Source organism: Podarcis cretensis (assembly GCF_951804945.1).
Source record: "Podarcis cretensis genome assembly, chromosome: 2".
NCBI classification, from domain to species: Eukaryota; Metazoa; Chordata; class Lepidosauria; order Squamata; family Lacertidae; genus Podarcis; species Podarcis cretensis.
The window spans coordinates 121461452-121742314 of NC_137171.1; the positions used below are offsets into that span (position 1 = coordinate 121461452).

The 280863-nt window shown below is 47.4% G+C and overlaps 12 protein-coding genes and 1 long non-coding RNA gene across 26 annotated transcripts in view; 8 read left to right on the forward strand and 5 right to left on the reverse strand.

The window, feature by feature from the left end:
• Window positions 1-519: 519 nt before the first annotated feature.
• Window positions 520-25637, forward strand: LOC307208437 (uncharacterized protein). Of its 6 annotated transcripts, XR_013835173.1 has the most exons (7): window positions 12171-12278; window positions 14788-15388; window positions 17118-17241; window positions 18816-18898; window positions 19145-19271; window positions 20617-23286; window positions 23467-25637. XR_013835173.1 is itself a non-coding variant. In XM_079963033.1 (6 exons), exons 2-6 carry the CDS (start codon window positions 14924-14926, stop codon window positions 21801-21803), a joined length of 1986 nt encoding a protein of 661 aa, XP_079819159.1. In that variant the 5' UTR covers window positions 12147-12278; window positions 14903-14923; the 3' UTR covers window positions 21804-23445. The 6 variants fall into 6 exon arrangements, 5 of the variants coding, with proteins under 5 accessions (XP_079819161.1, XP_079819159.1, XP_079819157.1 ...); XM_079963033.1 differs by lacking the exon at window positions 23467-25637 and having other exon boundaries at window positions 12147-12278; window positions 14903-15388; window positions 20617-23445; XM_079963031.1 differs by lacking the exon at window positions 23467-25637 and having other exon boundaries at window positions 20617-23445.
• Window positions 5935-8171, forward strand: LOC307208913 (uncharacterized protein). The gene is made up of 2 exons (XM_079963953.1): window positions 5935-6109; window positions 7066-8171. Exons 1-2 carry the CDS (start codon window positions 6076-6078, stop codon window positions 7995-7997), a joined length of 966 nt encoding a protein of 321 aa, XP_079820079.1. The 5' UTR covers window positions 5935-6075; the 3' UTR covers window positions 7998-8171.
• Window positions 25638-27775: 2138 nt separating the features above from the next.
• On the forward strand, window positions 27776-37673 carry LOC307208672 (uncharacterized protein). Its single transcript, XM_079963524.1, has 4 exons — window positions 27776-28088; window positions 29211-29825; window positions 31516-31642; window positions 34542-37673. Exons 2-4 carry the CDS (start codon window positions 29412-29414, stop codon window positions 35507-35509), a joined length of 1509 nt encoding a protein of 502 aa, XP_079819650.1. The 5' UTR covers window positions 27776-28088; window positions 29211-29411; the 3' UTR covers window positions 35510-37673.
• Window positions 37674-45138: 7465 nt separating this feature from the next.
• On the forward strand, window positions 45139-65645 carry LOC307208852 (class I histocompatibility antigen, F10 alpha chain-like). Of its 3 annotated transcripts, none has more exons than XM_079963853.1 (8): window positions 45139-45307; window positions 53580-53855; window positions 56561-56836; window positions 60620-60907; window positions 62121-62207; window positions 62523-62561; window positions 63243-63279; window positions 63831-65645. In XM_079963853.1, the coding sequence occupies exons 1-8, from the start codon at window positions 45223-45225 to the stop codon at window positions 63835-63837; spliced, it is 1095 nt and encodes a 364-aa protein (XP_079819979.1). In that variant the 5' UTR covers window positions 45139-45222; the 3' UTR covers window positions 63838-65645. The 3 variants fall into 3 exon arrangements, with proteins under 3 accessions (XP_079819979.1, XP_079819978.1, XP_079819980.1); XM_079963852.1 differs by having other exon boundaries at window positions 45140-45307; window positions 63243-63275; window positions 63815-65645; XM_079963854.1 differs by lacking the exon at window positions 62121-62207 and having other exon boundaries at window positions 45140-45307; window positions 63243-63275; window positions 63815-65645.
• On the reverse strand, window positions 63993-122615 carry LOC307207901 (antigen peptide transporter 2-like). The gene is made up of 13 exons (XM_079962207.1): window positions 122513-122615; window positions 118894-119391; window positions 117427-117541; window positions 116960-117090; window positions 115908-116113; window positions 113914-114111; window positions 111743-111871; window positions 106469-106657; window positions 105811-105984; window positions 103969-104128; window positions 103480-103616; window positions 101051-102232; window positions 63993-64956 (listed from the first exon to the last, which is right to left on the reverse strand). The coding sequence occupies exons 2-12, from the start codon at window positions 119378-119380 to the stop codon at window positions 102041-102043; spliced, it is 2118 nt and encodes a 705-aa protein (XP_079818333.1). The 5' UTR covers window positions 119381-119391; window positions 122513-122615; the 3' UTR covers window positions 63993-64956; window positions 101051-102040.
• On the reverse strand, window positions 63993-128186 carry LOC307209129. Its single transcript, XR_013835319.1, has 4 exons — window positions 128127-128186; window positions 68031-68120; window positions 67494-67555; window positions 63993-66523 (listed from the first exon to the last, which is right to left on the reverse strand). It is a non-coding gene; the product is annotated as an uncharacterized lncRNA (long non-coding RNA).
• Window positions 73389-101137, forward strand: LOC307208856 (major histocompatibility complex class I-related gene protein-like). Of its 4 annotated transcripts, none has more exons than XM_079963863.1 (8): window positions 73389-73566; window positions 86107-86382; window positions 92834-93109; window positions 96226-96513; window positions 97827-97914; window positions 98619-98647; window positions 99309-99345; window positions 99799-101137. In XM_079963863.1, the coding sequence occupies exons 1-8, from the start codon at window positions 73482-73484 to the stop codon at window positions 99803-99805; spliced, it is 1086 nt and encodes a 361-aa protein (XP_079819989.1). In that variant the 5' UTR covers window positions 73389-73481; the 3' UTR covers window positions 99806-101137. The 4 variants fall into 4 exon arrangements, with proteins under 4 accessions (XP_079819989.1, XP_079819987.1, XP_079819988.1 ...); XM_079963861.1 differs by having other exon boundaries at window positions 99309-99341; window positions 99783-101137; XM_079963862.1 differs by having other exon boundaries at window positions 97827-97910; window positions 98609-98647.
• Window positions 128187-137456: 9270 nt separating the features above from the next.
• LOC307208789 (major histocompatibility complex class I-related gene protein-like) lies at window positions 137457-164557 on the forward strand. The gene is given in 9 exon segments (XM_079963755.1): window positions 137457-137627; window positions 137630-137726; window positions 138804-139079; window positions 151139-151414; window positions 155470-155757; window positions 157046-157129; window positions 157828-157866; window positions 158530-158562; window positions 163186-164557. Coding segments are annotated over 9 exon segments (1272 nt in total). The 5' UTR covers window positions 137457-137471; the 3' UTR covers window positions 163209-164557.
• A 721-nt stretch (window positions 164558-165278) lies between these two features.
• On the reverse strand, window positions 165279-187349 carry LOC307207921 (antigen peptide transporter 2-like). Its single transcript, XM_079962251.1, has 12 exons — window positions 187311-187349; window positions 178698-179195; window positions 177226-177340; window positions 176753-176883; window positions 175701-175906; window positions 173699-173896; window positions 171527-171655; window positions 169910-170098; window positions 169252-169425; window positions 167416-167575; window positions 166924-167060; window positions 165279-165670 (listed from the first exon to the last, which is right to left on the reverse strand). Exons 2-12 carry the CDS (start codon window positions 179182-179184, stop codon window positions 165479-165481), a joined length of 2118 nt encoding a protein of 705 aa, XP_079818377.1. The 5' UTR covers window positions 179185-179195; window positions 187311-187349; the 3' UTR covers window positions 165279-165478.
• An 11064-nt stretch (window positions 187350-198413) lies between these two features.
• Window positions 198414-220149, forward strand: LOC307208854 (major histocompatibility complex class I-related gene protein-like). Of its 3 annotated transcripts, none has more exons than XM_079963858.1 (8): window positions 198414-198569; window positions 199636-199911; window positions 210535-210810; window positions 215219-215506; window positions 216801-216888; window positions 217594-217622; window positions 218289-218321; window positions 218770-220149. In XM_079963858.1, the coding sequence occupies exons 1-8, from the start codon at window positions 198482-198484 to the stop codon at window positions 218790-218792; spliced, it is 1101 nt and encodes a 366-aa protein (XP_079819984.1). In that variant the 5' UTR covers window positions 198414-198481; the 3' UTR covers window positions 218793-220149. The 3 variants fall into 3 exon arrangements, with proteins under 3 accessions (XP_079819984.1, XP_079819985.1, XP_079819983.1); XM_079963859.1 differs by having other exon boundaries at window positions 216801-216884; window positions 217584-217622; window positions 218289-218325; window positions 218786-220149; XM_079963857.1 differs by having other exon boundaries at window positions 216801-216884; window positions 217584-217622.
• On the reverse strand, window positions 219118-239849 carry LOC307207897 (antigen peptide transporter 2-like). The gene is made up of 12 exons (XM_079962197.1): window positions 239715-239849; window positions 235298-235795; window positions 233830-233944; window positions 233363-233493; window positions 232310-232515; window positions 230309-230506; window positions 228176-228304; window positions 225513-225701; window positions 224855-225028; window positions 223004-223163; window positions 222512-222648; window positions 219118-221264 (listed from the first exon to the last, which is right to left on the reverse strand). The coding sequence occupies exons 2-12, from the start codon at window positions 235782-235784 to the stop codon at window positions 221073-221075; spliced, it is 2118 nt and encodes a 705-aa protein (XP_079818323.1). The 5' UTR covers window positions 235785-235795; window positions 239715-239849; the 3' UTR covers window positions 219118-221072.
• The window catches only part of LOC307207888 (antigen peptide transporter 2-like), a 91239-nt gene continuing 29493 nt past the window's right edge, over window positions 219118-280863 (reverse strand). The window contains exon 13 of the transcript XR_013834850.1: window positions 219118-219226. The gene's annotated coding sequence lies outside the window, so the exon portion shown is untranslated. The remainder of the gene's footprint in view (window positions 219227-280863) is intronic.
• Window positions 254597-280863, forward strand: part of LOC307208853 (major histocompatibility complex class I-related gene protein-like) — a 36446-nt gene continuing 10179 nt past the window's right edge. For both annotated transcript variants that reach the window (XM_079963856.1, XM_079963855.1), the window contains exons 1-2: window positions 254597-254748; window positions 270812-271087. In XM_079963856.1, coding sequence (XP_079819982.1) covers window positions 254661-254748; window positions 270812-271087 — 364 coding nt within the window. In that variant the 5' untranslated portion in view covers window positions 254597-254660. The remainder of the gene's footprint in view (window positions 254749-270811; window positions 271088-280863) is intronic.

Here is a 280863-nt window from a genome sequence, read left to right on the forward strand (position 1 = left end):
GGCATCCATGTTGTCCGTTCTAGTTTTTATTTCTGCTTCTGCTGCACTTTGGATTGGATTTTCCCGCAGTCTGCTGTGCTCTCCAGATAATATGGATTATGACTCCCTTTTCCCCCAACACAGGACAACAACCTCTTCAAGACCCTTTGTGCCCTTGCACAAAGCTTCTAACATGGCTTCTAACATGTCTAAAAACATAATAAAATATTACAACATTTTTTTTAAAAGCTTCACCTCCAGATGTCTAGAAGGCATTTGTACAGTTAATTGTCTCCTTGAGACAAGTTTTGACATACAGAATTTCACTTGTTTTGGTGTGTGTTTTTTGGTTTTTTTTTGCTGCGAAATCACTTTGAGATAAAAGAATGGAAAGGGTTTGTTGAATATTTACAGATAAATTGTAAACAGATAAAAACCTTAGCAGGATGAGTCGCCTTCTGTGAGAATAGTCTTGGGCTGGGGTATAGTTTAGGGGTTTTCATACCTTTATTTTAGATCTGGTTACGTAGGACTTGTTCAATCTGATTGTGTATTTTTGGGTGTTTCGTTTATTGTTTATGATTGCTTTTGTTGTGCTGCAATTGTCCATTTTTTCCATGTTGTATGGTCTGAACTGATACCGTGGCTCATTCCGTAGAGCAAGAGACTCTGAATCCCAAGGTTGTGGGTTCAAGCCCCACATTGCGTGGAATTGAACCCGGGATCTTCTGCATGCAGGACAACTGCTTTACCCCTGAGCTATGGCCCTTCCTGGATTTTGCAGCTTTTATTCTGTGCCTCTTTGGTGGATGGATTCCCTCACTCCCACATCATCATTCCCAGCCTCTCATTTCCCTCTTGCTTGCCTTGTTTACAGAAGGAAACCTTCATCCTTAACCAGGTGGATTTCCAGTTTTTCCTGCAAAGTACCTTCTCCGCTTGGCAACATGTGCAATTGACCTGTTTCCTATGCTGGATTCGCCTCCACCCTAAACCCCAGGCTGTCAAAAAGATTCAGCAGCGAGGGAAGGAGCTGCTCCAGAACTCTCGGGAGCCAGGGATCGAAGATGGGAGAGCGGGAGCTGGCTGGGTCCCTAGCAAGACAGGATCCTTGCTTCACCCAGACTAGCAGCAGCGGGGGATTCTGGGAAAGAACCACACAGGAGATCCCGGGCGAGGAGGTCGTCCTCAGCTCAGACGCTCAGCGCCAGCGTTTCAGGCATTCCCGCTACCAGGAGGCCGAGGGACCCAGAGAGGTTTGCAGTCAACTCCACCATCTTTGCCGTCGGTGGCTGGAGCCAGAGAGACACACCAAGGCTCAGATCTTGGATTTAGTGATCCTGGAGCAGTTCCTGGCTGTCCTCCCCCCGGAGATGGAGAACTGGGTGAGGGAATGTGGAGCGGAGACCAGTTCCCAGGCGGTGGCCCTGGCCGAAGGTTTCCTCCTGAGTCAGGCAGAGGAGAAGAAGCAGGAAGAGCTGCAGGTGAGAGATTCATCCAAGTAGAAGCTGATTTTCATGCAGTGTATATCAGCCTGTATTGGCTTGTGGTTTTGTTCTGCCTGCCAGAGGCAGTAGATGTCTGTGAATTGCAGTTTCTGGGACTTACAAGTGGGGAAATTTCTGCTGTGGTGCTCAGGTCCTGTTTGTGGATTTTCCAGAAGAGGGATCTGTTTGTCCACCGTGAGAGCAGGAGGCTGGACTGAATGGGCCACTGGATTCAGCCAACAGGGCTCTTCTTAACCTTCTTGTTTTTGCCCCTAAGCAGAATATTTTTAGGACTCGCCTTATTTTTGAGATTGCAAGTTGTTTTAAACTGTTTTTAATATTGTGTTTTCACTCTGAACAAATGACAGTTCCCAATATTATTTGTGGGTGGGAACCCATGGCTATTCAAAGTGGTCTGATAACTGCTTTAAATGCACAGGGCCGATGGGGCCTTTGTAAGGCAAGGCACATTGTAATTGGTTTTTAGAATGTTTTGACCATTTTACAATGTTTTGGGGTTAAAAATATTTTTTATTTAATAAGCAAAATAAGCCAAAGGTAAAGAGCATGCAGAAATGCCAAAGTATTACAGCAGGTTGGAAGCAGCAGAAAGTGGACATTATCACTGAACTTGTTCTAAAATATTACAAAAATGACCCATGTTTTGGGTGTTGCTTTAAAAAAAATTAAATTGTGTATCTGTTTGTCGCCTCGGGGGAAGAAGAGTGGGATGCAATAAATAAATAAATTCCATAAAGAGATGATGATTATTTATATCTCATCCTTCCTCTCACAAGAGCCCAGTGCAATGAATGCTTTTTGTGGGGGATGCGGAGGGAAATGCAGCTTTTAAAAAGTTAAAACAAAACCACAGTAGAAAATACAATGCTTAGAAACCCGCTTCCTTCACAAAAACATCATTTGCATTTCCCACTCCACCCACTATGCGGCCCTCAGAATGTTGCCCAGATGGGAATGTGGCCCTCACGCTGGAAAAGCCTCCTTTCATCTGCTCAGAACTCAGAACCTTGCCTTTTGCTTGCATCCTTTTAAAAAATTATTTCTCTCCTGTCCCTCACCTGGGTCCCTTACATCGCTTCCAGCCCCGGACGCTGCCAGCAGAATCAGTCCCCGCTTCTTCCAAAGCCGAGATGCCTCCGTTGGACTCCAGGCGAAGTCGGTCCTCCTGGGGGAACACGCAGGAGAGCGAAGGAAACCCCAGCTGCCTGGGTAAGAAGGGGCAGAGAATATTTCAGCTTCTGCTGGGTGTGCGTAGGAATCTAATAACAGTACAGTGGTACCTCGGGTTACAGATGCTTCAGGTTACGGACTCTGCTAACTCAGAAATAGTACCTCAGGTTCAGAACTTTGCTTCAGGATGAGAACAGAAATCGTGCGGCAGCAGCGGGAGGCCCCATTAGCTAAAGTGGTACCTCAGATTAAGAACAGTTTCAGGTTAAGAACAGACCTCCGGAACGAATTAAGTACTTAACCCGAGGTACCACTGTATAAGCTGCCTTATCCTGATTCAGACCATTGGGTCTATCTTAGATTAGTGTGTCAAATGCCGACTGGCATATTTGAATCCTGGCATCTCCCACAGTCCTAGCCCGAGACTCTAACCACTACAACACACTGCTGTGCGTGCTCTCTCCCTCCCTCCCTCCCTCCCTCCCTCTCTCTCTCTCTCTCTCTCTCTCTCTCTCACACACACACATACTCCCTCCTGAAACACTAAAAAAAATGTTCCTAAAGCAATGCAATGCCTCCCACCATTGTTGTTGTTGTTGTTGTTGTTTAGTCATTTAGTCGTGTCCGCCTCTTTGTGACCCCCTGGACCAGAGCACGCCAGGCACTCCTGTCTTCCACTGCCTCCCGCAGTTTGGTCAAACTCATGCTGGTAGCTTCAAGAACACTGTCCAGCCATCTCGTCCTCTGTCGTCCCCTTGTGTCCTCCATCTTTCCCAACATCAGGGTCTTTTCCCAGCAGTCTTCTCTTCTCATGAGGTGGCCAAAGTCTTGGAGCCTCAGCTTCAGGATCTGTCCTTCCAGTGATCACTCAGGGCTGATCTCCTTAAGATTGGATGGGTTTGATCTTCTTGCAGTCCATGGGACTCTCAAGAGTCTCCTCCAGCACCACAATTCAAAAGCATCAATTCTTCAGCGATCAGCCTTCTTTATGGTCCAGCTCTCACTTCTACACATTGTGTCATTTCAGGTGGAGGCATGCCAGCGGCCATGCAGACTGAGCCTTCTCCTGACCAGGTAGGTAGAAGTTTGGGGACAGGCTGGGCGCCTCTGTCCCTGGGCTACTTAGAATCATAGAATCATAGAATCATAGAGTTGGAAGAGACCACAAGGGCCATGGAGTCCAACCCCCTGCCAAGCAGGAAACACCATCAGAGCACTCCTGACATATGGTTGTCAAGCCTCTGCTTAAAGACCTCCAAAGAAGGAGACTCCACCACACTCCTTGGCAGCAAATCCCACTGTCAAACAGCTCTTACTGTCAGGAAGTTCTTCCTAATGTTTAGGTGGAATCTTCTTTCTTGTAGTTTGGATCCATTGCTCCGTGTCCGCTTCTCTGGAGCAGCAGAAAACAACCTTTCTCCCTCCTCTATGTGACATCCTTTTATATATTTGAACATGGCTATCATATCACCCCTTAACCTCCTCTTCTCCAGGCTAAACATGCCCAGCTCCCTTAGCCGTTCCTCATAAGGCATCGTTTCCAGGCCTTTGACCATTTTGGTTGCCCTCCTCTGGACACGTTCCAGTTTGTCAGTGTCCTTCTTGAACTGTGGTGCCCAGAACTGGACACAGTACTCCAGGTGAGGTCTGACCAGAGCAGAATACAGTGGCACTATTACTTCCCTTGATCTAGATGCTATACTCCTATTGATGCAGCCCAGAATTGCATTGGCTTTTTTAGCTGCCGTGTCACACTGTTGGCTCATGTCAAGTTTGTGGTCAACCAAGACTCCTAGATCCTTTTCACATGTACTGCTCTCAAGCCAGGTGTCACTTGTCAAAGGACAAACGGCGAGAGGCTGCGTGGCACCCTTTGAGGGGCAAAGCTGACCTGCTCCGTGTCGCCCTCCCTGCCTGGGATCCTTAGAAGGAGGAGCAGACTGAACGCAACACCTCTTAACTGCTGCCTTAATTATTATCGGTCAAAATTGGTGGTGGGGGGCGATGAGAACAACATCCTTGAGGGAAAATCCGGGGCATCATATGCCTGGTTACCAATACGGTGGGAAAACAAACCTAATGATTTAGTTTGCAGTCTTGTAGACCGTTTCAGAGCATTTCAGAGTGATGTGCAACACGATTAAAATACCGTATTTTTCGCCCTATAGGACGCACTTTTTCCCCTCCAAAAATGAAGGGGAAATGTGTGTGCATCCTATGGGGCGAATGCAGGCTTTCGCTGAAGCCTGGAGAGCGAGAAGGGTCGGGGCGCACCGACCCCTCTCGCTCTGCAGGCTTCGCGGACCTCTCCGCAAGTAGCGGGAGCGCTCCTGCTGCTTGCGGAGAGTTGCTTGCATGCCGAAGCCTGCGCACGCTGAGCTCAGCGTGTCCAGGCTTCGCGGACCTCTCAGCAAGCAGCAGGAGCCAGTGCTGGGCTCCCACAGCTTGCAGAGAGCTGCCTGTTTGGGGGCTGGGGCAGGGAAAGCTCGGGCCTCCCCCGCCCCAGCCCCGCACCTGGGGGGGGGAAAATATTTTTTTTCCCTTTATTTCCCCCCCAAAAAACTAGGTGCGTCTTATGGGACGGTGCGTCCTATAGGGCAAAAATACGGTAAGTTGAAATGCCAAAAAACGAAACAAAACACCAAATTAAAAACAATAAAGCCATTCCAACGTAGCATGGACAGTGAGCCCTTTCTGAAGTTGTCACAGGGTGACTGACGTGATTTTATATCTCCTCGCAGACACAGATAAATATGTGACCTGGTGTGTAGCACTCTTTGCAACTGCCGCTAGGAAAATTAGAGCAAATTATATAGCCGAGGTAGCCACCAACTGTAAAGGAGATGAATTTATTTGACCCTATCTACAACAAGCTATATTCTTTCTTTATCACCGAACTCTGAATATAATTGCACATCGTATTAATTTACATTATTTTTAAATATATTAGTAGCCATGAGATAATTTTAGCTTATAAATTTTATTGTTTAATGTCTTAATTTGTATAACGTACTTTTATAGCTCTGTTTAGAGTAGGTAATGTCTTGATAATATAAATGTTTAAAGTTTTTTGTATCAATTCAGTATATTTTCTTTTAATTGTTGAATGAGTCTGTGTACATTGCAGCGGCCTTTGGCTATGTGCAATAAAACTGACTGACTGACTGGTGCTAAGCCCCGCCCACCAGCCAAACTGGCCTGTGGTTGGTGAGAGATGCCAGGATGTGGCTTACAATAATTGATAATAATAATTTATTTATTTAATGATGAGGATCTGTTGTATAGTCTGCAAGGAGAAACTGTTTTCTTCTTCTTCCCCTTCCAGGGTCTGGTGACGTTTGAGGAGGTGGCTGTGTATTTCACAGAGGAGGAGTGGGCTCTGCTGGATCCGGACCAAAGAGCGCTGCAGTGGGAAGTCATGGTGGAGAATTATGGGATTCTGGCTTCCCTGGGTAAGGCTTATTGATTTAACAAAACCTATATACTGCTTGGTTGCTTTTTTTTCTTTAAAGAAGCAAACTTCTAAGCACACAAAAATGATAAAACATTAATATCATCAAGAAAAGCAACTAAAAGCAGGTATTTAAACACCTAAACAAAAATGCACTAAGCTGTCAATTGGCAAGGAGTTCCACATTAACATTAAGTGCTGCCACATTAAGATAGATTTCTTGCATTGTTTTGAGTACAGTGGTACCTCGGGTTACAGACGCTTCAGGTTACAGACGCTTCAGGTTACACATTCCACTAAGCCAGAAATAGTGCTTCAGGTTAAGAACTTTGCTTCAGGATAAGAACAGAAATCGGGTTCCGGTGGCACGGCGGCAGCGGGAGGCCCCATTAGCTAAAGTGGTGCTTCAGGTTAAGAACAGTTTCAGGTTAAGTACGGACCTCCAGAAAGAATTAAGTACTTAACCCAAGGTACCACTGTACCGTGTTTCTTCTCAGTACAGTGGTACCTCGGGTTACAGACGATTCAGGTTACAGACGCTTCAAGTTACGCTTCAGACTCCACTAACCCAGAAATAGTACTTCGGGTTAAGAACTTTGCTTCAGGATGAGAACAGAAATCGCGTGGTGGCAGCAGGGGCCCCATTAGCTAAAGTGGTACCTCAGGTTAAGAACAGTTTCAGGTTAAGAACGGACCTCCAGAACGAATTAAGTTCTTAACCCGAGGTACCACTGTAAGATTGTGTAAACGGAGTCCTTATCTAGAGGTTCTGCACAGGAGTCACCTTAAACAGCATCAGAGGCCTGTCACTCCACATTTTCAGTTAATGACAATCAGCAAAATTAATTTAATATTGACCAGATCTGTCTTCCATTCTGGTGTGAGCAGCAGTCGTTCCCTCATTTAGAGGCTCCGTTTTTTCCTTGTGATCTTACTAGTTTTTTCTCTTTCCTCCAGCAGGAGATGGGTGGAAGAACGGGAATGAAGTAACACCGTGCGCGGTCTCCTTGGAAAAAGCCAGACGTTCGGAGGCGGAAGAGCAGAAAAGGGAAACTGAGGCAGAAGAGAAGAGGGGAAATCCCTTCCTCGCTTCCGACTTCCGCAAAATCCACGAAAAGACGGGCGCCGAAAAGAAGCGGATCGTGTGCGCCGTGTGCGGGAAAAGCTTCAGCCGCAAATCGCACCTTAACGAACATCAGAGAATCCACACGGGGGAGAAACCCTACAAATGCGCCGAGTGCGGCAAGAGCTTCCGCCGGAGCACGGACCTCTCTTCTCATCAGAGAACCCACACGGAAGAGCAGCCCTTCAAATGCTCCGAGTGCGGGAAGTGTTTCCGGGGGAGCTCGGATCTCCGGTCTCACAAGCGGATTCACACCGGGGAGAAGCCGTACACCTGCTCTCTGTGCGGGAAGAGCTTCAGCCACAGCATCAGCCTCAACTCTCATCAGAGAATCCACACGGGAGAGCAGCCGTTCAAGTGCTCCGTTTGCGGGAAAAGCTTCACGCGCAACACGGGCCTGACTCTGCACCACAGAATCCACACCGGGGAGAAGCCGTACACTTGCTCCTTGTGCGGGAAGAGCTTTAGCCACAGCAAGAGCCACGCCATCCACCTCAAAGTGCACGCAGGGGAGAAACCCTACACGTGCTCGGAGTGCGGGAAAAGCTTCATCGGGAGCTCGTATCTTAAGTCACATCAGAGAATCCACACAGGGGAGAAGCCCTATACGTGCCCCGTATGTGGGAAAAGCTTCAGGTGGAGCACAAACTTTAACGAACATAAAAAAATCCACACAGGGGACAATGTGGTGAATCCTAGGAATCCCTGGATTGGAGAAAGTCCCCCTGGTGGGGCACAGTTCTTCGTAATGGAGGATTCACTCTAAGGCAGAGCTTTCCAGACTTTTCAACTTGGGGACGCACTTTTGAGACATGCGTCATTTTGCGACACAGCAGTTCAGTTTTACTAGCAAACCGGAGGTTAAACTCGCGAGACACACTGCAGCCGACACACAGTTCAGAAAGCTCTGCTCTAAGGAGCAAGGAAGGCCGTAGATCAGGGGTCAGCAACCTTTTTCAGCAGGGGGCCGGTCCACTGTCCCTCAGACCTTGTGGGGGGCCAGACTATATTTTTTTTTTGGGGGGGGGGATGAATGAATTCCTATGCCCCACAAATAACCCAGAGATACATTTTAAATAAAAGGACACATGTAAAAACACGCTGATTCCCGGACCGGATTTAGAATGCAATTGGGCTGGATCTGGCCCCTGGGCCTTAGTTTGCCTATCCATGCTGTAGAGACGAAAGCTCTCCCAACTAACAGAAAATCCTAAGATCAAAGCATATCACAAGAGGGAGAACCAGTGAGTGTGAAAAGGAAACTGTGGTGGAAGACAACATTGGGAGTGGCCACTGGGACCATATAACACCGGTCCTAAAATATCTACATTTGCTCCCAGTACATTTCCGAGCACAATTCAAAGTGTTGGTGTTGACTTTTAAAGCCCTAAACGACCTCGAAAGGCCCAGTATACCTGAAGGAGCATTTCCACCCCAACCGATCAGCCTGGACACTGAGGTCCAGCTCCAAGGGCCTTCTGGCGGTTCCCTCCCTGCAAGAAGTGAGGTTACAGGGAACCAGGCAGAGGGCCTTCTTGGTGGTGGCGCCCGCCCTGTGGAACGCCCTCCCATCAGAGATCAAGGAAATTAATAACTATCTGACTTTTAGAAGACATCTGAAGGCAGTCCTGTAACGGGAAGATTTCAATATCTGATGTTTTGTTGTGACAACCCAGGATTTACAGAATGTTGACAGCACATTCTTCGTAAAGAAACCAGAATTTGGGCAGACTGTACAATCTGTCAACTGAGAGAGAAGTAACCATGGTCTGTCAGAAGGCAGATGCCGGTCTATATTTTTATTTATTTATTTTGCTGGACTTTCCGACTCTCGATTACGGGTGCGCTTCATTTTAACTCTCCACCCCGAGAGTTATCTGTCCCATGCCTGATAGCATCGTCTCGCTTGTGGCATTCCATTGTGTGTTGTGTTAATAAAGATTTCCCCTCTAACTTGGATTGCAGCCTGTGTGTCTGTTTCGCAGGCATTTGAAAATTTTAGCGCTGTGATATATTTTATTGCGGCTTTCTTTTTTTCTAAAAAAACATACACCACATTTTTATTGCATTTTAATTATACAGAAATATAAATCAAATAGACGTAAGAGAATACAATCATAAAAACAGCAGAAGAGAGGGCAATATTAAATCTCTAAATTTCCAACTAAGCGTCAGGAAGAACTGCCCGACAGTAAGAGCTGTTGACAGTGGAACGATCTCCCTCAGGAGGTGATAGACTCCCCTTCCCTGTCATGGTTGCTATAGCTGAGATTCCAGCATTACACGGGGTTGGACTAGATGACCCCAGTGCCCCTTCCAACTCTACAACTACAGATTCATATAGCATACAGTGGTACCTCGGTTTTCGAACCTAATCCGTTCTGGAAGACTGTTCGACTTCCGAAACATTTGAAAACCAAGGAACAAAGGGCGGCCTGTAAATTTAACTGAGAAAATTGAAAAACAGCAGAAGCCGTTCGACTTCGGAGGTGCGTTTGAAAATGGAAGCATTTACCATATTTTTCTGTCTATAAGATGCCCTCCTGTATAAGACTATTTTGGAAGACTCCGATTTAAGAAAATGGGGGGAGATGGCCCCCATGTATAAGATGCCTCCAAATTTTGCAGATTTTTTAAAGGAAAAAAACCTAGTCTTATTCACAGAAAAATACATTACTTCTGGGTTTTTAGTGTTCCGAAAACCAAAACGTTCGGCTTCCAAGACGTTCAAAAACCGAGGTGCCACTGTATTAATAAGATCATAAAACAACAGTATCCTGTCAGTATCATTCCTGACAGTAAGATAATGATGATGATGATAATAGTAATAATAATTCCTAAAAGAATGTTAAAAACATGGTAAAACATCAAACATTAAGAGCTGTTCGACAATGAGCGGTCTCCCTCTGGAGGTGGTGAACTCTCCTTCCTTGGAGGTCTTTAAGCAGAGGTTGGCTGGCCGTGTGCCATGGATGCTTTGGCTGAGATTCCTGCATTTCGGAGGGTTGGACTGGATGACCCCCCGGTGTCCCAACTCTTATGATTCTGTGGAGCTAAGCATAAACACGTAGAGAAGTAGAAACCTGGAGAGCAGGTGAGAAACCAGCCAATTTCATTTCCGTTAGGGGCTGTGCCTCTGCTTGCTTTAGCTTGCAGCTCTTCCAAACTCCAACCCCATCCAAGCCACACAGCTCTTTATTCCTTGCCAAAGCCACTCTCCTTGCCAAAAACCCCTCCGGTTAGACTTTGCCAAACCTTGGCAGGTCACCTGGGTCACCCACTTGCCTCTTCCTCACCCTCGGGTGCTGGTTCCCTCGCCTGGCCTTAGCTTGCATGTACACTCCTGTCTGCCTGATGTCGGATAACTACAAATAAAATAGGGAGAGAAAAGCAGAGAGGTGATACTCCTCTTTCTCCCTGCTTGTTGATTAATCCTAGAATTGTAGAAGGGACCCCAAGGGTCATCTAGTCCAACCCCAGATAAGAGAAGAGAACAACAACAAGAAAGCCTAGCAATTTTTATTATTATTATTAGAACCAAGCAGAACAGCAACAGAGAAAGTTGTCTTTTACTATGTCAGGCGATTGGTCCATTAAGCTTAGTATTGACTCTGCTGACTGGCAGCGGCTGCCCAGTGTTTCAGACAGAAAATATCTCTGGAGATGGTGCTGGAGAATGAACGTGAGGGACCCACTGCATTCAAAGTACTTTCCCTTCCCCCGAACTGTAGTTTCAACTCACTTTAAAGGTAAATTCAGACTCCAGTCTTCCTCATTCTAAACACAGACGCATAAAACGTAAAGGAGCAGTTAGGTCCAGTCAAAGGCGTCTATGGGGTTGCGGCGCTCATCTCGCTTTCAGGCCGAGGGAGCCAGTGTTTGTCCACAAACAGCTTTCTGGATTATGTGGCCAGCAGGACTGAACCACTTCTGGTGCAACGGAACACCATGATGGAAACCAGAGCGCACAGAAACGCCATTTACCTTCCCGCCATATTGGTACCTATTTATCTACTTGCACTGGTGTGCTTTCGAACTGCTAGATGGGCAGGAACTGGGACAGAGCAACGGGAGCTCACCCTGTCACAGGGATTTGAACTGCTGACCTTCCGATTGGCAAGCCCAAGAGGCTCAGTGGTTTAGACCACAGCGCCACCCACATAGGCATCCATGTTGTCCGTTCTAGTTTTTGTTTCTGCTTCTGCTGCACTTTGGATTGGATTTTCCCGCAGTCTGCTGTGCTCTCCAGATAATATGGATTATGACTCCCTTTTCCCCCAACACAGGACAACAACCTCTTCAAGACCCTTTGTGCCCTTGCACAAAGCTTCTAACATGGCTTCTAACATGTCTAAAAACATAATAAAATATTAAAACATTTTTTTTAAAAGCTTCACCTCCAGATGTCTAGAAGGCATTTGTACAGTTACTTCTGTCCTTGAGACAAGTTTTGACATACAGAATTTCACTTGTTTTGGTGTGTGTTTTTTGGGTTTTTTTGCTGCAAAATCACTTTGAGATAAAAGAATGGAAAGGGTTTGTTGAATATTTACAGATAAATTGTAAACAGATAAAAACCTTAGCAGGATGAGTGTAATAACCTGCAGTTTCCTAAGAGTATATATTTACAGTAGATCATTAAATGAGGAAATTAAATGAACTTGGATATGCGGAAGATATTAAGAAACAAATTTAGGGAACCGCAGAAGGAGGGAGGAGGAAGTCAAATTTTGAAATGTCGAATGGATTGTAAAACTAATGAAATGTATACATTTGGAAAGTAGCCTTTAAAAAAAAAAAAAACTTTTTTTGGAGTGGAAGCAATTCATAAATGAGATTAAACTGATTGCTCAAAGAGAGGGATCCAGCCTAAGGGTTAAGGGGAAGAGTGTCTGGGTTCCTAGAGAGCCCTGGAAGGAGGCTCTGGAAGGGTCACATCCTGCCCCGCCTCCTTCTAAAGATGCTTTGATGATTATTATTTTTGCAGGTCCCCCCCAGATGCTGCCCAGATGGTCTCCACCTCCTGCCCTCTCCATCCAGGGATCCGGTGAGTCCAAAGTGCATTTGGGGGGAGGGATGCACTGGGGCGTTGATGGAGGAGAAGCCCAAGGCAGAAAAAAATTGGGAAGCTGGCATTGGAAGAAGAGCCAGAGAGGGCAATGGAGACAAAAGGCAGGCAGGTTGGAAATGGAAGTGCCTTAGCTGGGTTGGTCGAGCAGAAAGTCCCGGGGTTCAGCCCCCAACATCTCCAGGTAGGGCTGTCTGAAACTCTGGAGGGCAGCTGCTGCCAGTCCGTGTGGGCAATACCAAGCTGGGTGGATCAGTGGTCTGCCTCCGATGCAGGGCAGGTGGCCAGGCTCCCCCGAATAAAGCATTTTCCTGTGGAAAAGCATTTAAGTGGAGGGCTGTAGTAAACTGCGGTGGTAAACCCTTAAAAAAAAAATCTTTACTGAGACTTCAAAAAATACATAATTATATGTGCACTAAACACATAGAATCCTAGAGTTGGAAGAGACCACAAGGGCCATCGAGTCCAACCCCCTGCCAAGCAGGAAACACCATCAGAGCACTCCTGACATATGGTTGTCAAGCCTCTGCTTAAAGACCTCCAAAGAAGGAGACTCCACCACACTCCTGGGCAGCAAATTCCACTGTCAAACAGCTCTTACTGTCAGGAAGTTCTTCCTAATGTTTAGGTGGAATCTTCTTTCTTGTAGTTTGGATCCATTGCTCCGTGTCCGCTTCTCTGGAGCAGCAGAAAACAACCTTTCTCCCTCCTCTATGTGACATCCTTTTATATATTTGAACATGGCTATCATATCACCCCTTAACCTCCTCTTCTCCAGGCTAAACATGCCCAGCTCCCTTAGCCGTTCCTCATAAGGCATCGTTTCCAGGCCTTTGACCATTTTGGTTGCCCTCCTCTGGACACGTTCCAGTTTGTCAGTGTCCTTCTTGAACTGTGGTGCCCAGAACTGGACACAGTACTCCAGGTGAGGTCTGACCAGAGCAGAATACAGTGGCACTATTACTTCCCTTGATCTAGATGCTATACTCCTATTGATGCAGCCCAGAATTGCATTGGCTTTTTTAGCTGCCGCGTCACACTGTTGGCTCATGTTAAGTTTGTGGTCAACCAAGACTCCTAGATCCTTTTCACATGTACTGCTCTCAAGCCAGGTGTCACCCATCTTGTATTTGTGCCTCTCATTTTTTTTGCCCAAGTGCAATACTTTACATTTCTCCCTGTTAAAATTCATCTTGTTTGTTTTGGCCCAGTTCTCTAATCTGTCAAGGTCATTTTGAAGTGTGATCCTGTCCTCTGGGGTGTGAGCCACCCCTCCCAGTTTGGTGTCATCTGCAAATTTGATCAGGGTGCCCTTGAGTCCATCATCCAAGTCGTTGATAAAGATGTTGAATAAGACCGGGCCCAAGACAGAACCCTGTGGCACCCCACACGGTGAGACGTAAATAAAAGAGAGAGAAAAGAAGAAGAGAAACAGAAGGGGAAACAAAGGGGGGAGAAGGAAAACCCCCAAAACTGTATACTTTGCAAAGTTATTATTGTACTTTACCAGATCTTAACCTATGACAGCATTTGTAAGAATAGATTCCAAACGTCATTGCATTTGCCCATGGCAAGTCTATGTTTGTATGCAAATTGTTCGTGTGCTGCGAGTTTGTATAAGTCTTCAATCTAATCGTAGAAGGAAGCCACATTTTTATTTTTCCAATTCATCAGTATCAGTCTTTTTGCTGTGGTCAGGGCACGGAGAGTCCACTTGTATTGTCCTTTCGTAAGGTTCCATTGTGCTGGGTATGTAATTCAAGAAGGTGTGTCCGCCCTTATATAGACATTTTAAATTGGCCGCCTTGGAGTCCAAGAGCACCCCAGACACATCATACCTACATCACAGAAGGGGTGTAGCTCAAGAGAAAACTAAGCGCGTTGTTTATCTCCTGTCATTGTTTTTCTCCTGTCTGGCAGGTTACCTGTTAATGCTTACTTGATTGGATACGCTGGGGAGCCTGGCCAGTCTTTTGTAATGACAAATAGTTCCTGAGCCAGGTCACAGGCTCACCCTATTCATACACAGACATACCCTTAAGACAGGATTTGTGAATGAAAAGACAATGGGGAGGCTTTTCCATTTTCCTTTGACCTTGCAGAGAAAACATTTGGTCAGTTTGGGAGCCAAAATGGTTCCAGGACTGGTTCAGATATGTAGTTTATATATTGATGTATGTGTTTGCTTGGTACATTTATGAACATTTATTATATATACAGTGGAACCTCTGGTTACGTACTTAATTCGTTTCGTAGGTCCGTTCTTAACCTGAAACTGTTCTTAAGCTGAAGCACCACTTTAGCTAATGGGGCCTCCCGCTGCCGCCGGAGCACGATTTCTGTTCTCATCCTGAAGCAAAGTTCTTAACCTGAGGTACTATTCCTGGGTTAGCGTAGTCTGTAACCTGAAGCATATGTAACCTGAAGCGTATGTAACCCAAGGTACCACTGTATAAGACCTTAATTTATTTATTTCAGTTGTTTGCAGGAAGAAGCCTCATTCTCAGTGCTGACCGGCTGATGCTTTCTGACTGTTGTGCTGCAAAAAGTCTGGCCTATCTTTGCTCAATTTGTCCCGCTTCCCCCCTAATCCTTTTGGTTAGGAGGAAGATGGTGACCGGTCGATGAGGCTTTTCGAGCCCTGCTGGGGGTCTGAGGAGAAGCGCAGCCTGAAGATGGAAGGGAGAGACACGGATGCCCCCAAAACAGGAAGAACCCCCCAAAATCTCAAGACTGTGAGCAGCAGGGGTTTCTGGGAAAGGGTGGTGCAGAAGGAGCTGGCCGGGGGCACCCACAGGCCACACACTGAGTGTGAACGCTTCAGGGGGGTCGGCTACTGGGATGACCAGGGACCCAGAGAGGTTTGCAGCCGACTCCACCGTCTCTGCCGTCAGTGGCTGAAGCCAGAACTTCACACAAAATCTCAGATCCTGGACCTGGTGATCCTGGAGCAGTTCCTGGCTGTCCTCCCTCCGGAGATGGGGAACTGGGTGAGGGAATGTGGAGCAGAGACCAGTTCCCAGGCGGTGGCCCTGGCCGAAGGTTTCCTCCTGAGTCGGGCAGAGGACCAGAAGCAGACAGAGCTGCAGGTGAGAGAGAGTTTTGTCCTGGTGCTTCCAAGATGCTCAGAGCATCAAGTTTTAGTATGGGGCAAGATTAGACACAAAGCATTTTCAAATCAAAATAAAAAATCAAGACACCTTGTGCTCTGCTCCGCTCCCCCTTTCTTCCTGCCCAGGGCAGCCTCTGCCCTCTGCCTACCCCTCAGAGCCATGAGAAAACCCCCTGTGTTACAACACGAAACAATCTGATCAGCAGAAGGCAACATGTGGGCTGATAATATACAGTGGTAAAGGTAAAGGTAAAGGTACCCCTGCCCGTACGGGCCAGTCTTGACAGACTCTGGGGTTGTGCGCCCATCTCACTTAAGAGGCCAGGGGCCAGCGCTGTCCGGAGACACTTCCGGGTCACGTGTCCAGCGTGACATCGCTGCTCTGGCGAGCCAGAGCCGCACACGGAAACGCCGTTTACCTTCCCGCTGGTAAGCGGTCCCTATTTATCTACTTGCACCCGGAGGTGCTTTCGAACTGCTAGGTTGGCAGGCGCTGGGACCGAGCAGCGGGAGCGCACCCCGCCGCAGGGATTCGAACCGCCGACCTTTCGATCGGCAAGCCCTAGGCGCTGAGGCTTTAACCCACAGCGCCACCTGCGTCCCATAATATACAGTGGTACCTCGGGTTAAGTACTTAAGTAGCGAATGGGGCCTCCTGCTGCTGCTGCGCCACCAGAGCACGATTTCTGTTCTCATCCTGAAGCAAAGTTCTTAACCTGAAGCACTATTTCTGGGTTAGTGGAGTCTGTAACCTGAAGCGTATGTCACCCGAGGTACCACTGTATTGGCAATTCCGGGATAATGAACTGCTTCGACGATATTTCTTCAACAGCAAGTTAATAGTCCCCAATTGATAGTGTTTCATAAATATTGCCAATACAGTGGTACCTCGGGTTACAACTGCTCCGAGGAGGATGGTAGCAGAGGCCACGGAGAGGGGATGGGATGCTCGCTTCTCGGGACAAGCATCCGCTCATTCTCCCTGAGCTTGGAGGCAGCAGCACTGGTGGGGGAAATAGGGGCGTTCCAAGTTTAAATCCGGGCATAGGATGGATTTCATAATCCCGGGACTGTCCCTGTAAAATCAGGGCACTTGGAGGGTATGAGAAAGCACCCAAGGAGGGAGCGTGGCCTGGGGAGAAGGTTGGGAGGGGTGTGGTCTGGAGAGAATGTGGGGAGGGGCGGGGCGTGGCCTGGAGAGAATGTGGGGAGGGGCGTGGCCTGGAGAGAATGTGGGGAGGGGCCTGGAGAGAATGTGGGGAGGGGGAGGGGCCTGGGGAGAAGGTTAGGGAGGGGGCATGGCCTGGGGAGAAGGTTGGGAGGGGTGTGGTCTGGAGAGAATGTGGGGAAGGGCGTGGCCTGGAAAGAATGTGGGGAGGGGCCTGGAGAGAATGTTGGGGGCGTGGCCTGGAGAGAATGTGGGGGTGGGGCGTGGCCTGGGGAGAAGGTTGGGAGGGGTGTGGTCTGGAGAGAATATGGGGAAGGGCGTGGCCTGGAAAGAATGTGGGGAGGGGCCTGGAGAGAATGTTGGGGGCGTGGCCTGGAGAGAATGTGGGGGTGGGGCGTGGCCTGGGGAGAAGGTTGGGGAGGGGGCGTGGCCTTTGGAAGAGTCTCACTGGGATTCACGGGATTCATGCCAGTTCCCTCACCTTTAGATTCTCCCTCACCCTTATATTACGGGTTTCTCACTGCTGTTTTACGCAAAGGGCCTGTTAGGAGAAGTCGCTGCTGAGGTCCCCAAGGCAGAGGAGACATTGCCAGAGGATGCCACACGGAGGCTGTTGTTCAGGTGGATCGTGCAGGAGGGCGATGGAGGGACCGCCATGCCAGGTGAGGGCGAGACCAGATATTTTGCCACTTGGCCTCCCTCTGCTGGCTGGGCTCCAAATCCCCCCAGGGCTGGCCTTACGTTGCCCTGCAACACTACTTGAGAGATGCTTTTCTCCAGACTCTCCCCTAAGAAACGTGTTAATGGCTAGGAAAGCACCGAGAAGCGGTGGTGGTGGATTCGAATCCTGCCAGGAAGCCCATCTCCATGGCAGGCTTTGCCAACCTGGGGCTCTCTGGATGTCGTTGGACAACTCCCATCATCTGTATTGCTGTAAGGAGTAGAATCATAAAAGCCAACTCTTAGGGGTCGAGATCCCTTTGCCCACTCCCACCCCCCTAAAAAAATATTTGAGGAGGCTGGGCCCCCCTCAAGTAGCCAGACATTGCCGTTCAAATGGTGTGTGATCTCTGCTTCTTGTGATTGATTATGAGGGGCAGAGCTTACCTTCCTCCGCCCCAATATTTTATTAAAGTTGGCACACCTGAGTGGAATTTGCATGCTTCCTCCTAGTGGAAACTTAAAAAGCAGTTGCACTGTAAATCTGCTTCAACAGCCAGTGGCGTAGCTAGCTGCTTGGGTGCAGCACGGAGCTTGCAGGCCGTCTGCCCACTGCCACCCCTTCAGGAAAGACGCGTGGCTCAGGCACGCTGCAGGCCCTGCACTGTGGCACCCAGTATTCCCTGCCTCACCTAGCTACCAGTGGCGTAGGAAGGGGGGTGCGGTGAGTGCAGGAGTTATTTTTTTTAAAAAAAGTGTCGTGAGCCCAATTTTTATTTATTTATTTTAAAAACACATATTTTTGCCATTTTGTCACCCGCCTCAGTGATGACACCTGGGGTGGCCCACACCCAAACGCACCCCCCTTCCTTCGTCACTGTCCACAGCAGTGTAATCTGTCAAAACCAAATTGTGCCCAAGAAACAAAAAGTGTCAGCCAGCTAGTCCTGGGGATTAAAAGGTAAAGGTAAAGGTACCCCTGCCCGTACGGGCCAGTCTTGACAGACTCTGGGGTTGTGCGCCCATCTCACTTAAGAGGCCAGGGGCCAGCGCTGTCCGGAGACACTTCCGGGTCACGTGGCCAGCGTGACATCGCTGCTCTGGCCAGAGCCAGAGCCAGAGCCGCACACGGAAACGCCGTTTACCTTCCCGCTGGTAAGCGGTCCCTATTTATCTACTTGCACCCGGAGGTGCTTTCGAACTGCTAGGTTGGCAGGCGCTGGGACCGAGCAGCGGGAGCGCACCCCGCCGCAGGGATTCGAACCGCCGACCTTTCGATCGGCAAGCCCTAGGCGCTGAGGCTTTAACCCACAGCGCCACCTGCGTCCTGGGGATTATCTAATGCTTATTTCCCCTAAACTGATTTTTGAATTTATTGTTATTCATGTTTTTATACTGTATTTTATGTTGCTTTTATAATTAAATGTTTTAAATTTGTTGGTAGCCACCCTGAGCCTGGTTTTTGAACCGGGAAGGGTGGGGTATAAATTTAAAAATATTATTATTGTTGTTTTGCAAGTCAATGAGATGCATAAACGCTTAGCAAGGGTTTCAACCACATTTGTGTGAATTGCAGGTGGTGGAATGTCGCCGGGAACGGCTACGGAATCGTCTCCTCTCTGTGGTGGATCAGAAGCAGCCTCTTTGCAGCCGGATCCGGTAAAGGACAGATCTCTGGACAGATCAGATTGACTGGCTCCATCCCCTCCCCCTCCCCTTCCCCCTCCCCTGCAGGCTGAAGAGAATCTGCCTCTTCCCCTTTGCTTGTGTCAAAGTGCCACATGGGGGAAATCCTCTGTAGGCCCCTCCGTGGAGGTGGGATGACAGAATCATAGAGTCGGAAGAGATCATCTAACACAACCCCCTGAAGAGGAGCTGTTTTTTATTGTCTCCTTTCCCTTCCAGGTTCCGGTGACGTTTGAGGAGGTGGCTGTGTTTTTCACGGAGGAGGAGTGGGCGCTACTGGATGCGGGCCAAAGAGCCCTGCAATGGGAAGTCATGGTGGAGAATTATGGGAATCTGGCCTCTCTGGGTAAGGCTCTTTCTTTCCCTTTGGTTGATAAAGTCAGTTTCGAAAGCCTTGATAGATACAGTGGTGCCTCGCAAGACGAAAAGAATCCGTTCCGCGAGTCTCTTCGTCTAGCGGTTTTTTCGTCTTGCGAAGCAACCCTATTAGCAGATTAGTGCTATTAGCAGCAAAGCGACAATTAGCGGCTTAGCGGCTTAGAAAAAGGGGGGGGGGAGCGAAAAAAAATCGCAAAGCTCGCAAGACGTTTTCGTCTTGCGAAGCAAGCCCATAGGGAAATTCGTCTTGCGAAGCGCCTCGAAAACGGAAAACCCTTTCGTCTAGCGGGTTTTTCGTCTTGCGAGGCATTCGTCTTGCGGGGCACCACTGTAGATAGCATCCTTGGACGCAACCCTAGGTCCTTTGCGAACCTGCCAGGAGAAATCCCATCGTGGAGCACTTTTGTGTATGGAACGGATGGAGAATCTGAAGCTCAGGGGCCAAATCTGGTCCTCCAAGCCTCTCTATGTGGCCCTCTCTTTCACGAGGCCTTCTCCCACAAAACACCTGAGCCCTCCCCTTCCCTCGCTTGGTCCTTTGGTGCTAAAAGCAGGTCCCCTTTTCTTCTCTGAAAAGCACATTCAACTGGAAGAGGAAGTCAGAAGAACGACGCTTTGCCCCACTTCCTTTCGGAGCTCTATGTGCTTTTCGAGGCTCAGGTCAATTTAATTGGATCCGAGTTTTACCACATCATTTGGGAAGGTGAAACAAGTGCGCCCACACTTTCTTGGTTTCTCCCTCTCCTGGGGGAGGTAGGAGAAAAGTGGCCGGAGGGATTGGAGCCCAGAGCACTCATTCAGAAATCCAAATGGGCCTCAAAAGATTGGCAGATAATTGGGTTTGGCTCCTAGTTTGATGATCTGTTTCTCCATCAGGAGAAGTGTACTTTTTAGTATGTTTCCGAGCACAATTCAAAGTGTTGGTGCTGACCTTTAAAGCCCTAAATGGCCAGTATACCTGAAGGAGCGTCTCCACCCCCATCGTTCTACCTGGACACTGAGGTCCAGCACCGAGGGCCTTCTGGCGGTTCCCATGCTGTGAGAAATGAGGTTACAGGGAACCAGGCAGAGGGCCTTCTCGGTAGTGGCGCCCACCCTGTGGAACACCCTCCCACCAGATGTCAAAGAGAAAAACAACCACCTGACTTTTAGAAGACATCTGAAGGCAGCCCTGTTTAGAGAAGTTTTTAATGTTTGATGTTTTAATTGTATTTTTAATATTCTGTTGGGTGCTGGGGAAACTCAGCCAGATAGGCAGGGTATAAATAATAAATTATTATTATTACCTTACCAGTGTTCTCCCTCTAATCCAGCAGATGACGCCTGGGTGAGCCGGAACGAGGAAAAGCCTCATGGAGCATGCTTTAAAAGGGCCCTATGTACAGAGGGGGAGGTACATAGAAGGACAATGGAGAGCAAAGCAAAAGAGATAAAGAGGAACAAATCTGCTTTTGAAGGGACGTTTTCCCCTGAAATAACAATTCAAGGGGAAATGAGCTATGCGAAAACATCATTTCCAGAGGCTGACTTTGACGAGGCAGAAACCCAAGAAGAAAGGAGTGAAGGCAAGAAAAAGATTGAGTGTGAGGTGTGTGGGAAAAGCATTAGTAAATCGCACCTTAATGAACACAAACGAACCCACACGGGGGAGAAACCGTTTCAATGCTCAGAGTGTGGGAAGGGCTTCAGTCGGCGGGAACACCTTACTTCTCATCAGAGAACCCACACAGAGGAGAAGCCTTACACTTGCTTGCAGTGTGGGAAAAATTTCAAACACAGGAAAAACATGACATCCCATCAAATTATACACAGTAGGGGGCTAACCTGCAACTCCTCTGAGTGTGGAAATTGCCTCAGTCCCAGCCTTACTTTGCAGCCTCACGCTCTGGAGAAACCATTTAGATGTTCAGAGTGTGGCAAGAGCTTCAGTCGGAGCACAGACCTGAGGTCACATCAGAGAATCCACACAGGGGAGAAACCGTACTCGTGTTCACTGTGTGGAAAGAGCTTCACCCACAGCCGAAGCCTGAGCTCCCATAAAGTCACACACACAGAGGAAAGACCGTTCGAGTGCTCAGAGTGTGGCAAGAGCTTCAGTCGGAACACCAGCCTTACTATTCATCAGAGAATCCACACAGGGGAGAAACCGTATACGTGTTCCCTGTGCGGGAAGAGTTTCAGTCACCGAAGAAGCCATGCTATTCACCTAAAAGTGCATGCAGGGGAGAAACCTTTTACATGCTCAGACTGTGGGAAAAGTTTCATAGGGATTTCGTACCTCAAGACACATCAGAGAATCCACACTGGGGAGAAGCCGTATACGTGCCCCGTGTGTGGGAAGAGCTTCCGGTGGAGCACACACTTCAAAGAGCACAAAAAAATCCACGTGGAGGAGACTCTGGCGAATCCTAGAAATGCCTGGATTATGGAGAAAACTCCCAAGAGAGCACAGATGGTCGTGTCAGGGGATTCACTCCCAGGAGAAAAGAGATATACATAGACTAGTGCTTTTCTGCCCAACTAAGCTATATTGTCTGACAGACAATTCACAATAGGAGAAAGGGTGGGGAGTGAGAAAATAGATGCTCAAACTGTGGCTGAAACTCCATCAGTGTGCAAGCTATAGAGAGAACATGAGCAAGAAATATAAGATACAGTGGTAACTCGGTTGTTGAACGCTTTGGAAGCCAAATGTTTCGGTTTTTGAAAGCCGAATACCCGGAAGTGAATGCTTCCGTTTTTGAAGCACTTCAGAAGTCGAACGGCTTCCGAGGTGCATTTTTTCGTTTTCTCAATGAAATTTGCCGACTGCCCATTGTGCTTCGGTTGTCAAACGTTTTGGAAGTCAAATGGTCTTCCGGAATGGATTACGTTCGACAACCGAGGTACCACTGTATATTGTAAGATGATACCTTACAAATAGGGCTGGGCGATACCCGGTTTTCAACACTGCGATAGATCACTGGCTAAACATTGCGATATACTGCTATATCACAATGTCTGAAATAAGTATGGGGCTCGGTAGATGCATTGGCTGGCTTCACGGTTTTATCCATGTTGTGATTTTTGTATAGCGTACAAACACACATCATGATTCGCGATATACAGGTGAAACTCAAAAAATTAGAATATTGTGGAAAAGTTCATTTATTTCAGTAATTCAACTTAAAAGGTGAAACTAATATACAAGATAGACTCATGACATGCAAAGCAAGATATGTCAAGCCTTTATTTGTTATAATTGTGATGTTTATGGCATACAGCTGATGAAAACCCCAAATTAACAATCTCAGAAAATTAGAATATTAAATGAAATTAGCAAAACAAGGACTGCAAATAGAACAATATTGGACCTCTGAGAAGTAGAAGCATGCATATGTACTCAGTACTTGGTTTGGGCCCCTTTTGCATCAATTACTGCCTCAATGCGGCGTGGCATGGATGCTATCAGCCTGTGGCACTGCTGAGGTGTTATGGAAGACCAGGAAGCTTCAATAGCAGCCTTCAGCTCTTCTATATTGCTCGGTCTCATGTCTCTCATCTTTCTCTTGGCAATGCCCCGTAGATTCTCTATGGGGTTCAGGTCAGGCGGGTTTGCTGGCCAATCAAACACAGTAATCCCATGTCCATTGAACCAGGTTTTGGTACTTTGGGCAGTGTGGGCAGGTGCCAAAGTCCTGCTGGAAAATGAAGTCAGCATCCCCATAAAGCTCGTCTGCGGAAGGAAGCATGAAGTGCTCCAAAATCTCCTGGTAGACGGCTACGTTGACCCTGGACTTAATGAAGCACAGTGGACCAACACCAGCTGATGACATGGCTCCCCAAATCTCTTTTCTGATGAGAGCAGCTTTTGCATCTCATTTGGAAACCAAGGACCCAGAGTCTGGAGGAAGAATGGGGAGGCACACAATGCCAGATGCTTGAAGTCCAATGTGAAGTTTCCACAGTCTGTGTTGATTTGGGGAGCCATGTCATCAGCTGGTGTTGGTCCACTGTGCTTCATTAAGTCCAGGGTCAACTCAGCTGTCTACCAGGAGATTTTGGAGCACTTCATGCTTCCTTCCACAGACGAGCTTTATGGGGATGCTGATTTCATTTTCCAGTAGGACTTTGTCACCTGCCCACACTGCTAAAAGTACCAAAACCTGGTTCAATGCCCATAGGATTACTGTGCTTGATTGGCCAGCAAACTCGCCTGACCTGAACCCCATAGAAAATCTACGGGGCATTGCCAAGAGAAAGATGAGAGACATGAGACCGAGCAATGCAGAAGAGCTGAAGGCTGCTATTGAAGCTTCCTGGTCTTCCATAACACCTCAGCAGTGCCACAAGCTAAGAGTATCCATGCCACGCCGCATTGAGGCAGTAATTGATGCAAAAGGGGCCCAAACCAAGTACTGAGTACGTGTGCATGCTTCTACTTCTCAGAGGTCCAATTTTGTTCTATTTGCAGTCCTTGTTTTGTTGATTTCATTTAATATTCTAATTTTCTGAGATTGTTAATTTGGGGTTTTCATCAGCTGTACGCCATAAACATCACGATTATAACAAATAAAGGCTTGACACATCTCGCTTTGCATGTCATGAGTCTATCTCGTATATTAGTTTCACCTTTTAAGTTGAATTACTGAAATAAATGAACTTTCCCACAATATTCTAATTTTTTGAGTTTCACCTGTGTTGCCAGGTCAAAACTTAATGAAACCGATAGCACGATATGGGCTTCAAACCAGTTTTGGGTGATACATAGATATATTGCCCAGCCCTACTTACAAGAAAGAAATATCTTACAAGGACCGTGTAGTCCTGAGATTGTAGAGAGGACATACAAAGGAGACCTTCAATAAATGTTACAGTGCGGAGTCCTGTTTAGGGCACTGAATTCCAGTCCAGGTTTTCCAGGTTTTTTCTCCACCTGCTGGTCAGTATTCTGTGACAGCTAAGCATGCTCAGTCTTCAGTGAGATGGAGGGCAGATTCCTCTTGTTTTCTAACCTTTTTATACTTCTGGAAATCTTGGGGTCCTCCGATACTTCCTTGAGGGTGAGTGGTATGGTTTTTGGTTACTTCTCAGGTTCCCTAGAGAGACTGTGTTTCCCAGTGCCTGCATAAGTCTGTGCTACTGAAGGGTCGTAGCTCATCTGCTTTGTGTTCAGAAGGTCCCAGCTTCTCCAGGGAGGGCTGTTGGTGAGATCCTGGAACCGTGGAGAGCTGCTACTCAGTCCCTGAGCTAGATAGTCAGTATAAGGCATTTTATGAACTTCTATAACTAGCTTCTGGATTGGAATAACTCAAGATGCTTCCATGATTTAACCAGCACTGGAGGTAAGGGAGCATATGCTCCAAATTTAATCTCCTTAATGGCACAGCTACCGAATCATAGTTGGAAGGGATCCCGAGGATCATTTAGTCCAACCCCCTGCAGGAATAAACTGTACTGTTTTCAGGGGCCACCAACATTTTAGGCCTCTGGGCTGTCATGAGTGTTGTTGGCGTCATCTCTGCTCCTCCCTTCCCAGGATCAGCCTCCTGCCCCAAAGAAACAGGAAGAGAGCATGTGTGGACACAAACGTCACTTTTGCCTGGGATCGGCGCCAAAACAAAACAAAACCGATCCGGTAGAATGAATCTGAGCCTTGAGAATCATAAGAGAGTCTGGACAGGACGTGGGAAAGAGTTTCACACTTCCAAATTCCTCTTTTAAAAAAGATAACCACCTTCATCACTTTATGACTAAGGGGCCTGCGAAAGGACGCTCAGATTTGTGGGTGCCATGGTGCCCACAAGTGTTACGTTGGCGACCCCAGGCTCAGTCCATCCCCCCCCCCCCAATTTTAAACTTCTTAGTGCATCAGTTTGCCTCTTTGCCAGGAGTGTTTTTTGAGGCTGGTGAAAATGTTAGAATTTGGCTGGGGAGCCATGTGACATGCTCAGAGGTGTAATTATTGCTTAGAAGTTTATTACGATGCCAGTACTTAGTATTCTATTAGCTAATCTTTTGGGGTCCTGTCTATACACCCCAAAGGGACAAGCTTTGCTTGTTAACCTGAGAGACTCTCCGCAGGGGGACTCTATACCTCTTATCTGTCACGCTGATCTGCGCTGGATGTTTATGACGTACTTTCATTCCTTTTTTCCTTCCCCTTTAGCTTGGCAGACGTGTACCATTTTTTTAAAAAAAGAAACCCTGGATTGTCTGTCCGCTCTGATTCTTTTGTGTCCTTCATTTAAGTAGGTAATATTAAGTGTTGTGTTGTGCCTCTATCTCCTTCCTGTTGTTTGCAGTGTTCTGTTATAGTATTGTTGGTTGTATCAATAAAGCCATTTTAAATAGATTTCATGTTGTCATCACTGGTGACCCAAATGAATGACATTCTTATTCTTATATCCTGTTTTTTCTTGGACTGGAACTCAAGGCGGCCTACACACATTAAAACAACACAGATAAAATACAGAATGTTCAAAGCATATACAATAGTTAAAAAGGAAATCAGTAGAACTGAAACAACATAAAACTTCCATGCATGACCATGGGGGAATGCTGGGACTGGGAGTCCAGCCATATATTTGAAGGACTGAGAAGTTTTGTGCTAAAAGCAGAGGAAGGGAGGATCTGGCCCTTATTCATACAACCATTGAATAGTCATCTTCTTTGGCAATCCCTCGTAGCCGAGTAAGATTTGTCTTCCATGAACATGGTATTAACAGTGAGTCCGTACGTGACTGTGGAGGCCAATTCTGGATCCACACATCCTTCCACAGTGGGGACATTGGTTTCTGGGTGCTGATCACAGTGTGGATTTGCCAAACGTGCCTTCCTCTTAGCTCGTTTCTCCCTTTCATCCTGAGTTTGAGCGTCTTCAAAGCCCATGACACCTTTGGTAAAGGCTGTTCTCCAACTGGAGCACTCGCAGGCAAGTGTTTCCCAGTTGTCAGTGTTTATACTACATTTTTTTACATTTGCCTTGAGAGAGTATTTGAACCTCTTTTGTTGACCACCAGCATGACACTTTCCATTTTTAAGTTTGGAATAGAGTAGTTGCTTTGGAAGATGATAATCAGACATCCGCGCAACATGACCAGTTCAACAAAGTGCTTCGACACGGGTGCACTGACATTATTTTGCCTGTCTTCCCAAGTGGTATGTAAAAAAATTTTGGAAACACAGTTGATGAAATCTTTCAAGGAGGTGGAGATTGTAAGTAGTCCATGTTTCACAAGTGTACCGTAAAGTTGGTAGTACAATAGTAAACAAGCATGCAAATGTCCCAGTCCTCAAACCCTCTGCATTTTAATCGGGAGAAAGCTGCACTGGCAGAGCTAGAGTTAAAACAAAAAAATTCCTTCCAGTAGCACCTTAAAGACCAACTAAGTTAGTTCTAGGTATGAGCTTTCGTGTGCATGCACACTTCTTCAGATACACTGAAACAGAAGCCACCAGACCCTTCTATATAGTGAGAAGGTGGGGAGGGGTATTACTCAGAAGGGTGGTGGAAATGGGTGATTGGCAGATAGCTGTGATGAGCCTGTTGACGACTCTTAACGACTGCATTAGGTCTTACAGGAAAAAGCAAGGGGTGAGAAGGTGAAAAATGGCTTTGTCATGTATAATGAGATAAGAATCCAATGTCTTTGTTCAGACCAGGTCTCTCCATGGTTTTAAGTTTGGTTGTTGTTGTTGTTTAGTCGTTTAGTCGTGTCCGACTCTTCGTGACCCCATGGACCAGAGAACGCCAGGCACTCCTGTCCTCCACTGCCGCCTGCAGCTTGGTCAGACTCATGCTGGTAACCTCGAAAACACTATCCAACCATCTCGTCCTCTGTCGCCCCCTTCTCCTTGTGCCCTCCATCTTTCCCAACATCAGGGTCTTCTCCAGGGAGTCTTCTCTTCTCATGAGGTGGCCAAAGTACTGGAGCCTCAGCTTCACAATCTGTCCTTCCAGTGAGCACTCAGGGCTGATTTCCTTCAGAATGGAGAGGTTTGATCTTCTTGCAGTCCATGGGACTCTCAAGAGTCTCCTCTAGCACCAGAATTCAAAAGCATCAATTCTTCGGCGATCAGCCTTCTTTATGGTCCAGCTCTCACTTCCATACATCACTACTGCTTTAAGTTTGGTAATAAGTTGCAATTCAGCAGCTTCTCTTTCCAGTCTATTTCTGAAATTCCTTTGTAATAGAACAGCTACTTTGAGCTAGAGTTGTAAGGGATCCCTGAGGGTCATCCAGTCCAACCCCCTGCAATGCACGAATCTTAGCTAAAGCATCCCCGACAGGTGGGCCACCTGACCTGAGCTTAAAAACCTCCAAGGAAGGAGAGTCATTCGCTCCTCTTTCAGTGAACCCGAAAGAAAGCAAGAAAGAAGAGAGCGCATCTTCCTCGCTCTTGCAACCAAAGGGTTACAGCGAGTGAGTCCCGGTTTCTAGAGGGGCTTCCCGGAAGGGGCGCGCCGACGAGGGGAACGTCCACTTCCGGTGCCCCTCCTCTCCCCCTCCCGTGGGAAAGCGGACTTTGATTTTCCCACGCGGCGGCCTCCGGAGGGTCCGGCGGGAGTGCGGGGCGCCTGGCGGGTGCGCGGCCGAGCAGGGGCCGCCCTGGGCGGGAGGCGCAAGGGAAGGAAGCGAGGCTGGAGCACCGGCTCGGAGGTGCCCAGTCAGCGGAGAGAACAAAAGGCAGGGGAGGCCCCTGATTTTGGGGTGCGGTTGCTGACTAGCCCCCCAATGCACCTCCTGCTTTGCAGGAATGTTCACATGCTGCGCTCAACGATTTTGCAGTTTGGTGCACCCAGGTATGCAAAAGGCTCGTCCGCACGTTACGCTGAACACGGGTCCAGGCTGCGCACGCGAGCAAGCGTTTGTGTGAACGACCGTACCCGTGTCGGATTGGCCCTCATTGCGGCTGCAAGCACGGATGATGTGCTCGTTGAACGCAGTGTGGTGTTGCCTCTCTGTAGATGTGTTGCCCGTCTCTGCAAACCTCTCTGGGTCTCTTAGTCTCCTGGTAGCAGAAATGCGCGAGAGCTGCACAAATCGACAAGTGTAACGTGTGAATGCACTTCTCTTTGCTATTCCAGGAAAAGGAGGCAGCGTATTCCTGGAGATAGAGTTTGGGACTATTGTTTCATTTGAATGTGGATGCAAGGCTAGAGCCTGGGAGAGTACCTGTAAACCAGTTATACTAGATATAGTAATTATGTTAGATATAAGAGCTGTTCAACAGTGGAACAGTCTCCCTTGGGAGGTTCTAGACTCTCCTTCCTTGGAGGTTTTCAAGCAGAGGTTGGTTGGCCGTCTGCCATGGATGCTTCAGCTGAGATCCCTGCATTGCAGGGGGTTAGACTAGATGACCGTGGTCCTTCCAACTCTACAATTCTAGGGTTGTATGATTAGGAACATCTAGAAGCAGCCAAGCCTGATTTAATTAGCAGCTATGTTAAAGAAAAACAAAATCGCAAAGAACTATATAAATGGAGTGTCTTAACGTGCTCTGTAAAAAGAAAATCAGGAATAGCTGGAGTTAGAGAGGATCGTTCGCTTTTTTAATGTGTAGAAGCAGCTGCGTGTGGAGAGTGTTGAAAAGTATAGCTCTGTGGGTGTGAGCCATTTTTGAATATATATATAATCAAAAGGTACAGTAAATATGTTTATTGTTGTATATCTGTTTTTTATGGCCAATAAAGTATTTTTTTCTATTAAAAACCCTGTTAAAATCTGAAAACCGCAATTAAACACACAAATTGTTAGGGATGGGGCACTGCTAGAGCTGCTGTGTTTGACATTGTACATAGCTGTGAATGAGATAAAAAGTTTTGATCTGTGCCTTTTAAGCGTAGGAAGAGCTCCTGCTTCCCCTTCTCCGCACTAACCCATATATTGTGACCCTCTGAAATTTTACCTGTCTGTTTTTGCAGAAGAAGAAATCCGAGTTGCTAGCTGCAATTCCCTTTTGCTGGAAATACCTTCCCATTGGGTGGATGTCCTGGTTACTCTCAGACGGACCTTGCTCACCTTTGCTGGACTTGAACCCTAATCTGAAAATTCATACAGAGAGAAAGTGACAACAGAGCAAAGAAGATCCTTCTGTTCTCGCTGGGTGCTGTGCTAGATCGCGGATGGAAGAACAGGACGCTGCCAGCCCTGGTCCGGAATTAAGCTGCCTTGCCACCCAGTCTGGGACCAGAGGGGAATTCTGGGAAAGGAGCCTGCAGAAGATGCTGGACCAAAAAGCCCTTTCTTTGGATGTATGTTGCTGGAGGTTCAGACATTTCTGCTACCAGGAGGCTGAGGGACCAAGAGAGGTTTGCCGCCGACTCCGCCACCTTTGCCATCAGTGGCTGAAGCCAGAGAGACACAGCAAGACCCAGATCTTGGACCTGGTGATCCTGGAGCAGTTCCTGGCTGTCCTCCCCCCGGAGATGGAGAGCTGGGTCAGAGATTGTGGGCCGGAGACCAGTGCTGAGGCAGTGGGCCTGGCAGAAGGTTTTCTCCAGGGCCAGGCAGAAGACGACAGGCAGGGAGAGAAAGAGGTAAGAGGGTATCATCCTGGAGGTTCCTAAGGGTTGAGTCATTCCTAAAGCAAGTGTTGGGGACTTAGCTAGGACCAGTAGGCCTCCCCATGTAGCCTGCTGCGGCCTCGGCCCAGTATACCTGAAGGAGCGTCTCCACCCCCCGTCCTTCAACCCGGGTACTGAGGTCCAGTTACGAGGGCCTTCTGGCGGTTCCCTCACTGCGAGAAGTGAAGCTACAGGGAACCAGGCAGAGGGTCTTTGTGGTGGTGGCTCCCGCCCTGTGGAATGCCCTCCCATCAGATGTCAAGGAAATAAACAACTATCTGGTTTTTAGAAGACATCTGAAGGCAGCCCTGTTTAGGGAAGTTTTTAATGTTTGATGTTTTGTTGTGCTTTTAATTCTGTTGGGAGCCGCCCAGAGTGGCTGGAGAAACCCAGCCAGATGGGCGGGGTATAAATAAATTGTTCTTCTTCTTCTTGGCACCCACCTTCTCAACACCTGATGCAGGTAAGGAGGCAGGTGGACCAAAGGGACCAGCACACACCCTCACAATCAGCTGGTGGATGGCACAGACAGAGATGGGTTATGTCCCGTCATGTGATTGACAAGTGGATGGCTCCACCCACCTGTCAAACGCAGTGCTGGATCCTGACCCCCACTCCCCTCCTCTTGCTGCATTCCTTCCAGACACAAGTCCGTCCTCTTTTAAGGGAAGTCACCCGGACAACATTTTTCCAGCCTCCTTGGGGGAGAATGTGTTGGCAAGGGCATCGGGGGGGGGGGGGGAGTTTTTCTTGCAGTCTAGGGCCAGGGTTGCATTCCAGCTCCCATCAGACCCTGCCATCATGACAAACAAGGAGGCAGAGGGGGAATTGGCATCCAGAACCTCTGGAGGGCAAACAAGCTCTGGAAAGCTGGATTATTATCATTATCATTAATATTATTTAATTAAATTTGTACACCATCCTTTATCTGAAGAGCACAAGGTGGCTCACAACATAAAAATACAAAATGAAAGCATGAAATACGTAATAAAACAAAAGCAAGGGGAGTTACATGTGTAAGAGGCTCGCTTAGAATTATATTTTGAGAATGATTCCTGTTCTTATGTAGCTGCATTTTTCTATACTTTCCGAATGTCCCATCATCATAAAGTATTTGTGCTCCGTGTTGTAAAAGAAGCACTGCTAGGAGCTGTTTTTCTTTGCTTTCCTGTGTATTTCCTATCAATAAGACAATCGGTGTGGTGCAAGCAAATTTTTATTCTGAACGTGTGGCCTGGAGAAAAAAAAGTTTGAGAACCAATAATGGAAAATGTTGGGGGTGATCACTTCCATCTTTTGGTGAAAGATGTTTCTGCTCCTTAAAAAAATAAAAGATGCCCATCACTTTCCCAAGATACTCTCTCAGTATCCTTAAATGCTTCTGGAAATCACAGCTGGGGAGACTGTTGTGCTTGCACCATGCTTTGGACTTACTGGGAATAATAATAATAATCATTTTATTATTTGTATCCCGCCCATCTGGCTGGATTTCCCCAGCCACTCTGGGCGGCTTCCAACAGGATATTAAAAGCACAGTAAAAGGTCAAACATTGAAAACTTCCCTAAACATTGGGTTGGCCACTGTGAGAGGCTGGGTTAGATTGGCCTTGGGCCTGATCCGGCAGTCAGGCTTTTCTTACATTCTTGCCTGCTGGCATTTCAGGTGTCGGGGCGGCTCCTGGAGGCGGCAGTGACTTTCCCCAGGAAAGAGGCACCTTCGTTCCGAAATTCCCAGCGGCAGCTCGATGGGGAGTTTTATCCAGAGAAGAAAGAGGAAACCAGTCTGATGGGTAAGGTTTTTCCTGAACTCTTTGGGTTTGTATTATTTTGCTGAGCTTTTATCTTTTATCGTCGACTGGCTGCTACACATAGGAAGCTGCCCTATATCTTTTGCATGCAAAGCAGACTCTCTATCCCTGCCTGAGCTTCCTTTAAAGGTTCTAGTCCACATTGTTCTATGTAACAGAATGCTCAAATAAGAGCCTAGGAAGCTTACCAGGTGGTCCATTTTTCTCAGTACTGAGAAAAGTGGCAGTCTCTCTCCAAGGTTTCAGGCATGGATCTGCCTCAAGTCCACCTAGAGATGATTTACAAGGTGAATTACAAGATCTAATCAGTCTGCAAGAGATCCCCTTCGGAACAGTGTCCGTCAGTGATAAATTGGTGTAAATAAAATAAATAAAAGTGATAGCAACTTCCTGTTTTGAGCTAGCCACTCCCAGTCTGTACTGAATCTCAGTTCAGTCAAATCTTCTGAATCTCAGTGATGTCAAAATTGCTAATTGATTCCCGCTTAATGGCTTTGAGAACTTTTTTTTTTTTTGGGGGGGGGGGTTCCAGCATGACTTTAAGAGTGTATGTGTAATTTTTTATCTGTTTTACAATTTAAAATACTCATTTAAACATCCTTATAATTCAATGACTTCCCTTCTTCTTTTTCCATGGTTCATATCGCATATCATAAATCCCTGCATATTTTACAACAACTAAACCATTCACTATTCCATTATTGCATCCATCAAAACACTGCTGAATTTATCTTAAAGCTGCCAATGTTTTCAGGTGTACACAACGTTTTCCAATCTTCTCTAAACGTATGTTCTTCTTGTTCTCCTATTCTATATGTTAAGTCTGCAAGCTGCACATATTCCATCAGCTTAAGTTGTCATTCATCTTTAGTTGGGACCTCACTCGTTTTCCATTTTTGGACAAACAAAACATGGACCGCAGTAGTAGCATACACAAATAACTTTTTTATTAATTTTTTAAATAAAATTTTCCATTTTAACAATCCAATCAAATCACATTAAATATTCCAAATTATCCAAATACATATCATATAGTCCAAATATTCCACCAAATTATAAATTTTTATTGGGACTTCCCATGCTTCAAGTTCGGTGGGGCTCTGATCATCTTATATCTCTACTGCCTTGAGTTTCCTATAGTTCCTTTAAATCTTCCTGTTGTTACCCTTCCTTCTTAAAATAATTTTTAAGATAACTTCTTTAAAAAAAAAGTAAATAACTTTTTTTGACACCTGGGAATTTCAGTCTGAATTATCCCCAACAAAAAGGAGTCTGTGTGGTTGGGTTCTTTTTGAAAAGTACTTTAAACATTTTTTTCAATTCATTGTGGATTATTTCCCAAATCTCTTTTATCTTTTACAAGCCCACCACATATAAAAGAACATTCCCTCAACCTTTTTGCCTCTCCAGCACTTATCTGATAAATTCTTCTACACCTTAGCAAGCCTAATTAGAGTTAAATACCATCTGTAAATCATTTTCAAGTAGTTCTCCTTCAAAGAATAACATAATTTTATTATTATATGCCGCCCATCTGACTGGGTTGCCCTGGACTGGTTGGCTTCCAGCAAAATATAAAAACACAGAAATCCTCAACCTTTAAAAACTTCCCTGTACAGGGCGGCCTTCTGATGTCTTCTAAAAGTCAAATAGTTGTTCGATATCTGATAGGAGGGTGCTTCACAGGGATAATGCCCTGCAGAATGCCCTCCAGTCAGATATCAAGGAAATAAAGCAGCCCTGTATAGGGAAGTTTTTAATCTTTGATTTGAGAAATTATAAAATCTGCTGGGGAACCCAGTCAGGTGGGCAGCATTGAAATAATTTTTTACTACTATTACTACTGGGACGCGGGTGGCGCTGTGGGTTAAACCACAGAGCCGAGGACTTGCCGATCAGAAGGTCGGCGGTTCGAATCCCCGCAACAAGGTGAGCTCCCGTTGCTCAGTCCCTGCTCCTGCCAACCTAGCAGTTCAAAAGCATGTCAAAGTGCAAGTAGATAAATAGGTACCGCTCCGGCGGGAAGGTAAACGGCGTTTCCGTGCACTGCTCTGGTTCGCCAGAAGCGGCTTAGTCATGCTGGCCACATGACCTGGAAGCTGTACGCCGGCTCCCTCAGCCAGTAAAGCGAGATGAGCGCCGCAACCCCAGAGTCAGTCACGACTGGACCTAATGGTCAGGGGTCCCTTTACCTTTACCTTACCACTATTACTACTACTACTATTATTATTATTACTATTACTGTGGAGCCCCTCTGTCTGGTTCCCTGTAGCTTCCCTTCTCACAATGAGGGAACCGCCAGAAGACCCTCGGAGCTGGAGCTTAGTGTCCATGTTGAATGACAGGGATGGAGACGCCCATTCAGGTATACTGGGCCGAGACCATTTAAAGGTCAGCAACAACACTTTGAATTGTGCTCGGAAACATACTGGGTGCCAATGTTAATCACCCTGAGAAGACGATGCTGGACTAGATGGGCCTTTGGCCTGATCCCAGACTATTCTTATGTCCTTCTGGTTGGAGAAAGAGCCATTACAGTGGTACCTCGGGTTAAGAACTTCATTCGTTCCGGAGGTCCGTTCTTAACCTGAAACTGTTCTTAACCTGAAGCACCACTTTAGCTAATGGGGCCTCCTGCTGCCGCCACACGATTTCTGTTCTCATCCTGAGGTAAAGTTCTTAATCCAAGGTACTACTTCCGGGTTAGCGGAGTCTGTAACCTGAAGTGTTTGTAACCTGAAGTGTCTGTAACCCGAGGTACCACTGTAGAACCAATTAGAACCAATTTTCAGACATTCACTTCAGCAGTGCATTTTTGTTCCTTGACCTGAAGGTTCCATCACTCACTTAAATTCACTTTTCCTTCCCTTGTTTATCGCAGGCGACGAGAGGCAGGAGAGTGAGGATGAGGTGGAACCTCGGGAAGTATTGGCAAAAAGAGACGAGCGTCTGGAGATGCCCAAGAAAGCTGGCGCTCAAGTTTCCATGGCGACAGAGGAGGGAAATGCAGTGGAGAATTGGTGGGGTGATCATGATGGGGTTTCCTCTATGATCCCAGTTCAAAATGAGAAAAACAGTGGGAAGAGAGAGTATAAGTGCCCTAAATGTGAGAGCACCTTCAGTAGTGAATTAAACCTGGAGGGGCACCAGCGAACTCACACCGGGGAGAAGCCATATACCTGTCTGGAGTGTGGAAAGAGCTTCAACTGGAGCACGAATCTGATTAGACATCAGATAATACACAGAGGGGAGAAACCTTACAAATGCACAGAGTGTCGGAAGAGCTTCAACTGGAGCACACACCTTATAAGACACCAGAGAATCCACACCGGGGAGAAGCCGTACATATGCCTGGAGTGCGGGAAGAGCTTCAGTTCGAGCACGAGCCTCGCGTACCACCAGAAAACCCACACGGGGGAGAAGCCGTACAAGTGCTCAGACTGCAGCATGAGCTTCTGCGTCAAGTCCAGCCTTATGAGACATCAGAGAATCCACACGGGGGAGAAGCCGTACGGTTGCTTCGACTGCGGGATGAACTTCACGGCCAAGTCGGACCTCACTCTGCACCAGAGGGTCCACACGGGGGAGAAGCCGTACAGATGCTCTGAGTGCGGGAAGAAATTTGGCCGGAGGATAAACCTCACTTCCCATCAGAGAACTCACACGGGGGAGAGACCGTACAAATGCTCAGATTGCGGGAAAAGCTTTCGCAACACGTCGCACCTCCTTCGGCACAGACGGATCCATACGGGGGAGAAGCCTTATAAATGCCCGGCATGCGGGAAGCAGTTTGGTCGGTGCGAGCAACTCGCTTCCCATCAAAGAATTCACATTGGGGAGAATCCCTGAAAGCGCATGGAAAGCATTTCAGTAAAAATGCTGCCCTCACTTCACATCAGAGAAGTGCGCTCACATAAAACAGTATAAATGGACTCCCTGAGGAGGAGCTGTGTGGGTCTTAATTCTTTCAGTATTATTATTATTATTTATTGAATTTATATACCGCCCTATACCCAGAGATCTTAGGATGGTTCACATAAAAGATCACAATATAGAAAATCAAAGTAAAACCAGTAACATGCATACACACACAACGCAAAAAAGACCCGCATTTTAAATGGGTAGATGATGTCGATCAGGTCATCAGGTGTATAATGAAGGCGCCAGGTACACTTCCCTGGGGAGAGCATTCCACAGATGGGGAGCCACTGCAGAGAAGGCCCTGTTCATGTGTTGCCACCTCCAAAACTCTCAAGGTGGTGGCACACGAAGGAGGGCCTCAGAAGATGATCTCAGGGTCCGGTTAGGTTCATAGGGAAAGAGGCAGTCCTTGAGGTATTGCGGTCCTGAGCCGTTTAAGGCTTTATAGGTCAAAACTAGTACTTGGAATTAGGCCCGGAAACTAATTGGTAGCCAGTGCAGTCAGACCAGGATCAGTGTAATATGCTCAAAGCGTCTTGCTCCAGTGAGCAACCTGGCCGCTGAGTTCTGCACTAGCTGAAGTTTTCAGATGCAACCCTACGTATAAGACATTGCAGTAATCTAACCCTGAGGTTACCAGAGCATAGACAACGGTAGATAGGCTATCCCTGTCCAGATAGGGGTGTAGCTGGGCACCAGCCGAAGCTGATGGAAGGCACTCCAGGCCATCTGAGCCTTGAGGGACAGCAAAGGATCCAGGATTGCCCCCAAGCTATGAACCAGCTCCTTCAGAGGAACCCCATCAAGAGCAGGCGACCTCCCAGGCATCTCGTCTAGGGAACCACACACCAACAGAGCCTCAGTTTTAACTGGATTGAATAGGTGTGGTTAGGGTTGTGAAGCAGCCTGCTGGGCCGTCAGAGTCTTAGCAAAACGGACCGGATGTCCCTTGATAGGATCAGCTTTGGAATGTGACCCCCTTTGGAATTTTTTTTGGAGGAAGGACAAGACACGAGGTGGGCGTTTTTGCAAAATCACCAGGGACTGAAAGCACTTAGCTGGAGTTGGTCAAAACAGCGTAGGATTCGGGAATTTGACGCAGGATTTGTTGCTCTGCTCCCTGTTTTCAGAAGCCGCCTTGTTGCGAGTATGGTCTCCTTGTATTTCTGTAAATAAACAATGTCTAGAGGAGGGGTAGGGACGCGGGTGGCGCTGTGGGTAAAACCTCAGCACCTAGGGCTTGCCGATCGCATGGTCGGCGGTTCGAATCCCCACGGCGGGGTGAGCTCCCGTCTTCGGTCCCAGCTCCTGCCCACCTAGCAGTTCGATAGCACCCTAAAAAGTACAAGTAGATAAATAGGTACCGCTTTATAGTGGGAAGGTAAACGGCGTTTCTGTGCGCTGCTCTGGTGCCAGCTCGCCAGTACAGCTTTGTCACGCTGGCCACGTGACCCAGAAGTGTCTCCGGACAGCACTGGCCCCCGGCCTCTTAAGTGAGATGGGCACACAACCCTAGAGTCGGACACGACTGGCCTGTATGGGCAGGGGTACCTTTACCTTTACCATTTAGAGCAGGGGTCAGCAAACTTTTTCGGCAGGGGGGTTGGTTCACTGTCCCTCAGACCTTGTGGGGGCAGGACCGTATTTTGAAAAAATAAATAATGAACGAATTCCTATGCCCCACAGATAACCCAGAGGTGTATCTTAAATAAAAGCAAACATTCTACTCATGTAAAAACACCAGGCAGGCCCCACAAATAACCCAGAGATGCATTTTAAATAAAAGGACACATTCTACTCATGTAAAAACACGCTCGTAACCCACAGCGTGCGTAACCAGAAGCGTTTGTAACCAGAGGTACCACTCTACTGGACTAAATTTAGCAGCCAGGCTAAATTTTTGCCCTCTTTCCACAAACAGTGATTTTTCTTTTAGATAATAGTTACTGGGTTTCGTTCATGATGAACTGCTTTTTATTTTATTTTACGGTGTTTCCACTTCTTTTCTCACATTGCACTGTGATTTCTTAATTTCTTTGATGTAGATAAATGTGGTAACTTCTCAATGCATAAATAAAAATCTCCAAAAGTCCGATTGTCACCTTAAGTTATAAGAGGAAGGGTCGTGGCTCAGCAACAAAGCACCTGCATGGCATTCAGAGGGTTCTAGGTTCAATCCTGGCATCTCTAGGTAGGACTGCAGTAAGTGCCCTGACTAAAACCCTGAAGACCCACCCCTGGCCAGTGTAGCTAAAGGCCCAGCATCTGTGAGGATGGCAGAGCTTCTCGGAACTCCCAACCCCCCCCCCCGGCCCTCAGAGCTGGACCTCAGTGTCCAGGCTGAACGATGGGGGTGGAGACGCTCCTTCAGGTATACTGGGCCTTTGGGGCCGTTTAGGGCTTTAGAGGTCAGCACCAACAAACGGGACGCAGGTGGCGCTGTGGGTTAAAGCCTCAGCGCCTAGGGCTTGCCGATCGAAAGGTCGGCGGTTCGAATCCCTGCGGCGGGGTGCGCTCCCGCTGCTCGGTCCCAGCGCCTGCCAACCTAGCAGTTCGAAAGCACCTCTGGGTGCAAGTAGATAAATAGGGACCGCTTACCAGCGGGAAGGTAAACGGCGTTTCCGTGTGCGGCTCTGGCTCGCCACAGCAGCGATGTCACGCTGGCCACGTGACCCGGAAGTGTCTCCGGACAGCGCTGGCCCCTGGCCTCTTGAGTGAGATGGGCGCACAACCCCAGAGTCTGTCAAGACTGGCCCATACGGGCAGGGGTACCTTTACCTTTACCAACACTTTGAATTGTGCTCGGAAACATACTGGGAGCCAATGTAGATCTTTCAGGACTGGTGTTATATGGTCTCACTGCAAGGTTGCTAGGAGGATAAAATTGGGGGTGGGGTGCAGACCGTGTATGCTACTCTAGCTTCTTGCAGGAAAGGCAGGAGATAAATTTAATAATAATAATAATAATAATAATAATAATAATAAAGGAAGTTGCACTGCTCCAATGTCTGGGATCACTAATTGAGTGCACGATTGGAAAAGGCTAAATAATTGGGAATTGGAGCCGCAGTGTTTCAGAGATATAGGTTTTAAAATTATTATTATTATTATTATTATTAGAAAACCAACAATACAATAATAAAAGAAACCTCATGATAATAATGGAATAATAAAGGGGATTTTATTAACAGCCGAACTTAAAACATTTTTTAAAAAATCATACTTCCCACACAAAGTAAGACTTGAATTGAAAGGGCATGAAATTTATTTCTTGGGTCACAGGTTTCTAAAAACTCATCAATTCCTAATAAGGTGTCCGATGAGCAGCTGTCAAAAAAAGGGCGAGGAGAGAAGTAGTCTAGAAGTAGCCCGGAAGTCCTTTCTCCGGGCAAGAGATGTACTGCTCTGCAGTTTTTTTAAAGTCTATGAGTCAGTTATGAAAGAGCCATTTCTGGGAAATCAGCTGAGTGTAAAGAAAGGAAAGTTTCGACTTCGCGGCCTGGGCGCTAGAGGGCGCTGCGAGACCAAAATACAGTGGTACCTCTGGTTAAGTACTTAATTCGTTCCGGAGGTCCGTTCTTAACCTGAAGCACCACTTTAGCTAATGGGGCCTCCCGCCGCCGGAGCACGATTTCTGTTCTCATCCTGAAGCAAAGTTCTTAAACTGAAGCACTATTTCTGGGTTAGAGGAGTCTGTAACCTGAAGCGTATGTAACCTGAAGCGTATGTAACCCAAGGTACCACTGTAGTTGAGATTTAGTAGAGTAGGAGGAGAAGCAACTTGAGAGAGGCGAATAAGCCTCTCCATATATAAATATGGAGGAAATATATAGGGAGAAGTTTCTCTCTCCCTCCCTTGCTCATATTATCGGGAGGTTTTTAATGCTTGATGTTTTAATTATGTATTTACATATCTTGTAAGCTGCACAGAGTGGCTGGGGAAACCCAGCCAGAGGGATGGGGTATTATTATTATTATTATTATTAATAATAATAGCAATTAATAATTAATATTATTAATATATTAATATAAAATAATAATAATAATAATAATAATAATAATAATAACGCTGCTTAGGTGCCCAAAGCATAGGGCTGTATTGCTATTCACTATATTATAGCCCCTCTTCTACAATAAATACCCAAATCAGCTTACAGAATAAGAAAGAACCTGAATTTATGAGTATGAGCAGCAAAACAACATGTTCTTGACTTAATATTTCTATTCCACTTTTCCAGCAACAAATGCTGAGATCAAATTGGCTCACAATATTTAAACGCAGCAAGCATTGCAATCCTTATACATACCATCAAACACAAGAACATATAAATAACGCAGCCAATTTGTCAAAACGATTGATTCAATTCAATAAAGTCATCGTAATTCAATATATCAGCAGATATTCGAAATCATTCATCAAAATGATCGACACAATTCAATAAAGTCATTGTAATTCAAAATACCAGACGATATCAGAAATCATCAAAATGATTAATACAATTAAACAAAGATCATAATTCAAAATAGCAGACGCCAGAAATCATTCATGAAATATGACCAATACAATTGTGATTCAAGATACCATCAGACGATATCAGAAATCATCCAAATGATCAATATAATTGAATAAAGTCATTGTAATTCAAAATATCAGAATGAGCTGCTGAGCACCAGTCCAGTGGCAGAGGACATCTTCTGTCTGCCTTAATCTCAGATTATCCTCAGGTTTAGAGTGATGTACGTCCGTTCTGGATTCAGCAAAACTCCCACAAATACCCCCCAAACTTTGGATGGCCCAAATCCTCATCCGCAAAGGCATGCCAGGTGGTTACCAGGGCGGTGTAGTGGTTAGAGTTGAGGATTTGTATCCAAGAGACTTGGGTTCGAATCCTCACTAGGCCGTGAAGCGTCTCAGCCTGACCTACCTCACAGGGTTATTGTGGGAATTAAATGATGGGACAAGCAGCCAAGTTGCTGTCTCGCAATCAAAGCAAGAGCTGTTTGACAGGGCGAGGGTCTCCCTGGGGAGGTGGTCTGGGGCGCTTGAGCTGAGATTCCTGCATGGGGGGGGGGTTGGACTAGATGACCCAGGGGTCCCTTCCAACTCTGCGATCCTAGGATTCTGCGTTCTGCTTTGCTGCAGCTTCACCCCTTCCCTCCTCCCTTCCTCCGCCCTCCCTGCAGGGCAGGACAGGCAGAGCTGGGGGGGGGGGAGGCAGTGGCGTAGCGTGGGTTGTCAGCACCGGGGCAAGGCAAGTAATTTGTGCCCCCTAGCCCGTGGATTTGCGCCCCCTAACCCGTGGATTTGCGCCCCCTAACCCGTGGATTTGCGCCCCCTAACCCGTGGATTTGCGCCCCCTAACACGTGGATTTGCGCCCCCTAACCCGTGGATTTGCGCCCCCTAACCCGTGGATTTGCGCCCCCTAACCCGTGGATTTGCGCCCCCTAACCCGTGGATTTGCGCCCCCTTACCCGTGGATTTGTGCCCCCTAACTCGTGGATTTGCGCCCCCTAACCCGTGGATTTGCGCCCCCTAACCCGTGGATTTGCGCCCCCTAACCTCTGGATTTGCGCCCCCTAACCCGTGGATTTGTGCCCCCTTACCCGTGGATTTGCGCCCCCTAACCCGTGGATTTGCGCCCCCTAACCCGTGGATTTGCGCCCCCTTACCCGTGGATTTGCACCCCCTAACCCGTGGATTTGCGCCCCCTTACCCGTGGATTTGCACCCCCTAACCCGTGGATTTGCACCCCCTAACCCGTGGATTTGCGCCCCCTTACCCGTGGATTTGCACCCCCTAACCCGTGGATTTGCGCCCCCTTACCTGTGGATTTGCACCCCCTAACCCGTGGATTTGCGCCCCCTAACCCGTGGATTTGCGCCCCCTAACCTGTGGATTTGCGCCCCCTTACCCGTGGATTTGCGCCCCCTAACCCGTGGATTTGCGCCCCCTAACCCGTGGATTTGCGCCCCCTAGTCCGTGGATTTGCGCCCCCTACCCGTGGATTTGCGCCCCCTAACCCGTGGATTTGCGCCCCCTTACCCGTGGATTTGCGCCCCCTAGCCCGTGGATTTGCGCCCCCTAACCCGTGGATTTGCGCCCCCTTGCCCGTGGATTTGCGCCCCCTAGCCCGTGGATTTGCGCCCCCTTGCCCGTGGATTTGCGCCCCCTAACCTGTGGATTTGCGCCCCCTAACCAGTGGATTTGTGCCCCCTAACCTGTGGATTTGCGCCCCCTAACCCGTGGATTTGCGCCCCCTTACCCGTGGATTTGCGCCCCCTAACCCGTGGATTTGCGCCCCCTAACCCGTGGATTTGCGCCCCCTAGCCCGTGGATTTGCGCCCCCTAACCCGTGGATTTGCGCCCCCTTGCCCGTGGATTTGCGCCCCCTAACCCGTGGATTTGCGCCCCCTTGCCTGTGGATTTGCGCCCCCTTGCCTGTGGATTTGCACCCCCTAACCCGTGGATTTGCGCCCCCTAACCCGTGGATTTGCGCCCCCTTGCCCGTGGATTTGCGCCCCCTTGCCTGTGGATTTGCGCCCCCTAACCCGTGGATTTGCGCCCCCTTGCCCGTGGATTTGCGCCCCCTAACCCGTGGATTTGCGCCCCCTTGCCCGTGGATTTGCGCCCCCTTGCCTGTGGATTTGCGCCCCCTAACCCGTGGATTTGCGCCCCCTTGCCCGTGGATTTGCGCCCCCTAACCCGTGGATTTGCACCCCCTAGCCCGTGGATTTGCGCCCCCTAACCCGTGAATTTGCGCCCCCTTGCCCGTGGATTTGCGCCCCCTTGCCTGTGGATTTGCGCCCCCTAACCCGTGGATTTGCGCCCCCTTGCCCGTGGATTTGCGCCCCCTAACCCGTGGATTTGCGCCCCCTAGCCCGTGGATTTGCGCCCCCTAACCCGTGGATTTGCGCCCCCTTGCCTGTGGATTTGCGCCCCTTGCCTGTGGATTTGCGCCCCCTAACCCGTGGATTTGCGCCCCCTTACCCGTGGATTTGCACCCCCTAACCCGTGGATTTGCGCCCCCTAACCCGTGGATTTGCGCCCCCTAACCCGTGGATTTGCGCCCCCTTGCCTGTGGATTTGCGCCCCCTTGCCTGTGGATTTGCGCCCCCTAACCCGTGGATTTGCGCCCCCTTGCCTGTGGATTTGCGCCCCCTTGCCCGTGGATTTGCACCCCCTAACCCGTGGATTTGCACCCCCTAACCCGTGGATTTGCGCCCCCTTGCCCGTGGATTTGCGCCCCCTTGCCCGTGGATTTGCTCCCCCTTGCCCGTGGATTTGCGCCCCCTTGCCCGTGGATTTGCTCCCCCTTGCCCGTGGATTTGCGCCCCCTTGCCTGTGGATTTGCGCCCCCTAGCCCGTGGATTTGCGCCCCCTAGCCCGTGGATTTGCGCCCCCTAACCCGTGGATTTGCGCCCCCTAGCCCGTGGATTTGCGCCCCCTAACCCGTGGATTTGCGCCCCCTAACCCGTGGATTTGCGCCCCCTAACCCGTGGATTTGCGCCCCCTTGCCTGTGGATTTGCGCCCCCTAACCCGTGGATTTGCGCCCCCTAACCCGTGGATTTGCGCCCCCTAGCCTGTGGATTTGCGCCCCCTAACCCGTGGATTTGCGCCCCCTAACCCGTGGATTTGCGCCCCCTAGCCCGTGGATTTGCGCCCCCTAGCCCGTGGATTTGCGCCCCCTAACCCGTGGATTTGCGCCCCCTAACCCGTGGATTTGCGCCCCCTAACCTGTGGATTTGCGCCCCCTAATCCGTGGATTTGCGCCCCCTAACCCGTGGATTTGCGCCCCCTAACCCGTGGATTTGCGCCCCCTTGCCTGTGGATTTGCGCCCCCTAACCCGTGGATTTGCGCCCCCTAACCCGTGGATTTGCGCCCCCTAGCCTGTGGATTTGCGCCCCCTAACCCGTGGATTTGCGCCCCCTAACCCGTGGATTTGCGCCCCCTAGCCCGTGGATTTGCGCCCCCTAACCCGTGGATTTGCGCCCCCTAACCCGTGGATTTGCGCCCCCTAACCCGTGGATTTGCGCCCCCTAACCCGTGGATTTGCGCCCCCTAACCCGTGGATTTGCGCCCCCTAATCCGTGGATTTGCGCCCCCTAACCCGTGGATTTGCGCCCCCTAACCCGTGGATTTGCGCCCCCTTGCCTGTGGATTTGCGCCCCCTAACCCGTGGATTTGCGCCCCCTAACCCGTGGATTTGCGCCCCCTTGCCTGTGGATTTGCGCCCCCTAACCCGTGGATTTGCGCCCCCTAGCCCGTGGATTTGCGCCCCCTAACCCGTGGATTTGCGCCCCCTAACCCGTGGATTTGCGCCCCCTAACCCGTGGATTTGCGCCCCCTAACCTGTGGATTTGCGCCCCCTTACCCGTGGATTTGCGCCCCCTAACCCGTGGATTTGCGCCCCCTAACCCGTGGATTTGCGCCCCCTTGCCTGTGGATTTGCGCCCCCTAACCCGTGGATTTGCGCCCCCTAACCCGTGCATTTGCGCCCCCTAGCCTGTGGATTTGCGCCCCCTAACCCGTGGATTTGCGCCCCCTAACCCGTGGATTTGCGCCCCCTAACCCGTGGATTTGCGCCCCCTAACCCGTGGATTTGCGCCCCCTAACCCGTGGATTTGCGCCCCCTAACCCGTGGATTTGCGCCCCCTAACCCGTGGATTTGCGCCCCCTAACCCGTGGATTTGCGCCCCCTAGCCCGTGGATTTGCGCCCCCTAACCCGTGGATTTGCGCCCCCTAACCCGTGGATTTGCGCCCCCTAGCCCGTGGATTTGCGCCCCCTAACCCGTGGATTTGCGCCCCCTAACCCGTGGATTTGCGCCCCCTAACCCGTGGATTTGCGCCCCCTAACCCGTGGATTTGCGCCCCCTAACCCGTGGATTTGCGCCCCCTAACCCGTGGATTTGCGCCCCCTAATCCGTGGATTTGCGCCCCCTAACCCGTGGATTTGCGCCCCCTAACCCGTGGATTTGCGCCCCCTAACCCGTGGATTTGCGCCCCCTAACCCGTGGATTTGCGCCCCCTAACCCTAACCCCCAGATGTTGCGCCCGGTGCGGCCGGCCCCCCCTGCACCCCCCCCACGCTACGCCACTGGGGGGAGGGAGGGAGGGAGGGAGGCGGCGATTCCCAGCGAGGAGCTTCAGATACAGTGGTACCTCGGGTTAAGTTCTGAATTCCTTCCGGAAGTCCGTTCTTAAGCTGAAACTGTTCTTAACCTGAAGCACCACTTTAGCTAATGGGGCCTCCAGCTGCTGCCACGCCACCGGAGCACCATTTCTGTTCTCATCCTGAAGCAAAGTTCTGAACCTGAAGCACGATTTCTGGGTTAGCGGAGTCTGTAACCTGAAGCGTCTGTAACCTGAAGCGTATGTAACCCGAGGTACCACTGTGCAGTCACTTTCTCTTTCCCTCCCCAGCCTCGCTCCCAAACTTGCGCCTGGAGTTCTGCCTGGCGACCGGTGCCGCAATCAGCGCGCGGATTTCCGATTGGCGGAATATTTTCCCCTCGCCCAATCCCGGCTCGCTCTGCTGCTGGTTCCGCGGGCGGGGCGGAGAGCGGGTCTCGGAGAGTCGGAGGGAGAAGGACGTCGCTGGAGTAAGAGGAGAAAAAGGAGCATCGTTTTGGGGGGGAGATGGGGGTCCTCCTTCTCCGCTGGCCCCCCCTGATCCTGGGGGCGGCTGCCCCCCTGCTGCTGCTGCTTCTCCTGGACTGCGCAGGTCAGTACCTCGGGGGTCAAACTGCGGGGCTGAGGACCTTTGCCAGGGGCGGGCGGGGCGGGAGTTCCCTGTCCGGACTGGATCCGGAGTCCGGATCTCTTCCTTCCCGGCCCCCTGGGGACTTGGTGCGCTTTGTATGCCGCCCGGGGCAGAGAGCGCAGCCTTGCTCGGCTCGCAGAAAGAAGCCAGCCCTGCGAGGGCGGCGGGATCAACGGCGTGGGAAGCGCCTCGCCCCTCGCGCGTGGAGGACACGTGAGAATCATAGCACGGAAGAAGGGATGGAAGCAGTGGCCTAGCCTGGGGGGTGCAGGGGGGGCCGGCTGCACCGGGCGCAACATCTGGGGGTTAGGGTTAGGGGGCGCAAATCCACGGGTTAGGGGGCGCAAATCCACGGGTTAGGGGGCGCAAATCCACGGGTTAGGGGGCGCAAATCCACGGTTAGGGGGCGCAAATCCACGGGTTAGGGGGCGCAAATCCACGGGTTAGGGGGCGCAAATCCACGGGTAAGGGGGCGCAAATCCACTTGTAAGGGGGTGCAAATCCACGGGTTAGGGGGTGCAAATCCACGGGTTAGGGGGCGCAAATCCAAGGATTAGGGGGCGCAAATCCACGGGTTAGGGGGCGCAAATCCACGGGTTAGGGGGCGCAAATCCAAGGGTTAGGGGGCGCAAATCCACTTGTAAGGGGGCGCAAATCCACGGGTAAGGGGGCGCAAATCCACGGGTTAGGGGGCGCAAATCCACGGGTTAGGGGGCGCAAATCCACGGGTTAGGGGGCGCAAATCCACTTGTAAGGGGGCGCAAATCCACGGGTAAGGGGGTGCAAATCCAAGGGTTAGGGGGCGCAAATTACTTGCCTTGCCCCTGGTGCTGACAACCCACGCTACGCCACTGGATAGAAGGGACCCTGAGGGTCATCCAGTCCAACCCCCGTGACGGAGGGATCCCCTGGCCCGCAACTGCCAAATACTCTGCTGGTCGGTTGTTTCTTTTCTCTGGCGCGATCGTCACCCGTTTGTGCCGCTTTCCCCCTCAAATTCCGCTTGCGCTGCCTGCCCCCAAAATGCAGAATTTGAAAGTGGAGTTGCCTTTAGAAAAGCTTTTGCATATCCAGTGTTATTATTATTATTCTTTACTAAATTGTGTACTGAATTTCTGTACTGCCCTCCACCCGATGATTACGGGGCAGTTTACAATATAAAAACATAAGGCATAACAAAATAGCAAACAAAATTATCACACACACACACAAACTGCCATAGTTTAATCAGTCTAAGGCCTAGTTGAAGACTACCTTTCCCCCTCTGGTGTCTCCCTGGGGGGAGCATTCCACAAATGGGGAGTCACCACAGAAAAGGGAATAATAATGATTTATTATTATTATTATTATTATTATTATTATTATTATGCCACTCAGCCAGAGTTGTGCCAGCCACTGTGGGCAGCTTCCAGCAAATGATAAAGCCGTAGTAAACTAGGGTTGCCATATTTCAAAAAGTGAACATCTGTTGAGGTTTTTTTTTGGGGGGTGGGGAGCATTGACCAAAGTTGTTTAGCTTCTTTTGAACGATTTTAAATTAAATTCACCAAAATCTACACCTCTGACAGGCTGTCATACGTCCAGGATATTTCAGCATTTTCCGCCTGGATGCTGAATACCTAAAATTCTGGACATATGGCAACCCTGGTAAAACATTACACATTAAAAGGCTTCCCTATACAGGGCTGCCTTCAAATGTCTTCTAAAGGTTATATGGTTATAATGATGTCCTTGACATCTGATGGGAGGGTGTTCCACAAGGAGGGCATAGCTGTCAACGTTTCTCTTTTTTTTAAGGGAAATTCCCTTATTCCGAATCAGATTCCTTGCAAGAAAAGGGAAAAGTTGTCAGCTTTGCAGGGCGGGTGCCACCACCGAAAAGGCCTGGTTCCCTGTAACCTTACAGTGAGGGAACCACCAGAAGGCCTTCGGAGCTGGACCTCAGCGTGCAGAACAATGGGGGTGGAGACGCTCCTTCAGGTATAATAATAATAATAATAATAATAATAATAATAAATTTTATTTATATCCCGCCCTCCCCAGCCGAAGCCGGGCTCAGGGCGGCTAACAATAATCAAATAATCAAACAATCCAATAATCACACATTCTAAAAATATTTCATTATAAAAATTAATTAAAATCAAATTAATGGCAACCGATTAAGCAAAATTCTGTGCAGGTTGCCAGAGGAGGGAGTCAGGCTGCGCCCTGCCCAAAGGCCTGGTGGAACAGCTCTGTCTTGCAGGCCCTGCGGAAAGATGTCAGGTCCCGCAGGGCCCTAGTCTCTTGGGACAGAGCATTCCACCAGGTTGGAGCCGCAGCCGAGAAGGCCCTGGCTCTAGTTGAGGCCAGCCTAACCTCTCAGAGGCCTGGGACCTTGAGGATGTTATTATTTGCAGACCGTAGGCCGTTTAGGGCTTTAAAGGTCAGCACCAACACTTTGAATTGTGCTTGGAAACGTACTGGGAGCCAATGTGGGTCTTTCAAGACCGGTGTTATGTGGTCTCAGCAGCTGCTCCCAGTCACCAGTCTAACTGCTGCACCTTCAGCATCTAGATATGTAGACAGCAGCACCTTCAGGGCATGTAGGTATCCCTTGCTGATTCTAGTATCCATCCGGTCAAGACCAGACCCGGAGGCAGGGGTAGTCCTTAAGCTTTTAATGTTTGATGGATTACTGTATTTTAATATTTTGTTGGAAGCTGCCCAGAGTGGGTGGGGTATAAATAATAAAGTATTATTATTATTATTATTATTATTATTAACAACGACTGAACCTGCCTCCTCGGTAATGACGTGGTCTGATCTCCTCCTACCCATGATCACTGAGATTGGTTGTCGCAGTGCATCCCCTCCTGTGGAACCTGCCCCAGACATTTAGTTGGCTGGGACCCACTCCCAAGCAGCCCTGCACCCCCACCGTTCTACCCGGACACTGAGGTCCAGTGCTGAGGGCCTTCTGGTGCTTCCCACACTGTGAGAAGCCAAGTTACAGGGAACCAGGCAGAGGGCCTTCTCGGTGGTGGCACCCGCCCTGTGGAACGCCCTCCCACCAGATGTCAAAGAGAACAACAACTACCATACTTTTAGAAGACATCTGAAGGCAGCCCTCTTTAGGGAAGCTTTTAATGTTTGTATTTTAATATTTTGTCAGAAGCCACCCAGAGTGGCTGGGGAAGCCCAGCTAGATGAGTGGGGTATAAATAATAAATTATTATTATTATTATTATTATTATTATTATTAATCCCATGATGGGGCCTGAATCCTGATAGGAAGAGGTCCAAATAGTCCACATCCTCCAGGCGGGAAGAGAGAGAGGTTTTGAGGTTAGGTACGATTCACCTGCCCTTCACAGCTTTGCAGAAGAATATTACCTACAGTGGTACCTCGGGTTAAGAACTTAGTTTGTTCTGGAGGTCCGTTCTTACCCTGAAACTGTTCTTAACCTGAGGTACTACTTTAGCTAATGGGGCCTTCCGCTGCCGCCGTGCAATTTCTGTTCTCATCCTGAGGTAAAGTTCTTAACCCGAGGTACTATTTCAGGGTTAGTCTGTAACCTGAAGCGTCTGTAACCTGAAGCGTCTGCAACCCGAGGTACCACTGTACTTGTGTTTGGTCCTTTTTTAAAATGGTTGTGACTCCACCCCCCCCCCCCAAATGTCGTTTGCTTTTATTGCAAATAGTTTTGGAAATCGTTTAATGGAAAACTGGTATAAATACCGTATTTTGCGCTCTATAAGACGCACCAGACAAGACGCACCTAGTTTTTGGAGGAGGAAAACAAGAAAAAAAAAATCTGAATCTCAGATCAGCAAGAGGGATCGCTGCGCAGTGAAAGCAGCAATCCCTCTTGCTGTTCTGGCTTCTGGGATAGCTGCGCAGCCTGCATTCGTTCCATAAGATGCACACACATTTCCCCTTACTATTTAGGAGGGAAAAAGGGAGTCTTATAGAGCAAAAAATACGGTATTTTACTATTATTATTATTATTCAGCTTATTTGCTGCTTGTTACACATCAAAGTCTGTAAGTGACCCAGAAAGCTTAAAAAAACCTAAAGGCATAAAATTGGTTAATTCTCTGTCTTGTTAAGGTCACTCAATATCTGCCGTGGGGTGCAGCCCCCTTCCTGTCAGTTGCATGGGAGAGATGGGGAGGGGAGCAACTGGCCTTAGGTTCCTCCTCTTGGGGGACGTGGGACTGGCTTTGTGGCTTTTTGAGACCCACACGCAACTCCCAGCTTTCCTCTGAGCTCTTGTGATTTGAACTGGGAGAAAGTTCTCCAGGAGGTTCAGGCATCAGAACTGGGTCTCACTTGATCTTTCGTGAAAGGAAACTGAGCTGGAGGGAAATAGCGGAAGGAAATGTTTGTCTTGTGGGTTTCCGACTCCACCCACGCAAACCATCCAGCCTCTGTATTTCAACTCCTTAGATGTTTTGAGAAGAGTCATACAGTGGTACCTCGGGTTACAGACGCTTCAGGTTACAGACTCCGCTAACCCAGAAATAGTACCTCAGGTTCAGAACTTTGCTTCAGGATGAGAACAGAAATCGTGCGGCAGCAGCGGGAGGCCCCATTAGCTAAAGTGGTACCTCAGGTTAAGAACAGTTTCAGGTGAAGAAACATCGTCCGAAACGGGTTTGAAGCCCATATCATGATACCGGTTTCATAATTCTAGACCTGTCACGAATCATGGAGTGGGTGGGTGCTGTGCAAAAATCACAATGCAGGGGAAACCGTGAAGGCAGCTGCTGCCTCTCCTTAGCTCCATCCTTATTTAAGACATCACAATATATTGGTATATTGTGACGTTTAGCGGGTGATGTGTCGCAATGTTGAAAGCCAGATGTCATCCGGTCCTAATGTCTGCAACTCATCATCGCAGTCCCCACAGGGGTGGGGATGCGAGAAGCCTTTGCTAAGGCCCCCTTGCCCCCGAATCTCTCGCCAGGCCTTTGCCAGACATTGCTGTGGAGCTCGGATAATCTCGTGGGGTGGGGTCTAGGCAGAGACCATAATGGGTGTCAGAAGGAAGGTCCTAACTTGGTGCCCCCAAATGTGAGGCCATTGTTGGTATAAAATACTGAGATAGTCTGAGTCTTATATCCTGTCCTTCATCCCAGGTGAGAATTGAGGGGTGTCAGTTTTTTCTTGGGGGTGTGGAGTAGCCGTGGGGCTGATCGTGTATTCTGTAGGGCTGTGCCACTTGAGAATTTGCTGTAGCTATCCACCACGGAGCCTTGTTCTCTTCCCTAAGGCACAAAGGGGCACATGTCCCTTCCCCGCTCAGTGTGCATTCACGGCAAGGTGTGGAGAGGGAGAAGGAGAGCAGGATGGTTGTGAACAAGACAAAAGTTAACCCATCTTCCTTGATGGGGATGATCTGTGTTGGCTCCTTCCACCATCTAATGGCTAGTGTTTGTATAGCCTATGGGAAAGGGAGCTGCGCTGGAGAGTAATATACCATATTTTTCACTCTATAACACGCACCTGACCATAACACGCACATCGTTTTTAGAGGAGGAAAACAAGGGGAAAAAACATTCTGAATGAAACAGTGGATGTATCATTTTTGGGCTTCATGCTATGGCCACAGACATGTGATCTGATGGTGAATTTGGGGTGACCCAATGCAAAGATCCTGAGGATCCATGTGGATCCATGCTTTTTAACCACGTTTTTGCACCATTGCGGCCCCAGGCAACAGTGGGTGCGTGATTTTGGGGGGGCAGGCTGTAGCCATGGACATGCTATGTGATCTGATGGTGAATTTGGGGTGACCCAATGCAAAGATCCTGAGGATCCATGTGGATCTATGCTTTGTAACCACATTTTAAGTGGGGAGCGAAGGAAAAACAAAGAAGGGACATGAGAGGGGTGTGCAGAGAAGCAGCTGGCTAAGAATGCAGGAGAGGGATTTAACGGGAGGGAGGAAAGAAAGGCAAAAGTTTCCCCCCACCCAAGCCAGCTATCTCTCCCTCCCTCCCTCCCTCCCTCCCCCTCTCTCTATCCCTCCCCCCTCTCTCCCTTCCCCCCTCTCTCTCCCTCTCCCCCAGCAGCACCTGAGCACAGAGAGGAATTCCCCTCTGCTTGCCTGGAGGGGAGGGGCTTTCCCTGCTCTTTGTTCCATTTCAGCAAACACAGCAACGAAACAGAGGTGGGTGGGCAGTAAGACCCTGAGGCAGATGCAGGAAAGCAGCCGCTTCCTCTTTTCAGTTTTCCCTTCTCCATGAAGCACCGCGATTTGATTTTTGCCTGATTTTTCGGCTCCAGGGACCACACATTCGCTCTATAACACGCACAGACATTTCCCCTTCCTTTTTAGGAGAAAAAATCTGCGTGTTATAGAGGGAAAAATACGGTAATTAATGGTACAGTGGTATCTCGGCTTTCAAACTTAATCCGTTGCAGAGGTCTGTTCTTAAACCACAACTGTTCTTAAACTGAGGCGCGCTTTCCCTAATAATGCCTCCCACCGCCGGTGCCCTTAGACCATTCAGCTTCCATTCGTAGACCGAGGTAAAGTTCTCCAACCAAGACACTATTTCTGGTTTTGCGGAGTTTGTAAACCAAATCGTTCTTAAACAGGACTGTTCTTAAAGCGAGGTACCACTGTATTTATTCCCTAGAATACTGTATTTATTCCACTGTATTTATTCCACAGAATCGTAGAGTGGGAAGGGACCATGAGGGTCATCAGCAATGCAGGAATATTTTGCCCACCGTGGGGCTCGAACCCATAACACTCTGGTTCAAAGCCCATCTCTGCCGTGAACTCCCCAGGGGAAGGGAATGAATTATAGGCGTTTGGGAGCACAACTTCCTGTCCTCCCCAGTTCTGTCCACGATGAGGAATGACTGGGCCATTGCTGCAGGGTGTCAAGGAAATAAACAACTATCTGACTTTTAGAAGACATCAGAAGGCAGTCCTGTATAGAGAAGTTTTTAATGTTTGATGTTTTACTGTGGTTTTACAAGCCACCAAAAGTGTCTGGAGCAACCCAGTCAGATGGGCAGCATGTCAATTTACTATTGTTGTTGTTGTTCTTGCTGCCTCAGCCTCACCTGCTTCATTTATAGAGCTGTCCCAAGGCAGAAGGACTCTAGGAAGCCATTGTGGTTAGAGTGTTGGGACAAGGACCTTGGAGATTGAGATTCAAATCCCCACTCCGCCATGAAGCTCATTGGGTGACCTTGGAGTCAGTCACAGCCTCTTCACCTACCTCACAGGGTTGTGGTAGGGATTAACTGAGGAGGGGGGTGAAAAAGGTGGGATCTAAATGCAGTGAATAAGCTCCTCTGCTGAGCCGCTTAAGAAGTCTGGAGGGGCCAGCCAGATGGAGATGTCAGTCGCCAGCTTAGTATCCAGAGATCTCCATGTGTGGTCGCAGTTGGACCCGTGCCGGTTGCAAAACATGCCTGGCGGATTTCAAACACTGATTGATGGGTATGTTGTGTCCTGGAATTAAAAACACGAGGCTTGGTGCAGATTCAACTTCTGCCCTTTCCCCCTTTCTTCCCAATCCCTTTGGGGCAGAAACTTGACAGTGCAGAGCCTTCTCGACGGTTGCCCCTCAAAGGGAAACAGAGATGGATTGTGGGGTCTGGCCAGGTGTGTGTGTGTGTTGTTGTTGTTTCCAGGTGTATCTACAGAGCACCTTTGCCTGCCCCCTCTTTTTTTTCCCCTTTGAGGCAGCCTCTGGGAGCTGCAAAGATTTATCCCCCTTCCCCTCCTTATGCCACAACACTCGAACTTTCTGTTCCCATGGCTCCTGATTCCCCCCAAATTTTGTTTTTTTACACTCTATCCCTCAATTCTCTCCCAGTTTATTTGCAATTTTTCCATGAAAATGGAATATACCTCAAATAGGGGAATGGCAGTGGGGAAGCTATGAAATGTTTTGTTTTGATTCTACAGAGCATAGGTGCTGGGAAGGGGCATTGCTACAAACCCATTGCCATATACACCTCAGATCTTCCGTTTGGGGGCTGCTGGATTGTCAGAGAGCCCTCAGCTGCAGGACCCCTAACGCTGCCCCCTTTTCTCTTCCTTTCCAGGCTCCCTCTGCTCTGCTTCCTTAAACATAAAGGGCAGGTCTACAAACTCCCCCAAACCCTGCTGAACTTTGGATCTCCTAATTTAGGGCTGCTTCCTGTAATACAGCAGGATTAGGCTGCTGCCTTCATCTGCAGGACCCCTAACTCTCTGCCCCCTTTTCTCTTCCTTTCCAGGCTCCACTTCTCACTCCCTGCGCTACTTCTACACAGCCGTGTCTGAGCCTGACCAGGGGCTGCCCCAGTTCATTGCTGTGGGGTACGTGGATGACCAGCCATTTGTTCAGTACGACAGTGACACCAAGGAGGCGCTGCCTCAGGTCCCCTGGATAAGGAAGGCGGAAAAGGAGGATCCTCGGTACTGGGAGATGAGCACGCAACTCTTTCAGGGCGCTGAGAGAGTGCTGTGGCGGAACCTAGTAACCCTGCAGACTCGCTTCAACCAGAGCGGAGGTGAGTGGAAGGCAGGAGAGACAGAGACTCTCTCTGGCGCTCAGGAGGCAAAGGGAGATGCCTGCTGATACGAAAGGGGCGAGGTGAAGATATATTTTTACTCTGCAAAAAGGCACTTGGGAATGAGCTGCAGGTCGGTTATATGATAATGGTCATCATCCTGATTTGTGAAATTGACCGATTGGGCCAGTCACTGTGCAAACCCCTGGCAAAGAGAAAAGGAGAATTGCTTTTTCCTTGAGAACCCATGCTGGGGCAGGGATCTTGTTTTTTGGGGGAACTGAGAAGGCGCTGTCCAGAGTGCTGGTCAATGAGGCCCAGCTGCTTTCTGATTACAGTTGTACCTTGGAATCCGTTCCAGAAGTCCGTTTGACTTCCAAAACGTTCGGAAACCAAAGCCAATTGGAAGCTGCAGAAGCCTCATCGGACATTCGGCTTCCAAAACAACGTTTGAAAACCAGAACATTCACTTCTGGGTTTCGATCGTTTGGGATCTGGAACATTCTACTCCCATGGCATTCGGGAGCTGAGGTACAAATGTACTGAGTTTACCAGGGATTGCCAACATTTGTTCAAGCAAGATAAAACTTTGCTTCCCCTGAGGGGAAAAAACAAAAACAAAACCCCTAACATTCTCAGGGTGCTAAATTTTGTGTCATATTCTGGAAAACAAACACAATTCTGGAACTGTTGTGTGGTGGTTCAAAGTGAAAAGCAATGTATATTTGCCATTTAGAAACTGCAACAAAGATTTAACATAGTGGGGGGCAAAGTGGGAAAGATGGTGACTGTGATACAGCAGCGGTGAGAAAGCATCCTTAAAATCTTAAATTGCTACCTACATAAGCTAAATAAGCGAATTAGTTGAAATGAAGACATTAGCTGCAGGATCATTCAGAGCGAGGGGTTTATATTCAGCCTATACTCAGACTTACAGTTGTCCAAATTGTCTGGCCTTGGCAGTCGAAGTGAAATTATTCAGCGTAGTAATAATAATAATAATAATAATAATAATAATAATAATAATAAATTTTATTATTTAAACTCCACTCATCTGGTTGGGTTTCCCCAGCCACTCTGGGTGGCTCCCAACAGAATATTAAAAACTCGATAAAACATCAAACATGAAAAAATTCCCTAAACAAGTTTTTACTCTGCTAACTATACGTCGGAATATGTTTTGGATCAATATGAGTAGAATTTGTGACAGGATAAGAGGCATGAAGCAGTCTGGTGGACAGCTTTATTGGAAAAACTAACATGGAAACCGTGGGTAGCAACAGGCCAAAAGGAAGACAATAACCTCTATGCAGTATGGGGCGATTTTATTGAACACACGGGTAGTGAGGCTCATGGGGGGGGGTAGTGTTTGGGGTGGGTAACACAGTTTGGGATTCATGAAGTATACATTTTAACCTTTCAGATTGTTGCAGACATTATGTACTCCTTCCCTTTAATGAGATTAGAGTACATGATGTGTTGTTTTATGATTTTTAAGGTTATGAGAATGTTTGAAATATATGCTGTGACAAATAAACTATTTTTAATTGGGAGGGGGAAGAAAAAAAAAGAAACTGCAAAAAAAACCCCGGCCCCAAACAAACTCCAAGACCATAATCCAACACAGGAGTAAGTAAAAGAAGACTCATATATTTCAGTGAAATCAGGACTGCAATTCTATACACGGATATACCTGGAGTAAGTCTCACTGAACTCAGTGCTTCTTACTTCTGGTTAGCACACATATAATTGCACTGTAAACTACTCAGTTTTGTGTTGGATTATGGTTAAAAACTAGAGGGACGCAGGTGGCGCTGTGGGTCAAAGCCTCAGCGCCTAGGGCTTGCCGATCGAAAGGTCGGCGGTTCGAATCCCTGCGGCGGGGTGCGCTCCCGCTGCTCGGTCCCAGCGCCTGCCAACCTAGCAGTTCGAAAGCACCTCCGGGTGCAAGTAGATAAATAGGGACCGCTTACCAGCGGGAAGGTAAACGGCGTTTCCGTGTGCGGCTCTGGCTCGCCAGAGCAGCGATGTCACGCTGGCCACGTGACCCGGAAGTGTCTCCGGACAGCGCTGGCCCCTGGCCTCTTAAGTGAGATGGGCGCACAACCCCAGAGTCTGTCAAGACTGGCCCGTACGGGCAGGGGTACCTTTACCTTTACCTATGGTTAAAAACTGTGTGTGGGGGGGGAAAGAGATATAACATCCATTTCTTTCCATTTCCTCCTCATGGTTCACATGCTGCCTCTGACTCTTCCCTGAACCTGAGGTTGTTTCCCTGAAACTGAGAGTGTTTGTGTGTGTTTTTGTGTGTGTGTGTGTGTGTGTGTGTGTGTGTGTGTGTGTATATATATATATATATATATATATATCCTGTTCTGAACTTCTCTTTGCATTCCTGGTCTGGTTTTGTCTCTTGCCTGGCATCACATGACTCTAGGCGCCAAGCGAAAACATCCCTATTCTCCGAGGCCTTTGGCTAATTCAACAATCTATGTTCTTTTAAACTGGAAGGGGCTGTGTGCTATTATTATTATTATTTATTTGTCTGCCTCTATGGTATATATTTTGGTGGTGTTCTCTTGTAAACCATCCTGTGGTCTTTGGATGAAGGCCGGTATAGAACTTGAATAAAGGAATAATAATCTCTCTCTTGTGCACACACAACTCTTGACATCTCGGGTGTTTCCTTCCACTCCCACCCCCAGGTTTTCCCTCCCTGCAGGAGATGCATGGTTGTGAGCTGAGGTCAGACGGGCGCAAAGAAGGGTATTGGCAGTTTGGCTACAACGGGAGGGACTTCATCGCCTTTGACAAGGAGACCCTCACCTGGACGGCAGCCGATACAGAGGCCCAAGTGACCAAGGGGAAGTGGGATGCTGAATCGGCCGGGAACCAGTACTATAAAGCCTACCTGGAGAAGATTTGCATTGAGTGGCTGCAGAGACACCTGGACTATGGGAAGGAGACTCTGCTGAGGACAGGTGAGGGGGGTGCAGAGGGGAGGGGAGGGGGGCTCAGTGGGGCAGTTTTCCTTTAAGCTACCCCCCCTTAACAGTCTTCCTTTTGGACCAAACAGCAAACACTTTTCCTGGTGGTGGTGGCAGAGGTTTGGGAGGAGAAAGGGGGTCATTTTAGACTATGATTGGGGGGGAGATGCTTAAAAACAGTCCCCCCATGCCCCTTTGGCTAGAATAAGGGGTGGCAAAAGACAAATGGGGGGAGGGGGCACAAAGAAACAGCAGGGAAGGGGCCAGTAAAGCAAAATGCAATTTAAATTAAATAAAAAAAGAAAATTGAAATGGACAGATTTGAGGGGAGATACAGAAAACCTCTTGCCTTTAAAGTCTTTAAAACTAGATAAAAAAATAGAAAATGTGTGGGGAGCCCATAAAATATGTCTTAGAGGGCAGGATGCAGCCCCCTCACTAAAACTGTAGGTTAGCAGAAAACCTGCACATGGTGAGAGAGTATGGGAGTTCCCACTTCTACCTTATTATATACAGTGGTGCCCCGCAAGACGAATGCCTCGCAAGACGAAAACCCCGCTAGACGAAAGGGTTTTCCGTTTTGGAGGCGCTTCGCAAGATGAATTTCCCTGTGGGCTTGCTTCGCAAGACGAAAATGTCTTGCGAGTTTTTCCGCCTTTTTCCCCCTTCCCCCCCCCTTTTTCTAAGCCACTTATCGCTAAGCCGCTGAAAGCCACTAAGCCGCTAATAGCGCTAATCCGCTAAGCCGCTAATGGGCTTGCTTCGCAAGACGAAAAAACCGCTAGACGAAGAGACTCACGGAACGGATTCTTTTCGTCTTGCGAGGCACCACTGTATTTTATTTGTGAGGAATTTTACTTTTTTCCATGGGGAACATTCAGAAGTGTCATCTTCCCCAACCCCGTGCCTTGAAATGGTACAGTCCACTCTTCTGCCTTCAGGAATCTGGCACAGGGGCCAATCACGATCCAGTGTTTTGACTGGAATGGACCATTGCACAATGGGGGTGGGGCTGGGAATCCTGCCCTATAGATAGCTGTCAACGTTTTCCTTTTTTTAAGGGAAATTCCCTTATTCCAAACACGATTCCTCGCAAGAAAAGGGAAAAGTTGACAACTATGGCCCTATATTGAGAGCGAAATCCGTCATGCTATGTAGGAAGCAGGGCCTGACCAAGGACCTCCGTCTGTCTCCCCCAGGACTGGGGAGTTAAGGTCCAGCGGAGGCTGAGGGCACCTAGACCAGGTGGGGCTCCTGGGAGGTCACATGACCAACCCCCAGGCCCCCATCTCCTTCCTTGAAAAGGAAACAGTGGACACTTGAGCAGAACAGTTGTCCAAGTCCATAGCACCTTCAGAAGGTGTCCCTGCTTACTCCCTTGTAAGGGGACAGAGGATGGCATCCTACAAAAGATTTAGAAATTCCGAGTGTATCTATCTATGTTCCAGGCGGAGGAGTTTAGTTGGTATCCCAGAAGTTGCTTCCTGTCGTGATGGATCTGCTGCAGATGGGGAGGGAAAGTCAGACCAGCCAAGAGAAGCATGAGGGGTCCTGTCTCTCTCTTACTAAGATTTGTTAAAATGAAAATTAATTAAAAATGAAATAATTCTAGCCCACCCCTTTTTGAGGACTGACACACACGTATTAGCCATTCTTTTTTTTAATAAAATATTTATTAAGATTTTGCATAATAAAACAAATATCACAATCAGACAAAACAAAAGAGAAAGACAGTCAAAAACAACACAATCCAAAAACAAACAAAAAATAAAAGTGATCAGAAAGAACAAAAAACAGAGAAAAAATAAAAATCTAGATTTTTACTTGCTATCTTTATAACCCTCTTTCCTGACTTCCTCACATCTCCCTTTTCTGTGTTCCCCTTTACACAATCAAGTTCAGCAATTCCTACCCTCTTTCCAATCTTATTCAATATTATACATTTCAACCTATTATGTCTTCGGTTTTCCTTTCTTTTTAAATCCATTTATCACATGTTCTTTATAACTTAATCCCTTATATCATTTGTTTAGTTTTGACATAATTTTACTCTGGTCATGCCCTTTTTTCTTAAAACATTTTTGCATATTTCTTTTTACTATGTCACTGATGCCATATAATCTTTATATCCAACATCATTTTAACATTCAAACATTTTACAATGTTTTTGGAGATATTCTTTGAACTTCTTCCAGTCCTCTTCCACCGACTCTTCTCCCAGGTCTCGGATTCTGCCAGTCATTTCTGCTAATTCCATGTAGTCCATCACCTTCATCTGCCATTCTTCCCGGGTGGGTAAATCTTGTGTCTTCCAATACTTTGCGATGAGTATCCTTGCTGCGGTCGTTGAATACATAAAAAATGTTCTATCTTTCTTTAACACCAATTGGCCGACAGTGCCCAGAAGGAAGGCCTCTGGTTTCTTAGGAAAGGTATGTTTGAATACCTTTTTTAGTTCATTATAGATCATTTCCCAGAAAGCCTTAACCTTTGGGCATGCCCACCAAAGGTGAAAGAATGTTCCCTCAGTTTCTTTACATTTTCAGCATTTGTTATCAGGCAGGTGATAAATTTTTGTAAGCTTAGCCATTCTTAGAGAGATCTGAGCAAATTCATCTATGGGGGCCTGGTGATAATTCACCCCAGAGACACTGAGCATATTTATTGAGGTTGAGGGTTTCGCCCCAAAAGCCACAATGAAGCGTTTTCAAGGGTGACAACGTGCAAAGGAGGCTGGGAATCATCCTCTTTGGGGCAGAGGTTCTGCTGAGGTCAGAGATTTCAGTTGAGTAAGGGCTTGGACTTCCTTCCTTCCTGCTCTCCTCAGCACAGTCACATCCCCTCCTAGACCGAGTTTCCAGTCCAGGCACTGCAAAGTGGGTGGGATCCTGGAACAGCCCCTTCAGACAACAGCTACCCAGGGAGCCAGTTTTTGAAAAAGGGTTACATTCTGCAAATCGTGCCTAAAGCCAAAATTGTGTATATTGGATTCAAGGGCGATTGGGTTGCCAAAGTCCTTCTCCAGACGCCTGCCTCCTCTTTTTGTTTTTTAGAATATTTTTGGCAGGTGCGTAAATCTGTATTTGCACAAGTTAAATGTGCGTAAGTTGCTGGCTTACTGGGCCTCCTGGTCTGCCATTTCTATTCCAGGGGAGGCAGCCGTGGAGAAGGGAGATGGGCTCTTTCCAACCTCAAGGGACCCTTTCAGGGCAGGCGGGAGAACCAGAAAGGAGCTCTGTCTTTCCCAGGGCTCTTGGCTTTGTTCACTAACTATGGAGCGGAAAAGTCACGGAGAACAGAGAGCAGCCAGTCCAGCATTTCTTCCCCCTCAAGAGAGGAACCAGGATCAGTTCATGACTTGCAACTTTGAAGGATCTGAACGAATCCCGCCATTGGGGACCTGGTGAAATTTGCCCCTCAGCCTAGAGACAGCTCCCTGGGACAATCTTGGAACCACAAATTGACGTATTTGAGTAGCGTTAGAGCTTTGCAAGATGACAAATTAATTTAATTTTTACCCAGCCCTCCATCCCAAAGGAGTCTGCTTTGGCAAACAGAGGATAAAACATCTACAAACAGTTCCACCATAGACACTGACTGGGGAAGATGCCAAGGGAGGTTGAGGAATCCCATTGATTCACAGTTATTTTAATTTCTGGAGATGTGAGATTCTGACTAGCTTGCCCCTTGGGTCCCTGCTCCTCTGCTCTTAAAAAATACAGGATTCCTTCTGTTGTGGATGTCTCTCTGTTAACCCCAATGCGGCCCTTTTTGCAGAGGCTCCGGTGGTGAAGGTGACCAGGAAGGCAGACTATGACGGCCTGGAGACCCTTGTTTGCCAAGTCCACGGCTTCTACCCCAAGGAGATTGATGCCAACTGGGTGAAGGACGGGAAGGTCTGGCAGGAGGGCACCCTCCGAGGATTGGTCGCCCCCAACTCGGACGGGACCTACTATCTCTTGCTCAGTGTCCAGATCGACCCCGAGGAGAGGGAGCGCTTCCGGTGCCGCGTGGAGCACGACAGCCTGGAGAAGCCTCTGGACGTGGCCTGGGAGAAGGAGCCTGGTGAGAGACAGACAGACAGACAGACAGGAGGGGAAGGGGTGGGCTCTGGGAGGGGGATTTCCACCCAACTCCTCAGATGGGGAACCCCAGTTGGATTCTGTCTGTGTCTCTGGAGGGAAGTAGCTGAATCAGAATCTGTAGATTTTAGCAGAGATGCAGCCTTTTCTGGCAAGTGTCTCATAGGCCTTGAACTCAAATTGGATGTTGTAGGTAAAAACTGGCTGTCACCTTTTTGCCTTTAAGCAAAAGTAGTTGTGATGTCACAGAATGTGGGCAGATATTTTACTTCTTCAAAATCAAATGTGTCAGCACAGTGTGTGGAATAAAAATTTGTTATGGCATCCCTCTGTGGACAAGAGCCCCCCTTTCCAATTTCATTTCTGTAGGTACTTGTGGGGACCTTGGGAGGAGTTGAGGGTTGTTTGGGGGGCATTTCTGGTTATCCTCCCTCCTTGGGATCTCCTTGCATTTCACAAGCTCTGGTGTTAGGGTTGCCATATTTTGAAGAGCAAAAAAGAGAACACATTTGCCGACTTCTACTTTTAACTTCGAGTTTGTATGATGACTCTCATTTTAAATACCTCTATAATTTGTAGGCTATAGAGGCTGTGATATATTGCTAGTAGCAATGTTCTTAACTTTTAAAACCAAAATAACAATATTGTTATTTATTTATTTATTTATTTGCTTTAATTAATTATCCTCTATTTAAAACCTAGACATTTTCCTTTATTCTAAAAATCTGTCTGGACAGACATTTTAAGTCTGAAAAAGAGGACGTGTCCAGGAAAAACCGGACGTATGGCAACCCTACACAAGATGCTTTTTTCTAAGGCTTTGTGCCTTCCCTGAAGGCCTGTAATGCTGGGCTCTGGGGGGTCTCAGGGGGGAGGGAATCCCTTCCTCTCAGGGTCAGGACAGAGAAGGCTGAAGCGCCTGAGCAGGAGGAGACTGTGATGAAACAGGTGTGCCTGTCAACTGTCTTCCTTAAATAAATTGGTTATTTTGAAGACCTCCAATGCTGGACTCTCCCTTGTGTCGGGGCCACTACAGAGAAGACCTTGGCCTGTCAGGAGAGAGAAAGAGGGCCTGCTTTGCACACGTAAAATCCTCCCGGGCTCATAGCTCAGCACCTCCACTCAAATCTCCTGCTTGAGGCCTTGGGGAGCTGCTGCCCCCAGTCTGAATAAAAATGTCTCTTGTCCCCTTTCAGTCAACCTGGGGTTCATTGTGGGAGTCATTCTGAGTGTCATGGCTGCCATCCTGCTGGTCTCTGGGATCATCTTCTTCTTCATCCGCAGTAAGTAAACCCTGGATGCGTTTGCTGCCTCTCCTGTGTCCTTCTGTCTTGGCCTCCAACTGGGAATGTGCTGGTGGGGCCTTCTTGGAAACTGCCCCTTGTATCCCTACAGAGACCCCTCCCCACAAAACACCCTTTAAACCAAAAGTAATGCTGGCCACTCTGCTCAGGAAGGAATTTTTTGTTTTGACTATGGCAGACCAACACGGCTACCTATCTGTATCTGCTCAGGAAATTCACTTTCCACCTGATGTTTTTATTTTATTATGTATTTTGTGCACTCATTTTGTATTTTTTCTGCTTTTGACTCTACAGGGAAACAGAGCGAGAAATCAGCCTACAAAGCAGCCTCAAGTGAGTGACTCCTCCCTTCTCTCTGCCTGACATATTCCCCCCCCCCCCCAATATGGAGCAGGAACACGTTACAAACAGACAAAACTAAACCTGGTGGTGGCCTAGTCCTGCAGCCCAAGACCCTGATGGAAAGCTTCAGCCTGTCTGCTCAGCCTGTCTGGGGACAGCAAGGGGTCCCTCAGGGCCAGGAAAAGGCTGCAGAGAGACTGTCGGCTGAGGGAGGGGCTCCAGGAAGGAGCAGGAGGAAGAGCTGAGGGTGGGGGGAGAGAGGGGTCTCTGGTGGTTTAATTTACTGGAACCTGAAGCTAAAGATTTGGTTCATTGGCTCAAGTATGTGGGTGTTAGGAATCCTCCGCTCTGCATTTGGCACCACTGCTCTCCCTCCCCAGCTTCTACCTTTCTGCCCCCTTCCTGCCTAGATCACACCCACCCCCGCTCTGGTCTCCCGCTGCCTCCATGCCAAGCTGTGCCCATCTCTCTTTGCCCTCCAACATCTGCTTATCCCCCCACTGCTGTCCTTGAGCCCCCTTGCCTCTGGGCTGCCTGTCCCTGGACTCTTCTTAGGCCCCTCCCCAGATTGAGACTGATTTGTGATGGGGGTGGAAGGAGGGAGGAGAAGGGCTGGGGGGATGGGATCTCGCTCCCTGGGATCCTGACTCCTGTGTTTCCTCCCTTTTGCAGCAAGCGACCAGGGGTCCGACAGCTCCGCCAGGGGTAAGTGGGGGTGCAGGTGGGGGCAAAGTGGGGCTCTTGCAGAAGACTCCGTGGGGAACATCCTCAAATGGGGAAAAGCTTCTCCTGTTACCCCCCTTGGGATTTCCAAGAGTGACATAATCTGGAGTGTTCATTGAGCTGAAAAAAGCTCTTGTGACTCATTCCGTGTGTCCATCTCAGCTTCATGGAAAATTCTCTCCATTTGAGAAATGGTTTCTACCCACTATCTGAATGACAGATAGTCACATTTTGGGTTCTGGAAAAGGATTTCTCCTTCCGGTATGACCACTTTGTGTCCTTCTGGTATTCCCCCAAAGTGTGCAGCTTGGCTCACTTGCTTGAGCTGCCCTCTGCAGGCATTTGCTCTGCGAGCCCATTAAGGTGGTGTTCCTAGCATATCTTAGGTCTGATTTGACATGATGAAGGATGGTGAGGCTGGACTAGCTGTTCTTTGGGTTCCCACTAGCTTTGTAATGCTGATGCCCCCACACCTTGATGTTGGCTTAACTTTGAAACTCTCCTGTTCTTTATTTCTGCAGTTTCATACCAGCCCAGTGTGTGAGATGAGACCACAAGGAGCCTGCCCAAGTTTTGCTGTGAATTGCAGAGGCTCAGATCGCCTCCCGTCCTTCAATGCTGTTTATGATGTTCCTTAATCCTGGCTCTCACCCATCCATTGTGACTCCAGCTGTAACTAGAATTTGAGGATAATCATGCTTTTCTGATGGATTTTGGCTAATTTTGCTTTGTAGCTGATTTTCAGAAATGTGTTTGTATTCATCAGAAATGTGCCGGATATACGCAACTAAAAGCTTTAAAAAGTGGTGGGGAGATTGAGCAGTGATTTTGATGGTTTCTCTTGGTTTTTTGTCCTCAATCTTGTGTCACTCACTTTCCATCCAAATTGAAGGAAAGGCAACATCTGAGAACTGCTTTAGGTGTATTATGCATGAAATAGGCTAAATTGATACTGCCTACCTGCTTCTTGGGCCGCCCAGCCTTTGGCTAAACGGATGTAATGTCATGGAATGGGTAAAAGCAGCCTAACTGCTCTGGCTGAGTGTTTTCAACCCACCTTGTGCGTGAGGAAGTGAAGAAACTGGCAGGGAGGGATGGTTGGCAAGGAGGAGGGATGCTTAGATGCTCAGGTGTTGAAGCTGAAAGAGAGAAGGAACAGAGTGGCTGAAGAGAGAGGCGACTTTCCTACAGGAGATGAGAGGGATTCTTGCTTCGGATTCTGCTGACAGCCAAGGATGAAGCCAGCAAGGAGAAGAGGCAGATCAGGAGCTTCATGGCCAGAGTTTGAACTGAAATAAGCAGCCCCTTCTTTTGGGCTGCAGGCCTCCAGTTCATGAGACTTGTTGCCTGGTCCCCACAGCCTTCTAGGAAGGGTGACCCACTGGGAGTGGGGCCACATGAACTCTTCCAAGTAAACTACTTTTGTTGCCTTCAATTTGCCTAATTTTTATCTCATACATTCTTGCTTTTCCACCTGTGGCCCTTGAGGAACATACTCCGTCCATCTGTGGTTCCCACCATACGATTCCCTCCATCTTCCTTCCCTTCTCATAGGCCGGCATTACTTAAGGAGACTCTTTCATAGAAAGAAGAATGCAATAACCCTCTTAAACCTCCAGGGGCTGCAGGACTCTTCTTGCCTAACCCAATGGATTTGCTGCAGCTTATTTTGAAGACACTGGATGTACCGTATTTTTCACCCCATAGGGCGCACCTAGTTTTTTTTTTGGGGGGGGATAAAGAAAAAAAATTGTTTCCCCCCCAGGAGCGGGGTCTCCCCAGACTTGCGGATATCTGCCCGATATCTGTTTGGCGCGCCCCAGGCTTCGGGATGCAGGCAGCTCTCCGCAAGTCGTAGGAGCTTGGCGCGACTTCCCGCCGGGCTCCCACAGCTTGCAGAGAGCTGCCCGAAGCCCGGGGCGCGCTCCACTGCGCTCCCCGGGTTTTGGGCTGCAGGCTGCTGTCTGCAAGCCTTGGGAGCCCGGCGCAACTTCCCACTGGGCTCCTACGGCTTGCGGAGAGCTGCCCGAAGCCCGGAGAGAGAGAGGGATCGGTGCGCACCGACCCCTCTCGCTCTCCAGGCTTCAGCGAAAGCCTGCATTCGCCCCATAGGACGCACACACATTTCCCCTTCATTTTTGGAGGGGGAAAAGTGCATCCTATAGGGCGAAAAATACGGTAATTGTTATTATTTTTTCCAGAAGGTAGCCCTGTTTAAGGAAATTTTTAATGTTTGAAGTTTTATTCTGTTATTAATGGAAACCCAGCCAGATGGGCAGGATATAAATAATAAAATTATAATTATTATTTTTAATATCCATTTTAATGAAACAAATAAGTGTGCACCCCCTTCGTCTTTAGTGGTTCTTCTTATCACAGGAGTTCCAGAGATCAACATCTCCTGAGGATATTCACAGACTCTGGCCGGGAGGGGCCAATAATTGGTCTTCTGTTGCAAAGTGAGTGAAGAACTAGAGTCCAAAGTGAGATGGGGACAGAATCTGTGGTTTTGCTGGGGTGGGATTAAGTTACATGAGGCCAAGCGGGTCTGAAGTCTGGTCAGTGCCTGGGTGGGGGACCACCTGGATGCTGCTTTTGGTTCCAGGTTGGAAGAAAGGATGGTTGGGGCGAATATAATAAAAGAAATATATAGATACCTGATCTGGGGCAGAGTGTGGTGGGAGATGACCAAGGCAGGGTTCCCCCAAAAGTCCACAATCCCAGGAGGAAGTTCTCCCACTGAAATGAAAAGATGATGCCCAAAATATTTAATTTGTTTTACGTTTTTATCCCACTCTTCCTCCCAAGGAGCTCATGGCATCAAACACCAAAATGTTAAAACAATACCATTTAAAATGAGCTAATCTTTCTCCCTCCACCCTGGATGTAAATCTTCCCTCGCTGCTTCTTCCCTGGTGGGGGGAGAGATGCCATTTGGGGGCCGGCCTCAGGTGTCAAAATGTGTTGGGCTGGCCTTGGTGTGTGAGTTATGCTACGTACAATGGGACTTCACGGAAAACACAACTTAAGGCAGTAGTGGAGCACTGCAAAATCATTTGTGTGTGAACATCTAGGAAACACATGGAGAACTGCAAAACACTCCTAATTATTATTCCTGTACCATTATAATTTTATTGTATAATATTAGAAGGTTGTAGACTGAGACGTATGTTAACATTTAAGCAGCTCCTCCATCGGTGTGGGGGTGGGTGCCCACCTTAAAAATGCCTCTGTGGAGAGGGGATCAATTTTTTAAAAAAATTATTTGCATTTTCAAAATCAAGAACAGAGCATATTTAACCCCTCTCTCCTTCCCTCGCCCCACTTACAACTTCATACCAAATACAGCATGTATACATATACCATATGACTTTCCTGCCACACTTTTCCTGGTTCCTTTGCTTTTCTACTATACGTAATCCACATCTTTTTAATCATCCAATTTGTTATCAAATATTCTCATCTATTTCAACTGCTGGATTTATACGAGCCGTGCTAAGCTACGTCTTTCTTTATACTGGTTCATGAAATATGCAATAAGCATTATCCATTCTTCCTTATATTCCTTATATCTGTTTTCTCTTACACTGTTTGTCGGACCAGCCAGTTCAGTACATTCAAACATTTTACACTGCCATTTTTCCTGTGCCAATAAGGTTCTAACTGCGGCAGTGGCACATAGTAATAAACTCTTTTGTTTTTGGGGGACCTCTGTGGTTACCATCCCCAAAAGGAAACACTCAGGTGTATCATTTTAAATTCTTTTTATATCATTTCCCAATATCCCTTAATAATTTTGAACGACCAACACATGTGAATAAAAGATCCCTCAATTTAATTACACTTCCAACATACACCTTTTTCTTCTTTAGACATTTTTGCCATTCTGGTGGGTGTTAAATACCATCTGTGGGCCATTTTCATCATACAATTTTTTATCGCATAACTTGCCGTAAAATTCATATTTATTTTCCACAACTTTCCCCATAATTCATGATCGATATTGTGTCCCACATCCTGTGCCCACTTAATCCTGCTAAATTTCACAAATTCCTCTTTCGTTTCCCACTCCAACAGCAGTTTGTACATATTTGATAATACTGTTATATTTGTATCTAAAAGGTCTTTGGTAAACTGAGACTTTGGTTCTGCAAAGCCATTTTCCCTATCTATCTTAAACAATTCCTTAATGTGATGTACCTGTAGCTAATTGGTAACCAGATTTCTTAATTCCTTGAGATTTCTCAGTTTTGGTTCCTGTCCTGTAAGAGATAATATTTCACTGTAAGTTAACCACTGCTTATCCATATTTATTCTTTACCTGGTTGTAGCTTCCACTGGGGATATCCACAGTGGTGCTTTTCTTTCTAATAAGTTTTTATACTTGCCCCATACTCTAAATAGGTTTTTTCTGATTACGTGATTTGTAAAAGTTTTATATATTTCCGCTTTTCCACACGATAGGTAGGCATACACCCACTTGCACTGATTCCAAAGCAGTGACGTAAGTGGGAACCTTGACCATTTTTTTGCAACCCGTGACTTGCTTCAACTGGTCCCTTGAAGGATTTCCTAGAAATCCCTTGATTTCCACTTCAGCTGGGGAAGAAAGCAGCCGGCAGGGGGCAGCAGAGGATAGAGAAAATGAGAAAATACAAATGGGACAATACAAAGTGGAGAAACAGATGAGGGTGTCTTGTGGCAGAGAGCGAGAGGGAGGGCAGGAAACAAACACACACAAACACCAGTGTTAATGGAGGATGAGGACTTTCTCAGCAAAATCGGCCTCCGTTCTTCAATTCCTGTGAGAAATGTCAGTCAAGCAGCCTGAGATGCAGTCACTTGATATTCCTTTCCTAGCTTGGCATGCAAACGAAATTTAGATTATTGGAACTCGTCAAAGACTGTGTCCTGCACCCTCAGCCATTCATCTTATAAGTAAAAATGAAAACAAACATTAAAAATAAAAAGGCCTTGTTGTGGGAACTGGCCTGGGACTTTCCAACCTGACTCAGAGGTTGCTGAGGGAGGCAGAAGGGGACAAAGTCTCCTGGGAAACAATCCAGCTTGGAACAGAGAACCACACCAAGGACGCTTTTATGCCCTCATCTATTTGTTAGACTCCATATTCTGTTTCCACACAATACCAAGAAGGGGACAAAAATAATGTCAGGAGAGATGTCCCTGCAGGCCTGGTCTTGAGAGGTGGAGAAGCCTACAAGGATCCAGTCTGGGGCTGTGGTTTGACTGGGATCTGGGAGCCTGGGAGTCCTGGGTTCAAATCCCCACACAGCCATGAAGCTCCCCCAGGGACCTTGGGCCTGTCAGGGCCGTTATGAGGAGAACATGAATGCCACCTGGATAGAAATACTCATTTTTGAAGGTAGAGTCAGCTAGAGAGGAATATGCTTTTTGCCTGCCAGAAAGGGGACCCAGGAGTCCTGGCTCCTGCCGAGTCTCATCCCAGAGGGGACCCAGGAGTCCTGGCTCCTGCCGAGTCTCATCCCAAAGGGGACCCAGGAGTCCTGGCCGCTTGGCCTTGAGACAGAGAGCTGTGGAGGCTCAGGGTTTTGTTCTGCATGCTGAGGGAGACTGCTCTTTCCGAGGCTGGAGGGGGCCCAGGCCAGGCCAAGAGGGACAAATGCCAAAGGTCTCCCCATCTGGGCGCTGAGGGACATTGTGGGGAGAAAGGAAACGTCTTCCCCTGAGCGACATTTCTGCCTGCCGATCTCCCAGTCAGGCAACATTATCTGTGGGCTGCTGTGGCTTTCGGTTTCTGCCTTGCTTGGCTGCTCTCCCTTGCACCAAAGGTCTCCTCCGCAGGGAGGGAAGCGGGAGGCTGAGGCAGCCCCACCCGGCCTGCTTGTCGGGGACGGAAGCCATTTTGTGGAGGGCTGGCAGTGAAGCAGAAAGGAAGGGAAATGGCTGCCTCCTTCCTGGAAGGGCTGCCTCAAGCAGCTGCTTTGTTATTTGTTCATCATCATGCCACCTACTCCCTAACTCGATTCAAGGGTGGTTTAAAGCCACATAACAAAGCTATCCAGCAATGTCTAAAGTCCTGAAAAATTCTTTAAAGTCTGTGAAGAAAAAAATATTTTCCTCCTGGCCGTTAATTGTTGTCGCCCACTGCACCTCCATAAATAAGAGAAAGGAGAGAGAGAAAAGTCTCCACAGAGGAGACCAGGGGAGGAGAAGGAGCCTCAAGCCACCAAGGACTTTCTAAAACAAGACTAGCCCTTTGAATTGAACTCAGAACCAGACAAACAGGCAGAGGGTCTTTTGGCCCTGGTGAGATTTGGCCCTAAATGAGCTGTGGCAGTGAAAATCCTGTCAGGTTTATCTTGTAGCAGCTGAAGCCTCCCTACTGTATTGGGGGAAACAACACATGTTACAATAATCCTGTCAGGAGGTGAGCAGAACATGGATCCTTGTGGGCAGACTATCCCTGTCCAGGAAAAACTAGATGGAGCAGGTGAAAAGTGAAGCCTAAGACGTCCCTGAGGTGACTGAGCCCATTGAGTCCCCAAAGTGGGTCCTGGAGAGCCCCCCTCAAAACAGCCAGCCTCCTTCTTCACAGGGGCTCATCTTGCAACCCCAAATTGTTGCTGTGAATAATGGCCAAGAAGAGAACGGACTCTGAGAGAGTCACTTTGACTGGGGAAACAAGAAGAAGAGCCTGGGTGCTGGATCCGGCCAAAGGCCCCTCAAGTCCATCCTTCGGTCCTCACAATGGCCGACTGGATGATGCCTCCTCTTCTGGGAAGCCCCAAAACAGGCCCTGGGCGCCAGAGCCACACTCTGCCCTCCTCCTGGGGCTTCCAGAAAGGGGGATCCGGAAGCATGTCTGCCTCCAAAGGGGGAGCAAGAGCGGAGCCATCTTGGCTGGGGGGCATCCATAGCCCTCTCCTCCTCCTCCATGAATTAGACTCAACCTCTTTTAAAGCCACCCAAGAGATATTCTGCAGCAACAGAACAAAAAGTGAACTATTTCACACGTTTAATATTAATAATAATAATTTATTATTTGTACCCCACCCATCTGGCTGGGTTTCCCCAGCCACTCTGGGCGGCTTCCACAAAGACCAAAAATACACTAATATGTCATACATTAAAAACTTCCCGGAGCAGGGCTGCCTTAAGATGTCTTCTGAATGTCAGGTAGTTGTTTATCTCTTTGACATCTGCTGGAAGGGCGTTCCACAGGGCGGGCGCCACTACCGAGAAGGCCCTCTGCCTGGTTCCCTGTAGCTTTGCTTCTTGCAATGAGGGAACCGCCAAAAGGCCTTTGGCGCTGGATCTCAGTGTCCAGGCAGAACGATGGGGGTGGAGATGCTCCTTCAGGTATACTGGGCCTTTGAGGCCGTTTAGGGCTTTAAAGGTCAACACCAACACTTTGAATTGTGCTTGGAAACGTACTGGGAACCAATGTAGGTCTTTCAAGACTGGTGTTATGTGGTCTCGATGGCCACTCCCAGTCACCTGTCTAGCTGCCGCATTTTGGATTAGTTGCAGTTTCCAGGTCACCTTCAAAGGTAGCCCCACGTAGAGCACATTGCAGTAGTCCAAGCGGGAGATAACTAGAGCATGCACCACTCTGGCGAGACAGTCTGCAGGCAGGTAGGGTCTCAGCCTGCGTACCAGATGGAGCTGGTAAACAGCTGCCCTGGACACAGAATTGACCTGCACCTCCATGGACAGCTGTGAGTCCAAAATGACTCCCAGGCTGCACACCTGGTCCTTCAGGGACACAGTTACCCCATTCAGGACCAGGCAGTCCTCCACACCAGCCCGCCCCTGTCCCCCAGAAACAGTACTTCTGTCTTGTCAGGATTCAACCTCAATCCATTAGCTGCCATCCATCCCCAACCACACTCCAGGCACTTTGTCGATGTTTAGGAAAGGGTGAATGACATCTCCCTGAACAGCATTTGCACCTTGTTTGGGGAGGGAGGTTCAGTTTCTTGACCCTCATCCAGCCCATCTCTGACTCTAGATGCTGGTCTAACTGCCCCCCCCCGTCTTTCCCTTTCTACAAATGATTATGGGGGCTATTTTCTCCATATATGCTTTGAATATACTGTCACATGGCACCCCAGTCTCCGAGAGGGTTTCCTTAGAAGGAGGGACGGAAGAGACAGCGGTATCTTTAGGGTGTGGGGTTTATTTACACCTATAGACCACCTGAGCCTTCGATGGAGGGACTCACAGCATTCAACCCGCAGGAGATCTTGCTTCTCCCAGAGTCACCATCTTGGCATCCAATAGAAATCAAGCCTGGCACTGAAAACAGCTTCTCCACATGCAGCCTTCTCTCAGCCCAGCTCACTCACAACGGCCAAAGTTTTTGACTTTCTAACGACAGTGGTACCTTGGTTTACAACCATAATCCGTTACGCAGGTCCGTTTGTAAACCAAAACAGGTTGTAACCCAAGGTGCGCTTTCGCCAATGGGGCCTCCAAAAAATGTTTGCTTATAATCCAAAAAAGGGTTGTAATCCAAAAAAAGTTTGCAAACCAGGACACACACTTCCGGGTTTGACGTGTTTGTAATCCAAAATGTATCCAAACCGAGGTACCACTGTACCAGGCAGTTTGGGGGTGAGAGCAGGTTCTTTGGTTATACTAGTGAGGGTACTTTGGTAACATCTATGGCCATTATCTCACAGAGGTAGTTCAACAATGGATCCCTCCATTAGATTTCAACCTTGGCTGGATCCAGGACCCCAGGAACTAGAAGGGACTCAGGCATCCTGCAGACTAACCCCCCCCCCCAAACTCACAATAATACTTTGGCATCAGACAAGGGGAAATAGGGATGATAGAGATCATGCAGCTTGAGAAAAAGAGAACTCCCAAATAATTATTCCCCTTCCGACTTCACAGCCCCCCCCCCCCTAAAATCAAAGCTTCCTTGTACCTGGGCAAGGAGCGGCCACTACTTGTCTATTTCCCGATTCCTTGGAAAAGGCAGCAGCTTCTGTGTGTGTCCTATGCTTAGCTCAGGTTTCAAGCGTTCAGGCTTCTGGCAGTGGGATGTGGGCCAAGCACTCTCTGGGCCAAGCACCCAGCCTTGGCTCAGGGCCTTCCAGAAGAGGCTGGGCAGCCCCTGGGTCTTGCTGGCTGGGCAAAGGGGGCCTCCCTGACCCCCAACTCCCCTGGGCCTGTGGACTTAGAGGGTCCCAGGCAGGGGGAGAGAAACTCATGTTGGGGCCAGTATGCCGAGAGAAGGAAGCAGAGATATGTGGAGATATAAAATGCCCCTTTAAAAAGCACATGGGGAAAGGAAATAATGGCAAGCTGGTGGGCTCTGGCCTGACCATGTGCTGATAGCAAACGTGTTTGTCAGTCTCCCAGCACCTGCTGCGCTTCTCTGTGTGGTCATACCCTCTCTGTTTTGACTTCAACCCTGAGGTTCAGGCCAAGTTGCAACACTGAGCATTTCTTTACAAGGCACACAGTGAACCGTTGGAACCCCCTGCCACTAGATAGAGGGACGCAGGAGAAGAGCCGGGCTGCTGGATCACCCCAAAGGGGCCCATCGAGTCCAGCATGGTGGTCTCCCAGTGGCCACCCAGATGCCCCAGTAAGGAAGCATGCAAGGAGGAAGGGAGGGACACCCAGCGAGTGGGATGCTCATGCATTTACTGTCTCTGAGAGTGGAGGAAGAAGGGAGCCATCTTTGAAGCCATGCAAGGGCTTCTTAAAAACAGGACCCAGGAGGCTGTTCTGCACTGACTTGGGCCACGAGTCCCCCTCGCTCCGGATCTCACAGCCCCTCCCCCCAGTTTAGAGAGGGGGACATTCCCAGACCCCCCTGGAGATGCGGGGACTGAACCTGCGGTCCCCCCCCCTGGCCCCCCCTCCGCCCTCCCTGCAGGGCAGGACAGGAAGAGCTGCCGGGGGGGGAGGGGGAGGGAGGGGGGAGGGGGCGATTCCCAGCGAGGAGCTGCAGTCACTTTCTCTTTCCCTCTCCAGCCTCGCTCCCAAACTTGCGCCTGGAGTTCTGCCTGGCGACCGGTGCCGCAATCAGCGCGCAGATTTCCGATTGGCGGAATATTTTCCCCTCGCCCAATCCCGGCTCGCTCTGCCGCTGGTTCCGCGGGCGGGGCGGAGAGCGGGTCTCGGAGTCGGAGGGAGAAGGACGTCGCTGGAGTAAGAGGAGAAAAAGGAGCTTCGTTTTGGGGGGAGATGGGGGTCTTCCTCCTCCTCCGCTGGCCCCCCCTGATCCTGGGGGCGGCTGCCCACCTGCTGCTGCTGCTCCTGGACTGCGCAGGTGAGGACTCTGCTCTGGGCGGGGGAAGAAAATCATTTGCACTAAGCTCGGGGGGGGGGGGGGGACGACAGGACACATGAGACTTTGAGAATTGCATTTCGTGGGCACTGAAAGGGCGATCGCGGAGTTTCTTGTCCGAAGTGGAGTCGGATCCCTTCCCAAAGATCTGTTTCCCAGACTTGGGGCTTTGGGGCAGGGGCCGCTTCCCTCCTGGGCTCGGGGCTCAAGCAAAGAACAAGGCAAAGCTGGAAGGTGTTGGCAGGATTCATGGGGGGGAAAGGGACTCGCCTGTCCGCCCCCCGCAGCTTCGGGTTGACTCTGGTTTGTGAGTGTGTGAGAGAGAGAGAAAGAGAGAGAGAGAGACAGACAGACAGACAGACAGACAGACAGAGAGTACAGGTCTTTCCTTTTCTATTTTTTACCTTCCCTCCTCTAACCCTCAGCCGCTCTGAAAACTCAGCTAAACACTCAGGAGACCAGCCTGGGGGTGGGAGCTGGACGCGTGTAGAGCTGACTTCATTGCGGGGGGGGGGGGGAACGTCTGAATAAGGGGTCCCCACCCGCAATTCCCAGTGTTGTTTTGTTCAGGAAATCCCTTTCACAGCCACATTCATAATCAGGTTCGCCTGCTTTACAGTTCTGACTCCCCCCCCCCCCAAAAAAAAACCCCTTCCTGTTGCCTGTCAAAAATGTAGATTTTGCAAATTATGCAGGGGCTCCTCTGTTCCGTTTCTGTACAGCCCCTTTCACTACGTTTTGAACACTGTGTATCTGAAGAAGTGTGCATGCACACGAAAACTTATACCCAGAACAAACTTAGTTGGTCACTAAGGTGCTACTAGACAATTTTTTAATTTCGACTGCGTCAGACCAACATGGCTACCTACCTGAATCTTTATTGTAAATGTTTCTCTAATGGAAAATGGTATGAATATATTACTATCTTTAGTTTAAAAGTTGCTTGTTGCATAAAAATTCTCAATGTAACTTAAAAGCTTTAAGAAGTAAAGAGCAAGACCTGTTATTTCTCTCTTGAACCCTCTCGATTTGGGGGTCAGCCCCCTCACTGTACTACAGGGCTGGGCAGAGGGTGGTGGAGACCCCTGGTTCCTTCAGATTCCTCCTCACTTTGGGGTCTCACGTGTGACTCATTTTGTGGCTCTTTGTCTCCCAACCACTGAGCAGAACTGCCTGTGTTGTTTATCCAGATGCCACAACCAGAGGCAGCCTTGCTCTGAGCTCTTGTGGTTTGAACTGGGGGGAGCCCCTGCCCTGGGAGGGGAGGGTCTTAGAAGTGGGTCCCATTTGATCTGGCCTGAAAGGAAACCGAGCCAGAGGAGGTAGCAGAGTCGACACACCATCAAGGCGTATGTAATTCAAGCAAACTCATCTTGCAGGTTTACGCTTCCTTGAACTTTGTTTTCCACAGTGGATCTCCCTCAGCAGGTGGTAGATTCTCCTTCCTCGGAGATTTGTTAGCAGAGGTTGTATGGCCATCTGCCATGGATGCTGCAGTCGAGAGGCCAGCATCGCAGGGGGGCTGGACCCTCAGAGTCCTGTCTATGGTTTTTATTTCCTAGTTGTTTTGAGATGAGTCACTGGCCAAACTCAAGCGGGCTTCTTCCTCCTTAAGGGTAAAGTTGTCCAAAGTGCATTCAACACAATTTTCACAGGGTCCTCAAGGACCACCTCTTTCTATATGAACCTACCCGGACCCTGAGATGATCTTCTGAGGCCCTCCTTCCTGTGCCGCCTCCTCTAGAGCAATGCGAGAACAGGGCCTTCTCTGCAGTGGCTCCCCGTCTGGAAGGCTCTCCCCTGGGAAGTGTGCCTGGCACCTTCATTATACACCTTTTGAATAAGTCAGGCACAAACATTCCTTTTTAACCAGACCTTTGGTTGATTTGATTGACATCCTTTTAAAAGTGTGGGGTTTGGGGGAGGGGACATGTTGGCTTTTTTATTATTGAATATTTTGTGGTTTTGTATTTTGATTTTGTTCTGTGAACCGCCCTGAGACCTCCGGGTATAGGGAGGTATATAAATTCAATATATAATAATAATTATACGTCCCATTTCTGCTACCTGAGGCAAAACAGGAATAGCCTCCTCTTCCCCTTTTAGCACTGTGCCCCTCTACCTTCCGCCAGGGAAATGCCCCACACAGATTTTATGATCAGCTCCCTCCCTCCCCAAGTCTTTGTGAGCTGTTTCTGTGGGTCTCGGATAATCTCTAGGCAGAGAATGGGACAGGTGTTGGAAGGAAGGCCTCATCTTTACGCCCAAATCTGTGAGGCCTTTCTTGGTACTGACAGTCATCTTTTAAAATGGAGTTTATATCCTCACCTTCCTCCCAAAGGAGCCCAGGGTGGGAATTAAGGGGCTGCAGCTGTCTTGGGGGGCCCTCTCTGTGGGGCTCATCCTGTACCCTGTACAGCGGTGGCCCTAGAGAAGTTAAGAGAGTTTGTGTACTGGTCCAGTAAACGCTTCCGCTGCGCAACCAGCAACAGTTCTCTTTGCAGAGCATTGATTAAGTCCAGTGCAGAGATTCTTGTTGCAGTACAAGCTTCAGAGTCTCAGCAGCAAAGAAATAACGACACAGGGAAGCCTGTCTTTCCACAGACAGGTTTATTGCCGAAAGATAACAGAAACACCTCCGGAGCTTTCAGACATTTTTGCTTCACGCCCCCCCAGGCAGAGAAAACAAACACTCTTTATATAATGAGCAACTTAACAACTTAACGAGCTTGACTACTTAAAGTCACATGACATTGCTAACTTGCCAGCGTCTTAGGTTTCACACCCTAACACCCCCTCTCGCTGGCAATACAAAAACAAAATTACTTCAGACCCATTTCTTCACAAAAGTTTTCATGCCGCTGAAACCCAAGCGGTTTTGTAAAACCATCAGCTTGATTTTCATGACTGGGACAGTAATTTAATTTAACAATTCCTGCTTTTACCGTTTGACAAACATTTTGAAAGCGGATATCCAAATGTTTTGTACGACCTTTAAACTGCCCATTTTGTGCTAACTTAAGACACGGTTGATTATCACCCCATACAGTGATTGGAGTGATGGCCTTTTCATACATCTCTTGTGCCAAGCATTTGTAAAATTCTAAATCTCTACATAACTCAGATAAGGCACAGAACTCAGCTTCTGTTGACGACAAAGCAATCAGGTTCTGTTTCTTGGATCTCCACCCAATCAGAGAGTTACCAAATTTTATTACACAGCCAGACACTGATTTTCTATCCTTTAAATTTGCCCAATCACTATCTGCCCAACAAGTAATCTGTGCTTGTCCTTCAGAAGATAATTCAAGGCAAAAATCTTTGGTGTATTGTAAATATCTTAACACTCTTTGAATTCCTTTCCATGCATTTACACTAGGTTTTGAAACTTCTCTGCTGAGTAAGTTAACAGCGTAAGCAATGTCTGGTCTACTCCATTGCGAAAGATGAAGTAAGCTTCCCAGTGCTGACTGAAAGATTTCAGCACGCTTGAATTCAGCACTATCCTTGAACTCATTGTCTTTTATAAAACCCATTTCCATTGGTGTTCTAACACCTGCACACTCCGTCATGCCAAACTTTTTCAACATTTGCAATATCTTGCCTTTTTGATTCAGTAGAAAACTGCCATTTTTGGTCCTATCTATCTGAACACCAAGATAGACCTTTACATCTCCAAGATTCTTAACTTTGAAGTGTTTATTTAACTCTTTGGCTAGTTTTTTTACTTGTTCTTGTGTCTTTGAAGTATAGATCAGGTCATCTACATAAACAAGCAAAGATTCTTGGGCATCTCCTGAACCTCTGAAATATAAGCAGTTGTCAGCCTTGCTCCTGCTAAAACCAATGCCTACCAAAACGTCATTCAAACACTCATTCCAATTATGAGCAGCTTGAGTCCATAAATAGATTTATGTAGTTTCCATACCTGATTTGATTTACCAATTTTCAATCCTGGCGGTAGCTCCATATAGAGCTCTTCTGCCAAGTCTGAATGAAGATAAGCTGTAGAGACATCAAATTGATTCACTTTGAACCCTTTCTGAGCAGCAACTGCTAATAGTGCCCGAAGGGTTTCACTCCTTGAAGTGGGTGCATAGACTTCGGAATAATGTAACCCCTCTCTTTGCGTAAAACCTCGAGCTACAAGCCTTGCTTTGTACTCTGGTTTCCCCATCGCTGTTGTCTTTATCCTGTACACCCACCTACAACTTACTGCCTTGGTACCTTCTGGCAGTTTGGTGATGGAAAACACACCCAGTTCTTTCATAGAATTCAACTCTTTTTGCATGGCCTCACGCCACCAACTGGCCTCCTCCTGGGGTAATTGCTCAACCTCCTCAAAACTCTCAGGTTCTCAATTTGCCAAACCAGCCCAAACACTAATAGCTTGGTACCTTTCAGGAGGTATACCTTTGTTGGCATGCTTGGAATGCCTTAACAGTTCCTGCGATGTTCCTTCAGTTTCCCCCTCTGACCCAGAATCACTAGTCGTCACCTGTTTGTCACTAGTAGTTGAAGAACTTTCTGATTCTGACTTTACACGTCTCTCTTGCTGTACGGGTGAACTTTTAGAGCTAGAAGATTCTGACTTTACAGACTTGGGTGAACTAGACGATTTCTCACCCTCATCCTCAGACTCAAATTCCTCAGCCTGTTCTGGAACTAATACCTGCCCTGGGGCCTGAGTTTCATTGTTACTGTTCACCACATCAAATAGTATGTCAGGATTTCCATGAATTTTATTCCAACCATCCTGTTCACAAAATTCCGCACTTCTGCTGATTGTGATTTTTGTTTGATTGCCTTCTACATTCACAAATCTCCAACCTTTTGTGTTTGCTTGATAACCACAGAAAAGCATTTCTTTAGATCTAGGATCGCCTTTCCTACGTTGTGCCCTAGGCACCAGCACATAAGCACAACATCCAAAAACTCTTAGATGATCAATTTTTGGTTTTTTTTCCAAATAGCATGAAGTAAGGAGTGTTGCCTACTGTGCTATTGTACACTCTGTTAAAAGTATAATTCGCATACAGTGCAGCCTCAGCCCAAAACCGCTGTGGAAGTCCAGAATCAAACAGCAAAGCAGCAATGGCTTCCTGTAATGTTCGAAATTTTCTTTCGGCAACTGCATTCTCCTGTGGTGAATAGGGATTGGTAAGTCTATGAACTATACCTTTCCCTTTTAACCACGTCTCCAGCGTGTGGTTCACATATTCCCCACCACGATCTGATTGTATTTTACGCACCCTGGTGCCAAATTTACATTCGACTTCTTCAATCCAATCCATCAGGATGGAAGCTGCTTGTGATTTTTCTTTCAGAAAGAAAACCCAACTAGCCCTTGAAAAATCATCCACCAAAATTTGCATAAATCTCGCACCTCCAAGTGATTTGACTGGCATAGGGCCACACACGTCTGTGTGCACAAGTTCAAAGGGTTTCTTGCTTACTCTATCAGATCTGGGATAGTTACATGTCTTAACCTTAGCATGTTTACAAGCACAACAATCCAGAAAATTTGGACAGGGTTTAATGTTACACTCCTCAGCTAAATCTGGCATCTTGCTTACATACTTAAAGCATATATGAGCTAACCTTCTGTGTAGTAGATGTGCACAACCTGTATGAGGAGCCTTATTTACACACTTAGCTTGCGCTTCACCTGTTGAACATCTACCTGCTGCTAACTGCTCTTCATCCAAAACAAAAAGCCCATCCTCACAGGGAATTTTAACTAGCTCCTTCCCCTGTTTCGAAATGGTGCACACATCATTTTCAAACTCAACCTTAAAACCACTTTTTACCAGGCATGACACACTCAAAAGTCCATTCTTCATTCCTGGAAGAACGAAAACAGGAAGGTTAGTTTGCAAACAATTAACATAAATTGTGCCTTTAAGGTTCATTTCTCGTTTACTATTGTCTGCTATAGTCACAGTTTTTGCAACTGGATGTCTTGCAGTTCATCAAGCTGCCACTAGATGTCGCTGGAACTAAACTGTGACTTGCTCCACTGTCAATTATCCACTTCAAGGTTTGTTGGCTCCTTTTAGGACTCTGTTGTGCTGCCATTGCAGATAGTCCCTTATCAGCACCTGCTCCCCCTCTGGATCGTTGATTCTTGTAGTTCTCACTTCGTCTTCCCCTGTAGCTCCGGAAACTGACCTTGGACTGTTGAAATTCCTGTTGCTTTTCCGGACACTTTGCTATCAAATGAAACCTGCTGCCACATCGAAAACATGACTTGCTGGCCATAGCAAACACTTGTGAGGCTTCCTTACAGCTCTGCCTGCTAGTTCTCCCACGCTGGGAATTATCTGAACATCCAACCCTTGGGGTATTTGAATTATCAATACGTTTTCGATGATGTTGATATTCTTGCTCACACAATCTACCAGTCACATAATTCATATTCAGCTGGTCCTCTGGCAAAACTTGTAAAGTTAGTACTAAGTTTTCAAACCCTGCATGCAGACTACTAAGCAGAGTATAAACTTTAATATTTTCAGGAAAATTCACACTTGGAGATGACAGTCGGTTGAAATACTCAGTTATCTGTGACGTGTGTTCAACCACACTATCCCCTGGCTTCAGTTTCAACTCATACAAAGCACGTATAATGTTCACCTTCTCTCCGGGCGTGGCTCTATGGTGAATTCGCCTAAGAGCTTCCCAAATTTCAAATGCAGACCTTAAATTTTCCACATGAGGTAATTGGGAATCGTCTATTGATACCATCAACATGCATCTAGCTTTAGTGTCCATTTTATCATGTTCCCTGTTCTGAGCATGTGCAGCAGCCTGTTGCTCTGCTGTGGCATCTGCTGCAACAGCCACAAACGGCTTTCGCCTCTGGACATAGTCAGCCCACACTTCTTTGGCTTCCAACCAGACTTGAGCCCTCTTAGACCACTGCACGTAATTAGCAGAGTTCAACTTTGTAAAGGGAACCTGGAAATTTTCCACTGCCATTCTTGGGGTCGGCTGCTACTCCCTCTGTGTGCCCTTGCTTCTCTTTCCCCTTGGGATTTGTTTTACTCACTTTTCAGACGCCTCCAGCCTCCTCTGAAGCCTTTTAAACTTTTTTCCCCCCTCCGTCTCTTCACTAGCAACCTACCACCGTCCTCTGTTTTTATTAACAAAACAAAAACACAACGGGAGGTCAAGCTAGCCTTTTGCAGCTAATGAAGCTGTAAATCTTCACTTATGCAGCTCTCTCAACTTTCTGCAGCCTCTCAGTTCCTTTAAGAGCTGGATTTACGACCAAGCCGGTCTTCTCTCATCCGAAAGCTGCTTTCACTTTCGCTGCATGCAATACAGCTGTAGAAACGTAGAAGGATCCATAACCTAAGAGAGTCTGTGTACTGGTCCAGTAAACGCTTCCACTGCGTAACCAGCAACAGTTCTCTTTGCAGAGCATTGATTAAGTCCAGTGCAGAGATTCTTGTTGCAGTACAAGCTCCAGAGTCTCAGCAGCAAAGAAATAACGACACAGGGAAGCCTGTCTTTCCAAAGACAGGTTTATTGCAGAAAGATAACAGAAACACCTCCGGAGCTTTCAGACATTTTTGCTTCACGCCCCCCAGGCAGAGAAAACAAACACTCTATATAATGAGCAACTTAACAACTTAACGAGCTTGACTATTTAAAGTCACATGACATTGCTAACTTGCCAGCGTCTTAGGTTTCACACCCTAACAGAAGTACCATGGAGCCTTGGCTCTTTCCTCATGCCTAAAGGAGGCACACAGCCCCCTTGGTACACATTCACTGTGACTTGGGAAGAGGGTTAAGGAGTGTGGGGAGTGAGCAGAAACAGCAAAATATGCTGATAAACATCAACAAAAGTTACTGTATTTTTTGCTCTATAAGACGTAATTTTTACCTCCTAAAAAGTAAGGGGAAATGTGTTGTGTGTGCATCTTATGGAATGAATGCAGACTGCGCAGCTATCCCATAAGCCAGAACAGCAAGAGGGATTACTGCTTTCACTGTGCAGCGATCCATCTTGCTGTTCTGGCTTCTGGGATTCAGAATATTTTTTTTCTTGTTTTCCTCCTCCAAAAACTACATGCGTCTTATGGTCTGGTGCGTCTTATAGAGCGAAAAATACTGTGATTGCTTCTGATGGGGATCTGCTGTGGAGACTCATTAGGCCCCCTGGTGGCCAGAGCTCTGTCCCCCTTCCTGTGTTCGATCTCGTGAAGGGGCAAGTGTGGGGAAAGGGGATGTGGGGCCACATGTTGAGACCTGACCCCAAAGTTGCATTTGCCCTCCTGCCCCTGCTATCCCTGTGGGGTCTTCTTTCTCAAGTGGGGAACCCGCTCTGTGGGTGGCAGCTCAGACCATTGAAAGATTGCAACATTGAACCATTTAAGTATCAATTATCAAAAGGGGATCCAGAAGGATCTCAGATATTACATGTCAATTAACTTTACATCTCCCTGGAAAACTGGTGGAAATTGCAGAAAACTGGAATGCATTTAACTTGAAGGATTTCAACTGTATGCTGGAATCACACCAATTATATATGCAGAAGGCAGAGAGCTCTTTTTGTGCAAGGTTTTCCCAGTACCGAAAGAGCCTTGAAGCTCTCTGCCTTGCATAACAGATTCTGGCAGGTTCTCACAGGATCTTGTGGGGCTCTCCTGAGTTCCCAGGAGATCTTTCCAAAGCCTCCCAGAGCCCAGGAAGCAAGACCCAGGTCAGACCTGTTCAGTGCATGGCTCCAGAAGGCCAGATGGTGGGGCGGCTCTAAGGGAGTTGCTTCGCTAGGCCCGTTTCTGCATATATGAGCCATCCCAGTCAGGGCAGACAACTCTGAGCTACCTGGACCAGTGTTCTGACCCAGGAGGAGGCAGCTTCCTCTTCTCCCAGTATATAATAATAATAATAATAATAATAATAATAATAATAATAATTTTTTATTTGTACCCCGCCCATCTGGCTGGGTTTCCCCAGCCACTCTGGGCGGCTTCCAACAAAGATGAAAAATACACTAAAATGTCACCTATTAAAAGCTTCCCTGAAGGGCTGCCTTCAGATGTCTTCTGAATGTCAGGTAGTTGTTTATCGCTTTGACATCTGATGGGAGGGCGTTCCACAGGGCGGGCGCCACTACCGAGAAGGCCCTCTGCCTGGTTCCCTGCAACTTGGCCTCTCGCAGTGAGGGAACCGCCAGAACGCCCTCGGAGCTGGACCTCAGTGTCCGGGCAGACCGATGGGGGAGGAGACGCTCCTTCAGATATACTGGACCGAGGCCATTTAGGGCTTTAAAGGTCAGCACCAACACTTTGAATTGTGCTCGGAAACGTACTGGGAGCCAATGTAGGTCTTTCAAGACCGGTGTTATATGGTCTCGGCGGCCGCTCCCAGTCACCAGTCTAGCTGCCGCATTCTGGATTAGTTGTAGTTTCCGGGTCACCTTCAAAGGTAGCCCCACGTAGAGCGCATTGCAGTAGTCCAAGCGGGAGATAACCAGAGCATGCACCACTCTGGCGAGACAGTCCGCAGGCAGATAGGGTCTCAGTCTGCGTACCAGATGGAGCTGGTAAACAGCTGCCCTGGATACAGATTTGACCTGTGCCTCCATGGACAGCTGTGAGTCCAAAATGACTCCCAGGCTGCGCACCTGGTCCTTCAGGGGCACAGTTACCCCATTCAGGACCAGGGAATCCTCCACACCTGCCCGCCTCCTGTCCCCCAAAAACAGTACTTCTGTCTTGTCAGGATTCAACCTCAATCTGTTAGCCGCCATCCATCCTCCAACCGCTTCCAGACACTCACACAGGACCTTCACCGCCTTCACTGGTTCTGATTTAAAAGAGAGGTAGAGCTGGGTATCATCTGCATACTGATGAACACCCAGCCCAAACCTCCTGATGATCTCTCCCAGTGGCTGCATGTAAATGTTGAAAAGCATGGGGGAGAGGACAGAACCCTGAGGCACCCCACAAGTGAGAGCCCAGGGGTCTGAACACTCATCCCCCACCACAACTTTCTGAACACGGCCCAGGAGGAAGGAGCGGAACCACTGTATGACAGTGCCCCCAGCTCCCAGCCCCTCAAGACAGTCCAGAAGGATGTTATGGTCGATGGTATCAAACGCCGCTGAGAGATCCAGCAGAACTAGGAAACAGCTCTCACCTTTGTCCCTAGCCCGCCGGAGATCATCAACCAGTGCGACCAAGGCAGTTTCAGTCCCATGATGAGGCCTGAATCCCGACTGGAAGGGATCCAAATGGTCCGCTTCTTCCAGGCGTGCCTGGAGTTGTTCAGCAACCACTCGCTCAATCACCTTGCCCAAGAATGGAAGGTTTGAGACTGGGCGATAATTGGCCATCGTGGCCGCATCTAAAGATGGTTTTTTAAGAAGCGGTTTAAGAAGCGGGTCTGGAAAGGCTCCCTCACGGAGGGAAGCATTCACCACCTCACGAAGCCCATCGCCCAGTCCTTCCCGGCTAGCTTTTATAAGCCAGGATGGGCAAGGATCCAGGAGACAGGTGGTTGGCTTCACTCGTCCAAGCATCCTGTCCACATCCTCGGAGGTAACAGATTGGAATTGATCCCACACAACTTGACCAGACAGGACTCTAGCACTCTCCCGCCCCGGCCCTGCTCCCACGGTGGAGTCTACTTCTTCCCGAATCTGAGCGATTTTATCTGCAAAAAAATTTGCAAAATCATTGGAGGAGAACATGTGGCCCGTACTGGGCCCCGATGTTACAGGTGGTTCCGCTAAATTGTGAACCACCTGAAGAAGTCTCCTGCTGCTGTTTTCTGCAGATGCAATAGAGGCGGTGAAGAAAGTCTTCTTCGCCGTCGCTATCGCCACTTGGTAGGCTCGACGTTGAGCTCTAACCTGTGTCCGGTCAGATTCGGAATGAGTTATCCGCCACCGGCGCTCTAGCCGTCTCAACGATTGTTTCATTGCCCTCAGATCTGTGGAAAACCACGGGGCTCTCCGGGCTCCATGCAATCGGAGAGGGCGCTTCGGAGCCAAACAGTCAATAGCCCTGGTTAACTCTGCATTCCAGCGGGCCACCAGGGAATCGGCTGAAAGGCCATCAACATGGGATAAAGCATCCCCTACCACTCTCTGGAAACCATTTGGATCCATTAAGTGGCGGGGGCGGACCATCCGAATCGGTCCCACCTCCCTGCAGAGGGGATGGGTCGCAGAGAAGTCCAGTTGCACCAGGAAGTGATCTGACCATGGCACTTCTTTCGTTTCACTTTTACTTAGTGTCAGATCACCAACATCCATAGAGGTAAACACCAGGTCCAAGGCATGTCCGCGGCTATGGGTTGGGCCAGACTTATTCAAGGACAGCCCCATGGAGGCCATGCTTTCCACGAAGTCCCGAGCGGCCCCTTGTAAGGTCGTGTCGGCATGGATGTTAAAATCCCCTAGGACAACCAAGCTAGGTGTCTCCAGGAGAACATCCGCCACGACCTGAAGCAGCTCGGGCAGGGAATCCTTGGTGCAGCGGGGAGGTCGGTACACCAAAAGGAATCCTGTACTGCCCCTATTGCCCAACTTCCAGAACATGCACTCAGAAAACTGGGTCTTCCCAATAGGACGCCTGGTGCAAACTAATGACTTCCTAAAAATCACTGCAACCCCCCCTCCCCGCCCACATGACCTGGGTTGCTGTGCGTAAGAGAAACCTGGTGGACAAGCAGCGGCAAGGACAGGCCCATCTACTTCATCCAACCAAGTCTCTGTTACACATGCCAGGTCAAGTCCTCCATCCATGATCAAGTCATGGATGGCAGTGGTCTTATGAATCATTGACCTGGCATTGCACAGCAACACTTTCAGGTCATGTGGGTATCCCTTGCTGATTCTAGTATCCATCCTGAAGCCTCACAGGGACTGCTGGACTCTGCTGCCCAGGAGGACTCTCCTGTATGTGAGTGTCTGAGGGCCCTGCTCCTTCCTGCCACTCACCATCTGGCCTGGGGCGGGGCCTGAAGCCTCACAGGGACTGCTGGACTCTGCTGCCCAGGAGGACTATATGGATTTTGCTTCATCTGGTCTCCCCTCCATCCACTTCCAGTCCTGAGCCTGCTTAGCTTCCGTTCGATGCCTGCATCCTGAGCCTTCAGACCATGTTGTGGGAGCTCTCATCAGCTTGGCGCTTGCAAGTGGGGGGCAATTCCTGCCCCCTTGGCAAAAAGGGGAGGGGCTGGCCTCTCTCTCCCTCACACGGAGCCTCAGCAGAGACATGCAGAGATTTAGTGCTGCCTGGCAGAGCTTTTTCTCGCCCTCTGCTCCATGGGCTATTGTTGTTGTTACTTGTATTTATATCCTCTCCCCTTTTCAACTCTGATTCTTAGGTTCCCTCTGCTCTGCCGCCTCTATGTTTAAGGGCAGGTCTACAAACTCCCCCAAACCCTGCTGAACTTTGGATCTCCTGATTTGGGGCTGCTGCCTGTAATACAGCAGGATTAGGCTGCTGCCTTCATCTGCAGGACCCCTAACTCTCTGCCCCCTTTTCTCTTCCTTTCCAGGCTCCACTTCTCACTCCCTGCGCTACTTCTACACAGCCGTGTCTGAGCCTGGCCAGGGGCTGCCCCAGTTCATCGCTGTGGGGTACGTGGATGACCAGCAAATTGATCAGTATGACAGTGACACCAAGGAGGCGCTGCCTCGCGTCCCCTGGATGAGGAAGGTGGAAAAGGAGGATCCTCAGTACTGGAACACGAACACTCAGATATCTCAGGGCACTGAGCTGGTGTTCAGGGAGAACCTGGAAATTGCAAGGAATCGCTACAACCAGAGCGGAGGTGAGTAGAAGGCAGGAGAGTAACAGAGTCACACCTCCCCCCCCCCCATAACATTTCCTCCAAGGGCCAGAATTGCAGGGAAGGGGCTGCTGGGAGGAAAGGAGATGGAGGGTGGGGGTCTCCACCAGGGCAGAGGCATCTCCCCCTCCCTTAATGAAGGTCTTAATGGGGGCAGGGATGGGGTGGGGGTGGGGGACAGAGAGGGAGACTTGGAGGGCAGAGATCCCCCCCCAGTATGACCCTCTCTGGACCTGCACATCCTACCCAGGAAATGTCTCCCTTGCCTGTGCTTCCTTCCATGCTAGGCTTAGCTTAGGCCTTCTGAGGTGGGAATCTGTCTAGTTCATTTTCCTCTGGGAGGGGAAGAGAAGGGTGGGATCCTGAGGCTGAGACAAGCAAGCCTTGAGTTCTGGTCCTGCTTAAGGAGAAGCCAGCTGCCCAGACAGAGGTGCTGATTGGCTGACCCTTCTGATCATCACCAGGCCCCTCCCTCTCCCTGGCACAGTGTTGAAAGAGAAGCCTTGAATGGACTGGGTTTTTTTGGGGGGGTCATAGTGCCAAATACATGAAGTGGGGGGTGGACCAGAGCCCCCAAGGCTCCCACACCTCCAGCAAGCATTATACATCTGTACTTACTTTGATCTCTTAATGGTCTACACTTACGGAAGAGTAGCAGGACCCTTTAGAAAGGTCTTTCACCCCTTTTGTCCAGTTATGACAATTTCTGCCACACTCCTCCCCCACCCCCTGCCCCATCCAGCCTTGAAACTGTGAAGACAGGAATCATTTAAACTTAGTAAAAGCTGGTAGACATCCAGCAAAAGCCTCTTGGCACACATTTTTGTTTTTATTTTTTATTTTTGTTAAAGAAATATTTATTAAGGTTTTTCAGAACAACTCCAAATCAAAACAATACATCAAAATTAACAATCAAAAACAACACAACAAAACAACAAAAACAAAAAAGAAAAAATTATTGCTTACTTGCTAGTTTTATAACCCTCTTTCCTGACTTCCTCACATCTCCTTTTTCTGCGTTCCCCTTTACACAAATCAATTTTAGCAATTTCTTACCTTCTTTCCAATCTTATTCAATATTGTACATTCCAACCTATTATGCATTTATTTTCCTTCTCTTTTAAGAAAAAAAGAAAAGAAAGTTTTATCACATGTTCTTTGTAATTTAGCTTAGTCCTTTATATCATTTGTTGAAACACAACATAATAGTACTCTGGTCTTGCCCCTTCCTTTCCACATCATTTTTGCATATTTCTTTTTACCAAACCCCTAGTGCCCTATTATTTTTGTATCTCACATCATTTTAACATTCAAACATTTTACAATGTTTTTGAAGATATTCTTTAAATTTCTTCCATTCCTCTTCCACCGATTCTTCTCCCCGGTCTCGGATTCTGCCAGTCATTTCTGCTAATTCCATGTAATCAATCACTTGCATCTGCCATTCTTCCCGGGTGGGCAAATCTTGTGTCTTCCAGTACTTTGCGATGAGTATCCTTGCTGCGGTCGTTGCATACATAAAAAATGTTCTATCTTTCTTTAACACCAATTGGCCGACCATGCCCAAGAGAAAGGCCTCTGGTTTCTTAAGGAAGGTATATTTAAATACCTTTTTCAGTTCATTATAGATCATTTCCCAGAAAGCCTTAATCTTTGGGCATGCCCACCAAAGGTGAAAGAATGTTCCCTCAGCTTCTTTGCATTTCCAACATTTATTGTCAGGCAGGTGATAAATTTTTGCAAGCTTGACTGGGGTCATGTACCACCTATAGATCATTTTCATAATATTTTCTCTTAAGGCATTACATGCCGTAAATTTCATATCAGTGGTCCACAACCTCTCCCAGTCAGCGAACATAATGTTATGACCAATGTCCTGTGCCCATTTAATCATGGCTGATTTAACTGTTTCATCCTGAGTATTCCATTTTAACAGCAAGTTGTACATTCTCGAAAGTGTCTTGGTTTTAGGTTCTAACAGTTCTGTTTCTAATTTTGATTTTTCCACCTGGAAGCCTATTTTTTTATCCAAATTGAAGGCTTCTCTTATTTGGTGATAATGTAGCCAATCTCGCACTTTATCTTTTAGTTTCTCAAAACTCTGCAATTTCAATGTATCTCGGTCTTGTTCTAGTATCTCCCAATATTTTGGCCATTTGGCCTCCATATTGAGTTTTTTCAAAGCCTTGGCCTCCATGGGTGATAGCCACCTTGGAGTCTTGTTTCCCAATAAATCTTTATATCTTGTCCAGACATTAAACAAGGTTTTTCTGACAATATGGTTTTTAAATGCTCTGTTAACTTTTACCTTGTCGTACCACAAATATGCATGCCACCCAAAAGCATTATTGAACCCTTCCAAATCCAAAATGTCAGTGTTCTCAAGAAGTAGCCAGTCTTTCAACCAGCAGAATGCTGCTGATTCATAATAAAGCTTCATGTCTGGCAGGGCAAACCCCCCTCTTTCCTTAACATCTGTCAATATTTTAAATTTTATTCTGGGCTTTTTGCCCTGCCAGACAAATTTAGAGGTATCTCTTTGCCACCTCTTGAAACAATCCATCTTGTCCACAATCTGTAAAGTTTGAAACAAAAACAACAACAACGAGGATAGAATAAATTTTTATAAATCCACACAAGAAGAGGGAAAGCCAAATTCTTCCTCTTCCACCTTAAAATAAGGTGAAATTCTGTATCTGATGTTCAGATAACTATCTTTTAAAGCATAGTTCAGAGCAAAAGTATGTTACACGTCCTTGCTTTAGATCTTTAAGCAGAGCCGGGAGACGGACTTCCTGGTTGCGTCTCCCGCTTCAGTGTCCAAATTACTTATTTTTTTTTTAACAGTCCGAATTTCTTAAGCTTCACCTACTCACGGTAGTTGTTTCTTAGCCGAATTGTCCCAAGAAAAAGGTCAGCGCTCACCGACAGCAGCTTCGCGGCTTCACTCCGCGGAAAGAGCGATCGACCCTCAGCACCACGCCAACCCCGTCACTTTCCAGAGCCCCTTACGGGGTTCCTTTCCAGTTTCGGGGGACGTTTAAGGTGCCCGCTGGGTCCCACGGCCACAGGCTTCCGCTGCCTGTGGTTTTCCAAAAGGGGTCTCCGCTTCGCCGTAGCGGACGACCCTTTTCCACGGAGCTCCCTCTTCGCAGTTAGAAGAGGGCAGCCATTGCCGTTCACGCCGCCTCCGGAAGTCCACATTTTTGTTTTTAAAACTTCCTTCTGAAATGAGTCAGAAGATGTTAGTCCTTTTGAGACGTTAGTTGTGTGAAAGGAGCCAGCATGCTGGAAGGGTGGGGGGAGGTAGTTGTGTTTAGCCCCAAAGTTGAGTGACTCCCCCCTCTAATTGCAATTTTGGAGCAGAACTTCAGAAGTGGGAGCCTCTGCTGGGTCTGGAGGGAGATCTCTCTATGATTTTGCACCTTTACCTTCCAGGCTTCTATACTTCCTCACTTCCTAAGCAGGCTCCCTGCTTCAGGACTTTAGCCCTGCCCCTAACGGCATCAAAAGGTGTCCCAGCACTTCAAACAATAACTGAAGGGGAGGGGTAGAAAGGTGGGTGAGATTGACAGATGTCAGATTCACCCTCCTGCCCCTTTTGGCCCATGGGGGCAATCCAGGATCTGGCCCTGAAGCCAAAGAGATTCCCCACCGGTGAGACAGAATAATGGAGGTGGAAGGAGCCTTGCCAAATGGGTCAGCCTGAGTGTGTCCAGAGCCCTTGTAGGGCTTGCAAGGAAGAAACCCAGGGGGTCAGCTGAGACCAAGCCAGCGCTGCAATGGGCAGGTCTGCTTTTCTTGCAGTGGGATCAGGCCTGGCCTTGCCTTGCAGGCTTCCTCTTGGGCTCCTGCGAATTCTGCTTCTCCCCCTTTTAAAAATGGGGATTGGGTCCCTCCTGAGCCCCTGCACCTATCCATGGAAAATGCCCCATAAATGTCACCAAGGGGCGCCTCTCGATTCCTGATCATTTCTTGCAATTGCCACTTTAAAGGTGCCACGGACAGCCCTGGAAATGTCATCTGATTCTGTTTAAAGACAATGTTGAAGGTACAGGTGTATCGTGATTGATCCCACTTAACAGCTTGAGGAAACGGGAGGGGAATGAGCTTCATTTATAAAATGAGGGAGAAAGCAATTTATGCTGAAGAAGCAATGAGACAGAGCAACTTCCCTCCAAGCCAAAGCTCCATATCCAGACCAGCTGGTGGGGTTTGTGGTTTGGTTTGTTGTTTTCATAGGTCAACCACAAATCATTGTTTGAGTGCATAAAAAGAACTCTATCACCTTGGGACATGGTCTTGGAAAAAAGACTTCTTCATGTTGAGTAGTTCTAGAGGGAGGACTTAAAAGTAGCACTGTTACAATCCTTCTACATCCGAGAGGGAGCAATTTCCCTTCTCCTCCCCCTGCACACCTTTATGGGGCTTCTCCTGACCCCCCCCCCAAGCTGATTTGTGGGGAACAGACGGGAAAGAGATGGGGAGAAAGCCCCAGTTGTGTGAGTGGGACTTGTTCCTTCTGGCTCCCGCTAGACTAACTGTGTTATGCTGAATCCAGCCCAGAAAAGCAGGATTTCCTTTGAGAGAGGCTGCTCTAATCTAAGGCTTTATATTCTCCAACTCAATTCAGCTGTAAGCCAAAGGCCCATGAGGTGAAAGAGGAAGCCAGAATTACAAGTGAGAGCAACCTGGTGTCCTCTGGGACAGCCTCTCCTCCATTGCTGAGCTCCCTCAGGCTACACAAAGAGCAGCAGAACTCTGTACATGGCCAGGAGCAACCATTGCCATTTCCCATCCTGTCTTGGGGTGCCTGACGTAGCTTCTCTCCATGGTTTTGGTGTGGGAAATCAAAATGGCTGTCTGCTGACCCTGCTGGCTGGCCTAGAGAAGACCGGGCTGGGGTCCTCAGCACCCGTGGGCCCTGCCAGGGGTCTGGGGTCTCAGCGGGTGCCGGGTGATGCCACCTGCCAAGTGAAAACACCAGATCAGTGCTTCAGATACTGAAATTGAAGAGCAGATTTAAAAGTCACGAGCATTAGCATATATACATCTCACAGTTATGTGGTCTGAATGAGAGCAGAAAAATCTATATTTCCATTTCAACCAGTTGTGACTGAAGTAACAGAGGTCAAAATTTATCCATGGCACCTCTTTCCACAGCAATAAATGGGATGTACTGAATCTTTGAGCTGCCTTCCAATAAAGTCAGTTGATTCGATTCCCATTTGACTCCCGGATTTGACTCCCGGAACCGTTTGAAAACCAAGGCCCGTCTTCCTGCACTCAATCGGAGGTTTGGCTTCCAAAGAACGTTCGCAAATCGGAACATTTACTTCTGGGTTTGCGGTGTTCGGGAGCCAAGCCGTTTGACATCCAAGGAACCACTGTATAAGGATCATGTGTTCACTGATGAAGAATTTATTTGGTGGACGTTGATTGGCTAGTGAAAACCAGCTCTTCTTTTATTATCGATCGACTGAAGGTTTTATTAAAGTATTTATAATATGTAGTTTCCATAAAAGTGTAACAAGATAGTATGCAACCTAGAAAGTTAAAATAAAATCAGGAAAAATCCATAAAATGTACATAAAACATCAGCAAACACTATTTATTTATTTATTTATTTAAATGTTATTGTTGTTGTTTTGAAGATTTGGTGGTAGCCCCCTGGGGTGCGCCGGAGGGTGCAGGGACCCGCCATCTTTGGCAAGGGCAGCCTGGCTTCTGCTGAGAAGGGGGGGCCATTTTGAAGTGGGGCAAACCCCCCTTTCGGCTTCCCTTTCCCTTTCCCTTCCAGGCTATGAGGAAACTTCTTTTTCCAAAGGCCCTTCCATGACTTCCCTCCTTTTAGGGAAAAGGTCCTTGATATGGAGAAGCTGGGGGGAGAGAGATGGAGGGGAAGAGGAGACCCTCTCTCTTGAAAGGGCCCCCAATGTGTGGGTGTCCCCCTTCGATGCTGCCCCTTTTCTCTTTCTGGGGGGAGGACAGGGGGAGGCAGCTGAGGCGTCCCTCCAAAAGGGGCAAGATCCAGAGGAGCAGAGCTGGGGGAAAGGGGGACAGTCTGTGACCTCCGACCTGCAAGGGATGCTCCTGTTGGGCAGGAAGGGAAACCCCACCCCTCCCCCGCCTCCAGGGAGTTGGGAGAATCCACTAGGAATTGGGGGGGGGGAGAAAGTGTGAGGCGATGAGAGGGAGGGGGCAGTTAAAGGGGGGCTTTACAGGCTCAGGATTGTAGTGTTTTCCCTCAGTGAAGGTGTTCTGCGGATGAGCCTTCAGAAAGATACAGTGCTGGTTGATTCTTCTCCCCTCTGACTGCTGCCTCTTCCCTGAGTCTGAGGCAAATAAATCCTTTTTCCTGGTCTCTTTTGCTGATGGGGGAGGGGCTGCTCTGACCCCCCTTGACCTCCTGGGCCTCTTCTGGTCCTTCCAGGGATCCACATCATTCAGAACATGTACGGCTGTGAGCTGAGGTCAGACGGGCGCAAAGGAGGGTATTACCAGGACAGCTACGATGGGAGGGACTTCATCGCCTTTGACAAGGAGACCCTCACCTGGACGGCAGCTGATACGGGGGCCCAAGTGACCAAGAGGAAGTGGGATGCTGAATTGGCCAGGAACCAGTACTGGAAAGCGTACCTGGAGGAGGAGTGCATTGCGTGGCTGCAGAGATACCTGGACTACGGGAAGGAGACTCTGCTGAGGACAGGTGAGGGGGGGCAGGGGGAGGGGAGGGGGGCTCAGTGGGGCAGTTTCCGTACAGATTCCCCTCCCCCCCTTAACAGCCTTCCTTTCTGGACCAAACAGCAAACACTTTTCTTGGTGGGGGAGGCAGAAATAAGTTTGGGACTCTGGGAGGAGAAAAGGGGTCACTTCAGAGCATGATTTGCGGGGCAGGGATGCTTAAAACAACCCCCATGCCCCTTTGGCTAGAATAAGGGATGGCAAAAGACAAATGGGGGGAGGGGGCACAAAGAAACAGCAGGGAAGGGGCCAGGAAAGCAAAATGCATTTTAAATTCAGTAAAAATGGACAGATTTGAGGGGAGATACATGAAAACCTTTTGCCTTTACACTTGGGTAGGGGAAAGTGGGGCAGATTGATGCCGAAAAATCCACTCTCATATTTTATGTACCAAAATGAGTCAAATGATAAAAAAATTGCTTTATGCATGGCATAACTAATCAATATTGTAATAGCAATCAAAAGAACCATTAAAGTTAGAAGATAATGAGAATATAATGACTTGAGTAAAAAATGGGTTTTGTTTCATTCTGCTCCACCTACAGGGCACTTCAATACAAAGTGTAAATTGTATGAGAATGGTAATTATTTACAAAATTTTAATGAAAAAGAAATTTTTATTGTGAGAGATCATAATCAGCCCTACAATTTGTTACTTAAAGATCTAAATGACATATCAAAACTAAGTGTTTCACACATATCATAGACTTTATGAGCAGGTTTTCTTAACAAAACTTCAAAACTTATACTACCGTAATCTTTCCTCAAACACATATCCATTAAAAAAAAAAACTTTGGAAAAACTTTAAAAAGAATAAGAACTCACATTAGGTAGTCCAAAAATAGAAATTTAAACAAAATGCTTATAAAAAATAAGATATTTCCTTAACATTTAGCTTCTATTGCACATTATATCCACGGAAGTCAAAAGAAAAAGTATAGAGATGATGTTGCTCGGTCCCTGCCCCTGCCATCCTAGCAGTTCGAAAGCACGTCAAAAGTGCAAGTAGATAAATAGGTACCGCTCCAGCGGGAAGGTAAACTGCGTTTCTGTGCGCTGCTCTGGTTCGCCAGATGCGGCTTAGTCATGCTGGCCACATGACCCAGAAGCTGTACGCCAGCTCCCTCGGCCAATAAAGCGAGATGAGCGCTGCAACCCCAGAGTCGGTCACGACTGGACCTAATGGTCAGGGGTCCCTTTACCTTTACCTAACAATTCATAATACCACTGAACTTACTTAAAAATCACATGTAATCCTGATTACTGATTATTTACCTTAGGTATTATTAAATCTTAACTAAACAACGAAAAACAGCATTGGAACACTTTTACATTTCACGTAATTTTTTAGTTGGTCGCGTTAAAAACACACCTCCTCTCGTCAAATGCCAATGGGGAACTGGCGGGCAGCGCAGTCACAACTGTCATACTCACACATGTATAGACACGTTTTAGTGATGTCACAACACGAATAACGTTTCTCGATATTGAAATATTGTTGGTGTATCAATGTGCCCCTTGCATCAATGTCCCCCGCCTCCCCCTACATACTTAGGGGGAAAGTCTTTGAAACTAAATTAATTAACCTTTTTTAAAATAGAAAATGTGTGGGGAGCCCATAAAATATGGATGCAGCCCCCTCACTAAGTCTGTAGGTTAGCCACTCATGGCCTAAAAGCAGAAAACCTGCACATAGTGAGAGAGTATGAGAATTCCCTCTTCTACCTTCTTCTATTTTTTATTTGTGAGGAATTTTACTTTTTTCCATGGGGAACATTCAGAAGTGTCATCTTCGCCAACCCCGTGCCTTGAAATGATACAGTCCACTCTTCCGCCTTCAGGAATCTGGCACAGGGGCCAATCTAATGATCAAGTGTTTGGACTGGCTTTCTTCCTGTCTCTATTAGCTTTGCTAATATGAATATTAATTCAAAATGAAATAATTCTAGCATCCTCCCTTTTTGAGGACTGACACATACATATTAGCCGTGCTTAGAGAGATCTGAGCAATTTCATCTATGGGGCCTGGTGATAATCCACCCCAGAGACACTGAGCATATTTCTTGAGGTTGAGGGTTTCACCCCAAAATCCACATTGAAGCGTTTTCAAGGGTGACAACAAGGGCAGGCGGGAGAACCAGAAAGGAGCTCTGTCTATTCCTGGGCTCTTGGCTTTGTTCACTAACTATTGGGCTAAAAAGTCCCAGAGAATAGAGAGCAGCGAGTCCAGCATTTCTTCCCCCTCAAGAGAGGAACCAGGATCAGCCTGAGCTGCCCTCAGTTCATGACTTGCAACTTGGAAGGATCTGAATGAATCCCACCATTGGGGACCGGGTGAAATTTTCCCCTCAGCCTGGAGGCAGCTCCCTGGGACAATCTTGGAACCACAAGTTGTCATGGTTGAGTAGTGTTGGAGCTTTGCAAGATGACAATTCAATTTTTTTTCAACTCTGGCTCCGGCTTGGTGGAACGCTCTGTCTCATGAGACCAGGGCCCTGCAGGATCTGATTTCTTTCCGCAGGGCCTGTAAGACAGAGTTGTTCCGCCTGGCCTTTGGCTTGGAGCCAATTTGATTCCCTCCCTCTCTTTCTTTTTTCTTTTCCTTCTCCTCCTGCGATGAGGCTACTTTTTGATATTTTAATGTTTCAATATTTTAATGTATTTTAATTTTTTTTTAAGTTGTATTCATTCAACTTGTTTTTATTATTGCTTGTAAGCCGCTCTTAGCCCGTCCTTGGCTGGGGAGGGCGGGGTATAAATAAAAATTATTATTATTATTATTATTATTATTATTATTATTATTTGTACCCTGTCCTCCCTTCCAAAGGAGTCTGCTTTGGCAAACAAAGGATAAAACATCTAAAAACTGTTCCACCATAGACACTGACTGGGGAAGATGCCAAGGCAGGTTGAGGAATCCCATTTATTTGCAGTTCTTTTTAATTTCTGGAGATGCGAGATTCTGACTAGGTTGCCCCTTGGGTCCCTGCTCCTCTGCTCTTAAAAAATGCAGGATTCCTCCAGGCTCCCGTTGTGGATGTCTCTCTCTTAACCCCAATTAATGATTGCCCTTTTTGCAGAGGCTCCGGTGGTGAAGGTGACCAGGAAGGCAGACTATGACGGCCTGGAGACCCTCGTTTGCCAAGTCCACGGCTTCTACCCCAAGGAGATTGAGGCCAACTGGGTGAAGGACGGGAAGGTCTGGCAGGAGGGCACCCTCCGAGGATTGGTCGCCCCCAACTCGGACGGGACCTACTATCTCTTGCTCAGTGTCCAGATCGACCCCGAGGAGAGGGAGCGCTTCCGGTGCCGCGTGGAGCATGACAGCCTGGAGAAGCCTCTGGACGTGGCCTGGGAGAAGGAGCCTGGTGAGAGACAGACAGACAGACAGACAGACAGACAGACAGACAGGAGGGGAAGGGGTGGGCTCTGGGAGGGGGATTTCCACCCAACTCCTCAGATGGGGAACCCCAGCTGGATCCTGTCTGTGTCTCTGGAGGGAAGCAGCTGAATCGGAATCTGTAGATTTCAGCAGAGATGCAGCCTTTTCTGGCATGTGTCTCAATTTGGATGTTGTAGGTAAAAACGGTGTCATCTTTTTGCCTTTAAGCCCAAGCAGTTGTGATATCACAGAATGTGGGCAGATGTGTTATTTCTTCAAAATCAAATTATCTCCTCCACATGGCTGATTTACTCACACACACTCTCTGTGACTGAAAAGGGGGCAGTGAACTTAAAAGAGGGAGCCCTGGACTGAGTGCACTTCACAGTGAAAAAGATTCTAACTTGCTCCTCCTCACACTCAGGCCCAGCTAGAAATACTGATATTCATCCCCACTCAGCCCAAACACCCGCACACCGCTGGGAAGAGGAAGAAGGGTCTTTTAATAACAACGTTCGTCTCTCACACACCACCAGGAAAGCTGCGCTTGCAGGAACCAAAGCAGAATGTCTAAGAGCAAGACTCCCTTTTCCCCAGCAGGAGCCCCTGAACGCACATCCCCACCCACACCCCAGACTCCCCTTCTCGCAGGCAGGCAAGCGAGAATTATGGAAGCGGCCCTTGAGCCAAAGACTCACCCAGGCAGGGCAGAGGGGACCAGGGCTCACTCACTAGCGCTAACAACTTCAGAGATTCCACCCAAACAAAAAAACCTGGACATTTTGCCTCATTTTAAGAATCTGTCTGGACAGACATTTTAAGTCTGAAAAAGAGGACGTGTCCAGGAAAAACCGGACGTATGGCAACCCTACACAAGATGCTTTTTTCTAAGGGTTTGTGCCTTCCTTGAAGGCCTGTAATGCTGGGCTCTCAGAGGGGGGTCTCAGAGGGGAGGGAATCCCTTCCTCTCAGGGTCAGGACAGAGAAGGCTGAAGCACCTGAGCAGGAGGAGACCTGCTGTTAAGTCTTGAGTCTGTGATGAAACAGGTGTGCCTGTCAACTGTCTTCCTAAAATATATTGGGGGTTTTAAAGACCTCTAATGCTGAAAACATAAACTCCCTTGTATCGGGGCCACTACAGAGAAGACCTTGGCCTGTAAGGAGAGAGAGAGGGCCTGCTTTTCACACATAAAATCCTCCCGGGCTCATAGCTCAGCACCTCCACTCAAATCTCCTGCTTGAGGCCTTGGGGAGCTGCTGCCGCCAGTCTGAATAAAAATGTCTCTTGTCCCCTTTTAGTCAACCTGGGGCTCATTGTGGGAGCCATTCTGGGTGTCATGGCTGCCATCCTGCTGGTCTCTGGAATCATCTTCTTCATCCGCAGTAAGTAAATCCTGGATGCGTTTGCTGCCTCTCCTGTGTCTCCTTTTTTAAGCCTCCGACTGGGAATGTGCTGGTGGAGCTTCCTGGAAACTGCCCCTTGTATCCCTACAGAGACCCCTCCCCATAAAACACTCTCGAACATGAACCAAAAGTCATAGTGGTCATTGCTTTGTACTCACTCTGTGCTTAGGAAATTCACTTTCCACCTGACATTTTAATCCATCCTAAGCCTTCAATCCTGTGAACAATTAGCAGGGAGCCTTACTTACAAATCTTTAGGCGCCAGGCAAAAACATTTCTCTCAAACCAGGCCTTGAGCTTTTTAAGTGTGAGTTACTGGTTTGTTTTTGTTTTATCATGTATTTTGTGCTCTCATTTTGTATTTTTATGTGGAGAATCACCGAAATAATACTCCGAAAATGAATGAAGGGACTGGATAATGTTTCCTTCCAGCCTCTTGGAATTTGTCCACTGCCTAGTTTCCCCATGTTGATTTTCTGATTTAATTTCCTCAGTTTTTTCTACTTCTTTATAAAATGAGTTCTTTGAAAAGCTCCCCTTCCTTGGAGGTGTTTGGAAGAGACAGGAGAAGCATCTGCTGGGAAGGTTTCAACATCTGAGAGCCAAATTGTCGAAATGGATTTGAGTGGCCTCTGGATGTCCCTTCCAGCTCTGACCTTCTGCTTTTGTCTCTGCAGGGAAACAGAGCGAGAAATTAGTCTACAAAGCAGCCTCAAGTGAGTGACTCCTCCCCTCTCTCTGTCTGACATATTTCCCCCCCAATATGGAGCAGGAACAGGTTGCAAACAGACCAAACCAAACCTGGTGGTGGCCTAGTCTTGAAGCCCAAGACCCTGATGGGAAGCTTCAGCCTGTCTGCTCAGCCTGTCTGGACAGCAAGGGGTCCCTCAGGGCCAGGAAAAGGCTGCAGAGAGACTGTCGGCTGAGGGAGGGGCTCCAAGAAGGAGCAGGAGGAAGAGCCAAGGGGGGGGGAGAGAGGGGTCTCTGGGGGTTTAATTTACTGGAACCTGAAGCTAAAGATTTGGTTCATTGGCTCAAGTATGTGGGTGTTAGGAATCCTCCGTTCTGGATTTGGCACCACTGCTCTCCCTCCCCAGCTTCTGCCTTTCTGCCCCCTTCCTGCCTAGATCACACCCACCCCCGCTCTGGTCCCCCGCTGCCTCCATGCCAAGCTGTGCCCATCTCTCTTTGCCCTCCAACATCTGCTTATCCCCCCACTGCTGTCCTTGAGCCCCCTTGCCTCTGGGCTGCCTGTCCCTGAACTCTTCTTAGGCCCCTCCCCATATTGAGACCTATTTGGGATGGGGTTGGAGAAGGGCTGGGGGGGGATCTCCCTCCCCGGGATCCTAACTCCTGTGTTTCCTCCCTGTGTTTCAGCAAGTGACCAGGGGTCTGACAGCTCTGCCAGGGGTAAGTGGGGGTGCAGGTGGGGGCAAAGTGGGGCTCTTGCAGAAGACTCTGTGGGGAACATCCCCAAATGGGGAAAAGCTTCTGCTTTCCTGTTACCCACATTGGGAGTCATAGTTTGGGTTCTGAATGCGAGTCACATTTTGGGTGCTGTAAGGGATTTCTCCTTCTACTTAATAGTAGGACTGCTGTGTGTCCTTCTGGTATTCCCCCAGAGTGTGCAGCTTGGCTCACTTGCTTGAGCTGCCCTCTGCAGGCATTTGCTCTACAGGTCCATTTTGGTGACGCTCCCAGCATATCTGATTTGACATGATGAGGGATGGTGGCTTTCCTTGGGAGGCTGGACTAGACGCCCTTTGGGTTCCCACTAGCTCTGTAATGCTGATGCCCCCACACCATGATGTTGGCTTAACTTTGAAACACCCCTGCTCTTTATTTTTGCAGTTTCATACCAGCCCAGTGTGTGAGATGAGACCAGAAGGAGCCTGCCCAAGTGTTGCTGTGAATTGCAGAGACTCAGAGCCCCTCTTCTCCTTTAATGCTGTTTCTGATGTTTCTTAATCCTGGCTCTCACTCACCCATTGTGACTCCAGCTGTAACTAGAATTTGAGGATAATCATGTTTTTCTGATGAATTTTGGCTAATTTTGCTTTGTAGCTGATTTTCAGAAATGTGTTTGTATTCATGAGAAATGTGCTGGATATACACAACTAAAAGCTTTAAAAAGGGGTGGGGAGATTGAGCAGTGATTTTGATGGTTTCTCTTGGTTTTTTGTTGCTGTGGATCCCACCACAAGCCTTTCCCCAATCTTGTGTCACGCACTTTCCATCCAAATTGAAGGAAAGGCAACATCTGAGAACTGCTTTAGGTGTATTATGCATGAAATAGGCTAAGCTGTTACTGCCTACCTGCCTCTTGGGCCGCCCAGCCTTTGGCTAAACAGATGTACTGTCTGATCCTGCTGGCAGCCAAGGAGGAAGCCAGCAAGGAGAAGAGGCAGATCAGGAGCTTCATGGACACAGTTTGATCTGAAATAAGCAGCCCCTTCTTTTGGGCTTCAGGCCTTCAGTTCATGAGACTTATAGCCTGGTCCCCACAGCCTTCTAGGAGGGGTGACCCACTGGGAGTGGGACCACATGAACTCCTCCAAGTAAACTAGTTTTGCTGCCTTCAAATTGCCTAATATTTATCTCGCCCATTCTTGCTTTTCCACCTGTGGCCCTTGAGGAACATACTCCTCCCACCTGCAGTTCCCTCCATCTTCCTTCCCTTCTCATAGGCTGGCATTCCTTAAGGAGAGTTTTTCCTAGAAATAAGAATGCACTAACACCTGGGACGCAGGTGGCGCTGTGGGTTAAAGCCTCAGCGCCTAGGGCTTGCCGATCGAAAGGTCGGCGGTTCGAATCCCTGCGGCGGGGTGCGCTCCCGCTGCTCGGTCCCAGCGCCTGCCAACCTAGCAGTTCGAAAGCACCTCCGGGTGCAAGTAGATAAATAGGGACCGCTTACCAGCGGGAAGGTAAACGGCGTTTCCGTGTGCGGCTCTGGCTCTGGCTCTGGCCAGAGCCGCTTCGTCACGCTGGCCACGTGACCCGGAAGTGTCTCCGGACAGCGCTGGCCCCTGGCCTCTTAAGTGAGATGGGCGCACAACCCCAAAGGGGTACCTTTACCTTTTTACCTTTAACTCTCTTAGGCCTCAATGGATTTGCTGCACCTTGCTTTGAAGACACTGGATGTAATTAATACTATTCTTCCTTTTGTAATATCCATTGGACTGAAATAAACAAGGGTGCCCTCCCTTTGTCTTTAGTGGTTCTTTCCTTCTTATCACAGAAGTTCCAGAGATTTTGAAGTCCTGGCAGGGAGGAGCCAATAATTGGTCTTCCCTGTGCAGCGCGACTGAAGAACTAGAGTCCAAAGTGAGATGGGGACAAAATCTGTGGTTTTGCAGGGGTGGGATTAAGTTACATGACGCCAAGAGGGTCTGAAGTCTGCTCAGTGCCTGGATTGGGGACCACCTGGATGCTGCCTTTGGTTCCAGGATGGAAGAAAGGAGGGTTGGGAATACAGTCATACCTCGGGTTAAATACGCTTCAAGTTGAGCCAATGTGTCCCTCAAGCACGCAGATCTTGTGTAGATCCAGCCCTGGACTAGTGGGGCTCCCTTTGGCGTAATCTAGCAGCCTCTTGTGTTCCCATACCCTAGAAGAAGCACCATTCTGCAGCCCCCCAGAGACACAAAATTTCAAACTTCAAAGAGTTATGTGCACACATTTTATTCTACAAAACGCCGCTTTCATGCCATCATAGTCCTGGACAATCAACAGCAAGAGACCAAAAGTGCCTTAAGATATTTTTGCAACATACTCAGAAACACTAAGACATACGGGACCAAGAGACAGGATTGGGAAAGAAGCCAGACCCCATATTTTAAGCAACTCGAGATGAAATTCTCCATCCGCTTACCTGGGAGTAAGCCCTATTGAACTCAGTAGGGCTTACTTCTGAGTAGAAGGCTGCACTCGGAAAGGATCAGCCAGTTAGGTGAGTCTCCTAGTAGCCCCATCATGGCAGGAATTCAGGGCTGTGGGCCAAGGTCCCACTCAGCAGAAGGCACAGAGACCCCCCTTCTAAACGCAGTTATGCCACACACATGACCACCTCGAGAGGGGGATCCCAAAAGACCAGTCAGCCTGTGCGGAAGTCACTCAGCCTGGCTCCTTTGCACCAGGCGGTAATAGGGGCCCCTCCGGCTCATCAGCTCAGAGTGCGTCCCCTCCTCCACAACCTCCCCACCCTCCAGGACGACGATCCTGTTCGCGTTTTCCACCGTCTGCATCCGGTGAGCGATCACCAGCACCGCCCTGGCCTGGCCGCTCATCAGTGACTGCTGGATCTAGGAGAAGAAGCCAGAAACCCCCTCTTAGATTTATTTTATTTATTTATTAGGTTTATATCCCAGCCCTCCTCCAAGCTCAAGGTGACGTATATGGGGCTCTTCCTCACAACCCTGCGAGGTAGCCTAGGCTGAGAGGCAGGGATGGGCTCAAGGTCACCCAGTGAGCTTCAAGGCTGAGTGGGGATTTGAACCCAGGGCCCAGTCTAACACACTAACCACTGGCTGTGTGTGTGTAAGAGAGAGACTGAGAGAGGTTTGTAAGCATTATGAATCCTGCTGTTTTCCCACACAAGGATATAGAGCATGGAGTGCTCCATATTTATTATTATTATTATTATTATTATTATTATTACCCTGCCCATGTTAGGTAGCCCAGCATTTGGGTGGCAGAATAGCATGTGGCCCAGGATAGATATAATTTTGTCATCCTAAGGTTGGCCAAACTGGAAAAATAATGATGGGAAAAACTGAAAGGATAAGGTCTAAAAGTTGACTAGCACTGGAAAATGCAAGTCCATTTATTAATATTATAATTATCAATAACAGGTAAAGGCAAAGAACCCCTGGATGGTTAAGTCCTGTCAACGGTGACTTGGGGGTTGTGGCGCTCATCTCGCTTCAGGCCGAGGGAGCCAGCGTTTGTCCACAGACAGCTTCCTGGGTCGTGGCCAGCAGGACTAAACCGCTTCTGGGGCAGCAGACCACCGTGATGGAAACCAGAGCACATGGAAACGCTGTTTACCTTCCCGCCGGAGCGGTACCTATTTATCTACTTGCACTTGTGTGCTTTCGAACTGCTGGATCGGCAGGCACTGGGACAGAGCAAAGGGAGCATTTGGGTGTCAGAATAGCATGCAGTCCAGGATACACACTAATCATCATAATCATAATAATTTATTCTTTATACCCTGCCCATCCAGCTGGGTTTCCTCAGCCACTCTGGGCGGCTCCCAACAGAATATTAAAACCACAATAAAACATCAAACTTTAAAAAGTTCCCTGACAATATAATTTTCTCATCCTAAGGTTGGCCAAACTGGGGGGAAATGATGGAAAAAACTGAAAAGGCAAGTTGATCTGGTCCCCAGTGAACATTTTACTAAAAGCTGCCTGGCACTGGAAAATGCAAGTCCTCTTATTAATATTATAAATAACAATAATATAAAACCGCCGCACCCACTCATGGCTAATGCTTCTCATGTCAACCAAGTCCCACAATTCCTCCCCCCCCCCCCGACACTCACGGCAGCTTCGCTCTCCACATCCAGAGCACTTGTGGCCTCATCCAGCACCAAGACCTTGGGGTTCCGGATCAGGGCGCGGGCGATGGCCAGGCGCTGCTTCTGCCCTGCGGACAGCTGGCCTCCCTTCTCCCCGACATCTGCAGGAAGGCAAGAACGAGAGAGAAGGGGTGGGAAGAGGGGAAAAGAAAGCCTGGTTGCCAGAGGAGTGGGAGTGGTGGCAGGGGTGCAAAAGGCGAGTTGCAGGTAAAGGAGGATTCCGAACTCCTGGGTTCATTTGATGGGATGGAGTGAGCCGTTGGGTGGAGGGTCGGGCACAGTGACAAGAGGAGCTGAGGCTCAGAGTCTGGAATTCTCACTCGTCACAAGGGACTGGAGCCCCACCAATTTTCCTGGAGGAATTCAGTGGGCCACAGAAATTCATGTTATCTCAGAGAGGGTAAGAATCAGGCCAGCAGAGACAAAAGACGTGAGGAAAGAGGTTTCACCCACCTGCGGTGAACCCTCCTTCCAGCTCATTGATGAAGCCTAAGGCGTTGGCTTCTCTTGCCGCAGCCGCCACCTTTTCTTGGCTGCAATCCTGCACCCCATAGGCGATATTGTCCCATATGGACCCAGAGAAGAGGACCGGCTCCTGTCCCACCAGCGCCACCTGCAGGCAGAATGAAGTGCGACGACTAGAGAGAAATTGGGATTCATTTTGCATTTGAAGCACGTTCCACAATATTTGCATATTCTCAAACAATAAGAGAACTGAAACACAGGTGAACCTTCAACATTCACAGTTCTCTGAATTTTGCAACCGTTTTCAAGCCCAAAACATTTCAAAAATGTGCATAAGAAATGAAGATGTTAGTGAAAACAGCCTACAAATATGCTTTTTTATTGGGAGAAATTGCTTGCAAAAATGTGTGCATTAGTCAAATCTGCAGACAATAACATGTTCATTAGGAGAGATTTGCACTGAAATATTGAAAAATTTTCATGCAGATTTTTAAAAGCAAAAGCCACAAATTGCTGCATTACTGTACAGAACTAAATTAAAGTTGGAAAGATGAGAAACTGAGTGAACAGGAAGGGGCAGGTCCTTGCATCCTTTCAAATATCTGAAGGAGGCTCTCGTATCCCCTCTGAACCATCCCTTCTCAAGGCTCAACAGCCACAATTATTCCTTGCAAGCATCTCCTTATGGGAACTCGTCTCTGGTCACCCTCCCCTGGAAAAAAACCACAGTTTACAGCTTAAGTACCAGGCTGGGATGTGTTTGTGTATCACGAAATCTTGGTGGGCACGGCCTTTTGCAACCCACATTTCCTCTCCAGTGCTCAGCCACACCTTGTTGTTTCCTCTTTTGCAAAATATGCTTCCTGTTTTGTGAAAAACAGAACCGCCTTCCCCTTGGCACTGACAACTCTCTAGCATCCCCAAAATCCTTTGGAACTCCCTGCCAATTGACATCAGGCAGGCGCTTTTGCCGTATTCTTTTCAGCGGCTGCTAAAACATGTATGTTCAGGCAACCCTATCAAAATTTGGGGAACACTAACAAGTGTCTCAACCTGGGTTTTGTTTGTTTGTTTAGCTTATGGTTGATTTTAATTATTTTTCAATGCTGTAAATAGTTGTTTTCAACTTTTTCAACTTTTTAAATTGTATCTTCTTGCTAACTGCTTTGAGGTTTTATTACAAATAAGTGGTATATAAATCTTGTGAGAAATGAATAATTTGGGAGCCTATGTCCTTTTAAAATGTAGGGTTTTTGGGGGGGTTTATTGGGCTGTTGTTTTTATTTGGATTATGGATTTTTAAAAAATCATTTATACTTTTCAGATATATACATTTCACTGATTTTACAATCATTATGACATTTTAAAACTTGACTTTCTTCCCCCTCTTTAATCCTGCCACTGTTTTTATCTGTTTACAATTTATCTGTAAATATTTAATAAACCATTTCCATTCTTTTATTTAAAAAACTTGTTATCTTGATTTCTTATTCTTCCAGTAGAGTTTCGCCATTTCTGCATATTCCATAAGAAAGAATGGATTATGGATTTTGTGTTTTTTATATTATGATTTTACAGTGGACGCTCGGGTTGCAAACATGATCTGCGTGGGTTGCAATTCAGCGCTTCTGTTGATGTGCGACCGCATCCCTAACCCAAAAAAACACAACCTCAAGCGTCTGTAACCCGAGGTATGACTGTATTCTGTAAACCACCCTGAGACCTGAGGGCACACGGCGGTATATAAATTCAATAAATAAAATGAATAATAAATAATGAAGGGGAAACAGGAGTTTGATGTCAGCCCCACTTCGTGGGCTCCCTGCTCACCTTGCTGTGCAGGTACTTGTGCTCATAATCCCGGATCGGGACCCCGTCCAGCAGGATCTCCCCAGACTGGGGCTCATAGAACCGCTCCAGCAGTGCCACGCAGGTGCTCTTCCCACTGCCGTTGAGACCCACAAGCGCCACCACCTCCCTGGGACGGAGCTCAAAGGAGACGTTCTGCACAGGAGGAGTGAGGAAAGGAGAAAAAACCAGGGCTGTGATTCACCTATGGAACTCACAGCCACCAGACAGCTATAAACCTAGATGGGGTTTGAAAGACCGTTCTACAATTCCCAGCGTGGTTTCAACAAGCCACCTCTCTCCACGGGGAACTCTGGGAAATGTAGCTCCCTGAGGGGAATAAGGGGTCTCTCAACCACCCTCAGAACCCTTAGCAAACTACAGTTCCCAGGATGCTTTGGGGTAAGCCAGGACTGTTTAAAGTGGCATGATGCTGCTTTGAACCTTTGGCCCAAATGGGGTTTAAGGAGGGCTGGCCCACCGCATTGGGCGGTCGGTCTATGGGGTCCCCATTCTCACTTAAAGAGACAGGCCTCCCCATAAGGCCGTGAAGTCCAGAATCTCAAACTGCCTCCCAGCACCACTGAGCCAAGATTCTCTGCTCCAACATCCTCAGGGGACCGGACTCTTGGCCATGTACCTTTAAGACCTGAAGATCAGGGCGGGAAGGATAGCAGAAGGAGACGTTCCTGAAGGAGACGTGACCTCGGAGGAAGTCCGGGGCCAGCGTCCCCTCAGTGCAAACGGACGGTTCCCGGTGCAGGTAGTCAAACACTTTTTCTGCAGCTCCCACATTGCTGAGCGCATCTCCGTATATGTACATCAGGGTCTGTGAGGGGTGAAAGAAGAGCAAGGCGAGGAGCTTTGTCAATATGCTAAACTTATTTCACAATCCCACAATTAGGGGAGCATTCGCTTTATCCTTCTCTTAAATCCAGGGAGTGTCTCCTCTGCGGAGGGAAAAAGGGATTTATTTATTTTTGGTGATGATATGGACTCTTTAAGAGGCAGAAAATAAATGTCCAAGTTACTCTGCTTGAGAATTAAAGACCGTGAATCTCTATCCGTATCGGGACACCTGGGTCTTTTTGCTCTTCTCATTTCTGGAATTCAGCATGTATCAGGAATATACTGATAAATAAGTATACTTTTCAGATCAATTGGTGGAGACCCAAATCCACAGTCTCATCCAGTCCAGATTTATCTACAGCTACTTTGTGGACAGGGAGGTAATAGAGAGGAGGGTAAAAAGATAAAAACCAAATGGGACGTTCTTTCAATGTAGTCTCTTTGGCAACAGCAATTTCCCCTCTCTTTCAGTTTGTTTAAAATATAGGGGGTCAAAGGAATTAAAAAGAATTTAAAGAGATTCAGAGGTTTTGAAGGTTAAAAGTCCTTAAAATAAGTTTTAAAATCAGTTTTCAAAATGTGGAGATATAGCCAACAGGAAATCAGGGCAAGGGCTGCAAGGCTTTGTTAAAACAAATTTATGACGCTGGCTTCACGAAGTTCTACGGTGCAAATTCCTGGAGTTGCCAGAACACATAAAACAACCTTGCCTTCAATAAGAGGAATTTTAAAAAGAAAAAAAGAGGGGAGAGAAGCCAGCAAAGCAAAGCCCTGTCGTATAATTAAAAGGGAATATGCAGAGCTCTGATAAGGTTTAAGGACGCTCTCAAGGTAAATTTCAAAAAATGAAGTATAAACACCGACAAATGGTAAACTCTGGCCTGCAAACACGCCAATTGGAGAACAGCCTTTACCAAAGGTGTCATGGATTTTGAAGATGCTCAAATTCAGGACGAAAGGGAGAAACTGTTATAAAAGCTTAATTGGTTTACGACCCCAATTAGCTGTTTACAGCGGTCCAGCACACTTCTTAGCCAAGCTGCGCCGATCTGCTTCTCTCCGGTTTCGCCTTGCAGAGTAAAAACACAGCGAAAAACTGTTGCTTCAGATCCAAACACACCAAGCTCTTGTGTGCATATTTATCAGTTCTTTATTGCAGCAAAATATTTACAGCTCAGCATTTCTCAGATTCTCCTGGACTGCTAGCATTCATGGCGTCCTTCTCTTTCAGAGACAAAGAGAGAACAGAGAGTAAAGCTCCTCCCTCCTTCCAAACGTCAGAATGTGAGGCATTACTCAGAACATCTTAACCCTGTAAGTTCTGAATCCCAACACCTCCTCTTGCCTTGCATTCTGACGAGACCTGTGAATGTACCTTTGCAAACCTCTGTGAGATCAATCCCTTCCCCAATGCCTTGCGCCCTCTCCTGGCGTTCCTGTCAGGCATCTGTGGAACATCCTCACAACTCTCAGATTCGCACTGTGCGAAACTTACCCACGCACCTGTGGCCTGATACCTCTCAGGTGGAATACCCTTCGTTGTGCGACTGGACCGCCTGGGCACAAACTCAGGCACTTCCTCTGACTTACTGTGGTCAGCAGGTGTGTCCTCTGCATCCCGGGATTCCCCCTCTGACTTAAAGCGTCTTCGAATCTTCTGCATTACGCTAACAGGAGAACTAGGCTCACTCTTGGGCTCTCTTTTTACAACTTGTGGAGATGCCCCATCCTGCTCCTGACTTTGGTCAGTGAGCTGATCGTCATCAGCAGACTCAGCCTCTCCTTCCTCCTCATCAGAACCTTCCTGCTCTGAATCAGAAAGACATTCTGAAAGAACATCACGCCTGGCAGGAGTCTTTGACCTTTCATCCTGCTCATAGAACTCAGCGTGTTTACTGATCAGCAGCTTACTCTGATCACCTGACGGGTACGCAAACCTCCATGCACGAGCCGCTGGCTCATACCCACAGAAGATCATTTTCTGGAACTTGGGTCCATCTGGCCCTTGCAAAGCTTTAGGCACTGGCACCGAGGCCATTGATCCAAACGCACGGAGGAAATGAACCTGAGGTTTCCTCCCGTGAAGCATGAAAAACGGGGTGTCTCCTACCACTGAATTGTAGGACCGATTCCAGGTGAAGCTCACATATTTAATTGATTCCATCCAAAACCTTGGAGGTAACCCAGAATCTGACAGCATCACCTGTGCAGCTTTAACCAGAGCCTCACTTCTGAGCTCTGCCACCCCCCTCTGTTGAGGAGAAGTCACTGTGTGACGTATCCCTTTCTTGTGAAAGAACTTCTGCAAAGCAGACCCAGTAAACCGTGCACCTCTGTCACTAGCGACTGCTCGCACTCTGGTGGAGAACCTTAGTTCCACCTCCTCAATCCAACTTCTAATCAGCTGTGCTGCATCTTCCTTGGATTTGAGACCATGTGTCCAGGTGTTCTGCGAAAAATCATCCTGCAGCGTCAGCAGAAACCTGGCTTCTCCCAGACTTGGTTCCTTCATGGGACCCAACAGATCTATGTGCACAAGATCAAAAGGTTTTGTGGTTACCCTGTCCACCCTGGGGTAACTGCACCCTTTTACCTTTGCCTGTCTGCAAGCCTGGCAATCTAGGACTCTTGCACATTCCTCAATTCTACAGCCTTTGCTAACCTCAGGTAGCACCTGTAGTTCTTCAAGAGAACCATGAGCTGTCTTCTTATGCCAAACACAAGGACATGAAACATGAGTGGGAACTGTAGCACGCAGGGCTTGTGCTTTCTCAACCTTCCCCTCACCCTTCAGAGACGTTTTAAGAATGAAGAGATCATTCTGCCCCTTTGCAACTCTAACCAGTTGCTTCCCTCCTTTGGAGATTGTACAAAAATCGTGTTCAAAGCAAACCTTAAACCCCTTTTTCAACAAATAAGGCACAGATAAAAGACAGTGTTGCATTCCTGGCACAATGCAAACTTCCATCTGCTCCTGCAAAACAGAAAAAAAGACATTTGCAACGTTAGTTACATTTTTCTTTTCTCCACTAGCAAACTGAACAGTTTTTCCAGCCGGAATTGCTGTGCAATTCCACATCTCGACTGCAGGGGTCTCTGGAATCAGGTTGCGGTTAGCATAAGTCATTGTCTCTCTCAGAGCTGTTCTCAAACAATGCCATAGCAACAAACGTCTCGCTGCCCCCTCTCTTTGGGCTTCTGCAGCTGTTCTCTCTGGTTGTCTCAGCAACCAACTCCCCCTTGCTTAGGACCTTGGCAGCTTCTGTAGAAGCAGCCTCCTCCGTTGCCTTGGAGACCGGACTGGCCTCTGCGTTCCCACGCGACTCTTTAGGCCTTATCTTCATTTTGTCCAGGTGGCCGACCTTGAAGCGTCTAGCTCTCCGCAGCTTTCCAGACTTTGGCTGACGACGATCACCAGTGGAAAAACACTGCCCAGGGCTCCTTTCAGCTGGCCTGGCCCCCCTTCTTCCGGAAGAGCACACTGTGCCAGCCCTGCCCTCGCTGAAACTGCGTTTCACTTCAGCACTCACAGTGGAAAACTTTTGAAACTTGCCTTTGGAATTCTCAGCCCCCCCGACTTGCACCTCAGGGACTGGGGCTACAGCCATTTCTAGGCTCTTCATGACTTCTCCAGGGCCCTGGCCTCCTGCTGAAGTTTCACACAAACTTCTCAGCACCTCCCAGGCAGCCCTTGCTGACTTTACGCCCTCCAAACTAGGCAAGAGCGATGCGTGTACGCATGCTTTCAGCATAGCAAGCTCTCTTTGCATTCTCTGCTGGCCATCTTCAGGCAACGCAGCCTCAAAGCCTGCAACGTCTGTCCCTTCCGCTCCTCGGCTGAGGGGTAGTGGCTCTTTCTGGCTTACATCCCAAAGCCCAGTAACCAGAAACCAACCCCTTACTCTTCTGGACCAGGTTGCCCAACTTCTTAAAGTGAGCTTTTCAAGCGGAATGTCCTCAAGGACCTGGCTGTCTGCCATTCTCTCCTCTTCCCCGGGGCCCCAGCTGCTACTCACGTAAAACCAGTCAGCTCTCCGGCACCCGATTTTTCAGCTGCTCTCAGCTCTCAGCTCTCAGCATCAGGCAAAAATCAGCGTCCCAGCCAGCTGCTTTGCCGCAGAATGCAGACCTCCGCTTTCAGTAGCGTCTTCCCAGCTGACCAAGCTGACTTCAAAGCATTCCGGCAGACTTTCAGCAACAGTTTTACAAGCGGTAATTAGTCCATAACCTGTTATAAAAGCTTAATTGGTTTACGACCCCAATTAGCTGTTTACAGCGGTCCGGCACACTTCTTAGCCAAGCTGCGCCGATCTGCTTCTCTCCGGTTTCGCCTTGCAGAGTAAAAACATAGCGAAAAACTGTTGCTTCAGATCCAAACACACCAAGCTCTTGTGTGCATATTTATCAGTTCTTTATTGCAGCAAAATATTTACAGCTCAGCATTTCTCAGATTCTCCTGGACTGCTAGCATTCATGGCGTCCTTCTCTTTCAGAGACAAAGAGAACAGAGAGTAAAGCTCCTCCCTCCTTCCAAACGTCAGAATGTGAGGCATTACTCAGAATATCTTAACCCCGTAAGTTCTGAATCGCAACAGAAACTAGCTAAAAGGAAGGCACATTTGGCAAACCCTCACCGTGATCAACTCCCGCCCAGAAACCTACAAACTCACTGTTAAGACCAGGGTTATGGAAGACAATCTTACTCGGCTGTGAGGGATCGCCAGCGAAGAAGACCTCGGCACCATCTTGGCCCTAGCCCTTCAAGGCCAAAATGGGAGTTGCCAGCAGCTCAAGACATTTTGCCACCTGAGGCAGCAAACCTACAGAGCTGCCACTGGTTAATGCTGAACCCAATGGACCAGTGGTCTGACTCAATATAAGGCAGTTCCTTGAAGGATGTAGAAGCAGAAGATGGACACAGTATGTGGAGAATGAAGGGAAGGGCAGGAGCATCACACCCATTTAAAAAGCTGAAAGCGTGACTCCAGTTGCGGAATAGCCGGAATGCCATTCAAGGCTGGAATGCCAGCCCTGTTGCAGCCTCCCGTTGCGGATTTTCACCCACCTGTATGTAGTCCCCGAAGTCCATCTGGTAGAGGATGAAGGAGAACAGGTTCCCTTGGGTCATGAGGCCAGAACGGATCTGCTGGTACCCAGAGTGAAGCATGATCAGTTTCAGACCCAGCTGTAGGAGCTAGAGAGAGAAATTCGGGGGAAGATCTTGAGGACCAGCAGCCACCCTCGTAGCCACGTTTGACGGCTTGGCTGTTCTGCTCACCCCTTTCCCCTCCAAGGATGAAATTCAATTCAGTTGGTCTCTGAATCTATCAAATCTGCACTTTCCCAAAACGAGACACAAACCTAAAGACAGGCAGACTTTGAAATTTAGACTTCTCCAAATTTGGCAATGCACTGCTCCAGCCAAGTAATGTGTATTAAGAGGAAATGCTTGCAGAAATGTGCCCATTACTTGAAACAGCATATGTTTATTAGGAGAAAGCCACTCTGAAATGAAATGCTCATGTGTGTTTCTAAAAAAGAAAACTCACAAATCGCTGCAGAAATGTGAAGAACAGAATTTAAGATTGCAAAAAGAGAGAAACCGGGAGAATGGATGTTGACAGATTTTCCCCTCCTTCCCAGGTTCTCCAAGAGTCAAAGATGCACCCAGTTTAAATCAGAATTAAATAGGCCTGTATCCTTTTGGAAAGTTCTTCGTGATTTCCCCCGTCCTCTTGTTTCTATTTTGGAGCTTCCGGCTGGGCTATGACAGAGGACCGCTCTGCCCAACCCACTGAAGGCCTTTTGGCAAGCAATGCTCAGTTTTAAAAGTTTTTAAAGGAAAAACACCACAGAGCAGGGAGGTCTTCAGAGTGCACTTAAAGGTCTGGAAGAAAGGGGGCCATGTGCCCCCCACCTAGAAGAGCATCCCACGTCTGTGGGGTCACCAGTACAAAGACCCTTTCACCGACCAGCCTGATTTATCCCACTGGTAGGTATATGAGAAGGGGCGCGGGTGGCGCTGTGGTCTAAACCACTGAGACCAAGGCTTGCCGATCAGAAGGTCAGCGGTTCGAATCCCTGCGACGGGGTGAGCTCCCGTTCCTCGGTCCCTGCTCCTGCCAACCTAGCAGTTGGAAAGCACGTCAAAGTGCAAGTTGATAAATAGGTACCGCTCCGGCGGGAAGGTAAACGGCGTTTCCGTGCGCTGCTCTGTTTCGCCAGAAGCGGCTTAGTCCTGCTGGCCACATGACCCAGAAGCTGTACGCCGGCTCCCTTGGCCAATAAAGCGAGATGAGCGCCACAACCCCAGAGTCGGCCACGACTGGACCTAATGGTCAGGGGTCCCTTTACCTTTTTAGGTATATGAGAGGGGATTGTAGGATGTTGAATTCCCCATGCCTGCCTGTGGGCCTAATTCTGCCCCCTGCCATACCTCCTCACCCTGTACATCCATAAACAAACTGGCCAGTATGAAGACACTACAGTGGTACCTCAGGTTAAGTACTTAATTCGTTCCGGAGGTCCGTTCTTAACCTGAAACTGTTCTTAACCTGAAGCACCACTTTAGCTAATGGTGCCTCCTGCTGCTGCTGCGCCGCCAGAGCACGATTTCTGTTCTCATCCTGAAGCAAAGTTCTTAAACTGAAGCACTATTTCTGGGTTAACAGAGTGTGTAACTGAAGCGTATGTAACCCGAGGTACCACTGTACAAGCGACCTGAAGTATAGGTGGATTCCTATGAGGCAAGACACTGTGATAACAGCAAGAACCTTTATTACACTAACAGAACTGGACCACAGGGGCAAAACAACTGCTTATATACATTTCTGAAGGCCTGGCCCACTCCCACCATGATTGGCTGTCTATACTTCTAAGCTGCAAATCATGACTCAGAGTTTAAGGCCCAATGGCAGAGGCCCAAATCCTGAAACGTTCTGTGATTGGATATCATGTATCGAATCCGAACACAGGAGCTCAGAATCCTTAGTCCAGACCCAAGCTCAGGCAAACACAGACCACTGAATACATAACACCACCAACGCTCGATATTCCCACGTGAACAGTGACCTTGAAAAAGCTGCCTGGGATGCCAAGCTGATTGGACAATGGAAGAACGAAAGAAAGGGGTGCCGTTTCCAGAAAGCTCTCCTGCCACTGCTCTCCTTGGGAGAATGCTTGTCCCCTTTCTGACCCCCCCAAGCCTCTCCCCTACACAAGACCCCAAGGACTCACCCGTCTGAGGAGCAAGTAGACGGCCCTCTCCCAATCTCTCCGGTCCTTCAGCCGGTGGGTCTCGGCCAAGGCCGCATCGTAGCGCTCAGACTCCTCCTCCTCGGTGGCGAAACTGCGCACCGTCTCCACGGAGGAGACCGTCTCCCGCACCACCTCCCCAGAACGTGCCAGGGAGTCCTGGATCGCCTGCAGAAGAACCTGCAGAAAGCAAAAGAGAGGGCAAAGGGGAGAGTTTAGGAGTCTGCGCTAAATGCCAGAGGGGGGCAGACCACTGGGTCTGGCTGCAAGATCCAATTGCTTCAGGCTACGAGCGCACCATTCCTTTAAAGAATGTTCAAAGCCCATTTCCCCCCTCCCAAATGAACACTGGGAACTGTAGTTTATCCCTCACCCCTAACAAACTACACTTCCCAGGATTCCTTTAGGGGTGTGTGCTTTAGCTTACCTTAACATGACTGATTGACAGCAGGGTTCAACAGACTACAGCTCCCAGCATCCCTGACCATTGGCCTGCTGGTTGGGGCTGATGGGAGTTGTAGTCCAACAGTCTCTAGAAGGCACCAAGCTCCTTATCTCTGGTCCACAACATTACCAAATCCAAAGAGACCAGCAAATCGGCAATAACTCCGTTCCATCCCGTTTATTTTAAAATATTTATATACTCCCTGTCACGTAAAAAAAAAAAAATCCAGGCAGCATAGAAAAATAAAAACCAAGCAGCAGTGGAAATATTCAATGTGCTAAACACAGACAAACGTAACAAAAGTTTAAAAATCATAACAGCTGGCCTCACAAGCAGAGTCAAACACAAAGGCTCCTTGGGTAAGATCACTTCTCTTTTTTTAACAATAATTTTTATTAGTTTTCAATTACCATAATCCAGTGGTAGCCTCATTATAACATTGCCAAATTATAATACAAGTTGTTGTTGTTGTTTAGTCGTTTAGTCGTGTCCGACTCTTCGTGACCCCTTGGACTAGAGCACACCAGGCACTCCTGTCTTCCACTGCCTCCCGCAGTTTGGTCAAGCTCATGTTGAGAACACTATCCAACCATCTTGTCCTCTGTCGTCCCCTTCTCCTTGTGCCCTCCATCTTTCCCAACATCAGGGTCTTTTCCAAGGAGTCTTCTCTTCTTATGAGGTGGCCAAAGTCTTGGAGCCTCAGCTTCAGGATCTGTCCTTCCAGTGAGCACTCAGGGCTGATTTCCTTCAGAATGGAGAGGTTTGATCTTCTTGCAGTCCATGGGACTCTCAAGGGTCTCCTCCAGCACCATAATTCAAAAGCATCCATTCTTCGGCGATCGGCCTTCTTGATGGTCCAGCTCTCACTTCCATACATCACTACTGGGAAAACCATAGCTTGAACTATACGGACCTTTGTTGGCAAGGTGATGTCTCTGCTTTTTAAGATGCTGTCTAGGTTTGTCATTGCTTTTCTCCCAAGGAGAAGGCGTCTTTTAATACAATACAAGTACTAATCCCAATCATTCAGGTGCCAAATTATATGATTCGGGTGGCCTCCCGCGTGCTAGAACTGATGGGTTTGATGATTTGCTTTGTTTCTGCATTCCAAAATCTCATCCATCTAAATTACACTCTAGTCAAAATAACAATCCCTTATTCAACAACTGCAATATTAACGACATCCACTCGTCTTGACACATTAAATGATTTATAAACCCATAGGTGAAGCATTCAAACTATATATCCCTCTTCCTCCTGCTTGTGTCAGTTATTCTGTTTGTGGTATTCCTTCCTGTCCTTGTAGAATGTTATGTCTATCTATTCCCACTTCTCACATCCACACCATATATTTATAAAGCACCCTTACAGCAGTCATGGCTTCCCCAAAAGAATTCTGGGAATTGCCTTTAATATTTCTCTCAAAGGTTTGGAAAACAGGGAACAGCAATCCCTGGCAAGAAGCTCCCCTTTCGTTTCTTGAACTCGCAGCTCCCAGTCTCCCCCCGCCTGCTCCCAAGGGCTCCCTCACCTTGTAGCGGGCATCGTAGACCTTCTGGGCCGCCAGCATGACTGGCACCTCAAAGAGGGTGAGCAACGTCAGGCGCCACGAGAGGCCAAGCATGAAGGCGCAGAGCCCACAGACCTTGATCAGGCTGCGGAGGAAGATGTTGGCGTTGAGAGGCACCCAGTCGCTCATCATGGTGGTGTCTCTGGAGAGGCGGGAGGTCAGGTCTCCTGTGGGGCGAAAAAAGAGGTCGCTCAGAGCCGGGAGACTGGAGGGATCAAAAGCGCATTCTAATAAAAAATATTTTTTTAAAAATAAAAAAGCTCTGCCCGAGGCAAGACGGATAACAGCAACAACTGGGGGAAAGAAAGACAGAACATCTTGTAAGGACAGGAAGAAACTCCTCTTTCTCTCTATTGTTGATTGTTGTGACTATTGCTTTCTGTGCATGAGAAAGTGAAAAGAAAAACACTTTTAAAAGAAAAGGATGGAAAGGAGAAATAGTTGGTGGATTAGCAGATGGAGGGATGGAGAGAACGACCGATAGATGAATCAAGTCCTTTGATGAACAGATGAAGGAAAGAAGACGCTCTTGATGAACTAGAACTCCCATTATCCCTGCCCACTGGGCATGCTGGCTGGGGCTGATGGGAGTTGGGGTCCCATAATATCCGGAGGGCACCAGGATATTCCTTACCTCTGAACTCGGCAGCAAAAACAAACATGAAAAGAGTTGCCCACTTGAATGGCTGAAGCAGGATCTTGGGAGACCCAAGTTCATATCCTGGAAAGCCTCACATCTTGGCGTTCCTCATGGAGCCTCAGTTATGCAACCCATAAAATGGGAATATTTAAGGCCCGGTCATAACAGAGGTGTTGCAAGGAGGAACCACCACAAGTGCTCTGTACGTGCACTTAGACGCATAGCTGCCAACTTTTCCCTTTTATTGCGAGGAATCCTATTTGGAATATGGGAATTTCTCTTTAAAAAAGGGAAAAGTTGGCAGCTATGACTAGAAGACACTCAGGGATCTGGAGTGAAAGGCAGGCCTGGGTTTGGAGCTAGGGGCTCTCACCTGTTTTCACCTCCTGGAAGAACGCCAGGTCTTGCCGGACGAGAGAAGAGAAGAGGCAGCTTCGGATCCGGATGATGGCCTGGGAAGAGGACATCGTGAAGAGTCCCCCCCGTGCGCCGGCAGACAGCGAGCTGGAACAGAAATGGAGACTGCTCTACAAAAGGAAACCGTGAATGTCTGAGTCCCACTCTGGAGGGTAGGAATCAAAATGGCAAAATCGGAGTTTCTGGGGCACCCCCCAAGATGTGATCACCTTTTTGAGTCACATTCTGGAAACATGGGGGCTTTCCTTTGCAGTAGAAAGCAGTTCTCCAAGCACCCCCTTCCCCCCCGAACTGCTTTCTGAATTCAATTTAATTCCAAAGAAATAATTTAACTCCCCAGATTATGAGAAAATTGCACACACCCCAGCCGAGCCAGGGCTCCTTTGTTTTTTGGGCAGGGGGTGTTGTCAGGAAGAAACCCACCTTCCGAGCGACACCAGGCACATGAGGAAGATGGCGGACGAGAAGGCATCCGAGTCGTACTTCTTGCCCAAGATGTCAATCAAGCTTCCCGTGTAGTAAGGGATGAAGGTTTCACCTGCAGAGAGTTTGCGCTTTGAAAACAGGGAGGGGGGACTCTTTGGAAACAGGAGGAGCCCATTCACCCCGTTGACACCTCCCTGCACAGACAGGCAGACCTTCTCCAAGATTTCAGGTGGGGGGCATGGCTCCATCTGAAATTGAGCTAATTAATTTTTATTTGTTTTCAAACTTATAACACATCAAAACCAAAGTACAGTGGTACCTCAGGTTAACTACTTAATTCGTTCCGGAGGTCCGTTCTTAACCTGAAACTGTTCTTAACCTGAGGTACCACTTTAGCTAATGGGGCCTCCTGCTGCTGCCACACCGCTGGAGCCCGATTTCTGTTCTCATCCTGAAGCAAAGTTCTTAACCTGAAGCACTATTTCTGGGTTAGCGGAGTGTGTAACCTGAAGCATATGTAACCTGAAGTTTATGTAACCCAAGGTACCACTATAAACTTAATTTAATACATTCTTTTTTCTAAAAATGGGTTTCCCACACTCTTAGATATATTCCATTTCTTCCCCTTCTACATGTTATTTATTTTACAGATTTATCTCTAATTTAGGGTTCCCATATTGCAAAAATTGTTTAGCAAAATCACACACAAAAAACTATTTTTAAGGAAATTTGCCAAAATCTATACTTCCTAAATTGGCCAAATCCCGGCTGTGTCCTGGAAATTCCAGACGCATGGCAGCCCTGCTCTAATTAACATCAATTTTCCGGCAAACTCCTCATTCCTCAGCTGTCCCTTTACCAACTCATGCATGTAGATAAAACAAAATGATATCAAATAACGACGAGTGAGGTCATAGTAATTTAAATCTTTCATTCTTCTTTCCACCCTGAATTATCCCTCAGTTTCCAGCCTCTGCCTGTTTGTGCGAACCTTTTGAGCGGAGAGTCTTCCTTTCCGTACACAAACCAGATTATTTCCTTTCCCTGTTCAGTCATTGTTATTGAGTTATAACCTCTCAAGGCCATTATTTACATTTCACTGGCAATAAAGCTTTTACAGCCTGTGTGGAAAGGAGGTGTACCAAACATACGGTCTTCTATTTCCAAATAATATGTACTGTGGTACCTTGGGTTAAGTACTTAATTTGTTCCGGAGGTCCATTCTGAACCTGAAACTGTTCTTAACCTGAAACACCACTTTAGCTAATGGGGCCTCCCGCTGCCACTGTGCTGCCGGAGCGTGATTTCTGTTCCCATCCTGAAGCAAAGTTCTTAACCCGAGGTACTATTTCTGGATTAGCGGAGTCTGTAACATGAAGCGCATGTAACCCGAGGTACCACTGTATGTATCTCTCTCACTTCCCACTTCTCTCTCACACACGCATGCAAACCAACCCTACTCACAAAGCACAGCCGTGGTAAGGAAGAAAAACGCCCCTGCGAGGTAGGACACATCTGGGCGGAAGAGCTTCACCAGCTTCCAGAGGGTGGCCTTGTCTTCTCCTCCCTTGTTCTCCTCCTCCTCCCTTTGCCCCAGGACGTCCCAGATGAAGTGGGCCAGAACCACTGCCCCATAGCCCAGCAGGAGCCAGGACCGAGGGGCTGACGACAGCAGGAACGGAGGGTCTCCAAAGCAGCGCCCCACGGCGAGATAGAGGGGCTGCAGCAGGCTCACAGCAGCCAGGCCTGCGAGGGGCATCTGGGAGGGCCAGGCCAGGGAGAGGAGCCCCCGAGCCCCACAGAGAACCAGCAGGCGCAGAGCCGCCTCCAGCCAGGCCGCAGGGACCCCCAGGGAGGCCAAGGCGGAGCGCTGGAGATCTAGCAAGGGGAGGAGGACCAAGTCGCACAGGATGAGAGGGACGGCCAGCTTCAAGGGGGCAGGCAGCATCATGGCGGCCGAGTCTGGGGAGAGAAGGAATGGCCAGGTGTAATTAACAGTCTGAAGTGTGAGAGAGAGTTTGTGCAGGGAGAATCTCAGCAGCCTAACCCACACTTTACTGCCACCGCGAGTGCTGGAAGGGAGACCTGCTCCCTGCTGCAAGGCCCACTTCCACCTGGCCTAAAAGAGGCTCCTGGGAGGCCACTGGGACATTGCTGGGTTGGGGCAACTGGCTAAAATGTTTTAAAAGGTACCAATTTTGGTTCCTCTGTTTTAGTTTTGTTAGGTTGGTGTTGGTTAAATTTTTACTTGGGGTTGGCATTTATTTTGAGTATAACTGTAAACTATTGTTGTTGTTGTTGTTGTTATTGGTTTTTATTGATTTATTGGTTTGTTTGTTGCTTGTATAGAATATATATATATATATTAATGTTTGAGGTTTCATTGTGTTTTTAAATATGTTGCAAGCTGCCCAGAGTGGCTTGGGAAACCCAGCCAGATGAGTGAGATATGAATTGAACACCACCACCAACAATAATAATAATAATACAGTTGTTGTACTACAACAACAACAACAACAACAACACAGTTGTACCTAGGATCACAAATGCCTTGGCAGTTGAACGTTTTGGCTCCCAAATGCCGCAAACCTGGAAGTGAGTATTTTGGTTGCAAACGTTCTTTGGAACCTGAACGGCTGGCACGGCTTCCGATTGGCTGCAGGAAGCTCCTGCAGCCAATCGGAAGCTGCGCTTTGGTTGTCGAACAGTTTCGGAAGTCGAACGGACTTCCGGAACGGATTCTGTTTGAGTTCTGAGGTACGACTATAATACGACGTCAAGGAAATAAACAACTACAATGGTACCTCAAGTTACATACGCTTCAGGTTACAGTCGCTTCAGATTACAGTCTCCACTAACCCAGAAATAGTACCTCGGGTTAAGAACTTTGCTTCAGGATGAGAACAGAAATTGTGCTTCGGCAGCGCGGCAGCAGCGGGAGGCCCCATTAGCTAAAGTGGTGCTTCAGGTTAAGAACAGTTTCAGGTTAAGAACGGACCTCCAGAACGAATTAAATACTTAACCCAAGGTACCACTGTATCTGACTTTTAGAAGACATCTGAAGGCAGCCCTGTTTAGAGAAGTTTTTAATGTTTGATGTTTTATTGTGTTTTTAATATTCTGTTGGGAGCCGCCCAGAGTGGCTGGGGAGAGCTGGCTAGATGGGCGGGGTATAAATAAATTATTATCATCATTATCACCATCATGATAAAATCTGAGTTCCACCTCCCCATGCAACACTGGAGGGACCGCAACACCCATCAGTGCCAGCCAACATGGACAATGGCTGAGGATACTGGGAGTTGTAATTCAGGGTACCAGGTTGAGGTTCCTCATACCTGGCCTAAAGGGACACCAGGCACAAATCCCACCCTCTGGATGCTTTCTGTCAGTCTCAGTTCCCCATCTGTAAAATGGGCATGGCAGTGACCTCACCAGCAAGTAGCACAATCCTATTTATGTTCACCCAGAAACAACTCCCAGTGTGTTCAATGGAGCCTACTGGGGCTCTGGTGGGTTCTCGCAAGAGCAGCTACTGGATAGCTCAGTTGGTAGAGAATGAAACTCTTAATCTCAGGGTTGTGGGTTCGAGTCCCATGCTGGGCAAAAGATTCCTGCATTGCAAGGGGCTGGACTAATGACCCTCATGGTTCCTTCCAGCCCTACGATCCTATGACTGTTAAGCATTTAGCAAAATAAAAATTTCATTGTGCTTAAGAAGGAGCCAGAGGTAAGCTATCCTCTGGCACTTAGAGAACAATCCTAACATTTAAAACGGCATGAACTTCACAGAACTTCAGCTCCCTGGGAAAAGGGACTGACTGCTAACCTCTTCTGGGAACCGAAGTCTCCTAACAACTCTCTGCAGCCTGAAACTACAGTTCCCAGGAGGCTTTGGGAGAGCACATGACCGTTTAAAGCCGTGGTCAGCAATCTTTTTCAGCTGTGGGCCAGTCCATATTCTACTCATGTAAAACCATTCTACCCACAGTCTACATTCTCCTCATGTAAAAACACCAGGTAGGCCCCACAAATAACCCAGAGATGCATTTTAAATAAAAGGACACATTCTACTCATGTAAAACCATGCTGATTCCTGGACCGTCTCTGGGCCAGATTGAGAAGGCAATTGGGTCGCATCCAGCCCACGGGCCTTAGGTTGCCTACCCCTGGTTTAAAGCAATATTATACAGTACTGCTTAAATGAATAGTGCACATGAGGCCCAAACTGCGGGAGGCAGTGGAAGACAGGAGTGCCTGGCGTGCTCTGGTCCAGGGGGTCACGAAGAGTCGGACACCACTAAACGACTAAACAACAACAAGAAGTTCTTACTGAAATCAAGGGCGCTTCCCCTCCAATAGAGACCTCTGAGTTAGACTGACCAAGACTGCGCAGAAAGTGAAACTATAGTTCCCAGGAGGCTTGGGGAGAGGACATGACCGTTTAAGGCAACAGAATACAGTATTGCTTAAATGAATAGTGCACATGAGGCCCGTTACTCAGAAGTAAGTCCCTACTGAAATCAAGGGCGCTTATTCTCCAATAGAGACCTACCTCTGAGTTAGACTGACCAAGACTGCGCAGAAAGTGATAAAAAAACTTTCAAGACCCAAAAGAAGCCACTTTTCTAACTTGGAGGGGCTTTTCTAGTTTGGGGCATTTTGCTCCGAAGAGACTGGCGGGGCTGCACTTTCTGGAACCGGGTTCTTTCTTGTCACAGTTTTTATTTTCATCTCGGATCAGAAAATAAAACTGAAACGGAATGGTTTTAAAAGGTGGGGAAATATTTATTGTGGGGCGAATTTTTATTGTGTGTTTGTGTGCGTCCCAGCCCTCCTAAAATGGAAAGACACGGATCCGATCCGATCTCAGGGACTACCAGTTATTCTACATCAAGTAAAGCCGCCGCCCCCCCAAAGAAGAAATCAAACATTGCGCGAGAGCCTCTTTTGCAGCATCTCCCCGATTTGCATTGAAAAAACCCCGCACTTGATGCACCACCCCCAGCCCCCCCCTTGATGCCCTTATCCTGGGTCTCCCACCCCACAGCCCTCTGGCCTTCCTCTCCCCTGCCCGCCTTACCTGCCCTCCGGTCTCCCAGGGAGGAACTCAGCTCTTCTGCGCTCGCGGGGGCTCGAACCCGCGCCCACTTTCGCTTTCGAAAGGGGAAATCCAGCCGCTTCCCTTCCCCCGCTTCCGCCGCCAGGGGGAGCCCGCCGCCTGCGCTTTAGACAACCTCCATCGCAAGCTGTTCTCGAACTCTTGGCTGACATTTTCAGGAAAAATGTTTGCTCGCGCCGCTCCCAGTTTTTTTATTGATGCGAAGTACATTGGAGAACGGGACGCAGGTGGCGCTGTGGGTTAAAGCCTCAGCGCCTAGGGCTTGCCGATCTAAAGGTCGGCGGTTCGAATCCCTGCGGCGGGGTGCGCTCCCGCTGCTCGGTCCCAGCGCCTGCCAACCTAGCAGTTCGAAAGCACCTCCGGGTGCAAGTAGATAAATAGGGACCGCTTACCAGCGGGAAGGTAAACGGCGTTTCCGTGTGCGGCTCTGGCTCGCCAGAGCAGCGATGTGACGCTGGCCACGTGACCCGGAAGTGTCTCCGGACAGCGCTGGCCCCTGGCCTCTTAAGTGAGATGGGCGCACAACCCCAGAGTCTGTCAAGACTGGCCCGTACGGGCAGGGGTACCTTTACCTTTACATTGGAGAACAACTCGCAACAGTGCTTGATTTATAGCACAGGACGCAAATACTTTGTAATATGAGTGTGGGGCATCCATAAAGTCTAAAACGGGTAGGCAAACTAAGGCCCGGGGGGGGGGGGGGACTGGATCAGGCCCAATCACCTTCTAATTCCGGCCCGCGGATGGTATGGGAATCAGCATGCTTTTACATGAGTAGAATACATAGCTGTCAACTTTCAGATTTGAAAAAAAGGGACCAGCCTCACCTGTTCCGGGGAGCCTCGAAAATAAGGGATCAGCAGCCTCACCTGTCCCGGGGACAGACAACAGGATATCTAACAATCCGGGATAACAGCGGGAAGCAGCACTGGAGTAAAGGAATTTCCCGCCAAAAAAGGGAAGGTTGACAGCTATGGTAGAATGTGTGCTTTTATTTAAAATGCATCTCTGGGTTATTTGTGGGGCCTGCCTGGTGTTTTTACATGAGTAGAATGTGTCCTTTTATTTAAAATGCATCTCTGAGTTATTTGTGGGGCATAGGATTCATCCTCCCCCCCAAAAAATATAGTCTGGACCCCCACAAGGTCTGAGGGTCAGTAGACTGGCCCCCTGCTGATAAAGTTTGCTGACCCCTGGTCTAAAACAATGCAGCTACAGAAGAAAAGGAATCATTCCCAAAATATAATTATAAACAAATCTCATACCTATCACGTACATTAAGCAGGTATACAGACTGGACAGAAATGTGATCTTGCAGTATCACTTTATGCTCTTGCTCTCATTTGGAAATGATATCTATACTGAACAACTCCCTGCTAGATTTTATCAGCCCCAATGGGCGGGGATCAAAGTCAGACCCTCCAGGTGTCCCTCTTGGGTCACCTCCTGCATCCCCAGAACCACACTGCCCCTGACGAGATCCAGAGTGGTCCAGAGGTGACCTCTGAGGTGTCTTCTCAAACATCCTCAGGCTGGGCAGAGAATGAGGAGCTCCAGCGGGCATTCGGACCCTCCTCGTGGCAATGGCAGTTTCCTCCAGACCCTCTTTCTGTCTCGATACCTTCAAGGTTCCAGTTCTCCAGCCTGGTTCATGGAGCTTCAGGTCCAGGACAACCAGCTGCTGTTCTCTGGGGCTCCACCCTGGGCCTCCCATGATGCCCTGGGGCAGTGAGTTGAGAAACAGGCTGGAGGGGGAGGAAGAAGGAGCTGAAGGGGGAAACGGAGAAAGTGGGGAACTGAGAAAGAGGTAGAGAGGCTGAGGGGATGGGGTGTAGCGACTCTTCTACAGGAGATGAGAGGGACTGATCCTGCTGACAGAGTGTGGTTGGGGGTGACCAAGGCAGGGTTGCCCTGAAAGTCCACAATCCCAGGAGGAAGTTCTCCCACTGAGAACTGCACTGGCTCCCGGTGGAGTACAGGGTCAGGTTTAAGGTGCTGGTTTTGACCTTTAAAGTCCTATGCAGCCTAGGACCCACGTACCTAAGGGACCGCCTCTCCTGGTATGCCCCGTGGAGGACCTTAAGGTCCACAAATAACAACACTTTGGGGGTTCCAAGCCTCAAGGAGGTTAGATTGGTTTCAACTAGGGCCAGGGCCTTTTCAGCTCTGGCCCCAACATGGTGGAACGCTCTGTCACAAATGACTAGGGCTCTGCGGGACTTGACATATTTCCTCAGGGCCTGCAAGACAGAGCTGTTCCACCTGGCCTTTGGTTTGGACTCAGTCTGACCCTTATGTCTCCCTCCCCTTATGGTCTTGATATATCGACTACTTTAAAATGAGGCTGCATTTTAAATTGCATTTTAACCTGTATTTTAAATTTGTTTTGTTCCCCCCTCTCTTTCCCCCCTATTATGTTTTTAATGTGATTTTATTGGTGTTAGCCACCCTGAGCCCGGCCCTGGCCGGGGAGGGTGGGGTATAAATAAATATTATTATTATTATTATTATTATTATTATTATTATTATGGGATGTGGTGGGAAGTTTAAAAAGTCAATGTCGCCCCTTTCTCGAGGTTCATTCCGTTGTTTGAACCAGTTGCGCAATAAACTTTGATCTAAGTCTAGATCAAAGTTTTGCTCCGGTTTGTGGCTTGGACCCCTACCTTTGCTGACCGAGAGAACCCACGGACTCTGCCCGACCAGCTGGGACTGTCGAGTATCCTCACTTCCAGAATTTCCCTAACAGCCTGTAGCCAGTCCATAACCAGATTTACTGATTCCTCGATATTTCTCAGTTTTGGTTCCTGTCCTGTAAGATCTAAAATTTCACTGTAAGTTAACCACTGCTTATCCATATTTATTATTTTACTGGTTGTAGCTTCCACTGGGGATATCTGCAGTGGTGTTTTTCTTTCTAATAAGTTTTTTTACTTTCCTCAAACTCTAAATAGTTTTGTTTTTGTTTTTTTGTTTTTTGATTACGTGATTTGCAAAAGTTTTATATATTTCCGCTTTTCCATACCATAGGTAGGCATACACCCACTTGCACCGATTCCAAAGCTGTAACATATGTGGGAACCGTGACCATTTTTTTGCAATCCGTGACTTGCTTCAACTGGTCCCTTGAAGGATTTCCTAGAAATCCCTTGATTTCCACTTCAGCTGGGGAAGAAAGCAGCCGGCAGGGGGCAGCAGAGGATTGCAAAAAGGGGAAAGCGAGAAAATCCAACTAGGGACTGTGGAGAAATGGAGGAGGATGACTTGTGGCAGAGAGAGAGTGTGAGGGCAGGAATCCACCCTGGAAACAAACACACACCAGTGTTAATGAAGGATGAGTACTTTCTCAGCGAAATCTGCCTCCATTCTTCAACTCCTGTGAAAAATGTCAGTCAAACTTCCGGGTTGGCGCCTCCGGAGAATGGCGGAATTCCTCTGATCGGGAGGAATTCGCTCCGTGGAAATTAGGGTCTGGCCGCCACAGCGAAGGTGGAGACCCACTAAAATCACAGGCGGGAGAAGCCTGTGAACGTGGGATTCGGCTGGCACCTTTTGCACCTCCCCTACTCGCGGGGAGACCCGGTTTCGGGGATCCGGAGCGACGTGGGTTGAGCGGTGCGGTGCTTCGAATTGATTGCTTTTTTCATGGAGTGAAGCCGCATTGCTGTTGCCGGAGAGCGCTGACTTTTTCCTGTGGACAATTTGAGTCTAAACAACTACCCGTGAGTAGAACGGAAAATTGGATTTTTAAACGTCTTAATTTGGCATTGAAACGGGGAGGCTCTAAACAGGAAGTCTGCCTTCCCCTTTTGTAAATAGATTGAAGCAAAGAGCTTGTAAGCTAAAGTCTTGGAAAGTCCTCTGTAAAGGATTAAACTTCCGTCGGCTAAAATTATTAAACCACCTTTGGAAGCAGGAGAAGAGGGGGGAAATTTTGGATCGCGTAAGCCTGCAGGAGAGAGGGAAGAAAGTTAAATTACCACGCTCTGAACCTGGAAACGGGCTGCTAGCAAGACCGACGTTTTGGGAAAGTTAATTGTTGTTGACAGCTAGTTAAATAAGAGAAATACATTGTTTCCATTGTCTCCTTCTGCGTTTAAAAAGGAGTAAAAGTAACTAAAAATTGAAACTAATTTTATTGCTTGAACTGTGCCTAAAAGGATTGATACAAATAGAAATTGTTTCCCTCTAGAGGGAGCCTTTGAAGCTGTTACAGGAGTTGAGCTGGGGGGATCTCCAGCTGCAAGATAAAATATCATGAGAACCAGGGATTGACCTTGGATTGTTTAAGAATGTCGACAGAAGAAGCCTTAGTGACTGCATTTTGTAAGATAAGTGATTCATTGGAACAGCTTCCCAAGAAGATGGACGTGATGACTATTAAAATTGATAATTTGGGTCAAAAAGTGACTAATTTTGGACAAAAAGTGAATATTTATACAGAAACTATTCAGGAATCGACACAGGAATCTATTTTGATATGGCAAACTGTGGAGAACGCGAGGGAGAAAGTTGTTGTTGTTGAACCTAAAGTAATACAAGTGGAGAGGGAGAGAGCCCCAGTCTTACAGAGGCAATTTGATGACTATAAGTTGTTGCCTTCTATGAGTGAATTCAGAGAAAGTCAGATTTTGAGGATTGGAGCCCTGCTTGGACTGGAGAAGGAAAGTTGGATAGATCCCCTCATGCAGGGATTTACTGACCTTTGGGACCTGGACCTGGGTCAGGAGGAGATTGGAGTTGTGGGGACCTTCAGATTTGGAGGAATTTTGAAACACGTCCTGAAACATCTGTTGGATTTTAGTTTTAACTACGGAGATTTGGCTGACCTGTCGAGAAGAAATAAAAACATTGCTAGGTCGGAGCTTCCCCGAGATCTACTCTTCAGCATCAAAGGAAGGAAATTAAGAATAAGATCAGCAGAAGACAAAGTAAAGTGCATGTATAAATATGAAGAAGACATGCAGAAGGGACTTGGAAAAGAGTTAAGAGCCTCGGACAGAAGATCACCAGGTTGATGGACTATATGGAATTGACGGAAATGACTGGCAGAATCCGAGACCAGGGAGAATATTGGGAAAAGTTTAAAGTCTGTTTATAGAAAGATTGTAAAATTAATGAGTGTTAGAAAAATGTTGGAATGAAATTATATGGCTTTAGTAGAAATGTTATAAGGAGTCAAGTATAAATTATTATAGTATTAATGGAAAACAAGGTTAAAATAATTATTATAATAATAAAATAATAATTATAAGACAGAAAATAGAGAAAGATGGAAAGGAGTTGCTGAAACAATTAATAGAATTGGAATACAAAAAGGGAGGTGAGAGGAGGTTGAGGAAACAAGGGAATGAAGGATAAGACATTGAAATGGTATGATGTATGTTTTTAAATTGTTTTTGTTCTATTTTGCTTAGTTTAATGTGTTAATGTTGCATTGTGTATATTGTAATGTATTGTTTTTTCTTTCTTTTTCTTTTTCTTTTTTTTCTTTTGTTGGTAAGGTTTAAAAGAAATAAATATTATTTTTTTAAAAAATGAAAAATGTCAGTCAAGCAGCCTGAGATGCAGTCACTTGAGATTCCTTTGCTAGCTTGGCATGCAAATGAAATTTAGATTATTGTAACTCGCCAAACCCCTTCATGGATCACCTGCCTTGCTGTGGCAAATGGGCTTGAATAACTCAGAGAAGCTGTGAACTATGCTGAGCAGGGCCACCCAAGATGGACAGGTCATAGTGGAGAGTTTTGACCAAATGTGATCCACCTGGAGGAGGAACCGGCAAGCCACTCCAGTATCCCTGCCAAGAAAACTCCATGGACAAAGACAACAGGCATATAAAAGTTACGATGCTGGAAGATGAGCCCCTCAGGTTGGAAGGTGTCCAACATGCTACTGAGGAAGAGTGGAGGACAAGTCAAAGTAGATTCAGAGCTGATGAAGCGGCTGGGCCAAAGCCGAAAGGACGCTCAGTTGCGGATATGCCTGGAAGCGAAAGGAAAGTCCAATGCTGTAAAGAAAAAGATTGCATAGGAACCTGGAATGTAAGAACCATGAACCTGGGTAAGTTGGATGTGGTCAAAAATGAGATGGCAAGAATAAATATTGACATCCTGGGCATCAGTGAACTAAAATGGACGGGAATGGGCGAATTCAGTTCGGATGACCATCATATCTACTACTGTGGGCAAGAAACCCGTAAAAGAAATGGAGTGCCCTCATAGTCAACAAAAGAGTGGCGAAAGCTGTACTGGGATGCAATCCCAAAAATGATAGAATGATCTCGATATGAATCCAAGGCAGACCTTTTAACATCACAGTAATCCAAGTTTATGCACCAACTACTGGTGCTGAAGAAACTGAAATTGACAAATTCTATGAAGACTTACAAGACTTTATAGAAGTGACACTAAAGAAGGATGTTCTTCTCATTATAGGGGATTGGAATGCTAAAGTAGGGAATCAAGAGATAAAAGGAACAACTGGCAAGTTTGGCCTTGGAGATCAAAACGAAGCAGGGCAAAGGCTAATAGAGTTCTGTCAAGAGAACAAGCTGGTCATCACAAACACGCTTTTCCAGCAACACAAGAGACGACTCTACACGTGGACAACACCAGATGGGCAGCATCGTAATCAGATTGATTATATTCTCTGCAGCCAAAGATGGAGAAGCTCTATACAGTCAGCAAAAACAAGACCTGGAGCTGACTGTGGCTCAGATCATCAGCTTCTTATAGCAAAATTCAAGCTTAAAATGAAGAAAGTAGGAAAAACCACTGGGCCGGTAAGGTACAATCTAAGTCAAATCCCTTATGAATACACAGTGGAAGTGAGGAACAGGTTTAAGGATTTAGATTTGCTGGACAGAGTGCCTGAAGAACTATGGGTGGAGGCTCGTAACATTATACAGGAGGCAGGAACGAAAACCATCCCAATGAAAAGGAAATGCAAGAAAGCAAAGTGGCTGTCCAATGAGGCCTTACAAATAGCGGGGGAGAGAAGGCAAGCAAAATGCAAGGGAGATCGTGAAACATACAGGAAATTGAATGCAGATTTCCAAAGAATAGCAAGGAGAGACAAGAAGACCTTCTTAAACAAGCAATGCAAAGAAATAGAGGAAAGCAATAGAATGGGAAGAACCAGAGATCTGTTCAAGAAAATTGGAGATATGAAAGGAACATTTCGTACAAAGATTTCCATAATAAAGGACAAAAGTGGAAAGGACCTAACAGAAGCAGAAGACATCAAGAAGAGGTGGCAAGAATACACAGAGGAATTATACCAGAAAGATATGGATGACTCGTACACCCCAGGTAGTGTGGTTGCTGACCTTGAGCCAGACATCCTGGAGAGTGAAGTCAAATGGGCCTTAGAAAGCACTGCAAATAACAAGGCCAGTGGAAGTGATGATATTCCAGCTGAACTATTTAAAATTTTAAAAGATGATGCTGTTAAGGTGCTACACTCAATATGCCAGCAAGTTTGGAAAACTCAGCAGTGGCCAGCGAATTGGAGAAGATCAGTCTACATCCCAATCCCAAAGAAGGGCAGTGCCAAAGAATGCTCCAACTACCGCACAATTTCACTCATTTCACATGCTAGCAAGGTTATGCTTAAAATTCTACAAGGCAGGCTTAAGCAGTATGTGGACCGAGAACTCCCAGAAGTGCAAGCTGGATTTCGAAGGGGCAGAGGAACCAGAGACCAAATTGCAAACATGTGCTGGATTATGGAGAAAGCTAAAGAGTTCCAGAAAGACATCTACTTCTGCTTCATTGACAATGCAAAAGCCTTTGACTGTGTCGACCACAGCAAACTATGGCAAGTTCTTAAAGAAATGGGAGTGCCTGATCACCTCATCTGTCTCCTGAGAAATCTCTATGTGGGACAAGAAGCTACAGTTAGAACTGGATATGGAACAACTGATTGGTTCAAAATTGGGAAAGGAGTACGGCAAGGCTGCATATTGTCTCCCTGCTTATTTAATTTATATGCAGAATTCATCATGCGAAAGGCTGGGCTGGATGAATCCCAAACCGGAATTAAGATTGCCGGAATAAATATCAACAACCTCAGATATGCAGATGACACAACCTTGATGGCAGAAAGTGAGGAGGAATTAAAGAACCTTTTAATGAGGGTGAAAGAGGAGAGTGCAAAATATGGTCTGAAGCTCAACATCAAAAAAACGAAGATCATGGCCACTGGGCCCATCACCTCCTGGCAAATAGAAGGGGAAGAAATTGAGGCAGTGAGAGATTTTACTTTCTTGGGCTCCATGATCACTGCAGATGGTGACAGCAGTCACGAAATTAAAACACGCCTGCTCCTTGGGAGAAAGGCGATGGCAAACCTAGACAGCGTCTTAAAAAGCAGAGACATCACCTTGCCAACAAAGGTCCGTTATAGTTAAAGCCATGGTTTTCCCAGTAGTGATGTATGGAAGTGAGAGCTGGACCATCAAGAAGGCTGATCGCCGAAGAATTGATGCTTTTGAATTATGGTGCTGGAGGAGACTCTTGAGAGTCCCATGGACTGCAAGAAGAACAAACCTCTCCATTCTTAAGGAAATCAACCCTGGAAGGACAGATTGTGAAGCTGAGGCTCCAATACTTTGGCCACCTCATGAGAAGAGAAGACGCCCTGGAAAAGACCCTGATGTTGGGAAAGATGGAGGGCACAAGGAGAAGGGGACGACAGAGGATGAGATGGTTGGACAGTGTTCTCGAAGCTACAATCATGAGTCTGACCAAACTGCGGGGGGCAGTGGAAGACAGGAGTGCCTGGCGTGCTCTGGTCCATGGGGTCACGAAGAGTCGGACACGACTAAATGACTAAACAACAACAACAACATGAAATAGGCTAAGTTGTTACTGCCTGCCTGTGCCTTTGGCCAAGCGGATGCTATGTCATGGAATGTATAAAAGCAGTCTAACTGCTCTGGCTGAGTGTTTTCCACCCACCTTCTCTGTGAGGTGGTAAAGAAATTGGCAGGGAGGGATGGTTGGCAAGGAGGAGGGATGCTTAGATGCTCAGGTGTTGAAGCTGAAAGAGAGAAGGAACGGAGAGGCTGAAGAGAGAGGCGACTTTCCTACAGGAGATGAGAGGGATTCTTGCTTCAGATTCTGCTGGCAGCCAAGGAGGAAGCCAGCAAGGAGAAGAGGCAGATCAGGAGCTTCATGGCCAGAGTTTGATCCGAAATAAGCAGCCCCTTCTTTTGGGCTGCAGGCCTCCAGTTCATGAGACTTGTTGCCTGGTCCCCACAGCCTTCTAGGAGGGGAGACCCACTGGGAGTGGGGCCACATGAACTCCTCCAAGTAAACTAGTTTCGTTGCCTTCAATTTGCCTAATTTTTATCTCACACATTCTTGCTTTTTCACCTGTGGCCCTTGAGGAATATATTTTTCCTCTCTGTAGTTTCCCCCATAGGGGACATTTTTGCCAATCTGGCTGGTGTTAAATACCATCTGTGGGCCATTTTCATCATACAATTTTTTATCGCATAACTTGCCGGAAAATTCATATTGATTTTCCACAAATTTCCCCATAAATCATGATTGATATTGTGACCCACATCCTGTGCCCACTTAATCCTGCTAAATTTCACAAATTCCTCTTTCGTTTCCCACTCCAACAGAAGTTTGTACATATTTGATAATACTTTTACATTTGTATCTAAAAGATCTTCGGTAAACTGAGACTTTTGTTCTGCAAAGCCATTTTTACTATCTATCTTAAACAATTCATTAATGTAATGTACCTGTAGTAACTGGTAACCAGATTTCTTAATTCCTCGAGATTTCTCAGTTTTCGTTCCTGTCCTGTAAGAGATAAAATTTCACTGTAAGTTAACCACTGCTTATCCATATTTATTCTTTTCCTGGTTGTAGCTTCCACTGGGGATATCCACAGTGGTGTTTTCCTTTCTAATAAGTATTTATACTTTCCCCATACTCTAAATAGGTTTTTTCTGATTACGTGATTTGTAAAAGTTTTATATATTTCCGCTTTTCCACACGATAGGTAGGCATACACCCACTTGCACCGATTCCAAAGCTGTGACGTAAGTGGGAACCTTGACCATTTTTTTGCAACCCGTGACTTGCTTCAACTGGTCCCTTGAAGGATTTCCTAGAAATCACCTGATTTCCACTTCAGCTGGGGAAGAAAGCAGCCGGCAGGGGGCAGCGGAGGATCACAAAAAGGGGGAAGCGAGAAAAGACAACTAGGGACTGTGGAGAAACGGATGAGGGTGTCTTGTGGCAGAGAGAGAGAGAGGGCAGGAAACAAACACACACAAACACCAGTGTTAATGGAGGATGAGGACTTTCTCAGCAAAATCTGCCTCCGTTCTTCAATTCCTGTGAGAAATGTCAGTCAAGCAGCCTGAGATGCAGTCACTTGAGATTCCTTTGCTAGCTTGGCATGCAAACGAAATTTAGATTATTGGAACTCGCCAAAGACTGTTTCCTGCACCCTCAGCCATTCATCTTATAAGTAAAAATGAAAACAAACATTAAAAATAAAAAGGCCTTGTTCTGGGAACTGCCCTGGGAATTTCCAACCTGACTCAGAGGTTGCTGAGGGAGCAGAAGGGGACAAAGTTCCCTGGGAAACAATCCAGCTTGGAACAGAGAAACACACCAAGGACGCTTTTATGCCCTCATCTATTTGTTAGACTCCATATTCTGTTTCCACACAATACCAAGAAGGGGACAAAAATAATGTCAGGAGAGATGTCCCTGCAGGGCCTGGTCTTGAGAGGTGGAGAAGCCTACAAAGAACCAGTGTGGGGCTGTGGTTTGACTGGGATCTGGGAGCCTGGGAGTCCTGGGTTCAAATCCCCACACAGCCATGAAGCTCCCTCAGAGACCTTGGGCCTGTCAGGGCCGTTATGAGGAGAACATGAATGCCACCTGGATAGAAATACTCATTTTTGAAGGTAGAGTCAGCTAGAGAGGAAGATGCCTTTTGCCTGCCAGAAAGGGGACCCAGGAGTCCTGGCTCCTGCCGGGTCTCCTCCCAAAGGGGACCCAGGAGTCCTGGCTCCTGCCGAGTCTCCTCCCAAAGGGGACCCAGGAGTCCTGGCTCCTGCCGAGTCTCCTCCCAAAGGGGACCCAGGAGTCCTGGCTCCTGCCGAGTCTCCTCCCAAAGGGGACCCAGGAGTCCTGGCTCCTGCCGAGTCTCCTCCCAAAGGGGACCCAGGAGTCCTGGCTCCTGCCGAGTCTCCTCCCAAAGGGGACCCAGGAGTCCTGGCTCCTGCCGAGTCTCCTCCCAAAGGGGACCCAGGAGTCCTGGCTCCTGCCGAGTCTCCTCCCAAAGGGGACCCAGGAGTCCTGGCTCCTGCCGAGTCTCCTCCCAGAGGGGACCCAGGAGTCCTGGCTCCTGCCGAGTCTCCTCCCAGAGGGGACCCAGGAGTCCTGGCTCCTGCCGAGTCTCCTCCCAGAGGGGACCCAGGAGTCCTGGCTCCTGCCGAGTCTCCTCTCAAAGGGGACCCAGGAGTCCTGGCTCCTGCCGAGTCTCCTCTCAAAGGGGACCCAGGAGTCCTGGCTCCTGCCGAGTCTCCTGCCAAAGGGGACCCAGGAGTCCTGGCTCCTGCTGAGTCTCCTCCCAAAGGGGACCCAGGAGTCCTGGCTCCTGCCGAGTCTCCTCCCAAAGGGGACCCAGGAGTGCTGGCTCCTGCCGAGTCTCCTCTCAAAGGGGACCCAGGCGTCCTGGCTCCTGCCGAGTCTCCTCCCAAAGGGGACCCAGGAGTGCTGGCTCCTGCCGAGTCTCCTCCCAAAGGGGACCCAGGAGTCCTGGCCGCTTGGCCTTGAGGCAGAGAGCTGTGGAGGCTCAGGGTTTTGTCCTGCATGCTCAGGGAGACGGGTCTTTCCAAGGCTGAAGAGGGCCCAGGCCAGGCCAAGAGGGACAAATGCCAAAGGTCTCCCCATCTGGGCGCTGAGGGACATTGTGGGGAGAAAGGAAACGTCTTCCCCTGAGCGACATTTCTGCCTGCCGATCTCCCAGCCAGGCAACATTATCTGTGGGCTTTTGTGGCTTTCGGTTTCTCCCTTGCTTGGCTGCTCTCCCTTGCACCAAAGGTCTCCTCCGCATGGGGGGAAGCGGGAGGCTGAGGCAGCCCCACCCGGCCTGCTTGTCGGGGACGGAAGCCATTTTGTGGAGGGCTGGCAGTGAAGCAGAAACAGAGGCAAAATGGCTGCCTCCTTCCCGAAGGGGCTGCCTCAAGCAGCTGCTTTGTTATTTGTTCATCTTCATGCCACCTACTCCCTAACTCGATTCAAGGGTGGTTTAAAGCCACATAAAAAAGCTATCCAGCAATGTCTAAAGTCCTGTAAACTTTTTAAAAAGTCTGTGAAGAGCAAAATATTTTCCTCCTGGCTTTTAGTTGTTGTCGCCCACTCCACCTCCATAAATAAGAGAAAGGAGAGGGAGAAAAGTCTCCACAGAGGAGAGCAGGGGAGCAGAAGGAGCCTCAAGCCACCGAGGACTTTCTAAAACAAGACTAGCCCTTTGAATTGAACTCAGAACCAGACAAAGAGGCAGAGGGTCTTTTGGCCCTGGTGAGACTTGGCCCTAAATGAGCTGTGGCAGTGAAAATCCTGTCAGGTTTATCTTGTAGCAGCTGAAGCCTCCCTACTGTATTGGGGAAAACAACATATATTGCAATAATCCTGTCAGGAGGTGAGCAGAACATGGATCCTTGTGGGCAGACTATCCCTGTCCAGGAAAAACTAGATGGAGCAGGTGAAAAGTGAAGCCTAAGACGTCCCTGAGGTGACTGAGCCCATTGAGTCCCAAAAGTGGGTCCTGGAGAGCCCCCCTCAAAACAGCCAGCCTCCTTCTTCACAGGGGCTCATCTTGCAACCCCAAATTGTTGCTGTGAATAATGGCCAAGAAGAGAACGGACTCTGAGAGAGTCACTTTAATGGGAAACAAGAAGAAGAGCCTGGCTGGATCCGGCCAAAGGCCCCTCGAGTCCAGCCTCCCATCCTCACAATGGCCGACTGGATGATGCCTCCTCTTCTGGGAAGCCCCAAAACAGGCCCTGGGCGCCAGAGCCACACTCTGCCCTCCTCCTGGGGCTTCCAGAAAGGGGGATCCGGAAGCATGGCTGCCTCCAAAGGGGGAGCAAGAGCGGAGCCATCTTGGCTGGGGGGCATCCATAGCCCTCTCCTCCTCCTCCTCCTCCTCCTCCTCCATGAATTAGACTCAACCTCTTTTAAAGCCACCCAAGAGATATTCTGCAGCAACAGAACAAAATGTGAACTATCTGTCACGTTTGTCAATGTTTAGGACGGGGTGAATGGCATCTCCCTGAGCAGCATTTGCGCCTTGTTCCAGCCCATCACTGACTCTAGACGCTGGTCCATCTGTCCCCCAGTCTCCCCCTTTCTGCAAATGATTATGGGGGCTGTTTTCTTCATATATGCTTTGAATATACTGTCACACAGCACCCCAGTCTCCGAGAGGGGCAAGATTTCAGGGGATCCAGGCATTTACACAGAGAGTTGGGTTTCTTTAGAAGGAGGGACGGAAGAGATGGTGGTGTCTTTAGGGTGTGGGGTTTATTTGCACCTATAGACCACATGTGCCTTCGATGGAGGGGCTCACAGCATTCACCCCGCAGGAGATCTTGCTTCTCCCAGAGTCACCGCCTTGGCATCCAACAGAAATCAAGCCTGGCACTGAAACAGCTTCTCCACCTGCAGCCTCTTCTCAGTTCAGCTCACTCACAACGGTGAAACTTTTTGACTTTCTAACTACCAGGCAGTTTGGGGGTGAGAGCAACTTCTTTTGTTGTACTTCACAGTCCCCCGCCCCCCTAAAATCAAAATCTTCCTTTTAGCTGGGCAAGGAGCGGCCACTACTTGTCTCTTTCCTGATTTCTTGGAAAAGGCAGCAGCTTCTGTGTGTGTCCCATGCTTAGCTCAGGTTTCAAGCGTTCAGGCTTCTGGCAGTGGGATGTGGGCCAAGCACTCTCTGGGCCAAGCACCCAGCCTTGGCTCAGGGCCTTCCAGAAGAGGCTGGGCAGCCCCTGGGTCTTGCTGGCTGGGCAAAGGGGGCCTCCCTGACCCCCAACACCCTGGGCCTGCAGACTTAAGAGGGTCCCAGGCAGGGGGAGAGAAGGAAGCAGAGATACGTGGAGATATAAAATGCCCCTTTAAAAAGCAGAGAAAGGAAATTGTGGCATGTTAGTGGGCTCTGGCCTGTTTGTCAGTCTCCCAGCACCTGCAGCACTTCTTTGTGTGGTCATTTCTCTCTCTCTCTCTCTCTCTCTGTGTGTGTGTGTGTTGACCTCAACCCTGAGGTTCAGCTCTTGTTGCAACACTGAGCATCTCTTTACAAGGCAGAAAGTTAAACGCTGGAACCCCCTGCCACTAGATAGAGGACGCAGGAGAATAGCCGGGCTGCTGGATCACCCCAAAGGGGCCCATCGAGTCCAGCATGGCGGTCTCCCAGTGGCCACCCAGATGTCCCAGTAAGGAATCATGCAGGGAGGACGGGAGGGACACCCAGCGAGTGGGATGCGAATGCATTTACTGCCTCTGACAGCGGAGGAAGAAGGGAGCCATCTTTGAAGCCATGCAAGGGCTTCTTAAAAACAGGACCCAGGAGGCTGCCCTGCACTGTCTTGGGCCACGAGTCCGCCTCGCTCAGGATCTCACAGCCCCTCTCCCCAGTTTAGAGAGGGGGGCGATTCCCAGACCCCCCTGGAGATGCGGGGACTGAACCTGCGGTCCCCCCCCCCTGGCAACCCCCCCTCCGCCCTCCCTGCAGGGCAGGACAGGAAGAGCTGAGAGGGGGAAGGGGAGGGAGGGGGGGAGGGGGCGATTCCCAGCGAGGAGCTGCAGTCACTTTCTCTTTCCCTCTCCAGCCTCGCTCCCAAACTTGCGCCTCGAGGTCTGCCTGGCGACTGATGCCGCAATCTGCGTGCAGATTTCCGATTGGTGGAATATTACCCCCTCGCCCAATCCCGGCTCGCTCTGCTGCTGGTTCCGCGGGCGGGGCAGAAAACGGGTCTCGGAGTCGGAGGGAGAAGGACGTCGCTGGAGTAAGAGGAGGAAAAGGGAGCTTCGTTTTTGGGGGGAGATGGGGGTCCTCCTCCTCCGCTGGCCCCCCCTGATCCTGGGGGCGGCTGCCCACCTGCTGCTGCTGCTCCTGGACTGCGCAGGTGAGGACTCTGCTCTGGGGCGGGCGGAGAAAATGATCCCTCCCCAGACATCTCTTTCCCCGGCTTGGGGCTTGTTTTGTATGCCGCCCGGGGCAGGGGCCGCTTCCCTCCTGGGCTCGGGGCTCAAGCAAAGAACAAGACAAAGCTGGAAGGTGTTGGCAGGATTCATGGGGGGGGGGGAAGGGACTCGCCTGTCCCGCCCCCCGCAGCTTCGGGGTGACTCTGGTTTGTGTGTTTGTTTGTGTGTGTGTGTGAGAGAGAAAGAGACAGACAGACAGATAGATACAGTACAGGTCTTTTCTTTTCTTTTCTATTTTTTACCTTCCCTCTTCTAACCCTCAGCCGCTCTGAAAACTCCGCTAAAAACTCAGGAGCCCAGCCTGGGGGTGGGAGCTGGACCCGTGTAGAGCTGACTTCATTGCGGGGGGAACGTCTGAATAAGGGGTCCCCACCCGCAATTCCCAATGTTGTTTTGCTCAGGAGTTCCCTTTCACAGCCACATTCATAATCAGGTTCTCCTGCTTTACAGTTCTGACTCCCCCCCCAAAAAAAAATCCCCTTCCTGTTGCCTGTCAAAAATGTAGATTTTGTAAATTATGCAGGGGGCTCCTCTGTGCCGTTTCTGTACAGCCCCTTTCACTACGTTTTGTACGCTGTGTATCTGAAGAAGTGTGCATGCACACGAAAGCTTCTACCCAGAACAAACTTGGTTGGTCTCTAAGGTGCTACTGGACAATTTTGTTATTTCGACTGCGTCAGACCAACACGGCTACCTACTTGAATCTTTATTGTAAATAATTCTTGTGGTTCTCTAATGGAAAATGGCATGAATATAATACTATCTTTAGTTTAAAAGTTGCTTGTGCATACAAATTCTCAAAGTAACTGAAAAGCTTTAAGAACTAAAGAGTAAGACCTGTTATTTCTCTCTTAAGGGCAGGTCTACAAACTCCCCGAAACCCTGCTGAGCTTTGGATCTCCTAATTTGGGGCTGCTGCCTGTAATACAGCAGGATTAGGCTGCTGCCTTCATCTGCAGGACCCCTAACTCTCTGCCCCCTTTTCTCTTCCTTTCCAGGCTCCACTTCTCACTCCCTGCGCTACTTCTACACAGCCATATCTGAGCCTGGCCAGGGGCTGCCCCAGTTCATTGATGTGGGGTATGTGGATGACCAGCCATTTGTTCAGTATGACAGTGACACCAAGGAGTATCTGCCTCGTGTCCCCTGGATAAGGAAGGTGGAAAAGGAGGATCCTCAGTACTGGAACATGAACACTCAGATACTTCAGGGCATTGAGCTGGTGTTCAGGGCGGATCTTCAGAATCTGCAGAATCGCTACAACCAGAGCGGAGGTGAGTGGAAGGCAGGAGAGGAACAGAGTCACACCTCTCCCCCCCCCCAATAATGTTTCCTCCAAGGGCCAGAATTGCAGGGAGGGGGCTGCTGGGAGGAAAGGAAATGGAGGGTGGGGGTCTCCACCAGGGCAGAGGCATCTCCCCCTCCCTTAATGAAGGTCTGAATGGGGGCAAGGATGGGGTGGGGTGGGGGACAGAGAGGGAGACTTGGAGGGCAGAGACCCCCCCCCCAGTATGACCCTCTCTGGGCCTGCACATTCTACCCAGGAAATGTCTCCATTGCCTGCGCTTCCTTCCATGCTAGACTTGGTTTTCCCAAGCCTAGAAATCTGTCTAGTTCATTTTCCTCTGGGAGGGGAAGAGAAGGGTGGGATCCTGAGGCTGAGACAAGCAAGCCTTGAGTTCTGGTCCTGCTTAAGGAGAAGCCAGCTGCCCAGACAGAGGTGCTGATTGGCTGACCCTTCTGACCATCACCAAGCCCCTCCCTCTCCCTGGCACAGTGTTGGAATAGAAGCCTTTTTAAGGAACACAAATGGACTGGGTTTTGGGGGGGTCAGAGTGGCAAATACATGAAGTGGGGGGTGGACCAGAGCCCCCAAGGCTCCCACACCTCCAGCAAGCATTATACATCTGTACTTACTTTGATCTCTTAATGGTCTACACTTACGGAAGAGTAGCAGGACCCTTTAGAAAGGTCTTTCACCCCCTTTGTCCAGTTATGACAATTTCTGCCACACTCCTCCCCCACCCCCTGCCCCATCCAGCCTTGGAACTGTGAAGACAGGAATCATTTAAACTTAGTAAAAGCTGGTAGACATCCAGCAAAAGCCTCTTGGCACACATTTTTGTTTTTATTTTTTATTTTTGTTAAAGAAATATTGATTAAGGTTTTTCAGAACAAATCCAAATCAAAACAATACATCAAAATTAACAATCAAAAACAACACAACAAAACAACAAAAACAAAAAAGGAAAAAATTATTGCTTACTTGCTAGTTTTATAACCCTCTTTCCTGACTTCCTCACATCTCCTTTTTCTACGTTCCCCTTTACACAAATCAATTTTAGCAATTTCTTACCTTCTTTCCAATCTTATTCAATATTGTACATTTCAACCTATTATGCATTTATTTTCCTTCTCTTTTAAGAAAAAAAGAAAAGAAAGTTTTATCACATGTTCTTTGTAATTTAGCTTAGTCCTTTATATCATTTGTTTAAACACAACATAATAGTACTCTGGTCTTGCCCCTTCCTTTCCACATCATTTTTGCATATTTCTTTTTACCAAACCCCTAGTGCCCTATTATTTTTGTATCTCACATCATTTTAACATTCAAACATTTTACAATGTTTTTGAAGATATTCTTTAAATTTCTTCCATTCCTCTTCCACCGATTCTTCTCCCCGGTCTCGGATTCTGCCAGTCATTTCTGCTAATTCCATGTAATCAATCACTTGCATCTGCCATTCTTCCCGGGTGGGCAAATCTTGTGTCTTCCAGTACTTTGCGATGAATATCCTTGCTGCGGTCGTTGCATACATAAAAAATGTTCTATCTTTCTTTAACACCAATTGGCCGACCATGCCCAAGAGAAAGGCCTCTGGTTTCTTAAGGAAGGTATATTTAAATACCTTTTTCAGTTCATTATAGATCATTTCCCAGAAAGCCTTAATCCTTGGGCACGTCCACCAAAGGTGAAAGAATGTCCCTTCAGTTTCTTTACATTTCCAACATTTATTGTCAGGCAGGTGATAAATTTTTGCAAGCTTGACTGGGGTCATGTACCACCTACAGATCATTTTCATAATATTTTCTCTTAAGGCATTACATGCCGTAAATTTCATATCAGTGGTCCACAACCTCTCCCAGTCAGCGAACATAATGTTATGACCAATGTCCTGTGCCCATTTAATCATGGCTTATTTAACTGTTTCATCCTGAGTATTCCATTTTAACAGCAAGTTGTACATTCTCGAAAGTGTCTTGGTTTTAGGTTCTAACAGTTCTGTTTCTAATTTTGATTTTTCCACCTGGAAGCCTATTTTTTTATCCAAATTGAAGGCTTCTCTTATTTGGTGATAATGTAGCCAATCTCGCACTTTATCTTTTAGTTTCTCAAAACTCTGCAATTTCAATGTATCTCGGTCTTGTTCTAGTATCTCCCAATATTTTGGCCATTTGGCCTCCATATTGAGTTTTTTCAAAGCCTTGGCCTCCATGGGTGATAGCCACCTTGGAGTCTTGTTTTCCAATAAATCTTTATATCTTGTCCAGACATTAAACAAGGTTTTTCTGACAATATGGTTTTTAAATGCTCTGTTAACTTTTACCTTGTCGTACCACAAATATGCATGCCACCCAAAAGCATTATTGAACCCTTCCAAATCCAAAATGTCAGTGTTCTCAAGAAGTAGCCAGTCTTTCAACCAGCAGAATGCTGCTGATTCATAATAAAGCTTCATGTCTGGCAGGGCAACCCCCCCTCTTTCCTTAACATCTGTCAATATTTTAAATTTTATTCTGGGCTTTTGCCCTGCCAGACAAATTTAGAGATATCTCTTTGCCACCTCTTGAAACAATCCATCTTGTCCACAATCTGTAAAGTTTGAAACAAAAACAACATTTTTGGCAATACATTCATCTTTATAGCAGCAATCCGACCCAACAAGGAAAGCTTCAATTTTGACCAAATTTCTAGATCTTTTTTGACTTCTGACCAACATTTCTCATAATTATCTTTAAATAAATTCAAGTTTTTAGCAGTCATATTGATCGCTAGGTACTTCACTTTCTTAACCACAATTAAGTCTGTCTCCTTCTGAAACCTTTCTTTTTCCCTTGTTGTCAGATTCTTCTCTAAAACCTTAGTTTTTTGTTTGTTCAATTTGAATCCTGCCACATGACCAAATTCTTGAATCAATTCTAACACCCTTTTCGTACTAGATTCTGGCTCCTGTAATGTAAGAACCAGGTCATCTGCGAAGGCCTTAAGTTTATATTGTTTAGCTCCGACCCTAATTCCCTGGATGACCGGTCCCTTCTGACCATGTTCAGAAGCACCTCCAGGACCGATATAAATAACAATGGAGAGATAGGGCAGCCCTATCGTGTTCCTTTTTCAATCCTAAAGTCTTCTGACACCACATTATTAACTATCAATTTTGCCTTTTGTTCTGAATAGATTGCTTCTATCCCATTTTCAAACCCCCGTCCCACTCCCATTCCCTTAAGATTTTTCTTCATAAAGTTCCAAGAAATGTTGTCAAAGGCCTTCTCCGCATCAATAAAAATTAAAACTGCTTTTGTATTAATATTCTCTTGTAATAACTCCAAAATGTCAATGATATTCCTTGTATTATCAGACAGATGTCTGCCTGGAAGAAAGCCTGCCTGATCTTTGTGAATTACTTCATTTAAGACTCTTTTTAATCTATTAGCTAAAATATCTGCAAAAATTTTGTAATCCACATTTAGAAGGGATATGGGACGGTAGTTCTTAAATTGTGTCTTTTCAGATTCAGATTTCGGTATAAGTGTGATGAAAGCTTCTTTCCTCGACTCCGGAGCCTTCTTTCCCTCCAAAATCTCATTACATACCTCCTTTAATGGTTGAATTAAGTAGTCTTTCAAAGTCTTGTAATACTTGGAGGTTAGTCCGTCAGGTCCTGGAGACTTGCCTAGTTGCATGTTCTGAATGGCACCTTCAATCTCCTGTTCTGATATTTTATAATTCAATGTTATCTCATTTTCTTGAGATATCTTTTGTAATCCATTTGTTCTTAAGAATTCGTCTATCTCAGTCTCGTTCTGTGGCCCCTGGGTATAGAGTTGTTTAAAGTTTCTCTGGAAGCACTTTCTAATCTCCACAGGATTCTGAATGTTTTTTCCTTCAACCTCAAGATTTGTAACCGTATTCAGCTTCTGTCTTTTTTTCAACTGCCACGCTAGATTGATTGATTGATTGATTGGTTTATTACGGCCATTGGCCCATATCTAAAAACAATACATCAAAATTTATCCATAAACAATACAATTTAAACAGTTCCAAGTTAAAACACCCCTATAAAACCAATTTTACTTCAATTAAGTAAACTATACACAATAAGCTCCCTCTATGTCAACCGCAATTCAAATCCCTCAGATTTTGGGGGATATGCGTCTTAGTTCTGGCACTTATTGATGGTTCTTAAGTTTGGCTAAGCTGTCCGAGTCATACAGTGATCCATTTCTCCTCTTATGAAATAAGACATTAATCAGGTATCTAGCGACTGCAAGGGATCTACTTGAGTCTTTGTCGTTTAATAAGTATATTATTTGGGCTTCCTGAGGTCTGTCAGCTATTCTCGATAGATATGGGGCCAGAAACTTGGACCGTGAAGCCGAATGTATAGGACAACAGAAGAATATGATATAACGATTCTATAGATCCACTTTTACAGTCACAGAGGAGTGAGATCTGTCCGTTGGAGAGTCTGTTACCCAACACATTTGATGGGAAAACATTGAATCTAGCCTTTATAAAGGCATACCTGTGCATCACCACAGATAAGGTAGTTAAATAAGATGGAAGCTTCGTTGGTGGTGTTAAGCCAAGGTTTATTGGCGAACAGGTGCCACCACCTGTCGCAATATTAAATTGTAAATCCATCTCCTCTAATTTGTGAGTTATAATTCTCTTGGCAGAAATTAAATCCAATTTTAGTAGTTCAGATGGAGATAGTCCTAAGGACACAAGTTTCCCATGTATTATTTTTGCCCAAGGGCTAGGGAAGTCGTCTCTCCAGAGACACTGTATCAAGTGGAGATTTGGAAGTTTATGCCATAATGCCAACCAATAACAGAGGATGCATTTCCATAATGTGGTTTCTAGAGCTGTAACATTTAGTTCGAGACGTATAGCAGTATTGCTTACACACCTGGGTAATTTTAGCAACCTTCTTAGCAGCTGGTTTTGGATTACCTCCAATTGGGTTAGATTAACAAAGGACCCCCATATTGGGATTGCATATGCTATTGTTGCAATCACCTTTGCCTTGAAAACTTTTAACACTGATGGAATATGGAAAGCCCCATCTGAAAAGAAAAAACGCAGTAGCGCAAAGGAAAGGGCTTTAGCTCTATTTAATACTTATGCCAGATGGACCTTCCAGCCCATGTTGTATTGGAGAAGGACTCCCAAGTATTGAAATTTAAAGACTTGGTCAATGGCTTTTTCGTCTATTCTCCAATTATAGGTTTTTCGACTCTTGGTGAAAATTAGAACTTTGGACTTGGCATGATTAATTGTAAGAAAATTTGATTTGCAGTAAGCATCAAAAATTTTCAGTGCCCTCCTAAGGCCTACTCTTGAGAAAGATAGGATCACTGCGTCGTCTGCGTAGAGTAGAAGGGGGCAACGATATTGGGCAATTCTGAATGTTTTTTCCTTCAACCTCAAGATTTGTAACCGTATTCAGCTTCTGTCTTTTTTTCAACTGCCACGCTAGCAGTTTCCCACATTTATTTGCTGATTCAAAAGTCTTTTGTCTCATTTGTTTAATTTTCCACTCAACTTCCTGATTTATCAATTTCAAATATTGTACTTGATATAATTTAATTTCTCTCAGAATCTCCTGTGACTTTGGTTTCGATCTTAGTTTTTTCTCTCCTTTTATTTTCTCCAATTTTTTTTTCCTTTTTCTCATTTTGGGTTCTCTTTTTTATGGCATTCTGTTGTATCAGAAACCCCCTCATGACCGCTTTACTTGCGTCCCAGATTACTCTTTTTTCAACTGTAGTTTTCAGGTTTACTTCAAAGTAGTCTCTCAGAGTCTTTTGGGCCTTCTTAACAATCTCTTGATCTTCCATCTGAAGGAACCAGTTAATGTTAGTTTCATTTCCATCTTCACGGCGTTATGGTCGGAGCAGGTTTTGGGGCAGATCTCCACCTTTCTAGTCTTTGGTGCCAGTCCTCTAGTTATCCATATTTGGTCAATTCTAGTCCAGGTCATTTGGGATTTTTAGTTCTCCAAATGTCAATCAGATCCATATTGTCAGTTAGTTCAAAAAAAGTTTTAGGTAGCCTGCCATCCTTTGTTATGTTTTGTCTTTGAGCTTTATCCATATTTGTAGATACCACCCCATTCATATCTCCCATCATAATAATGTTGTTATAGTCCATGTAGTCCAGCATTGTCTCATGCAACTTCTTATAAAATTCTGACTTCCCCTCATTTGGTGCATAAATTCCTAAAATTTCAATTGCCACAATTCTCCCTTGTTCATCTTTAAAAAGCAATTTTGGTGATAGGCTTTCTTTTGCATAGATAACAACTCCTCTCTTCTTCACTCTGTCCGATGAGATAAATTCTTGGCCTAATCTTTTGTTAATTAGAACTTTCCTGTGTAGCCTAATCACATGCGTTTCCTGTAGGCAAATTAGGTCTAATTGTTCCTTTTTTAATATATGAAAAATCCTCTTCCTCTTGTGAGGAGAGTTACAACCATGAATATTCCAGCTTAAAAGTTGCAGAGACATGTTGAGATATGTCTATTTTCCTCCCACTGCTCCCCGAAGTTCTTCTCCCTTTGACGGTGGTATCACTTTCTCCGGTTCGTCAAGACCCAAGGGTGTAAGTAGAGAACTCAGTGGTCCAGGTCCTAAGGCTTCTAGTTCTTTTTCAGTCTCTTTCTGGAGGCCTTCTCCGTAATCACTCAAAATTTTTTCCTTATCTTCAACTGTTCTGATTTTAACTTTTTTCCCTCTAAAATTAAAAGATAGTCCCTGGGGGAACTCCCATCTAAAAATGATTCTGTTACTTCTCAGTAGTTTCACCAAATCTCCATAGTTTGATCTGAGGTCCAGAAGATGTTTCGGAATGTCCTTGTAAATTTCCACTCTAAAATCGTGAATCTCAAGAGTCTTTTGAAAGTGCGCACCCAGTATCTTGTCTCTTTCTTCCTTTGATCTGTGGGAGATCAGGCAGTCCCTTGACCTGACCTTCCTCCCTCCCTTTCCAAGTCTGAATGCACTTGTAATTTTAAAGTCTTTATCCTTTTCCAAAGGCCAAAATTCTGCAAACTCTTTTGTCAAAAACTCAATTAAATCCTCCTTCTCAAGTTCTGGAACTGACCTCAATCTCAGATTATTTTCCCTAGTTTTCATTTCTAACATAGACAGATATGCCTGGTGTTCACCAGTCTGTTTACGCATGGGTTTGATTTCCTCTTGCACAGCCTCTACTTTCTGTCTGTTCTCCTCAGATATTTTGCTATTTGCTGTGGTGGCCTCAAATAATTTCCCAATAGATTCTGCATTTGACTTAACTTGCTCTGCATTTGACTTAACTTGCTCAGTCAGGTTGTTAACACTGGCTGTATTTTGGTCAAGTTTAGCTGATTGCTCAGTCACCTGCTTGCTCAGGCCATCTAGTTTTTCAAAAATTTTATCTCATACTGTGGTGAAGTCTCCTCCTGTGGCCATTCCTTCAGGCCCTATTTGCTCTAAATCTTCCTCTTGCGCCACAGGAATAGTGGGAACAGATGATCTACGCAGCTGTGAGATTATGCTAGGCTGCTGTGTTTTGGTTTTACTTGATCTTGTCCTTCCTCTCATTCCACTGCTGTCTATGCGTCAAGGTCAGTCTCACGATTTGTAATTCCCATGGAAATCCCCAAGTCCAGAGATGGAAAAATACCCCCAGTAGTTAGACAGCTTCAGTCTTCCACTAGAGGGACACAATGTTTATCTCAAAAGTCACAACTTATAAAGTCTTTTTCCAAGTCTTTTCAAGTTACAAAATGTCCCTTCAAATATATAACAGTTTCAAATGTCCAGAGAGCTTCAAATCCTTTAACTTGCAGAGTTAATCACAAAAAGTTACAATGTCTCCAAAAGGTGCGAGTTGCAAAATGACAGTTCTTGCAGCCTGACAGCTCAAATAGTCTGGCAGCCCGGTCTCCGAGGATAGAATAAATTTTTATAAATCCACGCAAGAAGAGGGAAAGCCAAATTCTTCCTCTTCCACCTTAAAATAAGGTGAAATTCTGTATCTGATGTTCAGATAACTATCTTTTAAAGCATAGTTCAGAGCAAAAGTATGTTACACGTCCTTGCTTTAGATCTTTAAGCAGAGCCGGGAGACGGACTTCCTGGTTGCGTCTCCCGCTTCAGTGTCCAAATTACTTATTTTTTTTTTAACAGTCCGAATTTCTTAAGCTTCACCTACTCACGGTAGTTGTTTCTTAGCCGAATTGTCCCAAGAAAAAGGTCAGCACTCCCCGACAGCAGCTTCGCGGCTTCACTCCGCGGAAAAGGCGATCGACCCTCAGCACCACACCAACCCCGTCACTTTCCAGAGCCCCTTACGGGGTTCCTTTCCAGTTTCGGGGGACGTTTAAGGTGCCCGCTGGGTCCCACGGCCACAGGCTTCCGCTGCCTGTGGTTTTCCAAAAGGGGTCTCCGCTTCGCCGTAGCGGACGACCCTTTTCCACGGAGCTCCCTCTTCGCAGTTAGAAGAGGGCAGCCATTGCCGTTCACGCCGCCTCCGGAAGTCCACATTTTTGTTTTTAAAACTTCCTTCTGAAATGAGTCAGAAGATGTTAGTCCTTTTGAGACGTTAGTTGTGTGAAAGGAGTCAGCATGCTGGAAGGGTGGGGGGTGGTAGTTGTGTTTAGCCCCAAAGTTGAGTGACTCCCCCGTCTAATTGCAATTTTGGAGCAGAACTTCAGAAGTGGGAGCCTCTGCTGGGTCTGGAGGGAGATCTCTCTATGATTTTGCACCTTTACCTTCCAGGCTTCTATACTTCCTCACTTCCTAAGCAGGCTCCCTGCTTCAGGACTTTAGCCCTGCCCCTAACGGCATCAAAAGGTGTCCCAGCACTTCAAACAATAACTGAAGGGGAGGGGTAGAAAGGTGGGTGAGATTGACAGATGTCAGATTCACCCTCCTGCCCCTTTTGGCCCATGGGGGCAATCCAGGATCTGGGCCTGAAGCCAAAGAGATTCCCCCACCTGTGAGACAGAATAATGGAGGTGGAAGGAGCCTTGCCAGCCTGAGTGTGTCCAGAGCCCTCTGGGGCCTTCGTTGGCCTTGTAGGGCTTGCAAGGAAGAAACCCAGGGGGTCAGCTGAGACCAAGCCAGCGCTGCAATGGGCAGGTCTGCTTTTCTTGCAGTGGGATCAGGCCTGGCCTGGCCTTGCAGGCTTCCTCTTGGGCTCCTGCGAATTCTGCTTCTCCCCCTTTTAAAAACGGGGATTGGGTCCCTCCTGAGCCCCTGCACCTATCCATGGAAAATGCCCCATAAATGTCACCAAGGGGCGCCTCTCGATTCCTGATCATTTCTTGCAATTGCCACTTTAAAGGTGCCACGGACAGCCCTGGAAATGTCATCTGATTCTGTTTAAAGACAATGTTGAAGGTACAGGTGTATCGTGATTAAACCCACTTAACAGCTTGAGGAAACGGGAGGGGAATGAGCTTCATTTATAAAATGAGGGAGAAAGCAATTTATGCTGAAGAAGCAATGAGACAGAGCAACTTCCCTCCAAGCCAAAGCTCCATATCCAGACCAGCTGGTGGGATTTGTGGTTTGGTTTGTTGTTTGCATAGGCCAACTACAAACCATTGTTTGAGTGCATAAAAAGAACTATATCACCTTGGGACATGGTCTTGTAGAAGATACTATTTATTTATTATTATTATTAAATACGTTGAGTAGTTCTAGAGGGAGGACTCCAGAGCAGTAGCACTGTTACAATCATTTATCTTGCCAGAGTGAGCAATCTCCCTTCTCTCCCCCACACACCTTTCTGGGGCCTCTCCTGACCCCCCCCCAGCTGATTTGTGGGGAAGGAGATGGGGTGAAAGCCCCAGTTTTGTGAGTGAGACTTGTTCCTTCTGGCTCCCGCGAGAATGTGTTAGCTGAATCCAGCCCAGAAAAGCAGGATTTCCTTCGAGAGAGGCTTCTGTAATGCAAGACATTCTGTACCCAAACTCAATTCAGCTGTAAGCCAAGGGCTCCTGAGATGAAAGGAGAAGCCTAAATCAGAAGTGAGAGCCACCTGGTGTCCTCTGGGACAGCCTCTCCTCCATTGCTGAGCTCCCTCAGGCTCCCTGGAAACACAAAGAGCAACAGAACTCTGTACATGGCCAGGAGCAACCATTGCCAATTCCCATCCTGCCTTGGGGTGCCTGAGGTAGCTTCTCTCCATGGTTTTGGTGTGGGAAATCAAAATGGCTGTCTGCTGACCCTGCTGGCTGGCCTAGAGGAGACCGGGCTGGGATCCTCAGCACCCGTGGGCCCTGCCAGCGGTCTGGGGTCTCAGCGGGTGCCGGGTGATGCCACCTGCCAAGTGAAAACACCAGATCAGTGCTTCAGATACTGGAATTGAAGAGCAGATTTAAAAGTCATGATCATTAGCATATATAAGAACATCCTCCAGTTATGTGTTCTGAATGAGAGCAGAATAATCTATATTTCCATTCAAACCAGGTGTAACTGAAGTAACAGAGGTCAAAATTTATCCATGGCACCTCTTTCCACAGCAATAAACTGGATGTACCACTGTATATCACAACCTTTCATTTAGAAACTGCAATAATAATAATAATAATAATAATAATAATAATAATGATAAATAGCATGATGGGGGAAAAGATGGTGATTGTGATACAACACTGGTGAGAAAACCACATTAAAATCTTAAAATGCTACCTACAAGAGCGAAATAAGTGAATTAGTTGATCTGAAGACGTTAACTGCAGGAAAATCCAGAGAGTTTACATTCCGCCTATACAGTACAATCATGACCCCAGAATAGGCACAGCTATGAGTTCTCCCTATTCTATGAAACGTCTTCCCTCTGCTGCCTCCTCCTCCTCCTCCCCACTGCCCTGGTGAACTGGGGGTGGGGGGCGGCCGGGGTCTGCAGTGCTGGAGACGACAGGAAGGAAGGATGGTGTCCCTATTCCACATTCCATAGGGAGATGGGGGCTCCCACAGGGATGCTGGCTATCAGCTCCCCTTTCTCCTTGCAGCCTTTCAGAATCCATCAGGTTGTCTGGACTTTGCTCACTCCACCTGCTGATAGAGAACGGGGCCCCACACCTGGCGGTTGCTCTTCTTTAAAACCTGCCTTACCCCATGGAACTGACCTCCAGGAAAGAGTCCCTCAAGAAGAGAGTTCAGAAATGGGCTAGTCCCATTCTTCCCAGCTGGTTTTAGGTGTCCGGTGTGTGTGCTGCCAGGATCCCAAACATTTTTTACTTTATTTTATTTCACGATTGTAACTGCTCGATCCTCTGCATGTTTACTTGGAAGTAAGTCCAACCCCACTCAGTGTGACTTACCTTTAAGTAAATATGCAAAAAGAAATTTATGTAATATGTAGTGGGAGAATCAAAATGATCTGTCCCATTTAAGGATTATGGGACCACAAAACGATTCATTCAGAAGGCAACACAACTAAAATGAAATTTGAGGGGGGGATAATGGGGGACAACTTTTTTAAATGCTGTTGTTGCTTTGAAGATTTGGTGGTAGCCCCCTGGGGTGGGCAGGAGGGTGCAGGGACCCGCCATCTTTGACAAGGGCAGCCTGGCTTCTGCTGAGAAGGGGGGCCATTTTGAAGTGGGGCAACCCCCCCCCTGTGGCTTCCCTTTCCCTCTCAGGCTATGAGGAAACTTCTTTTTCCAAAGGCCCTTCCATGACTTTCCTCCTTTTAGGGAAAAGGTCCTTGATATGGAGAAGCTGGGGGGAGAGAGATGGAGGGGAAGAGGAGACCTCCTCTCTTGAAAGGCCCCCAATGAGAATCCACTAGGAATGGGGGGGAGAAAGTGTGAGGCGATGAGAGAGGGGGGGGCAATTAAAGGGGGGCTTGTAGTGTTTCCCTCAGTGAACGTGTTATGGGGATGAGCCTTCAGAAAGATACAATGCTGGTTGATTCTTCTCCCCTCTGACGGCTGCCTCTTCCCTGAGTCTCAGGCAAATAAATCCTTTTTCCTGGGCTCTTTTGCTGATGGGGGAGGGGCTGCTCTGACCCCCCTTGACCTCCTGGGCCTCTTCTGGTCCTTCCAGGGATCCACACCCTTCAGCAGATGTACGGCTGTGAGCTGAGTTCAGACGGGCACAAAGGAGGGCATATCCAGGACAGCTACGACGGGAGAGACTTCATTGCCTTTGACAAGGAGACCCTCACCTGGACGGCAGCTGATACAGGGGCCCAAGTGACCAAGAGGAAGTGGGATCCTGACTTGGCCGGGAACCAGTATGATAAGCACTACCTGGAGGAGATTTGCATTGAGTGGCTGCAGAAATACCTGGAGTACGGGAAGGAGACTCTGCTGAGGACAGGTGAGGGGGGGCAGAGTGGAGCGGAGGGGGGCTCAGTGGGGCAGTTTCCCTTCAAGCTCCCCTCCCCCCCTTAACAGTCTTCCTTTCTGGACCAAACAGCAAACACTTCTCTTGGTGGGGAAGGCAGAAATAAGTTTGGGGCTCTGGGAGGAGAAAGGGGGTCACTTCAGAGTATGATTGGGAGATGCTTAAAACAACCCCCATGCACCTTTGGCTACAATAAGGGATGGCAAAAGACAAACAGGAGGAGGGGACAAAGAAACAGCAGGGAAGGGGCCAGGAAAGCAAAATGCATTTTAAATTAACTAAAAAAATAAAATGGAAATGGACAGATTTGAGGCGGGATACAGAAAAACTTTTTGCCTTTACACTTCGGTAGGGGAAAGTGGGGCAGATTGATGCAGAAAAATTCAATCTCATATTTTATGTACCAAAATGAGTCAGATAATTTAAAAATATTGCTTTATGCATGGCATAACTAATCAATATTATAATAGCAATCAAAAGAACCATTAAGGTTAGAAGATAATGAGAATATAATGACTTGGGGAAAAAATGGGATTTGTATGATTGTGCCCCACCTACGGGGCACTTTGATACATAGCGCAAATTGTATGAGAATGGTAATTATTTACAAAAAATTAATTAAAAAAGCAATTTTTATTGTGAGATAAACCAGCCCTACAATTTGTAACTTAAAAATCTAAATTATGTATCAGAACTAACAGTGTTTCACAGATATCATAGACTTTATGGCAGGTTTTCTTAACAAAATATCAAAACTTGTATTAATCTTTCCTCAAACACCTATCCATTTAAAAAAAAAAACTTTGGAAAAACTTTAAAAAGTAAAAGAACTCACATTAGGTAGTCCAAAAATATGCTTAGAAAAAATAATATATTCCCTTAACGTTTAGCTTCTTTTGCCCATTATATCCACTGAAGTCAAAAGAAAAAGTATAAAGAGATGATATTCGAATGCGCCCTTTGAGAAATTTGGCAACTGCAAAACAGCATCCTTGAACTCAATGCTTGCCTTATCTTCTACAATAGGGAAGACAAACTTTCAAGACCCTGGATATTTCCTGAGATATGACACTTTATAATCTGTCATTTTATGTTTAGAAATGACTTTGGCCACATAGTAAACAACAGTTTTTATTCTTTTCGAATTTCATGAGTAGGAAATCAGTTTAGAGATTTCATGCAAACTTGTATAAAAGGTAAAGGTACCCCTGCCCGTACGGGCCAGTCGTGACCGACTCTAGGGTTGTGCGCTCATCTCACTTAAGAGGCCAGGGGCCAGCGCCGTCCGAAGACACTTCCGGGTCACGTGGCCAGCGTGACGAAGCTGCACTGGTGAGCTAGCACCAGTGCCGCACACGAAAACGCTGTTTACCTTCCCGCTATAAAGCGGTACCTATTTATCTACTTGCACTTAGGGGTGCTTTCAAACTGCTAGGTGGGCAGGAGCTGGGACCGAAACTTGTATATTGGGGCACTATTGTACATTAGTGGGTCACTTTTATACGTATCAATGTGCCCCAACGGACATTTTCAGAAAACTAACAATTATTAATAAAACCACTGAACTTATTTAAAAATCATGTGTAATACTGATTACTGAGTGGGATAATTTACCTTTGGTATTTTTAAATCTTAACTAAATGACGAAAAACAACATTGGAACACTTTTACATTTCACGTAATATTTTTAGTTGGCCGCACTAAAAACACACATACTCTCGTCAAACGCCAATGGCGAATTGGCGGGCAGCGCGGTCGCAACTGTCATACTCACACATGTAAAGACACGTTTTAGTGATGTCACGACACAAACATTTATCGATATTGAAATATTGTTGATGTGTCAATGTGCCCCGCCTCCCCCTACATACCTATGGGGAAAGTCTTTAAAACTAAATTAATTAACCTTTTTTTAAAATAGAAAATGTGTAGGGAGCCCGTGAAATACGGATGCAGCCCCCTCACTAAGTCTGTAGGTTAGCCACTCTTGGCCTAGAAGCAGAAAACCTGCACATAGTGAGAGAGTATGGGAATTCCCTCTTCTACCTTCTGTTACGAAAAAGGAGCAATGCTCCGGCGAGCTGCAGCTGGCTGGAATGCCAAACAGGATGTTGATGTTTGTGACTGTACCGTGGGAGCGAAAGGACAGTCTGTTCACTGTACTGAGCACTGGATGTTAGCTCAGTGTGTCACCTGACATGTACTGGAAGTACAGGGGTAGAGTCTCTCTCTCTGCTGTTGGTGTTTGGAGAGTGCAGACATGTTTCTCTGTACTGCTGCATAGACAGAAATAAAGGCATGTAAATACATTTCTGTCTGTCTCTTTCCCCCCCTCCTGGGGAATGCAGGGAGGAGGGAAGAGTGGTGTGTTCTTCTCACGTTTGAGGAGAATCGCCGATAGAGACCCCACCTGTCTCCTGCCGGGAGTCGCAGACAGGGAGGTCAACAGTAATCTAAGCCGGGTGCCTGGAGAAAGGCAGATTCCTCTGACATGGCTCAAGATTACAACACCTTCTTCTATTTTTTATTTGTGAGGAATTTTACTTTTTTCCTATGGGGAACATTCAGAAGTGTCATCTTCCCCAACCCCTTGCCTTGAAATGCTACAGTCCCCTCTTCTGCCTTCAGGAATCTGGCACAGGAGCCAATCAAATGATCAAGTGTTTGGACTGGCTTTCTTCCTGTCTCTCTTTATTAGCTTTGCTTATATGAACATTAATTAAACATAAAATAATTCTAGCACCCTCCCTTTTTGCGGACTGACACATATGTATTAGCCATGCTTAGAGAGATCTGAGCAAATTCATCTATGGGGCCTGGTGATAATTCACCCCAGAGACACTGAGCATATTTCTTGAGGTTGAGGATTTCATCTCAAAAGCCACATTGAAGTGTTTTCAAGGGTGACAACGTGCAAAATAGGCTGGGAATCATCCTCTTTGGGACGGAGGTTCTGTTGAGGACAGGTGAGGGGGTTGGGTGGGGAGGTTTTGTTTTGGGCTTCTGTGGGGAAAGGGCTTGACCTTCCTTCCTTCCTGCTCCCCCCAGCAGAGTCACATCCCCTCCTAGACCCAAGTTAACCAGTCCAGGCACTGCAAAGTGGGTGGGATCCTGGAACAGCCCTTTCAGACAACAGCTACCCAGGGAGCCAGTTTTTGAACAAGGGTTACATTCTGTGAATTGTGCCTAAAGCCAAAATTGTGTATAGTCAAAACACATTGGACTCAAGGGCGATTGGGTTGCCAAAGTCCTTCTTCCCCAGACGCCTGCCTCCTCTTTTTGGTTTTTAGAATATTTTTGGCAAGTGCATAAATCTGTATGTGCACAAGTTCAATGTGCGCAAGTTGCTGGCTTACTGGGCCTCCTGGTCTGCCCTTTCCACTCCAGGGGAGAAGGGAGATGGGCCCTTTCCAACCTCAAGGGACCCTTTCAGGGCAGGCGGGAGAACCAGAAAGGAGCTCTGTCTTTCCCAGGGCTCTTGGCTTTGCTCACTAACTATGGAGCTGAAAAGTCCCGGAGAACAGAGAGCAGTGAGTCCAGCATTTCTTCCCCCTCAAGAGAGGAACCAGGATCAGCCTGAGCTGCCCTCAGTTCATGACTTGCAACTTGGAAGGATCTGAATGAATCCGGCCATTGGGGACCGGTGGAAATTTGCCCCTCAGCCTAGAGGCAGCTCCCTGGGACAATCTTGGAACCACAAGTTGTCATATTTAAATAGTGTTAGAGCTTTATAAAGATGATAAATTATGTTAATTTGTATGCTGTCCTTCCTCCCAAAGGAGTCTGTTTTGTCAAACAAAGGATAAAATATCTGAAAACAGTTCCGCCATAGACACTGACTGGGGAAGATGCCAAGGGAGGTTGAGGAAATCCCATTTATTCGCAGTTCTTTTTAATTTCTGCAGATGTGATATTGCGACTAGGTTACCCCTTGGGTCCCTGCTCCTCTGCTCTTAAAAAATGCAGGATTTCTCCAGGCTCCCGTTGTGGATGTCTCTCTGTTAACCCCAATGCGGCCCTTTTTGCAGAGGCTCCGGTGGTGAAGGTGACCAGGAAGGCAGACTATGAGGGCCTGGAGACCCTCGTTTGCCAAGTCCACGGCTTCTACCCCAAGGAGATTGAGGCCAAGTGGGTGAAGGACGGGGAGGTCTGGCAGGAGGGCACCCTCCGAGGATTGGTCGCCCCCAACTCGGACGGGACCTACTATCTCTTCCTCAGTGTCCACATCGACCCCGAGGAGAGGGAGCGCTTCCGGTGCCGCGTGGAGCATGACAGCCTGGAGAAGCCTCTGGACGTGGCCTGGGAGAAGGAGCCGGGTGAGAGACAGACAGACAGACAGACGGGAGGGGAAGGGGTGGGCTCTGGGAGGGGAGTTTCCACCCAACTCCTCCCTTCATCAGCAGCACAGCTCACATGGGGAATCCCAGTTGGATCCTGTCTACGTCTCTGGAGGCAAGCGACTGAATCGGAATCGGAATCAGCCTTTTCTGGCAAGTGTCTCATAGGCCTTAAACTCAAATTGGATGTCGTAGGTAAAAACTGGCCATCACCTTCTTGCCTTTAAGCCTAAGTAGTAATGTCAAAGAATGTGGGCACATATTTTACTTCTTCAAAATCAAATTTACCCACAGTCACTGCGACTGAAAAAGGGGCAATGAACTTAAAAGGAGTAGTCCCAAACTGTACTTCACAGTGAAAAAGATGCTCGCTCACTCTTCCTCTCAACCGTGCCCAGCTACAAAAAGGTGATATTCATCCCTACTCAGGCCAAACAGCCTCACACCGCTGGGAAGAGCAAGCAGGAATTTTAATAACAACTCTTGTCTCTCACACACCGGCAGGGAAGCTGTGCCTGCAGGAACCAAAGCAGAATGTCTAAGAGCAAGACTCCCTTTTCCCCAGCAGGAGCCCCTGAACGCACATCCCCACCCACACCCCAGACTCCCCTTCTCACAGGCAGGCAAGCGAGAATTATGGAAGCGGCCCTTGAGCCAAAGACTCACCCAGGCAGGGCAGAGGGGACCAGGGCTCGCTCACTAGCGCTACCGAATTCAGAGATTCCACCCAAACAAAAAAACCTGGACATTTTGCCTCATTTTAAGAATCTGTCTGGACAGACATTTTAAGTCTGAAAAAGAGGGCGTGTCCAGCAAAAACCGGACGTATGGCAACCCTACACAAGATGCTTTTTCCTAAGGGTTTGTGCCTTCCCTGAAGGCCTGTAATGCTGGGCTCTCAGAGGGGGGTCTCAGAGGGGAGGGAATCCCTTCCTCTCAGGGTCAGGACAGAGAAGGCTGAAGCGCCTGAGCAGGAGGAAACCTGCTTTTAAGTCTTGAGTCTGTGATGAAACAGGTGCGCCTGTCAACTGTCTTCCTAAAATATATTGGGGGTTTTAAAGACCTCTAATGCTGAAAACATAAACTCCCTTGTATCGGGGCCACTACAGAGAAGACCTTGGCCTGTAAGGAGAGAGAGAGGGCCTGCTTTTCACACATAAAATCCTCCCGGGCTCATAGCTCAGCACCTCCACTCAAATCTCCTGCTTGAGGCCTTGGGGAGCTGCTGCCGCCAGTCTGAATAAAAATGTCTCTTGTCCCCTTTTAGTCAACCTGGGGCTCATTGTGGGAGCCATTCTAGGTGTCATGGCTGCCATCCTGCTGGTCTCTGGAATCATCTTCTTCATCCGCAGTAAGTAAATCCTGGATGCGTTTGCTGCCTCTCCTGTGTCTCCTTTTTTAAGCCTCCGACTGGGAATGTGCTGGTGGAGCTTCCTGGAAACTGCCCCTTGTATCCCTACAGAGACCCCTCCCCATAAAACACTCTCGAACATGAACCAAAAGTCATAGTGGTCATTGCTTTGTACTCACTCTGTGCTTAGGAAATTCACTTTCCACCTGACATTTTAATCAATCCTAAGCCTTCAATCCTGTGAACAATTAGCAGGGAGCCTTACTTACAAATCTTTAGGCGCCAGGCAAAAACATTTCTCTCAAACCAGGCCTTGAGCTTTTTAAGTGTGAGTTACTGGTTTGTTTTTGTTTTATCATGTATTTTGTGCTCTCATTTTGTATTTTTATTTGGAGAATCACCGAAATAATACTCCAAAAATGAATGAAGGGACTGGATAATGTTTCCTTCCAGCCTCTTGGAATTTGTCCACTGCCTAGTTTCCCCATGTTGATTTTCTGATTTAATTTCCTCAGTTTTTTCTACTTCTTTATAAAATGAGTTCTTTGAAAAGCTCCCCTTCCTTGGAGGTGTTTGGAAGAGACAGGAGAAGCATCTGCTGGGAAGGTTTCAACATCTGAGAGCCAAATTGTCGAAATGGATTTGAGTGGCCTCTGGATGTCCCTTCCAGCTCTGACCTTCTGCTTTTGTCTCTGCAGGGAAACAGAGCGAGAAATCAGCCTACAAAGCAGCCTCAAGTGAGTGACTCCTCCCCTCTCTCTGTCTGACATATTTCCCCCCAATATGGAGCAGGAACACGTTGCAAACAGACCAAAGCAAACCTGGTGGTGGCCTAGTCCTGCAGCCCAAGACCCTGATGGGAAGCTTCAGCCTGTCTGCTCAGCCTGTCTGGGGACAGCAAGGGGTCCCTCAGGGCCTGGAAAAGGCTGCAGAGAGACTGTCGGCTGAGGGAGGGGCTCCAGGAAGGAGCAGGAGGAAGAGCCGAGGGGGGGGGAGAGAGGGGTCTCTGGTGGTTTAATTTACTGGAACCTGAAGCTAAATATTTGGTTCATTGGCTTAAGTATGTGGGTGTTAGGAATCCTCCGTTCTGGATTTGACACCACTGCTCTCCCTCCCCAGCTTCTGCCTTTCTGCCCCCTTCCTGCCTAGATCACACCCACCCCTGCTCTAGTCCCCCGCTGCCTCCATGCCAGGCTGTGCCCATCTCTCTGCCCTCCAGCATCTGCTTATCCCCCCACTGCTGTCCTTGAGCCCCCTTGCCTCTGGGCTGCCTGTCCCTGAACTCTTCTTAGGCCTCTCCCCATATTGAGACCTATTTGGGATGGGGTTGGAGAAGGGCTGGGGGGGTGGGATCTCCCTCCCCGGGATCCTAACTCCTGTGTTTCCTCCCTGTGTTTCAGCAAGTGACCAGGGGTCTGCCATCTCCACCAAGGGTAAGTGGGGGTGCAGGTGGGGGCAAAGTGGGGCTCTTGCAGAAGACTCTGTGGGGAACATCCCCAAATGGGGAAAAGCTCCTGCTTTCCTGTTACCCACATTGGGAGTCATAGTTTGGGTTCTGAATGCGAGTCACATTTTGGGTGCTGTAAGGGATTTCTCCTTCTACTTAATAGTAGGACTGCTGTGTGTCCTTCTGGTATTCCCCCAGAGTGTGCAGCTTGGCTCACTTGCTTGAGCTGCCCTCTGTTGGGATTCAGAACTTACAGGGTTAAGATGTTCTGAGTCACGCCTCACATTCTGACGTCAGGTTTCCAAGGTTTGGAAGGTGGGAGGAGTTTTTTCCTCACTGTTGTGTGTCTGCTGCCTGAGAGAGACGGACGCAGAGGCAGCCATGAATGCTAGCAGTCCAGGAGAATCTGAGAAATGCTGAGCTGTAAATATTCTGCTGCAATAAAGAACTGATAATTTGGACACACAAGTGCTTGGTGTGTTTGGATCTGAAGCAACAGTTTTTTCCGCTGTGTTTTTACTCTGCAAGGCGAAACCGGAGAGAAGAAGATCGGCGCAGCTTGGCTAAGAAGTGTGCCGGACCGCTGTAAACAGCTAATTGGGGTCGTAAACCAATTAAGCTTTTATAACAGGTTATGGACTAATTACCGCTTGTAAAACTGTTGCTGAAAGTCTGCCGGAATGCTTTGAAGTCAGCTGCGTCAGCTGGAAGACGCTACCGAAGCCGAGGTCTGCGTTCTGTGTTTTTTGCCTGATGCTGAGAGGCAGAGAGCTGGGAAAGCAGCTGAAAAATCGGGTGCCGGAGAGCTGACTGGTTTTACGTGAGTAGCAGCTGGGGCCCCGGGGAATAGGAGAGAATGGCAGACAGCCAGGTCCTTGAGGACATTCCGCTTGAAAAGCTCACTTTAAGAAGTTGGGCAACCTGGTCCAGAAGAGTAAGGGGTTGGTTTCTGGTTACTGGGCTTTGGGATGTAAGCCAGAAAGAGCCACTACCCCTAAATCCAGGTCTTGATGGGACAGACGTTGCAGGCTTTGAGGCTGCGTTGCCTGAAGATAGCCAGCTGAGAATGCAAAGAGAGCTTGCTATGCTGAAAGCATGCGTACACGCATCGCTCTTACCTAGTTTGGAGGGCGTAAAGTCAGCAAGGGCTGCCTGGGAGGTGCTGAGAAGTTTGTGTGAAACTTCAGCAGGAGGCCAGGGCCCTGGAGAAGTCATGAAGAGCCTAGAAATGGCTGTAGCCCCAGTCCCTGAGGTGCAAGTCGGGGGGGCTGAGAATTCCAAAGGCAAGTTTCAAAAGTTTTCCACTGTGAGTGCTGAAGTGAAACGCAGTTTCAGCGAGGGCAGGGCTGGCACAGTGTGCTCTTCCGGAAGAAGGGGGGCCAGGCCAGCTGAAAGGAGCCCTGGGCAGTGTTTTTCCACTGGTGATCGTCGTCAGCCAAAGTCTGGAAAGCTGCGGAGAGCTAGACGCTTCAAGGCCGGCCACCTGTACAAAGTGAAGATAAGGCCTAAAGAGTTGCGTGGGAACGCAGAGGCCAGTCCGGTCTCCAAGGCAACGGAGGAGGCTACTTCTACGGAAGCTGCCAAGGTCCTAAGCAAGGGGGAGTTGGTTGCCGAGACAACCAGAGAGAACAGCTGCAGAAGCCCAAAGAGAGGGGGCGGCGAGACGTTTGTTGCTATGGCGTTGTCTGAGGACAGCTCTGAGAGAGACAATGACTTATGCTTTGTAATCGACTCAGGAGCTAACCGAAATCTGATTCCAGAGACCCCTGCAGTCGAGACGTGGAATTGCACGGCAATTCCGGCTGGAAAAACTGTTCAGTTCGCTAGTGGAGAAAAGAAAAATGTGACTAACGTTGCAAATGTCTTTTTTTCTGTTTTGCAGGAGCAGATGGAAGTTTGCATTGTGCCAGGAATTCTACACTGTATTTTATCTGTGCCTTATTTGTTAAAAAAGGGGTTTAAGGTTTCTTTTGAGAATGCTTTCTGCACAATCTCCAAGGGGGGAAAGCAGCTTGTCAAAGTTAAAAAGGGACAGAATGATCTCTTCATTCTTAAAACGTCTCTGGAGGGTGAGGGGAAGGTTGAGAAAGCACAAGCCCTGCGTGCTACAGTTCCCACTCATGTTTCATGTGTTTGTGTTTGGCATAAGTGTTATTCTAAAGCAGCAATGCTGCAGCAAGCAAAGGCTCTAGCAGCTCAGTCAGCTGCTTGTGGCTGCAAAGCCAGACAGGATGTATGTGACTGTTGCCATGGAAACAAAGGGGCAGTCCATTCTCCTTATTGAGCACAGGATGTGAGCTCAGTGTGTGTCATATGACCTGTACAGGATGTACATAGGTGGAGTTTAGAGTTTCTCTCTGTTTGTTGAAGAGAGCAGACACTGTATGACTGCTGAAGACAGAAATAAAAGCAATGTAGATACATTTCTGTCTGAGTCTGATTCCCCTCCCTGGGGATATGCAGGGAGCAGGGAGGAGGAGAAGCAGTTGGTGTGTTTTTCTCACAGCCTGAGGAAAATCGCCGGAACGGACCTCGTGTGTTTTTCCTGCCGGGAGTCGCCGGAGGGAGGTCAAAAGAATTCAGCCGGTGCCTGGAGAGATAGGCACATACCTCTGACCGAGCCTGAATTCTAACAGCTCATGGTTCTCTTGAAGAACTACAGGTGCTACCTGAGGTTAGCAAAGGCTGTAGAATTGAGGAATGTGCAAGAGTCCTAGATTGCCAGGCTTGCAGACAGGCCAAGGTAAAAGGGTGCAGTTACCCCAGGGTGGACAGGGTAACCACAAAACCTTTTGATCTTGTGCACATAGATCTGTTGGGTCCCATGAAAAAGTCAAGTTTGGGAGGGGCCAGGTTTCTGCTGACGCTGCAGGATGATTTTTCGCAGAACACCTGGACTCATGGTCTCAAATCCAAGGAAGATGCAGCACAGCTGATTAGAAGTTGGATTGAGGAGGTGGAACTAAGGTTCTCCACCAGAGTGCGAGCAGTCGCTAGTGACAGAGGTACACGGTTTACTGGGTCTGCTTTGCAGAAGTTCTTTCACAAGAAAGGGATACGTCACACAGTGACTTCTCCTCAACAGAGGGGGGTGGCAGAGCTCAGAAGTGAGGCTTTGGTTAAAGCTGCACAGGTGATGCTGTCAGATTCTGGGTTACCTCCAAGGTTTTGGATGGAATCAATTAAATATGTGAGCTTCACCTGGAATCGGTCCTACAATTCAGTGGTAGGAGACACCCCGTTTTTCATGCTTCACGGGAGGAAACCTCAGGTTCACTTCCTCCGTGCGTTTGGATCAATGGCCTCGGTGCCGGTGCCTAAGGCTTTGCAAGGGCCAGATGGACCCAAGTTCCAGAAAATGATCTTCTGTGGGTATGAGCCAGCGGCTCGTGCATGGAGGTTTGCGTACCCGTCAGGTGATCAGAGTAAGCTGCTGATCAGTAAACACGCTGAGTTCTATGAGCAGGATGAAAGGTCAAAGACTCCTGCCAGGCGTGATGTTCTTTCAGAATGTCTTTCTGATTCAGAGCAGGAAGGTTCTGATGAGGAGGAAGGAGAGCCAGGGGCTGAGTCTGCTGATGACGATCAGCTCACTAACCAAAGTCAGGAGCAGGATGGGGCATCTCCACAAGTTGTAAAAAGAGAGCCCAAGAGTGAGCCTAGTTCTCCTGTGAGGGTAATGCAAAGGATTCGAAGACGCTTTAAGTCAGAGGGGGAATCCTGGGATGCAGAGGACACACCTGCTGACCACAGTAAGTCAGAGGAAGTGCCTGAGTTTGTGCCCAGGCGGTCCAGTCGCACAACGAAGGGTATTCCACCTGAGAGGTATCAGGCCACAGGTGCGTGGGTAAGTTTCACACAATGCGAATCTGAGAGTTGTGAGGATGTTCCACAGATGCCTGACAGGAACGCCAGGAGAGGGTGCAAGGCATTGGGGAAGGGATTGATCTCACAGAGGTCTGCAAAGGTACATCCACAGGTCTCGTCAGAATGCTCGGCGAGAGGGGGTGTTGGGATTCAGAACTTACAGGGTTAAGATGTTCTGAGTCACGCCTCACATTCTGACGTCAGGTTTCCAAGGTTTGGAAGGTGGGAGGAGTTTTTTCCTCACTGTTGTGTGTCTGCTGCCTGAGAGAGACGGACGCAGAGGCAGCCATGAATGCTAGCAGTCCAGGAGAATCTGAGAAATGCTGAGCTGTAAATATTCTGCTGCAATAAAGAACTGATAACTTGGACACACAAGTGCTTGGTGTGTTTGGATCTGAAGCAACAGTTTTTTCCGCTGTGTTTTTACTCTGCAAGGCGAAACCGGAGAGAAGAAGATCGGCGCAGCTTGGCTAAGAAGTGTGCCGGACCGCTGTAAACAGCTAATTGGGGTCGTAAACCAATTAAGCTTTTATAACACCCTCTGCAAGCATTTGCTCTACAGGTCCATTTTGGTGACGCTCCCAGCATATCTCAGGTCTGATTTGACATGATGAGGGATGGTGGCTTTCCTTGGGAGGCTGGACTAGACGCCCTTTGGGTTCCCACTAGCTCTGTAATGCTGATGCCCCCACACCATGATGTTGGCTTAACTTTGAAACACCCCTGCTCTTTATTTTTGCAGTTTCATACCAGCCCAGTGTGTGAGATGAGACCAGAAGGAGCCTGCCCAAGTGTTGCTGTGAATTGCAGAGACTCAGAGCCCCTCTTGTCCTTTAATGCTGTTTCTGATGTTTCTTAATCCTGGCTCTCACTCACCCATTGTGACTCCAGCTGTAACTAGAATTTGAGGATAATCATGTTTTTCTGATGAATTTTGGCTAATTTTGCTTTGTAGCTGATTTTCAGAAATGTGTTTGTATTCATGAGAAATGTGCTGGATATACACAACTAAAAGCTTTAAAAAGGGGTGGGGAGATTGAGCAGTGATTTTGATGGTTTCTCTTGGATTTTTGTTGCTGTGGATCCCACCACAAGCCTTTCCCCAATCTTGTGTCACTCACTTTCCATCCAAATTGAAGGAAAGGCAACATCTGAGAACTGCTTTAGGTGTATTATGCATGAAATAGGCTAAGCTGTTACTGCCTACCTGCCTCTTGGGCCGCCCAGCCTTTGGCTAAACAGATGTACTGTCTGATCCTGCTGGCAGCCAAGGAGGAAGCCAGCAAGGAGAAGAGGCAGATCAGGAGCTTCATGGACACAGTTTGATCTGAAATAAGCAGCCCCTTCTTTTGGGCTTCAGGCCTTCAGTTCATGAGACTTATAGCCTGGTCCCCACAGCCTTCTAGGAGGGGTGACCCACTGGGAGTGGGACCACATGAACTCCTCCAAGTAAACTAGTTTTGCTGCCTTCAAATTGCCTAATATTTATCTCGCCCATTCACCTGTGGCCCTTGAGGAACATACTCCTCCCACCTGCAGTTCCCTCCATCTTCCTTCCCTTCTCATAGGCTGGCATTCCTTAAGGAGAGTCTTTCCTAGAAATAAGAATGCACTAACACCTGGGACGCAGGTGGCGCTGTGGGTTAAAGCCTCAGCGCCTAGGGCTTGCCGATCGAAAGGTCGGCGGTTCGAATCCCTGCGGCGGGGTGCGCTCCCGCTGCTCGGTCCCAGCGCCTGCCAACCTAGCAGTTCGAAAGCACCTCCGGGTGCAAGTAGATAAATAGGGACCGCTTACCAGCGGGAAGGTAAACGGCGTTTCCGTGTGCGGCTCTGGCTCTGGCTCTGGCCAGAGCCGCTTCGTCACGCTGGCCACGTGACCCGGAAGTGTCTCCAGACAGCGCTGGCCCCTGGCCTCTTAAGTGAGATGGGCGCACAACCCCAGAGTCTGTCAAGACTGGCCCGTACGGGCAGGGGTACCTTTACCTTTTTACCTTTAACTCTCTTAGGCCTCAATGGATTTGCTGCACCTTGCTTTGAAGACACTGGATGTAATTAATACTATTCTTCCTTTTGTAATATCCATTGGACTGAAATAAACAAGGGTGCCCTCCCTTTGTCTTTAGTGGTTCTTTCCTTCTTATCACAGAAGTTCCAGAGATTTTGAAGTCCTGGCAGGGAGGAGCCAATAATTGGTCTTCCCTGTGCAGCGCGACTGAAGAACTAGAGTCCAAAGTGAGATGGGGACAAAATCTGTGGTTTTGCAGGGGTGGGATTAAGTTACATGACGCCAAGAGGGTCTGAAGTCTGCTCAGTGCCTGGATTGGGGACCACCTGGATGCTGCCTTTGGTTCCAGGATGGAAGAAAGGAGGGTTGGGAATACAGTCATACCTCGGGTTAAATACGCTTCAAGTTGAGCCAATGTGTCCCTCAAGCACGCAGATCTTGTGTAGATCCAGCCCTGGACTAGTGGGGCTCCCTTTGGCCTAATCTAGCAGCCTCTTGTGTTCCCATACCCTAGAAGAAGCACCATTCTGCAGCCCCCCAGAGACACAAAATTTCAAACTTCAAAGAGTTATGTGCACACATTTTATTCTACAAAACGCCGCTTTCATGCCATCGTAGTCCTGGACAATCAACAGCAAGAGACCAAAAGTGCCTTAAGATATTTTTGCAACATACTCAGAAACACTAAGACATACGGGACCAAGAGACAGGATTGGGAAAGAAGCCAGACCCCATATTTTAAGCAACTCGAGATGAAATTCTCCATCCGCTTACCTGGGAGTAAGCCCTATTGAACTCAGTAGGGCTTACTTCTGAGTAGAAGGCTGCACTCGGAAAGGATCAGCCAATTAGGTGAGTCTCCTAGTAGCCCCATCATGGCAGGAATTCAGGGCTGTGGCCCAAGGTCCCGCTCAGCAGAAGGCACAGAGACCCCCTTCTAAATGCAGTTATGCCACACACATGACCACCTCGAGAGGGGGATCCCAAAAGACCACTCAGCCCAGAGTTACTGCGTCCTCCTGTGCGGAAGTCACTCAGCCTGGCTCCTTTGCACCAGGCGGTAATAGGGGCCCCTCCGGCTCATCAGCTCAGAGTGCGTCCCCTCCTCCACAACCTCCCCACCCTCCAGGACGACGATCCTGTTCGCGTTTTCCACCGTCTGCATCTGGTGAGCGATCACCAGCACCGCCCTGGCCTGGCCGCTCATCAGTGACTGCTGGATCTAGGAGAAGCAGCCAGAAACCCCCTCTTAGATTTATTTTATTTATTTATTAGGTTTATATCCCAGCCCTCCTCCAAGCCCAAGGTGACGTATATGGGGCTCTTCCTCACAACCCTGCGAGGTAGCCTAGGCTGAGAGGCATGGATGGGCTCAAGGTCACCCAGTGAGCTTCAAGGCTGAGTGGGGATTTGAACCCAGGGCCCAGTCTAACACACTAACCACTGGCTGTGTGTGTGTAAGAGAGAGACTGAGAGAGGTTTGTAAGCATTATGAATCCTGCTGTTTTCCCACACAAGGATATAGAGCATGGAGTGCTCCATATTTTTTATTATTATTATTATTATTATTATTATTATTACCCTGCCCATGTTAGGTAGCCCAGCATTTGGGTGGCAGAATAGCATGTGGCCCAGGATAGATATAATTTTGTCATCCTAAGGTTGGCCAAACTGGAAAAATAATGATGGGAAAAACTGAAAGGATAAGGTCTAAAAGTTGACTAGCACTGGAAAATGCAAGTCCATTTATTAATATTATAATTATCAATAACATAGGTAAAGGCAAAGAACCCCTGGATGGTTAAGTCCAGTCAACGGTGACTCGGGGGGTTGTGGCGCTCATCTCGCTTCAGGCCGAGGGAGCCAGCGTTTGTCCACAGACAGCTTCCTGGGTCATGTGGCCAGCAGGACTAAACCGCTTCTGGGGCAGCAGACCACCGTGATGGAAACCAGAGCACATGGAAACGCTGTTTACCTTCCCGCCGGAGCGGTACCTATTTATCTACTTGCACTTGTGTGCTTTCGAACTGCTGGATCGGCAGGCGCTGGGACAGAGCAAAGGGAGCATTTGGGTGTCAGAATAGCATGCAGTCCAGGATACACACTAATCATCATAATCATAATAATTTATTCTTTATACCCTGCCCATCCAGCTGGGTTTCCTCAGCCACTCTGGGCGGCTCCCAACAGAATATTAAAACCACAATAAAACATCAAACTTTAAAAAGTTCCCTGTCAATATAATTTTCTCATCCTAAGGTTGGCCAGACTGGGGGGAAATGATGGAAAAAACTGAAAAGGCAAGTTGATCTGGTCCCCAGTGAACATTTTACTAAAAGCTGCCGGGCACTGGAAAATGCAAGTCCGCTTATTAATATTATAAATAACAATAATATAAAACCGCCGCACCCACTCATGGCTAATGCTTCTCATGTCAACCAAGTCCCACAATTCCTCCCCTGCCCTGACACTCACGGCAGCTTCGCTCTCCACATCCAAAGCACTTGTGGCCTCATCCAGCACCAAGACCTTGGGGTTCCGGATCAGGGCGCGGGCGATGGCCAGGCGCTGCTTCTGCCCTGCGGACAGCTGGCCTCCCTTCTCCCCGACATCTGCAGGAAGGCAAGAACGAGAGAGAAGGGGTGGGAAGAGGGGAAAAGAAAGCCTGGTTGCCAGAGGAGTGGGAGTGGTGGCAGGGGTGCAAAAGGTGAGTCGCAGGTAAAGGAGGGTCCCGAACTCCTGGGTTCATTTGATGGGATGGAGTGAGCCGTTGGGTGGAGGGTCGGGCACAGTGACAAGAGGAGCTGAGGCTCAGAGTCTGGAATTCTCACTCGTCACAAGAGACTGGAGCCCCACCAATTTTCCTGGAGGAATTCAGTGGGCCACAGAAATTCATGTTATCTCAGAGAGGGTAAGAATCAGGCCAGAAGAGACAAAAGAAGAAGGGAGGAAAGAAGTTTCACCCACCTGCGGCGAACCCTCCTTCCAGCTCATTGATGAAGCCTAAGGCGTTGGCTTCTCTTGCCGCAGCCGCCACCTCTTCCTGGCTGCAATCCTGCACCCCATAGGCGATATTGTCCCATATGGACCCAGAAAAGAGGACCGGCTCCTGTCCCACCAGCGCCACCTGCAGGCAGAATGAGGTGCGACGACTAGAGAGAAATTGGATTCATTTTGCATTTAAAGCACACTCCACCATATTTGCACCTTCTCAAACAATATAAGAACCGAAACACAGGCGAACCTTCAACATTAACAATTCTCTGAATTTTGCAACCCTGTTTCCCAACTCAAAGCGTTACAAAAATGTGCATAAGAAATGAAGATTTTAGTGAAAACAGCCTACAAAAATGCTTTTTCATTGGGAGAAATTGCTTGCAAAAATGTGTGCATTAGTCAAATCTGCAGACAATAGCATGTTCATTAGGAGAGATTTGCACTGAAATATTGAAAAATTTTCATGCAGATTTTTAAAAGCAAAAGCCACAAATTGCTGCATTACTGTACAGAACTAAATTAAAGTTGGAAAGATGAGAAACTGAGTGAACAGGAAGGGGCAGGTCCTTGCATCCTTTCAAATATCTGAAGGAGGCTCTCGTATCCCCTCTGAACCATCCCTTCTCAAGGCTCAACAGCCACAATTATTCCTTGCAAGCATCTCCTTATGGGAACTCGTCTCTGGTCACCCTCCCCTGGAAAAAAACCACAGTTTACAGCTTAAGTACCAGGCTGGGATGTGTTTGTGTATCACGAAATCTTGGTGGGCACGGCCTTTTGCAACCCACATTTCCTCTCCATTGCTCAGCCACACCTTGTTGTTTCCTGTTTTGCAAAAGATGCTTCCTGTTTTGTGAAAAACAGAACCGCCTTCCCCTTGGCACTGACAACTCTCTAACATCCCAAAAATCCTTTGGAACTCCCTGCCAATTGACATCAGGCAGACGTTTTTCTTTTCCATGCCTGCTAAAACATACATGTTCAGGCAACCCTATCAAAATTTGGGGAACACTAACAAGCGTTTCAATCTGGGTTTTGTTTGTTTGTTTAGCTTATGGTTGATTTTAATTATATTTCAATGCTGTAAATAGTTGTTTTCAACTTTTTCAACTTTTTAAATTGTTTCTTCTTGCTAACTGCTTTGAGGTTTTATTACAAATAAGTGGTATATAAATCTTGTGAGAAATGAATAATTTGGGAGCCTATGTCCTTTTAAAATGTAGGGTTTTTTTGGGGGGGGGGTTATTGGGCTGTTGTTTTTATTTGGATTATGGATTTTAAAAAAATCATTTATACTTTTCAGATATATACATTTCACTGATTTTACAACCGTTATGACATTTTAAAACTTGACTTTCTTCCCCCTCTTTAATCCTGCCACTGTTTTTATCTGTTTACAATTTATCTGTAAATATTTAATAAACCATTTCCATTCTTTTATTTAAAAAACTTGTTATCTTGATTTCTTATTCTTCCAGTAGAGTTTCGCCATTTCTGCATATTCCATAAGAAAGAATGGATTATGGATTTTGTGTTTTTTATATTCTGATTTTACAGTGGACGCTCGGGTTGCAAACATGATCTGCGTGGGTTGCAATTCAGCGCTTCTGTTGATGTGCGACCGCATCCCTAACCCAAAAAAACGCAACCTCAAGCGTCTGTAACCCGAGGTATGACTGTATTCTGTAAACCACCCTGAGACCTGAGGGCACACGGCGGTATATAAATTCAATAAATAAAATGAATAATAAAGAAGGGGAAACAGGAGTTTGATGTCAGCCCCACTTCGTGGCCCCCCTGGCTCACCTTGCTGTGCAGGTACTTGTGCTCATAATCCCGGATCGGGACCCCGTCCAGCAGGATCTCCCCAGACTGGGGCTCATAGAACCGCTCCAGCAGTGCCACGCAGGTGCTCTTCCCACTGCCGTTGAGACCCACCAGCGCCACCACCTCCCTGGGACGGAGCTCAAAGGAGACGTTCTGCACAGGAGGAGCGAGGAAAGGAGAAAAAACCAGGGCTGTGATTCACCTATGGAACTCACAGCCACCAGACAGCTATAAACCTAGATGGGGTTTGAAAGACCGTTCTACAATTCCCAGCGTGGTTTCAACAAGCCATCCCTCACCACGGGGAACTCTGGGAAATGTAGCTCCGTGAGGGGAATAAGGGGTCTCTCAACCACCCTCAGAACCCTTAGCAAACTACAGTTCCCAGGATGCTTTGGGGTAAGCCAGGACTGTTTAAAGTGGTATGATGCTGCTTTGAACCTTTGGCCCAAATGGGGTTTAAGGAGGGCTGGCCCACCGCATTGGGAGGTCGGTCTATGGGGTCCCCGTTCTCACTTAAAGAGACAGGCCTCCCCATAAGGCCGTGAAGTCCAGAATCTCAAACTGCCTCCCAGCACCACTGAGCCAAGATTCTCTGCTCCAACATCCTCAGGGGACCGGACTCTTGGCCATGTACCTTTAAGACCTGAAGATCAGGGCGGGAAGGATAGCAGAAGGAGACGTTCCTGAAGGAGACGTGACCTCGGAGGAAGTCCGGGGCCAGCGTCCCCTCAGTGCGAACGGACGGTTCCCGGTGCAGGTAGGCAAACACTTTTTCTGCAGCTCCCACATTGCTGAGCGCATCTCCGTATATGTACATCAGGGTCTGTGAGGGGTGAAAGAAGAGCAAGGCGAGGAGGTTTGTCAATATGCTAAACTTATTTCACAATCCCACAATTAGGGGAGCATTCGCTTTATCCTTCTCTTAAATCCAGGGAGTGTCTCCTCTGCAGAGGGAAAAAGGGATTTATTTATTTTTGGTGATGATATGGACTCTTTAAGAGGCAGAAAATAAATGTCCAAGTTACTCTGCTTGAGAATTAAAGACCGCGAATCTCTATCCGTATCGGGACACCTGGGTCTTTTTGCTCTTCTCATTTCTGGAATTCAGCATGTATCAGGAATATACTGATAAATAAGTATACTTTTCAGATCAATTGGTGGAGACCCAAATCCACAGTCTCATCCAGTCCAGATTTATCTACAGCTACTTTGTGGACAGGGAGGTAATAGAGAGGAGGGTAAAAAGATAAAAACCAAACGGGACGTTCTTTCAATGTAGTCTCTTTGGCAACAGCAATTTCCCCTCTCTTTCAGTTTGTTTAAAATATAGGGGGTCAAAGGAATTAAAAAGGATTGTAAGAGATTCAGAGGTTTTGAAGGTTAAAAGTCCTTAAAATAAGTTTTAAAATCAGTTTTCAAAATGTGGAGATATAGCCAACAGGAAATCAGGGCGAGGGCTGCAAGGCTTTGTTAAAACAAATTTATGACGCTGGCTTCACGAAGTTCTACGGTGCAAATTCCTGGAGTTGCCAGAACACATAAAACAACCTTGCCTTCAATAAGAGGAATTTTAAAAAGAAAAAAAGAGGGGAGAGAAGCCAGCAAAGCAAAGCCCTGTCGTATAATTGAAAGGGAATATGCAGAGCTCTGATAAGGTTTAAGGACGCTCTCAAGGTAAATTTCAAAAAATGAAGTATAAACACCGACAAATGGGAAACTCTGGCCTGCGAACACGCCAATTGGAGAACAGCCTTTACCAAAGGTGTCATGGATTTTGAAGATGCTCAAACTCAGGACGAAAGGGAGAAACTAGCTAAGAGGGAGCCATGTTTGGCAAACCCTCACCGTGATCAGCTCCCGCCCAGAAACCTACGAACTCACTGTTAAGACCATGTTTATCTTACTCGGCTGTGAGGGATCACCAGCGAAGAAGACCTCAGCACCATCTTGGCCCTGGCCCTTCAAGGCCAAAATGGGAGTTGCCGGCAGCTCAAGACATTTTGCCACCTGAGGCAGCAAACCTACAGAGCTGCCACTGGTTAATGCTGAACCCAATGGACCAGTGGTCTGACTCAATATAAGGCAGTTCCTTGAAGGATGTAGAAGCAGCAGATGGACACAGTATGTGGAGAACGAAGGGAAGGGCAGGAGTGTCACACCCAGTTAAAAAGCTGAAAGCGTGACTCCAGAATGCCATTCAAGGCTGGAATGCCAGCACTGTTGCAGCCTCCCGTTGCGGATTTTCACCCACCTGTATGTAGTCCCCGAAGTCCATCTGGTAGAGGATGAAGGAGAACAGGTTCCCTTGGGTCATGAGGCCAGAACGGATCTGCTGGTACCCAGAGTGAAGCATGATCAGTTTCAGACCCAGCTGTAGGAGCTAGAGAGAGAAATTCGGGGGAAGATCTTGAGGACCGGCAGCCACCCTCGTAGCCACGTTTGACGGCTTGGCTGTTCTGCTCACCCCTTTCCCCTCCAAGGTGGAATTTCAATTCAGTTGGTCTCTGAATCTATCAAATCTGCACTTTCCCGAAACGAGACAAAAAACCTAAAGACAGGCAGACTTTGAAATTTAGACTTCTCCAAATTTGGCAATGCACTGCTCCAGCCAAGTAATGTGTATTAAGAGGAAATGCTTGCAGAAATGTGCCCATTACTTGAAGCTGCATATGTTTATTAGGAGAAAGCCACTCTGAAATGAAATGCTCATGTGTGTTTCTAAAAAAGAAAACTCACAAATCGCTGCAGAAATGTGAAGAACAGAATTTAAGATTGCAAAAAGAGAGAAACCGGGAGAACGGATGTTGACAGATTTTCCCCTCCTTCCCAGGTTCTCCAAGAGTCAAAGATGCACCCAGTTTAAATCAGAATTAAATAGGCCTGTATCCTTTTGGAAAGTTCTTCGTGATTTCCCCCGTCCTCTTGTTTCTATTTTGGAGCTTCCGGCTGGGCTATGACAGAGGACCGCTCTGCCCAACCCACTGAAGGCCTTTTGGCAAGCAATGCTCAGTTTTAAAAGTTTTTAAAGGAAAAACACCACAGAGCAGGGAGGTCTTCAGAGTGCACTTAAAGGTCTGGAAGAAAGGGGGCCATGTGCCCCCCACCTAGAAGAGCATCCCACATCTGTGGGGTCACCAGTACAAAGAGCCTTTCACCTACCAGCCTGATTTATCCCACTGGTAGGTATATGAGAAGGGACGCGGGTGGCGCTGTGGTCTAAACCACTGAGCCTAGGGCTTGCCGATCAGAAGGTCAGCGGTTCAAATCCCCGCGACGGGGTGAGCTCCCGTTCCTCGGTCCCTGCTCCTGCCAACCTAGCAGTTGGAAAGCACGTCAAAGTGCAAGTTGATAAATAGGTACCGCTCCGGTGGGAAGGTAAACGGCGTTTCCGTGCGCTGCTCTGGTTTGCCAGAAGCGGCTTCGTCATGCTGGCCACATGACCCAGAAGCTGTACGCTGGCTCCCTTGGCCAATAAAGCGAGATGAGCGCCGCAACCCCCGAGTCGGCCACGACTGGACCTAATGGTCAGGGGTCCCTTTACCTTTTTAGGTATATGAGAGGGGATTGTAGGATGTTGAATTCCCCATGCCTGCCTGTGGGCCTGATTCTGCCCCCTGCCATACCTCCTCACCCTGTACATCCATAAACAAACTGGCCAGTATGAAGACACTACAGTGGTACCTCAGGTTAAGTACTTAATTCGTTCCGGAGGTCCGTTCTTAACCTGAAACTGTTCTTAACCTGAAGCACCACTTTAGCTAATGGTGCCTCCTGCTGCTGCCGCGCCGCCAGAGCACGATTTCTGTTCTCATCCTGAAGCAAAGTTCTTAAACTGAAGCACTATTTCTGGGTTAACAGAGTGTGTAACTGAAGCGTATGTAACCCGAGGTACCACTGTACAAGCGACCTGAAGTATAGGTGGATTCCTATGAGGCAAGACACTGTGATAACAGCAAGAACCTTTATTACACTAACAGAACTGGACCACAGGGGCAAAACAACTGCTTATATACATTTCTGAAGGCCTGGCCCACTCCCACCATGATTGGCTGTCTATACTTCTAAGCTGCAAATCATGACTCAGAGTTTAAGGCCCAATGGCAGAGGCCCAAATCCTGAAACGTTCTGTGATTGGATATCATGTATCGAATCCGAACACAGGAGCTCAGAATCCTTAGTCCAGACCCAAGCTCAGGCAAACACAGACCACTGAATACATAACACCACCAACGCTCGATATTCCCACGTGAACAGTGACCTTGAAAAAGCTGCCTGGGATGCCAAGCTGATTGGACAATGGAAGAACGAAAGAAAGGGGTGCCGTTTCCAGAAAGCTCTCCTGCCACAGCTGTCCTTGGGAGAATGCTTGTCCCCTTTCTGACCCCCCCAAGCCTCTCCCCTACACAAGACCCCAAGGACTCACCCGTCTGAGGAGCAAGTAGACGGCGCTCTCCCAATCTCTCCGGTCCTTCAGCCAGTGGGTCTCGGCCAAGGCCGCATCGTAGCGCTCAGACTCCTCCTCCTCGGTGGCGAAACTGCGCACCGTCTCCACGGAGGAGACCGTCTCCCGCACCACCTCCCCAGAACGTGCCAGGGAGTCCTGGATCGCCTGCAGAAGAACCTGCAGAAAGCAAAAGAGAGGGCAAAGGGGAGAGTTTAGGAGCCTGCGCTAAATGCCAGAGGGGGGCAGACCACTGGGTCTGGCTGCAAGATCCCATTGCTTCAGGCCAAGAGCGCACCATTCCTTTAAAGAATGTTCAAAGCCCATTTCCCCCCTCCCAAATGAACATTGGGAACTGTAGTTTATCCCTCACCCCTAACAAACTACACTTCCCAGGATTCCTTTAGGGGTGTGTGCTTTAGCTTACCTTAACATGACTGATTGACAGCAGGGTTCAACAGACTACAACTCCCAGCATCCTTGACCATTGGCCCTGCTGGTTGGGGCTGATGGGAGTTGTAGTCCAACAGTCTCTAGAAGGCACCAGGCACCTTATCTCTGGTCCACAACATTACCAAATCCAAAGAGACCAGCAAATCGACCATAACTCCGTTCCATTCCGTTTATTTTAAAATACTGATATACTCCCTGTCACGTAAAAAACAACAACCAGGCAGCATAGAAAAATAAAAACCAAGCAGCAGTGGAAATATTCAATGTGCTAAAAACAGACAAACGTAACAAAAGTTTAAAAATCATAACAGCTGGCCTCACAAGCAGAGTCAAACACAAAGGCTCCTTGGGTAAGATCACTTCTCTTTTTTTAACAATAATTGTTATTAGTTTTCAATTACCATAATCCAGTGGTAGCCTCATTATAACATTGCCAAATTATAATACAAGTTGTTGTTGTTGTTTAGTCGTTTAGTCGTGTCCGACTCTTCGTGACCCCCTGGACTAGAGCACACCAGGCACTCCTGTCTTCCACTGCCTCCCGCAGTTTGGTCAGACTCATGTTGGTAGCTTTGAGAACACTGTCCAACCATCTCGTCCTCTGTCGCCCCCTTCTCCTTGTGCCCTCCATCTTTCCCAACATCAGGGTCTTTTCCAAGGAGTCTTCTCTTCTTATGAGGTGGCCAAAGTCTTGGAGCCTCAGCTTCAGGATCTGTCCTTCCAGTGAGCACTCAGGGCTGATTTCCTTCAGAATGGAGAGGTTTGATCTTCTTGCAGTCCATGGGACTCTCAAGGGTCTCCTCCAGCACCATAATTCAAAAGCATCCATTCTTCGGCGATCGGCCTTCTTGATGGTCCAGCTCTCACTTCCATACATCACTACTGGGAAAACCATAGCTTGAACTATACGGACCTTTGTTGGCAAGGTGATGTCTCTGCTTTTTAAGATGCTGTCTAGGTTTGTCATTGCTTTTCTCCCAAGGAGAAGGCGTCTTTTAATACAATACAAGTACTAATCCCAATCATTCAGGTGCCAAATTATATGATTCGGGTGGCCTCCCGCGTGCTAGAATTGATGGGTTTGATGATTTGCTTTGTTTCTGCATTCCAAAATCTTATCCATCTCAATTACACTCTAGTCAAAATAACAATCCCTTATTCAACAACTGCAATATTAACGACATCCACTCGTCTTGACACATTAAATGATTTATAAACCCATAGGTGAAGCATTCAAACTATATATCCCTCTTCCTCCTGCTTGTGTCAGTTATTCGGTTTGTGGTATTCCTTCCTGTCCTTGTAGAATGTTATGTCTATCTATTCCCACTTCTCACATCCACACCATATATTTATAAAGCACCCTTACAGCAGTCATGGCTTCCCCAAAAGAATTCTGGGAATTGCCTTTAATATTTCTCTCAAAGGTTTGGAAAACAGGGAACAGCAATCCCTGGCAAGAAGCTCCCCTTTCGTTTCTTGAACTCGCAGCTCCCAGTCTCCCCCCGCCTGCTCCCAAGGGCTCCCTCACCTTGTAGCGGGCATCGTAGACCTTCTGGGCCGCCAGCATGACTGGCACCTCAACGAGGGTGAGCAACGTCAGGCGCCACGAGAGGCCAAGCATGAAGGCGCAGAGCCCACAGACCTTGATGAGGCTGCGGAGGAAGATGTTGGCGTTGAGAGGCACCCAGTCGCTCATCATGGTGGTGTCTCTGGAGAGGCGGGAGGTCAGGTCTCCTGTGGGGCGAAAAAAGAGGCCGCTCAGAGCCGGGAGACCGGAGGGATCAAAAGCGCATTCTAATAAAAAATATTTTTTAAAAAATAAAAAAGCTCTGCCCGAGGCAAGACGGATAACAGCAACAACTGGGGGAAAGAAAGACAGAACATCTTGTAAGGACAGGAAGAAACTCCTCTTTCTCTCTACTGTTGATTGTTGTGACTATTGCTTTCTGTGCATGAGAAAGTGAAAAGAAAAACACTTTTAAAAGAAAAGGATGGAAAGGAGAAATAGTTGGTGGATTAGCAGATGGAGGGATGGAGAGAACGACCGATAGATGAATCAAGTCCTTTGATGAACAGATGAAGGAAAGAAGACGCTCTTGATGAACTAGAACTCCCATCATCCCTGCCCACTGGGCATGCTGGCTAGGGATGATGGGAGTTGGGGTCCCATAATATCCGGAGGGCACCAGGATATTCCTTGCCTCTGAACTCGGCAGCAAAAACAAACATGAAAAGAGTTGCCCACTTGAGTGGCTGAAGCAGGATCTTGGGAGACCCAAGTTCATATCCTGGAAAGCCTCACATCTTGGCGTTCCTCATGGAGCCTCAGTTATGCAACCCATAAAATGGGAATATTTAAGGCCCGGTCATAACAGAGGTGTTGCAAGGAGGAACCACCACAAGCGCTCTGTACGTGCACTTAGACGCAAAGCTGCCAACTTTTCCCTTTTATTGCGAGGAATCCTATTTGGAATATGGGAATTTCTCTTTAAAAAAGGGAAAAGTTGGCAGCTATGACTAGAAGACACTCAGGGAGCTGGAGTGAAAGGCAGGCCTGGGTTTGGAGCTAGGGGCTCTCACCTGTTTTCACCTCCTGGAAGAACGCCAGGTCTTGCCGGACGAGAGAAGAGAAGAGGCAGCTTCGGATCTGGATGATGGCCCGGGAAGAGGACATCGTGAAGAGTCCCCCCCGGGCGCCGGCAGACAGCGAGCTGGAACAGAAATGGAGACTGCTCTACAAAAGGAAACTGTGAATGTCTGAGTCCCACTCTGGAGGGTAGGAATCAAAATGGCAAAATCGGAGTTTCTGGGGCACCCCCCAAGATGTGATCACCTTTTTGAGTCACATTCTGGAAACATGGGGGCTTTCCTTTGCAGTAGAAAGCAGTTCTCCAAGCACCCCCTTTCCCCCCCGAACTGCTTTCTGAATTCAGTTTAATTCCAAAGAAATAATTTAACTCCCCAGATTATGAGAAAATTGCACACACCCCAGCCGAGCCGAGCCAGGGCTCCTTTGTTTTTTGGGCAGGGGGTGTTGTCAGGAAGAAACCCACCTTCCGAGCGACACCAGGCACATGAGGAAGATGGCGGACGAGAAGGCATCTGAGTCGTACTTCTTGCCCAAGATGTCAATCAAGCTTCCCGTGTAGTAAGGGATGAAGGTTTCACCTGCAGAGAGTTTGCGCTTTGAAAACAGGGAGGGGGGACTCTTTGGAAACAGGAAGAGCCCATTCACCCCGTTGACACCTCCCTGCACAGACAGGCAGAGCTTCTCCAAGATTTCAGGTGGGGGGCATGGCTCCATCTGAAATTGAGCTAATTAATTTTTATTTGTTTTCAAACTTATAACACATCAAAACCAAAGTACAGTGGTACCTCAGGTTAACTACTTAATTCGTTCTGGAGGTCCGTTCTTAACCTGAATCTGTTCTTAACCTGAGGTACCACTTTAGCTAATGGGGCCTCCTGCTGCTGCCACACCGCTGGAGCCCGATTTCTGTTCTTATCCTGAAGCAAAGTTCTTAACCTGAAGCACTATTTCTGGGTTAGCGGAGTGTGTAACCTGAAGCATATGTAACCTGAAGTGTATGTAACCCAAGGTACCACTATAAACTTAATTTAATACATTCTTTTTTCTAAAAATGGGTTTCCCACACTCTTAGATATATTCCATTTCTTCCCCTTCTACATGTTATTTATTTTACAGATTTATCTCTAATTTAGGGTTCCCATATTGCAAAAAATGTTTAGCAAAATCACACACAAAAAAACTATTTTTAAGGAAATTTGCCAAAATCTATACTTCCTAAATTGGCCAAATCCCGGCTGTGTCCTGGAAATTCCAGACGCATGGCAGCCCTGCTCTAATTAACATCAATTTTCCGGCAAACGCCTCATTCCTCAGCTGTCCCTTTACCAACTCATGCATGTAGATAAAACAAAATGATATCAAATAACGACGAGTGAGGTCATAGTAATTTAAATCTTTCATTCTTCTTTCCACCCTGAATTATCCCTCAGTTTCCAGCCTCTGCCTGTTTGTGCGAACCTTTTGAGCGGAGAGTCTTCCTTTCCGTACACAAACCAGATTATTTCCTTTCCCTATTCAGTCATTGTTACTGAGTTATAACCTCTCAAGGCCATTATTTACATTTCACTGGCAATAAAGCTTTTACAGCCTGTGTGGAAAGGAGGTGTACCAAACATACGGTCTTCTATTTCCAAATAATATGTACTGTGGTACCTTGGGTTAAGTACTTAATTTGTTCCGGAGGTCCATTCTGAACCTGAAACTGTTCTTAACCTGAAACACCACTTTAGCTAATGGGGCCTCCCGCTGCCACTGTGCTGCCGGAGCGTGATTTCTGTTCCCATCCTGAAGCAAAGTTCTTAACCCGAGGTACTATTTCTGGATTAGCGGAGTCTGTAACATGAAGCGCATGTAACCCGAGGTACCACTGTATGTATCTCTCTCTCTCACTTCCCACTTCTCTCTCACACACGCATGCAAACCAACCCTACTCACAAAGCACAGCCGTGGTAAGGAAGAAAAACGCCCCTGCGAGGTAGGACACATCTGGGCGGAAGAGCTTCACCAGCTTCCAGAGGGTGGCCTTGTCTTCTCCTCCCTTGTTCTCCTCCTCCTCCCTTTGCCCCAGGACGTCCCAGATGAAGTGGGCCAGAACCACTGCTCCATAGCCCAGCAGGAGCCAGGACCGAGGGGCTGACGACAGCAGGAACGGAGGGTCTCCAAAGCAGCGCCCCACGGCGAGATAGAGGGGCTGCAGCAGGCTCACAGCAGCCAGGCCTGCGAGGGGCATCTGGGAGGGCCAGGCCAGGGAGAGGAGCCCCCGGGCCCCACAGAGAACCAGCAGGCGCAGAGCCGCCTCCAGCCAGGCCGCAGGGACCCCCAGGGAGGCCAAGGCGGAGCGCTGGAGATCTAGCAAGGGGAGGAGGACCAAGTCGCACAGGATGAGAGGGACGGCCAGCTTCAAGGGGGCAGGCAGCATCATGGCGGCCGAGTCTGGGGAGAGAAGGAATGGCCAGGTGTAATTAACAGTCTGAAATGTGAGAGAGAGTTTGTGCAGGGAGAATCTCAGCAACCTAGCCCACACTTTGCTGCCACCGCAAGTGCTGGAAGGGAGATCTGCTCCCTGCTGCAAGGCCCATTCCACCTGGCCTAGGGGGTGGAGCCCAGACTCACCTTGAACAGCCAAAAGAGGCTCTTGGGAGGCCACTGGGACACTGCTGGGTTGGGGCAACTGGCTAAAATGTTTTAAAAGGTACCAATTTTGGTTCCTCTGTTTTAGTTTTGTTAGGTTGGTGTTGGTTAAATTTTTACTTGGGGTTGGCATTTATTTTGAGTATAACTGTAAACTATTGTTGTTGTTGTTGTTGTTATTGGTTTTTATTGATTTATTGGTCTGTTTGTTGCTTGTATAGGATATATATATATATATATATATATATATATATATATATATTAATGTTTGAGGTTTCATTGTGTTTTTAAATATGTTGCAAGCTGCCCAGAGTGGCTTGGGAAACCCAGCCAGATGAGTGGGATATGAATTGAACACCACCACCAACAATAATAATAATACAGTTGTTGTTGTTGTACTACTACTACTACAACAACAACAACCACACAGTTGTACCTAGGATCACAAATGCCTTGGCCGCAATGCCTTGGCCCAAATGCCGCAAACCTGGAAGTGAGTATTTTGGTTGCAAACGTTCTTTGGAACCCGAACGGCTGGCACGGCTTCCGATTGGCTGCAGGAAGCTCCTGCAGCCAATCAGAAGCTGCGCTTTGGTTGTCGAACAGTTTCGGAAGTCGAACGGACTTCCGGAACGGATTCCGTTTGAGTTCTGAGATACGACTATAATAAGACGTCCTCCCATAAGACGTCAAGGAAACAAACAACTACAATGGTACCTCAAGTTACATACACTTCAGGTTACAGTCGCTTCAGATTACAGTCTCCACTAACCCAGAAATAGTACCTCGGGTTAAGAACTTTGCTTCAGGATGAGAACAGAAATTGTGCTTCGGCAGCGCGGCAGCAGCAGGAGGCCCTATTAGCTAAAGTGGTGCTTCAGGTTAAGAACAGTTTCAGGTTAAGAACGGACCTCCAGAACGAATTAAATACTTAACCCAAGGTACCACTGTATCTGACTTTTAGAAGACATCTGAAGGCAGCCCTGTTTAGAGAAGTTTTTAATGTTTGATGTTTTATTGTGTTTTTAATATTCTGTTGGGAGCCGCCCAGAGTGGCTGGGGAGAGCTGGCTAGATGGGCGGGGTATAAATAAATTATCATCATTATCACCATCATGATAAAATCTGAGTTCCACCTCCCCATGCAACACTGGAGGGACCGCAACACCCATCAGTGCCATCCAACATGGACAATGGCTGAGGATACTGGGAGTTGTAATTCAGGGTACCAGGTTGAGGTTCCTCATCCCTGGCCTAAAGGGACACCAGGCACAAATCCCACCCTCTGGATGCTTTCTGTCAGTCTCAGTTCCCCATCTGTAAAATGGGCATGGCAGTGACCTCACCAGCAAGTAGCACAATCCTATTTATGTTCACCCAGAAACAACTCCCAGTGTGTTCAATGGAGCCTACTGGGGCTCTGGTGGGTTCTCGCAAGAGCAGCTACTGGATAGCTCAGTTGGTAGAGAATGAAACTCTTAATCTCAGGGTTGTGGGTTCGAGTCCCATGCTGGGCAAAAGATTCCTGCATTGCAAGGGGCTGGACTAATGACCCTCATGGTTCCTTCCAGCCCTATGATCCTATGACTGTTAAGCATTTAGCAAAATAAAAATTTCATTGTGCTTAAGAAGGAGCCAGAGGTAAGCTATCCTCTGGCACTTAGAGAACAATCCTAACATTTAAAACGGCATGAACTTCACAGAACTTCAGCTCCCTGGGAAAAGGGACTGACTGCTAACCTCTTCTGGGAACCGAAGTCTCCTAACAACTCTCTGCAGCCTGAAACTACAGTTCCCAGGAGGCTTTGGGAGAGCACATGACTGTTTAAAGCCGTGGTCAGCAATCTTTTTCAGCTGTGGGCCAGTCCATATTCTACTCATGTAAAACCATTCTACCCACAGTCTACATTCTACTCATGTAAAAACACCAGGTAGGCCCCACAAATAACCCAGAGATGCATTTTAAATAAAAGGACACATTCTACTCATGTAAAACCATGCTGATTCCTGGACCGTCTCTGGGTCTGTGTACTGGTCCAGTAAACGCTTCCGCTGCGCAACCAGCAACAGTTCTCTTTGCAGAGCATTAATTAAGTCCAGTGCAGAGATTCTTGTTGCAGTACATGCTTCAGAGTCTCAGCAGCAAGGAAATAACGACACAGGGAAGCCTGTCTTTCCAAAGACAGGTTTATTGCAGAAAGATAACAGAAACACCTCCGGAGCTTTCAGACATTTTGCTTCACGCCCCCACAGGCAGAGAAAACAAACACTCTTTATATACTGAGCAACTTAACAACTTAACGAGCTTGACTACTTAAAGTCACATGACATTGCTAACTTGCCAGCGTCTTAGGTTTCACACCCTAACACCCCCTCTCGCTGGCAATACAAAAACAAAATTACTTCAGACCCATTTCTTCACAAAAGTTTTCATGCCGCTGAAACCCAAGCGGTTTTGTAAAACCATCAGCTTGATTTTCATGACTGGGACAGTAATTTAATTTAACAATTCCTGCTTTTACCGTTTGACAAACATTTTGAAAGCGGATATCCAAATGTTTTGTACGACCTTTAAACTGCCCATTTTGTGCTAACTTAAGACACGGTTGATTATCACCCCATACAGTGATTGGAGTGATGGCCTTTTCATACATCTCTTGTGCCAAGCATTTGTAAAATTCTAGATCTCTACATAACTCAGATAAGGCACAGAACTCCGCTTCTGTTGATGACAAAGCAATCAGGTTCTGTTTCTTGGATCTCCACCCAATCAGAGAGTTACCAAATTTTATTACACAGCCAGACACTGATTTTCTATCCTTTAAATTTGCCCAATCACTATCTGCCCAACAAGTAATCTGTGCTTGTCCTTCAGAAGATAATTAAAGGCAAAAATCTTTGGTGTATTGTAAATATCTTAACACTCTTTGAATTCCTTTCCATGCATTTACACTAGGTTTTGAAGCTTCTCTGCTGAGTAAGTTAACAGCGTAAGCAATGTCTGGTCTACTCCATTGCGAAAGATGAAGTAAGCTTCCCAGTGCTGACTGAAAGATTTCAGCACGCTTGAATTCAGCACTATCCTTGAACTCATTGTCTTTTACAAAACCCATTTCCATTGGTGTTCTAACACCTGCACACTCCGTCATGCCAAACTTTTTCAACATTTGCAATATCTTGCCTTTTTGATTCAGTAGAAAACTGCCATTTTTGGTCCTATCTATCTGAACACCAAGATAGACCTTTACATCACCAAGATTCTTAACTTTGAAGTGTTTATTTAACTCTTTGGCTAGTTTTTTTACTTGTTCTTGTGTCTTTGAAGTATAAATCAGGTCATCTACATAAACAAGCAAAGATTCTTGAGCATCTCCTGAACCTCTGAAATATAAGCAATTGTCAGCCTTGCTCCTGCTAAAACCAATGCCTACCAAAACGTCATTCAAACACTCATTCCAATTATGAGCAGATTGCTTGAGTCCATAAATAGATTTATGTAGTTTCCATACCTGATTTGATTTACCAACTTTCAGTCCTGGCGGTAGCTCCATATAGAGCTCTTCAGCCAAGTCTGAATGAAGATAAGCTGTAGAGACATCAAATTGATTCACTTTGAACCCTTTCTGAGCAGCAACTGCTAATAGTGCCCGAAGGGTTTCACTCCTTGAAGTGGGTGCATAGACTTCGGAATAATGTAACCCCTCTCTTTGCGTAAAACCTCAAGCTACAAGCCTTGCTTTGTACTCTGGTTTCCCCATCGCTGTTGTCTTTATCCTGTACACCCACCTACAACTTACTGCCTTGGTACCTTCTGGCAGTTTGGTGATGGAAAACACACCCAGTTCTTTCATAGAATTCAACTCTTTTTGCATGGCCTCACGCCACCTACTGGCCTCCTCCTGGGGTAATTGCTCAACCTCTTCAAAACTTTCAGGTTCGCAATTTGCCAAACCAGCCCAAACACTAATAGCTTGGTATCTTTCAGGAGGTATCCCTTTGTTGGCACGCTTGGAACGCCTTAACGGTTCCTGTGATGTTCCTTCAGTTTCCCCCTCTGACCCAGAATCACTAGTCGTCACCTGTTTGTCACTAGTAGTTGAAGAACTTTCTGATTCTGACTTTACACGTCTCTCTTGCTGTACGGGTGAACTTTTTGGGCTAGAAGATTCTGACTTTACAGACTTGGGTGAACTAGACGATTTCTCACCCTCGTCCTCAGACTCAAATTCCTCAGCCTGTTCTGGAGCTAATACCTGCCCTGGGGCCTGAGTTTCATTGTTACTGTTCACCACATCAAATAGTATGTCAGGATTTCCATGAATTTTATTCCAACCATCCTGTTCACAAAATTCCGCACTTCTGCTGATTGTGATTTTTGTTTGATTGCCTTCTACATTCACAAATCTCCAACCTTTTGTGTTTGCTTGATAACCACAGAAAAGCATTTCTTTAGATCTAGGATCGCCTTTCCTACGTTGTGCCCTAGGCACCAGCACATAAGCACGACATCCAAAAACTCTTAGATGATCAATTTTTGGTTTTTTCCCAAATAGCATGAAGTAAGGAGTGTTGCCTACTGTGCTATTGTACACTCTGTTAAAAGTATAATTCGCATACAGTGCAGCCTCAGCCCAAAACCGCTGTGGAAGTCCAGAATCAAACAGCAAAGCAGCAATGGCTTCCTGTAATGTTCGAAATTTTCTTTCGGCAACTGCATTCTCCTGTGGTGAATAGGGATTGGTAAGTCTATGAACTATACCTTTCCTTTTAAACCACGTCTCCAGCGTGTGGTTCACATATTCCCCACCACGATCTGATTGTATTTTACGCACCCTGGTGTCAAATTTACATTCGACTTCTTCAATCCAATCCATCAGGATGGAAGCTGCTTGTGATTTTTCTTTCAGAAAGAAAACCCAACTAGCCCTTGAAAAATCATCCACCAAAATTTGCATAAATCTCGCACCTCCAAGCGATTTGACTGGCATAGGGCCACACACGTCTGTGTGCACAAGTTCAAAGGGTTTCTTGCTTACTCTATCAGATCTAGGATAGTTACATGTCTTAACCTTAGCATGTTTACAAGCACAACAATCCAGAAAATTTGGACAGGGTTTAATGTTACACTCCTCAGCTAAATCTGGCATCTTGCTTACATACTTAAAGCATATATGAGCTAACCTTCTGTGTAGTAGATGTGCACAACCTGTATGAGGAGCCTTATTTACACACTTAGCTTGCGCTTCACCTGTTGAACATCTACCTGCTGCTAACTGCTCTTCATCCAAAACAAAAAGCCCATCCTCACAGGGAATTTTAACTAGCTTCTTCCCCTGTTTCGAAATGGTGCACACATCATTTTCAAACTCAACCTTAAAACCACTTTTTACCAGGCATGACACACTCAAAAGTCCATTCTTCATTCCTGGAAGAACGAAAACAGGAAGGTTAGTTTGCAAACAATTAACATAAATTGTGCCTTTAAGGTTCATTTCTCGTTTACTATTGTCTGCTATAGTCACAGTTTTTGCAACTGGCAATGTCTTGCAGTTCATCAAGCTGCCACTAGATGTCGCTGGAACTAAACTGTGACTTGCTCCACTGTCAATAATCCACTTCAAGGTTTGTTGGCTCCTTTTAGGACTCTGTTGTGCTGCCATTGCAGATAGTCCCTTATCAGCACCTGCTCCCCCTCTGGATCGTTGATTCTTGTAGTTCTCACTTCGTCTTCCCCTGTAGCTCCAGAAACTGACCTTGGACTGTTGAAATTCCTGTTGCTTTTCTGGACACTTTGCTATCAAATGAAACCTGCTGCCACATCGAAAACATGACTTGCTGGCCATAGCAGACACTTGTGAGGCTTTCTTACAGCTCTGCCTGCTAGTTCCCCCACGCTCTATGGTGGCTCTAAGGTGAATTCGCCTAAGAGCTTCCCAAATTTCAAATGCAGACCTTAAATTTTCCACATGAGGTAATTGGGAATCGTCTATCGATACCATCAACATGCATCTAGCTTTAGTGTCCATTTTATCATGTTCCCTGTTCTGAGCACGTGCAGCAGCCTGTTGCTCTGCTGTGGCATCTGCTGCAACAGCCACAAACGGCTTTTGCCTCTGGACATAGTCAGCCCACACTTCTTTGGCTTCTAACCAGACTTGAGCCCTCTTAGACCACTGCACGTAATTAGCAGAGTTCAACTTTGTAAAGGGAACCTGGAAATTTTCCACTGCCATTCTTGGGGTCGGCTGCTACTCCCTCTGTGTGCCCTTGCTTCTCTTTCCCCTTGGGATTTGTTTTACTCACTTTTCAGACGCCTCCAGCCTCCTCTGAAGCCTTTTAAACTTTTTTTTTCTCCGTCTCTTCACTAGCAACCTACCACCGTCCTCTGTTTTTATTAACAAAACAAAAACAACGGGAGGTCAAGCTAGCCTTTTGCAGCTAATGAAGCTGTAAATCTTCACTTACGCAGCTCTCTCAACTTTCTGCAGCCTCTCAGTTCCTTTAAGAGCTGGATTTACGACTAAGCCGGTCTTCTCTCATCCGAAAGCTGCTTTCACTTTCTCTGCACACAATACAGCTGTAGAAACGTAGAAAACCCATAACCTAAGAGAGTCTGTGTACTGGTCCAGTAAACGCTTCCGCTGCGCAACCAGCAACAGTTCTCTTTGCAGAGCATTAATTAAGTCCAGTGCAGAGATTCTTGTTGCAGTACATGCTTCAGAGTCTCAGTAGCAAGGAAATAACGACACAGGGAAGCCTGTCTTTCCAAAGACAGGTTTATTGCAGAAAGATAACAGAAACACCTCCGGAGCTTTCAGACATTTTGCTTCACGCCCCCACAGGCAGAGAAAACAAATACTCTTTATATACTGAGCAACTTAACAACTTAACGAGCTTGACTACTTAAAGTCACATGACATTGCTAACTTGCCAGCGTCTTAGGTTTCACACCCTAACAAGATTGAGAAGGCAATTGGGTCGCATCCAGCCCACGGGCCTTAGGTTGCCTACCCCTGGTTTAAAGCAATATTATACAGTACTGCTTAAATGAATAGTGCACATGAGGCCCAAACTGCGGGAGGCAGTGGAAGACAGGAGTGCCTGGCGTGCTCTGGTCCAGGGGGTCACGAAGAGTCGGACACCACTAAACGACTAAACAACAACAAGAAGTTCTTACTGAAATCAAGGGCGCTTACCCTCCAATAGAGACCTCTGAGTTAGACTGACCAAGACTGTGCAGAAAGTGAAACTATAGTTCCCAGGAGGCTTTGGGAGAGGACATGACCGTTTAAGGCAACAGAATACAGTATTGCTTAAATGAATAGTGCACATGAGGCCCGTTACTCAGAAGTAAGTCCCTACAGAAATCAAGGGGGCTTATTCTCCAATAGAGACCTACCTCTGAGTTAGACTGACCAAGACTGCGCAGAAAGTGATAAAAAAACTTTCAAGACCCCAAAGAAGCCACTTTTCTAACTTGGAGGGGCTTTTCTAGTTTGGGGCATTTTGCTCCGAAGAGACTGAAAGGGCTGCCCTTTCTGGAACCGGGTTCTTTCTTGTAACAGTTATTATTATTTTTTTCCATCTCCGATCAGAAAATAAAACTGAAACGGGATGGTTTTAAAAGGTGGGGGAATATTTATTGTGGGGCGAATTTCTATTGTGTGTTTGTGTGTGCCCCAGCCCTGCTAAAATGCAGATCCGATCTCAGGGACTACAAATTATTTTACATTAAGTAAACCCCGCCCCCCCAAAGAAGAAATCAAACATTGCGCGAGAGCCTCTTTTGCAGCATCTCCCCTATTTGCATTGAAAAAAGCCCGCACTTGATGTACCACCCCCAGCCCCCCCTTGATGCCCTTATCCTGGGTCTCCCACCCCACAGCCCCCTGGCTTTCCTCTCCCCTGCCCACCTTACCTGCCCTCCGGTCTCCCAGGGAGGAACTCAGCTCTTCTGCGCTCGCAGGGGCTCGAACCCGCGCCCACTTTCGCTTTCGAAAGGGGAAATCCAGCCACTTCCCTTCTATACTGAACAACTCCCTGCTAGATTTTATCAGCCCCAATGGGCAGGGATCAAAGTCAGACCCTCCAGGTGTCCCTCTTGGGTCACATCCTGCATCCCCAAAACCACACTGCCCCTGACGAGATCCAGAGTGGTCCAGAGGTGACCTCTGAGGTGACCTCTGAGGTGTCTTCTCAAACATCCTCAGGCTGGGCAGAGAATGAGGAGCTCCAGCGGGCATTCGGACCCTCCCCGTGGCAATGGCAGTTTCCTCCAGACCCTCTTTCTGTCTCGATACCTTCAAGGTTCCAGTTCTCCAGCCTGGTTCATGGAGCTTCAGGGCCAGGACAACCAGCTGCTGTTCTCTGGGGCTCCACCCTGGAGCTCCCATGATGCCCTGGGGCAGTGAGTTGAGAAACAGGCTGGAGGGGGAGGAAGAAGGAGCTGAAGGGGGAAACGGAGAAAGTGGGGAACTGAGAAAGAGGTAGAGAGGCTGAGGGGATGGGGTGTAGCGACTCTTCTACAGGAGATGAGAGGGACTGATCCTGCTGACAGAGTGTGGTTGGGGGTGACCAAGGCAGGGTTGCCCTGAAAGTCCACAATCCCAGGAGGAAGTTCTCCCACTGAGAACTGCACTGGCTCCCGGTGGAATCCAGGGTCAGGTTTAAGGTGCTGGTTTTGACCTTTAAAGTCCTATGCGGCCTAGGACCCACGTACCTAAGGGACCGCCTCTCCTGGTATGCCCCGTGGAGGACCTTAAGGTCCACAAATAACAACACTTTGGGGGTTCCGAGCCTCAAGGAGGTTAGATTGGTTTCAACTAGGGCCAGGGCCTTTTCAGCACTGGCCCTGACATGGTGGAACGCTCTGTCACAAGAGACTAGGGCTCTGCGGGACTTGACATATTTCCTCAGGGCCTGCAAGACAGAGCTGTTCCACCTGGCCTTTGGTTTGGACTCAGTCTGACCCTTATGTCTCCCTCCCCTTATGGTCTTGATTTATCGACTACTTTAAAATGAGGCTGCATTTTAAATTGCATTTTAACCTGTATTTTAAATTTGTTTTGTTCCCCCCTCTCTTTCCCCCCTATTATGTTTTTAATGTGATTTTATTGGTGTTAGCCACCCTGAGCCCGGCCCTGGCCGGGGAGGGTGGGGTATAAATAAATATTATTATTATTATTATTATTATTATTATTATTATTATGGGATGTGGTGGGAAGTTTAAAAAGTCAATGTCGCCCCTTTCTCGAGGTTCATTCCGTTGTTTGAACCTGTTGCGCAATAAACTTTGATCTAAGTCTAGATCAAAGTTTTGCTCCGGTTTGTGGCTTGGACCCCTACCTTTGCTGACCGAGAGAACCCACGGACTCTGCCCGACCAGCTGGGACTGTCGAGTATCCTCACTTCCAGAATTTCCCTAACAGCCTGTAGCCAGTCCATAACCAGATTTACTGATTCCTCGATATTTCTCAGTTTTGGTTCCTGTCCTGTAAGATCTAAAATTTCACTGTAAGTTAACCACTGCTTATCCATATTTATTATTTTACTGGTTGTAGCTTCCACTGGGGATATCTGCAGTGGTGTTTTTCTTTCTAATAAGTTTTTTTACTTTCCTCAAACTCTAAATAGTTTTGTTTTTGTTTTTTTGTTTTTTGATTACGTGATTTGCAAAAGTTTTATATATTTCCGCTTTTCCATACCATAGGTAGGCATACACCCACTTGCACCGATTCCAAAGCTGTAACATATGTGGGAACCGTGACCATTTTTTTGCAATCCGTGACTTGCTTCAACTGGTCCCTTGAAGGATTTCCTAGAAATCCCTTGATTTCCACTTCAGCTGGGGAAGAAAGCAGCCGGCAGGTGGCAGCAGAGGATTGCAAAAAGGGGAAAGCGAGAAAATACAACTAGGGACTGTGGAGAAATGGAGGAGGGTGACTTGTGGCAGAGAGAGAGTGTGAGGGCAGGAATCCACCCTGGAAACAAACACACACCAGTGTTAATGAAGGATGAGTACTTTCTCAGCGAAATCTGCCTCCATTCTTCAACTCCTGTGAAAAATGTCAGTCAAACTTCCGGGTTGGCGCCTCCGGAGAATGGCAGAATTCCTCTGATCGGGAGGAATTCGCTCCGTGGAAATTAGGGTCTGGCCGCCACAGCGAAGGTGGAGACCCACTAAAATCACAGGCGGGAGAAGCCTGTGAACGTGGGATTCGGCTGGCACCTTTTGCACCTCCCCTACTCGCGGGGAGACCCGGTTTCGGGGATCCAGAGCGACGTGGGTTGAGCGGTGCGGTGCTTCGAATTGATTGCTTTTTTCATGGAGTGAAGCCGCATTGCTGTTGCCGGAGAGCGCTGACTTTTTCCTGTGGACAATTTGAGTCTAAACAACTACCCGTGAGTAGAACGGGTAAATAGATTGAAGTAAAGAGCTTGTAAGCTAAAGTCTTGGAAAGTCCTCTGTAAAGGATTAAACTTCCGTCGGCTAAAATTATTAAACCCCCTTTGGAAGCAGGAGAAGAGGGGGGAAATTTTGGATCGCGTAAGCCTGCAGGAGAGAGGGAAGAAAGTTAAATTACCACCGCTCTGAACCTGGAAACGGGCTGCTAGCAAGACCGACGTTTTGGGAAAGTTAATTGTTGTTGACAGCTAGTTAAATAAGAGAAATACATTGTTTCCATTGTCTCCTTCTGCGTTTAAAAAGGAGTAAAAGTAACTAAAAATTGAAACTAATTTTATTGCTTGAACTGTGCCTAAAAGGATTGATACAAATAGAAATTGTTTCCCTCTAGAGGGAGCCTTTGAAGCTGTTACAGGAGTTGAGCTGGGGGAATCTCCAGCTGCAAGATAAAATATCATGAGAACCAGGGATTGACCTTGGATTGTTTAAGAATATCGACAGAAGAAGCCTTAGTGACTGCATTTTGTAAGATAAGTGATTCATTGGAACAGCTTCACAAGAAGATGGACGTGATGACTATCAAAATTGATAATTTGGGTCAAAAAGTGACTAATTGTGAACAAAAAGTGAATATTTATACAGAAACTATTCAGGAATCGACACAGGAATCTATTTTGATATGGCAAACTGTGGAGAACGCGAGGGAGAAAGTTGTTGTTGTTGAACCTAAAGTAATACCTACGCGAGGGAGAAAGTTGTTGTTGTTGAACCTGAAGTAAAACGAGCAATGCAAAGAAATAGAGGAAAACAACAGAATGGGAAGAACCAGAGATCTGTTCAAGAAAATTGGAGATATGAAAGGAACATTTTGTACAAAGATTACCATAATAAAGGACAAAAGTGGTAAGGACCTAACAGAAGCAGAAGACATCAAGAAGAGGTGTCAAGAATACACAGAGGAATTATACCAGAAAGATATGGATGACTCGTACACCCCAGGTAGTGTGGTTGCTGCCTTGAGCCAGACATCCTGGAGAGTGAAGTCAAATGGGCCTTAGAAAGCACTGCAAATAACAAGGCCAGTGGAAGTGATGATATTCCAGCTGAACTATTTAAAATTTTAAAAGATGATGCTGTTAAGGTGCTACACTCAATATGCCAGCAAATTTGGAAAACTCAGCAGTGGCCAGAGAATTGGAGAAGATCAGTCTACATCCCAATCCCAAAGAAGGGCAGTGCCAAAGAATGCTCCAACTACCGCACAATTTCACTCATTTCACATGCTAGCAAGGTTATGCTTAAAATTCTACAAGGCAGGCTTAAGCAGTATGTGGACCGAGAACTCCCAGAAGTGCAAGCTGGATTTCGAAGGGGCAGAGGAACCAGAGACCAAATTGCAAACATGTGCTGGATTATGGAGAAAGCTAAAGAGTTCCAGAAAGACATCTACTTCTGCTTCATTGACAATGCAAAAGCCTTTGACTGTGTCGACCACAGCAAACTATGGCAAGTTCTTAAAGAAATGGGAGTGCCTGATCACCTCATCTGTCTCCTGAGAAATCTCTATGTGGGACAAGAAGCTACAGTTAGAACTGGATATGGAACAACTGATTGGTTCAAAATTGGGAAAGGAGTACGGCAAGGCTGCATATTGTCTCCCTGCTTATTTAATTTATATGCAGAATTCATCATGCGAAAGGCTGGGCTGGATGAATCCCAAACCGGAATTAAGATTGCGGGAATAAATATCAACAACCTCAGATATGCAGATGACACAACCTTGATGGCAGAAAGTGAGGAGGAATTAAAGAACCTTTTAATGAGGGTGAAAGAGGAGAGTGCAAAATATGGTCTGAAGCTCAACATCAAAAAAACGAAGATCATGGCTACTGGTCCCATCACCTCCTGGCAAATAGAAGGGGAAGAAATGGAGGCAGTGAGAGATTTTACTTTCTTGGGCTCCATGATCACTGCAGATGGTGACAGCAGTCACAAAATTAAAAGACGCCTGCTCCTTGGGAGAAAGGCGATGGCAAACCTAGACAGCGTCTTAAAAAGCAGAGACATCACCTTGCCAACAAAGGTCCGTTATAGTTAAAGCCATGGTTTTCCTAGTAGTGATGTATGGAAGTGAGAGCTGGACCATCAAGAAGGCTGATCACCGAAGAATTGATGCTTTTGAATTATGGTGCTGGAGGAGACTCTTGAGAGTCCCATGGACTGCAAGAAGAACAAACCTCTCCATTCTGAAGGAAATCAGCCCTGAGTGCTCACTGGAAGGACAGATTGTGAAGCTGAGGCTCCAATACTTTGGCCACCTCATGAGAAGAGAAGACGCCCTGGAAAAGACCCTGATGTTGGGAAAGATGGAGGGCACAAGGAGAAGGGGACGACAGAGGATGAGATGGTTGGACAGTGTTCTCGAAGCTACAATCATGAGTCTGACCAAACTGCGGGAGGCAGTGGAAGACAGGAGTGCCTGGCGTGCTCTGGTCCAGGGGGTCACGAAGAGTCTACTAAATGACTAAACAACAACAACAACAACATGAAATAGGCTAAGTTGTTACTGCCTGCCTGTGCCTTTGGCCAAGCGGATGCTATGTCATGGAATGTATAAAAGCAGTCTAACTGCTCTGGCTGAGTGTTTTCCACCCACCTTCTCTGTGAGGTGGTAAAGAAATTGGCAGGGAGGGATGGTTGGCAGGGAGGAGGGATACTTAGATTCTCAGGAGTTGAAACTGAAAGAGAAAAGGAACAGAGTGGCTGAAGAGAGAGGCGACTTTCCTGCAGGAGATGAGAGGGATTCTTGCTTCAGATTCTGCTGGCAGCCAAGGAGGAAGCCAGCAAAGAAAAGAGGCAGATCAGGAGCTTCATGGCCAGAGTTTGATCCGAAATAAGCAGCCCCTTCTTTTGGGCTGCAGGCCTCCAGTTCATGAGACTTGTTGCCTGGTCCCCACAGCCTTCTAGGAGGGGAGACCCACTGGGAGTGGGGCCACATGAACTCCTCCAAGTAAACTAGTTTCGTTGCCTTCAATTTGCCTAATTTTTATCTCACACATTCTTGCTTTTTCACCTGTGGCCCTTGAGGAATATATTTTTCCTCTCTGTGGTTTCCCCCATAGGGGACATTTTTGCCAATCTGGTGGGTGTTAAATACCATCTGTGGGCCATTTTCATCATACAATTTTTTATCGCATAACTTGCTGGAAAATTCATATTTATTTTCCACAACTTTCCCCATAAATCATGATCGATATTGTGGCCCACATCCTGTGCCCACTTAATCCTGCTAAATTTCACAAATTCCTCTTTCGTTTCCCACTCCAACAGAAGTTTGTACATATTTGATAATACTTTTACATTTGTATCTAAAAGATCTTCGGTAAACTGAGACTTTTGTTCTGCAAAGCCATTTTTACTATCTATCTTAAACAATTCATTAATGTAATGTACCTGTAGTAACTGGTAACCAGATTTCTTAATTCCTCGAGATTTCTCAGTTTTCGTTCCTGTCCTGTAAGATCTAAAATTTCACTGTAAGGTAACCACTGCTTATCCATATTTATTCTTTTCCTGGTTGTAGCTTCCACTGGGGATATCCACAGTGGTGTTTTCCTTTCTAATAAGTATTTATACTTTCCCCATACTCTAAATAGGTTTTTTCTGATTACGTGATTTGTAAAAGTTTTATATATTTCCGCTTTTCCATACCATAGGTAGGCATGCACCCACTTGCACCGATTCCAAAGCTGTGACGTAAGTGGGAACCTTGACCATTTTTTTGCAACCCGTGACTTGCTTCAACTGGTCCCTTGAAGGATTTCCTAGAAATCACCTGATTTCCACTTCAGCTGGGGAAGAAATCAGCCGGCAGAGGGCAGCGGAGGATCGCAAAAAGGGGAAAGCGAGGAAATACAACTAGGGACTGTGGAGAAATGGATGAGGGTGTCTTGTGGCAGAGAGAGAGGGAGGGAAGGAAACAAACACACACAAACACCAGTGTTAATGGAGGATGAGGACTTTCTCAGCAAAATCTGCCTCCGTTCTTCAATTCCTGTGAGAAATGTCAGTCAAGCAGCCTGAGATGCAGTCACTTGAGATTCCTTTGCTAGCTTGGCATGCAAACCAAATTTAGATTATTGGAACTCGCCAAAGACTGTGTCCTGCACCCTCAGCCATTCATCTTATAAGTAAAAATGAAAACAAACATTAAAAATAAAAAGGCCTTGTTGTGGGAACTGCCCTGGGAATTTCCAACCTGACTCAGAGGTTGCTGAGGGAGGCAGAAGGGGGCAAAGTTCCCTGGGAAACAATCCAGGTTGGAACAGAGAACCACACCAAGGACGCTTTTATGCCCTCATCTATTTGTTAGACTCCATATTCTGTTTCCACACAATACCAAGAAGGGGACAAAAATAATGTCAGGAGAGATGTCCCTGCAGGGCCTGGTCTTGAGAGGTGGAGAAGCCTACAAAGAACCAGTGTGGGGCTGTGGTTTGACTGGGATATGGGAGCCTGGGAGTCCTGGGTTCGAATCCCCACACAGCCATGAAGCTCCCTCAGGGACCTTGGTCCTCCCAGGGCCATTATGAGGAGAACATGAATGCCACCTGGATAGAAATATTCATTTTTTGAAGGAAGAGTCAGTTAGAGAGGAAGATGCCTTTTGCCTGCCAGAAAGGGGACCCAGGAGTCCTGGCTCCTGCCGAGTCTCCTCCCAAAGGGGACCCAGGAGTCCTGGCTCCTGCCCAGTCTCCTCCCAGAGGGGACCCAGGAGTCCTGGCTCCTGCCGAGTCTCCTCCCAAAGGGGACCCAGTAGTCCTGGCTCCTGCTGGGTCTCCTCCCAAAGGGGACCCAGGAGTCCTGGCTCCTGCCGGGTCTCCTCCCAAAGGGGACCCAGGAGTCCTGGCTCCTGCCGAGTCTCCTCCCAGAGGGGACCCAGGAGTCCTGGCTCCTGCCGAGTCTCCTCCCAGAGGGGACCCAGGAGTCCTGGCTCCTGCCGGGTCTCCTCCCAAAGGGGACCCAGGAGTCCTGGCTCCTGCCGAGTCTCCTCCCAGAGGGGACCCAGGAGTCCTGGCTCCTGCCGAGTCTCCTCCCAGAGGGGACCCAGGAGTCCTGGCTCCTGCCGAGTCTCCTCCCAGAGGGGACCCAGGAGTCCTGGCTCCTGCCGGGTCTCCTCCCAAAGGGGACCCAGGAGTCCTGGCTCCTGCTGAGTCTCCTCCCAAAGGGGACCCAGGAGTCCTGGCTCCTGCCGAGTCTCCTCCCAAAGGGGACCCAGGAGTCCTGGCTCCTGCCGAGTCTCCTCTCAAAGGGGACCCAGGCGTCCTGGCTCCTGCCGAGTCTCCTCCCAAAGGGGACCCAGGAGTCCTGGCCACTTGGCCTTGAGGAAGAGGGCTATGGAGGCTCAGGGTTTTGTCCTGCATGCTGAGGGAGACGGCTCTTTCCGAGGCTGGAGGGGGCCCAGGCCAGGGCAAGAGGGACAAATGGCAAAGGTCTCCCCATCTGGGCGCTGAGGGACATTGTGGGGAGAAAGGAAACTTCTTCCCCTGAGCGACATTTCTGCCTGCCAATCTCCCAGTCAGGCAACATTATCTGTGGGCTTTTGTGGCTTTCGGTTTCTGCCTTGCTTGGCTGCTCTCCCTTGCACCAAAGGTCTCCTCTGCAGGGAGGGAAGAGGGAGGCTGAGGCAGCCCCACCCGGCCTGCTTGTAGGGAAGGAAGCCATTTTGTGGAGGGCTGGCAGTGAAGCAGAAAGGAAGGGAAATGGCTGCCTCCTTCCTGGAAGGGCTGCCTCAAGCAGCTGCTTTGTTATTTGTTCATCTTCATGCCACCTACTCCCTAACTTGATTCAAGGGTGGTTTAAAGCCACATAAAAAAGCTATCCAGCAATGTCTAAAGTCCTGAAAAATTCTTTAAAGTCTGTGAAGAAAAAAATATTTTCCTCCTGGCCATTAATTGTTGTCGCCCACTGCACCTCCATAAATAAGAGAAAGGAGAGAGAGAAAAGTCTCCACAGAGGAGAGCAGGGGAGCAGAAGGAGCCTCAAGCCACTGAGGACTTTCTAAAACAAGACCAGCCCTTTGAATTGAACTCAGAACCAGACAAAGAGGCAGAGGGTCTTTTGGCCCTGGTGAGATTTGGCCCTAAATGAGCTGTGACAGTGAAAATCCTGTCAGGTTTATCTTGTAGCAGCTGAAGCATCCCTACTGTATTGGGAAAAACAGCATATATTGCAATAATCCTGTCAGGAGGTGAGCAGAACATGGATCCTTGTGGGCAGACTATCCCTGTCCAGGAAAAACTAGATGGAGCAGGTGAAAAGTGAAGCCTAAGACGTCCCTGAGGTGACTGAGCCCATTGAGTCCCCAAAGTGGGTCCTGGAGAGCCCCCCTCAAAACAGCCAGCCTCCTTCTTCAGAGGGGCTCATCTTGCAACCACAAATTGTTGCTGTGAATAATGGCCAAGAAGAGAACGGACTCTGAGAGAGTCACTTTTACAGGGGAAACAAGAAGAAGAGCCTGGCTGGATCCGGCCAAAGGCCCCTTGAGTGTAGCCTCTCGTCCCCACAATGGCCGACTGGATGATGCCTCTTCTGGGAAGCCGCAAAACAGGCCCTGAGCACCAGAGCCACACTCTGCCCTCCTCCTGGGGCTTCCAGAAAGGGGGATCCGGAAGCATGGCTGCCTCCAAAGGGGGAGCAAGAGCGGAGCCATCTTGGCTGGGGGACATCCATAGCCCTCTCCTCCTCCTCCATGAATTAGACTCAACCTCTTTTAAAGGCATCCAAGAGATATTCTGCAGCAACAGAACAAAATGTGAACTATCTGTCACGTTTGTCAATGTTTAGGATGGGGTGAATGGCATCTCCCTGAGCAGCATTTGCGCCTTGTTTGGGGAGGGAGGCTCAGTTTGTTGACCCTCATCCAGCCCATCACTGACTCTAGACGCTGGTCCATCTGTCCCCCAGTCTCCCCCTTTCTGCAAATGATTATGGGGGCTGTTTTCATCATATATGCTTTGAATATACTGTCACACAGCACCCCAGTCTCCGAGAGGCGCAAGATTTCAGGGGATCCAGGCATTTACACAGAGAGTTGGGTTTCTTTAGAAGGAGGGACGGAAGAGATGGTGGTGTCTTTTGGGTGTGGGGTTTATTTGCACCTATAGACCACATGTGCCTTCGATGGAGGGGCTCACAGCATTCACCCCGCAGGAGATCTTGCTTCTCCCAGAGTCACCGCCTTGGCATCCAACAGAAATCAAGCCTGGCACTGAAACAGCTTCTCCACCTGCAGCCTCTTCTCAGCTCAGCTCACTCACAACGGTGAAACTTTTTGACTTTCTAACTACCAGGCAGTTTGGGGGTGAGAGCAACTTCTTTTGTTATACTTCACAGTCCCCCGCCCCCCTTAAATCAAAAGCTTCCTTGTAGCTGGGCAAGGAGCGGCCACTACTTGTCTCTTTCCTGATTTCTTGGAAAAGGCAGCAGCTTCTGCGTGTGTCCCATGCTTAGCTCAGGTTTCAACGTTCAGGCTTCTGGCAGTGGGATGTGGGCCAAGCACTCTCTGGGCCAAGCACCCAGCCTTGGCTCAGGGCCTTCCAGAAGAGGCTGGGCAGCCCCTGGGTCTTGCTGGCTGGGCAAAGGGGGCCTCCCTGACCCCCAACACCCTGGGCCTGCGGACTTAAGAGGGTCCCAGGCAGGGGGAGAGAAGGAAGCAGAGATACGTGGAGATATAAAATGCCCCTTTAAAAAGCAGAGAAAGGAAATTGTGGCATGTTAGTGGGCTCTGGCCTGTTTGTCAGTCTCCCAGCACCTGCAGCACTTCTTTGTGTGGTCATTTCTCCCTCTCTCTCTCTCTCTCTCTCTCTCTCTCTCTCTGTGTGTGTGTGTGTGTTGACCTCAACCCTGAGGTTCAGCTCTTGTTGCAACACTGAGCATCTCTTTACAAGGCAGAAAGTTAAACGCTGGAACCCCCTGCCACTAGATAGAGGACGCAGGAGAATAGCCGGGCTGCTGGATTACCCCAAAGGGGCCCATCGAGTCCAGCATGGCGGTCTCCCAGTGGCCACCCAGATGTCCCAGTAAGGAATCATGCAGGGAGGACGGGAGGGACACCCAGCGAGTGGGATGCGAATGCATTTACTGCCTCTGACAGCGGAGGAAGAAGGGAGCCATCTTTGAAGCCATGCAAGGGCTTCTTAAAAACAGGACCCAGGAGGCTGCCCTGCACTGTCTTGGGCCACGAGTCCCCCTCGCTCAGGATCTCACAGCCCCTCTCCCCAGTTTAGAGAGGGGGGCGATTCCCAGACCCCCCTGGAGATGCGGGGACTGAACCTGGGTTCCCCCCTGGCAACCCCCCCCCCCCTCCGCCCTCCCTGCAGGGCAGGACAGGAAGAGCTGAGAGGGGGAAGGGGAGGGAGGGGGGGAGGGGGCGATTCCCAGCGAGGAGCTGCAGTCACTTTCTCTTTCCCTCTCCAGCCTCGCTCCCAAACTTGCGCCTCGAGGTCTGCCTGGCGACCGGTGCCGCAAGATTTCCGATTGGCCGAATATTTTCCCCTCGCCCAATCCCGGCTCGCTCTGCTGCTGGTTCCGCGGGCGGGGCGGAGAGCGGGTCTCAGACAGTCGGAGGGAGAAGGACGTCGCTGGAGTAAGAGGAGGAAAAGGAGCTTCGTTTTGGGGGGGAGATGGGGGTCCTCCTCCTCCTCCTCCGCTGGCCCCCCCTGATCCTGGGGGCGGCTGCCCCCCTGCTGCTGCTGCTCCTGGACTGCGCAGGTGAGGACTCTGCTCTGGGGCGGGCGGAGAAAATGATCCCTTCCCCGACTTGGGTCTTGTTTTGTATGCCGCCCGGGGCAGGGGCCGCTTCCCTCCTTGGCTCGGGGCTCAAGGGAAGAGCAAGACAAAGCTGGAAGGTGTTGGCAGGATTCATGGGGGGGGGGAAGTGACTCGCCTGTCCCGCCCCCCGCAGCTTCGGGGTGACTCTGGTGTGTGTGTGTGTGTGTGTGTGAGAGAGAGAGAGAGAGAGAGAGAGACAGACAGACAGACAGAGTACAGGTCTTTCCTTTTCTATTTTTTACCTTCCCTCTTCTCTTCTAACCCTCAGCCGCTCTGAAAACTCAGCTAAAAACTCAGGAGACCAGCCTGGGGGTGGGAGCTGGACGCGTGTAGAGCTGACTTCATGGGGGGCGGCGTCTGAATAAGGGGTCCCCACCCGCAATTCCCAATGTTGTTTTGTTCAGGAGTTCCCTTTCACAGCCACATTCATAATCAGGTTCGCCTGCTTTACAGTTCTGACTCCCCCCCCCCCCCCAAAAAAAATCCCCTTCCTGTTGCCTGTCAGAAATGTAGATTTTGTAAATTATGCAGGGGGCTCCTCTGTTCCGTTTCTGTACAGCCCCTTTCACTACGTTTTGTACGCTGTGTATCTGAAGAAGTGTGCATGCACACGAAAGCTTGTACCCAGAACAAACTTGGTTGGTCTCTAAGGTGCTACTGGACAATTTTTTTATTTCGACTGCGTCAGACCAACATGGCTAGCTACCTGAATCTTTATTGTAAATAATTCTTGTGGTTCTCTAATGGAAAATGGTGTGAATATAATACTATCTTTAGTTTAAAAGTTGCTTGTGCATACAAATTCTCAAAGTAACTGAAAAGCTTTAAGAACTAAAGAGTAAGACCTGTTATTTCTCTCTTAAGGGCAGGTCTACAAACTCCCCCAAACCCTGCTGAGCTTTGGGTCTCCTGATTTGGGGCTGCTGCCTGTAACACAGCAGGATTAGGCTGCTGCCTTCATCTGCAGGACCCCTAACTCTCTGCCCCCTTTTCTCTTCCTTTCCAGGCTCCACTTCTCACTCCCTGCGCTACTTTATCACAGCTGTGTCTGAGCCTGGCCAGGGGCTGCCCCAGTTCATTGATGTGGGGTATGTGGATGACGAGCAATTTGTTCAGTATGACAGTGACACTAAGGAGTATCTGCCTCGTGTCCCCTGGATAAGGAAGGTGGAAAAGGAGGATCCTCAGTACTGGCACAGGGAGACTCAGATATCTCAGGGCGCTGAGCTGGTGTTCAGGGCGGATCTTCAGACTCTGCAGAATCGCTACAACCAGAGCGGAGGTGAGTGGAAGGCAGGAGAGGAACAGAGTCACACCTCTCCCCCCCCCATAACATTTCCTCCAAGGGCCAGAATTGCAGGGAAGGGGATGCTGGGAGGAAAGGAAATGGAGGGTGGGGGTCTCCACCAGGGCAGAGGCATCTCCCCCTCCCTTAATGAAGGTCTTAATGGTGGCAGGGATGGGGTGGGGTGGGGGTGGGGGACAGAGAGGGAGACTTGGAGGGCAGAGACCCCCCCCCCAGTATGACCCTCTCTGGACCTGCACATTCTACCCAGGAAACGTCTCCATTGCCTGCGCTTCCTTCCATGCTGGGCTTGGCTCAGGCCTTCTGAGGTGGGAATCTGTCTAGTTCATTTTCCTCTGAGAGGGGAAGAGAAGGGTGGGATCCTGAGGCTGAGACAAGCAAGCCTTGAGTTCTGGTCCTGCTTAAGGAGAAGCCAGCTGCCCAGACAGAGGTGCTGATTGGCTGACCCTTCTGACCATCACCAAGCCCCTCCCTCTCCCTGGCACAGTGTTGAAAGAGAAGCCTTTTTAAGGAACACAAATGGACTGGGTTTTGGGGGGTCAGAGTGGCAACTACATGAAGTGGAGGGTGGACCAGAGCCCCCAAAGCTCCCACACCTCCAGCAAGCATTATACATCTGTACTTACTTTGATCTCTTAATGGTCTACACTTACGGAAGAGTAGCAGGACCCTTTAGAAAGGTCTTTCACCCCCTTTGTCCAGTTATGACAATTTCTGCCACACTCCTCCCCCACCCCCTGCCCCATCCAGCCTTGGAACTGTGAAGACAGGAATCAATTAAACTTAGTAAAAGCTGGTAGACATCCAGCAAAAGCCTCTTGGCACACATTTTTGTTTTTATTTTTTATTTTTGTTAAAGAAATATTTATTAAGGTTTTTCAGAACAAATCCAAATCAAAACAATACATCAAAATTAACAATCAAAAACAACACAACAAAACAACAAAAACAAAAAAGAAAAAATTATTGCTTACTTGCTCGTTTTATAACCCTCTTTCCTGACTTCCTCACATCTCCTTTTTCTGCGTTCCCCTTTACACAAATCAATTTTAGCAATTTCTTACCTTCTTTCCAATCATATTCAATATTGTACATTTCAACCTATTATGCATTTATTTTCCTTCTCTTTTAAGAAAAAAAGAAAAGAAAGTTTTATCACATGTTCTTTGTAATTTAGCTTAGTCCTTTATATCATTTGTTTAAACAGAACATAATAGTACTCTGGTCTTGCCCCTTCCTTTCCACATCATTTTTGCATATTTCTTTTTACCAAACCCCTAGTGCCCTATTATTTTTGTATCTCACATCATTTTAACATTCAAACATTTTACAATGTTTTTGAAGATATTCTTTAAATTTCTTCCATTCCTCTTCCACCGATTCTTCTCCCCGGTCTCGGATTCTGCCAGTCATTTCTGCTAATTCCATGTAATCAATTACTTGCATCTGCCATTCTTCCCGGGTGGGCAAATCTTGTGTCTTCCAGTACTTTGCGATGAGTATCCTTGCTGCGGTCGTTGCATACATAAAAAATGTTCTATCTTTCTTTAACACCAATTGGCCGACCATGCCCAAGAGAAAGGCCTCTGGTTTCTTAAGGAAGGTATATTTAAATACCTTTTTCAGTTCATTATAGATCATTTCCCAGAAAGCCTTAATCCTTGGGCACGTCCACCAAAGGTGAAAGAATGTCCCTTCAGTTTCTTTACATTTCCAACATTTATTGTCAGGCAGGTGATAAATTTTTGCAAGCTTGACTGGGGTCATGTACCACCTATAGATCATTTTCATAATATTTTCTCTTAAGGCATTACATGCCGTAAATTTCATATCAGTGGTCCACAACCTCTCCCAGTCAGCGAACATAATGTTATGACCAATGTCCTGTGCCCATTTAATCATGGCTGATTTAACTGTTTCATCCTGAGTATTCCATTTTAACAGCAAGTTGTACATTCTCGAAAGTGTCTTGGTTTTAGGTTCTAACAGTTCTGTTTCTAATTTTGATTTTTCCACCTGGAAGCCTATTTTTTTATCCAAATTGAAGGCTTCTCTTATTTGGTGATAATGTAGCCAATCTCGCACTTTATCTTTTAGTTTCTCAAAACTCTGCAATTTCAATGTATCTCAGTCTTGTTCTAGTATCTCCCAATATTTTGGCCATTTGGCCTCCATATTGAGTTTTTTCAAAGCCTTGGCCTCCATGGGTGATAGCCACCTTGGAGTCTTGTTTTCCAATAAATCTTTATATCTTGTCCAGACATTAAACAAGGTTTTTCTGACAATATGGTTTTTAAATGCTCTGTTAACTTTTACCTTGTCGTACCACAAATATGCATGCCACCCAAAAACATTGTTGAAACCTTCCAAATCCAAAATGTCAGTGTTCTCAAGAAGTAGCCAGTCTTTCAACCAGCAGAATGCTGCTGATTCATAATAAAGCTTCATGTCTGGCAGGGCAAACCCCCCTCTTTCCTTAACATCTGTCAATATTTTAAATTTTATTCTGGGCTTTTTGCCCTGCCAGACAAATTTAGAGATATCTCTTTGCCACCTCTTGAAACAATCCATCTTGTCCACAATCTGTAAAGTTTGAAACAAAAACAACATTTTTGGCAATACATTCATCTTTATAGCAGCAATCCGACCCAACAAGGAAAGGTTCAATTTTGACCAAATTTCTGGATCTTTTTTGACTTCTGACCAACATTTCTCATAATTATCTTTAAATAAATTCAAGTTTTTAGCCGTCATATTGATCCCTAGGTACTTCACTTTCTTAACCACAATTAAGTCTGTCTCCTTCTGAAACCTTTCTTTTTCCCTTGTTGTCAGATTCTTCTCTAAAACCTTAGTTTTTTGTTTGTTCAATTTGAATCCTGCCACATGACCAAATTCTTGAATCAATTCTAACACCCTTTTTGTACTAGATTCTGGCTCCTGTAATGTAAGAACCAGGTCATCTGCGAAGGCCTTAAGTTTATATTGTTTAGCTCCGACCCTAATTCCCTGGATGACCGGTCCCTTCTGACCATGTTCAAAAGCACCTCCATGGCCGATATAAATAACAATGGAGAGAAAGGGCAGCCCTGTCGTGTTCCTTTTTCAATCCTAAACTCTTCTGACACCACATTATTAACTATCAATTTTGCCTTTTGTTCTGAATAGATAAAATGCTTCTATCCCGTTTTCAAACCCCCGTCCCACTCCCATTCCCTTAAGATTTTTCTTCATAAAGTTCCAAGAAATGTTGTCAAAGGCCTTCTCCGCATCAATAAAAATTAAAACTGCTTTTGTATTAATATTCTCTTGTAATAACTCCAAAATGTCAATGATATTCCTTGTATTATCAGACAGATGTCTGCCTGGAAGAAAGCCTGCCTGATCTTTGTGAATTACTTCATTTAAGACTCTTTTTAATCTATTAGCTAAAATATCTGCAAAAATTTTGTAATCCACATTTAGAAGGGATATGGGACGGTAGTTCTTAAATTGTGTCTTTTCAGATTCAGATTTCGGTATAAGTGTGATGAAAGCTTCTTTCCACGACTCCGGAGCCTTCTTTCCCTCCAAAATCTCATTACATACCTCCTTTAATGGTTGAATTAAGTAGTCTTTCAAAGTCTTGTAATACTTGGAGGTTAGTCCGTCAGGTCCTGGAGACTTGCCTAGTTGCATGTTCTGAATGGCACCTTCAATCTCCTGTTCTGATATTTTATAATTCAATGTTATCTCATTTTCTTGAGATATCTTTTGTAATCCATTTGTTCTTAAGAATTCGTCTATCTCAGTCTCGTTCTGTGGCCCCTGGGTATAGAGTTGTTTAAAGTATCTCTGGAAGCACTTTCTAATCTCCACAGGATTCTGAATGTTTTTTCCTTCAACCTCAAGATTTGTAACCGTATTCAGCTTCTGTCTTTTTTTCAACTGCCACGCTAGCAGTTTCCCACATTTATTTGCTGATTCAAAAGTCTTTTGTCTCATTTGTTTAATTTTCCACTCAACTTCCTGATTTATCAATTTCAAATATTGTACTTGATATAATTTAATTTCTCTCAGAATCTCCTGTGACTTTGGTTTCGATCTTAGTTTTTTCTCTCCTTTTATTTTCTCCAAATTTTTTTCCTTTTTCTCATTTTGGGTTCTCTTTTTTTATGGCATTCTGTTGTATCAGAAACCCCCTCATGACCGCTTTACTTGCGTCCCAGATTACTCTTTTTTCAACTGTAGTTTTCAGGTTTACTTCAAAGTAGTCTCTCAGAGTCTTTTGGGCCTTCTTAACAATCTCTTGATCTCTTAATAAGGTGTTATTCATCTTCCATCTGAAGGAACCAGTTAATGTTAGTTTCATTTCCATCTTCACGCCATTATGGTCGGAGCAGGTTTTGGGGCAGATCTCCACCTTTCTAGTCTTTGGTGCCAGTCCTCTAGTTATCCATATTTGGTCAATTCTAGTCCAGGTCATTTGGGCTTCAGAGAAGAAAGTCCCTTCTCTCCCTAAGGGATTTTTAGTTCTCTAAATGTCAATCAGATCCATATTGTCAGTTAGTTCAAAGTTTTAGGTAGCCTGCCATCCTTTGTTATGTTTTGTCTTTGAGCTTTATCCATATTTGTAGATACCACCCCATTCATATCTCCCATCATAATAATGTTGTTATAGTCCATGTAGTCCAGCATTGTCTCATGCAACTTCTTATAAAATTCTGACTTCCCCTCATTTGGTGCATAAATTCCTAAAATCAAAATTTTTTCTCCTTGTTTTTGAATTTCAATTGCCACAATTCTCCCTTGTTCATCTTTAAAAAGCAATTTTGGTGATAGGCTTTCTTTTGCATAGATAACAACTCCTCTCTTCTTCACTCTGTCCGATGAGATAAATTCTTGGCCTAATCTTTTGTTAATTAGAACTTTCCTGTGTAGCCTAATCACATGTGTTTCCTGTAGGCAAATTAGGTCTAATTGTTCCTTTTTTAATATATGAAAAATCCTCTTCCTCTTGTGAGGAGAGTTACAACCATGAATATTCCAGCTTAAAAGTTGCAGAGACATGTTGAGATATGTCTATTTTCCTCCCACTGCTCCCCGAAGTTCTTCTCCCTTTGACGGTGGTATCACTTTCTCCGGTTCGTCAAGACCCAAGGGTGTAAGTAGAGAACTCAGTGGTCCAGGTCCTAAGGCTTCTAGTTCTTTTTCAGTCTCTTTCTGGAGGCCTTCTCCGTAATCACTCAAAATTTTTTCCTTATCTTCAACTGTTCTGATTTTAACTTTTTTCCCTCTAAAATTAAAAGATAGTCCCTGGGGGAACTCCCATCTAAAAATGATTCTGTTACTTCTCAGTAGTTTCACCAAATCTCCATAGTTTGATCTGAGGTCCAGAAGATGTTTCGGAATGTCCTTGTAAATTTCCACTCTAAAATCGTGAATCTCAAGAGTCTTTTGAAAGTGCGCACCCAGTATCTTGTCTCTTTCTTCCTTTGATCTGTGGGAGATCAGGCAGTCCCTTGACCTGACCTTCCTCCCTCCCTTTCCAAGTCTGAATGCACTTGTAATTTTAAAGTCTTTATCCTTTTCCAAAGGCCAAAATTCTGCAAACTCTTTTTTCAAAAACTCAATTAAATCCTCCTTCTCAAGTTCTGGAACTGACCTCAATCTCAGATTATTTTCCCTAGTTTTCATTTCTAACATAGACAGATATGCCTGGTGTTCACCAATCTGTTTACGCATGGGTTTGATTTCCTCTTGCACAGCCTCTACTTTCTGTCTGTTCTCCTCAGATATTTTGCTATTTGCTGTGGTGGCCTCAAATAATTTCCCAATAGATTCTGCATTTGACTTAACTTGCTCTGCATTTGACTTAACTTGCTCAGTCAGGTTGTTAACACTGGCTGTATTTTGGTCAAGTTTAGCTGATTGCTCAGTCACCTGCTTGCTCAGGCCATCTAGTTTTTCAAAAATTTTATCTCATACTGTGGTGAAGTCTCCTCCTGTGGCCATTCCTTCAGGCCCTATTTGCTCTAAATCTTCCTCTTGCGCCACAGGAATAGTGGGAACAGATGATCTACGCAGCTGTGAGATTATGCTAGGCTGCTGTGTTTTGCTTTTACTTGATCTTGTCCTCCCTCTCATTCCACTGCTGTCTATGCGTCAAGGTCAGTCTCACGATTTGTAATTCCCATGGAAATCCCCAAGTCCAGAGATGGAAAAATACCCCCAGTAGTTAGACAGCTTCAGTCTTCCACTAGAGGGACACAATGTTTATCTCAAAAGTCACAACTTATAAAGTCTTTTTCCAAGTCTTTTCAAGTTACAAAATGTCCCTTCAAATATATAACAGTTTCAAATGTCCAGAGAGCCTCAAATCCTTTAACTTGCAGAGTTAATCACAAAAAGTTACAATGTCTCCAAAAGGTGCGAGTTGCAAAATGACAGTTCTTGCAGCCTGACAGCTCAAATAGTCTGGCAGCCCGGTCTCCGAGGATAGAATAAATTTTTATAAATCCACGCAAGAAGAGGGAAAGCCAAATTCTTCCTCTTCCACCTTAAAATAAGGTGAAATTCTGTATCTGATGTTCAGATAACTATCTTTTAAAGCATAGTTCAGAGCAAAAGTATGTTACACATCCTTGCTTTAGATCTTTAAGCAGAGCCGGGAGACGGACTTCCTGGTTGCGTCTCCCGCTTCAGTGTCCAAATTACTTATTTTTTTTTTAACAGTCCGAATTTCTTAAGCTTCACCTACTCACGGTAGTTGTTTCTTAGCCAAATTGTCCCAAGAAAAAGGTCAGCGCTCCCCGACAGCAGCTTCGCGGCTTCACTCCGCGGAAAGAGCGATCGACCCTCAGCACCACGCCAACCCCGTCACTTTCCAGAGCCCCTTACGGGGTTCCTTTCCAGTTTCGGGGGACGTTTAAGGTGCCCGCTGGGTCCCACGGCCACAGGCTTCCGCTGCCTGTGGTTTTCCAAAAGGGGTCTCCGCTTCGCCGTAGCGGACGACCCTTTTCCACGGAGCTCCCTCTTCGCAGTTAGAAGAGGGCAGCCATTGCCCTTCACGCTGCCTCCGGAAGTCCACATTTTTGTTTTTAAAACTTCCTTCTGAAATGAGTCAGAAGATGTTAGTCCTTTTGAGACGTTAGTTGTGTGAAAGGAGCCAGCATGCTGGAAGGGTGGGGGGAGGTAGTTGTGTTTAGCCCCAAAGTTGAGTGACTCCCCCGTCTAATTGCAATTTTGGAGCAGAACTTCAGAAGTGGGAGCCTCTGCTGGGTCTGGAGGGAGATCTCTCTATGATTTTGCACCTTTACCTTCCAGGCTTCTATACTTCCTCACTTCCTAAGCAGGCTCCCTGCTTCAGGACTTTAGCCCTGCCCCTAACGGCATCAAAAGGTGTCCCAGCACTTCAAACAATAACTGAAGGGGAGGGGTAGAAAGGTGGGTGAGATTGACAGATGTCAGATTCACCCTCCTGCCCCTTTTGGCCCATGGGGGCAATCCAGGATCTGGGCCTGAAGCCAAAGAGATTCCCCCACCTGTGACACAGAATACTGGAGGTGGAAGGAGCCTTGCCAAAGGGGTCAGCCTGAGTGTGTCCAGAGCCCTTGTCAGGCTTGCAAGGAGAAACCCAGGGGGTCAGCTGAGACCAAGCCAGCGCTGCAATGGGCAGGTCTGCTTTTCTTGCAGTGGGATCAGGCCTGGCCTTGTCTTGCAGGCTTCCTCTTGGGCTCCTGCGAATTTTGCTTCTCCCCCTTTTAAAAATGGGGATTGGGTCCCTCCTGAGCCCCTGCACCTATCCATGGAAAATGCCCCATAAATGTCACCAAGGGGCGCCTCTCGTTTCCTGGTCATTTCTTGCAATTGCTTAGCTCAGAAAATCCCAAACAAATGAGATGGCCGCTTTAAAGGAGCCACGGACAGCCCTGGAAATGTCATCTGATTCTGTTTAAAGACAATGTTGAAGGTACAGGTGTATCGTGATTGATCCCACTTAACAGCTTGAGGAAACGGGAGGGGAATGAGCTTCATTTATAAAATGAGGGAGAAAGCAATTTATGCTGAAGAAGCAATGAGACAGAGCAACTTCCCTCCAAGCCAAAGCTCCATATCCAGACCAGCTGGTGGGATTTGTGGTTTGGTTTGTTGTTTGCATAGGCCAACTACAAACCATTGTTTGAGTGCATAAAAAGAACTATATCACCTTGGGACATGGTCTTGTAGAAGATACTATTTATTTATTATTATTATTAAATACGTTGAGTAGTTCTAGAGGGAGGACTCCAGAGCAGTAGCACTGTTACAATCATTTATCTTGCCAGAGTGAGCAATCTCCCTTCTCTCCCCCACACACCTTTCTGGGGCCTCTCCTGACCCCCCCAGCTGATTTGTGGGGAAGGAGATGGGGTGAAAGCCCCAGTTTTGTGAGTGAGACTTGTTCCTTCTGGCTCCCGCGAGAATGTGTTAGCTGAATCCAGCCCAGAAAAGCAGGATTTCCTTTGAGAGAGGCTTCTGTAATGCAAGACATTCTATACCCAAACTCAATTCAGCTGTAAGCCAAAGGCTCCTGAGATGAAAGGAGAAGCCTAAATCAGAAGTGAGAGCCACCTGGTGTCCTCTGGGACAGCCTTTCCTCCATTGCTGAGCTCCCTCAGGCTCCCTGGAAACACAAAGAGCAACAGAACTCTGTACATGGCCAGGAGCAACCATTGCCATTTCCCATCCTGCCTTGGGGTACCTGAGGTAGCTTCTCTCCATGGTTTTGGTGTGGGAAATCAAAATGGCTGTCTGCTGACCCTGCTGGCTGGCCTAGAGGAGACCGGGCTGGGATCCTCAGCACCCGTGGGCCCTGCCAGCGGTCTGGGGTCTCAGCGGGTGCCGGATGATGCCACCTGCCAAGTGAAAACACCAGATCAGTGCTTCAGATACTGAAATTGAAGAGCAGATTTAAAAGTCATGATCATTAGCATATATAAGAACATCCTCCAGTTATGTGTTCTGAATGAGAGCAGAATAATCTATATTTCCATTCAAACCAGGTGTAACTGAAGTAACAGAGGTCAAAATTTATCCATGGCACCTCTTTCCACAGCAATAAACTGGATGTACCACTGTATATCACAACCTTTCATTTAGAAACTGCAATAATAATAATAATAATAATAATGATAAATAGCATGATGGGGGAAAAGATGGTGATTGTGATACAACACTGGTGAGAAAACCACATTAAAATCTTAAAATGCTACCTACAAGAGCGAAATAAGCGAATTAGTTGATCTGAAGACGTTAACTGCAGGAAAATCCAGAGAGTTTACATTCCGCCTATACAGTACAATCATGACCCCAGAATAGGCACAGCTATGAGTTCTCTCTATTCTAGGAAACGTCTTCCCTCTGCTGCCTCCTCCTCCTCCTCCCCACTGCCCTGGTGAACTGGGGGTGGGGGGCGGCCGGGGTCTGCAGTGCTGGAGACGACAGGAAGGAAGGATGGTGTCCCTATTCCACATTCCATAGGGAGATGGGGGCTCCCACAGGGATGCTGGCTATCAGCCCCCCTTTCTCCTTGCAGCCTTTCAGAATCCATCAGGTTCTCTGGACTTCGCTCACTCCACCTGCTGATAGAGAACGGGGCCCCACACCTGGCAGTTGCTCTTCTTAAAAACCTGCCTTACCCCATGGAACTGACCTCCAGGAAAGAGTCCCTCAACAAGAGAGTTCAGAAATGGGCTAGTCCCATTCTTCCCAGCTGGTTTTAGGTGTCCGGTGTGTGTGCTGCCAGGATCCCAAACATTTTTTACTTTATTTTATTTCACGATTGTAACTGCTCGATCCTCTGCATGTTTACTTGGAAGTAAGTCCAACCCCACTCAGTGTGACTTACCTTCAAGTAAATATGCAAAAAGAAATATATGTAATATGTAGTGGGAGAATCAAAATGATCTGTCCCATTTAAGGATTATGGGACCACAAAACGATTCATTCAGAAGGCAACACAACTAAAATGAAATTTGAGGGGGGGATAATGGGGGACAACTTTTTTTAATGCTGTTGTTGCTTTGAAGATTTGGTGGTAGCCCCCTGGGGTGGGCAGGAGGGTGCAGGGACCCGCCATCTTTGACAAGGGCAGCCTGGCTTCTGCTGAGAAGGGGGGCCATTTTGAAGTGGGGCAACCCCCCCCCTTGTGGCTCCCCTTTCCCTCTCAGGCTATGAGGAAACTTCTTTTTCCAAAGGCCCTTCCATGACTGCCCTCCTTTTAGGGAACAGGTCCTTGATATGGAGAAGCTGGGGGAGAGAGATGGAGGGGAAGAGGAGACCTTCTCTCTTGAAAGGCCCCCAATGAGAATCCACTAGGAATGGGGGGGGGGAGAAATTGTGAGGCGATTAGAGAGAGGGGGGGCAATTAAAGGGGGGCTTGTAGTGTTTCCCTCAGTGAACGTGTTATGGGGATGAGCCTTCAGAAAGATACAGTGCTGGTTGATTCTTCTCCCCTCTGACTGCTGCCTCTTCCCTGAGTCTCAGGCAAATAAATCCTTTTTCCTGGGATCTTTTGCTGATGGGGGAGGGGCTGCTCTGACCCCCCTTGACATCCTGGGCCTCTTCTGGTCCTTCCAGGGATCCACATCATTCAGGAGATGTACGGCTGTGAGCTGAGTTCAGACGGGCACAAAGGAGGGCATATCCAGGACAGCTACGACGGGAGAGACTTCCTCGCCTTTGACAAGGAGACCCTCACCTGGACGGCAGCTGATACAGGGGCCCAAGTGACCAAGAGGAAGTGGGATCCTGACTTGGCCTGGAACCAGTACCAAAAGGCCTACCTGGAGGAGGAATGCATTGAGTGGCTGCAGAAATACCTGGACTACGGGAAGGAGACTCTGCTGAGGACAGGTGGGGAGGGGAGGGGGGCTCAGTGGGGCAGTTTCCCTTCAAGCTCCCCTCCCCCCCTTAACAGTCTTCCTTTCTGGACCAAACAGCAAACACTTCTCTTGGTGGGGAAGGCAGAAATAAGTTTGGGGCTCTGGGAGGAGAAAGGGGGTCACTTCAGAGTATGATTGGGAGATGCTTAAAACAACCCCCATGCACCTTTGGCTAGAATAAAGGTAAAGGTAAAGGTACCCCTGCCCATACGGGCCAGTCTTGACAGACTCTGGGGTTGTGCGCCCATCTCACTTAAGAGGCCAGGGGCCAGCGCTGTCTGGAGACACTTCCGGGTCACGTGGCCAGCGTGACATCGCTGCTCTGGCGAGCCAGAGCCGCACACGGAAACGCCGTTTACCTTTCCGCTGGTAAGCGGTCCCTATTTATCTACTTGCACCCGGAGGTGCTTTCGAACTGCTAGGTTGGCAGGCGCTGGGACCGAGCAGCGGGCCGCACCCCGCTGCAGGGATTCGAACCGCCGACCTTTCGATCGGCAAGCCCTAGGCGCTGAGGCTTTAACCCACAGCGCCACCTGCGTCCTTTGGCTAGAATAAGGGATGGCAAAAGACAAACAGGAGGAGGGGACAAAGAAACAGCAGGGAAGGGGCCAAGAAAGCAAAATGCATTTTAAATTAACTAAAAAAATAAAATGGAAATGGACAGATTTGAGGCGGGATACAGGAAAACCTTTTGCCTTTACACTTCGGTAGGGGAAAGTGGGGCAGATTGATGCAGAAAAATTCAATCTCATATTTTATGTACCAAAATGAGTCAGATAATTTAAAAATATTGCTTTATGCATGGCATAACTAATCAATATTATAATAGCAATCAAAAGAACCATTAAGGTTAGAAGATAATGAGAATATAATGACTTGGGGAAAAAATGGGATTTGTATGATTGTGCCCCACCTACGGGGCACTTTGATACATAGCGCAAATTGTATGAGAATGGTAATTATTTACAAAAAATTAATTAAAAAAGCAATTTTTGTTGTGAGATAAACCAGCCCTACAATTTGTTACTTAAAAATCTAAATTATGTATCAGAACTAACAGTGTTTCACAGATATCATAGACTTTATGGCAGGTTTTCTTAACAAAATATCAAAACTTGTATTAATCTTTCCTCAAACACCTATCCATTTAAAAAAAAACTTTGGAAAAACTTTAAAAAGTAAAAGAACTCACATTAGGTAGTCCAAAAATATGCTTAGAAAAAATAATATATTCCCTTAACGTTTAGCTTCTTTTGCCCATTATATCCACTGAAGTCAAAAGAAAAAGTATAAAGAGATGATATTCGAGATGCGCCCTTTGAGAAATTTGGCAACTGCAAAACAGCATCCTTGAACTCAACACTTGCCTTATCTTCTACAATAGGGAAGACAAACATACAAGACCCTGGATATTTCCTGAGATATGACACTTTATAATCTGTCATTTTATGTTTAGAAATGACTTTGGCCACATAGTAAACAACAGTTTTTATTCTTTTCAAATTTCATGAGTAGGAAATCAGTTTAGAGATTTCATGCAAACTTGTATAAAAGGTAAAGGTACCCCTGCCCGTACGGGCCAGTCGTGACCGACTCTAGGGTTGTGCGCTCATCTCACTTAAGAGGCCAGGGGCCAGCGCCGTCCGAAGACACTTCCGGGTCATGTGGCCAGCGTGACGAAGCTGCACTGGTGAGCCAGCACCAGTGCCGCACACGAAAACGCTGTTTACCTTCCCGCTATAAAGCGGTACCTATTTATCTACTTGCACTTAGGGGTGCTTTCAAACTGCTAGGTGGGCAGGAGCTGGGACCGAAACTTGTATATTGGGGCACTATTGTACATTAGTGGGTCACTTTTATACGTATCAATGTGCCCCAACGGACATTTTCAGAAAACTAACAATTATTAATAAAACCACTGAACTTATTTAAAAATCATGTGTAATACTGATTACTGAGTGGGATAATTTACCTTTGGTATTTTTAAATCTTAACTAAATGACGAAAAACAACATTGGAACACTTTTACATTTCACGTAATATTTTTAGTTGGCCGCACTAAAAACACACATACTCTCGTCAAACGCCAATGGCGAATTGGCGGGCAGCGCGGTCGCAACTGTCATACTCACACATGTAAAGACACGTTTTAGTGATGTCACGACACAAACATTTATCGATATTGAAATATTGTTGATGTGTCAATGTGCCCCGCCTCCCCCTACATACCTATGGGGAAAGTCTTTAAAACTAAATTAATTAACCTTTTTTTAAAATAGAAAATGTGTAGGGAGCCTGTGAAATACGGATGCAGCCCCCTCACTAAGTCTGTAGGTTAGCCACTCTTGGCCTAGAAGCAGAAAACCTGCACATAGTGAGAGAGTATGGGAATTCCCTCTTCTACCTTCTGTTACGAAAAAGGAGCAATGCTCCGGCGAGCTGCAGCTGGCTGGAATGCCAAACAGGATGTTGATGTTTGTGACTGTACCGTGGGAGCGAAAGGACAGTCTGTTCACTGTACTGAGCACCGGATGTTAGCTCAGTGTGTCACCTGACATGTACTGGAAGTACAGGGGTGGAGTCTCTCTCTCTGCTGTTGGTGTTTGGAGAGTGCAGACATGTTTCTCTGTACTGCTGCATAGACAGAAATAAAGGCATGTAAATACATTTCTGTCTGTCTCTTTCCCCCTCCTGGGGAATGCAGGGAGGAGGGAAGAGTGGTGTGTTCTTCTCACGTTTGAGGAGAATCGCCGATAGAGACCCCACCTGTCTCCTGCCGGGAGTCGCAGACAGGGAGGTCAACAGTAATCTAAGCCGGGTGCCTGGAGAAAGGCAAATTCCTCTGACATGGCTCAAGATTACAACACCTTCTTCTATTTTTTATTTGTGAGGAATTTTACTTTTTTCCTATGGGGAACATTCAGAAGTGTCATCTTCCCCAACCCCTTGCCTTGAAATGGTACAGTCCCCTCTTCTGCCTTCAGGAATCTGGCACAGGAGCCAATCAAATGATCAAGTGTTTGGACTGGCTTTCTTCCTGTCTCTCTTTATTAGCTTTGCTTATATGAACATTAATTAAACATAAAATAATTCTAGCACCCTCCCTTTTTGCGGACTGACACATATGTATTAGCCGTGCTTAGAGAGATCTGAGCAATTTCATCTATGGGGCCTGGTGATAATTCACCCCAGAGACACTGAGCATATTTCTTGAGGTTGAGGATTTCATCTCAAAAGCCACATTGAAGTGTTTTCAAGGGTGACAACGTGCAAAAGAGGCTGGGAATCATCCTCTTTGGGACGGAGGTTCTGCTGAGGACAGCTGAGGGGGTGGGGTGGGGTGGGGAGGTTTTGTTTTGGGCTTCTGTGGGTAAAGGGCTTGACCTTCCTTCCTTCCTGCTCCCCCCAGCAGAGTCATATTCCCTCCTAGACCCAAGTTAACCAGTCCAGGCACTGCAAAGTGGGTGGGATCCTGGAACAGCCCCTTCAGACAACAGCTACCCAGGGAGCCAGTTTTTGAACAAGGGTTACATTCTGTGAATTGTGCCTCAAGCCAAAATTGTGTATAGTCAAAACACATTGGACTCAAGGGCGATTGGGTTGCCAAAGTCCTCCTTCCCCAGATGCCTGCCTCCTCTTTTTGGTTTTTAGAATATTTTTGGCAAGTGCGTAAATCTGTATGTGCACAAGTTCAATGTGCGCAAGTTGCTGGCTTACTGGGCCTCCTGGTCTGCCCTTTCCACTCCAGGGGAGAAGGGAGATGGGCCCTTTCCAACCTCCAGCGACCCTTTCAGGGCAGGCGGGAGAACCATAAAGGAGCTCTGTCTTTCCCAGGGCTGTTGGCTTTGCTCACTAACTATGGAGCTGAAAAGTCCCGGAGAACAGAGAGCAGTGAGTCCAGCATTTCTTCCCCCTCAAGAGAGGAACCAGGATCAGCCTGAGCTGCCCTCAGTTCATGACTTGCAACTTGGAAGGATCTGAATGAATCCCGCCATTGGGGACCGGGTGAAATTTGCCCCTCAGCCTAGAGGCAGCTCCCTGGGACAATCTTGGAACCACAAGTTGTCATATTTAAATAGTGTTAGAGCTTTATAAAGATGATAAATTATGTTAATTTGTATGCTGTCCTTCCTCCCAAAGGAGTCTGTTTTGTCAAACAAAGGATAAAATATCTGAAAACAGTTCCACCATAGACACTGACTGGGGAAGATGCCAAGGGAGGTTGAGGAAATCCCATTTATTCGCAGTTCTTTTTAATTTCTGCAGATGTGATATTGCGACTAGGTTACCCCTTGGGTCCCTGCTCCTCTGCTCTTAAAAAATGCAGGATTCCTCCAGGCTCCCGTTGTGGATGTCTCTCTGTTAACCCCTTTTTGCAGAGGCTCCGGTGGTGAAGGTGACCAGGAAGGCAGACTATGACGGCCTGGAGACCCTCGTTTGCCAAGTCCACGGCTTCTACCCCAAGGAGATTGAGGCCAACTGGGTGAAGGACGGGGAGGTCTGGCAGGAGGGCACCCTCCGAGGATTGGTCGCCCCCAACTCGGACGGGACCTACTATCTCTTCCTCAGCATCAAGATCGACCCCGAGGAGAGGGAGTGCTTCCGGTGCCGCGTGGAGCACGACAGCCTGGAGAAGCCTCTGGACGTGGCCTGGGAGAAGGAGCCTGGTGAGAGAGAGACAGACAGACAGACAGACAGACAGGAGGGGAAAGGGGTGGGCTCTGGGAGGGGAGTTTCCACCCAACTCCTCCCTTCAGCAGCAGCACAGCTCAGATGGGGAACCCCAGTTGGGTCCTGTCTACGTCTCTGGAGGGAAGCAGCTGAATCGGAATCTGTAGATGCCATTTCTCACAAGTGTCTCATAGGCCTTAAACTCAAATTGGATGTCGTAGGTAAAAACTGGCCATCACCTTCTTGCCTTTAAGCCTAAGTAGTAATGTCAAAGAATGTGGGCACATATTTTACTTCTTCAAAATCAAATTTACCCACAGTCACTGCGACTGAAAAAGGGGCAATGAACTTAAAAGGAGTCCCAAACTGTACTTCACAGTGAAAAAGATGCTCACTCACTCTTCCTCTCAACCGTGCCCAGCTACAAAAAGGTGATATTCATCCCTACTCAGGCCAAACAGCCTCACACCGCTGGGAAGAGCAAGCAGGAATTTTAATAACAACTCTTGTCTCTCACACACCGGCAGGGAAGCTGTGCCTGCAGGAACCAAAGCAGAATGTCTAAGAGCAAGACTCCCTTTTCCCCAGCAGGAGCCCATGAACGCACATCCCCACCCACACCCCAGACTCCCCTTCTCACAGGCAGGCAAGCGAGAATTATGGAAGCGGCCCTTGAGCCAAAGACTCACCCAGGCAGGGTAGAGGGGACCAGGGCTCACTCACTAGCGCTAACAACTTCAGAGATTCCACCCAAACAAAAAAACCTGGACATTTTGCCTCATTTTAAGAATCTGTCTGGACAGACATTTTAAGTCTGAAAAAGAGGGCGTGTCCAGCAAAAACCGGACGTATGGCAACCCTACACAAGATGCTTTTTCCTAAGGGTTTGTGCCTTCCCTGAAGGCCTGTAATGCTGGGCTCTCAGAGGGGGGTCTCAGAGGGGAGGGAATCCCTTCCTCTCAGGGTCAGGACAGAGAAGGCTGAAGCGCCTGAGCAGGAGGAAACCTGCTTTTAAGTCTTGAGTCTGTGATGAAACAGGTGCGCCTGTCAACTGTCTTCCTAAAATATATTGGGGGTTTTAAAGACCTCTAATGCTGAAAACATAAACTCCCTTGTATCGGGGCCACTACAGAGAAGACCTTGGCCTGTAAGGAGAGAGAGAGGGCCTGCTTTTCACACATAAAATCCTCCCGGGCTCATAGCTCAGCACCTCCACTCAAATCTCCTGCTTGAGGCCTTGGGGAGCTGCTGCCGCCAGTCTGAATAAAAATGTCTCTTGTCCCCTTTTAGTCAACCTGGGGCTCATTGTGGGAGCCATTCTGGGTGTCATGGCTGCCATCCTGCTGGTCTCTGGAATCATCTTCTTCATCCGCAGTAAGTAAATCCTGGATGCGTTTGCTGCCTCTCCTGTGTCTCCTTTTTTAAGCCTCCGACTGGGAATGTGCTGGTGGAGCTTCCTGGAAACTGCCCCTTGTATCCCTACAGAGACCCCTCCCCATAAAACACCCTGTGAACATGAACCAAAAGTCATAGTGGTCATTGCTTTGTACTCACTCTGTGCTTAGGAAATTCACTTTCCACCTGACATTTTAATCCATCCTAAGCCTTCAATCCTGTGAACAATTAGCAGGGAGCCTTACTTACAAATCTTTAGGCGCCAGGCAAAAACATTTCTCTCAAACCAGGCCTTGAGCTTTTTAAGTGTGAGTTACTGGTTTGTTTTTGTTTTATCATGTATTTTGTGCTCTCATTTTGTATTTTTATTTGGAGAATCACCGAAATAATACTCCGAAAATGAATGAAGGGACTGGATAATGTTTCCTTCCGGCCTCTTGGAATTTGTCCACTGCCTAGTTTCCCCATGTTGATTTTCTGATTTAATTTCCTCAGTTTTTTCTACTTCTTTATAAAATGAGTTCTTTGAAAAGCTCCCCTTCCTTGGAGGTGTTTGGAAGAGACAGGAGAAGCATCTGCTGGGAAGGTTTCAACATCTGAGAGCCAAATTGTCGAAATGGATTTGAGTGGCCTCTGGATGTCCCTTCCAGCTCTGACCTTCTGCTTTTGTCTCTGCAGGGAAACAGAGCGAGAAATCAGCCTACAAAGCAGCTTCAAGTGAGTGACTCCTCCCCTCTCTCTGTCTGACATATTTCCCCCCAATATGGAGCAGGAACACATTACAAACAGACCAAACCAAACCTGGTGGTGGCCTAGTCCTGCAGCCCAAGACCCTGATGGGAAGCTTCAGCCTGTCTGCTCAGCCTGTCTGGGGACAGCAAGGGGTCCCTCAGGGCCAGGAAAAGGCTGCAGAGAGACTGTCGGCTGAGGGAGGGGCTCCAAGAAGGAGCAGGAGGAAGAGCCGAGGGGGGGGGAGAGGGGTCTCTGGTGGTTTAATCTACTGGAACCTGAAGCTAAATATTTGGTTCATTGGCTCAAGTATGTGGGTGTTAGGAATCCTCCGTTCTGGATTTGACACCACTGCTCTCCCTCCCCAGCTTCTGCCTTTCTGCCCCCTTCCTGCCTAGATCACACCCACCCCTGCTCTAGTCCCCCGCTGCCTCCATGCCAGGCTGTGCCCATCTCTCTGCCCTCCAGCATCTGCTTCTCCCCCCACTGCTGTCCTTGAGCCCCCTTGCCTCTGGGCTGCCTGTCCCTGAACTCTTCTTAGGCCCCCCCCCATATTGAGACCTATTTGGGATGGGGTTGGAGAAGGGCTGGGGGGTGGGGGTGGGATCTCCCTCCCCGGGATCCTAACTCCTGTGTTTCCTCCCTGTGTTTCAGCAAGTGACCAGGGGTCTGCCATCTCCACCAAGGGTAAGTGGGGGTGCAGGTGGGGGCAAAGTGGGGCTCTTGCAGAAGACTCTGTGGGGAACATCCCCAAATGGGGAAAAGCTCCTGCTTTCCTGTTACCCACATTGGGAGTCATAGTTTGGGTTCTGAATGCGAGTCACATTTTGGGTGCTGTAAGGGATTTCTCCTTCTACTTAATAGTAGGACTGCTGTGTGTCCTTCTGGTATTCCCCCAGAGTGTGCAGCTTGGCTCACTTGCTTGAGCTGCCCTCTGCAGGCATTTGCTCTACAGGTCCATTTTGGTGACGCTCCCAGCATATCTCAGATCTGATTTGACATGATGAGGGATGGTGGCTTTCCTTGGGAGGCTGGACTAGACGCCCTTTGGGTTCCCACTCACTTTGTAATGCTGATGCCCCCACACCATGATGTTGGCTTAACTTTGAAACACCCCTGCTCTTTATTTTTGCAGTTTCATACCAGCCCAGTGTGTGAGATGAGACCAGAAGGAGCCTGCCCAAGTGTTGCTGTGAATTGCAGAGACTCAGAGCCCCTCTTCTCCTTTAATGCTGTTTCTGATGTTTCTTAATCCTGGCTCTCACTCACCCATTGTGACTCCAGCTGTAACTAGAATTTGAGGATAATCATGTTTTTCTGATGAATTTTGGCTAATTTTGCTTTGTAGCTGATTTTCAGAAATGTGTTTGTATTCATGAGAAATGTGCTGGATATACACAACTAAAAGCTTTAAAAAGGGGTGGGGAGATTGAGCAGTGATTTTGATGGTTTCTCTTGGTTTTTTGTTGCTGTGGATCCCACCACAAGCCTTTCCCCAATCTTGTGTCACTCACTTTCCATCCAAATTGAAGGAAAGGCAACATCTGAGAACTGCTTTAGGTGTATTATGCATGAAATAGGCTAAGCTGTTACTGCCTACCTGCCTCTTGGGCCGCCCAGCCTTTGGCTAAACAGATGTACTGTCTGATCCTGCTGGCAGCCAAGGAGGAAGCCAGCAAGGAGAAGAGGCAGATCAGGAGCTTCATGGACACAGTTTGATCTGAAATAAGCAGCCCCTTCTTTTGGGCTTCAGGCCTTCAGTTCATGAGACTTATAGCCTGGTCCCCACAGCCTTCTAGGAGGGGTGACCCACTGGGAGTGGGACCACATGAACTCCTCCAAGTAAACTAGTTTTGCTGCCTTCAAATTGCCTAATATTTATCTCGCCCATTCTTGCTTTTCCACCTGTGGCCCTTGAGGAACATACTCCTCCCACCTGCAGTTCCCTCCATCTTCCTTCCCTTCTCATAGGCTGGCATTCCTTAAGGAGAGTCTTTCCTAGAAATAAGAATGCACTAACACCTGGGACGCAGGTGGCGCTGTGGGTTAAAGCCTCAGCGCCTAGGGCTTGCCGATCGAAAGGTCGGCGGTTCGAATCCCTGCGGCGGGGTGCGCTCCCGCTGCTCGGTCCCAGCGCCTGCCAACCTAGCAGTTCGAAAGCACCTCCGGGTGCAAGTAGATAAATAGGGACCGCTTACCAGCGGGCAGGTAAACGGCGTTTCCGTGTGCGGCTCTGGCTCTGGCTCTGGCCAGAGCCGCTTCGTCACGCTGGCCACATGACCCGGAAGTGTCTCCGGACAGCGCTGGCCCCTGGCCTCTTAAGTGAGATGGGCGCACAACCCCAGAGTCTGTCAAGACTGGCCCGTACGGGCAGGGGTACCTTTACCTTTTTACCTTTAACTCTCTTAGGCCTCAATGGATTTGCTGCACCTTGCTTTGAAGACACTGGATGTAATTAATACTATTCTTCCTTTTGTAATATCCATTGGACTGAAATAAACAAGGGTGCCCTCCCTTTGTCTTTAGTGGTTCTTTCCTTCTTATCACAGAAGTTCCAGAGATTTTGAAGTCCTGGCAGGGAGGAGCCAATAATTGGTCTTCCCTGTGCAGCGCGACTGAAGAACTAGAGTCCAAAGTGAGATGGGGACAAAATCTGTGGTTTTGCAGGGGTGGGATTAAGTTACATGACGCCAAGAGGGTCTGAAGTCTGCTCAGTGCCTGGATTGGGGACCACCTGGATGCTGCCTTTGGTTCCAGGATGGAAGAAAGGAGGGTTGGGAATACAGTCATACCTCGGGTTAAATACGCTTCAAGTTGAGCCAATGTGTCCCTCAAGCACGCAGATCTTGTGTAGATCCAGCCCTGGACTAGTGGGGCTCCCTTTGGCCTAATCTAGCAGCCTCTTGTGTTCCCATACCCTAGAAGAAGCACCATTCTGCAGCCCCCCAGAGACACAAAATTTCAAACTTCAAAGAGTTATGTGCACACATTTTATTCTACAAAACGCCGCTTTCATGCCATCGTAGTCCTGGACAATCAACAGCAAGAGACCAAAAGTGCCTTAAGATATTTTTGCAACATACTCAGAAACACTAAGACATACGGGACCAAGAGACAGGATTGGGAAAGAAGCCAGACCCCATATTTTAAGCAACTCGAGATGAAATTCTCCATCCGCTTACCTGGGAGTAAGCCCTATTGAACTCAGTAGGGCTTACTTCTGAGTAGAAGGCTGCACTCGGAAAGGATCAGCCAATTAGGTGAGTCTCCTAGTAGCCCCATCATGGCAGGAATTCAGGGCTGTGGCCCAAGGTCCCGCTCAGCAGAAGGCACAGAGACCCCCTTCTAAACGCAGTTATGCCACACACATGACCACCTCGAGAGGGGGATCCCAAAAGACCACTCAGCCCAGAGTTACTGCGTCCTCCTGTGCGGAAGTCACTCAGCCTGGCTCCTTTGCACCAGGCGGTAATAGGGGCCCCTCCGGCTCATCAGCTCAGAGTGCGTCCCCTCCTCCACAACCTCCCCACCCTCCAGGACGACGATCCTGTTCGCGTTTTCCACCGTCTGCATCCGGTGAGCGATCACCAGCACCGCCCTGGCCTGGCCGCTCATCAGTGACTGCTGGATCTAGGAGAAGCAGCCAGAAACCCCCTCTTAGATTTATTTTATTTATTTATTAGGTTTATATCCCAGCCCTCCTCCAAGCCCAAGGTGACGTATATGGGGCTCTTCCTCACAACCCTGCGAGGTAGCCTAGGCTGAGAGGCAGGGATGGGCTCAAGGTCACCCAGTGAGCTTCAAGGCTGAGTGGGGATTTGAACCCAGGGCCCAGTCTAACACACTAACCACTGGCTGTGTGTGTGTAAGAGAGAGACTGAGAGGTTTGTAAGCATTATGAATCCTGCTGTTTTCCCACACAAGGATATAGAGCATGGAGTGCTCCATATTTTTTATTATTATTATTATTATTATTATTATTACCCTGCCCATGTTAGGTAGCCCAGCATTTGGGTGGCAGAATAGCATGTGGCCCAGGATAGATATAATTTTGTCATCCTAAGGTTGGCCAAACTGGAAAAATAATGATGGGAAAAACTGAAAGGATAAGGTCTAAAAGTTGACTAGCACTGGAAAATGCAAGTCCATTTATTAATATTATAATTATCAATAACATAGGTAAAGGCAAAGAACCCCTGGATGGTTAAGTCCAGTCAACGGTGACTCGGGGGTTGTGGCGCTCATCTCGCTTCAGGCCGAGGGAGCCAGCGTTTGTCCACAGACAGCTTCCTGGGTCATGTGGCCAGCAGGACTAAACCGCTTCTGGGGCAGCAGACCACCGTGATGGAAACCAGAGCACATGGAAACGCTGTTTACCTTCCCGCCGGAGCGGTACCTATTTATCTACTTGCACTTGTGTGCTTTCGAACTGCTGGATCGGCAGGCACTGGGACAGAGCAAAGGGAGCATTTGGGTGTCAGAATAGCATGCAGTCCAGGATACACACTAATCATCATAATCATAATAATTTATTCTTTATACCCTGCCCATCCAGCTGGGTTTCCTCAGCCACTCTGGGCGGCTCCCAACAGAATATTAAAACCACAATAAAACATCAAACTTTAAAAAGTTCCCTGACAATATAATTTTCTCATCCTAAGGTTGGCCAAACTGGGGGGAAATGATGGAAAAAACTGAAAAGGCAAGTTGATCTGGTCCCCAGTGAACATTTTACTAAAAGCTGCCTGGCACTGGAAAATGCAAGTCCGCTTATTAATATTATAAATAACAATAATATAAAACCGCCGCACCCACTCATGGCTAACGCTTCTCATGTCAACCAAGTCCCACAATTCCTCCCCCCCCCCGACACTCACGGCAGCTTCGCTCTCCACATCCAAAGCACTTGTGGCCTCATCCAGCACCAAGACCTTGGGGTTCCGGATCAGGGCGCGGGCGATGGCCAGGCGCTGCTTCTGCCCTGCGGACAGCTGGCCTCCCTTCTCCCCGACATCTGCAGGAAGGCAAGAACGAGAGAGAAGGGGTGGGAAGAGGGGAAAAGAAAGCCTGGTTGCCAGAGGAGTGGGAGTGGTGGCAGGGGTGCAAAAGGTGAGTCGCAGGTAAAGGAGGGTCCCGAACTCCTGGGTTCATTTGATGGGATGGAGTGAGCCGTTGGGTGGGGGGTCGGGCACAGTGACAAGAGGAGCTGAGGCTCAGAGTCTGGAATTCTCACTCGTCACAAGGGCCTGGAGCCCCACCAATTTTCCTGGAGGAATTCAGTGGGCCACAGAAATTCATGTTATCTCAGAGAGGGTAAGAATCAGGCCAGAAGAGACAAAAGAAGACGGGAGGAAAGAAGTTTCACCCACCTGCGGCGAACCCTCCTTCCAGCTCATTGATGAAGCCTAAGGCGTTGGCTTCTCTTGCCGCAGCCGCCACCTCTTCCTGGCTGCAATCCTGCACCCCATAGGCGATATTGTCCCATATGGACCCAGAAAAGAGGACCGGCTCCTGTCCCACCAGCGCCACCTGCAAGCAGAATGAGGTGTGATGACTAGAGAGAAATTGGATTCATTTTGCATTTAAAGCACACTCCACCATATTTGCACCTTCTCAAACAATATAAGAACCGAAACACAGGCGAACCTTCAACATTAACAATTCTCTGAATTTTGCAACCCTGTTTCCCAACTCGAAGCGTTACAAAAATGTGCATAAGAAATGAAGATTTTAGTGAAAACAGCCTACAAAAATGCTTTTTCATTGGGAGAAATTGCTTGCAAAAATGTGTGCATTAGTCAAATCTGCAGACAATAGCATGTTCATTAGGAGAGATTTGCACTGAAATATTGAAAAATTTTCATGCAGATTTTTAAAAGCAAAAGCCACAAATTGCTGCATTACTGTACAGAACTAAATTAAAGTTGGAAAGATGAGAAACTGAGTGAACAGGAAGGGGCAGGTCCTTCCATCCTTTCAAATATCTGAAGGGGGCTCTCGTATCCCCTCTGAACCATCCCTTCTCAAGGCTCAACAGCCACAATTATTCCTTGCAAGCATCTCCTTATGGGAACTCGTCTCTGGTCACCCTCCCCTGGAAAAAAACCACAGTTTACAGCTTAAGTACCAGGCTGGGATGTGTTTGTGTATCACGAAATCTTGGTGGGCACGGCCTTTTGCAACCCACATTTCCTCTCCATTGCTCAGCCACACCTTGTTGTTTCCTGTTTTGCAAAAGATGCTTCCTGTTTTGTGAAAAACAGAACCGCCTTCCCCTTGGCACTGACAACTCTCTAACATCCCAAAAGTCCTTTGGAACTCCCTGCCAATTGACATCAGGCAGACGTTTTTGCTGTATTCTTTTCCGGGCCTGCTAAAACATACATGTTCAGGCAACCCTATCAAAATTTGGGGAACACTAACAAGCGTTTCAATCTGGGTTTTGTTTGTTTGTTTAGCTTATGGTTGATTTTAATTATATTTCAATGCTGTAAATAGTTGTTTTCAACTTTTTCAACTTTTTAAATTGTTTCTTCTTGCTAACTGCTTTGAGGTTTTATTACAAATAAGTGGTATATAAATCTTGTGAGAAATGAATAATTTGGGAGCCTATGTCCTTTTAAAATATAGGGGTTTTTTTTGGGGGGGGGGTTATTGGGCTGTTGTTTTTATTTGGATTATGGATTTTAAAAAAATCATTTATACTTTTCAGATATATACATTTCACTGATTTTACAATCGTTATGACATTTTAAAACTTGACTTTCTTCCCCCTCTTTAATCCTGCCACTGTTTTTATCTGTTTACAATTTATCTGTAAATATTTAATAAACCATTTCCATTCTTTTATTTAAAAAAACTTGTTATCTTGATTTCTTATTCTTCCAGTAGAGTTTCGCCATTTCTGCATATTCCATAAGAAAGAATGGATTATGGATTTTGTGTTTTTTATATTATGATTTTACAGTGGACGCTCGGGTTGCAAACATGATCTGCGTGGGTTGCAATTCAGCGCTTCTGTTGATGTGCGACCGCATCCCTAACCCAAAAAAACGCAACCTCAAGCGTCTGTAACCCGAGGTATGACTGTATTCTGTAAACCACCCTGAGACCTGAGGGCACACGGCGGTATATAAATTCAATAAATAAAATGAATAATAAATAATGAAGGGGAAACAGGAGTTTGATGTCAGACACCCTTTGTGGCCCCCCTGGCTCACCTTGCTGTGCAGGTACTTGTGCTCATAATCCCGGATCGGGACCCCGTCCAGCAGGATCTCCCCAGACTGGGGCTCATAGAACCGCTCCAGCAGTGCCACGCAGGTGCTCTTCCCACTGCCGTTGAGACCCACCAGCGCCACCACCTCCCTGGGACGGAGCTCAAAGGAGACGTTCTGCACAGGAGGAGCGAGGAAAGGAGAAAAAACCAGGGCTGTGATTCACCTATGGAACTCACAGCCACCAGACAGCTATAAACCTAGATGGGGTTTGAAAGACCGTTCTACAATTCCCAGCGTGGTTTCAACAAGCCATCCCTCACCACAGGGAACTCTGGGAAATGTAGCTCCCTGAGGGGAATAAGGGGTCTCTCAACCACCCTCAGAACCCTTAGCAAACTACAGTTCCCAGGATGCTTTGGGGTAAGCCAGGACTGTTTAAAGTGGTATGATGCTGCTTTGAACCTTTGGCCCAAATGGGGTTTAAGGAGGGCTGGCCCACCGCATTGGGAGGTCGGTCTATGGGGTCCCCGTTCTCACTTAAAGAGACAGGCCTCCCCATAAGGCCGTGAAGTCCAGAATCTCAAACTGCCTCCCAGCACCACTGAGCCAAGATTCTCTGCTCCAACATCCTCAGGGGACCGGACTCTTGGCCATGTACCTTTAAGACCTGAAGATCAGGGCGGGAAGGATAGCAGAAGGAGACGTTCCTGAAGGAGACGTGACCTCGGAGGAAGTCCGGGGCCAGCGTCCCCTCAGTGCGAACGGACGGTTCCCGGTGCAGGTAGGCAAACACTTTTTCTGCAGCTCCCACATTGCTGAGCGCATCTCCGTATATGTACATCAGGGTCTGTGAGGGGTGAAAGAAGAGCAAGGCGAGGAGGTTTGTCAATATGCTAAACTTATTTCACAATCCCACAATTAGGGGAGCATTCGCTTTATCCTTCTCTTAAATCCAGGGAGTGTCTCCTCTGCAGAGGGAAAAAGGGATTTATTTATTTTTGGTGATGATATGGACTCTTTAAGAGGCAGAAAATAAATGTCCAAGTTACTCTGCTTGAGAATTAAAGACCGCGAATCTCTATCCGTATCGGGACACCTGGGTCTTTTTGCTCTTCTCATTTCTGGAATTCAGCATGTATCAGGAATATACTGATAAATAAGTATACTTTTCAGATCAATTGGTGGAGACCCAAATCCACAGTCTCATCCAGTCCAGATTTATCTACAGCTACTTTGTGGACAGGGAGGTAATAGAGAGGAGGGTAAAAAGATAAAAACCAAACGGGACGTTCTTTCAATGTAGTCTCTTTGGCAACAGCAATTTCCCCTCTCTTTCAGTTTGTTTAAAATATAGGGGGTCAAAGGAATTAAAAAGGATTTAAAGAGATTCAGAGGTTTTGAAGGTTAAAAGTCCTTAAAATAAGTTTTAAAATCAGTTTTCAAAATGTGGAGATATAGCCAACAGGAAATCAGGGCGAGGGCTGCAAGGCTTTGTTAAAACAAATTTATGACGCTGGCTTCACGAAGTTCTACGGTGCAAATTCCTGGAGTTGCCAGAACACATAAAACAACCTTGCCTTCAATAAGAGGAATTTTAAAAAGAAAAAAAGAGGGGAGAGAAGCCAGCAAAGCAAAGCCCTGTTGTATAATTAAAAGGGAATATGCAGAGCTCTGATAAGGTTTAAGGACGCTCTCAAGGTAAATTTCAAAAAATGAAGTATAAACACCGACAAATGGGAAACTCTGGCCTGCGAACACGCCAATTGGAGAACAGCCTTTACCAAAGGTGTCATGGATTTTGAAGATGCTCAAACTCAGGACGAAAGGGAGAAACTAGCTAAAAGGAAGGCACATTTGGCAAACCCTCACCGTGATCAGCTCCCGCCCAGAAACCTACAAACTCACTGTTAAGACCAGGGTTATGGAAGACAATCTTACTCGGCTGTGAGGGATCGCCAGCGAAGAAGACCTTGGCACCATCTTGGCCCTGGCCCTTCAAGGCCAAAATGGGAGTTGCCAGCAGCTCAAGACATTTTGCCACCTGGGCCAGCTGGTGCCGAGGAAGGATAAAAATTTCTTTTTGTACGCTACTACGGCAGCAAGGATTCTTCTAGGAAAGTATTGGAAGACACAAGAGCTACCCACGCTGGAGGAATGGCAGGCGAAAGTGATCGACTTTATGGGACTGGCAGAAATGACCGGCAGAATCCGCGACCAAGAGAAAGAGACTGTGGAAGAAGACTGGAAGAAGTTCAAAATATATCTTAAGAGCTACTATAAAATAGAGGAGTGCTAAAATGCTAAGGGAAAGGAAGACGTAGAATTATAGCGGTAAATTTTGTTTGATTTAGGGTGAAATTGAAAGGGAGAATGAATTTATATTTAATTGGCTAAAAGGGTTGTTGAATAATTGTTAAAAATAAAAGGATGCAAAAAGGGGAAGGTATGGGGAAGTCCGAGAAAAGAGGCTTATGGAAATAAGGTTAAGAAATTATGATTTTATGTGTTTGTTTCTATGTTGTTTTTGTTGTGTTTGTTAAAAATTGGAAAATTAATAAAATTTTATTTAAAAAAAAAAAAAAAGTCTGTAAACTTTTTCAATACGCAATTACAGAAGCGAGAATACTTCTGGCCCAAAAATGGAAACAGGAAGAGCTACCGACGGTGGAAGAATGGAGACTGAAATTGACTGATTATGCAGAATTGGACAAACTAACAGGGAAGATTCGGTATCAACGAGACCAAAAGTTCATCGAGAACTGGGGAAGATTTACAGATTATCTGAAAAGCATATGTGATGAACAGATAACGTTTGTTGTTTTTCAAGAGACTCTGTGAAAAACAGAGGAATATTGTTAAAAAGAAAATAAGAGGAGGGAAGGAGATATCTAAAGGCAATACTAAGTTAAGAAATGTGTTAATAATATTGATGCAAACGAAAGATCGGCAGAGGAGCTGAGGGAAGTCAAAAAAAGAGATGAATGTGTGATAAAATGTGAAATGATTGTGGAAAATGATTAAAAATATATATATATATATTTTAAAAAAAGACATTTTGCCACCTGAGGCAGCAAACCTACAGAGCTGCCACTGGTTAATGCTGAACCCAATGGACCAGTGGTCTGACTCAATATAAGGCAGTTCCTTGAAGGATGTAGAAGCAGAAGATGGACACAGTATGTGGAGAATGAAGGGAAGGGCAGGAGCATCACACCCATTTAAAAAGCTGAAAGCGTGACTCCAGTTGCGGAATAGCCGGAATGCCATTCAAGGCTGGAATGCCAGCACTGTTGCAGCCTCCCGTTGCGGATTTTCACCCACCTGTATGTAGTCCCCGAAGTCCATCTGGTAGAGGATGAAGGAGAACAGGTTCCCTTGGGTCATGAGGCCAGAACGGATCTGCTGGTACCCAGAGTGAAGCATGATCAGTTTCAGACCCAGCTGTAGGAGCTAGAGAGAGAAATTCGGGGGAAGATGTTGGAGACCGGTAGCCACCCTCGTAGCCACGTTTGACGGCTTGGCTGTTCTGCTCACCCCTTTCCCCTCCAAGGATGAAATTCAATTCAGTTGGTCTCTGAATCTATCAAATCTGCACTTTCCCGAAACGAGACAAAAAACCTAAAGACAGGCAGACTTTGAAATCTAGACTTCTCCAAATTTGGCAATGCACTGCTCCAGCCAAGTAATGTGTATTAAGAGGAAATGCTTGCAGAAATGTGCCCATTACTTGAAACTGCATATGTTTATTAGGAGAAAGCCACTCTGAAATGAAATGCTCATGTGTGTTTCTAAAAAAGAAAAGTCACAAATCGGTGCAGAAATGTGAAGAACAGAATTTAAGATTGCAAAAAGAGAGAAACCGGGAGAATGGATGTTGACAGATTTCCCCCTCCTTCCCAGGTTCTCCAAGAGTCAAAGATGCACCCAGTTTAAATCAGAATTAAATAGGCCTGTATCCTTTTGGAAAGTTCTTCGTGATTTCCCCCGTCCTCTTGTTTCTATTTTGGAGCTTCCGGCTGGGCTATGACAGAGGACCGCTCTGCCCAACCCACTGAAGGCCTTTTGGCAAGCAATGCTCAGTTTTAAAAGTTTTTAAAGGAAAAACAGCACAGAGCAGGGAGGTCTTCAGAGTGCACTTAAAGGTCTGGAAGAAAGGGGGCCATGTGCCCCCCACCTAGAAGAGCATCCCACGTCTGTGGGGTCACCAGTACAAAGACCCTTTCACCGACCAGCCTGATTTATCCCACTGGTAGGTATATGAGAAGGGACGCGGGTGGCGCTGTGGTCTAAACCACTGAGCCTTGGGCTTGCCGATCAGAAGGTCAGCGGTTCGAATCCCCGCGACGGGGTGAGCTCCCGTTCCTCGGTCCCTGCTCCTGCCAACCTAGCAGTTGGAAAGCACGTCAAAGTGCAAGTTGATAAATAGGTACCGCTCTGGCGGGAAGGTAAACGCTGTTTCCGTGCGCTGCTCTGCTTTGCCAGAAGCGGCTTCGTCATGCTGGCCACATGACCCAGAAGCTGTACGCCGGCTCCCTTGGCCAATAAAGTGAGATGAGTGCCGCAACCCCAGAGTCGGCCACGACTGGACCTAATGGTCAGGGGTCCCTTTACCTTTTTAGGCATATGAGAGGGGATTGTAGGATGTTGAATTCCCCATGCCTGCCTGTGGGCCTGATTCTGCCCCCTGCCATACCTCCTCACCCTGTACATCCATAAACAAACTGGCCAGTATGAAGACACTACAGTGGTACCTCAGGTTAAGTACTTAATTCGTTCCGGAGGTCCGTTCTTAACCTGAAACTGTTCTTAACCTGAAGCACCACTTTAGCTAATGGTGCCTCCTGCTGCTGCTGCGCCGCCAGAGCACGATTTCTGTTCTCATCCTGAAGCAAAGTTCTTAAACTGAAGCACTATTTCTGGGTTAACAGAGTGTGTAACTGAAGCGTATGTAACCCGAGGTACCCGAAGACACTGTGATAACAGCAAGAACCTTTATTACACTAACAGAACTGGACCACAGGGGCAAAACAACTGCTTATATACATTTCTGAAGGCCTGGCCCACTCCCACCATGATTGGCTGTCTATACTTCTAAGCTGCAAATCATGACTCAGAGTTTAAGGCCCAATGGCAGAGGCCCAAATCCTGAAACGTTCTGTGATTGGATATCATGTATCGAATCCGAACACAGGAGCTCAGAATCCTTAGTCCAGACCCAAGCTCAGGCAAACACAGACCACTGAATACATAACACCACCAACGCTCGATATTCCCACGTGAACAGTGACCTTGAAAAAGCTGCCTGGGATGCCAAGCTGATTGGACAATGGAAGAACGAAAGAAAGGGGTGCCGTTTCCAGAAAGCTCTCCTGCCACTGCTCTCCTTGGGAGAATGCTTGCCCCCTTTCTGACCCCTCCCAAGCCTCTCCCCTACACAAGACCCCAAGGACTCACCCGTCTGAGGAGCAAGTAGACGGCGCTCTCCCAATCTCTCCGGTCCTTCAGCCGGTGGGTCTCGGCCAAGGCCGCATCGTAGCGCTCAGACTCCTCCTCCTCGGTGGCGAAACTGCGCACCGTCTCCACGGAGGAGACTGTCTCCCGCACCACCTCCCCAGAACGTGCCAGGGAGTCCTGGATCGCCTGCAGAAGAACCTGCAGAAAGCAAAAGAAATGGCAAAGGGGAGAGTTTAGGAGCCTGCGCTAAATGCCAGAGGGGGGCAGACCACTGGGTCTGGCTGCAAGATCCAATTGCTTCAGGCCAAGAGCGCACCATTCCTTTAAAGAATGTTCAAAGCCCATTTCCCCCCTCCCAAATGAACATTGGGAACTGTAGTTTATCCCTCACCCCTAACAAACTACACTTCCCAGGATTCCTTTAGGGGTGTGTGCTTTAGCTTACCTTAACATGACTGATTGACAGCAGGGTTCAACAGACTACAACTCCCAGCATCCTTGACCATTGGCCCTGCTGGTTGGGGCTGATGGGAGTTGTAGTCCAACAGTCTCTAGAAGGCATCAGGCTCCTTATCTCTGGTCCACAACATTACCAAATCCAAAGAGACCAGCAAATCGACCATAACTCCGTTCCATTCCGTTTATTTTAAAATATTGATATACTCCCTGTCACGTAAAAAAAAACACCAGGCAGCATAGAAAAATAAAAACCAAGCAGCAGTGGAAATATTCAATGTGCTAAAAACAGGCAAACGTAACAAAAGTTTAAAAATCAAAACAGCTGGCCTCACAAGCAGAGTCAAACACAAAGGCTCCTTGGGTAAGATCACTTCTCTTTTTTTAACAATAATTGTTATTAGTTTTCAATTACCATAATCCAGTGGTAGCCTCATTATAACATTGCCAAATTATAATACAAGTTGTTGTTGTTGTTTAGTCGTTTAGTCGTGTCCGACTCTTCGTGACCCCCTGGACTAGAGCACACCAGGCACTCCTGTCTTCCACTGCCTCCCGCAGTTTGGTCAAGCTCATGTTTGTAGCTTCGAGAACACTGCCCAACCATCTCGTCCTCTGTCGCCCCCTTCTCCTTGTGCCCTCCATCTTTCCCAACATCAGGGTCTTTTCCAAGGAGTCTTCTCTTCTTATGAGGTGGCCAAAGTCTTGGAGCCTCAGCTTCAGGATCTGTCCTTCCAGTGAGCACTCAGGGCTGATTTCCTTCAGAATGGAGAGGTTTGATCTTCTTGCAGTCCATGGGACTCTCAAGGGTCTCCTCCAGCACCATAATTCAAAAGCATCCATTCTTCGGCGATCGGCCTTCTTGATGGTCCAGCTCTCACTTCCATACATCACTACTGGGAAAACCATAGCTTGAACTATACAGACCTTTGTTGGCAAGGTGATGTCTCTGCTTTTTAAGATGCTGTCTAGGTTTGTCATTGCTTTTCTCCCAAGGAGAAGGCGTCTTTTAATACAATACAAGTACTAATCCCAATCATTCAGGTGCCAAATTATATGATTCGGGTGGCCTCCCGCGTGCTAGAATTGATGGGTTTGATGATTTGCTTTGTTTCTGCATTCCAAAATCTTATCCATCTCAATTACACTCTAGTCAAAATAACAATCCCTTATTCAACAACTGCAATATTAACGACATCCACTCGTCTTGACACATTAAATGATTTATAAACCCATAGGTGAAGCATTCAAACTATATATCCCTCTTCCTCCTGCTTGTGTCAGTTATTCTGTTTGTGGTATTCCTTCCTGTCCTTGTAGAATGTTATGTCTATCTATTCCCACTTCTCACATCCACACCATATATTTATAAAGCACCCTTACAGCAGTCATGGCTTCCCCAAAAGAATTCTGGGAATTGCCTTTAATATTTCTCTCAAAGGTTTGGAAAACAGGGAACAGCAATCCCTGGCAAGAAGCTCCCCTTTCGTTTCTTGAACTCGCAGCTCCCAGTCTCCCCCCGCCTGCTCCCAAGGGCTCCCTCACCTTGTAGTGGGCATCGTAGACCTTCTGGGCCGCCAGCATGACTGGCACCTCAACGAGGGTGAGCAACGTCAGGCGCCACGAGAGGCCAAGCATGAAGGCGCAGAGCCCACAGACCTTGATCAGGCTGCGGAGGAAGATGTTGGCGTTGAGAGGCACCCAGTCGCTCATCATGGTGGTGTCTCTGGAGAGGCGGGAGGTCAGGTCTCCTGTGGGGCGAAAAAAGAGGCCGCTCAGAGCCGGGAGACTGGAGGGATCAAAAGCGCATTCTAATAAAAAATATTTTTTAAAAAATAAAAAAGCTCTGCCCGAGGCAAGACGGATAACAGCAACAACTGGGGGAAAGAAAGACAGAACATCTTGTAAGGACAGGAAGAAACTCCTCTTTCTCTCTATTGCTGATTGTTGTGACTATTGCTTTCTGTGCATGAGAAAGTGAAAAGAAAAACACTTTTAAAAGAAAAGGACGGAAAGGAGAAATAGTTGGTGGATTAGCAGATGGAGGGATGGAGAGAACGACCGATAGATGAATCAAGTCCTTTGATGAACAGATGAAGGAAAGAAGACGCTCTTGATGAACTAGAACTCCCATTATCCCTGCCCACTGGGCATGCTGGCTGGGGCTGATGGGAGTTGGGGGTCCCATAATATCCGGAGGGAACCAGGATATTCCTTACCTCTGAACTCGGCAGCAAAAACAAACATGAAAAGAGTTGCCCACTTGAGTGGCTGAAGCAGGATCTTGGGAGACCCAAGTTCATATCCTGGAAAGCCTCACATCTTGGCGTTCCTCATGGAGCCTCAGTTATGCAACCCATAAAATGGGAATATTTAAGGCCCGGTCATAACAGAGGTGTTGCAAGGAGGAACCACCACAAGTGCTCTGTACGTGCACTTAGACGCATAGCTGCCAACTTTTCCCTTTTATTGCGAGGAATCCTATTTGGAATATGGGAATTTCTCTTTAAAAAAGGGAAAAGTTGGCAGCTATGACTAGAAGACACTCAGGGAGCTGGAGTGAAAGGCAGGCCTGGGTTTGGAGCTAGGGGCTCTCACCTGTTTTCACCTCCTGGAAGAACGCCAGGTCTTGCCGGACGAGAGAAGAGAAGAGGCAGCTTCGGATCCGGATGATGGCCCGGGAAGAGGACATCGTGAAGAGTCCCCCCCGTGCGCCGGCAGACAGTGAGCTGGAACAGAAATGGAGACTGCTCTACAAAAGGAAACTGTGAATGTCTGAGTCCCACTCTGGAGGGTAGGAATCGAAATGGCAAAATCGGAGTTTCTGGGGCACCCCCCAAGATGTGATCACCTTTTTGAGTCACATTCTGGAAACATGGGGGCTTTCCTTTGCAGTAGAAAGCAGTTCTCCAAGCACCCCCTTCCCCCCCGAACTGCTTTCTGAATTCAATTTAATTCCAAAGAAATAATTTAACTCCCCAGATTATGAGAAAATTGCACACACCCCAGCCGAGCCAGGGCTCCTTTGTTTTTTGGGCAGGGGGTGTTGTCAGGAAGAAACCCACCTTCCGAGCGACACCAGGCACATGAGGAAGATGGCGGACGAGAAGGCATCCGAGTCGTACTTCTTGCCCAAGATGTCAATCAAGCTTCCCGTGTAGTAAGGGATGAAGGTTTCACCTGCAGAGAGTTTGCGCTTTGAAAACAGGGAGGGGGGACTCTTTGGAAACAGGAAGAGCCCATTCACCCCGTTGACACCTCCCTGCACAGACAGGCAGAGCTTCTCCAAGATTTCAGGTGGAGGGCATGGCTCCATCTGAAATTGAGCTAATTAATTTTTATTTGTTTTCAAACTTATAACACATCAAAACCAAAGTACAGTGGTACCTCAGGTTAACTACTTAATTCGTTCCAGAGGTCCGTTCTTAACCTGAAACTGTTCTTAACCTGAGGTACCACTTTAGCTAATGGGGCCTCCTGCTGCTGCCACACCGCTGGAGCCCGATTTCTGTTCTCATCCTGAAGCAAAGTTCTTAACCTGAAGCACTATTTCTGGGTTAGCGGAGTGTGTAACCTGAAGCATATGTAACCTGAAGTTTATGTAACCCAAGGTACCACTATAAACTTAATTTAATACATTCTTTTTTCTAAAAATGGGTTTCCCACACTCTTAGATATATTCCATTTCTTCCCCTTCTACATGTTATTTATTTTACAGATTTATCTCTAATTTAGGGTTCCCATATTGCAAAAAATGTTTAGCAAAATCACACACAAAAAAACTATTTTTAAGGAAATTTGCCAAAATCTATACTTCCTAAATTGGCCAAATCCCGGCTGTGTCCTGGAAATTCCAGACGCATGGCAGCCCTGCTCTAATTAACATCAATTTTCCGGCAAACTCCTCATTCCTCAGCTGTCCCTTTACCAACTCATGCATGTAGATAAAACAAAATGATATCAAATAACGACGAGTGAGGTCATAGTAATTTAAATCTTTCATTCTTCTTTCCACCCTGAATTATCCCTCAGTTTCCAGCCTCTGCCTGTTTGTGCGAACCTTTTGAGCGGAGAGTCTTCCTTTCCGTACACAAACCAGATTATTTCCTTTCCCTGTTCAGTCATTGTTACTGAGTTATAACCTCTCAAGGCCATTATTTACATTTCACTGGCAATAAAGCTTTTACAGCCTGTGTGGAAAGGAGGTGTACCAAACATACGGTCTTCTATTTCCAAATAATATGTACTGTGGTACCTTGGGTTAAGTACTTAATTTGTTCCGGAGGTCCATTCTGAACCTGAAACTGTTCTTAACCTGAAACACCACTTTAGCTAATGGGGCCTTCCGCTGCCACTGTGCTGCCGGAGCGTGATTTCTGTTCCCATCCTGAAGCAAAGTTCTTAACCCGAGGTACTATTTCTGGATTAGCGGAGTCTGTAACATGAAGCGCATGTAACCCGAGGCACCACTGTATGTATCTCTCTCACTTCCCACTTCTCTCTCACACACACATGCAAACCAACCCTACTCACAAAGCACAGCCGTGGTAAGGAAGAAAAACGCCCCTGCGAGGTAGGACACATCTGGGCGGAAGAGCTTCACCAGCTTCCAGAGGGTGGCCTTGTCTTCTCCTCCCTTGTTCTCCTCCTCCTCCCTTTGCCCCAGGACGTCCCAGATGAAGTGGGCCAGAACCACTGCTCCATAGCCCAGCAGGAGCCAGGACCGAGGGGCTGACGACAGCAGGAACGGAGGGTCTCCAAAGCAGCGCCCCACGGCGAGATAGAGGGGCTGCAGCAGGCTCACAGCAGCCAGGCCTGCGAGGGGCATCTGGGAGGGCCAGGCCAGGGAGAGGAGCCCCCGGGCCCCACAGAGAACCAGCAGGCGCAGAGCCGCCTCCAGCCAGGCCGCAGGGACCCCCAGGGAGGCCAAGGCGGAGCGCTGGAGATCTAGCAAGGGGAGGAGGACCATGTCGCACAGGATGAGAGGGACGGCCAGCTTCAAGGGGGCAGGCAGCATCATGGCGGCCGAGTCTGGGGAGAGAAGGAATGGCCAGGTGTAATTAACAGTCTGAAGTGTGAGAGAGAGTTTGTGCAGGGAGAATCTCAGCAGCCTAGCCCACACTTTACTGCCACCGCGAGTGCTGGAAGGGAGACCTGCTCCCTGGTGCAAGGCCCATTCCACCTGGCCTAAAAGAGGTTCCTGGGAGGCCACTGGGACACTGCTGGGTTGGGGCAACTGGCTAAAATGTTTTAAAAGGTACCAATTTTGGTTCCTCTGTTTTAGTTTTGTTAGGTTGGTGTTGGTTAAATTTTTACTTGGGGTTGGCATTTATTTTGAGTATAACTGTAAACTATTGTTGTTGTTGTTGTTGTTGTTGGTTTTTATTGATTTATTGGTTTGTTTGTTGCTTGTATAGGGACGCAGGTGGCGCTGTGGGTTAAAGCCTCAGCACCTAGGACTTGCCGATCGAAAGGTCGGCGGTTTGAATCCCTGCGGCGGGGTGCGCTCCCACTGCTCGGTCCCAGCGCCTGCCAACCTAGCAGTTCGAAAGCACCTCCGGGTGCAAGTAGATAAATAGGGACCGCTTACCGGCGGGAAGGTAAACGGCGTTTCCGTGTGCGGCTCTGGCTCGCCAGAGCAGCGATGTCACGCTGGCCACGTGACCCGGAAGTGTCTCCGGACAGCGCTGGCCCCTGGCCTCTTAAGTGAGATGGGTGCACAACCCCAGAGTCTGTCAAGACTGGTCCGTACGGGCAGGGGTACCTTTACCTTTACCTTGTTGCTTGTATAGGATATATATATATATTTTAATGTTTGAGGTTTCATTGTGTTTTTAAATATGTTGCAAGCTGCCCAGAGTGGCTTGGGAAACCCAGCCAGATGAGTGGGATATGAATTGAACACCACCACCAACAATAATAATAATACAGTTGTTGTACTACTACTACAACAACAACAACAACAACAACAACAACAACACAGCTGTACCTAGGATCACAAATGCCTTGGCAGTTGAACGTTTTGGCTCCCGAATGCCGCAAACCTGGAAGTGAGTATTTTGGTTGCAAACGTTCTTTGGAACCCGAACGGCTGGCACGGCTTCCGATTGGCTGCAGGAAGCTCCTGCAGCCAATCGGAAGCTGCGCTTTGGTTGTCGAACAGTTTCGGAAGTCGAACGGACTTCCGGAACGGATTCCGTTTGAGTTCTGAGATACGACTATAATAAGACGTCCTCCCATAAGACGTCAAGGAAATAAACAACTACAATGGTACCTCAAGTTACATACGCTTCAGGTTACAGTCGCTTCAGATTACAGTCTCCACTAACCCAGAAATAGTACCTCGGGTTAAGAACTTTGCTTCAGGATGAGAACAGAAATTGTGCTTCGGCAGCGCGGCAGCAGCGGGAGGCCCCATTAGCTAAAGTGGTGCTTCAGGTTAAGAACAGTTTCAGGTTAAGAACGGACCTCCAGAACGAATTAAATACTTAACCCAAGGTACCACTGTATCTGACTTTTAGAAGACATCTGAAGGCAGCCCTGTTTAGAGAAGTTTTTAATGTTTGATGTTTTATTGTGTTTTTAATATTCTGTTGGGAGCCGCCCAGAGTGGCTGGGGAGAGCTGGCTAGATGGGCGGGGTATAAATAAATTATCATCATTATCACCATCATGATAAAATCTGAGTTCCATGCAACACTGGAGGGACCGCAACACCCATCAGTGCCAGCCAACATGGACAATGGCTGAGGATACTGGGAGTTGTAATTCAGGGTACCAGGTTGAGGTTCCTCATCCCTGGCCTAAAGGGACACCAGGCACAAATCCCACCCTCTGGATGCTTTCTGTCAGTCTCAGTTCCCCATCTGTAAAATGGGCATGGCAGTGACCTCACCAGCAAGTAGCACAATCCTATTTATGTTCACCCAGAAACAACTCCCAGTGTGTTCAATGGAGCCTACTGGGGCTCTGGTGGGTTCTCGCAAGAGCAGCTACTGGATAGCTCAGTTGGTAGAGAATGAAACTCTTAATCTCAGGGTTGTGGGTTCGAGTCCCATGCTGGGCAAAAGATTCCTGCCTTGCAAGGGGCTGGACTAATGACCCTCATGGTTCCTTCCAGCCCTACGATCCTATGACTGTTAAGCATTTAGCAAAATAAAAATTTCATTGTGCTTAAGAAGGAGCCAGAGGTAAGCTATCCTCTGGCACTTAGAGAACAATCCTAACATTTAAAACGGCATGAACTTCACAGAACTTCAGCTCCCTGGGAAAAGGGACTGACTGCTAACCTCTTCTGGGAACCGAAGTCTCCTAACAACTCTCTGCAGCCTGAAACTACAGTTCCCAGGAGGCTTTGGGAGAGGACAGGACTGTTTAAAGCCGTGGTCAGCCATCTTTTTCAGCTGTGGGCCAGTCCATATTCTACTCATGTAAAACCATTCTACCCACAGTCTACATTCTACTCATGTAAAAACACCAGGTAAAAACACCCCACAAATAACCCAGAGGTGCATTTTAAATAAAAGGACACATTCTACTCATGTAAAACCATGCTGATTCCTGGACCGTCTCTGGGCCAGATTGAGAAGGGAATTGGGTCGCATCCAGCCCACGGGCCTTAGGTTGCCTACCCCTGGTTTAAAGCAATATTATACAGTACTGCTTAAATGAATAGTGCACATGAGGCCCAAACTGCGGGAGGCAGTGGAAGACAGGAGTGCCTGGCCTGCTCTGGTCCAGGGGGTCACGAAGAGTCGGACACCACTAAACGACTAAACAACAACAAGAAGTTCTTACTGAAATCAAGGGCGCTTCCCCTCCAATAGAGACCTCTGAGTTAGACTGACCAAGACTGCGCAGAAAGTGAAACTATAGTTCCCAGGAGGCTTTGGGAGAGGACATGACCGTTTAAGGCAACAGAATACAGTATTGCTTAAATGAATAGTGCACATGAGGCCCGTTACTCAGAAGTAAGTCCCTACAGAAATCAAGGGGGCTTATTCTCCAATAGAGACCTACCTCTGAGTTAGACTGACCAAGACTGCGCAGAAAGTGATAAAAAAACTTTCAAGACCCAAAAGAAGCCACTTTTCTAACTTGGAGGGGCTTTTCTAGTTTGGGGCATTTTGCTCCGAAGAGACTGGCGGGGCTGCACTTTCTGGAACCGGGTTCTTTCTTGTCACAGTTTTTATTTTCATCTCGGATCAGAAAATAAAACTGAAACGGGATGGTTTTAAAAGGTGGGGAAATATTTATTGTGGGGCGAATTTTTATTGTGTGTTTGTGTGCGTCCCAGCCCTCCTAAAATGGAAAGACACGGATCCGATCCGATCTCAGGGACTACAAATTATTTTACATTAAGTAAACCCCGCCCCCCCAAAAGAAGAAATCAAACTGCGCAAGAGCCTGCTATCGGTTTAAGGAGACTAACAGAAGAGATCGTAAAGGAAAAAGAGAAATTATATGAACAAGATATGATGTGGCAACACCAAGATAAGACTGGATAGAATTATGAACTTTGTTTGGACTGATTGGGACTGATTTGGACATTAACGCAGTAATAAGAAGATGATCTGAATTCCCCTTTGGATCTTGAAGTATGGGTTGCCCCAACAAAATTTAAAAATTTGGCTTTGTAATTCGGAATTTATATGATGTGATTTAATTTGATGTGATTGGCCAGTTAATAAAAATTATTTAAAAAAACAAACAAACTGCGCAAGAGCCTCTTCTGCAGCATCTCCCCGATTTGCATTGAAAAACGCCCGCACTTGATGCACCACCCCCAGCCCCCCCTTGCACGAGAGCCTCTTTTCCAGCATCTCCCCTATTTGCATTGAACCCCCGCGCTTCATGCTACCCCCCCCAGCCAGCACCCCCCCCCCTGATGCCCTTATCCTGGGTCTCCCACCCCACAGCCCCCTGGCCTTCCTCTCCCCTGCCCGCCTTACCTGCCCTCCGGTCTCCCAGGGAGGAACTCAGCTCTTCTGCGCTCGCGGGGGCTCGAACCCGCGCCCACTTTCGCTTTCGAAAGGGGAAATCCAGCCGCTTCCCTTCCCCCGCCCACGCGGCCGCGCTCCCCCTTCCGCCGCCAGGGGGAGCCCGCCGCCTGCGCTTTAGACAACCTCCATCACGAGCGGTTCTCAAACGCTTGGCTGACATTTTCAGGAAAAAATATTTGCTTGCGCCGCTCCCTGGTTTTTTATTGATACAAAGTACATTGGAGAACAACTCGCAACAGTGCTTGATTTATAGCACAGGACGCAAATACTTTGTAATATGAGTGTGGGGCATCCATAAAGTCTAAAACAGGGGTAGGCAAACTAAGGCCCGGGGGGGGGGGGGACTGGATCAGGCCCAATCACCTTCTAATTCCGGCCCGCGGATGGTATGGGAATCAGCATGTTTTTACATGAGTAGAATGCATAGCTGTCAACTTTCAGATTTGAAAAAAAGGGACCAGCCTCACCTGTTCCGGGGAGCCTCGAAAATAAGGGATCAGCAGCCTCACCTGCCCCGGGGACAGACTACAGGATATCTAACAATCCGGGATAACAGCGGGAAGCAGCACTGGAGTAAAGGAATTTCCCGCAAAAAAAGGGAAGGTTGACAGCTATGGTAGAATGTGTGCTTTTATTTAAAATGCATCTCTGGGTTATTTGTGGGGCCTGCCTGGTGTTTTTACATGAGTAGAATGTGTCCTTTTATTTAAAATACATCTCTGGGTTATTTGTGGGGCATAGGAATATATTCATTCCCCCCCCCAAAAAAAAAAAATAGTCTGGACCCCCACAAGGTCTGAGGGTCAGTAGACTGGCCCCCTGCTGATAAAGTTTGCTGACCCCTGGTCTAAAACAATGCAGCTACAGAAGAAAAGGAATCATTCCCAAAATATAATTATAAACGAGTCTCATACCTATCACGTACCTTAAGCAGGTATAGAGACTGGAAAGAAATGTGATCCTGCAGCATCACTTTATGCTTTTGCTCTCATTTGGAAAAGATATCTATACTGAACAACTCCCTGCTAGATTTTATCAGCCCCAATGGGCGGGGATCAAAGTCAGACCCTCCAGGTGTCCCTCTTGGGTCACATCCTGCATCCCCAGAACCACACTGCCCCTGACGAGATCCAGAGTGGTCCAGAGGTGACCTCTGAGGTGTCTTCTCAAACATCCTCAGGCTGGGCAGAGAATGAGGAGCTCCAGCGGGCATTCGGACCCTCCCCGTGGCAATGGCAGTTTCCTCCAGACCCTCTTTCTGTCTCGATACCTTCAAGGTTCCAGTTCTCCAGCCTGGTTCATGGAGCTTCAGGTCCAGGACAACCAGCTGCTGTTCTCTGGGGCTCCACCCTGGAGCTCCCATGATGCCCTGGGGCAGTGAGTTGAGAAACAGGCTGGAGGGGGAGGAAGAAGGAGCTGAAGGGGGAAACGGAGAAAGTGGGGAACTGAGAAAGAGGTAGAGAGGCTGAGGGGATGGGGTGTAGCGACTCTTCTACAGGAGATGAGAGGGACTGATCCTGCTGACAGAGTGTGGTTGGGGGTGACCAAGGCAGGGTTGCCCTGAAAGTCCACAATCCCAGGAGGAAGTTCTCCCACTGAGAACTGCACTGGCTCCCGGTGGAATCCAGGGTCAGGTTTAAGGTGCTGGTTTTGACCTTTAAAGTCCTATGCGGCCTAGGACCCACGTACCTACGGGACCACCTCTCCTGGTATGCCCCGTGGAGGACCTTAAGGTCCACAAATAACAACACTTTGGGGGTTCCGAGCCTCAAGGAGGTTAGATTGGTTTCAACTAGGGCCAGGGCCTTTTCAGCTCTGGCCCCGACATGGTGGAACGCTCTGTCACAAGAGACTAGGGCTCTGCGGGACTTGACATCTTTCCTCAGGGCCTGCAAGACAGAGCTGTTCCACCTGGCCTTTGGTTTGGACTCAGTCTGACCCTTATGTCTCCTTCCCCTTATGGTCTTGATTTATCGACTACTTTAAAATGAGGCTGCATTTTAAATTGCATTTTAACCTGTATTTTAAATTTGTTTTGTTCCCCCCTCTCTTTCCCCCCTATTATGTTTTTAATGTGATTTTATTGGTGTTAGCCACCCTGAGCCCGGCCCTGGCCGGGGAGGGTGGGGTATAAATAAATATTATTATTATTATTATTATTATTATTATTATTATGGGATGTGGTGGGAAGTTTAAAAAGTCAATGTCGCCCCTTTCTCGAGGGGTTCATTCCGTTGTTTGAACCTGTTGCGCAATAAACTTTGATCTAAGTCTAGATCAAAGTTTTGCTCCGGTTTGTGGCTTGGACCCCTACCTTTGCTGACCGAGAGAACCCACGGACTCTGCCCGACCAGCTGGGACTGTCGAGTATCCTCACTTCCAGAATTTCCCTAACAGCCTGTAGCCAGTCCATAACCAGATTTACTGATTCCTCGATATTTCTCAGTTTTGGTTCCTGTCCTGTAAGATCTAAAATTTCACTGTAAGTTAACCACTGCTTATCCATATTTATTATTTTACTGGTTGTAGCTTCCACTGGGGATATCTGCAGTGGTGTTTTTCTTTCTAATAAGTTTTTTTACTTTCCTCAAACTCTAAATAGTTTTGTTTTTGTTTTTTTGTTTTTTGATTACGTGATTTGCAAAAGTTTTATATATTTCCGCTTTTCCATACCATAGGTAGGCATACACCCACTTGCACCGATTCCAAAGCTGTAACATATGTGGGAACCGTGACCATTTTTTTGCAATTCGTGACTTGCTTCAACTGGTCCCTTGAAGGATTTCCTAGAAATCCCTTGATTTCCACTTCAGCTGGGGAAGAAAGCAGCCGGCAGGGGGCAGCAGAGGATTGCAAAAAGGGGAAAGCGAGAAAATACAACTAGGGACTGTGGAGAAATGGAGGAGGGTGACTTGTGGCAGAGAGAGAGTGTGAGGGCAGGAATCCACCCTGGAAACAAACACACACCAGTGTTAATGAAGGATGAGTACTTTCTCAGCAAAATCTGCCTCCATTCTTCAACTCCTGTGAAAAATGTCAGTCAAACTTCCGGGTTGGTGCCTCCGGAGAATGGCGGAATTCCTCTGATCGGGAGGAATTCGCTCCGTGGAAATTAGGGTCTGGCCGCCACAGCGAAGGTGGAGACCCACTAAAATCACAGGCGGGAGAAGCCTGTGAACGTGGGATTCGGCTGGCACCTTTTGCACCTCCCCTACTCGCGGGGAGACCCGGTTTCGGGGATCCGGAGCGACGTGGGTTGAGCGGTGCGGTGCTTTGAATTGATTGCTTTTTTCATGGAGTGAAGCCGCATTGCTGTTGCCGGAGAGCGCTGACTTTTTCCTGTGGACAATTTGAGTCTAAACAACTACCCGTGAGTAGAACGGAAAATTGGATTTTTAAACGTCTTAATTTGGCATTGAAATGGGGAGGCTCTAAACAGGAAGTCTGCCTTCCCCTTTTGTAAATAGATTGAAGCAAAGAGCTTGTAAGCTAAAGTCTTGGAAAGTCCTCTGTAAAGGATTAAACTTCCGTCGGCTAAAATTATTAAACCCCCTTTGGAAGCAGGAGAAGAGGGGGGAAATTTTGGATCGCGTAAGCCTGCAGGAGAGAGGGAAGAAAGTTAAATTACCACCGCTCTGAACCTGGAAACGGGCTGCTAGCAAGACCGACGTTTTGGGAAAGTTAATTGTTGTTGACAGCTAGTTAAATAAGAGAAATACATTGTTTCCATTGTCTCCTTCTGTGTTTAAAAAGGAGTAAAAGTAACTAAAAATTGAAACTAATTTTATTGCTTGAACTGTGCCTAAAAGGATTGATACAAATAGAAATTGTTTCCCTCTAGAGGGAGCCTTTGAAGCTGTTACAGGAGTTGAGCTGGGGGGATCTCCAGCTGCAAGATAAAATATCGTGAGAACCAGGGATTGACCTTGGATTGTTTAAGAATGTCGACAGAAGAAGCCTTAGTGACTGCATTTTGTAAGATAAGTGATTCATTGGAACAGCTTCACAAGAAGATGGACGTGATGACTATTAAAATTGATAATTTGGGTCAAAAAGTGACTAATTTTGGACAAAAAGTGAATATTTATACAGAAACTATTCAGGAATCGACACAGGAATCTATTTTGATATGGCAAACTGTGGAGAACGCGAGGGAGAAAGTTGTTGTTGTTGAACCTAAAGTAATACAAGTGGAGAGGGAGAGAGCCCCAGTCTTAGAGAGGCAATTTGATGACTATAAGTTGTTGCCTTCTATGAGTGAATTCAGAGAAAGTCAGATTTTGAGGATTGGAGCCCTGCTTGGACTGGAGAAGGAAAGTTGGATAGATCCCCTCATGCAGGGATTTACTGACCTTTGGGACCTGGACCTGGGTCAGGAGGAGATTGGAGTTGTGGGGACCTTCAGATTTGGAGGAATTTTGAAACACGTCCTGAAACATCTGTTGGATTTTAGTTTTAACTACGGAGATTTGGCTGACCTGTCGAGAAGAAATAAAAACATTGCTAGGTCGGAGCTTCCCCGAGATCTACTCTTCAGCATCAAAGGAAGGAAATTAAGAATAAGATCTGCAGAAGACAAAGTAAAGTACATGTATAAATATGAAGAAGACATGCAGAAGGGACTTGGAAAAGAGTTAAGAGCCTCGGACAGAAGATCACCAGGTTGATGGACTATATGGAATTGACAGAAATGACTGGCAGAATCCGAGACCAGGGAGAATATTGGGAAAAGTTTAAAGTCTGTTTATAGAAAGACTGTAAAATTAATGAGTGTTAGAAAAATGTTGGAATGAAATTATATGGCTTTAGTAGAAATGTTATAAGGAGTCAAGTATAAATTATTATAGTATTAATGGAAAACAAGGTTAAAATAATTATTATAATAATAAAATAATAATTATAAGACAGAAAATAGAGAAAGATGGAAAGGAGTTGCTGAAACAATTAATAGAATTGGAATACAAAAAGGGAGGTGAGAGGAGGTCGAGGAAACAAGGGAATGAAGGATAAGACATTGAAATGGTATGATGTATGTTTTTAAATTGTTTTTGTTCTATTTTGTTTAGTTTAATGTGTTAATGTTGCATTGTGTATATTGTAATGTATTGTTTTTTCTTTCTTTTTCTTTTTCTTTTTTTTTCTTTTGTTGGTAAGGTTTAAAAGAAATAAATATTATTTTTTTAAAAAATGAAAAATGTCAGTCAAGCAGCCTGAGATGCAGTCCCTTGAGATTCCTTTGCTAGCTTGGCATGCAAATGAAATTTAGATTATTGTAACTCGCCAAACCCCTTCATGGATCACCTGCCTTGCTGTGGCAAATGGGCTTGAATAACTCAGAGAAGCTGTGAACTATGCTGAGCAGGGCCACCCAAGATGGACAGGTCATAGTGGAGAGTTTTGACCAAATGTGATCCACCTGGAGGAGGAACCGGCAAGCCACTCCAGTATCCCTGCCAAGAAAACTCCATGGACAAAGACAACAGGCATATAAAAGTTACGATGCTGGAAGATGAGCCCCTCAGGTTGGAAGGTGTCCAACATGCTACTGAGGAAGAGTGGAGGACAAGTCAAAGTAGATTCAGAGCTGATGAAGCGGCTGGGCCAAAGCCGAAAGGACGCTCAGTTGCGGATATGCCTGGAAGCGAAAGGAAAGTCCAATGCTGTAAAGAAAAAGATTGCATAGGAACCTGGAATGTAAGAATCATGAACCTGGGTAAGTTGGATGTGGTCAAAAATGAGATGGCAAGAATAAATATTGACATCCTGGGCATCAGTGAACTAAAATGGACGGGAATGGGCGAATTCAGTTCGGATGACCATCATATCTACTACTGTGGGCAAGAAACCTGTAAAAGAAATGGAGTGGCCCTCATAGTCAACAAAAGAGTGGCGAAAGCTGTACTGGGATGCAATCCCAAAAATGATAGAATGATCTCGATATGAATCCAAGGCAGACCTTTTAACATCACAGTAATCCAAGTTTATGCACCAACTACTGGTGCTGAAGAAACTGAAATTGACAAATTCTATGAAGACTTACAAGACCTTATAGAAGTGACACTAAAGAAGGATGTTCTTCTCATTATAGGGGATTGGAATGCTAAAGTAGGGAATCAAGAGATAAAAGGAACAACTGGCAAGTTTGGCTTTGGAGATCAAAACGAAGCAGGGCAAAGGCTAATAGAGTTCTGTCAAGAGAACAAGCTGGTCATCACAAACACGCTTTTCCAGCAACACAAGAGACGACTCTACATGTGGACAACACCAGATGGGCAGCATCGTAATCAGATTGATTATATTCTCTGCAGCCAAAGATGGAGAAGCTCTATACAGTCAGCAAAAACAAGACCTGGAGCTGACTGTGGCTCAGATCATCAGCTTCTTATAGCAAAATTCAAGCTTAAACTGAAGAAAGTAGGAAAAACCACTGGGCCGGTAAGGTACAATCTAAGTCAAATCCCTTATGAATACACAGTGGAAGTGAGGAACAGGTTTAAGGATTTAGATTTGCTGGACAGAGTGCCTGAAGAACTATGGGTGGAGGCTCGTAACATTATACAGGAGGCAGGAACGAAAACCATCCCAATGAAAAGGAAATGCAAGAAAGCAAAGTGGCTGTCCAATGAGGCCTTACAAATAGCGGGGGAGAGAAGGCAAGCAAAATGCAAGGGAGATCGTGAAACATACAGGAAATTGAATGCAGATTTCCAAAGAATAGCAAGGAGAGACAAGAAGACCTTCTTAAACAAGCAATGCAAAGAAATAGAGGGAAGCAATAGAATGGGAAGAACCAGAGATCTGTTCAAGAAAATTGGAGATATGAAAGGAACATTTCGTACAAAGATTTCCATAATAAAGGACAAAAGTGGAAAGGACCTAACAGAAGCAGAAGACATCAAGAAGAGGTGGCAAGAATACACAGAGGAATTATACCAGAAAGATATGGATTACTCGTACACCCCAGGTAGTGTGGTTGCTGACCTTGAGCCAGACATCCTGGAGAGTGAAGTCAAATGGGCCTTAGAAAGCACTGCAAATAACAAGGCCAGTGGAAGTGATGATATTCCAGCTGAACTATTTAAAATTTTAAAAGATGATGCTGTTAAGGCGCTACACTCAATATGCCAGCAAGTTTGGAAAACTCAGCAGTGGCCAGCGAATTGGAGAAGATCAGTCTACATCCCAATCCCAAAGAAGGGCAGTGCCAAAGAATGCTTCAACTATCGCACAATTGCACTCATTTCACATGCTAGCAAGGTTATGCTTAAAATTCTACAAGGCAGGCTTAAGCAGTATGTGGACCGAGAACTCCCAGAAGTGCAAGCTGGATTTCGAAGGGGCAGAGGAACCAGAGACCAAATTGCAAACATGTGCTGGATTATGGAGAAAGCTAAAGAGTTCCAGAAAGACATCTACTTCTGCTTCATTGACAATGCAAAAGCCTTTGACTGTGTCGACCACAGCAAACTATGGCAAGTTCTTAAAGAAATGGGAGTGCCTGATCACCTCATCTGTCTCCTGAGAAATCTCTATGTGGGACAAGAAGCTACAGTTAGAACTGGATATGGAACAACTGATTGGTTCAAAATTGGGAAAGGAGTACGGCAAGGCTGCATATTGTCTCCCTGCTTATTTAATTTATATGCAGAATTCATCATGCGAAAGGCTGGGCTGGATGAATCCCAAACCGGAATTAAGATTGCCGGAATAAATATCAACAACCTCAGATATGCAGATGACACAACCTTGATGGCAGAAAGTGAGGAGGAATTAAAGAACCTTTTAATGAGGGTGAAAGAGGAGAGTGCAAAATATGGTCTGAAGCTCAACATCAAAAAAACGAAGATCATGGCCACTGGGCCCATCACCTCCTGGCAAATAGAAGGGGAAGAAATTGAGGCAGTGAGAGATTTTACTTTCTTGGGCTCCATGATCACTGCAGATGGTGACAGCAGTCACGAAATTAAAACACGCCTGCTCCTTGGGAGAAAGGCGATGGCAAACCTAGACAGCGTCTTAAAAAGCAGAGACATCACCTTGCCAACAAAGGTCCGTTATAGTTAAAGCCATGGTTTTCCCAGTAGTGATGTATGGAAGTGAGAGCTGGACCATCAAGATGGCTGATCGCCGAAGAATTGATGCTTTTGAATTATGGTGCTGGAGGAGACTCTTGAGAGTCCCATGGACTGCAAGAAGATCAAACCTCTCCATTCTTAAGGAAATCAACCCTGAGTGCTCACTGGAAGGACAGATTGTGAAGCTGAGGCTCCAATACTTTGGCCACCTCATGAGAAGAGAAGACGCCCTGGAAAAGACCCTGAAGTTGGGAAAGATGGAGGGCACAAGGAGAAGGGGACGACAGAGGACGAGATGGTTGGACAGTGTTCTCGAAGCTACAATCATGAGTCTGACCAAACTGCGGGAGGCAGTGGAAGACAGGAGTGCCCGGCGTGCTCTGGTCCAGGGGGTCACGAAGAGTCGGACACGACTAAATGACTAAACAACAACAACAACATGAAATAGGCTAAGTTGTTACTGCCTGCCTGTGCCTTTGGCCAAGCGGATGCTATGTCATGGAATGTATAAAAGCAGTCTAACTGCTCTGGCTGAGTGTTTTCCACCCACCTTCTCTGTGAGGTGGTAAAGAAATTGGCAGGGAGGGATGGTTGGCAGGGAGGAGGGATACTTAGATTCTCAGGAGTTGAAACTGAAAGAGAAAAGGAACAGAGTGGCTGAAGAGAGAGGCGACTTTCCTGCAGGAGATGAGAGGGATTCTTGCTTCAGATTCTGCTGGCAGCCAAGGAGGAAGCCAGCAAAGAAAAGAGGCAGATCAGGAGCTTCATGGCCAGAGTTTGATCCGAAATAAGCAGCCCCTTCTTTTGGGCTGCAGGCCTCCAGTTCATAAGACTTGTTGCCTGGTCCCCACAGCCTTCTAGGAGGGGAGACCCACTGGGAGTGGGGCCACATGAACTCCTCCAAGTAAACTAGTTTCGTTGCCTTCAATTTGCCTAATTTTTATCTCACACATTCTTGCTTTTTCACCTGTGGCCCTTGAGGAATATATTTTTCCTCTCTGTAGTTTCCCCCATAGGGGACATTTTTGCCAATCTGGTGGGTGTTAAATACCATCTGTGGGCCATTTTCATCATACAATTTTTTATCGCATAACTTGCCGGAAAATTCATATTTATTTTCCACAACTTTCCCCATAAATCATGATCGATATTGTGACCCACATCCTGTGCCCACTTAATCCTGCTAAATTTCACAAATTCCTCTTTCGTTTCCCACTCCAACAGAAGTTTGTACATATTTGATAATACTTTTACATTTGTATCTAAAAGATCTTCGGTAAACTGAGACTTTTGTTCTGCAAAGCCATTTTTACTATCTATCTTAAACAATTCATTAATGTAATGTACCTGTAGTAACTGGTAACCAGATTTCTTAATTCCTCGAGATTTCTCAGTTTTCGTTCCTGTCCTGTAAGATCTAAAATTTCACTGTAAGGTAACCACTGCTTATCCATATTTATTCTTTTCCTGGTTGTAGCTTCCACTGGGGATATCCACAGTGGTGTTTTCCTTTCTAATAAGTATTTATACTTTCCCCATACTCTAAATAGGTTTTTTTCTGATTACGTGATTTGTAAAAGTTTTATATATTTCCGCTTTTCCACACGATAGGTAGGCATACACCCACTTGCACCAATTCCAAAGCTGTGACATATGTGGGAACCTTGACCATTTTTTTGCAACCCGTGACTTGCTTCAACTGGTCCCTTGAAGGATTTCCTAGAAATCACCTGATTTCCACTTCAGCTGGGGAAGAAAGCAGCCGGCAGGGGGCAGCGGAGGATCGCAAAAAGGGGGAAGCGAGAAAAGACAACTAGGGACTGTGGAGAAATGGATCAGGGTGTTTTGTGGCAGAGAGAGAGGGAGAGCAGGAAACAAACACACACAAACACCAGTGTTAATGAAGGATGAGGACTTTCTCAGCGAAATCGGCCTCCATTCTTCAATTCCTGTGAGAAATGTCAGTCAAGCAGCCTGAGATGCAGTCACTTGAAATTCCTTTGCTAGGTTGGCATACAAACGAAATTTTAGATTATTGTAACTTGCCAAAGACTGTTTCCTGCACCCTCAGCCATTCATCTTATAAGTAAAAATGAAAACAAACATTAAAAATAAAAAGACCTTGTTCTGGGAATTGGCCTGGGACTTTCCAACCTGACTCAGAGGTTGCTGAGGGAGGCAGAAGGGGACAAAGTTCCCTGGGAAACAATCCAGCTTGGAACAGAGAACCACACCAAGGACGTTTTTATGCCCTCATCTATTTGTTAGACTCCATATTCTGTTTCCACACAATACCAAGAAGGGGACAAAAATAATGTCAGGAGAGATGTCCCTGCAGGCCTGGTCTTGAGAGGTGGAGAAGCCTACAAGGATCCAGTGTGGGGCTGTGGTTTGACTGGGCTATGGGAGCCTGGGAGTCCTGGGTTCAAATCCCCACACAGCCATGAAGCTCCCTCAGAGACCTTGGTCCTCCCAGGGCCGTTATGAGGAGAACATGAATACCGCCTGGATAGAAATACTCATTTTTGAAGGTAGAGTCAGCTAGAGAGGAAGATGCCTTTTGCCTGCCAGAAAGGGGACCCAGGAGTCCTGGCTCCTGCCGGGTCTCCTCCCAAAGGGGACCCAGGAGTCCTGGCTCCTGCCGAGTCTCCTCCCAAAGGGGACCCAGGAGTCCTGGCTCCTGCCGGGTCTCCTCCCAAAGGGGACCCAGGAGTCCTGGCTCCTGCCGGGTCTCCTCCCAAAGGGGACCCAGGAGTCCTGGCTCCTGCCCAGTCTCCTCCCAAAGGGGACCCAGGAGTCCTGGCTCCTGCCGGGTCTCCTCCCAAAGGGGACCCAGGAGTCCTGGCTCCTGCCGAGTCTCCTCCCAAAGGGGACCCAGGAGTCCTGGCTCCTGCCGAGTCTCTTCCCAAAGGGGACCCAGGAGTCCTGGCTCCTGCCCAGTCACCTTCCAGAGGGGACCCAGGAGTCCTGGCCGCTTGGCCTTGAGGCAGAGAGCTGTGGAGGCTCAGGGTTTTGTTCTGCATGCTGAGGGAGACGGCTCTTTCCGAGGCTGGAGGGGGCCCAGGCCAGGCCAAGAGGGACAAATGCCAAAGGTCTCCCCATGTGGGCGCTGAGGGACATTGTGGGGAGAAAGGAAACGTCTTCCCCTGAGCGACATTTCTGCCTGCCGATCTCCCAGTCAGGCAACATTATCTGTGGGCTGCTGTGGCTTTCGGTTTCTGCCTTGCTTGGCTGCTCTCCCTTGCACCAAAGGTCTCCTCCGCAGGGAGGGAAGCGGGAGGCTGAGGCAGCCCCACCCGGCCTGCTGGTCGGGGACGGAAGCCATTTTGTGGAGGGCTGGCAGTGAAGCAGAAACGGAGGGAAATGGCTGCCTCCTCCTTCCCGAAGGGGCTGCCTCAAGCAGCTGCTTTGTTATTTGTTCATCTTCATGCCACCTACTCCCTAACTTGATTCAAGGGTGGTTTAAAGCCACATAAAAAAGCTATCCAGCAATGTCTAAAGTCCTGAAAAATTCTTTAAAGTCTGTGAAGAGCAAAATATTTTCCTCCTGGCCGTTAATTGTTGTCGCCCACTCCACCTCCATAAATAAGAGAAAGGAGAGGGAGAAAAGTCTCCACAGAGGAGACCAGGGGAGCAGAAGGAGCCTCAAGCCACCGAGGACTTTCTAAAACAAGACTAGCCCTTTGAACTGAACTCAGAACCAGACAAAGAGGCAGAGGGTCTTTTGGCCCTGGTGAGATTTGGCCCTAAATGAGCTGTGGCAGTGAAAATCCTGTCAGGTTTATCTTGTAGCAGCTGAAGCCTCCCTACTGTATTGGGGAAAACAGCATATATTGCAATAATCCTGTCAGGAGGTGAGCAGAACATGGATCCTTGTGGGCAGACTATCCCTGTCCAGGAAAAACTAGATGGAGCAGGTGAAAAGTGAAGCCTAAGACGTCCCTGAGGTGACTGAGCCCATTGAGTCCCAAAAGTGGGTCCTGGAGAGCCCCCCCCCCTCAAAACAGCCAGCCTCCTTCTTCACAGGGACTCATCTTGCAACCACAAATTGTTGCTGTGAATAATGGCCAAGAAGAGACGGACTCTGAGAGAGTCACTTTAACTGGGGAAACATGAAGAAGAGCCTGGGTGCTGGATCCGGCCAAAGGCCCCTCAAGTGCAGCATCCCATCCTCACAATGGCCGATTGGATGATGCCTCCTCTTCTGGGAAGCCCCAAAACAGGCCCTGGGCGCCAGAGCCCCACTCTGCCCTCCTCCTGGGGCTTCCAGAAATGGGGATACAGAAGCATGGCTGCCTCCAAAGGGGGAGCAAGAGCGGAGCCATCTTGGCTGGGGGGCATCCATAGCCCTCTCCTCCTCCTCCATGAATTAGACTCAACCTCTTTTAAAGCCATCCAAGAGATATTCTGCAGCAACAGAACGAAATGTGAATTGTCACGTTTGTCGATGTTTAGGACGGGGCGAATGGCATCTCCCTGAGCAGCATTTGCGCCTTGTTTGGGGAGGGAGGTTCAGTTTCTTGACCCTCATCCAGCCCATCACTGACTCTAGACGCTGGTCCATCTGTCCCCCAGTCTCTCCCTTTCTGCAAATGATTATGGGGGCTGTTTTCATCATAGATGCTGTTAAGTTGTGGGTTGACATAGCAGACGACACAGCGATTTCTCCAAGTAGCTCTTTATTCTTGTAAGCTGGAATAGAATTGCCTGCAAACAGCTCAGCCGGCCTGCTTTTATAGGCAGCTGGCTGTCAACATTGTAACAACAACAGCCCAGAGTTCCCGCCTAAAATAACTGATGTGGACCTGAGGGAAAACTATCTACAGACCTGAGTGAAAACTATATACAGTATCCCCCTGCTGGCCCAGGGGGAAACTTCACTACATAACAGATGCTTTGAATATATTGTCACACAGCATCCCAGTCTCCGAGAGGGGCAAGATTTCAGGGGATCCAGGCATTTACACAGAGAGTTGGGTTTCTTTAGAAGGAGGGACGGAAGAGATGGCGGTGTCTAAAGGGTGTGGGGTTTATTTGCATCTATAGACCACCTGAGTCTTCGATGGAGGGGCTCACAGCATTCACCCTGCAGAGTCCCAGAGTCACCGCCTTGGCATCCAACAGAAATCAAGCCTGGCACTGAAACAGCTTCTCCACCTGCAGCCTCTTCTCAGCTCAGCTCACTCACAACGGTGAAACTTTTTGACTTTCTAACTACCAGGCAGTTTGGGGGTGAGAGCAACTTCTTTGGTTATACTAGTGAGGGTGCTTAGGTGACATCTATGGCCATCATCTCACCAAGATAGTTCAACAATGGACCCCTCCATTAGATTTCAACCTTGGCTGGATCCAGGAAATAGAAGGGACTCAGGCATCCTGCAGCCTAACCCCACCCCCCAAACTCACAATAATATTTTGGCATCAGGCAAGGGGAAATAGGGATGATAGAGATCATGCAGCTTGGGAAAAAGAGAACTCCCCAATAATTCTTTACCTTCCGACTTCACAGTCCCCCGCCCCCATTAAATCAAATCTTCCTTTTAGCTGGGCAAGGAGCGGCCACTACTTGTCTCTCTCCTGATTTCTTGGAAAAGGCAGCAGCTTCTGCGTGTGTCCCATGCTTAGCTCAGGTTTCAAGCGTTCAGGCTTCTGGCAGTGGGATGTGGGCCAAGCACTCTCTGGGCCAAGCACCCAGCCTTGGCTCAGGGCCTTCCAGAAGAGGCTGGGCAGCCCCTGGGTCTTGCTGGCTGGGCAAAGGGGGCCTCCCTGACCCCCAACTCCCCTGGGCCTGCGGACTTAGAGGGTCCCAGGCAGGGGGAGAGAAACTCATGTTGGGGCCAGTATGCCGAGAGAAGGAAGCAGAGATATGTGGAGATATAAAATGCCCCTTTAAAAAGCACACGGGGAAAGGAAATTCTGGCATGCTGGTGGGCTCTGGCCTGACCATGTGCTGATAGCAAACGTGTTTGTCAGTCTCCCAGCACCTGCTGCGCTTCTCTGTGTGGTCATACTCTCTCTGTTTTGACTTCAACCCTGAGGTTCAGGCCAAGTTGCAACACTGAGCATTTCTTTACAAGGCACACAGTGAACCGTTGGAACCCCCTGCCACTAGATAGAGGGACGCAGGAGAAGAGCCGGGCTGCTGGATCACCCCAAAGGGGCCCATCGAGTCCAGCATGGCGGTCTCCCAGTGGCCACCCAGATGTCCCAGTAAGGAATCATGCAGGGAGGACGGGAGGGACACCCAGCGAGTGGGATGCGAATGCATTTACTGTCTCTGAGAGTGGAGGAAGAAGGGAGCCATCTTTGAAGCCATGCAAGGGCTTCTTAAAAACAGGACCCAGGAGGCTGCCCTGCACTGACTCAGCCACGAGTCCGCCTCGCTCCGGATCTCACAGCCCCTCCCCCCAGTTTAGAGAGGGGGGCGATTCCCAGACCCCCCTGGAGATGCGGGGACTGAACCTGCGGTCCCCCCCCCCGGCCACCCCCCTCCGCCCTCCCTGCAGGGCAGGACAGGAAGAGCTGAGAGGGGGAAGGGGAGGGAGGGGGGGAGGGAGGCGGCGATTCCCAGCGAGGAGCTGCAGTCACTTTCTCTTTCCCTCTCCAGCCTCGCTCCCAAACTTGCGCCTCGAGTTCTGCCTGGCGACCGGTGCCGCAACCTGCGCGCAGATTTCCGATTGGCGGAATCTTTTCCCCTCGGCCAATCCCGGCTCGCTCTGCTGCTGGTTCCGCGGGCGGGGCGGAGAGCGGGTCTCGGAGTCGGAAGGAGAAGGACGTCGCTGGAGTAAGAGGAGGAAAAGGAGCTTAGTTTTGGGGGGAGATGGGGGTCCTCCTCCTCCTCCTCCGCTGGCCCCCCCTGATCCTGGGGGCGGCTGCCCCCCTGCTGCTGCTGCTCCTGGACTGCGCAGGTGAGGACTGGGCTCTGGGGCGGGGGGAGAAAATCATTTGCACTAAGCTCGGGGGGGGGGGGGGGACGGACGACAGGACACATGAGACTTTGAGAATTGCATTTCGTGGGCACTGAAAGGGCGATCGCGGAGTTTCTTGTCCGAAGCGGAGCCGGATCCCTTCCCAGATATCTCTTTCCCCGACTTGGGGCTTGTTTTGTATGCCGCCCGGGGCAGGGGCCGCTTCCCTCCTGGGCTCGGGGCTCAAGGGAAGAACAAGGCAAAGCTGGAAGGTGTTGGCAGGATTCATGGGGGGGAAAGGGACTCGCCTGTCCCGCCCCCGCAGCTTCGGGGTGACTCTGGTTTGTGTGTGTGTGTGTGTGAGAGAGAGAGAGACAGACAGACAGACAGAGAGAGAGAGAGAGTACAGGTCTTTCCTTTTCTATTTTTTACCTTCCCTCTTCTAACCCTCAGCCGCTCTGAAAACTCCGCTAAAAACTCAGGAGACCAGCCTGGGGGTGGGAGGTGGACGCGTGTAGAGCTGACTTCATGGGGGGGGAACGTCTGAATAAGGGGTCCCCACCCGCAATTCCCAGTGTTGTTTTGTTCAGGAAATCCCTTTCACAGCCACATTCATAATCAGGTTCTCCTGCTTTACAGTTCTGACTCCCCCCCCCCCAAAAAAAACCCCTTCCTGTTGCCTGTCAAAAATGTAGATTTTGCAAATTATGCAGGGGCTCCTCTGTTCCGTTTCTGTACAGCCCCTTTCACTGCGTTTTGAACACTGTGTATCTGAAGAAGTGTGCATGCACACGAAAGCTTCTACCCAGAACAAACTTAGTTGGTCACTAAGGTGCTACTAGACAATTTTTTAATTTCGACTGCGTCAGACCAACATGGCTAGCTACCTGAATCTTTATTGTAAGTGTTTCTCTAATGGAAAATGGTATGAATATATTACTATCTTTAGTTTAAAAGTTGCTTGTTGCATAAAAATTCTCAATGTAACTTAAAAGCTTTAAGAACTAAAGAGCAAGACCTGTTATTTCTCTCTTGAACCCTCTCCATATGGGGGAGGCTGCCCCCTCACTGTGCTACAGAGCTGGCCAAAGGGTGGTGGAGACCCCTGGTTCCATCAGATTCCTCCTCATTTTGTGGCTCTTTGTCTCCCAACCACTGAGCAGAACTGCTGTGTTGTTTAGCCAGATGCCACAACCAGAGGCAGCCTTGCTCTGAGCTCTTGTGGTCTGAAGTGGGGGGAGCCCCTGCCCTGGGAGGGGAGGGTCTTAGACGTGGGTCCCATTTGATCTGGCCTGAAAGGAAACCGAGCCAGAGGAGGTAGCAGAGTCGACACACCATCACGGCGTATGTAATTCAAGCAAACTCATCTTGCAGGTTTACGCTTCCTTGAACTTTGTTTTCCACAGTGGATCTCCCTCAGCAGGTGGTAGATTCTCCTTCCTCGGAGATTTGTTAGCAGAGGTTGTATGGCCATCTGCCATGATTCTGCAGTCGAGATGCCAGCATCGCAGGGGGGCTGGACCCTCAGAGTCCTGTCTATGGTTTTTATTTCCTAGTTGTTTTGAGATGAGTCACTGGCCAAACTCAAGCGGGCTTCTTCCTCCTTAAGGGTGAAGTTGTCCAAAGTGCATTCAACACAATTTCCACAGGGTCCTCAAGGACCACCTCTTTCTATATGAACCTACCCGGACCCTGAGATGATCTTCTGAGGCCCTGCTTCCTGTGCCGCCTCCTCTAGAGCAATGCGAGAACAGGGCCTTCTCTGCAGTGGCTCCCCGTCTGGAAGGCTCTCCCCTGGGAAGTGTGCCTGGCACCTTCATTATACACCTTTTGAATAAGTCAGGCACAAACATTCCTTTTTAACCAGACCTCTGGTTGATTTGACTGACATCCTTTTAAAAGTGTGGGGTTTGGGGGAGGGGACATGTTGGCTTTTTTATTATTGAATATTTTGTGGTTTTGTATTTTGATTTTGCTCTGTGAACCGCCCTGAGACCTCCGGGTATAGGGAGGTATATAAATTCAATATATAATAATAATTATACGTCCCATTTCTGCTACCTGAGGCAAAACAGGAATAGCCTCCTCTTCCCCCTTTAGCACTGTGCCCCTCTACCTTCCGCCAGGGAAATGCCCCACACAGATTTTATGATCAGCTCCCTCCCTCCCCAAGTCTTTGTGAGCTGTTTCTGTGGGTCTCGGATAATCTCTAGGCAGAGAATGGGACAGGTGTTGGAAGGAAGGCCTCATCTTTACGCCCAAATCTGTGAGGCCTTTCTTGGTACTGACAGTCATCTTTTAAAATGGAGTTTATATCCTCACCTTCCTCCCAAAGGAGCCCAGGGTGGGAATTAAGGGGCTGCAGCTGTCTTGGGGGGCCCTCTCTGTGGGGCTCATCCTGTACCCTGTACAGCGGTGGCCCTAGAGAAGTTAAGAGAGTTTGTGTACTGGTCCAGTAAACGCTTCCGCTGCGCAACCAGCAACAGTTCTCTTTGCAGAGCATTGATTAAGTCCAGTGCAGAGATTCTTGTTGCAGTACAAGCTTCAGAGTCTCAGCAGCAAAGAAATAACGACACAGGGAAGCCTGTCTTTCCAAAGACAGGTTTATTGCAGAAAGATAACAGAAACACCTCCGGAGCTTTCAGACATTTTTGCTTCACGCCCCCCAGGCAGAGAAAACAAACACTCTTTATATAATGAGCAACTTAACAACTTAACGAGCTTGACTACTTAAAGTCACATGACATTGCTAACTTGCCAGCGTCTTAGGTTTCACACCCTATAACCCCCTCTCGCTGGCAATACAAAAACAAAATTACTTCAGACCCATTTCTTCACAAAAGTTTTCATGCCGCTGAAACCCAAGCGGTTTTGTAAAACCATCAGCTTGATTTTCATGACTGGGACAGTAATTTAATTTAACAATTCCTGCTTTTACCGTTTGACAAACATTTTGAAAGCGGATATCCAAATGTTTTGTACGACCTTTAAACTGCCCATTTTGTGCTAACTTAAGACACGGTTGATTATCACCCCATACAGTGATTGGAGTGATGGCCTTTTCATACATCTCTTGTGCCAAGCATTTGTAAAATTCTAAATCTCTACATAACTCAGATAAGGCACAGAACTCAGCTTCTGTTGACGACAAAGCAATCAGGTTCTGTTTCTTGGATCTCCACCCAGAGAGTTACCAAATTTTATTACACAGCCAGACACTGATTTTCTATCCTTTGAATTTGCCCAATCACTATCTGCGCACAAGTAATCTGTGCTTGTCCTTCAGAAGATAATTCAAGGCAAAAATCTTTGGTGTATTGTAAATATCTTAACACTCTTTGAATTCCTTTCCATGCATTTACACTAGGTTTTGAAGCTTCTCTGCTGAGTAAGTTAACAGCGTAAGCAATGTCTGGTCTACTCCATTGCGAAAGATGAAGTAAGCTTCCCAGTGCTGACTGAAAGATTTCAGCACGCTTGAATTCAGCACTATCCTTGAACTCATTGTCTTTTATAAAACCCATTTCCATTGGTGTTCTAACACCTGCACACTCCGTCATGCCAAACTTTTTCAACATTTGCAATATCTTGCCTTTTTGATTCAGTAGAAAACTGCCATTTTTGGTCCTATCTATCTGAACACCAAGATAGACCTTTACATCTCCAAGATTCTTAACTTTGAAGTGTTTATTTAACTCTTTGGCTAGTTTTTTTACTTGTTCTTGTGTCTTTGAAGTATAGATCAGGTCATCTACATAAACAAGCAAAGATTCTTGGGCATCTCCTGAACCTCTGAAATATAAGCAATTGTCAGCCTTGCTCCTGCTAAAACCAATGCCTACCAAAACGTCATTCAAACACTCATTCCAATTATGAGCAGCTTGAGTCCATAAATAGATTTATGTAGTTTCCATACCTGATTTGATTTACCAACTTTCAATCCTGGCGGTAGCTCCATATAGAGCTCTTCTGCCAAGTCTGAATGAAGATAAGCTGTAGAGACATCAAATTGATTCACTTTGAACCCTTTCTGAGCAGCAACTGCTAATAGTGCCCGAAGGGTTTCACTCCTTGAAGTGGGTGCATAGACTTCGGAATAATGTAACCCCTCTCTTTGCGTAAAACCTCGAGCTACAAGCCTTGCTTTGTACTCTGGTTTCCCCATCGCTGTTGTCTTTATCCTGTACACCCACCTACAACTTACTGCCTTGGTACCTTCTGGCAGTTTGGTGATGGAAAACACACCCAGTTCTTTCATAGAATTCAACTCTTTTTGCATGGCCTCACGCCACCAACTGGCCTCCTCCTGGGGTAATTGCTCAACCTCCTCAAAACTCTCAGGTTCGCAATTTGCCAAACCAGCCCAAACACTAATAGCTTGGTACCTTTCAGGAGGTATACCTTTGTTGGCATGCTTGGAATGCCTTAACAGTTCCTGCGATGTTCCTTCAGTTTCCCCCTCTGACCCAGAATCACTAGTCGTCACCTGTTTGTCACTAGTAGTTGAAGAACTTTCTGATTCTGACTTTACACGTCTCTCTTGCTGTACGGGTGAACTTTTAGAGCTAGAAGATTCTGACTTTACAGACTTGGGTGAACTAGACGATTTCTCACCCTCATCCTCAGACTCAAATTCCTCAGCCTGTTCTGGAACTAATACCTGCCCTGGGGCCTGAGTTTCATTGTTACTGTTCACCACATCAAATAGTATGTCAGGATTTCCATGAATTTTATTCCAACCATCCTGTTCACAAAATTCCGCACTTCTGCTGATTGTGATTTTTGTCTGATTGCCTTCTACATTCACAAATCTCCAACCTTTTGTGTTTGCTTGATAACCACAGAAAAGCATTTCTTTAGATCTAGGATCGCCTTTCCTACGTTGTGCCCTAGGCACCAGCACATAAGCACGACATCCAAAAACTCTTAGATGATCAATTTTTGTTTTTTTTTCCAAATAACATGAAGTAAGGAGTGTTGCCTACTGTGCTATTGTACACTCTGTTAAAAGTATAATTCACATACAGTGCAGCCTCAGCCCAAAACCGCTGTGGAAGTCCAGAATCAAACAGCAAAGCAGCAATGGCTTCCTGTACTGTTCGAAATTTTCTTTCGGCAACTGCATTCTCCTGTGGTGAATAGGGATTGGTAAGTCTATGAACTATACCTTTCCTTTTTAACCACGTCTCCAGCGTGTGGTTCACATATTCCCCACCACGATCTGATTGTATTTTACGCACCCTGGTGTCAAATTTACATTCGACTTCTTCAATCCAATCCATCAGGATGGAAGCTGCTTGTGATTTTTCTTTCAGAAAGAAAACCCAACTAGCCCTTGAAAAATCATCCACCAAAATTTGCATAAATCTCGCACCTCCAAGTGATTTGACTGGCATAGGGCCACACACGTCTGTGTGCACAAGTTCAAAGGGTTTCTTGCTTACTCTATCAGATCTAGGATAGTTACATGTCTTAACCTTAGCATGTTTACAAGCACAACAATCCAGAAAATTTGGACAGGGTTTAATGTTACACTCCTCAGCTAATTCTGGCATCTTGCTTACATACTTAAAGCATATATGAGCTAACCTTCTGTGTAGTAGATGTGCACAACCTGTATGAGGAGCCTTATTTACACACTTAGCTTGCGCTTCACCTGTTGAACATCTACCTGCTGCTAACTGCTCTTCATCCAAAACAAAAAGCCCATCCTCACAGGGAATTTTAACTAGCTCCTTCCCCTGTTTCGAAATGGTGCACACATCATTTTCAAACTCAACCTTAAAACCACTTTTTACCAGGCATGACACACTCAAAAGTCCATTCTTCATTCCTGGAAGAACGAAAACAGGAAGGTTAGTTTGCAAACAATTAACATAAATTGTGCCTTTAAGGTTCATTTCTCGTTTACTATTGTCTGCTATAGTCACAGTTTTTGCAACTGGATGTCCTGCAGTTCATCAAGCTGCCACTAGATGTCGGTGGAACTAAACTGACTTGCTCCACTGTCAATTATCCACTTCAAGGTTTGTTGGCTCCTTTTAGGACTCTGTTGTGCTGCCATTGCAGATAGTCCCTTATCAGCACCTGCTCCCCCTCTGGATCGTTGATTCTTGTAGTTCTCACTTCGTCTTCCCCTGTAGCTCCGGAAACTGACCTTGGACTGTTGAAATTCCTGTTGCTTTTCTGGACACTTTGCTATCAAATGAAACCTGCTGCCACATCGAAAACATGACTTGCTGGCCATAGCAAACACTTGTGAGGCTTCCTTACAGCTCTGCCTGCTAGTTCTCCCACGCTGGGAATTATCTGAACATCCAACCCTTGGGGTATTTGAATTATCAATACGTTTTCGATGATGTTGATATTCTTGCTCACACAATCTACCAGTCACATAATTCATATTCAGCTGGTCCTCTGGCAAAACTTGTAAAGTTAGTACTAAGTTTTCAAACCCTGCATGCAGACTACTAAGCAGAGTATAAACTTTAATATTTTCAGGAAAATTCACACTTAGAGATGACAGTCGGTTGAAATACTCAGTCATCTGTGATGTGTGTTCAACCACACTATCCCCTGGCTTCAGTTTCAACTCATACAAAGCACGTATAATGTTCACCTTCTCTCCGGGCGTGGCTCTATGGTGAATTCGCCTAAGAGCTTCCCAAATTTCAAATGCAGACCTTAAATTTTCCACATGAGGTAATTGGGAATCGTCTATTGATACCATCAACATGCATCTAGCTTTAGTGTCCATTTTATCATGTTCCCTGTTCTGAGCATGTGCAGCAGCCTGTTGCTCTGCTGTGGCATCTGCTGCAACAGCCACAAATGGCTTTCGCCTCTGGACATAGTCAGCCCACACTTCTTTGGCTTCCAACCAGACTTGAGCCCTCTTAGACCACTGCACGTAATTAGCAGAGTTCAACTTTGTAAAGGGAACCTGGAAATTTTCCACTGCCATTCTTGGGGTCGGCTGCTACTCCCTCTGTGTGCCCTTGCTTCTCTTTCCCCTTGGGATTTGTTTTACTCACTTTTCAGACGCCTCCAGCCTCCTCTGAAGCCTTTTAAACTTTTTTTCCCCCTCCGTCTCTTCACTAGCAACCTACCACCGTCCTCTGTTTTTATTAACAAAACAAAAACACAACGGGAGGTCAAGCTAGCCTTTTGCAGCTAATGAAGCTGTAAATCTTCACTTACGCAGCTCTCACAACTTTCTGCAGCCTCTCAGTTCCTTTAAGAGCTGGATTTACGACCAAGCCGGTCTTCTCTCATCCGAAAGCTGCTTTCACTTTCTCTGCATGCAATACAGCTGTAGAAACGTAGAAGGATCCATAACCTAAGAGAGTCGGTGTACTGGTCCAGTAAACGCTTCCACTGCGCAACCAGCAACAGTTCTCTTTGCAGAGCATTGATTAAGTCCAGTGCAGAGATTCTTGTTGCAGTACAAGCTCCAGAGTCTCAGCAGCAAAGAAATAACGACACAGGGAAGCCTGTCTTTCCAAAGACAGGTTTATTGCAGAAAGATAACAGAAACACCTCCGGAGCTTTCAGACATTTTTGCTTCACGCCCCCCAGGCAGAGAAAACAAACACTCTTTATATAATGAGCAACTTAACAACTTAACGAGCTTGACTACTTAAAGTCACATGACATTGCTAACTTGCCAGCGTCTTAGGTTTCACACCCTAACAGAAGTACCATGGAGCCTTGGCTCTTTCCTCATGCCTAAAGGAGGCACACAGCCCCCTTGGTACACATTCACTGTGACTTGGGAAGAGGGTTAAGGAGTGTGGGGAGTGAGCAGAAACAGCAAAATATGCTGATAAACGTCAACAAAAGTTACTGTATTTTTTGCTCTATAAGACGTAATTTTTACCTCCTAAAAAGTAATAATAATAATAATTTATTATTTATACCCCGCCCATCTGGCTGAGTTTCCCCAGCCACTCTGGGCGGCTCCCAATCAGTGTTAAAAACAGTACAGCATTACATATTAAAAACTTCCCTGAACAGGGCTGCCTTAAGATGTCTTCTGAATGTCAGGTAATTCTTTATCTCTTTGACATCTGATGGGAGGGCGTTCCACAGGGTGGGCGCCACTACCGAGAAGGCCCTCTGTCTGGTTCCCTGTAGCCTCACTTCTCGCAATGAGGGAACCGCCAGAAGGCCCTCGGCGCTGGATCTCAGTGTCCGGGCTGAACGATGGGGGTGGAGATGCTCCTTCAGGTATACAGGACCGAGGCCGTTTAGGGCTTTAAAGGTCAGCACCAACACTTTGAATCGTGCTTGGAAACGTACTGGGAGCCAGTGCAGATCTCTCAGAACCGGTGTTATGTGGTCCCGGCGGCCACTCCCAGTCACCAGTCTAGCTGCCGCATTCTGGATTAATTGCAGTTTCCGGGTCACCTTCAAAGGTAGCCCCACGTAGAGCGTGTTGCAGTAGTCCAAGCGTGAGATAACCAGAGCATGCACCACTCTGGCAAGACAGTCCGCGGGGAGGTAGGGTCTTAGCCTGCGTACCAGGTGGAGCTGGTAGACAGCTGCCCTGGACACAGAGTTAACCTGCGCCTCCATGGACAGCTGTGAGTCCAAAATGACTCCCAGGCTGCGCACCTGGTCCTTCAGGGGCACAGTTACCCCATTCAGGACCAGGGAATCCTCCACACCTGCCTGCCTCCTGTCCCCCAAAAACAGTACTTCTGTCTTGTCAGGATTCAACCTCAATCTGTTAGCCGCCATCCAACCTCCAACCGCCTCCAGGCACTCACACAGGACCTTCACCGCCTTCACTGGTTCTGATTTAAAGGAGAGGTAGAGCTGGGTGTCATCTGCATACTGATGAACACCCAGTCCAAACCCCCTGATGATCTCTCCCAGCGGCTTCATATAGATGTTAAAAAGCATGGGGGAGAGGACGGAACCCTGAGGTACCCCACAAGTGAGGGCCCAAGGGTCTGAACACTCATCCCCCACCACCACTGTCTGAACACGGCCCAGGAGGAAGGAGCGAAACCACTGTATAACAGTGCCCCCAGCTCCCAGCCCCTCTAGACGGTCCAGAAGGATGTTATGGTCGATGGTGTCAAAGGCCGCTGAGAGATCCAGCAGAACTAGGAAACAGCTCTCACCTTTGTCCCTAGCCCGCCGGAGATCATCAACCAGCGCGACCAAGGCAGTTTCAGTCCCATGGTGAGGCCTGAATCCCGATTGGAGGGGATCCAAATGGTCCGTTTCCTCCAGGCGTGCTTGGAGTTGTTCAGCAACCACCCGCTCAATCACCTTGCCCAAGAATGGCAGATTTGAGACTGGGCGATAGTTGGCCAAATTGGCCGGGTCTAAAGATGTTTTTTTAAGAAGCGGTTTAATGACCGCCTCTTTCAGCGGGTCTGGAAAGGCTCCCTCACAGAGGGAAGCATTCACCACCCCGCAAAGCCCATCGCCCAGCCCTTCCCGGCTCGCTTTTATCAGCGAGGATGGGCAAGGATCAAGGAGACAGGTGGTCGGTTTCACTCGTCCAAGCAGCCTGTCCACATCCTCGGAGGTAACAGATTGGAATTGATCCCATATAACAGGACCAGACAGAACTCTAGCACTCTCCCGCCCTGGCCCTGCTCCCACTGTGGAGTCTACCTCCTTCTGAATCTGAGCGATTTTATCTACAAAAAACTTTGCAAAAGCATTGCAGGAGATCTTGGGGTCCCTACCAGGCCCTGGTGGTACAGGTGGTTCCGATAAACTGCAAACCACCTGAAAAAGTCTCCTGCTGCTGTTTTCTGCAGATGCAATGGAGGCGGCGAAGAAGACCCTCTTCGCCGTCGCCATTGCCACTTGGTAGGCTCGACGTTGAGCTCTAACCCGTGTCCGGTCTGATTCAGAATGAGTTTTCCGCCACCGGCGCTCTAGCCGTCTCAACGATTGTTTCATCACCCTCAGCTCCGGGGAAAACCACGGGGCTGTCCGGGCTTAATGCAATCGGAGAGGGCGCTTCAGAGCCAGACAGTCAATAGCCCTGGTTAACTCCGCATTCCAGCGTGCCACCAGGGAATCAGCTGAAAGGCCATCAACTTGGGATAAAGCATCCCCTACCACTCTCTGGAAGCCAATTGGATCCATTAAGTGGCGGGGGCGGACCATCCGAATCGGTCCCACCTCCCTGCGGAGGGGAAGGGTTGCGGAGAAGTCCAGTTGCACCAGGAAGTGATCTGACCATGGCACTTCTTTTGTTTCGCTTTTAGTTAATGTCAGATCACCAACATCCGTAGAGGTAAACACCAAGTCTAAGGCATGTCCGTGGCTATGAGTTGGGCCAGACTTATTCAGGGACAGCCCCATGGAGGCCATGCTTTCCACGAAGTCCCGAGCGGCCCCTTGTAAGGTCGTGTCGGCATGGATGTTAAAATCCCCTAGGACAACCAAGCTAGGTGTCTCCAGGAGAACATCCGCCACGACCTGAAGCAGCTCGGGCAGGGAATCCTTGGTGCAGCGGGGAGGTCGGTACACCAGTAGGAATCCTGTACTGCCCCTATTGCCCAACTTCCAGAACATGCACTTGGAAAATTGGGTCTTCCCAATAGGACGCCTGGTGCAAACTAATGACTTCCTAAAAATCACTGCAACCCCCCTCCCCGCCCACATGACCTGGGTTGCTGTGCGTAAGAGAAACCTGGTGGACAAGCAGCGGCAAGGACAGGCCCATCTGCCTTATCCAACCAGGTCTCTGTCACACATGCCAGGTCAAATCCTCCATCCACAATCAGGTCGTGGATGGCAGTGGTTTTATTCATCATTGACCTGGCATTGCACAGCAACACTTTCAGGTCATGTGGGTTTCCCTTGCTGATTACTGTATCCTTCCGGTCAGTACCAGACCTGGAGGCAGGGATAGTCCTCAAACAACGACTAACCCTGCCTCCTCGGTAATGACATGGTCTGGTCTTAGCATAACTCCTCCTCCTGCCCGTGATCACTGAGATCGGGTGTCCCAATACATCTCCCCCTGTGGAACCTGCCCCACCCAATCTATTGGCTGAGGCCCACTCCCAGGCAGCCATGACCCTTCCCCTTAAAAGGCAAAATACAAACTATATAATAATTTAACAGAATAATAATAATAATAATAATAAAACAAAACAGAACAAAACAAAACAAAGCAAGGAACAATAGTGCTGACTCTGCTTATCCCACCCCAAGCAAAAATAAAATAATGAAATAATATAATATTATAAAAAACAACAACCACCATTTAAAGTGCTGCAAATTAAAAGCGATTAAAACATTTAAAACCATTTTGTCCATTGCTGCCGGTAGCTGCTCAGGCCTCTTATGCTGTGGCAGTGAGTGCAGGCCCCGCCCCCTAGGCCGGATGGAGTTGGCAGGAGAGGGAGCGGTCCTCCCAACACTCACGCAAGCAGCAGCAGCAGTAAGGGGAAATGTGTTGTGTGTGCATCTTATGGAATGAATACAGACTGCGCAGCTATCCCATAAGCCAGAACAGCAAGAGGGATTACTGCTTTCACTGTGCAGCGATCCATCTTGCTGTTCTGGCTTCTGGGATTCAGAATATTTTTTTTCTTGTTTTCCTCCTCCAAAAACTACATGCGTCTTATGGTCTGGTGCGTCTTATAGAGCGAAAAATACTGTGATTGCTTCTGATGGGGATCTGCTGTGGAGACTCATTAGGCCCCCTGGTGGCCAGAGCTCTGTCCCCCTTCCTGTGTTCGATCTCGTGAAGGGGCAAGTGTGGGGAAAGGGGATGTGGGGCCACATGTTGAGACCTGACCCCAAAGTTGCATTTGCCCTCCTGCCCCTGCTATCCCTGTGGGGCCTTCTTTCTCAAGTGGGGAACCCGCTCTGTGGGTGGCAGCTCAGACCATTGAAAGATTGCAACATTGAACCATTTAAACACCGATTATCAAAAGGGGATCCAGAAGGATCTCGGATATTACATGTCAATTAACTTTACATCTCTCTGGAAAACTGGTGGAAATTGCAGAAAACTGGAATGCATTTAACTTGAAGGATTTCAACTGTATGCTGGAATCACACCAATTATATATGCAGAAGGCAGAGAGCTCTTTTTGTGCAAGGTTTTCCCAGTACCGAAAGAGCCTTGAAGCTCTCTGCCTTGCATAACAGATTCTGGCAGGTTCTCACAGGATCTTGTGGGGCTCTCCTGAGTTCCCAGGAGATCTTTCCAAAGCCTCCCAGAGCCCAGGAAGCAAGACCCAGGTCAGACCTGTTCAGTGCATGGCTCCAGAAGGTCAGATTGTGGGGCGGCTCCAAGGGAGTGGCTTCGCTAGGCCCGTTTCTGCATATATGAGCCATCCCAGTCAGGGCAGACAACTCTGAGCTACCTGGACCAGTGTTCTGACCCAGGAGGAGGCAGCTTCCTCTTCTCCCAGTATATAATAATAATAATAATAATAATAATAATAATAATAATAATAATAATTTATTATTTGTACCCCGCCCATCTGGCTGGGTTTCCCCAGCCACTCTGGGCGGCTTCCAACAAAGATGAAAAATACACTAAAATGTCACCTATTAAAAGCTTCCCTGAGCAGGGCTGCCTTCAGATGTCTTCTGAATGTCAGGTAGTTGCTTATCGCTTTGACATCTGATGGGAGGGCGTTCCACAGGGCGGGCGCCACTACCGAGAAGGCCCTCTGCCTGGTTCCCTGTAACTTGGCCTCTCGCAGTGAGGGAACCGCCAGAAGGCCCTCGGAGCTGGACCTCAGTGTCCGGGCAGAACGATGGGGGAGGAGACGCTCCTTCAGATATACTGGACCGAGGCCGTTTAGGGCTTTAAAGGTCAGCACCAACACTTTGAAATGTGCTCGGAAACGTACTGGGAGCCAATGTAGGTCTTTCAAGACCGGTGTTATATGGTCTTGGCGGCCGCTCCCAGTCACCAGTCTAGCTGCCGCATTCTGGATTAGTTGTAGTTTCCGGGTCACCTTCAAAGGTAGCCCCACGTAGAGTGCATTGCAGTAGTCCAAGCGGGAGATAACCAGAGCATGCACCACTCTGGCGAGACAGTCCGCAGGCAGATAGGGTCTCAGCCTGCGTACCAGATGGAGCTGGTAAACAGCTGCCCTGGATACAGATTTGACCTGTGCCTCCATGGACAGCTGTGAGTCCAAAATGACTCCCAGGCTGCGCACCTGGTCCTTCAGGGGCACAGTTACCCTATTCAGGACCAGGGAATCCTCCACACCTGCCCGCCTCCTGTCCCCCCAAAACAGTACTTCTGTCTTGTCAGGATTCAACCTCAATCTGTTAGCCGCCATCCATCCTCCAACCGCTTCCAGACACTCACACAGGACCTTCACCGCCTTCACTGGTTCTGATTTAAAAGAGAGGTAGAGCTGGGTATCATCTGCATACTGATGAACCCCCAGCCCAAACCTCCTGATGATCTCTCCCAGTGGCTGCATGTAAATGTTGAAAAGCATGGGGGAGAGGACAGAACCCTGAGGCACCCCACAAGTGAGAGCCCAGGGGTCTGAACACTCATCCCCCACCACAGCTTTCTGAACACGGCCCAGGAGGAAGGAGCGGAACCACTGTATGACAGTGCCCCCAGCTCCCAGCCCCTCAAGACGGTCCAGAAGGATGTTATGGTCGATGGTATCAAACGCCGCTGAGAGATCCAGCAGAACTAGGAAACAGCTCTCACCTTTGTCCCTAGCCCGCCGGAGATCCACAACCAGTGCGACCAAGGCAGTTTCAGTCCCATGATGAGGCCTGAATCCCGACTGGAAGGGATCCAAATGGTCCGCTTCTTCCAGGCGTGCCTGGAGTTGTTCAGCAACCACTCGCTCAATCACCTTGCCCAAGAATGGAAGGTTTGAGACTGGGCGATAATTGGCCATCGTGGCCGCATCTAAATATGGTTTTTTAAGAAGCGGTTTAATAACCGCCTCTTTCAGCGGGTCTGGAAAGGCTCCCTCACGGAGGGAAGCATTCACCACCTCACGAAGCCCATCGCCCAGTCCTTCCCGGCTAGCTTTTATAAGCCAGGATGGGCAAGGATCAAGGAGACAGGTGGTTGGCTTCACTCGTCCAAGCAGCCTGTCCACATCCTCGGAGGTAACAGATTGGAATTGATCCCACACAACTTGACCAGACAGGACTCTAGCACTCTCCCGCCCCGGCCCTGCTCCCACGGTGGAGTCTACTTCTTCCCGAATCTGAGCGATTTTATCTGCAAAAAAATTTGCAAAATCATTGCAGGAGAACATGTGGCCCGTACTGGGCCCCGATGTTACAGGTGGTTCCGCTAAATTGTGAACCACCTGAAAAAGTCTCCTGCTGCTGTTTTCTGCAGATGCAATAGAGGCGGTGAAGAAAGTCTTCTTCGCCGTCGCTATCGCCACTTGGTAGGCTCGACGTTGAGCTCTAACCTGTGTCCGGTCAGATTCGGAATGAGTTATCCGCCACCGGCGCTCTAGCCGTCTCAACGATTGTTTCATTGCCCTCAGATCTGTGGAAAACCACGGGGCTCTCCGGGCTCCATGCAATCGGAGAGGGCGCTTCGGAGCCAAACAGTCAATAGCCCTGGTTAACTCCACATTCCAGCGGGCCACCAGGGAATCGGCTGAAAGGCCATCAACATGGGATAAAGCATCCCCTACCACTCTCTGGAAACCATTTGGATCCATTAAGTGGCGGGGGCGGACCATCCGAATCGGTCCCACCTCCCTGCAGAGGGGATGGGTCGCAGAGAAGTCCAGTTGCACCAGGAAGTGGTCTGACCATGGCACTTCTTTCGTTTCACTTTTACTTAGTGTCAGATCACCAACATCCATAGAGGTAAACACCAAGTCTAAGGCATGTCCGTGGCTATGGGTTGGGCCAGACTTATTCAAGGACAGCCCCATGGAGGCCATGCTTTCCACGAAGTCCCGAGCGGTCCCTTGTAAGGTCCTGTCGGCATGGATGTTAAAATCCCCTAGGACAACCAAGCTAGGTGTCTCCAGGAGAACATCCGCCACGACCTGAAGCAGCTCGGGCAGGGAATCCTTGGTGCAGCGGGGAGGTCGGTACACCAAAAGGAATCCTGTACTGCCCCTATTGCCCAACTTCCAGAACATGCACTCGGAAAATTGGGTCTTCCCAATAGGACGCCTGGTGCAAACTAATGACTTCCTAAAAATCACTGCAACCCCCCTCCCCGCCCACATGACCTGGGTTGCTGTGCGTAAGAGAAACCTGGTGGACAAGCAGCGGCAAGGACAGGCCCATCTACTTCATCCAACCAAGTCTCTGTTACACATGCCAGGTCAAGTCCTCCATCCATGATCAAGTCATGGATGGCAGTGGTCTTATGAATCATTGACCTGGCATTGCACAGCAACACTTTCAGGTCATGTGGGTATCCCTTGCTGATTCTAGTATCCATCCTGAAGTCTCTCAGGGACTGCTGGACTCTGCTGCCCAGGAGGACTCTCCTGTATGTGAGTGTCTGAGGGCCCTGCTCCTTCCTGCCACTCACCATCTGGCCTGGGGCGGGGCCTGAAGCCTCACAGGGACTGCTGGACTCTGCTGCCCATGAGGACTATATGGATTTTGCTTCATCTGGTCTCCCCTCCATCCACTTCCAGTCCTGAGCCTGCTTAGCTTCCGTTCGGTGCCTGCATCCTGAGCCTTCAGACCATGTTGTGGGAGCTCTCATCAGCTTGGCGCTTGCAAGTGGGGGGCAATTCCTGCCCCCTTGGGAAAATTGGGGAGGGGGTGGCCTCTCTCTCCCTCACACGGAGCCTCAGCAGAGACATGCAGAGATTTAGTGCTGCCTGGCAGAGCTTTTTCTTGCCCTCTGCTCCATGGGCTATTATTGTTGTTACTTGTATTTATATCCTCTCCCCTTTTCAACTCTGATTCTTAGGTTCCCTCTGCTCTGCCGCCTCTATGTTTAAGGGCAGGTCTACAAACTCCCCCAAACCCTGCTGAACTTTGGATCTCCCGATTTGGGGCTGCTGCCTGTAACACAGCAGGATTAGGCTGCTGCCTTCATCTGCAGGACCCTTAACTCTCTGCCCCCTTTTCTCTTCCTTTCCAGGCTCCACTTCTCACTCCCTGCGCAACTTCTACACAGCCGTGTCTGAGCCTGGCCAGGGGCTGCCCCAGTTCATCGCTGTGGGGTACGTGGATGACCAGCAAATTGTTCAGTACGACAGTGACACCAAGGAGGCGCTGCCTCGCATCCCCTGGATGAGGAAGGTGGAAAAGGAGGATCCTCAGTACTGGCACATGCAGACTCAGATTGCTCAGGGCGCTGAGCTGGTGTTCAGGGTGGACCTGCAGACTCTGCGGAATCGCTACAACCAGAGCGGAGGTGAGTGGAAGGCAGGAGAGGAGCAGAGTCACACCTCTCCCCCCCCCCAATAACGTTTCCTCCAAGGGCCAGAATTGCAGGGAGGGGGCTGCTGGGAGGGAAGGAAATGGAGGGTGGGGGTCTCCACCAGGGCAGAGGCTTCTCCCCTTCCCTTAATGAAGGTCTTAATGGGGGCAGGGATGGTGGGGGGTGGGGGGGACAGAGAACGAGATTTGGAGGGGAGAGACCCCCCCCCCAGTATGACCCTCTCTGGACCTGCACATCCTACCCAGGAAATGTCTCCATTGCCTGCGCTTCCTTCCATGCTAGGCTTGGTTTTCCCAAGCCTAGAAATCTGTCTAGTTCATTTTCCTCTGGAAGAGAAGGGTGGGGATCCTGAGGCTGAGACAAGCAAGCCTTGAGTTCTGGTCCTGCTTAAGGAGAAGCCAGCTGCCCAGACGGAGGTGCTGATTGGCTGACCCTTCTGACCATCACCAAGCCCCTCCCACTCCCTGGCACAGTGTTGAAAGAGAAGCCTTTTTAAAGAACATGAATGGACTGGGTTTTTTTGGGGGGGGTCATAGTGGCAAATACATGAAGTGGGGGGTGGACCAGAGCCCCCAAGGCTCCCACACCTCCAGCAAGCATTATACATCTGTACTTACTTTGATCTCTTAATGGTCTACACTTAGGGAAGAGTAGCAGGACCCTTTAGAAAGGTCTTTCACCCCCTTTGTCCAGTTAGGACGATTTCTGCCACACTCCTCCCCCACCCCCTGCCCCATCCAGCCTTGAAACTGTGAAGACAGGAATCATTTAAACTTAGTAAAAGCTGGTAGACATCCAGCAAAAGCCTCTTGGCACACATTTTTGTTTTTATTTTTTATTTTTTTAAAGAAATATTTATTAAGGTTTTTCAGAACAAATCCAAATCAAAACAATACATCAAAATTAACAATCAAAAACAACACAACAAAACAGCAAAAAGAAAAAAGAAAAAATTATTGCTTACTTGCTAGTTTTATAACCCTCTTTCCTGACTTCCTCACATCTCCTTTTTCTGCGTTCCCCTTTACACAAATCAATTTTAGCAATTTCTTACCTTCTTTCCAATCTTATTCAATATTGTACATTTCAACCTATTATGCATTTATTTTCCTTCTCTTTTAAGAAAAAAAGAAAAGAAAGTTTTATCACATGTTCTTTGTAATTCAGCTTAGTCCTTTATATCATTTGTTTAAACACAACATAATAGTACTCTGGTCTTGCCCCTTCCTTTCCACATCATTTTTGCATATTTCTTTTTACCAAACCCCTAGTGCCCTATTATTTTTGTATCTCACATCATTTTAACATTCAAACATTTTACAATGTTTTTGAAGATATTCTTTAAATTTCTTCCATTCCTCTTCCACCGATTCTTCTCCCCGGTCTCGGATTCTGCCAGTCATTTCTGCTAATTCCATGTAATCAATCACTTGCATCTGCCATTCTTCCCGGGTGGGCAAATCTTGTGTCTTCCAGTACTTTGCGATGAGTATCCTTGCTGCGGTCGTTGCATACATAAAAAATGTTCTATCTTTCTTTAACACCAATTGGCCGACCATGCCCAAGAGAAAGGCCTCTGGTTTCTTAAGGAAGGTATATTTAAATACCTTTTTCAGTTCATTATAGATCATTTCCCAGAAAGCCTTAATCCTTGGGCACGTCCACCAAAGGTGAAAGAATGTCCCTTCAGTTTCTTTACATTTCCAACATTTATTGTCAGGCAGGTGATAAATTTTTGCAAGCTTGACTGGGGTCATGTACCACCTATAGATCATTTTCATAATATTTTCTCTTAAGGCATTACATGCCGTAAATTTCATATCAGTGGTCCACAACCTCTCCCAGTCAGCGAACATAATGTTATGACCAATGTCCTGTGCCCATTTAATCATGGCTGATTTAACTGTTTCATCCTGAGTATTCCATTTTAACAGCAAGTTGTACATTCTCGAAAGTGTCTTGGTTTTAGGTTCTAACAGTTCTGTTTCTAATTTTGATTTTTCCACCTGGAAGCCTATTTTTTTATCCAAATTGAAGGCTTCTCTTATTTGGTGATAATGTAGCCAATTTCGCACTTTATCTTTTAGTTTCTCAAAACTCTGCAATTTCAATGTATCTCGGTCTTGTTCTAGTATCTCCCAATATTTTGGCCATTTGGCCTCCATATTGAGTTTTTTCAAAGCCTTGGCCTCCATGGGTGATAGCCACCTTGGAGTCTTGTTTTCCAATAAATCTTTATATCTTGTCCAGACATTAAACAAGGTTTTTCTGACAGTATGGTTTTTAAATGCTCTGTTAACTTTTACCTTGTCGTACCACAAATATGCATGCCACCCAAAAACATTGTTGAACCCTTCCAAATCCAAAATGTCAGTGTTCTCAAGAAGTAGCCAGTCTTTCAACCAGCAGAATGCTGCTGATTCATAATAAAGCTTCATGTCTGGCAGGGCAAACCCCCCTCTTTCCTTAACATCTGTCAATATTTTAAATTTTATTCTGGGCTTTTTGCCCTGCCAGACAAATTTAGAGATATCTCTTTGCCACCTCTTGAAACAATCCATCTTGTCCACAATCTGTAAAGTTTGAAACAAAAACAACATTTTTGGCAATACATTCATCTTTATAGCAGCAATCCGACCCAACAAGGAAAGCTTCAATTTTGACCAAATTTCTAGATCTTTTTTGACTTCTGACCAACATTTCTCATAATTATCTTTAAATAAATTCAAGTTTTTAGCTGTCATATTGATCCCTAGGTACTTCACTTTCTTAACCACAATTAAGTCTGTCTCCTTCTGAAACCTTTCTTTTTCCCTTGTTGTCAGATTCTTCTCTAAAACCTTAGTTTTTTGTTTGTTCAATTTGAATCCTGCCACATGACCAAATTCTTGAATCAATTCTAACACCCTTTTCGTACTAGATTCTGGCTCCTGTAATGTAAGAACCAGGTCATCTGCGAAGGCCTTAAGTTTATATTGTTTAGCTCCGACCCTAATTCCCTGGATGACCGGTCCCTTCTGACCATGTTCAGAAGCACCTCCAGGACCGATATAAATAACAATGGAGAGATAGGGCAGCCCTGTCGTGTTCCTTTTTCAATCCTAAACTCTTCTGACACCACATTATTAACTATCAATTTTGCCTTTTGTTCTGAATAGATTGCTTCTATCCCATTATCAAACCCCCGTCCCACTCCCATTCCCTTAAGATTTTTCTTCATAAAGTTCCAAGAAATGTTGTCAAAGGCCTTCTCCGCATCAATAAAAATTAAAACTGCTTTTGTATTAATATTCTCTTGTAATAACTCCAAAATGTCAATGATATTCCTTGTATTATCAGACAGATGTCTGCCTGGAAGAAAGCCTGCCTGATCTTTGTGAATTACTTCATTTAAGACTCTTTTTAATCTATTAGCTAAAATATCTGCAAAAATTTTGTAATCCACATTTAGAAGGGATATGGGACGGTAGTTCTTAAATTGTGTCTTTTCAGATTCAGATTTCGGTATAAGTGTGATGAAAGCTTCTTTCCACGACTCCGGAGCCTTCTTTCCCTCCAAAATCTCATTACATACCTCCTTTAATGGTTGAATTAAGTAGTCTTTCAAAGTCTTGTAATACTTGGAGGTTAGTCCGTCAGGTCCTGGAGACTTGCCTAGTTGCATGTTCTGAATGGCACCTTCAATCTCCTGTTCTGATATTTTATAATTCAATGTTATCTCATTTTCTTGAGATATCTTTTGTAATCCATTTGTTCTTAAGAATTGGTCTATCTCAGTCTCGTTCTGTGGCCCCTGGGTATAGAGTTGTTTAAAGTATCTCTGGAAGCACTTTCTAATCTCCACAGGATTCTGAATGTTTTTTCCTTCAACCTCAAGATTTGTAACCGTATTCAGCTTCTGTCTTTTTTTCAACTGCCACGCTAGCAGTTTCCCACATTTATTTGCTGATTCAAAAGTCTTTTGTCTCATTTGTTTAATTTTCCACTCAACTTCCTGATTTATCAATTTCAAATATTGTACTTGATATAATTTAATTTCTCTCAGAATCTCCTGTGACTTTGGTTTCGATCTTAGTTTTTTCTCTCCTTTTATTTTCTCCAAATTTTTTTCCTTTTTCTCATTTTGGGTTCTCTTTTTTATGGCATTCTGTTGTATCAGAAACCCCCTCATGACCGCTTTACTTGCGTCCCAGATTACTCTTTTTTCAACTGTAGTTTTCAGGTTTACTTCAAAGTAGTCTCTCAGAGTCTTTTGGGCCTTCTTAACAATCTCTTGATCTCTTAATAAGGTGTCATTCATCTTCCATCTGAAGGAACCAGTTAATGTTAGTTTCATTTCCATCTTCACGGCGTTATGGTCGGAGCAGGTTTTGGGGCAGATCTCCACCTTTCTAGTCTTTGGTGCCAGTCCTCTAGTTATCCATATTTGGTCAATTCTAGTCCAGGTCATTTGGGCTTCAGAGAAGAAAGTCCCTTCTCTCCCTAAGGGATTTTTAGTTCTCCAAATGTCAATCAGATCCATATTGTCAGTTAGTTCAAAAAAAGTTTTAGGTAGCCTGCCATCCTTTGTTATGTTTTGTCTTTGAGCTTTATCCATATTTGTAGATACCACCCCATTCATATCTCCCATCATAATAATGTTGTTATAGTCCATGTAGTCCAGCATTGTCTCATGCAACTTCTTATAAAATTCTGACTTCCCCTCATTTGGTGCATAAATTCCTAAAATCAATAATTTTTCTCCTTGTTTTTGAATTTCAATTGCCACAATTCTCCCTTGTTCATCTTTAAAAAGCAATTTTGGTGATAGGCTTTCTTTTGCATAGATAACAACTCCTCTCTTCTTCACTCTGTCCGATGAGATAAATTCTTGGCCTAATCTTTTGTTAATTAGAACTTTCCTGTGTAGCCTAATCACATGCGTTTCCTGTAGGCAAATTAGGTCTAATTGTTCCTTTTTTAATATATGAAAAATCCTCTTCCTCTTGTGAGGAGAGTTACAGCCATGAATATTCCAGCTTAAAAGTTGCAGAGACATGTTGAGATATGTCTATTTTCCTCCCACTGCTCCCCGAAGTTCTTCTCCCTTTGACGGTGGTATCACTTTCTCCGGTTCGTCAAGACCCAAGGGTGTAAGTAGAGAACTCAGTGGTCCAGGTCCTAAGGCTTCTAGTTCTTTTTCAGTCTCTTTCTGGAGGCCTTCTCCGTAATCACTCAAAATTTTTTCCTTATCTTCAACTGTTCTGATTTTAACTTTTTTCCCTCTAAAATTAAAAGATAGTCCCTGGGGGAACTCCCATCTAAAAATGATTCTGTTACTTCTCAGTAGTTTCACCAAATCTCCATAGTTTGATCTGAGGTCCAGAAGATGTTTCGGAATGTCCTTGTAAATTTCCACTCTAAAATCGTGAATCTCAAGAGTCTTTTGAAAGTGCACACCCAGTATCTTGTCTCTTTCTTCCTTTGATCTGAGGGAGATCAGGCAGTCCCTTGACCTGCCCTTCCTCCCTCCCTTTCCAAGTCTGAATGCACTTGTAATTTTAAAGTCTTTATCCTTTTCCAAAGGCCAAAATTCTGCAAACTCTTTTGTCAAAAACTCAGTTAAATCCTCCTTCTCAAGTTCTGGAACTGACCTCAATCTCAGATTATTTCCCCTAGATTTCATTTCTAACATAGACAGATATGCCTGGTGTTCACCAATCTGTTTACGCATGGGTTTGATTTCCTCTTGCACAGCCTCTACTTTCTGTCTGTTCTCCTCAGATATTTTGCTATTTGCTGTGGTGGCCTCAAATAATTTCCCAATAGATTCTGCATTTGACTTAACTTGCTCTGCATTTGACTTAACTTGCTCAGTCAGGTTGTTAACACTGGCTGTATTTTGGTCAAGTTTAGCTGATTGCTCAGTCACCTGCTTGCTCAGGCCATCTAGTTTTTCAAAAATTTTATCTCATACTGTGGTGAAGTCTCCTCCTGTGGCCATTCCTTCAGGCCCTATTTGCTCTAAATCTTCCTCTTGCGCCACAGGAATAGTGGGAACAGATGATCTACGCAGCTGTGAGATTATGCTAGGCTGCTGTGTTTTGCTTTTACTTGATCTTGTCCTCCCTCTCATTCCACTGCTGTCTATGCGTCAAGGTCAGTCTCACGATTTGTAATTCCCATGGAAATCCCCAAGTCCAGAGATGGAAAAATACCCCCAGTAGTTAGACAGCTTCAGTCTTCCACTAGAGGGACACAATGTTTATCTCAAAAGTCACAACTTATAAAGTCTTTTTCCAAGTCTTTTCAAGTTACAAAATGTCCCTTCAAATATATAACAGTTTCAAATGTCCAGAGAGCCTCAAATCCTTTAACTTGCAGAGTTAATCACAAAAAGTTACAATGTCTCCAAAAGGTGCGAGTTGCAAAATGACAGTTCTTGCAGCCTGACAGCTCAAATAGTCTGGCAGCCCGGTCTCCGAGGATAGAATAAATTTTTATAAATCCACACAAGAAGAGGGAAAGCCAAATTCTTCCTCTTCCACCTTAAAATAAGGTGAAATTCTGTATCTGATGTTCAGATAACTATCTTTTAAAGCATAGTTCAGAGCAAAAGTATGTTACACGTCCTTGCTTTAGATCTTTAAGCAGAGCCGGGAGACGGACTTCCTGGTTGCATCTCCCGCTTCAGTGTCCAAATTACTTATTTTTTTTTTTAACAGTCCGAATTTCTTAAGCTTCACCTACTCACGGTAGTTGTTTCTTAGCCGAATTGTCCCAAGAAAAAGGTCAGCGCTCACCGACAGCAGCTTCGCGGCTTCACTCCGTGGAAAGAGCGATCGACCCTCAGCACCACGCCAACCCCGTCACTTTCCAGAGCCCCTTATGGGGTTCCTTTCCAGTTTCGGGGGACGTTTAAGGTGCCCGCTGGGTCCCACGGCCACAGGCTTCCGCTGCCTGTGGTTTTCCAAAAGGGGTCTCCGCTTCGCCGTAGCGGACGACCCTTTTCCACGGAGCTCCCTCTTCGCAGTTAGAAGAGGGCAGCCATTGCCGTTCACGCCGCCTCCGGAAGTCCACATTTTTGTTTTTAAAACTTCCTTCTGAAATGAGTCAGAAGATGTTAGTCCTTTTGAGACGTTAGTTGTGTGAAAGGAGCCAGCATGCTGGAAGGGTGGGGGGAGGTAGTTGTGTTTAGCCCCAAAGTTGAGTGACTCCCCCCTCTAATTGCAATTTTGGAGCAGAACTTCAGAAGTGGGAGCCTCTGCTGGGTCTGGAGGGAGATCTCTCTATGATTTTGCACCTTTACCTTCCAGGCTTCTATACTTCCTCACTTCCTAAGCAGGCTCCCTGCTTCAGGACTTTACCCCTGCCCCTAACGGCATCAAAAGGTGTCCCAGCACTTCAAACAATAACTGAAGGGGAGGGGTAGAAAGGTGGGTGAGATTGACAGATGTCAGATTCACCCTCCTGCCCCTTTTGGCCCATGGGGGCAATCCAGGATCTGGGCCTGAAGCCAAAGAGATTCCCCCACCGGTGACACAGAATAATGGAGGTGGAAGGAGCCTTGCCAAAGGGGTCAGCCTGAGTGTGTCCAGAGCCCTTGTCAGGCTTGCAAGGAAGAAACCCAGGGGGTCAGCTGAGACCAAGCCAGCGCTGCAATGGGCAGGTCTGCTTTTCTTGCAGTGGGATCAGGCCTGGCCTGGCCTTGCAGGCTTCCTCTTGGGCTCCTGCGAATTCTGCTTCTCCCCCTTTTAAAAATGGGGATTGGGTCCCTCCTGAGCCCCTGCACCTATCCATGGAAAATGCCCCATAAATGTCACCAAGGGGCGCCTCTCGTTTCCTGGTCATTTCTTGCAATTGCTTAGCTCAGAAAATCCCAAACAAATGAGATGGCCGCTTTAAAGGAGCCACGGACAGCCCTGGAAATGTCATCTGATTCTGTTTAAAGACAATGTTGAAGGTACAGGTGTATCGTGATTGATCACACTTAACATCTTGAGGAAACGGGAGGGGATGAAGGAGAAAGCAATTTATTCTGAAGAAGCAATGAGACAGAGCAACTTCCCTCCAAGCCAAAGCTCCATATCCAGACCAGCTGGTGGGATTTGTGGTTTGGTTTGTTGTTTGCATAGGCCAACTACAAACCATTGTTTGAGTGCATAAAAAGAACTATATCACCTTGGGACATGGTCTTGTAGAAGATACTATTTATTTATTATTATTATTAAATACGTTGAGTAGTTCTAGAGGGAGGACTCCAGAGCAGTAGCACTGTTACAATCATTTATCTTGCCAGAGTGAGCAATCTCCCTTCTCTCCCCCACACACCTTTCTGGGGCCTCTCCTGACCCCCCCAGCTGATTTGTGGGGAAGGAGATGGGGTGAAAGCCCCAGTTTTGTGAGTGAGACTTGTTCCTTCTGGCTCCCGCGAGAATGTGTTAGCTGAATCCAGCCCAGAAAAGCAGGATTTCCTTTGAGAGAGGCTTCTGTAATGCAAGACATTCTATACCCAAACTCAATTCAGCTGTAAGCCAAAGGCTCCTGAGATGAAAGGAGAAGCCTAAATCAGAAGTGAGAGCCACCTGGTGTCCTCTGGGACAGCCTTTCCTCCATTGCTGAGCTCCCTCAGGCTCCCTGGAAACACAAAGAGCAACAGAACTCTGTACATGGCCAGGAGCAACCATTGCCATTTCCCATCCTGCCTTGGGGTACCTGAGGTAGCTTCTCTCCATGGTTTTGGTGTGGGAAATCAAAATGGCTGTCTGCTGACCCTGCTGGCTGGCCTAGAGGAGACCGGGCTGGGATCCTCAGCACCCGTGGGCCCTGCCAGCGGTCTGGGGTCTCAGCGGGTGCCGGATGATGCCACCTGCCAAGTGAAAACACCAGATCAGTGCTTCAGATACTGAAATTGAAGAGCAGATTTAAAAGTCATGATCATTAGCATATATAAGAACATCCTCCAGTTATGTGTTCTGAATGAGAGCAGAATAATCTATATTTCCATTCAAACCAGGTGTAACTGAAGTAACAGAGGTCAAAATTTATCCATGGCACCTCTTTCCACAGCAATAAACTGGATGTACCACTGTATATCACAACCTTTCATTTAGAAACTGCAATAATAATAATAATAATAATAATGATAAATAGCATGATGGGGGAAAAGATGGTGATTGTGATACAACACTGGTGAGAAAACCACATTAAAATCTTAAAATGCTACCTACAAGAGCGAAATAAGTGAATTAGTTGATCTGAAGACGTTAACTGCAGGAAAATCCAGAGAGTTTACATTCCGCCTATACAGTACAATCATGACCCCAGAATAGGCACAGCTATGAGTTCTCTCTATTCTATGAAACGTCTTCCCTCTGCTGCCTCCTCCTCCTCCTCCTCCCCACTGCCCTGGTGAACTGGGGGTGGGGGGCGGCCGGGGTCTGCAGTGCTGGAGATGGCAGGAAGGAAGGATGGTGTCCCTATTCCACATTCCATAGGGAGATGGGGGCTCCCACAGGGATGCTGGCTGTCAGCCCCCCTTTCTTTTGGAGCCTTTCAGAATCCATCAGGTTGTCTGGACTTCGCTCACTCCACCTGCTGATAGAGAACGGGGCCCCACATCTGGCGGTTGCTCTTCTTAAAAACCTGCCTTACCCCATGGAACTGACTGCCAGGAAATAGTTCCTCAAGAAGAGAGTTCAGAAATGGGCTAGTCCCATTCTTCCCAGCTGGTTTTAGGTGTCCGGTGTGTGTGCTGCCAGGATCCCAAA

What these genes read in the sequence shown, in the direction of transcription:
- LOC307208856 (XM_079963860.1), top strand. Translation starts at nt 73,482, where the DNA reads ATGGGGGTCTTCCTCCTCCTCCGCTGGCCCCCCCTGATCCTGGGGGCG. An exon ending in GCTGCTCCTGGACTGCGCAG is followed by an intron (nt 73,567 to 86,106) that starts GTGAGGACTCTG and finishes CTTCCTTTCCAG; the next exon opens with GCTCCACTTCTCACTCCCTG. An exon ending in GTCTGACAGCTCTGCCAGGG is followed by an intron (nt 99,342 to 99,782) that starts GTAAGTGGGGGT and finishes TTATTTTTGCAG; the next exon opens with TTTCATACCAGCCCAGTGTG.
- LOC307208672 (XM_079963524.1), top strand. Translation starts at nt 29,412, where the DNA reads ATGGAAGAACAGGACGCTGCCAGCCCTGGTCCGGAATTAAGCTGCCTT. An exon ending in ACAGGCAGGGAGAGAAAGAG is followed by an intron (nt 29,826 to 31,515) that starts GTAAGAGGGTAT and finishes CTGGCATTTCAG; the next exon opens with GTGTCGGGGCGGCTCCTGGA. An exon ending in AGAGGAAACCAGTCTGATGG is followed by an intron (nt 31,643 to 34,541) that starts GTAAGGTTTTTC and finishes TGTTTATCGCAG; the next exon opens with GCGACGAGAGGCAGGAGAGT.
- LOC307207897 (XM_079962197.1), bottom strand. Translation starts at nt 235,784, where the DNA reads ATGATGCTGCCTGCCCCCTTGAAGCTGGCCGTCCCTCTCATCCTGTGC. An exon ending in TCTACGATGCCCACTACAAG is followed by an intron (nt 230,507 to 232,309) that starts GTGAGGGAGCCC and finishes TGCTTTCTGCAG; the next exon opens with GTTCTTCTGCAGGCGATCCA. An exon ending in ATGTGGAGAGCGAAGCTGCC is followed by an intron (nt 221,265 to 222,511) that starts GTGAGTGTCGGG and finishes TGCTTCTCCTAG; the next exon opens with ATCCAGCAGTCACTGATGAG.
- LOC307207921 (XM_079962251.1), bottom strand. Translation starts at nt 179,184, where the DNA reads ATGATGCTGCCTGCCCCCTTGAAGCTGGCCGTCCCTCTCATCCTGTGC. An exon ending in ACAAGTACCTGCACAGCAAG is followed by an intron (nt 167,576 to 169,251) that starts GTGAGCCAGGGG and finishes TTCTGCCTGCAG; the next exon opens with GTGGCGCTGGTGGGACAGGA. An exon ending in GGAAGGAGGGTTCGCCGCAG is followed by an intron (nt 167,061 to 167,415) that starts GTGGGTGAAACT and finishes GCCTTCCTGCAG; the next exon opens with ATGTCGGGGAGAAGGGAGGC.
- LOC307208852 (XM_079963852.1), top strand. Translation starts at nt 45,223, where the DNA reads ATGGGGGTCCTCCTTCTCCGCTGGCCCCCCCTGATCCTGGGGGCGGCT. An exon ending in TCGCTTCAACCAGAGCGGAG is followed by an intron (nt 53,856 to 56,560) that starts GTGAGTGGAAGG and finishes TCCCACCCCCAG; the next exon opens with GTTTTCCCTCCCTGCAGGAG. An exon ending in GGAGACTCTGCTGAGGACAG is followed by an intron (nt 56,837 to 60,619) that starts GTGAGGGGGGTG and finishes CCCTTTTTGCAG; the next exon opens with AGGCTCCGGTGGTGAAGGTG.
- LOC307208854 (XM_079963857.1), top strand. Translation starts at nt 198,482, where the DNA reads ATGGGGGTCCTCCTCCTCCTCCTCCGCTGGCCCCCCCTGATCCTGGGG. An exon ending in GCTGCTCCTGGACTGCGCAG is followed by an intron (nt 198,570 to 199,635) that starts GTGAGGACTCTG and finishes CTTCCTTTCCAG; the next exon opens with GCTCCACTTCTCACTCCCTG. An exon ending in AATCATCTTCTTCATCCGCA is followed by an intron (nt 216,885 to 217,583) that starts GTAAGTAAATCC and finishes TTGTCTCTGCAG; the next exon opens with GGAAACAGAGCGAGAAATCA.
- LOC307208913 (XM_079963953.1), top strand. Translation starts at nt 6,076, where the DNA reads ATGGTGGAGAATTATGGGATTCTGGCTTCCCTGG. An exon ending in TGGGATTCTGGCTTCCCTGG is followed by an intron (nt 6,110 to 7,065) that starts GTAAGGCTTATT and finishes TCTTTCCTCCAG; the next exon opens with CAGGAGATGGGTGGAAGAAC.
- LOC307208437 (XM_079963033.1), top strand. Translation starts at nt 14,924, where the DNA reads ATGAGGCTTTTCGAGCCCTGCTGGGGGTCTGAGGAGAAGCGCAGCCTG. An exon ending in CCTCTTTGCAGCCGGATCCG is followed by an intron (nt 18,899 to 19,144) that starts GTAAAGGACAGA and finishes TTTCCCTTCCAG; the next exon opens with GTTCCGGTGACGTTTGAGGA. An exon ending in TGGGAATCTGGCCTCTCTGG is followed by an intron (nt 19,272 to 20,616) that starts GTAAGGCTCTTT and finishes CCTCTAATCCAG; the next exon opens with CAGATGACGCCTGGGTGAGC.
- LOC307207901 (XM_079962207.1), bottom strand. Translation starts at nt 119,380, where the DNA reads ATGATGCTGCCTGCCCCCTTGAAGCTGGCCGTCCCTCTCATCCTGTGC. An exon ending in ACTTCGGGGACTACATACAG is followed by an intron (nt 106,658 to 111,742) that starts GTGGGTGAAAAT and finishes CACCCCTCACAG; the next exon opens with ACCCTGATGTACATATACGG. An exon ending in CTGATCTTCAGGTCTTAAAG is followed by an intron (nt 105,985 to 106,468) that starts GTACATGGCCAA and finishes CCTCCTGTGCAG; the next exon opens with AACGTCTCCTTTGAGCTCCG.